General features: G+C 33.7%; 1 protein-coding gene across 2 annotated transcripts; it reads right to left on the reverse strand.

Annotated features, from left to right (window-relative positions):
* TECRL (trans-2,3-enoyl-CoA reductase like) lies at window positions 62995-166627 on the reverse strand. 2 transcript variants are annotated; one of them, XM_021101380.1, is made up of 12 exons: window positions 166305-166626; window positions 137130-137181; window positions 108805-108849; window positions 103592-103695; window positions 91585-91700; window positions 86826-86931; window positions 85448-85520; window positions 79422-79465; window positions 75840-75897; window positions 65296-65381; window positions 64712-64757; window positions 62995-63856 (listed from the first exon to the last, which is right to left on the reverse strand). In XM_021101380.1, the coding sequence occupies exons 1-12, from the start codon at window positions 166536-166538 to the stop codon at window positions 63729-63731; spliced, it is 1092 nt and encodes a 363-aa protein (XP_020957039.1). In that variant the 5' UTR covers window positions 166539-166626; the 3' UTR covers window positions 62995-63728. The 2 variants fall into 2 exon arrangements, with proteins under 2 accessions (XP_020957039.1, XP_020957040.1); XM_021101381.1 differs by lacking the exon at window positions 108805-108849 and having other exon boundaries at window positions 166305-166627.

Below are 288358 nucleotides of genomic sequence, written 5' to 3' on the forward strand. Positions count from 1 at the left end.
GCCTACACCACAGCCATAGCAACTCGGGATCCAAGCCATGTCTGTGACCTACACCATAGCTCTCAGCAACCCCGGGTCCTTAACCCACTGAGAGAGGCCAAGGATCAAACCCACCTCCTCATGGATCCTAGTCAGGTGCGTTAACCACTGAGCCAGGAAGGGAACTCCTAATTGAATATTTTACATGTCTATTTTCTCCCCTCCTCTAGGAAATTGCTTTAAATTTTTTTTACTTTTTTGTGATTGTGCTAGTGTTTGTAATATACATTTACAACTATCCGTGTCCACTTTCAAATAACACGATATGACTTTGCAAGTAGTGTGAGTACCTTATAAAAGCCAAATAATCCTATTCCTCCCCTCCATTCCTTATATCATAATTGTCAGTTATTTCACTTATATACAAGCATAAATGAGTATATATAAATATATATATTATATATACATAATCAGATATATTTTGGTATTATTATTTTGAAAAATATGTTAGATCAATTAAGAATACAAAAAAAAATCAGTTTCTATCTTACCTCGACATTTTCCATTTTTGATACTTTTCTTTATGTAAACCTGAATTTTTGACCATATTGTTTCTCTTTTCTTTAAATAATTTATTTTAACATTTCTTCCAAAGCAGGTCTATGAATTTTCTCAATTTGTATTTCTTTTGAAAGAGTTTTTATTTCTCTTCCACTTTTGAAGGATAATTTTGCTGGGTACAGAATTCTAGTTTGCTGTTTTTTTCCCATCAGCATTTTCAATATTTTATTTCCTTCTCTTCTCAATTGCATGGGTTTCTAAGGAGAGGTTGGGTATAATTTATATCATTGTTCCTCTATAGGTAAGGCATTTTCTTGTCCCCACCCCTTCTCCCCCACTGGCTTCTTTCAAAATTGTTCTTTATCTTTGATTTTCTATACTTTGGAACTGCTTGGCATTCTATAATTTTCCCATATTTGTGGTTTGGTGTCTTATGTTAATTTGGAGAAATTCTCAGTCATTGTTTCAAATATTTCTTCTCTGATTTTCTATCTTTCTGATATTCACATTACATGTATAACTTTTATAGTTTTCCATAGTCCTTGAATATCCTATTCTGACTTGTTTTTTAATTCTTTGTTCTCTTTGTTTTTCATTTTTAGAGGATCCTGTTGATATATCTTCTAGCACAGATTCTTTTCTCAGCTGTGTCCAATTTACTAATAAACCCAGTAACAGCATTCTTTGATTTTGTGATGGAAATTTTCTTCTTTTCTATCTTTGGCATTTCTTTTTTTCTTCCTGAGGATTTTAATTTCTTAACTTATATTGCTCATCTCTACTTGCATACTCTACTTTATCCATTAGTTCCTCATCATAATAATCACAGTTTTTTTTTTAAATTTCTGGTTTGTTGATTCCAATATCCCTACCATTTCTGGTTCTGTTGCATGATCTGTCTCTTCAAAAGGTGAGTTTTTTTGTTTTGTTTTGTTTTTGACCTTTTATTATGCCTTATAATTTTTTCTTGATTTCAACATGATATATTTGGTGAAAACAAAAACAAAACCTCTCATCAAAACAATAGCAACAACCAAATTGCTGTGAATAGGCAGTTCCTAATGTAGTGGTGTGTGGGGGAATGTTCTGTAAGCCTGTGATTAGCTCCCAGTCTTTTAATAGTTTCTGCCTCTGGACTGTGCACTTCACTGGTGTTTTTCATTTGTAATAAGGATGGCTAGAGCCAGCTTGAGTTTCTTGTTTCCCTTTCAGGTCAGTTCGGCTCTGATAATACCACTCAGGTTAGGCTCAGGTTAACTGGTTTCCCCTGAGTACAGGCCTTGTTAAGAAGAACGAAGTGCTCTGACGTGTTTCAAAATGGTTTCTTTTCCCTTCCCTTTGCAGGAAGCTGGAGAACTTCTAAAAGATATTTACTGTGGGACATTTGTCTAGCTCCTGGAGATAAAGTTCGCACTATTGTGGAGGCACCCCTTTGACTGTGTCTCCCTGGAGTCTTTAACTCTCAGTGTTGTCTTCACTGAGCCTCCAGCAATTCATCAACAACATACAATTCAAGTTTTCCTATCCCAGCACTGGTTCCTGTGGCATTTTCTGCTTTTGAGTCTCTGCTCAGGTAAGCCAAGACTCTGTATTCGTCTGTCTGGTCTTGGGAGGTAGCAATGTACCCTGTGTCCTCTCCTTTCTTGTGGATTTAAGAAGAGTTATTGATTTTTCAGTTGGTTTAGATTTTTATTTGTTATAAAGGAAAGGTGGTTTCCAAACCTCTTACATGGGGAACCAGAAATTCTTTATAGTTTGAGTTTACTCTTTATGAGTTCTTCTCAATTGAATCTTCCAACCCTTTTGTTATTTTAAAAATTCTCTTATTGTATTTTAGATCCTTGTGGTATATTTTTGAAAGTGCTCTGTTTTTTCATTTTTGTTCTGGTATTATTTCATGAATATAAAATTTTCTGTGGTCTTTTTGTGTATGAATAATATATTATTGAAATTTGACTATTTTAATTTCTCTGAATTGTTTATAACTTCAAATTTTTTTTTAGTTTTTAATCAAATGCATTCTTCAAATATGTGGTTATCTTTGTCTGAGGTCTTGATTTATTTGAATTAAATGAATCAGAATGTAATGGTAAACTTTATGTGCATAGAATATGGTTGCCACAGTGTAGGCATCACAATAATGATGTGGATTGCCAATTATCAGAATCTGAGTATCTCTTTCTCTTGTGCTTGTTACTTCTTCTGAGAGCAGAAGAGGGATCTTTCAAATGTCTTTTTGAATGATTAAAGCATGGCTACTACTTTCTCCAAAGACCCTAGAGGAGAAATGTTTGGTATATAGTTCTCAATCTCTCTTAAAGTACCATCTCATGTGCAGCTTGCCTGGAATCCAGAGACCCTCTGACTGAATAATTCCAGAAAGTTCTGATAGAGTGATGTATAGTCAAGCTGTGTAAATTTGGGGAGATGACTTGGAGAACCTCTGGGCAAATTTGCAGAGGGGAAGGATGTGGGGCAAACAAATGCTTTGTGAGATTTTTATGTCAGTTCTCCTGTTTTGTCCGCCCAACTAAGAAAATTGCCTGAGAGAAGCCCAGTGCTTCAAATTCTGGAGCTTTTGGAGGCTCTGCAGGGAGAATTTGCCGGCTTCATTTAACTCTCTGTAGATTATGTTTCAATTTTCTGTCATATGCTATTAGGTGATATCCTTTTCAGATTCCAAAACTTGGCTGTTTTATATATATTCATAATCTTTGGCCTTTAGGATATAGGCTTTTTAATACTTTTTATTTTGAATGGGATTCAAATAGGAAGAATTGGTAAGTACATGTGTTTAATATGTTGAATTAAAGAGAAGTCCCATTAATTCTTTTTAAAATAAAAATTGCTTTCTTAAACCAAAAGACTATCTTCAGTACATTTGCTATCATTTCTCTGATGGTCACTCTTTTCTTTTGATAATTTATATCCTCTCCATTTATTACTAGTTTTATCTTGTTACCGACTTTGCTTCTGCCCTTTAAAAGTCCTCTGAAAGTGAAATAAATGTATGTAACACAGTGTAAAGAACAATAAAATGCCATCTCAATTGATTATGGGCATGGCCTTGCTGTTAACAACCATAGGCTTTAGAGACACAAGGCTTGAATTCATGCCTGAAAACTTACCTATCCACAGTGTAACTGTACACACTGAGAATTTTTTTTCTTTTAATGTAAGGAAAATATTTGCTTACATTACAGTGACAAAGTATGGGAAAGTTATTTAGTTATTTATTTTGTAATACACATTCTGATAACTTCCAAGCCATTACCCAACCCCCCTTGCACTCCCCATACACTGCCCCTTTCTTCTGGAATCCAGTAAGCTAGCAAAGCCAATGAGCTCTCTTCTTTGGCACTGGTAAATTCAGAACTCACAAACACTCAGCCTGTGCACAGCAACTTTTCCCTTGTTCCACTCTGTAGCTACCCTCTGTCCCCCTCAAATCATTTCAACCTATTCTCCTCAGAAAGCTTTATTATGTGAATAATAAGTCCATTTGTAGCCTCTTGGTGAATTTGGCATCATCAGTCTGGACATCCAATCCATTGTCTAGCTGATGTTTATTGACCCCCTAGTTTCAATGTGTGACAGGTGATACTGTAACACACAATATTATAATCCCTAGCCCACTGGAGCTTAGGGTGGTGAAGTAACTACTTCAAAATATTGTTGTGATGTTTATATGAGATTTAAGATATTCAGCAAATTGCCAGAAATACTTGATTGAATATTGTAACATTTTTATGATTTATACCATGGAAGGAGCTCTAATTACCTCTTTAAACCCCTTTTGGAATAAATGATTGTCTCATTGTTAACACACTTAAACTATTTTTTATGTAATTCTCAGTAGAAAAGACAACCATTAAACACAGAGTTGGGCAAATCTCCATGATTTAAACTAATCATAAATGCTACCTAAAAGGAATATAATGTTCTGTGATGTACAACTAAATAAGTCAGCATAGCAGCAAAAATATGATTATTTTGAGCAGAAGATTAACATAAGTATATGTTTAGTTTAAATAAATTTCTTTGGTTGCTATGAGGACTAATTAGATTGAGACAGGGTGAAAACAATGAGACCAATTAGAAGGTATATCTTATTTTCTTCTTTTTTGGTAGTTATTTACAGAATAAAATTTGATCTTTAAAACAAACTTTTAGGAGAGAGAGAGTGAGCTGAGGGACAAATATTAAAGAATAAGCACTTTATAATAGGTGAGAGAGACAAAAGCAGTTAAGGATAGTAAATGGAAGCAAACAGAAGCCACCACTGTTGATAAGAGTAGAGGAGTGGCTAACAATACAGAGACATCCAGGAAAGAAAGACAGAATCCATTCATTTGTAAAATAAATAAGTGATTGTATTATATTCAAGTAGGTGCTAAATCTGTTGATTTGCTAATTTGTGTAAGGAGTGAGACAGGGAAGTGCTTTCTTTTGGGTTTCCCACATAATTGATCATTAAGACAATGGCTTTGTTCTGTGTTTTTTTGTTGTTGTTTGTTTGTTTGTTTGTTTTTTTTTTTTTTTTTTTTTTTTTTTTGGAAAGCAATTCCAGAAAGCCAGTTGAGAGACGGTAGATAGTTAGGAAGGAAAAGCTAATATAAGGCTCCATTTTCAAGGTGATTGTGGTCCATGTGAGTTTGATACCATCAGGACTTCATCAGAGGCTTGCAGAATCATTCCTCAAGTTGTCTGCTTAAGGAACTGGAGACTGGTATAGCAGAACAGAATAAAGCACAGGGCACCAGCAGCATCTGCTCAGTTACAGTATATGAGTAAACTTGGAAAAAACAACCAGATATAATTACTAAACTTGAAAATTTGATGAGACAGAATAAAGTTCATATTTAAACATGTTCTATGTGTTTTATCAGGTTGTCATTTCAAAATGCAGAAATGGGTGTATTTGTCAAGAAATAATCACCTCATATTTTATCCTAGGAGTTATTAAAGTTATCCAAAAATTTAATTTCCTAGCATGAAGACTGTATGAGTTACCCGCGTTGAATGCTGCCCACTGCTCAGCTTATTACGAAGATTTACCTATATACTGTTCTGTCTTAAAAAGTAAAAATAAAATGGTTTATATTTTAAATATTTCTAATATGAATTTCTTTTTTCTATTTCTTTAAAATCATTTTTACCTGTCAGGAGTTTATAAAAATGAGTAAGATAAATAAATACTAAATTTTTATGGATGTAAAAAACTAGGTGTTCAGTGACAGAAAAGTATTTTGTAGTTTATTTTATGCTATGAACTTGTGGCAGTCTTAAAATTTAAATATTTATACTTTAAGTTTTTATGTCTGTAAAGCCAAGAAAAAGTTGAGGATAGAGTAAAATATTTACTCACCAAGTCCACAAATAATAGCAACAGTAATAAATAATTAATGTTGTAAACTGACTTTGAAAACTAACCAAATACGTAAAACAATGGGTTAAGCATCCCTGTGTGACTTGCTATGGTTTAGAAGCTAATTTAATTTAGGATGCCATTTTTCATTTACCCTACTAGAATCCAAACTTTTACAGTTTCAGATAAGAAATATTGAATGCTATGTTATGCTCTAATTTAAAAACAATTCCTCTACTCAGCTATAAAATCAAATTATCTAAATTCACAATTAGGTACTTTATGCATATATTTCCAAATTCTGTAATATTTTTATTAAATAAAGAGATAAAATAGGAAGTATTTTAGAATTACCTAATCCATACTCTACACTTTGGATGATCTGAGGCATAGAATATGAACAATGGGAAAATATTATAGTAACTCCAGATTTCTCTAGCTCCTTTTGATAACTTAATGTATTTTTGAAGTTCCATAAAATAACATTTGTGAAAAGGTATATTCAAATGTGTACTTTGTGTTCATAGCTATGGGTTTGTCCCATTCATTTTTAAAATAATTTATGTATCCTCTATGTCTAAATAAGTATGTAATAAAAATCAATTTAGAATAATAGTTGCAGATCCCTAAATTCTGTAGCAATTTCCTATTGGTAAAGAGAGAAACCCTTGGGTAGGATTTTTGCTTTAAACACGTAAAAAGTAGTTGTGTATGCTTCCTTAGCTACATTTTTACACATTGTTTTCCCTGATGAAATGTTACAAATCTGTTAATTAGTTGACCTTTTGTCACTTACATCACATTTTCTCTCCGTTTAATATTTATATAATTATAAATTTAGTCACTGTATATCAGATTGTATTCCTTCTTGGCACCTACAGTTTGCTAACTTCATTTTTTAGGTCAGGGGTTTTTTTGTGTTTTTTTTTGTTTGTTTGTTTGTTCTTTTCAAGAGGTGAGCAAGAGCACTTTCTTCCAACCCCACCAAAAAAAAAAAAAAAAGAAAAAGTAGAAGTCTAAACTCTATCAAATATCATTTCATCTTTTCACTAGAAGAATCTCAGTATATATTTTGCATGTTTTCCCTAATCCAAGTGTAACAAATTCTTCCAAAAGTGAGTTTTAAAAATAACAATAATAGAGAATCCCTGTCATGGCTCAGTGGAAACAAATCTGACTAGTATCCGTGAGGACACAGGTTCAATCCCTGGCCTTGCTCAGTGGGTTAAAGATCCAGCATTGCTGTGACTGTGGTATAGGCCAGTAGCTTCACCACCTATTGGACCCCTAGCCTGGGAACCTCCATATGCCACAGGGGCCGCCCTAGAAGACAAAATAAATAAATAAATAATAATAATAATAATGTGAGAAGTTGATAGCAATTGCATGTTTATCACTATGGCCTGAGGTCAGTTTATGATAGTGTGTGCTGTATTTTGTGACTGCTGTATGTTATTTAGCTAATACTTTCCTTGGTTTTCATTACATTGAGTGGGGAAGAAATGGCAATATCATTTCCTTCCCAATGTTATGCTGTCATCTATTGGCAAGATTAGAACAAAACTTAAATAAATTATAACAATAAAGGCAGTAACATCAGGCTCTTCACTGCTGCATCCATTAGGTGCAGACATCCATTTGTTTAACACATTGAATTTTTTTTTTCCATAACATTTGTTTAAGAAGAATCCTGATTACTATAATACACAAAAATTTCTCAGGCAAGTAGCTAATAATTCAGGACAGTGGCAAATAGGCTCTTGCATTCCATCTTTATTTATTTATAAGGAAAAGACGTGATTTATGTTGTGCCACATTAATGACATGAGAATTATTTCAAAATATAACAAATCTGAGGAAAAGGTTGTTTGATGGAATGAATGAATGAATACATTTCAGAACGTATATATTTAATGTGCAAAATAGAAAGAAATATTATAGATGCATATGTTTGTAATATTGAAAATGCTAATAGCCATTGTAGTCAATGAAGAAACAAATTACCATACATACATTAGTTTTATTTAGTATTATATAGGCCACAGTAATATCATTCATGTATTCACGCAGTAATTGATACATCTTCAAACATTATTTTTAAAACAAGCACCATGGGGAATACAAACTTCTGTAACTCCATTAAACATAATGGAAATCATGAACAATAAACTTCACTTCTGCTCATTCTTTGAACTAAAAGGAGACTCCTAAGATCACATATTTAGGAACCTTCGAATGTAGATTATTGAGATGGGTAAAGAGAGGTTTCAAAAAATTTCCTCATCACAAGAATCATTACTGCTTATTTTTGAAAACTTTAAAAAAAAATTTCAGTTTTATCCAGCTTTACTTAACACTGTGTTTTTAGTTCTTCACAATTTTTTTCACATGTGCAGTTTCATGTATCCACCATCACAAACAAGATACAGTGTCATCTGCACAAGGGTCCCACCAATTGCTCTATTATAATCATATCCACCTCCCCTCCCCTGGTACTTCCCTAACCCCTGACCACTCTAATATATTCTCCTCTTCAAATATGTAATATTTTAAAAATATTATATAAATAAAATAATATATAATATTTTGGGACAGGCTTTTTAAAAACTGAATTAAATCCCTATAAATTCAAATTATACTGATAGTTTGTTGTAATTCCTGGGAAATAGTCCATGGTATATAATTATACTACATTTTCTTTAATTATTTACCCATTGAAGAGCATGTGTGTTGGTTCCAAGTTTTGGGTTATGAACATTTTTATGCAAGTTTTCATGTGAACATAAGTTTCCATTCTGTGGGATAATGTAGAATGAAGTTTCTGGGTCTTATGGTGGTTTCTTGTTTATTTTTATTTATTTTTTATTACTCAAATGAATTTATCACATCTGTAGTTGTATAATGATCATAACAATCTGATTTCACAGGATTTCCATCCCATAACCCAAGCAGATCCCTCCACCCCCGAAACTGTCTCCTCCAGAGACCATAAGTTTTTCAATGTCTGTGAGTCCACATCTGTTCTGCAAAGATAAGTTCAGTTGTCCTTTTTTCAGATTCCACATGTCAGTGAAAGCATTTGATGTTGGTGTCTCATTGTATGGCTGACTTAGCATGACAGTTTCTAGGTCCATCCATGTTGCTAAAAGTCCTGGTATTTTGTTCTTTTTAATAGCTGGGTAATATTCCATTGTGTATATGTACCACCTTTTCTGGATCCACTCCTCTGTCGATGGACATTTAGGCTGTTTCCATGTCTTGGCTGTCGCAAATAGTGCTGCAATGAACATCGGAGTACATGTGTCTTTGTGAGTCATGGTTTTCTCTGGATGGATGCCCAGGAGTGGGATTGCTGGATCAAAAATGGGCAGAAGATCTAGACAGACAGTTCTCCAAAGAAGACATACAGATAGCCAAAAAGTACATGAAAAGATGTTCAACATCACTCATTATTAGAGAAATGCAAATCAAAACCACTATGAGGTACCACCTTATAACAGCCAGAATGGCCATCATCCAAAAGTCTACAAACAATAAGTGCTGGAGAGGGCGTGGAGGAAAAGGAACCCTATTACACTGTTGGTGGGATTGTAAATTGCTGCAACCACTGTGGAAAACAGTATGGAGTTTCGTCAGAAAACTACCATTTGGTTTCATATTTAGATTAAAAAAAAAAAGTGCCAATATTCCATACTGGTAGTACTATTTGATATTCCCATTAGCAATGCTTGAATGATCTAATCTCAAGATTCTGTAGTGTCATTATTCTTTATTTTATCTAATAGAAGTGTGGTGGTATATTATTGGGGTTTTAATTTGTATTTCCATAATGGTGAATGACTTCATAAATATTTTATGTCATGATTTGCAAACTGTGTATCCTCAGGGTAATATACTTGTATCTTCCCCAGTTTTAAATTGGAGTGATTGTTTTTACTATTGAGTCCTTTATATATTCTAGATATTACAGTTTGTCAGATGGGGTTGGCAAATATTTTCTCCTAGCCTGTATTTATCTTTTCATTTTTTTCAAGGCTCTTTTGCAGAGCAAAGCTTTCCAGGTTTGGTCACATCAATATATCAATCTTTTATAAAGGATTGTGCTTTTGATGCCACATTGATGAACTCCTTCCCTTTCTTTAAAACACAAAGATTATCCCCTGAATTCTAAAGTTTTACTATTTTGCATTGATATATATATTAAATTAATTTTTGTATAAGGGATGAGTTTAGCTGATGTTTATTTTCTACCCTATAGTTGCTAAATGCTACAGAATCATTTGTTGAAATAGTTACTCTTCCACCATTAAACTCTTTTGCACCTGGGTCAAATTTCAGATGGGCATATATGTGTGAATCTATTTGGAGATTGTTTTCATACTGTCAATAATATGTGTCTATCCCTATATCAACAACATAATCTGGATTATTGATTCTTTTCCCACCTCAGTCTTTTTTTCAAAATTGTTTTAGGTATTCTAATACCTTTATATTTTCATATAAATTTTAGAATAATCTTATATGTATAAAATTTGATCTAGGAACTGAGCTATATGTTTACCTGTATACTTGGAAAAAAATAAATGTTTATAATGTTAAGTATCCAAATCCATGAGCACAAAAAGTCTCTATTTCATTAGATATTCTTTATTTAATTAGTATTTTGTAGTTGTACTATGCAAGTCACATGCACATTGAATTTACACCTAAGATTTTATTTATTTGAGTGGTAATGCATTTTAAATTTCAATGTCCATATATTTTCTTTGTAGTATCTAAATATAGTATTGATTTTTATATTTTCTATATCTTGTATCCTACAATATTTTTGAACTCACTTGTTATTCCTAAAAACTTTTGTGTAAATACATTGGGTTTTGTCAATGTAGACAATCACATCATTTTATTTAGAGATAATATTATTTATTTAATTGTTAAATAAAATCTTATTTTAGATAAACACATATATAACAGATATATTCTACCTACATATTATGCTATGTATTAGACATATATACAGCATAATATATAACATAATTGTAAACTTTTTAAATATACTTAAAATATTTATTAACTTCTATTTTTTTGACTTTTTTTCTTGTATTATTGCACTGGCTAGAACTTTTAGTGCTATGTTGAAGTGGTGACAGCAGAGATTTTGTCACATTCTTAAGTAGATAGCACTTAGTTTTTCATGATTCAGTATGATATTAGCTGTTATGGGGTTTATAGAAGTTCTTTACAAATTTAGGATGTTTACCTCTATCTCTAATTTTCCAAACATTTTTATCTAAAGAATTGCCAAATTTTGTCAGTTTTTCTGCATCAGTTGAATATGTTCACATGATTTTTCTCCTTTACCTTACTGATATGAGGTATTGCATAAGTACATTTCCAAATGTCGAACTATCCTTCCATACTTGGAATAAATTCTACTTTATGATGCTGTATTAATTTAATATGTTTCTGTGTTCAATGTGCTAATAATTTCTTGAGGATATTTGAGTTTAACTTCATGGAATATTAATTTTTAGTTTCTTTATTAAAAAAAAAAACTAGTTTTAGCATCAGGGTAGCATTGACTTCAGGTAAGTTGGAAAGTATTCCTCTCTTTCATATTTTCTGAAAATAAAGTCCAAAATATGTGTTTGAATGTTTGAATAATCCAGTGCTTTGAGGTTTTAAATTATCACAGTCATTTAATGGTAATAGGATCTGAGATGATCAGTTTTACCTTGGTTGTGTTTTGTTTAATATAACATTTGAGGAATTGGTTTGTATCTTTTAAGTTATTGAATTTGATTGCAAAGTCTTTTATGATGTTATATTATTCTTTAATGGCTGTAGCATCTTTAGGTAAATACTCATTTCTGATATTGCTGATTTGTTTCTTCTTCCTTTCTATTTTTGACTCTTGCTATAATTTATTTATCAATTTTAATAGATTGTTTTTTGAAGAATTAGCCTTTTGTTTCATTATTCCTTATTTTTTTTTACATACTAATAAGTGCCAGGTTTTGGGGTTTTTTTTAGGCTTTATTGAAATATAGTTGTTTTACAATGTTATGATAATTTCTTCTGCATAGCAAAGTGATTCAGTTATACATATACAGTCATCCATTCTTTTACAGATTCTTTTCCTATGTAGATAATCACAGAATACTGGGTAGAGTCCCATGTTATACAGCATTTCCCCTTTGGCTAATCATTCCATAAACCTAAACCCCTAGTCCATCCCTCCAACCCCACCCCCACCCTCAGTCCGTTTTTGTGACTATAAGAATTATTTAACTATTTTTGGAGTTCCTGTCATGGCACAGTGGAAACGAATCCAACCAGGAACCATGAGGTTGCAGGTTCGATCCCTGGCCTTGCTCAGTGGGTTAAGGATCCATCTTGTCTGTGAGCTGTGGTGTAGGTCACAGATGCGGCTTGGATCTGGCACTGCTGTGGCTCTGGTGTAGGCTGGCAGCTGTAGCTGTGACTAGACCCCTACCCTGGGAACCTCCATATGCTGTGGGTGGCCCTAAAAAGACAAAAGACAAAAAAAAAAAAAAAAGAATTGAAAGAATTATTCAACTATTTTCAATTTCATTAAATTTTGTTCTTATCCCCTTCCTTCTTTTGTTACAGCAGGCAGATAGTTAGACAGGAGCAGAGAATGGGTGTCTGGGACCAAATGGTGGGAAACCACATATCATGCAAACAGCAGGATCCATGGGTGGATAAAGAAAAGCTAGAACCTCCAGGCTGATAAGAAACCACACCTTTTGGGGGGATAAGTGCCCTGGGGGCAGACAAAGGAGAGTGGGAAAGAGCAGGAATCTCTAATGTCCAGATGTAACCTGTTGCTCACTGTGCCCTCATTATAATAAAATTATATTAAAATTAGCTGTGTCAATAAGAAGTATCCATCATACACTGACACCATGACACTTCTGCTAAAACTATTTTTAGGACAAAAATCCCGCCTCCCTTTGGGAAGGTGAAGCTGGGATGTAAATTAAGGAAAAGGACCCACAAACCCCACCTTCCCAGTGAATATCCTGTCCATACAATTAGCTGCCCCATGTAACTGATGTGCCAAAAAACGCAGGGCAGCTACTCGCCTCTCTGCCCTCCTCCCTTAAGAGGTGTGTCTGTCACTTATCTTAAATCCTCAATTTTTTTTTCTCAATTTTCTGTCTTGTTTCTGTATCCTTTCCTAACATCCGGGAACACTTTGATGCTTTCGGTTTGCTTTGCTTTTGCTTTTCTCATTTATTGAGGTAGAAAGTTTGATTATTTTTATGAAAACATTCCTCTTTCCTCATTAAAGTATTCTGTGGTATAAATTTCCTTTCAGTATTACATCAGAATCATCCTATATTTAAGATACTATATTTGTGTTCCCTTTAAGTTCTATATTCTCTTTCTTTGAAACTCTGTTTTACCTATATGTTGTTTAGAACCAAGTGTATTAAGATTTTCCTTTTTTTTTTTACTATTTATTTTTTTATTAAACCACTTGAGAATAAGTTGCAGACATCATGACCTTTCACTTACAAATACCTGATCATATCTTCTAAATATGATCATTTTCTTACATAACTACAATTCACTAATCAAATTCAGGAAATTTAACAGAGAGATACTACTATTTTCTAATACAGAGCCCATGTTCTAATTTCACCAATTAGCCCAACAATTAAATGTCCTCTATGACATTTATTTATTGGCTCTGGGAGGCAATCCAGGACCATGCATCTTACTTGGCTGTCATGTCTCTTGTCTCCTTTACTTGAGAACACTTCTCAGCCTCTCTGTGCCTTTCATGAATTCACATTCTTGAGCACAGGCAAGTTGTTTGTGGAATGTCCCGCAGTTGTGTTTCTCGCATTATTTTCCCAGGTTACTTTTCAGGGTTTCCCAGGGCACTGCCTCATGTGTGATCTGGAGCCGATCCTTCTGGTTCTTCTGTCCAGCAGGTTGACTTCATTGCCCTTTAAGATTTTCCTTTTATCTTCCTTATATTTCATGTTTGATTCTCTTTTGGTCAGAACATACTGTATGTCAATTCCATTATTTAAATATGTCAATGTTTATTTTATGGCTATAATTTCCACCCTGTTGTTTGGTTGGACTCAGATCTCCTATATCTTTGCTGATTCTTTTCTGTCTGATAATTTTATCACTTACTAAAAGGAGGATGATGAAGTCTTCAACACTAATTGTGATTTTTTTTTCCTTTCAATTCTATAAGTTTTGCTTCCTGACTTTTGAGATCATTTTTTGCGACTCTGTTGTATGTGTGTATGTTCCGTGGCATATACACATTTAGGATCATTATATTTTTCTGATGAAATGACCTTTTTATTACTATTAAATATCCCTCTAGTCAGATTATTTCTTTTTAACTCTGTAGTCTAATTTGTGGGGTTATGTTAATGTCAGATAAAGTGATATTTTCAGGGTAAATTACATTTTTACTTTGAACTTATGTTATTGAATTTAAGGTAAGCTTCTCATAAACAGCTATGAAATGACATGGATAAAGCCTACATGCATAGGAATAGGTGAAGTCTGAAAAGGTTATGTGCTATGCAATCTCAATTATATGACATTCTGGAAAAGGCAAAACCAAACCATGGAAACCGTAAAAAGATCAGTAATTGCCAGGATTTGCTGAGAAGGGGAGATGAATATACAATGACATAGGATTTTTAGGTCAGTGAAGCTCTTCTGTATGATACTATAATGATAGATATATGCCCTTATGCATTTGTCAAACACACAGAATATATAAGAACCCTTATGTAAACTATGACTTTAAATATATAGTGACACATGAATGTAGTTTCATTCATTGAAAGAAATGTATGATCCTGGTGCTGAATGTTGACAGTGAGGATGGATGTGTGTGTGAGGGCAAGGAGTATGTGAGAACTGTGTAATTTTCCACAATTTTTCCAGAACCTAAATCTAATCTATCTTTTTTAAAAAAAAATCATTAAGAGGTTTGGGAAATGCACATGGGAGTCAGCATGCATCAAAAAATAAATAAATAATTGTATTGAGAATATGTAAAACAGCCTCCCAGAAGGGGATAGAGAATGGTACTACTTTGGAAAGAAGTGGAGACTGAAAGAGTAAATGCAGAAGGCACTGCACAGGAGCATTGTGCTATTGTTAATAAGCTTTTTGTCCCATAAGTACAGCTTAACAATTCTGCTGCCGCTATATAGACATACTACAATTACACAAGTTAAAAAAAAAGGCAGATGGCAGAAGCCAAATTTCTCACTCCTGGAGTGGGAGTTTATAAACAAGCAAGGAAAAAAGGCTAGAATTATCCATGTAAGAATGGATTAGAGTTGGAAAATTCAGTATGAACTCATATTTAGCTTAATACAGATACGAATGGCTGCATATAGAAATATGTATAGATATATAGATATACACTAGTTGGTAACAGACGCATTTCCTTCCTCTCTCAGCTTAGAGGGCCTAAAAGCACTGACACCCAGGAGCAAGGAGCACACTTATCATCAGATCTTGTTCTCTAATACATTTTCACCAAAAGGAGCCAGTTGATAGTATGCACCCTTGATATATAATAGTGAAAATAGCACTTTATCTGTCTGGTCTTAAAAAAACACACACATCTGATCTAATAGTTAGAAAAACTAGCAGAAATTGGCACAGTATTGTAAAATCAACTATAATAATAATAAAAATCTTTAGCAAACCCCAATTGAGAGATTTTCTGCAGAATAGCTCTAATACTCCTCGAAACTATCAAGACCATCAAAAACAAGGAAATTTCAAAAAAATTATCACAACCACAAGTTGCCTAAGGAGACATGCTAATTAAATATACTTGGTATTCTTGGTAGGATACTGGAACAGGAGAAGGACAAGAAGCACCAAATAAAGATACTGGAATAAATTAGACCTTAGTTAAGAATGGGTAAATAAGGGTTAATGAATTGTATAATAGTGTAGGATGTTCACGCTCGAGCAAACTGGGTTAAGGCTATATGAGAACTCAGTATGGTCTTTGAAATTTTTCTATATATAAATTTTGTTCAGAAAAATCTTATAAGAACTTGTTTTAATTATGTGGAGAATGAATTAGAGCACAGATGGGAAGGAAACAAAAGTTAAGAGGCTTCTCTAATAATGCATGTATAGGATACAGTGTCAAGAAGTCAAGGACTGCCTGAAGATTTTGGTGACTGAGTAAATAGTAGTAGCATTCATATTTTTGTGGGGTTTTATGAATCTTTTTTTTTTTTTTTTTGTCTTTTTGCCTTTTCTAGGGCCACTCCTGCAGCATATGGAGGTTCCAAGGATAGGGGTCTAATCGGAGCTGTAGCCACCGGCCTACGCCAGAGCCACAGCAATGCAGGATCCGAGCCGTGTCTGCAACCTACACCACAGCCAACGGCAATGCCGGATCGTTAACCCACTGAGCAAGGGCAGGGATCGAACCCCAACCTCATGGTTCCTAGTCGGATTCGTTAACCAGTGAGCCATGAGATTCGTTAACCACTGAGGCATGACGGGAACTCCTGTGGGGTTTTGTGAATCTTGATCAATGATTTAAAATGAAATGAATTCAAACAGCAGATGATTGTCCAAGGTCTTTGGTTTTGTGGTGGATTTACACTAGATTAACACATTCTCAAATGATATTTTTTCAAAACTACTTTCCCTCGTTGAGATAGTTAACATATTTTTCAATTGTTTTCCTATTTAAATGTTTATACATGGTTTCACTGTTTATACCTTTTTGATTAAAAAAGAAAAAATTCGACTGAAATACAAATTTTTAAAAATGAGTCCTGGAGACTCTTGAGTATTAGTTCTGAACTTTATATGAAATGATATAAGTGATTAAAATATTAAGTGCATGCTACTTTTCCTCAAATGTAATATATATATATATATATATATATATATATTTTTTTTTTTTTTTTTTGTCATATCTGCAGCATGTGGAAGTTCCTGGGCCAGGGACCAAATCCACACCATAGCAGTGCCCAAGCCACATCAGTGACAATGACAGATCCTTAACCCACTAGACCATCAGAAAACTCCTCAAGTGTAAGTTTATCTCCACTTTATAAGGGCACTTGCCCCTTGCTACAGATTTGATACATTAAGTGAATGCTTTTTTAAAAAAATTTTCTATATACAATGTATTTTAAGAGCAAAATATCTTGAATATTTTCCTATTTCATAGACATAAGGTACATTATCTGACCCCAACAAAAATATCCAAACCAAATAGAAAATGATTTTATTGTAAGATAAATAACTCAGTTAATCATTTGAATCTCAACTAATTCCTCCAAATTACCTTTTCTTCATTAGACTCTCTGGCACAGAACTAGTGAAAATATAGTCATGTTATGATGGGCAAAGTAAAACACCCCTTCAATTAAAAAAAAAAAGCTATAAAGCTGATAATATCATTATTATCATTAAAGGCATGGCTCTCATTCCCTGAGTTTTAAACTATTATGTCAACATTTTTAATGAAATAGATACATCAACATACCACATAGATAATTTATATATTACAATTCTTTGACAATAGCTGGACTTGCAGATGTGATTCTTGATAATACTACATTTTTTGCTTTAGGGAGTGATAAGTTCTCAGTTGTAAAGCTGATGTCAGCAAACTCTACTACTCTGATGTTCATAAAGTTATGCCTTGAAAATTAATGGGACAGCTACATATGAAATCAAATCAATTTACTATTTTTTTACAGTGGGGCAAGAATGAATTATCTAGTATAAAGTGCAGAATGCTATAAAGGCTGCAATCTCATCTCACAGCTCTTATGTTTTTTTAATAAACTGTTCATGCTTTTTTTCCTACAGTTTATGACATCAAAAGGACTCTTCAGTAAAATTACAGCAATAAATTTCTCCTTATGCTGGACAAATTTTACTTATTTTTCTCTCTATCTGTTATCCTGTTTTGCAAATAATCAAGACAAGACAAAATTGATTAAAGATTTATCTTGCCTTCATGAAATACAATAAGTGCCTTACTTAGTTAAAAAATGGCAATGTAAAAACAGAGCTAAGTTTAGGTGAAGTTTCTACTATTTATCAGCACTCAGAGATAAGTGATATTAAGGTATACTAAAATAGTTGCTTTTATTATCACTGAATATTTAATTCCTTGTAGTCCAAGGTGAAGTAGATTTCTTTATTACTTCTGGCATTTGGCAAAAGTTGTTAATCAGTTATAAAAAAAAATGCATTGTTTACTACCATCTGCTGTCACATCTGTTTTACAAATTCATGGCTCCAAAGAGAATATATATAGTTTGAATATAGAACAGGTACTTTTTGATGTATTTTTAAATGCTAAGGAAAGATTTTTTTCAAAATATCTAACACCTGAGTTTTCAGGATTTTTGTTAGCAGACTAAAAATTATCATTTTTTTTACAAATTGTTTTACCCATTTCCTTCAAGAACATTAATATCTAATGATTTTTTATGACTATCTAATTAAGTTTTTTTTTTCAAAAAAAATAACTCCTTATAGAAATTAGAGTTTGCTGCAAAGCGCATTGCTTATAGTTCTGGATTTTCCCATCTTATTCATTCTGAAATGATTTCCATATGTGTATTCTTACATTTGATTATTTCTATAACTTTTTGCACCTAATTTTCCCTTAATATTCTTCTTAATATTCCCTGTCAAATTCTCACATCTCCAGAACAAGCATATGAATATGAACATTATCTTACCTCTAGGAAAAGCTTTCATGTGTGTGCTACTATTTTTTTTTTTTTTTTTTTTTATAATTCATTGAATAGTTCTTTGTACTCAGACCAAAATAGCCTCATTTATTCCCCATAACTATTTGGTCACTAAATGGTATTACTAAACGTGCTCATTAATACTAGTTAAATCTCATCCTCTGTCAGAAAATAACTTCTTATTTTCAATGGTACTGCTCCCATTCTTTTGGAGTTTTACTTGCCTCCTACTCAGTTCTGTGTTTCCTATGTTTTTTTTCAATTCTATATTTCAGTAAATACCACAATCATGCTGATCTATATACTAATAGTTTTATTATCTTACTCTTCTGCTTCAAAACCTCCAATAAAAACCTCAACCTTCTTATGCTATTTAAAGCTCTTCATACTATGACTCTACTATCTCTTTCCTTCTGATTTCTCACTCTTTTAACTTTAATGACAAAAAGATATAAACTCTCTATACATGTAGTTTCAATTTTTCTTTACATCTTCCTATAACAATATTTAACTCTGGAACCTGCAAGCATTCTATTCTTGTCCTAATTGTTTACCACAGAGACATTGCCTACTTCTTTTCTTCTTCACTCAGCAATATATTATACCTGTTATGTTCACTCTCTTGAAAATTCGTACCTTGTTTTATATATTACAAAATTCACCAAGAAAGGGAGATTTAGTAGATATCCACACTCATCCATCACCTAGCATAACTTACAAAACTTGCAATATAAACCAGCTCAAAAAAAAAAAAAAACAAACTTTACTACTTTACCTGATATTACTTTTAACCACCCCTCTATATATCATATGCTGAGCCTAAGAATGGTAGTCCTCTACAATTTATTCTGCCATAAAAAAGCAGGATATTGAAGCCCATGAAATAATGTATATACTCGCAAGACAAGAGCTTACTATCTTTTAAACATTCATTAAGGAGACCTGCTTCAAAAAGAAACATTGTGTTTATACGTGGGATAATTTTCCCTAGGATTTAAGAGAGAGCCCCCCAGTTCTGAGACCTCTAGATAATAGTACCAACATCTCCCACGTGACACTTTCCATAGGTAATCTATAATGTTGGCCTACAAAATTGGGGATTATAAAGCTCCCAAATTTCTTCCACTGTGTCCTCACCCAACCCCCTCTCTCAAAAATTTCTGACCCATCCATGTGCCTGCTAAGCACAACTACATTGTCATTCAGATTGATCTAAGCATTCCCTCAGAGCCTAAATCTCTTTCCTACCTCTTCCCTTTACCTATTTTGCCTTCTGTCTCTCCTGTGAAGACACTGTTTCCCCTTTGGCATTACCCACTGTTGCCCATTTTCCCCTGACTCAGTACCTACCATATGTTCAGTAGGTTGAGTATGGGCCTTTGTTACTCTTCATTGCTCCTTGCACAACACTTATTAGAGGTAAAAAGATAAGAATTATGGTTACAGTAGTCTAAATTTAGAATGTTAACATAATGTAGAAATTAATACTCGTGTCTCTGTTAATTAATATTATACAAAACTCAGTGATGGAATAGTTCAAACATTGTCAAATGCTAATTTGTCCTTAACGAGAAGTCTTAAACATAAAAACAGAGCTTTAAAAGACTGTCTATGAAAATTCTTTGCAGTGCCTAAGCCTGCTGAATGAGAAATGTCTATGCACTATATTTGGATCCATTGACACCATCAAGAGTTGTTACTGAAATTAATCATTATATAGTAAAGTTTTTTCCATCCATAATTAAAATGTTTGAGGGACTCTGATACTTCAACAGAAATGTCATGGAATTTAAACCATCTTTTTGTAATCCAAATAGAACTCTCAAATTAAAAACTAATTTAAAATCTGTAGGTCTCTTGGACAGTTCAGTAGCAGGTAAGTGTGATAGAATGGGGAATGTGAGTTGAAAAAGCAGATAGGATTTATGTGTCAGTAAAGTTCATTATAGAAATAGACTCAGTGTTCCATTAAGAAACAACACCTGCTTTTGTTTAAGCTCTGGTTTGCAAGAGAGTAAATTTAATCTATTGAGCAGCTAATCCAGTAACATGCATTTGTATGAAACATAATACATAAAAACCAATTATGAAAAATGTTGACTTTGAAATATGCAAGTCTCTGTAAAGCTTTGTTTTTCATTTTGAAACAAATGTCTTCTTGGTACAATGCTGTTTCATGATTTTATTTAAAATAACTTTACAGATGTTATTTATTCTCATTTTAATTTTATTCTCATTTTCTGTTTTAAAATAAAGTGGTGACTTTCCAAAGAATATTGACATAATTATGTACCGCTTTAAAAATAAAGGGGAATTTTAAAAAAATCCACCTGAACAACTTGCATTTCTAGGTAGATCCTTAATAATCATAAGCACTTATATCCCAATTAAAAAAAAATAGGCAGGTCTAATGGCTTTTAAACATAGTCCTACTCTGTACAGTAATCTGAGTCTTTGGAAAATACAAAGACATGTCAGGATTAAATGAGACATCTTCTTTGTGTGGCTTGGAGCATATTTAGTTGTTAAATATCTTAGACTCCGTATTTACTCTCCAGGCCCTCTTGGGCTGTGGTTTTGCCTGTGGAACTCTGTTAGGTGAGAATCCTGATCCTAGGACTCCACAGGGCAGGAATGGCTTTAGGCAGAGATCATCTGGCCTCGGAAAAATAAACAATGGCTCCCCCTTTTGAAGCAAAGGAAGCAGTCCTGATGATCTTTGTCTTGCCTTTAGGGTTGTTTTCCCCTTGTCAAGAAGAATGATCTTTATATCTAAGCCAAGTAGCCCTATGTTCCTGTCTGGTAAAAGCCAAAATATCTTGACCATCTCTCTTCATTATGTCTAATCACCTTTCCATTCAATTCAGACCGACAGGTTTTCTGCTGGGATGCTGATTAAGTTCCTTGTTCATACTCCTACTGATTTCTTTATCAGATGGTTGCACGGCCATATTCCTAATGTTCTCTTCTGAACATGCTTTCTCATTTTCTGCAATATGGGTCAGCTGAGAATTTCTGAATTTGGGTTCTAGTACCTTTTTGTTGAGCAATTCTGTCTTCAGCTTACCTCTCTCTTCTCACATAGTATCGTAAACAGAAGGGAAGAACCACGCCACTTCTCCACCACTTTGCTTAGAAATCTCTTCAACTAAATATCTAATTTCATTCCTCACAGGTTCTACCTTCCACAGAACACAAGAACAGGGACACAATTCAGCAAAGTTTTCTTTCTTTTTTTTTTTTTAATTTTTGCCACTTTGTAATAAGCATTGGCTTTCCTACAGTTTTGATAACATAATCCTCATTTCCATTTGAGACCTCAGCAGAATATCCCTTAATATTCATATTTACCACCCTTCTGGGCATGATTATTTATTTTCTAAGAAGATGGAAGCGTTCTCTAGAGCCCTCTTCTATTCGTTGAGTCCTATCCAGAATTGCATTTCACATTCCTTTCAGGGCAGTATCATTTTTTTCTCTCATACACCTCAATGTTATTCCAGCTTCTTCTACCCCTTCACCCAGTTCCAAAGCTGTTTCCAGATTTTGGAGTATTTGTTATAGAGGCACCCTACTTCTTGGTAGTAAGTTTTGTCTTAGTTCAGGCTGCTGAATTATTACCAGAGTCTAGCTTAAACAAAAAAGCATTTATTTCTCACAGTTCTGGAGGCTGGGAGGTCCAAGATCATGGTACGGTACCAACGGACCTAGTGTTTGATGAGAGCCCACTTCTTGCTTCCAGACTTCTCCATATCCTCAGAGAGAAGAGCTCTCTGGCCTCTTCTTATATGGACACTAATTCACTCATGAGAGCTGTGTACTCTAATGACCTAATTATAACCCAAATGCCCCTCTTCATATACCGTCACATTGGGGATTAGATTTTAACACATGGATTTGGGGTGGGGGTGGATGCAATTAGTTTTACAATCCCCAAATCTCATTTACATGTCAATATATGTTGGCTATGTTTCACATGTTATTTATAATGGCACCACATTAAGGGAATAAAATTTCTATCTGGTTTGTGAAGCAGAAAAAAAAGTGCATGGTAAAACCAAAAGAAAGCTCTTAAATTTTCTGATGCAAGATAGCTCAAGATAGCTCAGTTTTTTAAAACATTTTTCCACTAAAGCAAGAAATGGCTATGCCTACCTTACTAGGAGGTGCGAGTTTGTTCCTCCCTTGGTGAACCTTGCAAGTCACATGGCAGTGGGTGAAATGTGGTAATATTTTTCCTAGAGAAAAGAGAAAATAATAATGTAAAAGTATATACATTGATTTGGGGTAGACTTGACATATTTTTCTGAAAATTGTCTTCTATCATCTAGTACTTTAAAAAAATTTTGTTTTTTTTATCATTTATTTATATATATTTTTTCTACTGTACAGAATGGTGACCCAGTTACACATACATACATGTACACATTCTATTTTCTCATACTATCATGCTCCATCGTAAGTGACTAGACATAGGTCCCAGTGCTACACAGCAGGATCCCATTGCTAACCCACTCCAAAGGAAATAATTTGTATCTATTAACCCCAAGCTTCCAATCCATCCCACTCCCTCCCCCTCCCCCTTGGCAACCACAAGTCTATTCTCCAAGTCCATGATTTTCTTTTCTGTGGGAAGGTTCATTTGTTCCCTATATTAGATTCCAGATATAAGTCATATCATATGGTATTTGTCTTTCTCTTTCTGGCATTTCACTCAGGATGAGCGTCTCTAGTTCCATCCATGTTGCTGCAAATGGCATTATGTTATTCCTTTTGATGGCTGAGCAGTATTCCATTGTGTATATATACCACATATTCCTGATCCAATCATCTCTCAATGGACATTTGGGTTGTTTCCATGTCTTGGCTATCGTGAATAGTGCTGCGATGAACATGCGGGTGCATGTGTCTTTTTTGAGGAAAGTTTTGTCTGGATATATGCCCAATAGTGGGATTGCTGGGTCGTATGGTAGTTCTATGTATAGATTTCTAAGGTACCTCCATACTGTTCTCCATAGTGGTTGCACCAGCTTACATTCCCACCAACAGTGCACAAGGATTCCCTTTTCTCTACACCCCCCTCCAGCATTTGTTATTTGTGGACGTATTAATGATGGCCATTCTGACTGGTGTGAGGTGGTACCTCGTGGTAGTTTTGATTTGCATTTCTCTAATAATCAGAGATGTTGAACATTTTTTCATGTGCTTGTTGGCCATCTGTACATCGTCCTTGGAAAAATGTTTATTCAGGTCTTTTTTTATTTTAAGAAATCTATTTTTCTTATTTACTCATTAATGAACAATTTTTTTAAAAGGCTTCAGTTGGGGAGGCAATATAAAATTTGAAAAATAAGAAAGTGTCCCTGCTCTTAAACAGTTTGTAATAATATAAGAGATAAAACATATTTGGGTAATGGCATTTCTAATGAAATTTAACCTAGTAGGTGATAGATATATAACATTGTTTGACTTTGAATGTGATTAATTTAGACTTCTATTGCTTCATTGAACAATTAATTTAATTGAGCTGAGTAAGTTTAAACCATGTGGCTCCTTTTAATTCTCTGAATCTCTCTTCTGAACCAGAAAATCTCATTTAATAATATGAACATGGTTTTGAATGAAAAAAATTTCTCTGTCTGGTGATATGTTACTTAATATTGTTTTTCAAAATAAGTATGATTGGTATAGACAAAATATTGCAAAACAGATGAAAAAGTGGTTCATTCTGATTGGCATAGACACTGATGTTCAAAGCAAAATATTTTATTTTCAATTTTCTGAGGATTAGCTAAGATTTCAGTTGTGTTAAATAATGAATGAACTAAAGCACTAATGCTTGAGATCTCCAAATGTGACACATGATTTAATTTTTCGTTTGAATAGGTGCTTGAACAAAATGGTTATTATTTAAAATTTAGATATATGTGTTGATTTAAAATAATAGAAGCCCTTAGAACTTGATTTTAGTTTACTGTTTAAGAGCCAAAGAAGCTGCAGTCCTTTAGACACCAATAATACTACTAAGTGAGTTAGTTATTAGTCACATATTTTATTAAATATTTTACATGGATCATCTTGTTTAATATTTAATATATTCCTATGAAACAGGGGTAACTTGTTTATGTTGCAGATTAGAAATCTTAGGTTTAGAGAGTTTATATAATTGACCCAGAGTAAAGGCTAGAAGCCAGCGCTCAAACTCTGGTCTGCTTTACCTAAGTAGAACACTAAATATTTCACCATGGTTTTTATTAGAAATGTGTTGAATTTTGTCAAAAGCTTTTTCTGCATCTATTGAGATGGTTTTTAATCTTCAGTTTGTTAATGCAGTGTACCACACTGATTGATTTGCAGATAATGCAATAATCCTTGCATTCCTGGCATAAATTCCACTTAATCATGGTGTATGATCCTTTTAAGATATAGTTGAATTCAGTTTGTTAATATTTTTGCATCTGTGTTCATCAGTGATATTGACCTGTAATTTTCTCTTTTTTGTGGTATCTTTATCTGGTTTTGTATCAGGATGATAGTGGCTTCATAAAATGAGCATGGGAGTGTTCCTCTGCAATTTTTTGGAAGAGCTTTGGAAGAATACGTGTTAACTCTTCTTTGAATGTTTAATAGAATTCACCTGTGTAACTATCAAGTCCTAGACTTCTGTTTGTTGGAAATTTCTTTTTTTTTTTTTTTATTTTTATTTTCCCACTGTACAGCAAGGGGGTCAGGTTATCCTTACATGTATACATTGCAATTACAGTTTTTCCCCCACTCTTTCTTCTGTTGCAACATGAGTATCTAGACATAGTTCTCAATGCTATTCAGCAGGATCTCCTTGTAAATTTATTCTAGGTTGTGTCTGATAAGCCCAAGCTCCCGATCCCTCCCACTCCCTCCCCCTCCCATCAGGCAACCACAAGTCTCTTCTCCAAGTCCATGATTTTCTTTTCTGAGGAGATGTTCATTTGTGCTGGATATTAGATTCCAGTTATAAGTGATAAGTGAACTTAAATCAGTTTCAATTTCAGTAGTTGTGATTGGCCTATTCACATATCCTGTTTCTTCCAAGTTCAGTCTTGGAAGGTTGTACATTTGTAAGGATCTGTCCGTTTCTTCTAGGTTGTCCATTTTATTGGCATAAAATTTACTTATAGTGGTCTCTCGCGATCCTATATATTTCTGTGGTCTCAGTTGTAATTTCTCCTTTTTCATTTCTAATTTTATTAATTTGAGCCCTCCTTTTTAAGTCTGGTTCAAGGTTTACCAATTTGGATGATCTTTTTAAATAACCAAAACTTGGTTTCATTCATCTTCTCTATTGTTGTCTTTGTCTCTGTTTACTTTTTTTCTGCTCTGATCTTTATGCTGTCTTTTCTTCTACTAATTTTGCGTTTTGTCTGTTCTTTCTTCTCCAGTTGCTTCAGGTGTAAGGTTAGGTTGTTTATTTAAGATATTTCCTGTTTCCTGAGATAAGAGTGAATTGCTATAAACTTCTCTCGCAGAACTGCTTTTGCTGTGTTTTTGGGTTATTGTATGTTCATTGTCATCTGTCTCTGTAAGTATCTTTTCCTTTTTGATTTCTTCAGTTATCCATTTGTTGTTTAGTATCATTGTTTAGCTTCTAGAAGTTTGTGTTTTTTGCTGTTTTTTTTTTTTTTTTTTTTTTTTGTAGTTGATTTCTTGTCTGAGAGCATTGTGGTTGGAGAAAATATTTAATATAATTTCAATTTTTAAAAAATTTACCAAGGCTTGATTTCTGGCCCAAGATGTTATCTATCCTGGAGAATGTTCCATGTGCGTTTGAGAAAAATGTATATTCTGCTGCTTTGGGATGGAATGTTCTATAAATATCAGTTAAGTCTATCTGGTCTAGAGGGTCATTTATGGCCTTTGCTTGTTTATTTTCTGTCTAGATGATATGTCCATTGTTGTAAGTGGGATGCTAAAGAATCCCACTATTAACATGATTTCATAAGTTTTCAAGTGACCTTAATTATTGGCATTCACATGATGAACTTAAGGTTATAAATCCTAGGAAAAATATATATTAGCATTTTTATTTTTGGTAAATACTAATAAATGAAGCTTTTTATATAGAGTTGATAGGCTTATCAAAAAAACACTTATTTTCAATTGTGGCTTTCTCATTTTAATTTAAAACATTTGTAATATGTTTCAGACTTTACTAGGTTCCTAACTGCAAAATGTGAATAAATTCTCATCCTATATTTTAATAAAAATAAGCAGATTGTTAAAGTCCATTGTATAATTTATAATTTGGTCTTTGAAATAATGTCAAGAAGATTTTGAATAAAAAGATACTATTGAATGAAATACTTTTTTGTTTTTTAACCAGTAGTTAAAAGATATTACTCAAGAAACACAAAAATGTTAAAATTGTGTAAAATCCTATACATAAGATATGGATTAGCATATTAAAATATGATTATTTAAATATTTAAAGTTATTAAATAATATATAATAGAGCTAATGTTATCACCTAATGGACAACATTAAAATAAAGAGTAGTAGGAATTAAGGAAAAAATTGATGGCCTTATTAGGCACATATTTGTTTTTTTATTACTACAATTTTTTCAACCAATTTTAGTTTCTTCCATTTCATTCAGCTATAATTTCAATCAACATATTTTTATTGACATTTTTTTCAGACACTATTCTAGAAATAGGTACTGAGGATATAATAATTAACAAAATAGAAATGTGATTTATGGCCACAGGACTCTCCATTCTAATACTGTCATTGTGACTCTCACACATTTATTTATATTACATAAATAAAATTTTATCATAATCTTTATAAAAAACAAAGTTTCTCCATTCATTGTACTTTAGTTTGTTAATAATTATTTGTATTTAATGGGAAATAACTGAAAAAAGGATTCTGTCTGTGCTCAAAAAACCATCCTCTGAACACCAAGGTAGACTCTTGATAGCATCAAATGTAATGGGGCATCTATGTTAAGTTAGGTGATGTCTACTTCCTTTATCCAACTACAGAAAGAACCAGTAAGACACAGCCTCTAATAGCTGCATGAGAACAAAGAAAGGTTAGCAGTAGTGTCAGCCTCCAGTGCCTCCTCACTATCAAGGCACTGATACAAATCACTGCCATAATCTTTGCAATCATCTTCAAAAAAATTATGCATAAAATTATATATAATATAGAATGGATGTCTTCCCTTAAAACAATACTTAGCTGTGCCAGACTTCCTTCTTTTGAATACTTCTTTTATTACTTAGTGATGTTAAGATTTAGTCACAAAACATTAGAGAAAGCACATTTTGCAGCATAGTAACCCCACCCTTGACTGAGGTTCTGCTTTTCCTGTTCTTCAGGGGGAAATAACCCTTTTGAACATGAGTTTTCTTCAAAGGCTTTGGGCTAAAGCTGTTACAATTAAAAGAATAATTTATCTCTCATGTGCTTTTTACCTTCCTAAGACTCAGAGGAAAATAGGAAAACATTTATTATCTTGGTGTTACTTGGAAGAAAATGTAGTGACAATAAATATTAAATATTTCCTTACCAGATCCTGATGAGCAGTTAACATTACCTTATCATGCATTTTCAATAAAATGTTTTTAATATGTGCAAAAATAAATATCACAACAGTATTCAGTAATGGGATTTGTGTTCAGATCTTTCTCCTATCTTTCAAAATGAAAAACATCTTTACATTCTCCTATCTTTCAAAATTAAAAACATCTTTACATTTCTCCTATCTTTCAAAATTAATAACAGAAAATATAAGAATTCCCCTCTAAAACTGCTTACTTAGGTTTTAAGTTTACAAAATCTGATTTAACAATAGGACAAAACTTTTTAACCTATGCTATAGAGAAAGAGGTATTTCATAATTTGATATAAATCAATGGGAACTTTATACATTGACTTTACAAAGTGATGATTTTACCATAAGCTGGAATATATTGGATTCATATGTTCTCCCATGACATGGTTTTAAATTGCGTCTAATTTTGGCTAGTTTTGCCATTAAGGCTTTGCAATAATATGTACTTATATTTGCTTTAAAAACTCACTGAAAGAGTAAGTTTTGTGCCATTCTATTGCCTTAAAACCTAACATTAAAATTTATTACTGAAAAAAAGAGTATAATAAGGATACCTTTATAATTTATATTAATGTTTTATTCAGAATGATTCAGGCATGAAGAATACTAGCTGATAAGAAAAAGCTGTAAGGATGTATCCCTGAAAAAGAAAGAACAATAAAAAACACCCCTTATCTATACATAAATAACGGCCAAGCTGTTGTATCCTACAGTTCCTGATAAAAGGAGAGGTCATTTTTGTACAGGCTTTCTGACAGAATGAGGACATTCATGTTATCCCTGATTAGTTGAATAATGTCCCATGGCATTTTCTCCATTGATGCAACTTAGCAATGACAGCCTCATTTGCCATTCATTCTGACCTTCCTCCACCCCCACCCCACCCCCGCTTCCTACACCCCTCTCCTCTAACAGACTTAAAGAGATCAGTATGTTCCAAACTCTAAAAATAAAATGCAAATTTTTTCTGGCTTATAATACAATGAGGAGATCATTTTCATTAACATTCCCACCTACATTTTGCTTTTTAAAAGTGTACTTTTCTTTTAAAAAGCCATTAATTCTTATAAAAGTTAATTACCCACTAGGTACTACTTTGGTTTGGATAAAATTTATTTGAACTTTAAATATATTTTAACTTCACTATATTTTTATATATACACAGTGGTCTATGTCCATTGATTTTATGTTTTAAATATAATTGCTCAGTTTAATAAATAGCAAATATGGCTTTGAAGTATATTTTAAGAGGAAAATATATGAAATTCATATTCACTTATTAATAAGTTCAATAACCTATCTACTACATATCTTTTAATTTTCTATTAACATCATCTAAAGTAACTATCGGGGGAAAGAGGGCAACTTTGAGAATCTTCATTTAAATAGTAAAGGTAAATACATTGTTTTTACCATACTAAAAAATATTAGTATCTTGAGTGAGATGAAAAACAGTCTTCTTCCAAATGACATTGTGTCTACTTAGAACAAGGGGTCTTTTGATATAGTCTGAACAATTGCAAGAAATAGACGATATGATCACATTAACAAGAGGAAGATAACCTCGTACCTTCCCTGAAATATGTCTCATGGTTCATTAGTTGTATTGAATGTTTTATGTATGACATCACATTGTTTTTGTTTCTAGGTAAATTTAGAAAGTATTGTATGAAACAAATTCATTTATTTCTGCTTGATTCAGCAACAGTATTTAATGTGCACTGTGAATCTCTCATATTTCTAAAATGTAATGAACATAAAAACATTTTTCCCCAGATAATCCCATGGACTAAACTTGTAACCACATATTTTGTCTGCGTGGGGGATAATAATTTAGTGTATCTTAGGATGATTTAAAATGATAAAGAATGCCCAAACTTGAATGGCAACACAAGAAAATGGTTACAATATAACTCAAGGAATTAATTTCTATGATCGAAATTGTATATTCTTATTTAAAATATTTGAAAACAGTTCAAATTTATAAATAAGAAAATAAAAATTTAAAAATTGGACATTAATTTATAACTACCTGCTGGCTGTTGCAACTCTCCTTTGTACCTATGCAGCTAGTGACTAAAGAGAAAGGCAAACAAATGGCAAGCAAGATTAATAATATAGACATATCCTTGACATAACCTAGTAAGAAAAAAAAACATTGGCTATAAATATGTGATAGTATAAATTTTATCATTCAATAGGAGAAAAAGATTTATTAGTATATGATGCTAAGAATAAGGAGGAAATGCAAAGAAATAAATCCACTAAATCCTTTCAGAATACCACATACTGAAGTGAAATGCATATATATTAATGAGAGAATAGGGCCTAAATTTGAAAATCAGGAAAAGAAAATGTAGAAGGATATTCTGTGACATAGATGTACAAAAGGGCTTCATAAATAACTCTTTATAATTGTCACAGCAAAAGTTTAGTTACAATGAACAATTTCCTTTTACTGAAGGACACAATGAATGTGGCTGATAAACATATGGCAACCTGGGAAGATAACTGTATTGTTTGAAAATAAGGGAGGAATATTAAAAATTTATGAAAAGTCAAGTGACACAGAGATGACAGAAAGGAGTCAAATACAAAAAGGACTTCTACAATGAAAGAAAACAAGCTAAAATTCATGTGAAACCATATTGATTTGAAACCATGCTTTAATGAGTAATCAGAAAAAAGTGAAAATGAGATATCACTTATCATGTTGGAAAAAAATTGAAAGAAGAGTAAATGCCAGCTGAGAGCAAACAGCACAGATAGACATTTCCTGAAGCAGCTTTTAAGGATGCATTTCAGAGTGAAGCAACATAATCATTGAAAGATAATTTAAAATACAAGAAGGAATGAGGAGTGAAATAGCATGCATCTGTATTTATTTAAATGACTCACTGTGTAAGAGATAATTTGTTTATATAATCTGGAAGATTTATATTTGTTTAAAATTCTTGGCAAAATTTCAAAGTTAAACCTCACAAAGAAAAGTAAAAATGACCATACTACCCAAAGCAATCTACAGATTCAATGCAATCCCAATCAAATTACCCAGGACATTTTTCACAGAACTAGAACAAACAATCCAAACATTTATATGGAACCACAAAAAAATCCAGAATTGCCAAAGCAATCCTGAGAAACAAAACCAAGCAGGAGGCATAACTCTCCCAGACTTCAGGCAATATTACAAAGCCACAGTCATCAAGACAATGTGGTATTGGTATCAAAACAGACATATAGACCAATGGAACAGAACAGAGAACCCAGAAATAAACCCAGACACCTATGATCAATTAATCTTTGACAAAGGAGGCAAGAACTTAAAATGGGAAAAAGAAATTCTATTCAGCAAGTATTGCTGGGAAACCTGGACAGCTGCATGCAAAGCAATGAAATTAGAACACATCCTCACACCATGCACCAAAACAAACTCAAAATGGCTTAAAAGACTTAAATATAAGACAGACACCATCAAACTCCTGGAAGAGAACATAGGCAAAACATTCTCTGACATCAACCTTACAAATATTTTCTCAGGGCAGTCACCCAAAGCAATAGAAATAGGAGCAAAAGTAAACCAAAGGGACCTAATCAAACTGACAAGCTTTTCACAGCAAAGGAAACCAAAAAGAAAACAAAAAGACAACCTACAGAATGGGAGAAAATAGTTTCAATTGATGCAACTGACAAGGGCTTAATCTCTAGACTATACAAGCTACTTATACAACTCAACAGCAAAAAAGCCAACAACCCAAGACTGAAAAATGGGCAAAAGACCTGAACAGACATTTTTCCAAGGACGATGTACAGATGGCCAACAAGCACATGAAAAAATGTTCAACATCTCTGATTATTAGAGAAATGCAAATCAAAACTACCACGAGGTACCACCTCACACCAGTCAGAATGGCCATCATTAATACGTCCACAAATAACAAATGCTGGAGGGGGGTGTAGAGAAAAGGGAATCCTTGTGCACTGTTGGTGGGAATGTAAGCTGGTGCAACCACTATGGAGAACAGTATGGAGGTACCTTAGAAATCTATACATAGAACTACCATACGACCCAGCAATCCCACTATTGGGCATATATCCAGACAAAACTTTCCTCAAAAAAGACACATGCACCCGCATGTTCATGCAGCACTATTCACGATAGCCAAGACATGGAAACAACCCAAATGTCCATTGAGAGATGATTGGATCAGGAATATGTGGTATATATACACAATGGAATACTGCTCAGCCATCAAAAGGAATGACATAATGCCATTTGCAGCAACATGGATGGAACTAGAGACGCTCATCCTGAGTGAAATGCCAGAAAGAGAAAGACAAATACCATATGATATCACTTATATCTGAAATCTAATATAGGGAACAAATGAACCTTCCCACAGAAAAGAAAATCATGGACTTGGAGAATAGACTTGTGGTTGCCAAGGGGGAGGGGGAGGGAGTGGGATGGATTGGAAGCTTGGGGTTAATAGATACAAATTATTTCCTTTGGAGTGGGTTAGCAATGGGATCCTGCTGTGTAGCACTGGGACCTATGTCTAGTCACTTACGATGGAGCATGATAGTATGAGAAAATAGAATGTGTGCATGTATGTATGTGTAACTGGGTCACCATTCTGTACAGTAGAAAAAAAATTGTATTGGGGAAATAAATATTAAAAAAATAATAATAACAAGAAAGAAGAATGTGGTTTAAATTTCAAATGAGGAGTATAAATTTCCAAGAAAAATAAAAATTTGAATAAAAACAAATTAAACCCCCAAATTCAAAATATAATTCATTTTTTTTTTTGTCTTTTGTTGTTGTTGTTGTTGCTATTTCTTGGGAATTCATTATAAAATAAGGAATTAGACAAATAGAAGTTGCACAAAATCAAAAATATTAAGGTGATGGAAACAACCCCAAGTATGCTAATAAGCACTACAACTGCAAATGGACTAAGCAGGATCTAGAAAAATAAAAATTATTTTATGGAAAATAAAATCAAGCTGTTTTGGCTATAACATGTACACACACCTAAAGATAAGAATCCTTAAAGGTTGGAAATGTAAACATTTAATTGGATATTCTAGGCAGATATAAACACAAGTAAGGCTTCAATGTCTATATTAATGTAACTTTGCTTCTATACACCAAATGTTATTAATATTGGGTGAAGCCACAAGGTAAGCAAAAAGTAACTCAACAGAAAGAAAGAACAGTATAAACTTTTATGTTTTCTACATGATTGCTTTAAATATTTACAAAACAAAAATTGACATAGAGCACACTTCAACTGCTGATATTGGTTAATAAATGCCTAACTGTTTGGCATTCCCTTATAGAGTAACTCAAAATCTAGATTAAATACGCTTAGAACAACTTTAAGATTTTTGGAGAGTGGACTGAAACTGCCAATTTCTGGAAGGCTGTCAAAATTTCAAAGAAAGGTGGATGAAGAATGAGTATTAATAAGTACAGGTTTTCTTTTTGTAGTGAAAATATTCTGAATTTTGATGGTGATGATTGCACAACTCTCAGTACGCTGGAAGCCACTGATTTAGGTACGTTAAAAGGGTGAACACCATGGATAATGAATTACACTGTATCTTAATAAAGCTCTTATATAAAGAAATATTGGAACACAGGATTGACATAGGTTGGATTTCTGTTTTCCATTGATTTCTAGCCTGAGGTTAGTCCTCAGCTATAGCACCGTATGGAACAGATAAAACCCTGATATTTCACAGCCTTCTGGTCTAACAGAAGACAGAGCTAAGGTAAAGACACTCCATCAAAAGTGAGTGGGTAGATATTGACAAGGAAAGTCATAGATGTTGAGCACACAGTCTGCTTATAATTTCTGCTCAAGTTTTTGATTGATTCCAACAAGATACGAGCATGAAACCCACAACAATGAGCCTAATGAAGGGGGAAAAAAGATAAAGAACTAAGGTTGGAGCCAAATATCAACCAAAAATTAAGGGAAAAGACATTTTCTGGTTAGAAAGAAATCAAAGAAAATCCATCACCAGCAGATGTGCATTTTAATGAATGCTGAAGACATTCTTCAGATAAAGGGAAATTATACCTGAGGAAAAATCCAGTTTTCTGTAATGAACAAAGAGCATCAGAAAGAGTAATTGTGGTAAATAGAAAATATTTGTTTTTTTTTTCTCTTAGTTCCAATAAAATTCATATATTTTTCAAAGCAAATGTAATAGCATAATATACATACGGGTGTGATACATGTAAGTGGCATAAAGGGCAGTAAGATTGGAAAATGGGCCTGTAGAGTGCCAGAGCACATATAGTTCACATAAAGCAGAGAAATTTTCCTATAGATATATTATGAAAAGCTAAGGATGCCCATTATAATTTCTAGGGCAACAAGGCAGGAGAGGAAGGAGAGAAAGAACCAGGAAAAGGGGGAAGGGAGAAGGAAAAGGAAGAAGCAGTAAATAGGTGTAGCTAAAAAACAAACTGAGGGAGTTCCCGTCGTGGTGCAGCAGAAACGAATCTGACTAGGAACCATGAGGTTGCAGGTTTGATCCCTGGCCTCGCTCAGTGGGCTAAGGATCTGGAGTTGCCATGAGCTGTGCTGTAGGTCATAGATGCGGCTCAGCTACAGCTCCGGTTAGACCTCTAGCCTGGGAACCTCCATATGCCGCAGGTGCGACCCTAAAAAGGACAAAAAGACAAAAAAAAAAGAAAAAAAACTTAGAAGAAACTTCAAAACATATTGGTAATAATCACAAAAGAGACAGAAACGGAGCAGAAACAAACAAACCAAAAAAATAGAGGGCAGAAGAAAGGAAATTTTAAAATGGTAGTATAAGTACAACCATATCAATAATTGCATTTAATGTTAACAAAATTGTCAAAATGGACATAAAAGAAAGTTCAAAGTATAGGCTGTGTGTGATAAATGCCTTTTAAATATAAAGAATAGATGTTTCAAAAATAAAAAGAAAGAAAATGATATACGAACCAAAAGAACAAAAATGATAGCTATATTATTAGCAGATACATTTTAATTCCAAAAAGAGTAGTTCCTGAGATAAAGAGGAACATTGCAGTAGGAATAGTACTAAGACAAACTTAGAAGACTTATGCTGACTTCAGGTCCTGTTATAAAACTATATTAGGAGTTCCTGCTATGGCACAGTGGATTAAGAACCTGACTGCAGCAACTTGGGTCACAGCTGAGGTGCAGGCTCAATTCCTGGTGCAGTGGGTTAAAGGATCAGGTGTTACTGCAGCTGCTGCATAGGTTGCAGCTGTAGCTCTGATTCACTCCCTAGCTGGGGAACTTCCATATGCCATTGGTGTGGCCACAAAATGAGAATAAATAAATAAAACTGTATTAATAAAGACAGAGTGGTATTAGCATCAAGACTGATAAATATATTAGTAGGCCAGAGAACCAAATGTAGATCCTTACTTTAATAACCAGCTGATTTTTAGGAAGGGCACATAATGAATCCTATGGGGATAGAAATCCTTTTCAACAATTGTGCTGGCATAATTGGAAGCCCACAAAGATGAAAACAAAGCAAATTCTATATACAAAAATTATTTGAGGTTAATTTAACTATAAAATAACCATGAGGACTGCAACATTTGAACAATTTTAAACACAAGCCATTACTGGAATAAAATTATTTCTAGAGAATATATTTGTTAAAGATTTAGCATAGATAGTTATACTGATTTTTAGCATATGCTTGGAATACTTTAAAGTCAATAATATCAAAAATAATGCAGTTAAATAATAAGCAGCATTTTAACAGATATATCATCAAAAATACAATTGGCCAATAAGCACATACAAAATTACTCAACATGATTAGACATCAGGCAACATAAATTAAGAGCATGATTAACCACAAGTCTATTCTGCAAGTCCATGATTTTCTTTTCTGTGGAAAGGTTCCTTTGTGCTGTATATCAGATTCCAGATATAAGTGACATCATATGGTATTTGTCTTTCTCTTTCTACTTACTTCACTCAGGATGAGAGTCTCTAGTTCCATCCATGTGCTGCAAATGGCATTATTTCATTCTTTTGTATGGATGAGTAGTATTCCATTGTGTATATATACACAACATCTTTCTAATCCAATTGTCTAGTCACTTATGATGGAACATGATAATGTGCAAAAATAGATTGTGTACATGTATGTGTAACTGGGTCACTCTCTGTACAGTAGAAAAAATTGTATGGGGAAACTATTAAAAAAATAATAATAAAACACATATATAAACAACAACAAAAAAGAGCATGATCAAATACTACCTTACACTCAACAAAACTGCAAAAGTGATAAAGATGTGAAGCAACTGGAAATTGTATAGCTTGTTTGTGTGTATGTGTGTAAAAATTACTGCATCTTTAGGAAACATTTTAACCATTTATTACCCTATGATCCAGCAGTTCTACTTTCAGGACGTTACCCAAAACAATGCAAAACCTATTTCAGAGTAGATTCATGCAAGAGTGTTTCAAAGAAGCTTTATTTTAATGGCCCCAAACTGAAAACTACTTTATCACCCAGCTGTATGGTCTTTCAATGAGGCCAACCTTAACCAGGTTATATAGTAAAGGTTAGGTGGTACTAATGATACCCATTACCTATTGTTCCTTCATGCAATTTATCATCTCTAATTTACATTTAGTTATTGAGTTTGTTGATTATTCGTTACATTTCTTTATAGAATTTAACTCACTGAGAGCTGAGAGCTTTGTCTGTTTTCTTCATTCACATTTCCCAAGCATAAAGACCAAGGCTCATGAGATAGATAGTACCAATAAATATTTCTTTAGTGACTGAGTTTAAGCAGCATAATTAATCTAACATGTTTATATATTTACAAATGAACAACTGAATAATTTTTAGCATACAAAAGATATTTATATAATTGGAAAGCAGTCTGGTTCACTTAAGAAAGTTTGTAAGTTTAAATAATTGATATAATTAAATAACATACCTTGATCATAACAAAATTCAGGTAGGCACTGATAATGAAGAAAGATAAATTTAAAACATAATAATGCATTTGGACCCTTATAAACACCATCGTAAATAATGCATGAGTTAAAGTATAGCAATCAAATTGTAAAATACAGTTAGGCTATGATGTAAAGAAATGTACAGTTCTGAATACTTATATTTGTAAATACCTCATGATTCAAATATTTGTAAATATGTTGTGAGTCAAAGAAGAAACAATAACCATATTTTAAAATAATTTGACCTCTCCTATGGGAAAAAAATATTTTTTAGTGTTAGTATCAAAAATTTAGAAACACTAAAAATGTATTTTTAAATGTACTTGTAGGAAGTTATAAAAAGAATGACAAAATTTAAACATGTAGCAGATTTTATTCTCTAAAGCTGGTTGAAGAAATATGTATTCCTTCAATAATTCCACTGACTTTCCTCCCAGTAAAAGTATGGTCTTGATTTCCTTCCCTTGAATCTCAAAAGAAACTCTTCATTTAAGTAGGGGATATGGGAATGATGCTAAGTCAAATCTGAGGTTTGACTTAGCACATGACTTTTCACTCTCTAGTGGTAAGTGTCGTGGGAGACCTGAGTGGACATGTAAGAAAGACCAAATACTTTCTATGCTAACAAGACTGCATTCAGACACCACATAAAATAAATGTGCCCAAGGAACTTCAACTCTACTGGCCCTTAGCCCTTTGAGCACCAAAGAGAAGACTTTTAAATGAATGTATTTTGAGATGATTCCATCTCTTGGCTTTCAGACTGCAATAGAAGATGCCAAGTGAACAGAGACAAGTTTCCCCTGCTGTATCCTGTCCAAATTTCTGGGTCACGGAAACTGTGAGCATAATAAATAGCCAATTTAGCTAAACTGGAAACTGTAGTTTCCACATCCCTCTTTGATATCTAAGTTAGAATTGACAAAGATAGGAAAGTGCACAAGAATTGAAAGCTGGAAGTAAAGAAGGCATTACTTTTCTAAAGGAATCAAGAACAGGTCAGAGATAGTCATAGTTGTGTCCAGAGGATTCTGAAGTCTAGGTGGTCTTTTTAGATTACTGACCCCAGCAGCCATCAGTGGACTCAAGTCATCTAGCTGCTAAACCATTCACTGAAATTGCTTCAAAAATGGCAAATTCCGTAGATCTCTCCACCAGACTTCTCTTTGTGGTTTCACTTTGACATTTAGACATGTACGAATTCTAGGATTTCCCTTAAAGCTCAGATCTGCCTAACTGCTTCAGTGATTCAGCCTCTTATTGATATTGGTTTTACTTTATCTTCCAATTCTCATCTTTTTTATTTCATTTAGCCAATTCCATTCACATTTGTGTAAATCCTAATTTATATAGTAAACTATTTAGCCTTTAATGTTTTTAATAGTTCCGTCCTAGGTAAACACTAATAAAATGATGAATTTATTACCTATTAGATAAAAATGTCTATGGCTGGAATTCCCACTGTGGCTCTGGGAAACGAACCTGACTAGCGTTCATGAGGATGTGGGTTCGATCCCTGGCCCTGCTCAGTAGGCTAAGGACCCAACATTGCTGTGAGCTGTGGTGTAGGTCACAGTTGTGGCTCAGATCCTGCAATGCTGTGTCTGTGGTGTAAGCTGGAAGCTGTAGCTCCAATTAGATGCCTATCCTGGAAACTTCCATATCCACAGGTGTGTACCAACCCTCCCCCCAAAAAAATCAAAAACCCACAAATAATGTATATTACAAACATAAACCTATTTTAACTCTCTAACTTACATTAGAGGTTAATCACTGGATGAGAGATCTTGAGCATAAGCATCTGCAAAGCAAACAAAATATATTTAACCTTCAAGGATTTTCATATATCTTGGGGTGGGGTGTGGCAAATTTTTCTTGCAAAGGGTCAGATAACGAACATTTTAAGTTTGTATGCCTTATAGTCTCTGTTGCAACTACTCAACTCTGAAAGTACAATGCTAAATCAGCCATAGACAATATATAAATAAATGATTGTTGCTGTGTTTTGATAAAATAAAACCTGTTAATAGGCCAGAATTGGTCCACAGACCATAGTTTGCTGAACATGGCCTATGAAATCACATTGAAACAAATAAAAAGAAAAGAATCTGAGAAATTGATTCTACCTTGGATTCTACTTAATTGCAACTTACAAAACTTCTATGTGAAAAAACATATTATATTACATGTTCCTGCTTTAACCATTCATGACTTCCTAATCCATCACATATGCATTTTTTATTCTGATATTAAATATCTTAGATCCTACCCTTGGCTTTGGAAACACTCAGCCCATTTCCAATTAAAGTCTAATTCCACATATCAGTTGACAAATTACATGGACTTAAATTCTCACAATCTCTTGTGTCCCAGCTCATTTATGCTCCAAATATGCTCCCATATTTGTTGTGGAAACCTTGTAACTGTATGGGATCCTCTGTCAAGGGAAATATTGGTACATGAAATTCAAATTGATTGAGCCTTACAATACTGAACTTTAGCTTGTCAAGCAAATGTGAGGATTTATTCCCTTTGCTTCGTGCTAATAATATAGCCTTAAAGAGTGAAAAATAGAAAGAATAAATGAAACATTCAGAGAGCCTGAAGAATTTGTTAACATTCACATCTTGTGGACTTTACCTCTTTTAGGCAATGAAATCTCAGATTTATTTGGTTACCCCTAGAAGAAAACAAATTACTGTGACATTCCTGAAACGTTTGTAATTCTATCCACAGGCAGCTTTAGAGCCTCTCCTTCATTAAGACTCAACATTCAGTAGCTGCTGTTGTCTGGTAGAGTCACAATAAACACTGCTGACAGCCAGCTGCTCCTTTCTTATACCATAACTGAACTGCTTAAAGTAAATCATTAGTTGGCTTAAATCCACACACATTATTTTTGCCACTCAAAGAATAAAAATATTCATCTGCAAATGTTACTAATGTGAATTTTGAGTAATATGACATGCTTCTCTGAAAGAAGAATTACATTTCAAGTTACAATATCTATTCTTAATTGTACACAAAAGATCAAATACTACTGAATATTTATGTCCCTGTGTTTTGACTTTGAATAGCGACTGGTTAAAAGGATTTGTTTTTTTCCTCTGTGTGACATGGCATTGTTAGAAATGTTAAAGCATGTCAGTCAGCTACAGATAGTGATTGATCAGTTTACAATGAGCTTAAATTTTAGGCATTTAAAGTGAATGTCATCCTTTTTCTTAAGTAAATGATGATATTTTCATCTTTGAATTTAATTAAGGGAAGTATTTTAAATGAGATACATGTATATATTTTGGTGTCCTTAAATCCCCTGAATGTATGCATGCTTGTGCATGTGATTTTTTTTTCTGGCAAAAGGTCTATAGATATTAGTAAATTAAAAATGGAACCATGGGACAAAATGATCATTAATAGGAAAAGGATTGTTTTCTTTGTGTAAAAATAAAACAGCATTTTAACTATATTGTGGAAACTTAGACTAAAATTAATTCTGTTTCTTGATTTAAAGCCTGTAATACTTAAAAGACGATTTTCATATAATGCGCAAAAAGGTTTAAAATATAAAATTTGAAATATTTAAATTTAGGAGTTCCTATTGTGGTTCAGCGGATTAAAAACCCAACTAGTATCCATGAGGATGCGGGTTTGATCCTTGGCCTTGGTCAGTGGGTTAAGGACCAAGTGTTGCTTTGAGCTGCGATGTAGGTTGCACATGTAGCTGTGCCTATCACGTAGGCTGGGCAGCTGTAGCTCCTATTCAGCCCCTAGGCTGAGGACTTCCACATGCGGCATGTGCGGCCCTAAAAAAGCAAAAAGAAAAAAATAAAAGATTTAAATTTAAAAGATTTAAAAGAAACGACAGCAGAATTAATGCCTTTGCTGAAATCTATCAATAACTAACAACAGTATGTGACAAGTAAATAATTTATAAACCAGAATTTTTCATTGTGCTTCTAATAATGATATGTGGCCTTACTATTAAGGACAGTTATAAGAACTCCTTTTCAGAGTTGTAATATAATCAAGCTTGTGTCTGCACCAGGGTACCAACTGTTTTCTACTATATGCCATTTATAACATCCCAAACAAGTTTTTGTTGGCTGCTTGATGGATTTTGTTGTTTAGATGGCTTTCTTCTTTAGTGTATTTTTAAACCACAAAATCAAGCCTTTGGAACATGTTCATCTAGCATATAGATCTTGGATGGGCTAGAAAAGAGCTAGAAATAAGGCATATTTCTAATTGTCATTACATAACATTCAAGTTAAAATAGAAACCAGTTTCCAAGAATGAATTAAAAACACTTAACCTTCCTGTTTCTTTAGTTTTATCATTTGAAAAATCTCTTTTAGCTTGAAACTGCTGTGATTTCGGTTTCAAGAAAGATCTAGTAAATGAACCATGAAAACAATACTGAATTGATCAGGATAATGGATTGGAAAGGATGTAATGAGTATCAGTGATTTCCTTTGAGAGGAATCAAGCTATTAAACACCTAAGGTCAATTGCAGCCGGCAGCTACTCAGATATTTTCACTTCAGCTACCAGGTAGATTTAATTGAGCAGAATCTTGGCCTGTGTACTTGACTCAATAAGGTTGTGCAATGAACACACCAAGGTACAGTGTCTGATGCTAATGAGGCAGGCAACCCATATTTTCTCCAGGCTTATTGGATTGACCTAAGAACAATACTTATTGAATATTATAATTGATGGAATGATCCCCTCTTCATTGCCATTGAGCAAGGGGAAAAACAGACTCCAGTAGAGATTTACCAGAGACGTGAATCTTCTGAATCCAAAGAAATATATGAATGCTTCTAAATTAAGACAGTCTGCTGAAAAAGAACACAACTTCACTTATTTTTTAACTATATTAAAGCACTTGACTATGTATCCAGTATAGAAATATGTAGGAGGTCCCATTATGGCTTAGCAGTTTTGGAGTGTCTAACAAAGTGTGAGGATGCGGGTTTGGTCCCTGGCATCACTCAGTGGGTTAAGGATAGATCTGGCACTTCCACATGCTGTGGCCTAGGTCCCAGGCATGGCTCAGATCCCATGTAACTGTGTCTATAGGTCAGCAGCTGCAGGGTCCAATTCCACCCCTACCGGGAACTTCCATATGCCACAGTGTGGCTGTAAAAAGAAAAGAAAAGAAAGAAGAAAGAAAAAAGAAAAGAAAAGGGAAAGAAAAGAAGAAGGTAGACATTTTAGTTCTATGAGGTTTTTTGTTTTTTTTTGCTTGTATGACTTAGAACTGACCCTTCCTATTTCAGTGAAATGGTACAAATAATTGCTCATATTTAGAAACAACTCATATTCAGCTACAACTGTCAATATTTTAAAAGTAAATTCAAGGATGCTGAGAAAGTTGCCTCTTTCATGTCATTTAAAAATAAACATGAGCAGTTAAGATAAGGAATACAAATATAATACAAAGCACACAGAGAAAAATTATGAATATAAAGCAGATATATATCTATATCTATCTATATTTCACTTTACAATCATTTATGATCAGTTAGAATATATTTTTAGATCACCTTTACTGGAAAAACCATAAGTTTTTTTGTCTTAATATTTTTAGGAACTTTGAGAATAATGGTTTAATCTTGCAAAGTAGAGGTATACACATTAATCATATAAATAAATGTATAAATTGAATATTGAAACATATTTACATTTAAAAATCATGTTTGTTTATTGAAGAAAAATGGTAGATCTAGAATATGAGAAATAGAGAAGATTAAATTGATATTTTTGCGAGAGGAGCTGCTTTGAAAAAATAAAAAATAAGTGAGCTGGATATTTAGGTGCTTTTGCTTTCTATTATAAGAAGCAATTCTATACTTTGTGCCTTTTCAGGAAACCCAGACAATATGTTAATTTACAATTATTAGAGATATGGTTTAAAAGTTTTTAAGTAGAAAACCTAGAAAATTCTCTATGATTACATAATTTTGTTCAGATTACCAACAGTAGCATAAGCTTTTGTTTGGAAAACAAGCAATTTTTAAAATAACTGATTTAGTTCAAGAGTCTCACTTTATGAGAAAACAGAGATGTAGTAATTGTCTTATTGAAGGACAGTATTACTTAACTGAAATCAAAATTCTGCCTTCCATTTCAGTGATTTTTCTCTAGTTTCAGGGTTACCTGTGATGGAGACTCTGATGATTAGCTAGGAAGAAGGAAGTGTTAAAATCTAAACCACAACAGCTTTCAAATCTGGAGTAAATTTATTTGATTCTTTTCATTTAAGGTAGATCCAGCTTGAAATACAAATACTGTGGACATAAACAATATGAATTTTGAAGGCTTTCCTATATAGATAATAATTCATTTTTCATTTAACCAGAAGGACTTGTGTGGCTTACTAGATTCTCTTGGCAGAGGAGTGGAAGATCATAGAAATTGAAGTTTTGAGCTACAGAGATATTTATTATGTGCTGCATTATAGTGTAGATTCCAGACACTCCATCTGGTTAACTTAGTATATTATGTCTTCGGACATGTGAAATGAAGATCCTAAGCACTATGAGTTCAATAGGTACTTTCCATAACACAAAGTGGTCTGCCCATTCAGGCAGGACTTAAAGACCTAAATAAAATGAATATAAATTGTGAATAAAGATGATGTTTATTATATGACTTAGAAACACTGTAGACATTAAGGGAAGAGATTGAAACTCACTGGGCTAAGGCTCTGGAAATTTATCAATTGTCAGAGTTAAGTGGGGGTGAATGGAAAGTAACTAGTATTTCTGAGTGCCTATTACATGGCAGATGCTTTATGCATATAGTGTTTCACTTAATCTAGGAACTTTATCATAAATTTGGTATTTTAATTCCATTTTTATAAATAGGAAATTAAAAAGAAGTAGAATTTTAAAGTTTCCATGTGCTGATAAGGATAAGGACACTTAAAATTCAATTTGGAGTCAATCTAGAAGTTGTAAATTAAAGTTCTGCAACTGCGCATGTTTGAGGAAGACAAAAATGATTGCTAAATTCCAATTTAAGAAGAGTTTTAAATGAATTTTCTTTAAATTCTCAAATACTTTTCTTTTTGGTAGGCTCACCCATTCTTCTTCAAATAAAAATCCAATCTGGGAGTTCCTGTCATGGCTCAGTGGTTGACGAATCCAACTAGGAACCAAGAGGTGGCAGGTTCAATCCCTGGCCTTGCTCAGTGGGTTAAGGATCCAGCATTGCTGTGAGCTGTGGTGTAGGTTGCAGACACAGCTCAGATCCTGCGTTGCTGTGTCTCTGGCGTAGGCCAGTGGCTACAGCTCCGATTTGACCCCTAGCCTGGGACCTCCATATGCCGCAGGAGCAGCCCAAGAAATGGGAAAAAGACAAAAAAAAAAAAAAAAAAAAAAAAAAATCTGAAGCACAAAAATATGTATAAATTAAAAATTCAGTTTACATGCAATGTTGTAAAAACTTGAAAATCTAGTATGTTATCTTTAGGATTTTAGATGTTTACCCAAAAACTGGAAATATTCTCATAAAATTATCTCAAAATTAATGGGACTAGAAACTACTCATAAATGTAACATACAGAATCTCACTTTCAAAGATATGTGTGTATGAAATTATTAATTAAGAAAGCATAGATTTAATGTGTTTACTTTTCCATGTAGCTCTATTTAGAAGACTGATGGGGCCCAACTTTTATACAGTGGACCTCTGTATCTGCAGATGCAGAGCTCATGGACATGGAAGGCCAACTATAAGGGACGTGAGCATCAGCAGATTTTGGTATCATAGGGATCTTGGATAAATTAGCAAAACTGATGAGTGGCAAAATAAAATATAGATATTACAGTGACTTTTTTATTATAACTTAAAAGGACTTTGGATGTGATAGTAGTAAAATGTTTATAGCCTTTAAATGATAAAAAAAGATGTTAAAGTTTCAGCAGAGACATAGAAACTATAAAAATAACTAAATGGAGTTTTTTTTTTTAATAATTTTTTTTATTTTCCCACTGTACAGCAAGGGGGTCAGGTTATCCTTACATGTATGTATACATTACAATTACATTTTTTCCCCCACCCTTTCTTCTGTTGCAACATGAGTATCTAGACAAAGTTCTCAATGCTATTCAGCAGGATCTCCTTGTAAATCTATTCTAAGTTGTGTCTGATAAGCCCAAGCTCCCGATCCCTCCCACTCCCTCCCCTCCCATCAGGCAGCCACAAGTCTCTTCTCCAAGTCCATGATTTTCTTTTCTGAGGAGGAACATCGCCTCAGAGTTTTAAGATTTTAAAAACAGATACTTCAAATTTAACAAATAATTTACAGATAGGAAAAATGGAGGAGTGATGAAAGGGTAATGAGAAAGATCAATGAGCATTGTTCAATCTGGAGAAAGTAGAATAAATATATTTTAAAAATTAACCAAGGCTCAAGGATCTATGAGACAGTATCAAACAACCTAACATTCATGTCACTGTAGTCTTCAGAAGAGAATTTCCAGAGAAAAAAGACATATGACATCAACTAGTTCTCAAATTTGTAAAAGGCAAATATACAGATTCAATATCTCAATAAACAACAAATGAACAAATAATTGTAAAAGACATAAATGACCTGCTGAAACTTAAAAAAAGTCCTGACATCAGAGAAAAATAAAATATTACATGATAGACAACAATATGAATGCCTATAGATTTATAATGAGATATGAAAGGCAGGAAAAAAAAAAAAGAGAACTTAAAAATGAGATTATCAGAGGTCCCATTGTGGCTCAGTTGTTAATGAATCCGACTGGGAACCATGAGGTTGCGGGTTCGATCCCTGGCCTTGCTCAGTGGGTTAAGGATCCAGTGTTGCCATGAGCTCTGATGAAGGTCGTAGATGTGGCTCTGATCCTGAGTTGCTGTGGCTGTGGCTGGCAGCTGCAGCTCTGATTAGACCCCTAGCCTGGGAACCTCCATATGCCACTGGAGCGGCCCTAGAAAAAGGCAAAAAGACAAAAAAAAAAAAAAAAAAGAGATTATTTCCACAAATTATATGACATTCTACACCCCTAAATGAGAAGAAAGCAAAGGAAATCGTGACTATCTGGGTATGTATAAAGGATGTATCTTCTTTCGGACAATTTAAAATATATGTTACTATTTAATTCAAAAATAGAACATTTTTGCTGGCGTTTTCAGTTATGTAGATGCAGCATATATATGACACCAGTGACAATGAGGGGAGAAAAGGGATTTATGTGACTTCTGAAGATTATATTTTATATGAAATAATAAAACAACTCTAAATAGATTGTAAGGTTTAGTTGTACATATTGTATTACCTGCTGTATATGTAAAACAAACATGAAAAAAATGCAGAGAAACAGAAAAACCTGCCACATGTAGAACTTACCCTATAGGAAAGCTGAGCGCTCGTTTGCTGCTTTTGGCCACAGACTCTTCTGCCTTCTTAGGGGGAACGTTTCCTCCCATTCTGGGTACATAGTGAACTTCTCTATATTGTTTAAAAGTACACATTTTTTGGTGTTTGCTCAGTCCCAGCACTATATCTGCTCCCTTCAGGAAGGGGACAGAATATTCACCTGAATCACAGGAAGGGTACATGCTGTCCACCACCTTTAGTCAGCTCTGGGGAGAGGTCTGCTGGCCATGGGAGACCTGCGTAGGTTACAGACACTGATATAGTTGTATCTCTATTCCTTTTTGTAAGTAACGCATTTGTTCCACCAGTGACTTGTGAATTGTCTTCCTTGGAGGCTCCACATTTATAGAATATGCAGTGGACCTATGTCTGTGAACGGCTCCTTCTGGTGTTGGGATTATGACTTTTGCCATCTTCCAAACCATGGGCTTCCTCATTTGGGATTGGTAGTTTTGATCTTCTTGCCCAACAAATCAGAATATCCTGTATCTGTCTGTTAAATCTTATTGGTTATATTGTTCTAGTCCTCTATTTGCTTACTTTTTGTCTGGCTGCTGTGTTACGGCAGATACCCAGCAGCCCTGCGCTGCAGCGTATCAGCTCTGGCGACAGCCCCGTGGCTGTAGTGTACCAGCTGCAGCAGCTCTGTGGCCATAGTGGATCAGCTCTTTTACCCGGCGAGAAACCAAGCGAGCCCTCGGAGAGTTGGAGAACTCAGGTTTATTACGCAGACGGGCTCAGAGGAGATCAATCTCCAGAGTCTGAGCCCGGAAGAAGGGTTTCACAGGGCTTTTATGGGCTACGTCTTCCGGGTCCAAGCTTGGCTAGTTGGACCGGAGTGACATCAGGCAAGGTAGTAGATGCGGGAACAAATTTACAGAAGCAGATGTGTGGGGGAGGGGCGGCTGGGGCAGTTGGCTAGACTCTGCTTAGTCATCATTGCTGGGGTCCCTCTTTCCACATTTTTATTGGGACATTTTCTCCTACAGCTGTACTCATTATTCAAAATGTGATATTGAAGTCTTTATTATTGTTAAAATGTCTCTATAGCCCTTCAATTCAGTAATTATTTGTTTCATATAATTTGATGATTTGTTATTAGAACTACCGAGACCAGCTCAGCAGGTTGGGGCTGAAGAACAGGTGCTGTGAAACTTAAGGGAAAAAGTTAACATAAAAAAAACACAGAGACATTTATCTTAAGTAAAGGTGGGAACCAGGGGACTCTAGGTCTCATGGACCAAGAGTGCTGCCTTAAGAAACCACACTGCTTTTATTTTGCTCTTGAGGAGGGGGTTGTAGGTGCAGGATATAGGTTTTTTTTTTTTTTTTTATTTTGTAAGTTCTTTTATTATTTTAAAAGTCACATAGCTGGTTGCAGATCAAGCTTCTATTCTGACCTTTAGGCATTTAGCAATCATTAGCATTTGAGGAAGCTTGGTGTCAGCTGTCTATGCATAGCATCTAGAGAATAACCATTGTGCTCTGTAGACTGCATGCCTATCTGCAGTAACCAGGCATGCCTAGGTTTGCACCTTGGTTCTCCTTGGTAATGCATATCCTGCTAATGACTTCTCATAAACCCCTTGGGACCATGAGGCTCCTCTTTCTTTTATTCTTAAGAGGATGTATCATGTTGTGCAAATGGCGTGCCAATCTGCACAGGTCCAGCGTGCCTACACCAACACATTAGGTCCTCATTCAGCTGACCCTGTGAATTTATGCCTTTAGGTCTTTGTGCTTAAGCTTGTCATTCACCAGCACTGCGACTGTTTTTCAAGCAGGAATATGGGGTAAAGTAAAGTAGGACAAGATGGAGCTTTTAGCAAAGAGGCTAAGAAAATATTGCAGAAACATGTCTCGCGACAAGGAACATGTGTTCATAATTGCTTTGTCTTCTTGATATATTGTAATTTTATTAACATATGATGTCTTTTTGTCACTTGTAAATTTTTTTGATTTAAAGTATATTTTGTCCTGTATCCATATAGCTCACCTGCATGGAATATCTTTTTTCCAAACTTTTCCCTTTCTACCTATTTATGTGTTTGGATCTAAAGTGAGTTTTTTGTAGATAGTATATATTGACTCATGTAATTTTTTAAAATTCTTCTTGTCAATCTCTTTCTTTTGATTGGAAAGTTTAATCCATGTATATTTAAATTACTTGCTAATACAGAGGAACTTAATTTTATCACTTTGCTACCTTCTACATGCCTAACAGTTTTTGTCCTTCATTTCCTAAACTACTTACAAACCAAAGTTACAATAATACTCACTTTTAGACTAATACATTTTGTTGTAGTCATGTAGAAAACAAACAAAAAAAATGAAGTCATATTATTGCTAGCTTTTATAATTGCCCATGTATTTACCTTTAGAGAAATTTTCATTTCTTCTTATAACTTTCTGGTTATGGTCTTGTATCCTCTTATTACAATGTGAAGAAATCCCTTTAGAAATCCTTCAGAACAACCTTATTTTTAATGACTGCCTGGCTTATGTTTATTTGGGAATGTCTTAATTTCTCCCTCATTTATTGAAGGACATTTTTTTTTTTTTTTACCAGATATGAGATTCTTGCTTGGAAATTCTTTTCTTATAGCATTTTAAATATATCAACCACTGTCTTCTGGCTTTCAAAGTTTCTGGTAAGAAAACTACTGATAATATAATTGAGGATCCATTATATGCGATGAGTCATTCTCTCTTTCTCCTTTCAAGATTCTCTCTTCCTCTTTGTCCTTGCACAATTTGATTACAATATGTCTTGGTATGAGATTCTTTGAAAACATCCTATATGGAGTTCATTGAACTTTTGGGATGTTCATATTCAGGTTTTCATCATATTTTTGAATTAAATTTATATGAAATGGTACTGTCTTTTCAAATGTATTTCTTTGATAATGCGTAAGACTAAAGACAGTTCCATTTATCTCTTATAAATGTTTTCTTGATTTTTAAAATAGTCTTTTCCGTACTTCAGAGAAACCATGTTAATCAGTGGACTAAAGGGAGAACTAATCCATCTGCCTGTATAGTATCTAGTACACATAATTTGCCAATAAAGACATTCTACCTTTACATTTCCACCATCATCCTTTGGGACAAAGAAAGATCAAATAATACTTCCATGAAATTGAAGACTCATAAAGACTCAGAGTAATACACAATCCCAATAAAGCTCCAAAAATGAAATATGTTATTTTAATTTCTGTAAAACTGGAAACATCCACCCATATATTCACTTAATCTTTCCATTCCATATCACTGTTTTCTGAAGGTAAATGTTTAATTGGCAACCATATTGAAGTTTAATTTTTATTTAATGCTGCCTAGACTTTTCATTCAATACCACAAACATTTATTAGTATTTTGGCAAATTTTTGCAGTCTGTCTAATGTATCCCAAGCCCATTAGTTCATTTAATCCATCAATGACTGTTCTCCTTTATCTACTTTTCTTTCTTTTGATGCTGTAACATTTTTCCTGTGTGATCATTTATAGATTATATCAACAGGACATTTGAATTCTCTGAGAAATAAAATTATATTTACATTTTCAAAGTATTACTGAAAAGTAACATTCTCAGTGATTCTGAGGGGCAAATGTCTTGTCATCATGTTTTATAATTCATTATTCACAAATAATAGTGTAAAGCAATGAAATCATCCATTACACTCACTCTTGCAGTGTCAAAATTTAAAAATTTTTGCCTTACATGCTATATAATTTTATAATGCTTTAAACTGTTTGTTTGCTTTGCATTTCCCAGTATCTTGTTGCACGTGTCCAGATGTAATTGTTCTTACATGAGTTGACTTCAAATAGACAAAAGTGACTATTTTCTCTAAATACTTACTGAATGACAGTCCAGTTGTTGGTCTTTTAAAACTAGACTTTTCCCCATGTAGCAGTTTCCAGAAAAAATAAGTCATCTGAATTATACTATTGTAGAACAAAAAATTATTTCACATTAACAACTCTAGATTCAAAATTTCCAACTGAAGAAAAAGGGAAAGAAGATCCCTAAAATTGAGCTCTTATAGGTTGTCATCTCTATAGTAGTGTTCTTGAAACATTACTCATCACTGCAGATACAAAGACTATTAAAACTTGATTCTTGCTGTCAATAAGTGCAGAGTATAACACATTCATATAGGAAGAAAAGAAATACATATAATATGATATATGATAGATAATCTGCTATAATAGAGTATATTTGAGTATATTGAGTATATTTGAGTATATCAGAGTAAGCATATTTGGGAGCCCAGAAGAAATACCAGAACATGCTAGATAGAAGAAGAAAAGGTCAGATTATGGGAAATTTTATAAAATTGTTAATTTCATTAATCTTTAAAGATTATTTCACACCTTTATGGTTTTGTCCCTTTCAGGATAAACCAACATGTGTCTGCACATGTCTCTCTCTCTCTCTCTCTCTCACACACACACACACACACACACACACACACACACACACCAGTTAATTGCAATTCCTATGAAGGCTAACTAAAGTTAGATTAGACAAACACCTTCAAGCAACATTTTGAATATTAAAATTTGGCCCTATATTTTTCTGTTCAGTTGGCTCAGAAGCTGGCACTACCAAAAGGCAGAGCATTATTTTTACTTACGTTTAAATTAAAGTTAAATCCACATGTTACTTATTCCATAAGTGCTTAATAAATAGTGACAAGTAATTATAATCAGTGCCTTAACATTTAAAAGCATATATGGACCTATTCGCCTCTAGTTAATCACAGGTGTGGAGAATCAGTTGGCAGGAAGAAACAGCTATTTAAAACAAAATATATTAAATAGTAAAATAGCTAAAAGAATAATTTGCTTTCATTTTCTCTTCTCTTGATTAAAGTTTCTTGACTAGTAATGAGGTTACTTTATTTAGGGAGATTATATGTATTCAAATACTGAAGGCCCACAGATGAATCAATAGAAAGATTATCTGGACCAACAGAGGATCACTGTTGAAAAATGTAGAAATGTTCCAGCTGATACAAGGGCTCAGAGAAATGAGATAGTAGATTGTAATCAAGATCTGCTGATGTTGTGGGATGACTTCAGGTACTGAGTACTTAGTCTCCAGCACAGAAAGAAAAAACAGTTTAACAGGATAATCTATACAAGTGCGGAAAGTACTCTGAGAATAACATAGTTTATGGGTATGTGAGATAGCTTTTCACATACAAAGTGAAAAGCCCAAGTGAAGTTGCACAAGGTGCCGGCATGGAAAGTCACTGAATACACATGGTATACTTATTGATGTTGCTTATAAATTATACAGTTTGGGGAGTTTTTCCAATTGAAAAGTCGGGGGACACTGATGTCTTTTTCTCCCTTGAATCTTAATCACAATGTGACATTGTTTTCCATGATTATTAAATAGTGAAAAAAGAATGTTTTAAAATCTATAATGATTAAATTCTTTCTTTTCCTCATATACCCTGTAATTCATCCCAGGATAGTTGGAACCAGTTTACTAATTTATAATTTCCAAATTCTTCTTCTTCTAGTATTTAGAGTCTAACTTTAGTAAATGCTAACTATAGTTTAGTATTTAGAACTAATTTAAACACTAGTGCAGTGTGTATTTGATTTAGTATTTATATTAAAATTTCCAAATAACAATTCCTATAGTATACAATAATTTACAGTAACTTTATATCAAAACCCTTCCCTTATGAGGTCTACAAGATAGTTATAAAATAAATTTATTGGAGTAAATTAGCATATCCATACCTCGCTGAAAAAGAAACTAAGTTATGCAGAGGCTGATTAACCTACAGATACTAAGTGAGGGAAAATAAACTATTATTTTGATTCCAGAAAATTGTTTATATCACTGACTTATTTCTCTACTTATTCCTTGTTTGGTCTATATTTAAAATGTTAATATAGTCTGCCAAAATTATTTAGTTTGTTATTTGTTCTCATTTTACTGAGACTTAAAAATCCCAGTCTTATCAAATATCATATATTTAATATTTATAAGGACATGATTTGAAGCCTTGTCTGCCTAAATTTGGTTCCATAACTTTAAAACAAAGCAAATAAATAGATACACACATGATATTAGGGGAAGAGAGGAAGAAAAGAAGAAAAGATGAAACTTACTGGAGGAGAAAATATGTGGAAAAGAATTTCTGGAGACTGTAAACCTTGAGCTCAGTCTTGGATATTAGAAAATTTGGGATGAAATCAAGTGTAGTGTAAACACAGATAATGCATGAACGAAAGCAGACATAATAGAATGGGTATTATCATTGAGGAAATAGGAATGATGGTTCTGGCTGAGTAGGAATTGAGATAGTTACAACCCAGTTATGAAAAGACCTGTGTACCAGTGTAACTGGCTGCTTATATATACTTGAAAATTTCTAAGGAAGTAGATCTTAACTGTCCTCACCCCCCTACCCTACCCTCACAAAACTAACACAAACCAAAAAAAGATTAAGTGAGGCCATGGATGTATTAACTAACCTTTATGTGGTAATCATTTTGCAATATATGTTTGTGTATCCAACCACCACGTTGTGCATTTTAACTTTACACAGTGTTACATGGTAGTTATTGCTCTATAAAACTGGGAAACAAAAACAAAATCAAAGAAAGAAACAAAACCCAACAAAACAACTAGTCTAATTCTATTGTTAATGGAGACCCATTTAATGGGACTAGAGGAGAGATGATGTCCAGATTACCATTTGATGTATGTTACCCTATCCATTTTGCTGCAAAAGTATGTATATCGACTAGGAGTAGTTTTAGTAATGCCACAGAATGTGGAAGAATATAAAGAGAAGAACAGGTTATGACATACTTTTAAGAAATAACTTTTGAGATATATTTTGAACTAATACACTGTCTATGAAGAAGCTGATTTGGGCTATGCTAATTACTGACAATGTGATTGTGGACAAGTTATCTAGCCTATATAGCTGAGGTTCTCTATGTCAGCACTACTACCATTTTTAACTGGGTAATATTTTCTTGTATGTATGTGAGGGTTGTTGCAGGAAGTGTATCATGTGTATTGTTAAGATGCTTAGTAGCACCTCTGGCTTCTACTCTGTATATGCCAGTAGTAACCTCCCAGTCACAACAATCAAAAATGTCCCAAATATTGTAAAATATTTCTGGGGGATGAAAGCACCGCTGGTGGTAAGTCACTGTTCTGTACCCTCTCAAAATTTAGTGTCTTCGGCAAGCTATGAGGATTTGAGGCATATTAAATGAAAATATGTAGTGCCTGATTGTCAATAAATATTAACTATTTATATATTTTGATTTTTTATAATATAGGTTAATATATAGACATAGTTTTGTCCTTTGAGAACTGTGTGAAAATGTAGCTGTAATGACCATCATATATGTGCTACTGGCCTGGAGATCACAGAGTACCTGAGTTTGCTGGAGCTCAAAATTATATCAAAAAGCTAAAACTTAATTTTGAGTTGCAAATATGTTGTAGAATTTATCACTGTTTGTGACTTATGTCCTAGACTCATTGGTATAAAGGAACAGCACAAACTAATTTTTATGAATATAATACTCTGAATTTTGATAAGTTCTTACATATGAAATAATCAAATAAGTTTATGCTCATTCAGAGTTCTGGGCTGGCAATCTGCAACTTGAGAGATGGATTAGGATTTTTAATCTTATATCTAAAAACTGCAAATTTATCACTTCTTCAATTAAAAGTAAAATATAAAGATCAAGCACTTTATATATTTAAATTACAAACTCAAAATAGATGCTCTGTTGTCAAGAGACAAGCAAGCTCATTGGTTTTATGTGGTTAAATTTTATCTCTTGAGTTTTGTTAATTTTATTCTGTTCCTTGAAGTTCATATTGCTGTTCAGGGAAAGTATTTCTATTCTACCAGGATATCATTTTGAATAGCCAATACAGATCTTTGATAAATTTTCCTGTCTAAAATATTTTTCATTCTATATGTACTTTGAAAATTTCTCTACTAAATATTTTGTGAGAGAGCAGAGGCAGAGAGAAGACCTATAAAACAGGAGACTCACAATTTGATATAGAAAGATTTCCTACATATCAGTGGTAAAGACAACCTTATTATTGCTTATAGCTTTCTGCGTAAGAGACAAACAGCAATTCACAATAGAGGATACCCACATGACTATTAACCATATGAAAAATACAAATTAGATGCCAAATGATATATCACTACATATCCAGTCAAATACACAGTGAAAACTACCACGTTGGGATTGTTTCCTTAATTTCTCTTTCTGACTTTGCATTGTTAGAGTATAGAAATGCAGCAGATTTCTATGTATTAATTGTGTATCCTGCAACTTTACTGAATTCATTGATGAGTTCTAGTAGTTTTCTGGTAGCATCTTCGGGATTTTCTCTGGATAGCATCATGTCATCTGAAAATAGTGACAGGACAGTTTTATTTCTTCTTTTCCCATTTGGATTCCATTTATTTCTTTTTCTTCGCTGATTACTATGGATAGGACTTTCAAATTATGTTGAATAAAAATGACGAGAGTGGACATTCCTCGTTTTGTTCTCCTGATGTTAATGGAAATGCTTTCAGCTTTTTCAATTTCGGCTTATTTCACTGTTGAATATGATGTTAGTTGTGGGTTTGTCCTATAAGCCCTTTATTATGTAGATGTTTCTTCCCTCTGTCCCTACTTTCTGGAGAGACTTTATCATCAATGGATGTTGAATTTTATCAAGAGCTTTTTCTGCATCTATTGAGATGATCATATGGTTTTTATTCTTCAGTTTGTTAATGTGGTGAATCACAGTGATTGATTTGTAAATATTGAAAAATTGTTACGTTCCTGGAATAAATCCCACCTGACTATGGTATATGATCCTTTTAATATATTGCTGGATTTGGTTTGCTTGTATTTTGTTGAGGATTTTTGTATTTATGGTCATCAGTGATATTGGCCTGTAAATTTCCTTTTTTTGTGATATCTTTGTCTGGTTTCAGTATCAGGGTGTTGTGGCCTCATAGAATGAGTTTGGAAATACTCCTTCCTCTGCAGTTTTTTTGGAAGGGTTTCAGAAGGATAGGTATTAACTCTTCTCTAAATATTTTGAAGTTCCCCAGTGGCCTAGCATGCTTTGAGTAAAAAGAAAAAAGAAGGACTCACAGAAATTGTAAAATTAATCTATATTATGAGAAGTCACACTAGCTTTACTTTTGGGAGGTTAGTATCTACAAGGTAGCATGAGATAGATGGCAAGGACAGGCCCTCTGGGATATTAGAATATTCTGTTTTGTAAAATAATCTGAGTATATGCAGTTTGAAACATTTATACTTAGAATACTGTATACTTTTGCACAATTTTTTATACAGAGGTGAATTTTAATATAAAGTAAAATAAAAAAGAACATCTTTAAGGGAGTCGATATTGTAAAATGAAGAATAATTGCATTGTAACATACAGAAACTTAGCCACATAAAATTATGTGAAAAATTCAATACATGTTAAGTTGATCAGTTGTTATTTGAACATAGGGGGTATGAGAAAAATATGTTTGGATATTACACTAAGGAAAACATTTAGGAACCAGTCCAAAAATAATCTGGTGTGTTTAATAAAGTTTAAAATTCATGGTAGATTATACTTGTTTATGGAAAACAATCTGGAAAGCATGAAACAAAAGTATTTTTAATCCTCCTAGCTTAAAATCATTGTCAATAATTTTATATCTTTTGTGGTTGTCTTGCTTTTATATTGTGTAAATGAATTTGCTTTTGTCTTCTTAGGTTTATTTCTTTATTACTTTAGTATCATAAAGTACCTATAGGATAAGTGTTTATCAATTTTTACATTCTATTTAACATCTCATATGGTTTAGTTATGCCAATACAGATCTTCAGAATATATATTGTAAAGACTACATATAACTCTATTATTTAACTAGAACATAAATTGATTTTTTAGATTCATTATCCATTTAACCCACACTTAATGTCTGCCTATTATTATCATGAATATACATATGTATTATTATGCCTATGTCTCAATTCTTTCTGGGTAAATTCTTGATATTGAAATAGTGTTTGATGCACAGCACTAACTTTGAATATATAGATGACCCTAAACAACATGGGTTTAAACTTCAGGGATCCATTTGTACGCAGATATTTTTCAGCAGTAAATACTACCGTACTACACAGTCTTCATGTAGTTGGTTGAATCCAGAGATGTGTAAGATCTGCAAGGATGGAGGGCTGACTCTAAGTTGTATGCAGGTTAACCCCCACCTTTTTCAAGGGTCAACTGTGTATCACAATTTTAGCATGTAATAAGTCTGATTGATGTTGATGGGAAAATCACTGGAGATTTCTTTGGATCTAAAATCAGAAATTAAAGTTCAATGAAGGCTGATGAACTCATTTATTCCACCTCTGAACCTGCTATGGCAATTTGTGCATTCAGTGTGTTCAGCTTTTTGTGCTGCAGTCTCATACAGCGAATAAGATCAGAACAGTTTGTCTTATTGGTTGCACCATTCAGACTGATCAGTACCTATTAAATTGTTTGTATGTGGGACTCATCAAAATTTTCTGTAGTAGTACCTTCCTCGAGTCTAGTTCATGTATCTGGAAAAATCAGGGTTTGGGTCTTTTTTTTTTTTTTTTTTTTTTTTTTTGTCTTTTGTCTTTTTTGTTGTTGTTGTTGCTATTTCTTGGGCCGCTCCCGCGGCATATGGAGGTTCCCAAGCTAGGGGTTGAATCGGAGCTGTAGCCACCTGCCCACGCCAGAGCCACAGCAACGCGGGATCCGAGCCGCGTCTGCAACCTACACCACAGCTCACGGCAACGCCGGATCATTAACCCACTGAGCAAGGGCAAGGACCGAACCCGCAACCTCATGGTTCCTAGTCGGATTCGTTAACCACTGCGCCACGACGGGAACTCCATGGTTCGGGTCTTTTCAGTCTTTTTGGAAAGATGCATTTGTGTAAAAATGCATCTTTGATAAAATCCTACATATTCTAACCCAGAAATGTTGTTTTGGGGCATTTTTGGTAAATCCAGATGTGAATGGGCATGGGAAGCTCTTATTAACTCCTAAAGGAGATTATACTTATTGACACTGAAATGATTTTTGGTCTGTTTACTCAGGGCAATAAAAGGGATCTTTAAATAAGACTCTAAATCTAGCCCTAGCCCCATCTTGCCCTCACTCCAGTCCTTCCCTGGAACCTAGAATGTCCCATAGGTGGTGGTAGGGATCCTATAAAATTTCTTCTAATAGTAATAAAAGCAAAACCCAGAGGATCCATAATAGTTAAGCATTCCTCCTCTTGGATATTACTGGATTCTTCTAAATGTTCTTCTGTGCCATAATTTGTCCAGATAATAGACAGAATAATATATTTTAAAAAGCATATCAGATTGCATTATAATGTTTATTGCCCTTCATAAAATTTTCCTTTCAATTAGAGTAAAATATAAAGTCTTTACTATCCTTTTGGAAATTATCATGATTCTGTTTTATGTGTCTTCTCCAACTCCTCTTCATCCTGTATTCTATGACAGAAATGAATATTCTTAAATTATATATCAAAGCAACATTAGATGTAGACTGGCCTAAGATCTGTGCATGACGTGTCCTCTTGTTATCTTTCGAAAGCCAGCGCAAATGACTCTCTTACTCAGGATGTTCTAACTACACTGGGTGACTTGCTGGTCTCAAGTATACTGAGGTTTTCCTGTCTCAGTGCCTTTTATAAATGCATAATATTTGTCTAAAATATTCCTCCAGCATTCCTTCACCTGACTAAATATTCTACAAGTGCCAGCTGAAAGGTCACCCAATTAGAGAGGAAATTCACAATCTCACCATCTACCTCATCCTGCCCTTCATGTTACTCTTTACTCTGTCACAGCACACAGTTCATTTCCATATAAAATGAACACAGACTAAAATTACTTTGCCACCCATTTATTTAATCGTTATATTCTCATTTTCTGTCTCAGAGGGGGCTCAAAGAAAGAAGAAGGCCTGTTTATTCAGGAGTCCTCAGATCTGTCACTTATTCATTCATTTGTATATTTGTTTACTTGTTATGGCTGCACCTGTGGCATATAGAAGTTCCTGGGCTAGGGAATTGGACCCAAGACCCCACAACTTCCCAAGCTGCTGAAGCCAGATTCTTAACCCACTGCTATGCAGCAGGAACTCCTAGATTTGTTTTTTAGATACCAAATACCAATAAATATTCTTCAGAATTTCCTAGAAATTATGTTATATAAAAAATAAACATTTGTAATATAATTTAAACACAGGTGTTATATAATATAGAAGCAGTGGGATTGACTGTTATTTGAATCTAAAACCATTTCCTGAAAGAATTTATAGGGAAAGGATATTATAGGTTGCTTAGTTCAAAAATCCAATTTTATTATTTATTTATTTATTTATTTATTTATTTATTGCCTGTTAGGGGTACACTTGCAGCATATGGAAGTTCCTAGGCTGGGGGTTAAATAAGAGCTGCAACTGCTGGCCTGTGCCACAGCCACAGCAGTGCCAGATCCAAGCTTCACCTGTGACCTACAATTCAGGTCAAGGCAACGCCAGATCCTTAACCTAATAAGCGAGGCCAGGGATCGAATCTGCATCCTCATGGGTACTAGTCGGGTTCCTTACCATTGAGCCACAAGGAGAACTTCCCCAAATTCTAATTTTATAGATAAGAAAACACATATCTAAACAGGTTAAAAACACTTAGCTAATGTCTGATATTTTACAATAATAAGTCCTAAATTTAGACTTTTTATTTCTAGAAATTCTTCTTAGTGTAACAGTACTTAGATTTAAAAAAAAAAAAAATCCTTACTGGGATTATATATCCTATTGTATTTTCTGTTGAATTAAACAATAGATAATTAAAGTGTAGCCATTCCCTCTACTTGTAGATTCTACTAGGAAGTAGAAGAGAGCTTTTGAAAAATAAGCTATTTGGTGAATGGACAGCCAGTAGGAGGTCATTAATAGTGGAGGAATGAATTGTATGAATTTATCATAGAAACAACATTGATTTCCAGGTCAGTAGATGAAGTGATACTCAGACAATTGTGCTTTGTGATTGTTGTGAACATTTCTTATATTCGATGTAAAAAATAAAAATTTTAGGTACCAGTCAGTTCTCAGAGTTGAATAATATGAAAATATATCTTCTGTATTCTCAAGAAAATAGATGTTATGACTATACTTCTATTTTTTAAATATTTCTGAGCAATTTTTTCTTATGTGTTTTAAGCACCATTATCACACTACAGTTAAGAACCAAAATTTCATTTTAGCAGGGAACATCTACCTCCAAAAATGCTTTTGTACATTTCCATGATCAAACCTCCTCTGAAAGAAGGCTAATTATAGGCTTCAATATGCACCTGGGTGAAAATTAACTTTTAAGCAGCCTTTAAAATAAATGGTTTTTAATTATTATCATTATGCAGAAGCTACATAAATGTCTTTAATTGTACTTATAAAGTAACATTTGCTATAATCACCTCTAATATCCAGGAGCAACCACAAGGGTTTTCTTTTTTTTTGTTAAAATAAAAAAAGGAGCTCTCATTATTGATTCACAGGTCATTTTATTTTATGAGTACAAATGTTATAATTGAAACATATCAACTGCTAAAATTTAATATATATTGAGCGCAGTTACTTAAAATTGAACTTAAAACATCTTGAAAATGTTTAATTACTGGAAGAAGATTAAAGGTCAATATATAACATATTCAACTATAATGTTGAAATTTATGATTTGATTACCCTTCAATATTAGGCATAACATTTTTTATAGAGAAGTAAGATTGAACATGCACATTTTGAAAATTAGTATATTGTAGGCATTTCAAAAACTTGATGCTCCTGTATTTTTACTTTCTCTTTTAAGAAATGATAATTGCTTAAAATCATTGTGTTTGTCTGCATAACAGTTAGAAAATAATGTTTGTTTCCACAAAACTTTTGCTAAAAATACAAAATGCCCTAAGGGTTTTAAGGGTCTATTTTTATCCAAACTTAGCCAGAAGTTTATGAAAAAACATGCAAACAAACCCAAAACACCTTTAAAGTAGCAGCTTGAGGTGAAAGATGAAGGAGGGGGAGAGAAGCAAGGGGCTGTGATAATGTGGGGTGGTGTAGCAGCTGATTCAGTTTTTGTTGTTTAGCTTTTGTTTTGATTTCTTTCCCTCCCCAGCTACATTTTAATAAGAAATATGCATAAATTAATATGTGGTATTTTAAAGACATTGTTTACAATTTTTTTTTTTTGGATAGAAAAAGTGTTATTCCAAACAATTATTTAAAGAGTATCTACCAACGATTAGATTAATTTAACTGTGATGTTTCTTTTTAATATTATACATAATCACAAATCTATATCTGTCATAAAATTCTAATGTTAATTTATTAAATCTTGAATGCCTAATTATGTTCATAAACTTTAAACACATTCTTGGCTACCATTCTTATACTCCAAATGGCAGCGGTGAGACTGTAGCTTGTCGAGATCATAGTTGGTAAATCAAGTGATTTGGAAAAGAAGCTAAGATCTGTGATCTGGATCATATTTTTCCTTTCCTGCTTAAGATTGTTTACATCCTGTGTTTGGAATGGGGCCTTTATTGGTAGAGATATAGTTATTTCTGCTTTGATGAGTGGCAGATTTATGTGAAAAAATCATTCCTTACCTGGTCTAGTCTTCTTTGAGTAGTTTCCTTCTCTTGATGACCTTGTAAACTGGTTCATGTATAGACATGTAGAAAAGACTTATGAAACAACAAGTAAAACCAGTGGATGGTTCAATCTATGTAGATATCATCGAGCATTACTTCACAAATCGATGCATTTCTCAGAAGAAATATTTATGGTATATTTTTATATACCAACCAGTAATGATATATTTCAGTTTTTAAACTTTTGGGTGTTTTTTGTTTGTTTTTCCTGCAAAAGTGATAGAAACAGAGAGCAAAAGCATTCTAAGATATTATAATGGAGAAATGGTCTGAGATGAGACCAGTCATGTGAACCAAGATATTTAATACAACCAGGGCATATAATTTTCAACAGGCATGTACCTGTTGAGGTGCTGTCCATGATTTATTCCCATGTAGCTGAGGGATAAAATAACAGGTACATAGATAACATCTAATATTGTTTTCATACACATTTTTAATTAATTTCAATTAATTCTACCAATGATTTGTTTTCTATTTATGAATTATATTGTCTCTAAATAAGCAAACTGTCTAAATCAGGGGCCACTTTATTCCCTTTTCTCCTCTCATCTCCTGTGTGCCTACAGCTATTTAATTCCTTTAATAAATCCACCAATATATGGAGTAGTAAAACTTGGATGATAAGTGATGGTATCTTAGGACTGTTTCCCAGTTGATGTGGATGATTATAGCATTTAAATAGTTCCTTTTTCAAACTACAAAACTTCTTGATCAATCCTATAATATTTTTATGATATCATGTGTATATATACCTCATTTAAATTAGAAAGGCCAATTTGTCTTCATTAAAAGCATGGGATTTATGAGTTGCTAATAATCATCATAGTTTTTACATTGATATGAAAATCACAGTTGTTGAAAATACACACACAAGAATTTTTGAACTTGAGAATGTAAGAATGTAAGGGCATCTTATTATAAAGTGAGAATATGGACTCTTTGGGAGATATACTAAAATGAAGCATATTTGGGATAGGATATTACATCAACAGATAATTATTATTCTATTCCATTTTGCCAAATGAGTATTAGTGAGTTAAATTTTGTTGTTGCCATCTCATGAGATATTTTAATACTATGCATTTGGGAATGATAATAAAGCTTTTAAAGGTATGCTTTTGTTATTACTTGAATAGTTGTTCATATATACTAACAATAAACATCCACAGAATGCATATAGACACTACATTTATTAAGGATATTTTGTCATATATGTGTATATCTAAGGGCCTTAATGAGGATATTTTGATATATGTACATGTGTCTATCTGAGAGATATATTTAGATCTGAAAATTAGAAAGTCTCTAGAAATTAACAAATATGAAGTATTGTAATTTAAATATGAAGAAACTAAGATTTCTTATAAATATTTATCTAATATATATTTAACTTATGTAAAATCTTTCATGTTATTGTCAAAATATATATGCTGTTCACATGCATATTCATACACATGCATACACACACAGGCTTTGAGAAAACACAAGAATTTAAAAATGTTTCCTTTTATTATAGGTAGAATTTTCACAAGGAATTGAACTACTAGCATAAAACATTTGAAATTCAGGAGTTCACATCATGACTCAATGGTTAACGAATTGACTAGGAACCATGAGGTTGTGGGTTCGATCCCTGGCCTTGCTCAGTGAGTTAAGGATCCAGCATTGCCTTGAGCTGTGGTGTAGGTCACAGACGTGGCTCAGATCTGTCATTGCTGTGGCTCTGGTGTAGGCTGGTAGCTACAGCTCCGATTAGACCCCTAGCCTGGGAGCCTCCATATGCCGTGGATGCGGCCCCAGAAGAGACAAAAAAAAAAAAAAATTTGAAATTCTCATGACATATTAAACAATAAAGAAATAATTACTATCAAATAATATGTAAAATTCAAGTGATTTAAATGTTACAACTTAAAATATTTACTTTAGAATTCAGATTTTTGAACTGTCTCAAGTAAATAGTATTATTAAATATTTAATAAAGAAAATCTCAAAGAATAAATCCTTTGCAAACATTGGGTGCCATTTTTCATTTGTCATATCTATAATTTCTACTTTTCATTTGTCTCAAGTATATTCTCTAAATTCAGCTAGATTCTTCCATTTTATATTTATACAAAGCAAAAATACTGTTGTGTGTGAATTTCTGGAACATAGTAGACATACATCCTTGATCAAGTTTGATTTAATGAGTTTATACTTCTTTTTTTAATATGACATTTTTTTCTCACAGTATAAATGGAATCATTGCTGATTTCTTATGTATATAAGAGTTGAATTTCTTTAGATAATTCTTGTGTTTCTTTTGTGCCCACAAAGACATCTGGATACTGATCAGAAGCGTAAAAATCCCAACTAGAAGAAAAAGGAAATAATTAATCTAATTATTACATTAGGAAAAAAAAACATATATAGCTCTTAAAATATTTCTCAAATGTTGCATAGTTCTCTTTACTCATACTTATTGACTAGCGTGATATGAATTCAATCAATATTTATTGCATGGTTGAATACACATAAAAACTACATAGAGAACAAAATAAATCTATATTTTTATATCCCACTGCCAAAAAATATTCTCCAATAGGAATTTTTAAAAATATCTGAATTTTTTGATGATGGTTTTCTATATACATATAAAATACTTTTATAAACATATACACACATATATATACATGTGTGTGACAAACTATATTAATTTTAATCCACACTTTTGTACAGTGAAATAAAGAAAGGGTGAAATGGATATAACATATATACCTTCTAATACATGCAGTTCATTGCAGTTTAACTTCCTTGTGTGTTAAAATGACCAGCATTCAAGATTATACACTCATGATCCTAGCCTTCCCTTTGCAGACATGTATGAATACTTGAAGATACAGTACATACAAGACTGTGCACATGCACAAGAGAGTTTCAAGGGAGGTGTGCTATTGTTATTGCTTTTTATAACAAAATCTTGTTGCTTAATAAATATATTTGGACTGCTTTTTTCTAGCCTGGATTAAACCACAATTATATAGAGATGCATAGTAAATAATGTTCCAATAAATTTTAATACTGCTAAAAAAATCCAAAATAAAAATAAAAGCATCGAATCCCTGTACAAACATGACTAATTTTAGTACTATAGCAATTTGTTCTCAGAAACCACTTCTTCTAAAGGTGAATTTACTTCAATTAATTATCAGTAAACCTAGGTCTTACCTGGCAATGTTTGTGTCATGACTGTGAAACTAATCCATGATCCAATCTATTAGATTAAAACATAAATTAACAAATGTCTATGGTTAATCTAGTAACTTGTTTACTTCTGGAATTAATTAGGTAATTTAAAAACTTCAAACACTTATTTTTATAAATAAAAATAAATTCCCCAAATATAATAATTTCATTGTTAAATATGATAAAGTCATTAAACAACCCCGTAAAAGAGAATAATATTCATGAACAAATGAGAGACATTGTTCCAAAAATTTTGGTTATGATAAAATCCTGAAACTTCTCAAGATATTTATATGATGATTGTAAAAGTTTGTTTTAATATAAATAAGTGTATATACAAATATACTTTATTCTGCAGAGAAAATTGTGGTTGAATATTCTATTTTCCTTTGCCTATAACTTACACTGAAATCCATATTATCTATATCTCTATCTATGCCTATATTTACAGACAAAACAAATATATTTTATCATATATAAATCTATAAGACATGTAAATACATAAACATATGCATTTAGTATATTATCAAATAAAGTTCAGTTATTTGCATACATAAATAACATACCTCATAGGTGTAGTTAGGACATGAAACCAGGAAAAACATCCATGTAAAGGGGTTATAATTTGGACTTGGAAAACAGGCATTACTTCCTTTTTGAAAGTAGAGTAAAATATCAGTGATGTCACATATTGCAAATTTGATCACATACTTATTATATAGTTCTAAATTCCTTAGAATAATATAGTTCTAAATTCCCTAGAATAACTATTTTCCACATGAAATGTCATCATATATTTGAAGAAACCTTGTTTCACAAATTACTCAGAAGAGACCCAGTTTCAAATGTTATGATCTTTTGACTCGAACAGAATCCCTATCATTTTCTGACCATGTCCACATCTATGTTTCTGTACAATTACAGAATACACCCCAATAATCAATTCTTTAAGTTTTTAAATGAAACAATATATAAACATTACTTTGTGTATTATAATAGTCACAGCAGTATTGGATACTGAGATTCATAAATGCGTTTTAACATTTGCATGCCTCTTCCTATTCTCCTCTAGTGTCAAATAATATATTTTTTGTTCAGATTATTAAATACCTCAAATCTCTCTTTCTATTAAGTGGACATCCAAAGGGAATTTTAAAAGGATGTCATTTATATCAGAAAAGTGTGAAAATCTCTCATAAGAGGATTACAGTCAATATCAGTATAGTTAATATTCAGAAATAAACATAAATTATTTCTGCTCAGTAATCAGGATTGTTATTTACAACTCTCATTATACTTAGCACATTGTCATTTGATTTTTGTTAGTTACTTTTCATCTTTTAAATTTTTTTTTAAGAAACATTTCGGATAACAAATCTATAATGATTTCTAGTTGAACTTTGAGCTGTGACATTTGTAAAAGTAAATATGAGTTATAAAATTACTGTTTATTCTCCATAGCAAAATTTAATCAGATAAGACATCAACTAATCTCTTTTAGTTATAATTCTAAAGTCATAATGAAATGTCAGTATGTTGTTTTCAAAATTGTAACTGTTGTTGAACTATCAAAGGAAAAATGTATTAGGCACTGTCCAGATTTCATGCACTGCTCCTTTCAAGATAAGGATACATATGTATGTCATTTAATAGTACGGATTCTTTTGGTGACATTTATGTAAACATCTTTGTGTAACATCCATGTATATTCATCAAAAGAAAGATAATTAAGGAATTTACCCATGTTATAGTAACTGAATTTCAGAGGCAGAAGATATTCACAAGATAATCTCGGTTAAAGCCAATTTATGACTGTTCAGTTTCTTCAGGAGGTGGAATGATTAGCATCCACAAATACACATTTCTTCTAGATGTAATTTGTAGATTAAATAACCAATGTGCCTTGTGACATAGATAGATAGATAGATAGATGCTTTCTCAAGTGTAAATAGTGGCTATTTATTGTAATTATATGTAAGTTTAGATGTTATTAATACGATACATTCACATCATATGTTGTCTCAACCTATAGTTACTATTTATAATAGAGCTTCTATTAAACAAAATCCTGAAGATTCTTTACATTGCAATTTTGTACCACCAAGGTTATTCTTCAGGCATAACGGATTTATTGCACAGCTTCAGGGATTACTGCTGGCAGAAAACTTTCAACTCTCAGCACCTGCCATGAAGAATGTGGCTCAAAGGAGCAATCTCTTCCCAGGTCTACCCCTAATCCAGTACTGGGTCAATGTGGCAAATTGATGATTCAACTCAGAACAGCACTGATTGTTCATCCCAGCTTTAGAATGCCCCCTGGTCTCATCTGAGACTCTCAGTGAAACTGTATTACTCTCAGTTTCCTACCCAAACATTTCTTTCTTTCCATCCATTAAAAAAAAAAAGAAAAGAAAGAAAAGAAAAAAATCACCCTAACCAACCTCCTGGAATGCAGATCATCTCAGTGTCTGCATCCCAGAAAACTGAACCTACAATAGTTGTCATCAGGAATGACCCCCAAGCAGATACTAAAATAGTATTTAAGAGTTGAATGACCTTCTGAAGAGCAGGCAAAGAGATTCCCATCACTGATGGCCCATGCAGAACAGAGAGATACTGATACAAGGTAGTTGTGCACGTGTAAAACTTTTCACAAGTGGTGTACTGGTATTTTATACTGGTGGAAAGAAATGCTTTATTTGGTTCAAAGGAATTAAGTGGTGATTAATATCATTGTTCTTGACAAAGTAGTTAAAACTGAAACTGACAATTGGTGGTTAAAAACCAACTGTGAAAGTGGAGGACCCCTTTGTAACATATGAAGAGGCCCTAAGCTGCAATGAGAGAAGGAGTAAACTGAAGACCAGGCTCAGGACTTAACTGCAAGAGCAGTCAAGTTCCAAAGAAAATACAACTCTAATCCAATCTAAGTCTGCTAAGAAATGTCATTGTCCGCAGACTATCTAGATATACAGATTTTCAAGAACTCCCTGGGCCTGTAGAAGTAGACTGCTCTTCCCTGATAAAAATCAGCACACCTCCATCCTTAAATGTAACACAGGAGTTACTAAGTTGCAATAAAACCCCCTCTATAATCTTCTCAGGTCCTCTCTTATCCTCTGTGTGATAGCTACAGTACAATATAACCCACCTGAGGTTATTCTGGGCTTGTTAAGGGAAAAAAAATTGTTCCCCAGCGGAGCTACAGAACCCAGCCAGCAGGAACTAGAAAATTATGGGATAACACAGTTGTGACTAGATTCTGAAGGTGACTGATAAGAAAGACAAAATTTAAAATTGGATAAGAGCTGGTTTCTGTTGTCAGATCCCCCTTCTAAATTAGAGGATATAATATCTCACTAAGATGAAACAAATACAGTAAAATGCCCCTGAAAGAAAGAACAAAGCAATATCCTTCAGTAAGTGAGGCAAAAATATTATAATTCCATTGGCAAGCAGGGAAAGAAGGTGTTAAATGGTTTAGAAAAATGGAGATCTTGGAGTTCCCGTCATGGCTCAGCAGTTAACGAACCCAACTAGTATTTATGATGATGCGGGTTCGATCCTTGGCCTTGCTGAGTGGGTTAAGATCTGGCGTTGCCATGAGCTGTGGTGTAGGTCGAAGATGTGGCTTGGATCCTTCATTGCTATGGCTGTGGTGTAGGCCAGTGGCTACAGCTCTGATTGGACACCTAGCCTGGGAACCTCCATATGCTACAGGTGCAGCCCTAAAAATACAAAAAGACCAAAAAAAGAAAAAGAAAAATGGAGATCGTTGAGTAAACAGTCTATGTAAGGCCAAAAAGGAAGGTCCCTTTCCATGGGAGAAAAAGGTTCCCCCCATATTTCATATTCCCATCTTCTTTCCCATGTTCTATGCCTTCTTTCAAAAGCTATAAGGAATGTGTTATTGACAAAGGGCACACTATCATTAAGAGCAGTATTAGCTCTCTGCAGTTCCAGGTTCAATGTAAGTGATGGCATCTTAGCACTGGGACAACTAGAAGCAATTTGGATAAAAAAGATTCTTTCCCTTTCCCAAATCAAGGCCATTTCTAGTTGCAGCACTTGTCATAAGCCAAAGTGAGTGGTAAGTTTAGAAGAAGATTCATCCACAGAAAGCTAGGGCTGGTTAAGAGCACAGTGTTCCTAGAGGCTAGAACTGATGGATACCTCAAAATTCTATTTCCAAATTTAGATTAAAAAAAAATGAGAGATTATTAGTCCAGAGACATGGGACAGCTGGTTTAATATAAAATTCCCTATTTCTTTCCCAGTTTTTTGACTTGAACCAGTTGCAAGGCATGAAACTCATTGAGAGAACAGTCAGGGACCCTAGGGAGAAAGACTCTGCAGCATGGAAATAACTGTACATGTATAAGGAGGCCCACAATTACTCATTTAAAGAACTTCACTAAATGATCTATGGTCATCTGTTCAGGGAACTGTATACTAATGAGAATAGACTATGCCTACATTTTAAGCACTCACTATAGCATAGTGAGTCCATTACTCCATATGCGTAATTTCCTCAGACAGCAAGTAACTGGAATATAGATACTCTGTGGTTTGCCAACCTCCTCCATTTATTTACTGGCCTTTGGTGCAAGATCTGTCGCCATAGGGAAAATGAAGTAGAAGCCTCTGAAAGTATACCCATTCTTCTGTACATATAAAACAATCTGCATCCCAAGAGTGAGATTAGTGCTGTATTTCAGATCTAAAGTATGCTTCTATGATATTTTCTATTGTAGTGGCATCTAATTCACTTTTCTAGGAGGGTGACAGTGGAGTACTGCAAACTTGATCAAATTTTGTCCATCATTGCAACTGATTACCAGATATGATATCTTTGCTAAAGCAGATTCATCCAGCCTGGGGTCTATGGATATAGCCACTGATTGACAAGTGTATTTTTTCATTTCTATTGGAAAGGTGGATCAGAATAGTTTGCTTTTCTTTAAAACGGGCAATAAGGAGTTCCCATCGTGCCTCAGTGGTTATCGAGGAACCATGAGGTTTCGGGTTCGATCCCTGGCCTTGCTCAGTGGGTTAAAGATACAGCATTGCAATGAGCTGTGGTGTAGGTCATAGATGTGGCTCAGATCCCGCGTTGCTGTGGCTCTGGCATAGGCCGGCGGCTACAGCTCTGATTAGACCCCTAGCCTGGGAACCTCCACATGCTGTGGGAGCGGCCCAAGAAATGGCAAAAAGACATAAATAAATAAAATAAAATGGGCAATAACATAGTTTCAATTTTTTTCTATTACTATTTTAATACTCCTACTCTTTTCCATAAAATAGTTGAAGAAAACCCAGACTGGTTAGACATCTCACTGAAAAATTTCTGTATCAATAGCATTATGCTATTCATATCGAATGAGTAAGAAATGACCAGTGTTTCTTGGCAGATCCTGTGAAGATCCCTATGGTCCACAGCAGAGGGAGTTGCTAATCAATTCAAAGATTTAGAGTCCAAATGATTGTGGGACATCCTCTCCAAAACAGAGAAAATGTATTGAAATTTGTAACTCCCATCATTAAGAAGGAAGCAGAATACCTTGTAGGCATATTCCAGTTTGGGAGGCACCATATTACACACCAGGAAAGTCTCTCCCTTATTTTATTTTATTTTATTTTATTTTTTTTTTGGTCACACCCATGGCATATGGAGGTTCCCAGGCTAGGGGTCAAATGGGAGCTGCTGCAGCTGCTGGCCTACACCACAATCACAGCAACTCAGGGTATGAGCTGAGTCTATGACCTATACCAAAACTCACAGCAACACCAGATCCTTAACCCACTAAGCAATGCCAGGGATGGAACCTGCATCCTCATAGATCCTAGTCAGGTTCGTTAACCACTGAGCCATGAAGAGAACTCCCGGAATCTCCTTTGAACTGTACACTATGCACACAAAAAACTATAAAAGTATAGTAGGGCTCAAGGCAGAAAATTGCAGCAGGTTCAAATTTTAGTGAAGGACTCCTTTTGATCAGAGAGTCTCTACATGTTAAATTTATGAATGATGAGAAGAGTCAATGTGTGGAGATTATGGCTAACCCCAGTGGAATAATTACAATTCTGAACCTAGGCAATCTAGAGAAGGCCATGACTTTGTAGTGAAGACTTATATCTCTTTGACAAAATAGTTCTGGAATGCCACTGAGTCCTGGTGAAGATGAAGACTCTACTCTAGGGTCATCAAGTGACCATGTTGTCCTGAGCATTGAAATCTGAGTTCTGTTAGAGTTACCACATCATAACTTTGGGTGAGACTAATAAATCTCCATTGTAAGATGAAAGCGGTATATTCAGAGTGATACAAAAATAGGCGGAAAGATAAGCATTGCCAGGTATTCCAGACAACCGTTTCATCCACCACTTTTGAACCAATGTATCTCCTTTAACTTACATGCATGGCAACTTTAGGTATCACTTTGGGCCTCCTGAAAAAGGAGGGAGATTTTGAGCTTAGTTCATGGATGAGTTGGCTGTTATGTGGGACTAGGCCAAAAATGCAGAGCAGCTACAGAATAGTCACATTTAAGGGTCACCCTAAAAGGCAGTAGTAAGGGGTAAATCCTCCCAATGGGCAGAGTGTCTGGAGTTGGACAAGATGCATCCAAGCTACAATATGCATAGACTAACAGGCAGGGTCAAATAGACAAACAAGTTAGGATTGGAAGTATGTCCATGAATATGAGTGGGTAAGAAGGATGAAGATCTTTGTATCACATGTGAATACCTAAAATGGAGCTTATACGATGGAAAAGACAATTTAAAACAGGTGGAAAAGTTGGTGTAGCAAGTCAGTGTTGGCTAGATTCTGTAATGGACTACTACTCATTGCTAACATGGGTGCATGAGCGGAGTATGGCGGCAGGGATGAAAGCTATCCTTGAGCTCAGTAGCATGGGCTCCCACTTACCAGGGCAGTTATAACTACTGCTACTGCCAAGTGTCCAGACTTCTACCAATAAAGAACAACAGTGAGACCATAGTATGGCACCACTCCTCATAGAGACTAACTAGTAACCTGATGGCAAGGTGATTTACAGAGCCCCTACTGTTTTGAACGATACAGCAATTCATATTTGCAGGAAATGACATATACTCTGTGAATGGTTTTTCCTTTCCTTTCTATAGGTCCTGAGTCAATCCTATTATCTAAGGATTTATACAAAATTTGATCAATTAACACATATCCTCCACGATATACTGTTATTTTAAGGAATCCATTTTTCAAAAAGGAGGTACAGAAATGGGTCCATAACCAAAGGAAAAATCTTAAATATAGCATCATCAATAAGTTGCCAACCTTGGAGTTCCCGTCGTGGCTCAGTGGTTAACAAATCCAACTAGGAACCATGAAGTTGCGGGTTCGATCCTTGGCCTTGCTCAGAGGGTTAAGGACCTGGCGTTGCTGTGGCTCTGGAGTAGGCTGGTGGCTACAGCTTCAGTTGGACCCCTAGCCTGGGAATGGCCCTAGAGAAGGCAAAAAAAAAAAAAAAAAAAAAAGTGCCAACCAGATGGATTGAGGAAAGGTCTGTTGAAGGCACAGTTGAAGTGCTGACATAGAGGCAAAGTACACCTTTAAATCAACTAAAACCCTCAGTTTACAGTCAAACAAGAATCAATCTGCTGTGTCCAGTGACAGAAAATCCACCATTTGGAAACAAGGATCTTAAAGCCTGAAGACCCCAGTGTCATGGGGACTGAATCACTACTCTTGGTGGGGTGATTGAGTCTAATGATGAAAAGGAGGTATACCTGCTGTTATACAGTGGAGTAAGGACAGTATGATTTGCCTCGAGTACTTAGACATCTCTGATACTCTGTCAATCCATGGACAAGGACCACATGGAGACAGAATCCTAGACCCTCAAGATGAGGGTCCATATCATGCTTCAGATAATCTCTGAGATGTTAAATGTGCCAGGTGAAGATGAAGGACCTAGAAGTTTGTGGAAAGGAAGATGGTGCAAATCAGTTGTTAGACCAAGACCCTGTGCAGAACTGAAGTCTGTTTAATTTCCCACTACTGTCTCTTTTAAACTTGCTGGTAGCAGAAAACTGTCAACGATAATTCCCCTTGAAAAAACAGTCTTGACAAAAGAGAGTTGCCTTATCCTAGAGCGTTTCCCCATTTGCAGGGAGCCACAAATCCCTCTACCTTTCCTTTTTAGTCATTCCAATTTAGGTCAACTCAGAAAGGTTATCCAAGCTTCAGATAACCCTGTGGAAGAGACTGAGGCCACCCTTGAGACAGCATCACAGCTCAGTTTCCTACTTGGCACAATTCTTCCTTTTTCCCCAATCCTTTGTAAAATGCTTTTAAAATACTTGTTCTACATCACATTGTATTTCCTGAGGAACATTTTCATGACAGCTTGCTCACACAATCAATATTAAATGGTCCCCCATCTGTAATTCATGCCTAAAGCATATCTAAGATATGGATATTACTACAAACTACAATTAATATGTAAGTGAGGAAATAAAACTCCAAGAGCAACAGAAACTCCTTTAGACTTGACTCAGGAATTGATCATTAATAAGGATTTTACGTAGGGAAAAAAGAATGCAGTATGTATAGATATCCACAATTCATACAGAGAAGTGAAATGAAATTATTTGAAAGTAGTGAGTCTGGAAGTTTTTATCTTAGAAGGGACTGCTTCCACAAGAGGAGACAATGCTTAGAGGATTCAAAGGGAAGGTAAAGAAGGAAATCTTTCTGGGAATTAAGGGCTTTAGAAAACAAAAGAGTATATAGAGAATTAAAAGACACAATGCAACACCCCGGGCCTTCTAGAGCACACTTATTCTTTAGAGACTTGACTTCGTCACCCCATCTGTAAAAATATTTGTTATTTCTCTTCAAGGACAGGCCACACACTTAAAATGAATATAAAGTGATTGACATCCACATAGAGCTTCTATGTGAATAAAATAGAAAACCAGTGTTTTTTTCCAAACGATAAGATAACCCCCCAAAAAGAAAACAGAGAAAAATTTTAATGAACAAACAGAGGGAAGCATTTGCAGATAACAAAGATTATAGCCATTAATAAATCTCAGAACTCAAAATAGGTATGGAAAAAAACAGGAAGAAAATTTTTAAAAAGAGTAGATTGTTCTCAAGAATTAAATTATAGAAAAAGAAAAAATCATCTTAATATTATGGGACATATTTCAGTTTGCCTAGGGGTGGACGTTCAGTAGAATGGGGGTATTTAGTACATGAACAAAAGCATTCAACAAAAAAAGCTAAAAATGGAAAGTAATAGGTATATAAGATGAAGGCATATATAACATGCATGTAATATAACCGCACTATCTCTTCAGAGTCCACAGTGTAACAAACTGAATTTTAGATTATAATGCAGGAAAACATTCTAGAACTAAAAAAAAGACATGAGTAAACCTACTAGAAGATTACATCATATTTCTGGGAAATTGATCTGGAATTATCAACTCTAAAACACATCCTATAAAATTCCCTTCAAAATGAATAGACTATAGTGATAAAGAAGTCTTCTAAGCCTAGATGCAAAAGACCACACCAATTAGCTAAGGAGAGAAGCTAAGATTGGCTTCTGACTTGACAAAACTAGGTAAAGCATGGACTAAACACACACACACACACACACACAGAGTCTTTCTCACATAACATTTGCAAAGTTTGACTTTGAAAACATGGAGATTTAAAATTTTCATTTTCAGATAATGACAGCATATTCCAGATAGATGAAGAAACCTGAGCAAAATCCCATTGTTAGAGAGTCAGAGTTAAGACTAAATTTGTGATATTCATAACTTTGGCAATGTTAGTATTTTTGTAAGATTGTTTTGTATCCTGCTTCTATGCTTGAAAAAGATCAAGACTATCAGGAGTTTTTATTTGAACTTCATATAGTCCCAAAGAGAATTCAGTAGATCTATAAATTTGGATCATATAAAAATGAATGGCATTCAACTTCTTAATAAAATATAGGGTTTACTTCAATACAAATGCAAACAACAAATCACAGCAGTGTTTGTATTATTTGTTAATTTTTTAGCAAGATAAAGTACAGATATTTTTAAATGATATTATAGATGTTTTAGATATCCATATGTATAATTTATGGCCATCAACTCAAAAAGTTAAGTAGTTATCAGCATGTTATGTAGTATAATAAAAAATACTATGTATCATTATTATATTTCAGTTCACAAATATTCTAATATAATAAATTTCCTTTTAATTTTAGTTATTTTATTATATGAAAAATATTCTGTAAAGTATTTCATGTGTTTCCCCAGCATGCTAGAAATATGTGAGAAAAGAAAATGTTAAGAAATTTGAACGGATATTAAAAAAAAAAACTTGAAGAGACAAAAACACTTTTATATTTACAACTATATTCATAAAGCATGAAGTCCAAAGTTGACCATTGCTATTTGAAATTACAGTTAAATTATATACAGTATACAATGAGCCATTCTGAATCCATACCTATTATTGACCCCGAATGAGAGCACTGATTTTCCAAAAATATCTTTAATTATATAGACACTAACATTTTCAACTTCTTTTTGCTAACTACTAAATTCAAAATATTATCTCAGGCATTGCTACTGTCACACCATTGAATTTATCAAAGAAAATTCACTTTTATTAGAAAAAATTTAAGTAGTCATTTGAAATATTTTGGGATTGTAACAGTTATTGTGCAAAAGTTATTGGGTCACTTTGCTGTAAAACAGAAATTGAAGAAACGTTGCAAATCAACTATACCCTAATAAAAGTAGAAAGTTAAGCTAGAAAGTAGAGATGAGAAATTTGGATATTCAACAATGAATTTCATATTTCTTTACTTACTAATAATCTGTTTTTTCATATATTTATGAAAGAGGGAGAGAGAGGGCTTCTCTATGAATGCTCACTTCATTTTAGAGAAGCCGTTATTAGGAAATATAATTTAGCTCAAATATTTTGAAAACTGAGACACAAAAAGGCAAGAATTGGGGAATAATAATCTTAAATTTTTCCAACCATTGGTTTAAAAAATAATAATTAACATAATTCATTCTAGAGAAGATAAAAGATAAAGTTACTGACCTGTGTGATTGGGATGAGCCAACATTACATTGATGAAATGATTTCCAGCTTCACAAATCTGCAAAATAGTTCAAACCTCTTAGCGTGATATTCTTGGACTTCCTTAAAAAGTATATATATATATACATATACACACACACACGTATACATATACATATATACATGTACAGATATCCATGTAATATATTAATTCTAAAGATCTAAAAATATGTTTCTCTAATTGTAAGAAGAAATTCTGTATTATAACAGTGACAGAAGCTTTTATGGACATATATATAGAATCATAGGAATGAGTCACATTGAGATAGAGGTTTTGAAGATATCATTGACCCCTTTTGACAACTATGTTCAAACTGCCTTGTTAATCATGTCTTGTTGATTATCTGCTTTGTATTGATGTAATAAGTAAAATTTCACAGCATGAAGAAACATGACTGAAGATAGATTTGGCATAGATTTAAATATCCAAGTTTACTAACACAGTAGTGACCCTTCTACTGCAGGGATAGTAGTGTGGTTCCCAGCTGGCTTCAGTCAATTTAGAAAACCTATTTTAGTAGCACTGCCCCATAAAGTCACTTGTTGCTTGTTGGACACCTCACCCCTTGATCATGTATATTCCACTAGATGTTCCTGTTTAGAAGATTTATAGATCAATAAATGAAGAATAAAAAATTTTGCAAGCATAACATTCTATTAGCAAAAAATTGCTGGATGCACCAGTTTACATTCCCATCAAGAGAGCAGTAGTATTCCCTTTGCGCCACACTGTCTCCAGCATTTGTTATTTGTAGGTTTGTTAATGATGGCCATTCTGACTGGTGTGAGGTGGTACCTCATTGCAGTTTTTTTTTTTTTTTTAATAATGATTTTTATTTTTTTCCATTACAGCTGATTTACAGTGTTCTCAATTTTCTACTGTACAGCAAGGTGACCCAGTCACACATACATGTATATATTCTTTTTTCTCACATTATTATGTTCCATCATAAGTGATTAGATACAGTTCCCAGTGCTATACAGCAGGTTCTCATTGCTTGTCTATTCCAAAGGCAATAGTTTGCATCTATAAACCCCAAATTCTAGTTTTGATTTGCATTTCTCTAATAAATAGTGAAGTTGAACATCTCTTCATGTGCTCATTGGGCGTCCATGTGTCTTTTTTTCTAGAAATGTCTATTCAAGTCTTCTGTCCATTTTTAGTTGAGTTGATTTTGTTTGTTTTGTTTTTATTGATCTGCATGAACTGTTTGTATATTTTGGAAATTAAGCCCTTGTCAGTAACATCATCTGCAAAGATTTTCTCTCATTCGGTGGGTTTTTTTTTTTTTTTCATTTTTTATGGTTTCTTTGGCTGTGCAGAAGCTTATGAATTTGATTAGCTCCCATTTGTTTATTTTTGCTTATGTTTCTCTTGCCTTTAGAGACTAACCTAAGGAAACATTGCTGTGATTTATGTCAGAGAATATTTTCCCTATGTTCTCTTCTAGGAGTTTCATGAATTCATGTTTTATAGTTAAATCTTGAAGCCATTTGAGTTTGTTTTTGTGTATGGTCTGAGGGGGTGTTTTAACTTCATTTACACACAGCTCTCTGGCTCTCCTAATACTACTTGCTGAAAAGACTGTCTTTTCTCCATTGTATATTCTTGCCTCCTTTGTCAAAGATTAATTGACTGTAGTTGTTTGGGTTTATTTCTGGGCTCTCTATTCTGTTCCATGGATCTATATGTCTATTTTTGTGCCAGCCCCACACTGTTTTGATTACTCAGTCTCATTTACAGTCTGGGAGAATTATATTAGCAAGCCCTTTTAGTTTGTCATCACAATTTACAATTTTAACAGGGTCACAGTGGAACTTCTATATCTTGAAATGTGGAATTAAGGTTACTACATTTACCTACTATGTCTGTACAGGATATAAAATCTATGCTACTATTAATTAGTATTCGTGTAATTTGACATCTTGGCCCCTACAAGCCAGCAACCGTGATAAAAATTTTTATTTGCCTATTTCTTATTATTATTTGATAAATGTTCTCCAATAGGTAGTGTGTAAAATAGCATTGACTAATAAAGACTTGTATGAGGAGTAGGCACTAGTAGCTTAATAAAAAGGACAGAGTTACTATACAGAGAACATCAGACTTGGTATAACACAGGTGTGCAATAAATATATCAAAATAAATAAATTACAGGATTGCTGCCTATAAAAAATATCCACACATGGAAATTTGATATATTTACAACATGTTAGCTTAAAAATTCTAAATAAACTGATTTGTGTCATTCATTCATTCAAGCAAATGGTGAGGTCCTACTACGTACAACACTAGGTGCTAGAAGATAAAAGCGTAAACTTCTCCTCTCACTGCCAACACAGTAGTGGCTATTATTAGGTTAATATATATGTATGCATATATGTATTCATTAGTTATATATGTAATATCTGTATATATATGAATATGCGTGTGTGCATACTCACACACACACAGATTCATATGAGATCTTTTTACAAAGTGTGGTGTATAGATTGGCCTTGAATGAAATGGCAGGATATAATTGTTCAAATTTCACAAAAAATTAGTATCTGTACATGAACCGTGGGACTTTATCAACATATCAAGGACAGGAATTGTGGGAGTTAATATATCAAGGGTAGGAATGAAGGAAAACATGAATAACAATGAAAGCATGTAGGGAGTTCATATTGTGGCTCAGCAGGTTAGGAACATAACTAGTATCCATGAGAACGCAAGTTTGATCCCTCGCCTTGCTCATTGGGTTAAACATCCAGAGTTGCCATGTGTTGTGGTGTAGGCTGCAGACTTGGCTTGAATCCAGCCTTACTGTGGCTGTGGCATATGGCTGCCAGGTACAGCTCTGATTCAACTTGTAGTCTGGAAACTTCCATATGCTGCAGGTGTGGCCATAAAAAAACAAAAACAAAACAAAAAACAAAACAAACAAACAAAACAAACAAACAAAAAAACATGGAATTCTATGTGTATAGAGGTAAATATATATATAATAACATAATTAATCTATTTTAGAAGTAATAAAGAATTTGTTATTACTCATGTTTGTATCAGATTCAGACAATGCTTGTATGTAATTAAATAGAATGGTATAAAGAACTGGACTGAGAACAATTAACAGAGAGCCCTGTTTCATTCACAAAAGTAGACTTTTTTTTTCATCCAGAATTACTGAATAATTACGCCAAAGTGTTTGTTGAATGACCATTATGTAGACTTGTAAAACTTTTAGTTCTTAGATGTTCATAATTTGGTAAATGTTCAGATAATAGGAAAAATTACTGACTTTTTAATTTTCTTCAAAAGTTACTTTATTTTAAATAATTAAAATCATCTTTTATAGATGAGAAGAACATTTTGATTAAAAGATTTAGAGAGCTAATGATGTGATTATGGGAAGTCATTTGATTTATTTCATTTAATATCATTTTATATATATGATGTAAAAATAGGTCATATTTTCTACATGACAAATCCTCAAATACAATCTGCTTGAATTCTTAATAATGCCACAACTAGAGCATGAATAGCAATATTATACATACCAGAAAATTGATAGCAGATACCGTAATTTGCTTGTTTCCAAATGCTAGAAAGCAGAAAAAGATGTTATGTGAACACTCATTTTTTGAAATGGCATAATATAGACATAATTCATGCAAGGGTTATTGAATACCACAACACTCTAATCAGACATACTATGTGGATATATGATTGACTTTTTGGCATGATACTTTTGTAATCTAAAAAGATGACGAGTCCCTTCCACGTGTACTTTTCTTCCAGTATTCTAATAATATTTAGACTACAAATGAATCTCTTTTTAATTTGTATTATTAAACTTTTTGTAAGCAGACTTTATCTTTTTGTCGCCTTAAAAGCAGGTTCATCTGACCTAGTATGTAATATGCTCAAAAATATCTCTTCTTTTTGAATGTTCAACAATAAAAAGAAAAATGCCAAAAATAGTAATTTTTAATTTTTGCATCAGGTTTTGCAACAGGCAATAGTTTTATCTTTTTGCATCATAGAAACTAATATATGGAGCAAGTATTGTTGTTCTCACCTTATAGTAAAGAGATAAAACTTGCCAAATCATATAATGAGTAATGGACAAAATCAAGTTTGAAACAGGGGTGTAAATTCACCTTGTTTATGTTGGAAGTTGGAATAAACAAAAATAATGAAAAAATAATTATCTTATAAGCTCGTTATCTTATTCACAGTTGCATTTCTTCTAGTTTTATGTATGTGTACATGCAAATTGTATTTATTTATTTATAAAAGCACACCTACAAATAAAAATTAATTTAATACTGCATTTTGAATATTGTAGTGGACTATTACTCAGACATAAAAAGAATCAAATCCCAATTGCACCAGCATGGATGGACCTAGAGATTGTCATATTAAGTGAGGTTAGATAGTGAAAGACAAACATCCTATGACATCACTTATATGTGTAATCTAAAAAAAAAGGATGCAAATGAACTTATTTGCAGAATAGAAACAGACTTACAAACTTTAACACATGAAAAAAAATTAGACTTTTAAAAATGAATATTGGAATTTTTACATAAGAATATATTTAAAGTCTTTTCCAATATTATTAAACATTCTTGCCAAAGCTCTGATAGAAACTGCATCATAGTATACAATGTGGCTAGCTCTTAAAACATTAAATATTATCCATTTGCTACATGTTTAAGGTCACCTTGATTTTATGTATAATAGAAAACAGTGCTTCAAACATCTTTCTGTATTAATGTTCCACTGAAGTTCTGTTTTCATGGGCGAGAAACTTAAAAGTATTATTTAGTTAAAAGTTATAAATATTTATGTATGAATATATGTATAAATTACATACATAAGGCATATACATGTATTAGAAGTTTTGTTTTTATAAAGTGCATATCCATAATTATAAAATAAAATATATTGATGGAGAAATTTGGCAAAGAGATAAGAGTGTTAAAGGAAATAAAATGCATTTAAAGTCCCATCATCCATGGAAAATCAGTTAATATTCAGATTTTTCCCTTTGAAAACATACATATATGTTAGGAAATTTTTAAATAATATTTGATAGAATAATTTTGTGATCATGTATTCCCTTATACACATTTTGCCATGTATTGAAAGATTCTTCTCTAGCTAAATCATAGTATTTAGGTGATATTCATCCCTATATACAATAATTTTTTGAATTTGTACCTACTACTAGACTAAACTTTACTAAGTCAACACTGGTTTTTAGAAATTTATAAGGCAGACTATGTGTTTGTGAAATTAATTATAAACAAAGCCAAATGCAACCCTATGTTAATAGAAATTAGTTTCTGACAAGGAAACAAATATTCATCACATGCTAACCAATGGAAGTTTGCAACTTTAATAACTGTTACTAGGAAGGCTCTATGACATATTTAATATAAGAGCTCAAAAGAAGGATTTATTGTGATCAGGGAGGACTTTGAGTATATAACTGCACTTTTATCTAAAGAGATGAATAGAAAATAATACAGAGAAAAAAGGAGTTCAGAACATTTTGTGTATCAGGGCTGTGAAGAGATGACTTGTTTTCATTTTTAGTTAATGTGATAAAAATATAGTGGGTCATGATTATAATTTTAAATGTTTTTATATTTATTTCAAAAAACCAAAGTTATAAATAATATACAATATTTCTAGAAGAAATAGCAACTGTTAAAACTTTTTATAGTATTTTGGTAATTTGGGTATTTCACATTTAAACAGACAAAAAAGTAGCTCATTTTTCCTTGACTGTTTTTGATACTGAAACATTTATGTATTAAGTTTTCTGAACATATGCATTCTGGTTTGCGGTTAATGAAATATTCCTGCCATTGGGCAGTTCAATTATGATAATATATTTTTCTTATTTATTTTAAATATTGCTCAAGAAGTATGAAAAATGACTTCCCTAGTAGTATGTGTGTTGGAAATACATATCAATAACTTGTTTTTCATTTAAGTTAGTTTATGTGTTTAAAGTGCAGATGCTATTTACTTTATGCAGCAAAGTCTGTTGAGAATAGAGCTATAAAAACTGTGAAACTTAGTACTAAGAATACAGAAACAGGCAGAAAAAAATCAGTTGACATAAAGGGCAAAGAACAGTGGTGTAAGTTATGACAGCATAAAAAGAACACAAAATTAATAACCATGTATAATTAAAAATATCCTGAACTAAAGTTTTAAGCATGTAAATTGAAGAGTATATACCAAGTGATAGCACAGAGAAATACGAAAGGAATTAGACACATAAAATGTAACCACTGTTCTTTTTTCTTATTCTAATTCTGAGGGTAAGATAAAGGAAGATTGTATCCTAAGCATTCAGGTTTTAAAGAATATTTCAAGGGGAACAAGGTAAAAACTGGCTCAATTATTCTATAACTCCAAGAACCTGAATTTAGTACAGCACACAATTTGAGTACAATGTTTTAATATAAGGGAATTTCTAACGTTTAATTAGTATGTTTGTTTCACTCCCCTTAAATAAGATTACCCAATAAGATTATAACTACTTTGCCAAAAAAGTTTTAATATGTGCCATTTTCCTTTTTTGTCATTTTGTCATAGTCTTTTCTGTAATGTTAATATTTTCACTTATAGATTCAATAGTTATTTAGGAGTAGGTTTTTAAGCATTTAGTTTTAAAAATTTTGTTTAAAAATTTTTTACTTATCTGTTTTCAGGTTTATTTCATCTCATCTAAAGATAGTGTATTTTGTACTATTTCTACTTTGGATGGACATCATTGAATTTTTATGATCCAATATATAATCCATAAAATGTTTAGTCTATAGGTTATGATCAATAAATTATAAAAGGAGAGAAATCAACCTTTAAAAATCCTAGGCAAAGATAATGAATGCAAGGAAAGACCTTTGCATTGCATCACTGTGGAAAAGAAAAGTGAAAATCTAAGGAAAAAATTAAATCTAATAAATGTTGTAATCATATGACAAATTAGATCTATTGATCCCATTTATTTTTGCCTCAAGTGTGGGCTAATAATCCTAGGCCCCTACCATTATTGCTATAAATGGATTGGTGCCCCCTAACATTTAGTTGTTGAAGCCATCACCTTCAATATTGTAGTATTTTGAGATGGAGCTTTGGGTGTAATTAAGTTTAGATGAGGTCATGAGGATAGGGTCCTTGGGATGGGATTTAGTGTCCTTGTGAAAAGAGATCCCAGAGAGCTTGTTCCCCACTCTCTCCACCATGTGGGTACACAGTGAAGTGGGAGCTACCAGCAAGTCAGGAAGAGAGTCTGCACCGGGAGACTCAATCTGGCAGAAACTTGATGGTGGACTTACCAGCCTCCACAACTGTGAGAGAGAAATTACTCTTTTTTTTTCTCTCTCTCTCTCTTTTTTTTTTTTCTTCTCTCTCTTTTTTTTTTTTTTTTTGCTTTTTCTAGGGCTGCTCCTGTGGCACATGGAGGTTCCCAGGCTAGGAGTCTAATTGGATTATAGCCACCAGCCTATGCCACAGACACAGCAATGCCAGATCTGAGCTACGTCTGCAACCTACACCATAGCTCATGGCAACACCAGATCCTTAACCCACTGAGCAAGGCCAGAGATTGAACCTGCAACCTCATTGTTCCTAGTCAGATTCGTTAACCAGTGCACCACGATGGGAACTCTGAGAAATTACTCTTGTTTAAGCCATTCAGTCTGTGGTATTTTGTTATACCAGCCAAGGCTGACCAAAACCATTAGCAATTTAAGAAACAGAAGCTTCTCCTGCCTAGACCATAAGTCAAAGTCAAGTTGATGTCACTTTTCCTTTTTCTCCATAAAGATGTCTATCTAGAATATATCTGTCTGGCTGACTGGGGGTTGGCTAGGCTTTTGCTCAGATTACAGATTTCTGTGTCTAAACTACAGGGTCTGTTCCAGTTATTTGTTGGTTGTGAGGGAACTGAATAACAGATGTGCAGTTACTAATGGTCGTCAAATGTCACTGACTATGATGTGCATCTGTTATTTACAGAGTGATATGTGGACTGAAAAGCTACCTGCAAAGTTTATACTTTATGAAACTACAATTAGCATATGGTAACAGAAATTTGATGTATGGTGCTGAGGGCTGGTATTATTTAGCTAAACCATAAAAACTGAAATCCATGCATATCAGAGTAATGCAAAACATGGAATTTCTATGCATGATATTCACTTAAGTTGGAATTGGTATTTTACTCTTCTACACATTTTCATGGAATTTGATTCCTGCTTATATCATATGCATTTAAGAGTCTTGAACACAGTCAAATTAATATTTGAGGCCTTTATTTTCTTAACATATATTGGGGAATATTAACTCTTACACAATTATATTGTTTCTAATTACAAAAGAACTAGCTTTTTTATAGTTCTTGACAAATAATGTATGTTATAAATATTTTTTGCATATTAACACAGTCAACTTATATTATTTTGTATCAGATATATGAATGCGGCATTTTTCAGAGGTTCCTCTTCTTAAACATGTCATGGATCTAAAATATCTATTAAATATTTTTTCTGTTAATATTCTAAAGTTAGCAAGTACATCTTATGATAAAATACTTTGAAAAATGAGTTTTGTGAGATCAAGGAATTTTCTCCTTCAATATTCATAGTTAATTTGTTAGTATTTAGAAGAGTTAAAATTCTGAACATTGCAATCATATACTGTGATTGCTGAACTAGATTTGCTTATCTTGGTTATGACCTTGAATAATGTAATTCTCTATGTCTGTACTTCAAGCAAATAGATTACTAATATCTTTAAAGTTTACATTATTTTATAAAATTTAAAATAAAACTTGAATATGTCACAGCCATTTATTTCAAACTTACAAACTAGAAATAGACCACAAAAAATAGCTGTCAATTATATATAAAACCTAAACACATAACATTAGGGCTCTGCTGTGTGTACCTTGAGGCTTCAGTAAAAGCTGAAGAGAGAAAACTCCACAGAAGTTAAAAGAAATGGAATTCTCTGATTGGGGCCAGTACTTACCCCCCAAGATTAGGAACTGAAGATTTAGTATTGGTATAGTGTGCATTTCCCTGAATTGCTTCATCTGAGTCAAGGGCCAACATATTTAATAAACTTGTAACTAGGAAATAATAGGTCCCATGAAAAAAATGCCTTTCTTCCTTCTTTTTGAGTTACATTTAAAAGAGTAATTCTTTATTAAAAAATCCTGATAGTTGATTTCACATGATTATGTGAGGATATAAACTGTTTATATTTCATCTTTACTCTTTCATTTTTTTATCGTTTATTTGGGGGTTTATATTCAACACGTTTTAAGCTAGAATTTCTCTGGAGAGAAAATAAATCAAAATACATTAGTAAACTTTGGTCTTTTAGGCCTACATAAAAATGTAATGTACATGAAAGCAATTTACAATTGACACATTTTCATTAGTTGCTAATTCCTTTATGTGTACCATATGTTCCTCATTTCTATATAGTTTAGAACAGAGTTTTGAAGTTGACAGTTTTAGTATGGGGTTAGTTAAGAAGAAATTCTACATACATGGTGGTGTATACCGTGGGTGATTAATGTAGTAGGCAATCCAAGAAGTGAATCCCCAATAAAAGGCACAACTCTACAAATAAAACAAGATCAAAGTTAGAGAATATATATATGTGTATATATGTGTGTGTGTGTATACATATATATATATATATCACCACACATCATTTGAAGCCAAACTATAATGTACATGCCATACTGCAGCATTTTTATAAAAGAAAAAATTTATAAATTTTCTAAGATAAAAAAATGGAGTACTTCTTCACCCAGTAAAATAGTACTTTAAAAGCACCTACTTGATATCATTGAGAAAAACACATTTTTTGCTCAACCCTTATTAATATAAATGAGGATATGAGTATTTAGGATATAGAGAAATGTAACAATGTGTTTAAGAAGATTTTTCAAGAACAGTTTTTGTCTATCAAGTAATAAACATAAGTGAAATAATAAAAATAATAATCTATTACATAAGATTTACCAATAGCCATTATCCAACAGTAAATGAATAAAAGAATGAATTATCTAATCATTAGTAATAATGTTTCTTGACTGATTACAAAGGGAAATGGACTGTTTTTAGATGTGCTTGGCTATATTGCTGATATTGTACTAACATGATAAATTTTAAAATTATTTAGCAAGTCTAAATAATTTTTTAACATTTCTAAGAGTTCTTGAGTTTACTCTGTCAGTACAATGATAGCAATAGAATATCTGCCTCATTGAGACTTTTAGAAAACAGATATTTGCCCAAAACCCAGGATGATTTTAGTTAGGATATAATTCTTTTGGAAACTAAATTTTAAATTGGAAAATAAAATAAATTTTAACTTGAATTATACCATATTATCTAATGTATATTTCCATTTCGATGTTCCAGAAAATTTCCCATTTTCTTCAGAGTTGTTTATCAAGATAAATAATGTTTGATGCTTAGTAACACTTGTATTGATCATTTTTTGGAAGAGCAAAAGACAGTCATTACACTGATGACAGTCATAAATATAGGGTGTAACATTATCACTTTAATCACACAAATGTATAATTATGAGAGGGTTTATTTATGAGGTCTTCCTCTTCAAGTGGCACTTACTCTGAATTCAGTGCTAAAAGTATTTCCAAGATTAAAGGCAACTAAAAGTACGCAGTTTGAAACATAAGGTCATGGCATATCTTGCATGTAATGTTACTGGTTAAAGTCAGCTCGAATGACCTAGATCACTCAAGAAATGATATTTCAAGAGCAGAATGTTTAAGATATGCTGATAAAACCAAGTAGACAAATCTATACTTGAGACATATTAAATGATTTTACAGATGATCTAATACATAAAACTTCCCTATAATAAAAATTATAAAACATATCAGCTCCCACCTTTATCAAATTTTTCAAGGGTGTATGACCTGCAGAAACCTTGTGAACAAATAATGTTTCCAAAAGATATCGGAGATAATGTATACAATGGCAGAAGCAGGCCAAGCTAGAAAGAAAATAAGATATAAACATTAAATTTCTTTCCAGAAATCTGACTTACGCTATGCATAAGATGTTTCACTTTTTAAATTTTTGTATTGTTTTCATTTACTACAGCATTGTATGTATCAGGAAATATTGTTGAAACAAAATATTTCAATATCTTTATTCTAGAAATGTTCTAAATTTATTTAATAATAAAAGGACTGTTACAACATTTTCTATACATTTGCTTCTGATGAAACACAAGTTATTTTATAATACCATAGACTGTATGTTCACATCTGTGCAAGAAATATATATAAATAATTGTAAATGTGCTCATATCAAAATGCCTCAGTATCGAAGCAGAAAATTTACAACTTTTTAAAGTATCCAAAACCTACTTACAATGCATTTGACATTTAATAATATGCAAAATAACTTTGTCATTGTCTGGTTGCCCTTTAACAAGTACCATAGATTGGAAAGTTTCATTTCCTATGGAGTCAATGTAGCTTTTGTTTTGTTTAGTTTGTTTGATGTTGGTTTTCCTAACATATTGCAATGCATTGTATGTCTCTTTTTGTGCTTGTTTTTGTTGCTGTTATTCTAACTTATCACCTCTTCTTGTTATTTATATATGTTTAATTTTAAAAGTAAATGTCAAATGTGGTTTACAGTAGTATATCTTCTTATTTATACTTAAAATACATTTCCATTAAAATATGCACTTATTTTATTATAAATTAGGCTGTAAGATTTCAAAAGCTATCATTACTAATCAAGAAAATCAATATGAATCAAAGATTGCATACTCAAACTAAAAAAGGTTGAGCATAAAAATCAACATGCCATTTGCAGTACATAAAAAGAAACATTGAGTCTACACTGAGTTTATATTAACCACAAAGAATTAATGATTTCTGGCATTAATAATAGTGAGTTTAGGGAAAACAAACAAAACAAACCAACCTGGCTAAACATCAGGGAATTTATTATTAATCTATAAAAATATAATCATATACCTATTATAGGAGAGACAGGTCCTATGTGTGAATGTGTATATCTATGAACAGTAAGCAAATTCTTAGAGAGAGAACAAAGTGTAGATATTTGGTGACAGAGCTTTTTAGATGGTAAGACAAGCAGAAGCAAAGGTCCTAAAATAGGAGGTTGCCTTATGGGTTCAAATGATTGATAAGGGAATTGATATCTCTCCTCACTTGTTTCTTCTTTTGTAGAAGTATTTATATAAGCACCAGAGTAATAATGTTTCCCATTTTGTAAGAAGCTAGAAAAATTACCTTATGCCCAGAAATGTAGCAGAACGTTGAATGGGAAATTTTAGTTTAAGCTGTGATTGAAGTAGTTTACTTATTTAATTTTATTATACCATGAGCTCATAGAGATCAGAATAACAGCTACCTGTGTCTTAATATTTGGATGTATACCACTTTGCACATTATTGGTAACTCATTATCAAGTTTGTTTTTATTACAAAATATTTTTTCTGTTTAATTATGGTTGGCTTCAAACATTAACTCGTTTTCTTTTCAGTGCTAAATTAATTGGGCATTCACAAATAGGTTTGCATCTGTTTCTTTTTTTCCAATTGTAATATTTGAAAATATGTTTCATTAAGTTTCAAGTAATGAGGACTGTGAAAGGAGATACTTTATAGCGCTGCAAGGGAGGCAGAGTGTCAGGTTTCTATTGAGGAAGAATATGAAGGTCATGTTCAGATAGAAGGTTGAAGATGCAAGAGATTTTGCTAATAGTGGACTTTGGATTGCAGGGGCACAGTGGAAGGATTTTAGGAATTGAGGAGGGCTCAGGAAAGGCAACCAACAGAAGATTGTAGAGTTTATTTAGATGGAGTGTGAGATATGAGGGATGACACAAAAAGTATGAAGTAATGAGGTCAGTGACCTAAACAGGGATCAAGTATCCAAATACCTAAAGTTTTTGTTTGTTTGTTTTACATTTAAGGGAGATAGTCAAACTAAATGCTGAACACAGGAAAGTTTACTCTGGGTACTCTTCCATTCACGATGATGGAGTTAGAGGTCTTAGGGAGGTATGGCCTTTGCCACAGTTCATCTAATTCATTAGATCTCTCAAGTGGGAGGGACTATGACACTTTTGAGTATGTACTCCCTAGATCAAATACCATTTATTGAATACATCTACCTTACATCAAGCTCTGGACCACCGTTGCATTACTTGATGGGGATAGAAATCCTGCAGGAGATTTGGCCTTAGTCCTAGTGTACAGAGGTTTCTAAGAGATCCAAAGAATTTTGGGGCAGTTGAGTCACATATAGATCTGAACTAGCAGAAAAATGCCTTTGACTCTATGATGTGATTCCAAACAACTTGGGAAGATTAACAATGATGGACTGTGTGGCAAATGGACATAATATTTGAAATTTATCTTTTTAACCTTGATAAATCATCTATCCTGAAATTTCCTTAGGAATCTTGTAATTATTTTATAGACTTCTACTAGACACTTAAATTTCAAAAGTAGTTTGTGGGAAGTTCTAGTCATGCCTCAGCAGTAATGAATCCAACTAGTATCCATGAGGACGTGGGTTCAATCCCTGGCCTTGCTCAGTGGGTTAAGGATCCAGCATTGCCGTGAGCTGTGGGGTAGGTCTCTGACACAGCTCTGATATGGCTGGTTGCTGTGGCTGTGCTTTAGGCTGTGGTTAGGAATCACACCTCTGATAAGACCCCTAACCTGGGAACTTACATATGCCACAGGTGCAGCCATTAAAAAAAAAAAAAAAAAAAAAAAAAAAAAAAAAGTTGTTTATGTGTATCTGCTGGGAAGGACTTCATGTAAACTTAACATATTTGCTCTTTTGTAACAATGTGGCACAGATACATTTATTCCTGAGATGTTATAAAACATGTATTTCTGTTTACGATTAGTAACCAACCATTAGTCAATTCCTTTAAGAATGCCACTCTGATAAATTTGTTCTTTTCTTCATGCTGTGGTATGTATCTGTTATACATTATATGTTTGGTCTAAAAAATAAGGGCAATTACATTCTCCTATGAACTCTCTGCACCAGACTCTTTCAAAATGAATTGCCTCTTTTGTTCACTTAAGAAAAAGAAAAATAAGAGTTCTGTTGTGGGTTAAGGACCCCATGTTTTCTCTATGAGGATCTGAGTTCAATCCCTGGCCTCGCTCTGTGGGTTAAGGACCCAGTGTTGCCACAAGCTACTACCGAGGTCAGAGATGTGTCTGTGGCCGGCAGCTACAGCTCCAACTCAACCACTAGCCTGGGAACTTCTAAATGCTGCAGGTGCAGCTGCGTAAAAAAGAAAGAAAAAGAAAGCTACACTTCAATGTCCCAAAAGGTTCTAAACAACTTGCCCACTACTAACCTGACCATCATCCCTGAGATCATTCATCTCTTGCCTCTCTGTGCCCCTGCAACACTAGCTTTCTCTCTGCTCCTATCAAGCACCAAATTGCTTTGTACCACAAATAATCTTCATTCGGAGATTCCTGAAAATTACTATTTAAAATCTGACACATACCTTCAAAAACAATGTTTTTATTAAGCATTTTTTTTTTTTTTTTTTGTAAATCAGGTAATGTGTAAAGGAGCAAAGATTGAGTGAACATCAAAATACATTCATTAAGGAACTTAAACTCTATAGAGGGAAAGACAGAAATGGCTACATATATAATTTTAAAGTAATAATTTGTATAAAGGAAAACATTTTAGTAGTATATTCCTCATGGAAGGAAAAGGAATGGCTAATAAGAAATATTGAGCTGTATTTGAAGTCTGAATAAGAGATAAGAGGGAGACAATGGAGGGAGGATGGAGGAGGGATGGCAGGTGTAAATGCCCTGTGTGAAAGGTAGGTTCAGGACAAGAAGGGTAGTCATTGTAGCTTCGGAACGGAATTGAGAATAAAGAAAAGATCAATTTGAGATGAGCAATCCAGGAGTCAAATTATTCTCTATCTCCTAGTGTCCCATGACCTAAGTTTTGCTTCTTAATTCACTTGAGGTTTAATCATTTGCTCAGGTTCATTGTTCTTAAACAAATTTCTAACCCTGCATGCTTCCTGAATGATTTTCCTTTCTCTATATTTGATATGAGGGTGGGGGGAGAAAGACATAGAGATTATTTCCACAGTATGCTAAGAAGTGTAGTTATATATTCTGCTTTGATAACAACCCCCTCCTTTTTTAATGCAAAGTAATTTTTTTGTCTTTTGATTTACTAACAGTAAGTTTAAAAAAGAACTGTTTTCCTCCAGTTTATTAGTTCAGTCATTATATTTTTCATATGAATGTTGCCCATGTCCTTAGAGAAGTATTTATAGTTTGAGCTCTATGTATGGCCTCTCAACTTTCTAATTTTAAGCTTATTTTTCTTTTGCTGATTGTGATCCTAATTAACTGAAATTATCCCTACTTTAAGGTATACTTGAAGTAAAATACTTGAAGTATTAAACATATTAAGTAATAGCTCCTTGTTTATAAATGTACAGGTTGGTGTGTATATATTATTTCTGGAGAAATAAATTTCCCAATGTTAAATCCACTTTAGTTGGTTTTAAAAGCAATCTTTATTGACATAATATCTGTGTACTAGTTTGTCTATTCCTTAATTTCTATGTACCTTGTGTATGTATTACTTACTGCACCACTGGGTGGCGTAATCTTCTAGAGCTCTCTTTGATGTCGTATATGTATGGGATCCTCAAATAAAAGAGGAGATATATTAGCAGAGGTCCTGTGTATTCAGCCAAAAATACCTGAAAATAAGAAGGTGATTTAGATTAAACAATGCATTTTACATGTTTTACTTAGAACCATAATAAGCATGTGCACAGGCTTCTCTTGCTACATGAACTGCTGAAATGGACAGGTGAGCATCTAGTCTTTGAAAAGAACTAGACTAGGTACTAATGTAAATAGTGAGAGATCTTTCTTGGAAGAATTAGCCAAGAGTTAAGAAAAATAATAACTATAAAATAAAAATAAACATTAATCATAATATAATGATTACTTAATAAATAGTACACAGAATATTTATTTAGCCAGACTATTATAAATGCATTTCTCATATCTCTCCAGCCCCATACACACTTCGTTTTCTATGTTGACTGTCCCTGCTACTGAATGGAATGGGCTGTAGTTCCTGGCTTTTTTTAAAAAAATATTTTTATGGCCAATGTCGTCTTGAACTCAATCAATTTGACCCTTATTCAAATTGAATAATTTATTTCTGTCATTTAGAAATTTTAGAATAATGAGTTCTGAGTGAGTAGTTTAAAGGGTTGCTTTTTGAATTCTGGAACTGAGGGGCAATAATGTATGTGGAGAGAGATATACAATCTATAGAGAGACAACCCTAAGATGTGGAAAGATAATTGGAAATGAGATTGTGTGATTGCAGAAAAATTAATTGACTGATTAGTTTTCTGATAGTCTTCTGAATCTGCTGAATATCCATTATTTGGTTTTGTTTTGATGCTAAAACCATATTAAAGTCATACTCTGAAATTTTCAGACAGAGAAGGGAAAATAATTTCCTTACAGGTGTTAGAAGAGAAAGAATACAAACATGGCAATGATAAATTCCACTGCCATTACTACTTGGCTTTGCCTTTGCCAATTTTCATCATTTCCAAAAGAAGATAACTTGAAGCTTACATGTTTTACTCAAAAATGCATGTGTGCACCTTGATCATTATGCTCTTACCTCTGGTGAGAATTTTATGTAGCTACATGGTTAAAATATATGATACATATGCACATACATATATAATTACATATATATGTATATATACACACATATATAAATAGCTATTTATATATACTTGTTTCTTCAGTTATACATTTTTTAACAATATTCATTATGAGCCAAGAAAGTCTTTTATGTGAAGGTAAAAACCATGCAACATCTGATGAATTCAGTATTAAAGCAACCTTTTCACTGAGAAGAGTTAATATTAATTTATGGCATACAACATGCCTGATTATTCAGGTATATAAAAAAGATTTTACTACTTTTGAATGTCTGATAATAGAATCTAGCTAGTACTCTAGAATAATTTTTAAAAATGATGGTTTTATTACAACAAAAAGTTTAAAATCTATTTCAATGCCTCTGATCTTAGTCAAGTCAGTTTTGAGCAAATTCTTTAGTAATATGTCAGAAATGAAAAATGCTGTAAATAATAGTTAACCTGGGCCAAGATCACTCTTTATTAAGTTAATAAAAATTCTATCAGAAATATGAAGCTTTTTTGGATCAGAGGAAATTAAACTGCAATCTTATCTCCATCATTGCCTAAAAAAATCAGGATAGCCTGCTACCTTATAGTAATATCTTCTTGGAGACCCAATACTTTATCACAGGTATTGTTCATGCTGAAACATGGGGGTTAAAAGAGTGTCAAAGTATGAAGGACATATCCTGACATGAAAGCACTGGAGAATAATAAGGAATAACTTTTGGACAATGCATCTTTCAGGCAAAATGTCTATTTGGGTGCAAATAGAAGGAACAGAGATGTTTGATTAAACTTAGAAAGTAATCAGAAAATAGTTTTAGAAACAAGGGCCAGGTAGACAAATATTAATAAAATAGACTTCTGAAAGAGGAATTGCTCTTCTTCTACTAAAAAAGAGAGTGAAAACAAAACTAAAGCCAAAATAAACATATAAACATATACTTACAGGTACACAGCCTAAACAAAGCAGATGTATTTACGAAGACTAGGAGCTCCATTATAATCCTAAAGTTTAGTGGATAGTCTAAATTCAAAACCAGCATATATACTTTATTTTCACTTTGATGATATATACTACATTTAAATTCCAGTCAATTTCTAACATCAAATTATTTCCATGCTTCCCCTTTTGTGGAAATTCTCAGTTTTAAACTAATGAGTTGCTTTAAATGTAAAAGTCAGTTTTTACTGGGGAAGCTCTGTAATTAGGATTTTTTGAAACTTCTGTAGCATCTTCAACTTGCTGTATGTCTATAAGAAAAGGAATAAGGCAATAGGCTCTTTTAGAAAACAGAAATTCAAATGTGCAGCTGCAAATAGTTGTTAAGTGATTAGGACCTTATGCTTAAACTGCACTTAATGCATTTCATCCTTCCTTAATTTTTTTTTTTTTAGTCCTATAATTATTAGGGTGGTGTTGGCTTTACTTGTCTTCTAAAATTGCAACTAGCAGTTAAAAAAATGAATCGCACATTTCATAGCTGTTGAAAATTTTACTGACGAAAATTAAGTAGTGCCAAACTTAACTTTCTAAAGATAGGAGAGCTACTAAGAAAAATTATGGGAACATTTCCTAATAGTAATATCACTGTGTACTCAGTGAGTACTCCTGAAGCTAATATAATACTAGAGAGGTTTTAAAAAATCAACTGTTATATGAATAACATATAATGGAGAATTCTATCCCCATGTAATTCAAACAAACCATCCTAATGAGATAAGGAAGAAAAATCAATTGAAATGTTTTTCAGGTTCCAAAAGGCTACTGAGTCACTGTAGGTCAGGGTGTTTTAAATTGGGCTCCAAAGTAGTGATTATTCTGGGATATGGAGCCTTGTAGGAGTCTGCTTAAAAGATGAAATCTCTTAAGAATGTCTGAGAAGTGAAGTAAAAAAAATTATTGCTTTGTATCTTTCAATGATAGATACAAAGGTCACCTTATAAAATAGATACAAAGAGGTCACTTTATAAAACCTCTAGGATTTGGGTTAGGACCTAGCAGAGCTATATATTAGAAGTGAAGATGAGGCAGAAATAATCTGTCTTCATAAGTATTGAATTCAGCCTGAAATCATTTCAGCCGTGGATTGGATTAAATGACCTATACTCAATAGTATCATTAATCCATCTGTAGAATGATAAACTATCTTTTCTTTTTTGAAAGATGATGACATCATCATAGGCCTCAAGTTATCTTTAAATTTTTTACGTAAATTTTCCTGCACTAAGTAAGAAATATGAAGGTATATAAGGAGGGAAGATATGGTGACCATAAACATAAAACCAACAGCAAACATTGAAAACAAGTGAACTAAAGTTTCAAATACAGAATTATCAACTATATACTTTTAGAAAACAATCTTTTAATGTTCAAAGAAAAGAAAATACTAAAAATTAAGCATATATTTGAAACTCTAAAAATAAAACATGAAAACATAATTTGAATCCAGATGGAGTATACAAAAGAATAATGGAGACTCAAAAGATGAAGATATTATACTAATATTTCAAATTAAATACATCATCAAACTGTAGACTCAGATAACACTAAAAGCCCAAAGCAGGGTAAATGAAACTACATTCGTAACTATGCATATTATAATCACTCTGCTATAGTCAAACAAATATTAAATTTTAAATAAGCCAGAGAAAAGCAAATTTAGTTTAAGGAGTATAGCAGACTTTTCAGCAAAGGCTATGGGAGTCAAAAATCAAAATAATGTCATTTTTTTTCAGGGAAATACTACACCTATTCTAAAGGATATACTGAAAGGTCTCCTCTAAGAATGAAGTAAGATGATATAGGAAAGAGGAAATCACAACTGGAAAGTAGTCACTTAAATAAGCCATTATACAGATCTAAAAGGAGAAAAAAACCACAGCTATTGTAAAAGTGACAATAAACACAAGGAACTGCAAAAGTATACATGTGAAGATGTAAAAAGGGACATCAAAATCATAAATATGAGGATGGAAAATAAGAAAATCTAGATTCTTTTTTTTTTTTTAATGTGTATGAACCTATATGAGTATTAGGCTAAAACAAGCAGATATAGGAAAGGGTTAACATACTTGAAAAACAAGGCAACCATAAATCAAAGCCAAAAAATAAATTCACAAGAACTAAAAAGAAGAGGACACAAGCATAAAGTAAAAGGAAATCATCCAACAAAAGAATTAAAGGAACAAAGGAGAAACATAGAATCAACTGGAAAACAAAGTTTAAAATGGCAATAAACACATATTTATCAACAATTTCCTTAAATGTAAATGGTCTGATTTCTCCAATTAAAAGACATAGAGCAGCAAACTGGATAAAAAAAAAAAATAAGAGCCTACAATATGCTGCCTACAAGAGACTCACCTTAGGGCAAAGAACACATATACCTTGAAAGTGAAGGAATGGAAAAAGATATTTCATGTGAATGGAAATGACAGGAAAGTAGGAGTTGCAATACTTATATCAGACAAAATAGACCTTAAAACAAAGGCCACAAAGAAAGACACTATTTAATGATAAAATGATCCATTCAAGAAGAGGATATTACACTTTTCACTATATATGCCCCTAATACAGGAGCACCCAAATAAGTACAACAAATACTAACATTCATAAAAGGAGAAATTGATGGGACTACAATAATAGTAGGAGATTTTAACACCATACATCAATGGACAGATCCTCTAAACAGAAAATCAATAAGGCAACAGAAATCCTAAATGACACAATAGAACAGTTAGACTTAGTTGATATATTCAGGACATTACTTTACAAAAAAAATCAGAATATGCATTCTTTTCAAGTCCATATGGAATAACTCAAAGATTGACCACATACTAGGTCACAGAACTAACTTCAACAAGTTTAAGAGTATGGGAATTATTTCAAGCATCTTCTCTGACCACAATGGCATGAAACTATAACTCAACCACAGGAAAAGAAATGAGAAAAAAACTAATTGCATGGAAACTAAAAAGCATGCAACTAAAAAACCAATGGCTCAATGATGAAATCAAAAGTGAAATTAAAAAAAAATACCTTGAGACAAAGGACAATGAAATTGCAATCATTCAAAATCTATGGGAGTCTGCAAATGTAGTTTTTAGAGGGAAGTTCATAGTGATACAGGCCTTCTTCAAAAAAGGTGAAAAATCTTGAATCAAAAACTTAACCTACCATCTAAAGGAATGGAAAAAAGAAAAATAAAACCTAAATTCAGTAGAAGGAAGGAAATCATAAAGATCAGAGAAGAAATCAAGAAAATAGAGATTTAAAAAACAATAGAAAAAAATCAATAAAACCAAGAGCTGGTTCTTTGAAAGGATAAACGAAATTGACAAACCTCTGGTCATACTCACCAAGAAGAGAGAGAGAATCAAAATAAAATAAGAAATGAAAAAGGAGAATCCAGAGTTCCTGTTGTGGCACAGTGGTTAATGAATCCAACTAGGAACCGTGAGGTTGTGGGTCCAATCCCCGGCCTTGCTCAGTGGGTTAAGGATCTGGCGTTGCCCTGAGCTGTGGTGTGGGTCACAGACGTGGCTCGGATCCTGCATTGCTGTGGCTCTGGCGTAGTCTGGCAGCTCCAGCTCCAATTTGACCCCTAGCCTTGTAACCTCCATATGCCATGGGAGCAGCTTAAGAAAAGGCAAAAAGACCAAAAAAAAAAAAAAAAAAAAAAAAAAGAAAAAAAGAAAAAGGAGAATCCTCAAAGGATACTGCAGAGATACAAAAATCATAAAAGAATACTATGAACAATTATATGCCAACAAATTTGACAACCCAGAAGAAATGAACAATTTCCTATAGACATACATCCCACCAAAACTGAATCAAGAAGAAAAAGATCTTTTAAACAGATGCCTCACGAGATATGAAAAAACATAGCTAGTTTTTTTCTAATAAAAACACTCCCTACAAACAAAAGTCCAGGACCAAATGGCTTTTCAGGTGAATTCTACCAAAATACAAAGGACTTATACTCATCCTCCTTAAACTTTTCCAAAAGATTGAAGAAGAAGGAATACTCTGAAAGACTTTCTATGAAGCTATCACTATCCTAATACCAAAACCAGAAAAAGATGCTACCAAAAAAGAAAATTATAGGCTGATATCTTTGATGAATATAGACAAATATTCTCAACAAAAATTTAGCCAACTGAATCCAACACATAAAGAAGACCATACATCATGACCAAATGGGTTTCATCCAAAGTTCCCAAGAATAGTTCAGCATGCACAAATCAATGTCATCCACCACATCAGCAAAAGAATAGTCAAAAACAACATGATCATTTCAATAGATGCAGAAAAGACATTTGACAAAATTGAACATCAATTTATGATAAAATCTCTTACCAAAGTGGATACAGAGGGAACATATCATACCATAATGAAATCCATTTATGACAAAACCACAACCAATGTTATACTCAATGGAGAAAAGCTAAAAGCCTTCCCACTAAAATCTGGAAAAAGACAAGGATTTCCACTCTCACCACCTTTATTCAACATAATATTGGAAATCCTAACCACAGCAATCAGACAAACAAAAGAATAAAAGATATCTAAGTTGGAAAAGCGGTAAAATTGCCATTCTACGTACATGACATGACAGTATAAATAGAAAACCCTAAGGACTCCACACAGAAACTACTCAAACCTCAAACTAATCAATGAATTCAGCCAAGTAGCAGGATACAAGATTAATGTTCATAGATTGGTTGCCTTTCTGTATACTAACAATGAAATATTAGAAAATTGATACAAAAAGCAATGTCTTTTAAAATCATACCCCCCCAAAATTAAATACTAGGAATAAACCAGACCAAGGAAGTGAAAGTCTTATATACTGAGAACTATAAAACATTAATTAAGGAAATTTAAAATGATTCAAAGAAATGGAAGATATCCCATGGTTCTGGATTGGAAGGATTAATATCATTAAAATGGGAATATAACACAAAGCAACTACATATTTAATGTGATATCCATCAAATTACCCATGGCATTTTTTCACAGAACTAGAAAAAACAATCCAAAAATTTATATGGAACCAAGAAGAACCAGAATTTCCAAAGCAATCCTGAGGGGAAAAACAACAACAACAACAAAAAAAACAGAAGGCATAATTCTCCCACACTTCATACAATACTTCAAAGCTACAGTAATCAAGAGAGTGTGATACTGGTGCAAAAACAGACATACAGATCAATGGAACAGAATACAAAGCCCAGAAATCAACCCAGACACTTAACGGTCAATTAATCTTTGACAAAGGAACCAAGAATATAAAATGGGAAAAAGACAGTCTCTTCAGCAATTGGTGCTGGGAAAACTGGATGGCTGCATATAAATCAATGACACTAGAACACATTCTCACACCATGCACAAAAATAAGCTCAAAATGGCTTCAAGACTTAAACATAAGACAAGACAGCATAAAACTCCTAGAAGAGAATAAAAGCAAAACATTCTCTGACATCAACCATACCAGTTTTTCTTAGGCCATTCTCCCAAGGCAATAGAAATAAAAACAAAAATAAACCAGTGGAGCCTAATCAAACTTAGAAGATTCTGCAAAGCAAAGGAAACAAAAAAACAGAAAAATATGAAAAGACAACCTGTGGAATGGGAGAAAATAGTTGCAAAGGATGCAACCAACAAGGGCTTAATCTTCAAAATATACAACCAACTCATACAACTCAACAGCAAAAAAAAAAAAAAAAAAAAAATTAAAAATTGGGCAAAAGCCCTGAATAGACACTTCTCCAAAGAAGATAGACACATGGCTAACAAGCACATGAAAAATGCTCAGCATCACTAATTATTAGAGAAATGCAAATCAAAACTCTAATGAGGTATTACCTCACACCTGTCCAAATGGCTATCATTAATAAGACTATCAATAACAAGTGCCGGAGAGGGCTTGGAGAAAAGGGAACCCTCCTGCACTGTTGGTGGGAATGTAAATTGGAACAACCACCATGGAAAGCAGTGTGGAGGTTCCTCAGAAAACTAAATATAAAACTACCATACGATCCAGCAATCCCACTCCTGGTGTATATCCAGATAAAACTCTCATTGTAAAAGATAAATGCACCCCTATGTTCATTGCAGCACTGTTCACAACAGCCAAGACATGGAAACAACCTAAATGCCCATCGACAGATGAACGGATTAAGAAGATGTGGTATATATACACAATGGAATACTACCCAGCCATAAAAAAAGAACAAAATAATGCCATTTGCAGCAACATGGATGCAAGTAGAGACTCTCATGTTAAGCGAAGTAAGCCAGAAAGAGAAAGACAAATACTATATGATATCACTTAAATGCGGAATCTAAGATATGGTGAAGATGAACATATCTACACAACAGAAACAAACTCATGGACATGGACAGCAGACTTGTGTTTGCCAAGAGGGAGGGGGAGGGGGTGGGATGGACTGGGAGTTTGGGGTTAATAGATGCAAACAGTTAAATTTAGAATGGATGGACAGTGAGGTCCTGCTGTATAGCACAGGGAAATATGTCCAATCACTTGTGATGGGACATGATGAAAGATAATATGAGAAAGTGTGTATAGATGTATGTATGACAGGGTCACTTTGCTGTACAGTAGGAATTAACAGAACAATGTAATTCAAGTATAATTAATTTTTTTAAAAAAATGAAAAGTTAAGTAAGATACATTTACAATGAACAAGAATGAAAACTCATTGAGTTAGAATCAGAGTAAAGTGCTAAAGGTATTTTCAGGAAGAAAGATCATAATATCAAATGTCAGTTCAGTTTTAAAGGGAAAAATTAAATTCCAGTAAAAAAGTTAAATCTAAATAAATATTGACCATATGAATTTATAGTAGTGGATTTTGGCTTTAAAATCTATAGAAAATTAAAATATACCACAACAATAGAAAGTTAGGAGGAGTCCAAATATCTTAAAAGTATTCAGCTGTCCTTTCAGTATCTTCACATTCATAAACTTAAACATTTTTATTAGTGTTTAATATTTTAAAAATGCATATTGTAATCTCTTAGGTAATCTCTAGAGTTAGTGAAAAGGAAGATATAACTACCAAAATAAGAGAGGCTAAGAGAAAAGAAAACATGACAGTCCAAATGGGATAAGAAAAAAACAACAACAAAAAGCAGAAAATGGATTATAGGATGCATGAGGCAAACGAAAAGAAAGTATTAAGCTTGAATGATTAAAAAAAAATCTAAAAAGTGTAAAATATAGAACTATTAAACTGTTAGAAGAATCATAGAAGAAAATCTCCCAGGCTAGGGCTAGGCAAAGGATTCTTACATTTGATAGTAAGGGCGAGATCTTTAAAAGAAGGTATTAATGAATTAGGCTGCATTAAAATTGAAAACTTTTTGCATAAAAATCCTGTTAAGAGGATTAAAAGACAAGTTAAAACTGAGAGAAAATGTTTGCAAACCACATATCAGACAAAGAACTCGTATGTAAAACTCAACAGTGTTACCAGAAAAATAAAAACCTATTCACACAAATACCTTTACAGATACAGGAGGTAGCTTTATTTGTAACAACGAAATACTGAAAACCACTCAAATGTCTGTCAGTAGGTGAATAATTAAACAAACTCTCAGGTACATACATACAGCGGAGTATCATTCACCAATAAAAAGAAGCTGAATATTGATATTGATGCAACGATTAGGATAAATACCAAGGCACTATGCTTAGAAAAAAAGAAATATCGATCTCACAAAAAAATTTGATTCTGTTTACATAGCACACATGACAAAAATAAAGAGATGAAAAGAAGATTGGTAGTTACCCCAGGATAGGAAAATGCATGTGAATAATAATGAATAGAGGAAAAACATGGGGAATTCTTTTCTGGGAATGAGCAGTTCTGTATCTATTTTGGTGATAGATACATGAATCTATACAAGAGATAAGTTGCTTAGGACTATACACACATGAATGAATGTAAATGGTGAAAATAGAATTAGATCTTTTTTTAATAGGATTTTTATGATAGGGATTACACTATTATATATTAAGCCTTTCTCCTTAATCTTCCAGTAAGTTCCACGAGGCAAGAATTTTCTCAGTACTCTGTAACAATACACTCTTACTTCATGAAAAATATTATTAAAGTCTTAATTTTGACCTTGTTAAATTAAAAGAGACTATTTCTTACAAAAGGGAAAACTTATGATAATGCTTTTATTAAAGACACTTTAATGTTTTATAAATGTGCAAGTATGGTATGTGAGGTAAAATGTTGCTTTTATTGTATAATTTAGTTGATATAAAGTGCTATGATTGCAATATAATGTGTATATTTTTAGCATTTAATAGGACTGACTCATTTGAAGAAAAATGTGTGAACCATAGGGTTGATTTTAAAATATCCAGCCTATTTTCAGAGTTCTCTTTGTCACCTAAATGACTTTCCTCTCAAATAAGCTATAATTTTCTAGTACAATTCTCATAGAATTCCACCTTAGCACTTTTTCTGCTCAGTGCTTATCCAAATGATGCAGCTGGAATTTCTAATGAACTCACAGTTATTGCTTCTCACTCTGACACAACTTCGGTAGACAGAATTCCCTTTCAATCATAAACGTGAACAAAGACCCTGAATATTTTCAACCTTTGAAGATCAAAATCTGCTAGTCTAAAATCTCTAAAAGCAATGGTCTGTAGATAGCACGTTTAAACATTAAACCCTTTGCTTACATGATATATGCATTAGTAGGTTGTTTTGTAAATATTATAACATTACTTCACAAGGATTCAGAATACTCCAAACTTAGTTTTTAGTGCAAAAATTAGTCCTCGAAAGCTCAACAAATCTTGGAAATGAAAGCAACCATTTAACCAAACATACTAAAAGTAATTATCTAAATATAGGAATAATGCACGTTAAAGGAAAGATTGCCAGGAAAGCAAAGCATATGACAACAATTTTGATTAGTAAATGAGAACTTGAATTTATCTTTTTGAGAATATTATAAATTATCCTGTGTCTGGAATAATTTTAAAAATTGATTACTTATAAAAGGAAAATTTAAAGCATATGCTGGCAAAAAGAAAGCCATTTGAATAGAAAATATTAAAAGTATAATCACATCACAATACAAAATAGAATATAATCAGGAGCAACTTTAATAGTCTGAATAATATGAGGAAAATAGGCTTAATTTAATTGAAAAATAGAATGATTACACTATTTTTTGTATATCAGTGTCAAAATTATTTATCACATTAACTCCTTCACTGCCTGTCACAAAATACCACACTATATTTCCTCTTGCTACTGAAGCTATTACATCTATTCCATTTCTCATGAATAGCTCAGTACTTGTGGAGTAGTGTCAAGTATTTTCTGTTTCTTAGCCCCCCCTTGTTTTTTTCAATGTAGTGTTCATTCTTCTAGTGTTATTGGATTCAGTTGCCATCACTTCTAAAATTCCTCCTTTAAGAGAGCCAAAAGTATACCCCACTCCCTGCAACACAAAGAAGTCTTCTGCCTTCACTCTTAGTTTTCAAAATGCCCTCCACATTGCCTTGGAACATTTTTACTGAATATTCTATCTCCCCTCTTTCCAATGACAAATGGGTTCCATTATGCTGAGGCTCATAGAAGGAAAAGTTGAAGAAATGAGCTGTCATAAGACAGATTGACATTTAAAAAGGAATTTACCTTCCTTCTTTCAACCATGTATTTCTATTTTTCCAACACTTGAGTGGAATTTTGGCCCCTGATCATAATAGCAAGAATGGAAAATTTAAAATATTATTAGTGAGGTATTTTGTTTCACTATGAATTAATTTGATGGGGAATGTCTTCTCTGTCAACAAAAAAATCACATCAAAATGTAGGGCATGTATGTTACATTTCAAATTGATACTTACTGTGGTCCAACTGACTTGTTGACCTAGGTCTGTAAAATAGAGTGTGATAATGGAGGAAACTGCAATACTTTGAATGGTTCTGTAGTCCTTCAAAAAGGGCCCACCTTAAACGAAAAGGAAATATCATTTTAATACAATTTCAAGGCATAATTATAAATGATTTTTAATATTAACCTGGTAAGAACTAAGGGTGAGTTTTACTTATTAATTGCAATGCATAATCTTTAAAGTAAAATAAAATGTGAATAAACCCATTTTATAAAGTATATCTGGCAAATTTTCAAGTACACAGTGGTTTCCCATTGCTATCTAAACACAGGACGGACTACTATTAGCTATTATTGTACTGTGTTCTGAGAAATGTAATCTAAAATGATATCATAATCAAATGATATAAGGTATTTTAAAGTATGATTTTGCATGTCAGTAGATATACATATCAACTGTTCTATAAATTATTTTACAATGGGATACATCATTTGGAGTACAGTGATGTCAAAAGCCACTCTACTGGGGATGGGCATGATTCAACTTTTTAAAGGATCATGATGGATGCTGTGTGGTAACTGTGAAGGAAGGAAGCAAGATCCCTTAGGGGGAAGTAAAAATTCATCAACTAGCAGATAAAGTTTGTTTGGATTAAGATGGCACTGTTGGAAATGTTAAAAATTCATCAGTTCCAGACATACTTTGAACAGCAAGCAAGTTCAACTTGAGAGGATTCAGTGAGATATAGACAGTGCTTATAGATTTTTGACCTGAGTACTTAAGTATGTTGTAATCTCATTAACAATCATGAAGAAGATTGAGGAAGATACAGGATTTGGGGGAGAAATAAAGGTTTTTAGCTAGGATGTGGGTGATGTGTGATATCTATTAGAATTTCAAGTGGGAGCTCTCAATTTGGCAGTTGGATAGTCATTAACATTTAAAACCTTGGGCAGGACAAGAATATTTGTACATTTAGTTTGAAAATAAGGGAATGGAAACAGACTAAGCTTTCTAGCACTCCAGGCATTCGAAGTAAGAAAACATACAACAAAGATTATGGAGAATGGGTTTCTTATGAAATAAGATGAAAATAAACAAAGCTTATATCAGAAGAGATGCAAAAGAAATGTTGCATTCTTAACAGTAAACGTTAGGTACATCTGGAATGTGTGTACTAAAAGATATGTACAAAGATGTTCTTTTTAGCATTATTCATGATAGCAAAAACACTGTAACATCTTGTGTTCATAAATGAGACACAAATAACTATATTTAGTTTTATTCAAACAAAATTATACTGCACATATAGAAAAATGAGTAGCTTAGAGGTCTATGTACCAGCATGGATATAGCTCACAAGTATAATGCTATTAGTGTTGTTTTCATTGTTGTTTTTGTTGTTATTTATAAAATACTTTATGCTAATATATTTTTGATTTATATTATCTCCAATCATGAACAGATGTTCTTACATTTTCTATTATTGAAAGAGTAAAATGTTAATAATGATGATAATTAGATGATTTTCAAAATCCAAGACATAGATTTACAGTTATAGTTACAGATATTTAAAAGAGAAAATATATGATTTTTTATATTAATGATGATAAATCCAACATGCATACAACAGCCATCACTTCCTTGATTAGGTTATGATATATGGCTCCAAAAGTGATTATACAGGAGTTCCCACTGTGGTTCAGCAGTAACAAACCCAACTGATATCCCACTCGGTGGGTTAAAGACCTGTTGTTGCTGTGAGCTGTGGTGTAGGTTGCAGACACAGTTCAGATCCCATATTGCTATGTTTGTGGTGTAGGCCAGCAGCTACAGCTCTGATTCAACCCCTAGCCTGGGAACTTCCATATGCTCTAGGTGTGTTCCTAAAAAAAAAAGGAAAATAAAAAGAAATTATTCAAATGGCCCTGCTAATAACAAATTCTTTAAATTGGCATGAAGGAGTTAGGAAGAGGAACATTGTGATTCGATATACTAGGAAGAATCATGGTACCATTGCTGGTTTAAAAATAGAGAAGACCACATGACCAATAATTCAGGTGGCCTCTAGGAACTGACAGCCAGTAAGAAAATAAAGATCTTTGTACCACAATAAAAAAAGATGGCTTCTGCTAACAAGATTGAAGATGAAAGTAGGATTTTTCTCAAACGTCTTTCAGTGAGAATTCAACTCAGCTGATGCCTTGATTCTGGATTTGTGATACTCTGAGTAGAGAATTCAGCCATACTACATCTTCATGTTAATAAATGAGTGTTGTTTTAAATTGCTAAGTTTGTGGCAATTTATTACACAACATTAGAAAGCTGATGCAACATGGTTCAAGGTAAAGACTTTGACATCCAGATGGTCAGTAATGTCATTGTGGCAATCACATATAACAAGAAATGTTAAGGACAAAAATTTATGATGACTTTGTACCACTTAAAAATGTACCAAAAACATCTTTCCAAAATGCACATATTGACATCTTTGGGGAGGGAATAGTTTCCACTGCTTTATCACCCCTATTGACTTAAAGGATATTAGTATTATATTTTTTTAATGTGGATCCATCATTACAATATTTGGAAAAAACAACCTGACAGAATGTAGACATATAGTTAATCACACTACTCTTAGATACGGTACTCAGGGACCTCTTTCTTTGGCATTCCATATTCATGTCCTTTCCCAGTGGGAGTGAAATATGTGGGGGTCAAAGAATTGAATGCCTAATGGGAGCTCATGCCATCTTTCTATGTTATACTTCATTTAAGGCCCCTGAATTTTCTGCCTAAATTAATTCAAGTAATACATCTTGGGGCAGGAGGCATCTTCTCCCGAGAATGGACCAGACACTAAAGTACACATTCTAGTCCTAGGGATTTGATAAAGCTGTTTATAAAGGGTATAGATGGTTGGAGTAAGGGATGGAAAGAAAAGGATCAACTCTACTCATGCTGCAACTTTCTCTTATACAAATTTAATGATTCTAAGAATTAGAAATTCGACCCTGCACTTCTAGGACATTATGAAGTATATTAATCATAGTAAAATAAAGACATTTTAGTTACCAGTTTGTATGCCAGATTTATTGCAGTTATTTGCTGCAGTTTTTCACTGTTACTATATAAACACCATTTATAATATGACTTTTAAGAGTTCTATTAAGAGTTGGTGTCTGTTTCCTCACTCCTTGAGCCTAGTGTCTTGTTTTGACCAATAGAATGTGGGACAAGGGATCATATGACAGTTCTAAGCCTGGAGCTCATGAATTCTTGAGTGCTTGTGCTCATTTATGTGTACCACTAATTCCACCAGATAACAAGCCCAGAATATTCTGATTAAGCATGAGACCAATAGAGGGGTGACTGTAGTCATGGCCACCCTAGACCAGTCAGTCCTCTCCAATCTATTAGCTGACTGCCACTGTTTAAGTGAGATCAGCCAAGTAAGGCCAGGTTCAGTTCAGCTAAGCAGAATCACCAAGCTAAATAAATGTTTGCTCTTTTCCCCATAAAAATCAATTGCTTGCTCTTTTATTTGTGTTTTAGCAGTCTTTTGTGTGAGGAAACTGTAAAAGACTCTAAATTTATATGGTGTCACTACTCCTAGCACAGTCATTCTGGCAGATATATCCTAGCAGCAAATATATGTACATATTCATGCCTTGTGCTGTTTGGGTGTCAAGTCTTTTTCTTAATATTAATAGTTACATCTATGTTTAATGAAGGATCCACCATGTACAAATCATTGTAGTGCTTTATAAACATAATCACACTTAATACTTACAACCTTCTCCCCTACAAAAAACAAACAAAAACATGTGTTAGCTTCTTAATTAGCTCTACTTTACAAAAGAAGACTTTAAAAAAAAGTAAGTAGGAGAGTCAAGTTTAAAATTCTGAGTTACTCTGAATAACTTTCTTTGTAACGTATCCTTCTTACATTATGAAATTAATTGATTCTTTTTTTTTTTTCAAATATGTCATCACGTTCCCATCCAGGGACACTTAAAGGATTATACTTTATTCAGAACACTCCTTGGTAAACTCAACCAAGTATATGAGTAAAGGGAAAGCAAAAAGTCACATTCACCAGAAAGGTTGAACTAACAAATTCCCTAGTCCTTTATAGTGTCCTTCAAAGTGAAATTACAGTTGACATTGATGCCTATGGCATTTCTATTTTCTTTATATTAGAGTCAAGTTCAGAAAACAATACCACGATTTCATTTAATTTTATTTCAGCATCCATGTGTTGAAAGGCATTTATGTACTGGACACATACTATGCCCTGCAGAAGCAAAAATAAACAAGACAATGATCCTTCTCTTCTAAACTTGTTTTGAACGTTTGAGTTTGGAAAAATTTGAGACCATTAAATGCAACTTAAAAAAAATGTCATGGACTCCTATGTTTTCAACGTGGAGTCTCAGAGAAAGATGGAATATTTAAGATAGCAGTGAAAACCAACATAACATCCTAAAGAAATCCAAGGAATTCATCACTTGTCCTTGGATAAGAAATGGTAGCCTGAATGTTAACAAAAGCACCAGAAAAATAAAATTCAGAACATGATTGAATGGAAATACTTAGAGACTGAAATTCCTTAATAGATGCCTCTTGTAGATTTACTATCATGGACCTGAGCTGAATATCCTCCAAAATTTACATTCTACCTGCAGCTTTTAGTTAACAAGTCCAAATTTGAGGTCAAGTTGATGCAATGTCAATAACAATGAGTTTTATCAGGACTCATTTTTTGTCTATTTATTTAAAATGTTTCTGAATGGAGAATAGGGTTTGAAATTTTGAAATACTTGAGGCTTATTAATGGATATAATACACCTCCCTATAATTCATTCATTTTGTTCCTCTTACCTCCCTTATTCTACTTTGAACAGGAAAAAAACTGGAAAAGAGTTATCTGTATTTTTTAGAATATAGTAGGAGACAATAGAATAAGGAAACAACAGTAAAAGTTTTGATACAGAAATATCCTGCCTCCAATATACAGACAGTGAATATGAGAAACTTATATTTTTGAGACTAAAATTCCCATAAAAGTGGACCACTAGCTTGTTGGGAGGATCAAATGAGATAATATGTCTAAAAATTTATTATAATACTAGCCACTGAGTAAGTGATAAATACATATTAGCTGTTGATGACAGAAAAGGGATTCTAAATTAAATAAGTAGATCAGCGATATTGACTCTTACCACGTTCTAGCTGCAGGCCTACTCGAGATGGATACCACTTTGGACCTAGTCAATGAAAAAATGACATTTAATTGTCAGCACAGACGTAAACACATTTTAAAAGCGCAGTTTTTTTTTTTTGGTCTTTTGAGGGCCACATCCATGGCATATGGAAGTTCCCAGGCTAGGAGTCTAATCTGAGCTACAGCTGCTGGCCTACACCAGAGCCAGAGCAATGCCAAATCCAAGCCGTGTCTGCAACCTGCACCACAGCTCATGGCAACACTGGATCCTTAATTCACTGAGCAAGGCAGGGAATCGAACCCAAGACCTCATGGTTCCTAGTCGCATTTGTTTCCACTATGCCATGACAGGAACTCCTAAAAGCACAGATTTAAACACATTTTAAAAGCAGTAGTTTTCATTGGAAGACAGATTAGATCTTGGCAAGTGAATAAAATGATTATGCAGAGTCAGAATTGGAGAGAGTGATTACCCTTTGCAGAAGGCTGACAAGCACTGTGGAAATTCTGGAAGAAAGCATGATAAGAGCTTGAGGGATGGTGATTTTCTGCCTTTTTGATCTGTGGACTGGTTGTATAGATGCATTCAATTTGTGGACACATACTGAGATAAGTGACTTGACATGTATTTTTTTGAAAATAATTCTTTAAAAAAGCATAAATATCTTCATTTAAAACTAGAGAATTTTAACTTCCCTTAGAATTTATTTAATGTTAGCATGTGAAAAAGGGTTATTTTCTTAGGAGTAAAGCACTCCATCAGAATAATGCAAACTGTCGACTTTTAATATTATGTGCATATTAATTATAGTAGAAACATCACTTTAGTATCTCCTACCTATACTACTATCAGGAGTAAACAGATTACTAAAAATTCTATTTGAAGAGGAAAATCAAAATATTACATACTGCCATATAAAAGTTGATTCACAGTTATCACAATATAATGATATTCTCTTAAACTGAATTTTGTTATTATTTTAAACTCCATATTGAATATTTAATTTTATTGAATATTTAATTTTAAATTTTGAGGTACAGTTTTATGCAAATTTACTTGATAACTAATAAATTAAAAGAGGAGTATTGTCAAAGGAATATTCCACAATTGTTATTTCATTTTCAAAACATTACTTTTTAAACTGTCAGTAAGAGTAATGTGACGTAACTGGATGATTGCAATCAATTCTTCCTAAATTTACTGCAAAAAGACGTCTTATACATGCAAATTCTCAAGGACAAAATACTCATAACTCAAAACTTGTAATCACAACTTAAAAGCTGTTTAGAATTATATCTAAACAAAATGCAGTAATAGCATGGCAAATGAGAAAGGCACATTTAACACTTAATACTTTTTTATAATTAGAAAATATGAAAGTAAAGAGTATTTTTGTTTTGTTTTGTATTTACTAATAATTGCTATTTATGTTCCAGATGCATGCTGAATTATTCATTGAAAGTATTTAAAAATGCTACCTTTATTATTCATACCGAAAATCTGCTGCCAAAGAAAATATCATGGAAATGAATGCAAAATAGAGGTCTACAGTTTTTAATTGAATTTCTAACTATGCATATTGGAGAAAATACAAAACTTATGAGAATCCATTTATGTTTGACAAATAGTCATTGAACACCTATGATGAGTGTGCATAAGCTGTCAAGTTCTGTCCATTTTAATAATATTCATGTAAGACATCATTTTCAATAGCACTTTATGATGCCTTTAATGTTGGAAATGCCAGTGCAAAACTAACCCTATCATTCTAAGCAAATAGATCTGTCTATGAACTAGATGAGTCAATACTGGCCGAATTCACAATGGTCCGAGAAGTTAGAAGCTCTAAACACCTTCAGGGAAAGCCCTGTCCTTCCAACTTTCTCAACAAGGATGCACTATAAATCTACTTAGGAAATAAGCCTGGTATTTAAAGTCGTGATCTTTGAACACTGTGTCCTAGTGAAAAGAGTTATTATCTACCTTTGTAAGCCTTTAGATTAGTTTCCATCATCTTTTCAAAAAGCAAAACATACATTTTCTGAAATGTTCTTTGCTTGTTGGGGTGAGATGAAATAGGATCAAAGAACAGCAGAGAAAAAAAAGTTTATAAAGGATAAAGGACATATGTTTCATAAGGATTTTTAGCATGCATAAATAGTATAGAAGATTATTTAAAATGCTGAGTACACTGAACTTGGACAACTGGCTCACAGCTGAATTATAACCATGTAGTAGACCTAATGCATCTGCCAGTATCTTAAATTACTTAAAATGTTGGACTTGTGTAACACTTATCATATTCTAGTCATGACCTGCAGTTATAGCCTTGATGATTGGAAATGTTAATATCACTATGTAATACATCCTAAATAAGTAATGTCTTCATGTAATTAAAATATATTTATTTTAATAAGATAGGGTTTTCTAAACTGCTGGTTGTGACCCATTAGTAAGTTGAAAAATAGAATTAGGATTATTCTCAGCATTATGTAAAGAAATAGAATAGATTAGAAATGAATTATATTAGAATAGAATTCTGGATAAACAGGTTAACTATTGTTTTTTGAACTTTCATTTCAATAGCTTAAATTATATAGATACATCTGTGTCTTTAGAAGACTAATATGCATTCCTTATTATAAAGCATAAACAAAAAAGCTTGAAATCCATGGATTTTATATATATAAATAATATTTTTCATTTTAAGGTTTTAAAAAAAGTGAAAAATAGAAAAAAGTTATATGGATTTATAAATAACCAGACATTACTTCAAAAGAAATGTTTATGCTTAGAATTGTATCTGGAATAATCTGGAATAATAAAGTCTGGCATAATGTGAATGTGCACAAAAAATAATATGAAGTAGAAATTCTTATTGACATTTCCTGTATAAAAATGAATATAAAGGAAGTTTATCACCAATAGTTGATAAAGAGGTTTGGATAGTAAATTGTTGAGCATAGGACACTGCATTTTACCTTCAGTGGATTTTTTTTCTTACCAAAGAAACTGACACTAATAATTTTTAATGCTAAAATAAACATAGTTAGAAGGCCATTAAAATTCTATAGGAAAGAAACACTTAAAATAATCTCTTAAACTCATGAAATGAAGTTGATTTAGTCTAAAATTACTTCCTTAAATGAACCAAAATAACTGCAAATGTAATTGAAAAACAATTGTGAGACTAATAGTTGCTAGGTGCATTTCAAATATCCCATTTCAGGATAATCATCTAAAACAAGCAAATAAAGCAAGAGTGTAATGTGAATAAATTAAAGGAACTATAAGCACATGGTTAAAATAAAGAAATTAATTTTCCAGAAAAGAGGTGATAGAAGTCTCTTGTGCTATGAAACCAGATCTGAGTTTTGAACATCATCTAGACTCAACACTGAAAAAAGCTAATAGGCAAGAGGCTATTAATAGCCTCTTGAAATGTTGATGATTGGTCTTGAAATGTTGCTTTTCATGAGATGATTCTGAAACATTGTATGTATTTTATCTAAAGAAAAAGAGATTTAGGGGAAAATGAAAGTGATTTTCAAAATTGAAATATTGTTAAGTAGAATAAAGAGAAGAGCTATTAAAATAGCTTTTGAGCTAATTAGAAGACAGAGTATTTGTCCAAGATAAGAATTTCATTGAAAGTAGTTAACCATTGCTTTCTTCTCATAGATATTTGCCATGTGAGTATTTAAAAGATAATGTAACATAAATTCCTGTATATGGTGGGAAGGAGGCTGAAAAATTTTGATACATATCACTTCTCAAACAAGCATTTAATTCCATATTATTTACAGAATGAATACTTGAAATTTTGCATCGGGGTTTGTCAGTCGTCTTAATAATATATATTTTTAATCCTTGTTTAAGGTAAATTAAATTAAGAAAAATGATTTGTAAAATAATCATGGACTACCACATGTAATATGCATAATGCTTATTATGCATAATAAGCAGACCCTTTTTCATCATAGAATATTAATACTGTAAAAATCTTTGAGGAGTTCCCATTGTGGTACAGCAGTAACAAATCCGACTAGGAACCATGAGATTGCGGGTTCCATCCCTGGCCTCACTCAGTGGGTTAGGGATCCGCCATTGCCGTGAGCTGTGGTGTAGGTTGCAGATGTAGCTCGGATATGGTATTGCTGTGACTGTGGCGTAGGCCGGCAGCTACAGCTCCTATTAGACCCCTAGCCTAGGAACCTCCATATACTGTGGGTGCGGTCCTAAAAAATGACAAAAGACAAAAAAAAAAATCTGTGAAACATATCTACTATTAATTTATACTTGAACTATGAAAAAGGTAACACCGAAAATGATTAAATCACTTGCCTACGTTAAATCAATGATTTGGTGGCTAAGCCTGGTAAATCTCAGGCAAAGAGGAGTAAAAGAAAGATTACAGGAGTTCCCTTCGTGGCGCAGTGGTTAATGAATCCGACTAAGAACCATGAGGTTGCGGGTTCGATCCCTGGCCTTGCTCAGTAGGTTAAGGATCCAGCATTGCCGTGAGGTGTGGTGTAGGTCGCAGACGCGTCTCAGATCCCACGTTGCTGTGGCTCTGGTGTAGGCTGGTGGCTACAGCTCCGATTAGACCTCTAGCCTGGGAACCTCCATATACCTCGTGAGCGGCCCAAGAAATGGCAAAAAGACAAAAAAAAAAAAAAAAGAAAGAAAGATTATAAGTGAAGAAAAGGAAAATGAATACACATAGCCCCTCTTACTCCCTAATTCCTTGATTATTCTAAGATTTAACCATGATATTTATAATATCATAAGATTTACAGATGTACAATATAGTGAGTCACAATTTTTAAAGTTTTTACTCCTTTATAATTATAAAATATTGACTGTATTCCCTATGTTGTACAATATTTCCTTGTAACTTATTTTATCTGTAACAGTTTGTACCTCTTACTCCCCTGCCATTATATTGTCCCTCCCTGCTACCTTCTCCCTACTGATAAAACTAGTTTGTTCTCTATATGATAGTAATAAGAAATATTGGCCAAATAACTCCTAAATATAGTGTATTTTAAAGAAAATATAAAATAAAATTATTTATTAGAGTGATAAGTCTAACACTCAATAGACCCTTCCTGTCTTTTAGTAGATGAACCTCTGAAGAATTAACTGTGAGAAAGAGAAATGACTCCAGGACTGAGATGAGATAAATTAAACAATATTGAGCAAAGAAACTAGCACATTTGTAAATATTATATATAACATAGCAGAATATATAATTTGAGTATATAATATAATGATTAAAAATAATATATATTCATATACAAAACCAAAACACTGGACAACAGTAATGTACAAAGTGGAAAGTATTCTATGGATTTAAAACATTCTGAATGCCTCATAAAATTTAGGAAGAATGTAAAAATAGTAATGATTAATATCAGATTTTGATAAAAGTATTTTTAAATTTTTTTATGTTTTATTAGTATAATTTTATACATCTATGAAGCAAAACTTTTTCTTAATATTGGACACCTATTTTCCTTGTTCTAGCATCCAAAGTTGTATCAACTTTCTCCCTTCCTATCTGGCAAATGCCCTGTTCCAATGGGAAGTTTTCATGTGTACAGAACAAAATTAAGGGACAGGAAGTATTGACCAGGCCATGGAATGCTCAGTAGGAGAACTGATGGCACAAAAGGTCCTCTGTACATTGCATTTTAAATTTAGTTATATTGCCTTATTAATTAGTGCTGCTATTCTCTTTCCAAACAGTAAAAGCCTCAAAGTATGAACAAAAAGGAAGGCATGTGAATTATGTTTCTTTTTTCATGAGAAATAAACATGAAGTATCATACACAGCTCTTCCTTGATCTACTAAAATACTTTCTGGTGATTTAATATTGTTGAATCAGTTGTTTTATTTGTGAAAAAATGATTCATTTAGTACAGTATTTCACTAGAACTAAATGAACCATTTTATTCCCTGTAGAGCATTTCTTTGCAGTCTTATAAATGACACCTCAATAATTAAGTGATAAAGCTAAAATGGAACCAAGGAAACCAGTAAAAATATGTGATGGTGTTTGAAAAATAACAGAACCATTTCCTATCTAACACTCAAGAACAACAACAAAAATTTTAACACTCAAACTAGCATCCACCAATGCGTATAAATTTGCTGACCTTGAAAAGAAAATGCATCTGCTAGAGTCTGATATTACAAAGTTCTCAAACAAGAAAAACAAAGTGCAATAACACTGTATAATCAGCAACCACAAAGCAAGCCTTCTATAGAACACAGGCATGATTCTAAAAATGGAATATTTAAAACCTGACCTGTATAAACAAATATTTAGGATTATAAAATAAAGACTATGAAAGCAAGAGACATAAAGTAACAAGCCAATCTCACAGTAAAACACAAGGCACAGAGCAAGAAAATGTGAGATAGGAAGAGGAGTATACCGAATACAGCAGAGCTATTTCTTTGTCTTCCCTGGTTTAAGTTTGTAACCAGCTTGTTCACCTGATTACTTGCCATACATATAAAGCCATCAGGATTGATCGTCAGACTTACTTTCCTATTTACTTTAGATACCATTAACTGTTCACGTGTTCTACAGAATCCATCATGACATAATATTTCTACCATTTTAGCTTTGCACAGCGGCTCATCAGACCTGACTGTCCGCCTCTCCATGCCTCTTCAGACTCCTTCCGTGTATTGTAGGGCATTTATAGTCTGTCATTAACAACAACTTTTAAATTAAGAACTTTCACTCAAAATCCCTTCCTCTTTGTACTTTCATATCAAACTTTTCTGCATCTTCTTCAACTGGAGTTTACTCTTTATGCCAAACCCACCCAATTGTGGGCCTAAAAATACATTAAAAATCCTCCGTACTATTAAATCCAAAACATCTGTTCTTCATTCTCCTAAGAGAATGCCTGTCATTAGACTTCACTAAATAGTATGATTTCTTCTTGTTGCCATTTTTGATGGTCTGGTATTTCCATCTAAATCACTGAAGAGATAACTCTGCACATTCTCTCCACTTCTGCTCATTTATCATTTTAGGTGATTTTTTTTATTTTTATTTTTATTTTTTGCTTTTTAGGGCTGCACTTGTGGCATATGGAGTTTCCCAGGCTAGGGGTCAAATTAAAGCGTCAGCGGCTAGCCTATACCACAGCCATGGCAACACCAGATCTGAGCCATATCTGTGAACTACACCACAGCTCATGGCAACACCAGATCCTTGACCCACTGAGCAAGGCCAGGGATCAAACTTGCATCCTCATGGATCCTAGTCTTGTTCATTAACTGCTGAGCCATGAAGGGAACTCCCATTGTAGGTGATTTTAATATCACTTTAATTCCCTGCCATTTAGTACCTTGATCTATTCATCCAAATGTTCTCTGTTTACTCTCTCACTTTTCCCCAGAGTTTCTTGCTCACCAATAGATGCATCACCTCCCCAAAACATATTTCAAACCTTTTACTTTCTCATTGTCACTACCATTCCTTCCTAGTTACTTTAGTATTTCTAGCTTAGGTATCTTTTTTGTTAATGATTTTTATTTTTTTCCATTATAGCTGGTTGATGGTGTTCTGTCAATTTTCTACTGTACAGCATGTTGACCGAGTTACACATACATGTATACATTTTTTTTTCTCATATTATGAGGCTCCATCATAAGTGACTAGACATAGTTTTCAGTGCTACACAGCAGGATCTTATTGCTAATCCATTCCAAAGGCAGTAATCTGCATCTGTTAACCCAAATTCCCAATCCATCCCACTCCTTTCCCCTCCCCCTCGGCAACCACAAGTCTCTTCTCCAAGTCCATGATTTTCTTTTATGTGGAAAGGTTCATTTGTGCGTATATTAGATTCCAGATATAAGTGATATCATATGGTGTTTGTCTTTCTCCTTTTGTGTACTTCACTCAGTATGAGAGTCTCTACTTCTATCGATGTTGCTGCAAATAGATATCTTTTGATTCTCCAAGAGTTTCCCAACAATTATCTATGTTAGCCATTTTCACTATGGTAAGTTTCTTATTATTCCTACTTTTTTATTTGTCTCTATACTTAATTCAAGTATCCATAACTCTAATCACACCTAATCAATGATCTTAACTACTTTGCCCAACTTTCTGTCTCATTACTTGGAAAGCACTAAACCTTGTTATATTCAACTATTTCATCCACTGCCTTTCCTTATACCATTAGAATGAGGATATCCCAGTACTAATTCCCAGTTACTTTCCCTGTTACCCTGTTTATCTTTCTATATGAAATTACTTTGTCTACCTGCTAAGATATTTAGTGTGTATTTCTCCATACTGTTGAGTAACATTCATGAGAACAGGTAGCTATAATCATTTTTAAGACCACTATATAAGCAATGATTAGAAGACTGCCTAGCACAGAGGAATGTTTGATTTTATAGGATTTGAATAAATGTATGTCCTCTTATTGAAGAAGGATAAGAATTGGCAGAAGCTATGTATGCACCATAGTTTTAATCAAGTGAAATATTAGTTATTTATGATAAATCCATTCTCCCTGTAATGAGTCAATGCCTTGTCGCTAATTAATTGCAAAGTCTGTGGACTAGGTTTAAATTCTGAGATGATAATCTATTCGTTGTCTTGTTTGTCATGGGCAAGTTATATTGTTGAATCTTAATGTTTTCATCTCTTAAGAAAAAAAATATTTTTAAAGAGTAGAGGTAACAAAGTTATCTAATTTGGGGATGTTTTGAGAGCTTCTATGGGCATCTAGATTAAAAATTACAAAGACTTGAACTGTGGCTATGAAAATTACGGTGATTTGCAGATTTCAGATATACCAATGTCATAGAATTGGTAATTTTAAAGTAGTAGTCATTTATTTAATAGTCAGAGGTCCCTTTCACAAAAATTCCATTGCAGCACCAATCTAAGAATTGTAATAGATATAATATAACTGTATATATACATACCTACACATCCATACCTACATACATACATACACAAATAGTTGCTCTTATAAGTGGGATATTTCACTTGTTTGAGGATTGGAAAAGTTTACATTAATTAGTTTATTCAAATATAAACAAAATACCTAGGATTGATATGGATTCTCATTATCAAACTACTACAAATACTGAGAGATCCAAAAACAGAATGTTACCAGATTAAATCCATTCCCCCAGCTTTGTATGTCAAAATTCTAATGAATCACTCTGAGGTGGTAATTTATACAAGATATTGAAATGCCACATTGGCTGTTTAATATACAGTTGAAAGTTCTGAGGAAACAGTTTTGACTTCATTCATTAGTAATATTTTCCTTTTTTTTTCTTTTTTTTTTTGTCTTTTTGCCTTCTCTAGGGCCACTCCTGTGGCATATGGAGGTTCCCAGGCTGGGGGTCTAATCAGAGCTGTAGCCGCCGGTGTATGCCAGAGCCACAGCAACAAGGGATCCGAGCTGCATCTGCAACCTACACCACAGCTGATGACAATGCCGGATTCTTAACCCACTGAGCAAGGCCAGGGATCAAACCCGCAACCTCATGGTTCCTAGTCGGTTTCATTAACCACTGCTCCACGACGGGAACTCCATTAGTGATATTTTCTAAACCATGGGAATTCTTGAGAGGACAAAATAAGAAAGAAATGTACAATTAAAAAGGAAAAGTGTTGACAATAGAACCTGAGAAGTAATAATATTTGAGGCCAAAGAATGATCGCAGTCCTCAAAGGAGTCTGAGAATGAGATGTCAGAGAAGACAAAAAGTGAGGGTAATATCGTAGAATCAAGGAGGGAGAGAGTTAAAATCAAACCAACAAACAGAAGACAAAGAAAAGAGTGGTATACCATATCAAATGCAATTGAAGCCTCAAGTGACATATGACCAAAAATAATCCACTGCTTTAGCAAAAAAGAAACTACCTGTGACCTTAGATAGGTCTTTGAACTGCTGACAAAGGAAACTATTTTGAAGTGAGTGCTAAGAGATGGAGAGAGGATGGAGTGATGGTATTGCTAAAAATGGTCTCTAAATCAAGATAGTCTTGATAAAAGCATAAAGAGGAAGAATTTGAAGACATAGGAAAAAGTGAGTGAATATTTTGTCAGAGGATATGAGGATAAGATTGCACAGTGGAGCCAAAAGTTTGATATGGATCAACCTGTAGGAGATAACAAAATAAATTGTTAAGCCAGATGGTAAATCAGAAGACAGGTGATATTGTAGAGACTGTGCATCTTTGTGAGTTCCAGAAACTTAAAGTCCTAAAGCAAAAGAGTGATATATTTACAGTGGTAAATGGTCAAGAAATTTGTTCAGAGTTTCTAATATTAAATTAAATTCTGGGATTCCCGTCATAGCTCAGTGGAAAGGAATCTGACTAGTATCCATGAGGACACAGGTTTTTGATCCCTGGCCTTGCTCAGTGGGTTAAGCATCCAGCATTGCCATGAGCTGTGGTGTATAGGTCACAGATGTGGCTCAGACCTGGCCTTGCTGTGGCTGTGGTGTAGGCCAGCTCTAGCTCCAATTCATCCCCTAGCCTGGGAACCTCCATATTCGTGGGTGCTGCCCTAAAAAGACAAAAAGTTAAAAAAAATTTAAAAATTAAATTCTATCCAGTGGCATATATGATGTTGTGGATAAGGTGGTAAATAGCTAAGGCAGAGTGGAAGTGAAAATTCCAGACAGTAAAGTAGTTTTAAGTTGGGCATACTAGGTGTTTATTATTTTAGAGGTAATTTTCAAAATAATGTCAGGACTTTGAATGAAGGTAAAATCTTTGAGCTAGATCCTAAAGGTTAGGTATGTAAGCACAAAATGAAGATGAATGAAAGGTAGTAAACTAGAATAACTGAGTCAGAGAAGAAATTTTATGTGAAAGGAAACTTAATAAATTTTAAAAGTTTACTAGACAAATGAAGTAATGTGGATTATGACAAAATATATGGATTTTACTTGATAAACATTCAAGCTCAACATTTTACTATAGATATGTCTATCTGTAATATTCTTTCTAGCTGAAATCATTTTAATTTTTACTTCCCTACATTATTTAGGTACATAGGCTTTTAGACTCAAATTATTCTGTAAAAGGGAATTGAGATATTCTCTTGTCAAGGACATAGTTATAACAAGTTGTAATGTGTTACTCATATAATATTTGTATTATATACATTGTTTGGAGTTTCTGAAAATATTTTGTCTACACTGTAAAAAGTTAGCCAGGAAACATTGCTTAATTCATCTCCATGCATTTAATAATTTTCTGAAAAGACTTTAGAGCACCTCTTTACTCTCCCAGCTTTATATTGGAAAAGGTCAATATTTCAGTGTGTTCATTTTATATACACCCTGCCCTACCACATAATCCCACAAATACACATATATGTCTAAGTACTATATATTAAAATGCACAGAATACTTACATAATACCACATAATAATACCCTTTAATTATTTAGGTAATACTGTGAATAAAAGCCATTTCAGTGTGGCTTTATTCTATAAATATTTTGCTCCAGTTCATTTCAGGAGATAACTAGTACTCGCTAAAATCAGTGGTGGAAAGATAAAAGTGCTATTCTGTGTCATATTTGTTAACTACTGAGAAATTAAATATAACTGCATTATAAAATTTGTAACACATGCCCCCAAAAATGTTTAAAATTCATAGAACCCTAGAAAAAAATGAAAGGGATATCAAAAAGTTATCTGATTAGAATTATGAGTGAAAGAACAGAGAAATTGTGACTCAAAATAAAGTACTATGGAAACATTTTAAAAGAAGAACTGATTCTCTAAGATACATATCTATACATATGAGAGAAAACAGCTATATAAATTTATTATTAAATATGCATAGGATTTATAATTATAAAAAATGAAAAAGACAATTGAAATGGTGAGAATCCTGTATCCCATTTTTTCATACCAGGATATATTCTAAATATCCAAAAAACTTTATGTAAAAAATAAAACCATAACTTACAAATGTGAAAAAAAAATCAATAACATTTTTAAAAATTAGAAGAAGAAAAAACATTTCTAAATAGGCCACGCAAAACAGAAAATATAAAATGAGTAATTGGCAAACTTAGATTTATAAGATTTGCTTTTATCCAGAAGATAATTTTTAAAAAGATCTATTGACTGTACACTGATTCATAAAGACCTTCTATATTAGCAAAGCAATAAAAACATCCAAATAAAAACGTGGGTAAACACCATGAGCAGGCAATATCCAGAAAAAACTAATTTACGAATAAGAGTACGAAAAACTTCACTTGTGATCCAGTATGTGGAATCTAACGCTAAATGAAATATTTTTTCCCCACTCCTCAATTATTAAAAATTAATGTCTGCTGAATGTCCAGTGTAACTGAGAAAAGAGAAAAAATATATCTGAAGTACTGATTTGAGTCTGTAAATTAGGAGGGAAAATCTTGCAACACAAAATTAGGATTTAAAATGAGCTTATTCTTTACAATAGCTTCTTTTTTTGTGATATTTTTCTTGCAAGTATGACCAAAGTTCACAAACATGAATTATCATAGTGAATACCTCAGTGCATGATACATAGTAAACACTCAGTAAGTATTTTTCAAAATTCAACAAATATTGCTCAATAAATATAATATTGCTTTTTAATGGAAATGGTTAATTTATATCCAAATAATATGTATTGCTCATCCAAGCAAAGTATAGTGTATCTCCAATAGCATTGACCATGTAGATCATAAATTATTTACACAAAAATTTATCTATAAAATATACTGACAGAAAAAACCTATTAGAGAACAATGTGTAAAATATGGGAAATTATGTATGTAGACATAGAGAAGTATCTGCATCATATTAGTGAAAATGTTAATGAAAGGTAGATAATGCTTTATTTTTTTAAGTTTTTGTGTTTTTGGAAGTTCATCTTATATATTCATAATTTTACTATAGTAAAAGGTAAAGATATTATTATCTTGCAAAAATCTTATTTATTGAATCTCTTATTTTTACAACAAAGTATATTCAAAACAAACAACAAATCATACATGAAATTGAGACATTGGCACACTAATATCTATGAGATTATAAAGGGTATTGTGCTATAGTATTTAGCATACCTGAATGTAACAATTAGATTAAATTTTCAAGAGATTTATAACAGAATCTGAGTATCTGCATATGACCTGGTATAGGTTAAAACAGGAATATATTTTAACCAACCAGATAGATGAGAAAATGTTTAAGAAAAAAATAACCAACTTCATGACATTTTCTTGCAATAAGAAAACATCATTAATAAAACATTTTAAAAGCTCTTGTGGTTTTAGATTGTTTACATAGAATTTCACAGTGACTCAATTCCCAATCTTTTGGAACATTTCCTTTAGGAAGAAAATACCAGGAGAGAGAGAAGAGTAATGCTCTTCTGAGCTATGACTTAATAAGTCCCCTGCTTTATTATATTACTTATCGTACATTGTTTCCATAATCCTGCTTTTTTATATTACTTATCTATAGTATTTCCATAATCCTGCTAATGAATACATTTTAGTCAGAAATGCTGCTGAAAACAAAACAAAGTTTTAAAAAATGAACAAAAAAAGGAAAAAGTGGAAAATTGCATGTTCATTAAAGTTTGAGAGATGATCTTTGACTTTGTATCAGTGGTATTAGTTCTTTGCATGCTTTCTGGATTTGTATTATAGAAAGCATTCCTACTTTGCATATGGTAACCAATCTTGTCACTGTTCAGATATGATTCTCCTTTTGAAATTCAAATATCCTCACATAGTCAAATATTCAAATATAAATTAGAAATCAATAATTTGCTATAGATAGACTATTTCTTCTAATAGTTGGTATGTCTATAATGTAGGTACTTGCTGAAGATCAAATATGGCTAACTCAACCATTTCAGTACTTGGGGATTATAAAAGAAAATATTTCATAATATCAGGCTCAGGAGGCACCAGCATGTCATGAAAGATGAATTAAAATGACTCTGACATTGCATAGCTATATATAGTTTTAAATGTTGCATCATAATGAGAGACAAAACAATTTACACAGGGTCACACTTCTGCATTTTTTGAATTACTGTTAGTTATGATAGTTTAATTACAAGAACCTTGACTGACAAAATAGCTATCCTTTCCTAACTGTTTGATATAAGATTCCACAAAAAATTATATCATATGCATATATAGACTCCTCAACACTTCTGTGAGTATCTAATGACATTAACTGTAGAGCAGCGTAAATTTGACCAGTACTTTAAAGTAGCCATAATGAGAAGAGGTCCATTTTCAATACCTGGGATATTAATATGTGCCAGTGGTTTATACTGTGTTTTAGATTGAAACCACAAAGAAATCACTGGATTTTAAGAGATGAACTTATGGCAAAGTCCTTTTAGTCAGTCAAGAAGACTTGAAGACAACAAAATTATTATTACTATTTTTTAACAGCTGTACTTGCAGCATATGGAAATTCTCTGGCCAGGGATTGAATCTGAGCTGCAGCTGCAACCTATGCTATAGCTATGGCAGCACCAGATCCTTTAACTCATTGCACCAAGCTGAGGTTGAACCCAGACCTCAGCATTGAGCAGAGCCACTGCAGTCGGATTCTTAACCCACTGCACCACAGTTGGAAGTCCCTGTACTGCTCTTTGTCCCTGTACCCTCATTAGAAAACATTAATGAGGCATTGTAAAGAAACATGTTTTGAACAATATGTTATTACACATTGTAATAACAATTTGTGACTTACAGAATGTGTATTACATAGCACAATAGGATATATCTGAAATGTAGTTTCTTCTCAAGATATTTAAGTATGTTTGCAGTTTTTAGCATGTTGTCAAACTAGACATTATTTAGCTTTTTTTTAATCTCAAAATGCCAATCTTAAGAGCAAACAAATCATAATTTCCCTGCAATTTCAAGATTAGGAAAGCCATTTTCATAGAGCATCACTTTTTTTTTGTCTCTTTAGAGCCATACCCACAGCATATGGAGTCAAATCCCCAGGCTAGGGGTCAAATCGGACCCGTAGTTGCTGGCCTACACCACAGCCACAGCAATATCAGATCTGAGCTGCATCTGCGACCTACCTGACAGCCCATGGCAAGCCAGATCCTTAACTCACTTAGCAAGGCCAAGTATCGATCCTGTGTCCTCATGGATGCTAGTCCATGCTTAGATTCCGCTAAGCCATGACAAGTACTCTGAGCATCACTTTTTAAAAAAGATTGAGCATTTCTCTTTATTAACGTATACACTTTTTTTTTTTTTTTTGTCTTTTTGCCATTTCTAGGGCTGTTCCCGTGGCATATGGAGGTTCCCAGGCTAGGGGTCTAATTGGAGCTGTAGCCACTGGCCTACACCAGAGCCACAGCAACTTGAGATCCAAGCCATGTCTGTGACCTACACCACAGCTCATGGCAATGCTGGATCCTTAACCCACTGATCAAGGCCAGGGATTGAACCCGCAACCTCATGGTTCCCAGTCGGATTCGTTAACCACTGAGCCACGACAGGAACTCCCCAACATGTACACATTATTGAACTGTACTGAAATTTGCTTAAGAAAGCCAGAAAAATCCTGTCAACTGCTTTTGAGGATCAAGAGAGGATCTGTGGCCAAAGAATAAATTTGATTTACATTAATGTAAAGTAAAACTTCCATAATGCATTCAATATTAGTAAATTCAAGACAGTCATTCAATTTATGTGTGTTTGTGTTCATGTGGGTAAGCAGATGCTTGCTTTGCCTACCGTGGCTAGACTATGCATACTCATCTTTTTATTAGTTTAGCATAGTTTATGATTATTTAACTTGATAATGAGTATTTGTTTAATTAAATTCAATTAAATCAGTATTTTTTGCTGCTTGAGTAGTTTTTTAAATGATAAAATTGAAATTATAAACAATTTAAACTATCATGTTGTGAGATAATCATATAGAAACATAAAACATCTGTGAAAAAGAATTTGTAAATTACTAATGCTATTGGCTTTAAAATAATGATCCTTTCTCTAAAACCAAAGAAAAAGTAACAAGTTAAACGTGGCTTAAAATTGTAAAAGATACATACAGTATGATAAATGAAGAAGAGGTATTTTTAAAATTCTGTTAAATTTTAAGTGGGCGAGGAGTTCCCGTTGTGGCGCAGTGGTTAACGAATCAGACTAGGAACCATGAGGTTGCGGGTTGGGTCCCTGGCTTTGATCAGTGGGTTAAGGATCCGGCGTTGCTGTGAGCTGTGGTGTGGGTCACAGATGTGGCTCGGATCCCAGGTTGCTGTGTCTATGTTGAAGGCCCCAGCTGTATCTCTGAATCAACCCCTAGCCTGGGAACCTACATATGCTGTAGGAGAAGCCCTAGAAAAGGCAAAAAGGCAAAAAAAAAAAAAAAAAAAAAAAAAAAGAAAGAAAGAAAAAAGAAAAAAAATTTAAGTGGGTGAAATATAAATCACGAAATTTTACTCTTTACTGAAATATTTTTCTGAAGGTTATCAAGAATGCTGCTGACAGATCTCCTTTGAATTTAGGGGGGCCCGTATAGTCCATTTTCTCTTTGTCCAGTGGCACATTTGTTAGAATATCTTCAAAAAAAGAATATCTTCAGAGAACAAAACATCAACACTGACAGGTTTTATCAACATATATTGGTCTTGAAATCTACATGTAATATGAAAAAATTGGTGGTATTGTTGCCTACTTTTAATAGGATTCTACAGAACCTTAGTGATTAAATTTCTAGAAGGTGAATAGCCACTTAATTCCCATAGCTTTCACAAAATGTAACCTTGACTGTTACCAAAGAATAAATAACCTGCCAAATTATTCCATTTCTCCATCTAAATTATTGACAGGGCTCATAATTCCTTTTGCCAAGGAGACTATTAGAGAATGTTAGCTGCTTCTTGAGTCAGCAGTAGAGGGATTTTTTAAGAAAAGCATTCTGGACAAAGTCATTTTGCTTTTTCTTTCAGAAACTAATTTTGTGACATAGAGTCAGTGCCAGTCAGCTGATTGGCATTCATTGTTTTACCTTAGTTCATATGCTACTAATTCTTAGTCTCACAGTAGAAAATTCTATTAGTAATTTCAAAGCATATTTGTATCCTTTCCTTTTATTCATGTTAGGGATCAAACTTGCATCCTTATGGATACTAGTCAGTCTCGTTACCACTGAGCCACGATGGGAACTCCATATTACCTAATATCTAAAACTAACTTTATGGTGGTTCTCTACTTGCAAATGGCGACTGGCAATAGCCTTCCCCTTGTAAAATAAGTATTATTTGTATTTCTCCCTGAAAAAATTAACAAAAATTATGACTCAGTAAAATAGAGGCAGTGGAAGTTCCTGGATAGAGTACAGGGTATCTAGTCATATTCCTTGAGTTTAATTTACAGATCAGCCACTTAATAACTCTGTGACCTTGGGTGAGCCATCCAATCTTTTTTTAAAAGACTTTCATTTGAAAAATGAAAACTGTAATACTACTAGATCATCACAGATTTGCTATGATTATTTTTAAAATTTTGCTTAATGGAAATATCTTAGGACACATATGACAAGAAGCAGATGATAAAAGCTAACCATATTTATTTTTATTATTATAAATGTTAATGCAAGGTAGCTAGAATTTGACATATGAATATATTATAAGGCACAGTATTTCCTAGCAAATGTTCAAATTTGATGTTGGCTCTAATAGTAAACCATAAGACAAGTGTCACAAGGCAAAAATATTACTTTTCCTTCTTCTTAATGGTTTCTTCCAATTTTCTTTTTTGTTTGTTTTTTTAAAATTTCTTTATATATATTTTTTTCTACTTTACAGCATGGTGACCCAGTAATACATACACGTATACATTCTTTTTCCGCACATTATGTGTTCCATCATAATTGACTAGACAGAGTTCCCAGTGCTACACAGCAGGATCCCATTGATAATGCATCCCAAAGGCAAAATACTGCATCTACTTACCCCAGGTTTATACACAAATGTTCATCAATTTTGATAAATATGTTGCTAGTCCACATAAACTCTGTGAATAGAAAAATGCCATAGATTTTTCTTCTAATTTCATGGTGGTATTATTTCTGGTTTTCTTTATTTAATTTTTAAGTATATATTTTTTATTTAATTTATTTATTTTTCTGCTGTACAGCATGGGGGCCAAGATACACTTACATGTATACATTTTTTTTTCCACCCTTTCTTCTGTTGCAATATAAGTATCTAGACATAGTTCTCAATGCTACTCAGCAGGATCTCCTTGTAAATCCATTCCAAGTTGTACTTGATAACCCCAAGCTCCTGATCCATCCCACTCCCTCCCTGTCCCCCTGGGCAGCCACAAGTCTGTTCTCCAAGTCCATGATTTTCTTTTCTGTGGAAAGGTTCATTTGTGCTGGATATTAGATTCCAGTTATAAGTGATATCATATGGTATTTGTCTTTCTCTTTCTGACTTATTTCACTCAGAATGAGAGTCTCTAGTTACATCCATGTTGCTATAAATGGTACTATGTCGTTATTTTTTTATGGCTGAGTAGTATTCCATTGTGTGTATATACCACATCTTCCGAATCCAATCATCTGTCGATGGACATTTGGGTTGTTTCCATGTCCTGGCTATTGTGAATAGTGCTGCAATGAATATGCGGGTGCATGTGTCTCTTTTAAGCAGAGTTTTGTCTGGATATATGCCCAAGAGTGGGATTGCTGGGTCATATGGAAGTTCTATGTATAGATTTCTAAGGTATCTCCAAACTGTTCTCCATAGTGGCTGTGCCAGCTTACATTCCCACCAACAGTGCAGGAGGGTTGCCTTTTCTCCACACCCCCTCCAGCACTTGTTATTTGTGGACTTATTAATCATGTCCATTCTGACTGGTGTGAGATGGTATCTCATGGTAATTTTGATTTGCATTTTTTCTAATAATCAGTGATGTTGAGCATTTTTTCATGTGTTTATTGGTCATTTCTATATCTTCCTTGGAGAACAGTCTATTCAGGTCTTTTGCCCATTTTTCCATTGGATGATTGGCTTTTTTGCTGTTGAGTTGTATAAGTTGCTTGTATATTCCAGAGATTAAGCCCTTGTCAGTTGCATCATTTGAAACTATTTTCTCCCATTCTGTAAGTTGTCTTTTTGGTTTCTTTTTGGCTTCCTTTGCTGTGCAAAAGCTTTTCAGTTTGATTAGGTCCCATTGGTTTATTTTTGCTCTTATTTCTGTTGATTCAGTAGACTGACCTGAGAAAATATTCATGATGTTGATGTCAGAGAGTGTTTTGCGTATGTTCTCTTCTAGGAGTTTGATGGTGTCCTGTCGTATATTTAAGTCTTTCAGCCATTTTGAGTTTATTTTGGTGCATGGTGTGAGTGTGTGTTCTAATTTCATTGCTTTGCATGTAGCTGTCCAGGTTTCCCAGCAATGCTTACTGAATAGACTTTCTTTTTCCTATGTTATGTTCTTGCCTCCCTTGTCAAAGATTAATTGACCATTGGTGTCAGGGTTTAATCCTGGGTTCTCTATTCTGTTCCATTGGTCTGTCTGTCTGTTTTGATACCAGTACCACACTGTTCTGATGACTGTGGCTTTATGATATTGCTTGAAGTCTGGGAGAGTTATGCCTCCTGCTTGGTTTTTGTTTCTCAGGATTGCTCTGGCAATTCTGGGTCTTTTGTTGTTCCATATAAGTTTTTGGATTGTTTGTTCTAGTTCTGTGATAATGTCATGGGTAATTTGATAGGGATTGCATTGAATCTGTAGATTGCTTTGGGTAGTATGGCCATTTTTACAATATTGATTTTTCCAATCCAGGAACATGGAATATATTTCCATTTATTTACATCTTCTTTATTTTCTTTGATTAAAGTTTTATAGTTCTCGGCATATAGGTCCTTTACCTCCTTGGTCAGGTGTATTCCCAGGCATTTTATTTTTTGAGGTGCAATTTTAAAAGGTATTGTATTTTTATATTCCTTTTCTAATATTTCATTGTTGGTATATAGAAATGCGACCAATTTCTGAATGTTAATCTTATATCCTGCTACTTTGCTGAATTTATTAATCAGTTCAAGTAGTTGTTGGGTTGAGTCCTTAGGGTTTTCTATGTACAGTATCATGTTGATTGCATACAGATACAGTTTTACCTCTTCTCTTCCTATTTGTATGCCTTTTATTTCTTTTGTTCATCTAATTGCTGTGGCTAGGACTTCCAAAACTATGTTGAATAGCAGTGGTTAGAGTGGGCATCCTTGTCTTATTCCAGATTTGAGTGAGAAGGCTTTCAGTTTTTCTCCATTGAGTATTATATTTGCTGTGGGTTTGTCATAAATTGCTTGATTATGTTCAGGAATGTTCCCTCTATACCCACTTTGGCGAGGGTCTTGATCCTTGGCCTTCATCAAATACTTTTTATGCATCTATTGAGATGATCATATGGTTTTTGACTTTTCGTTTGTTAATGTGGTGTATGACGTTGATTGATTTGCCTATGTTGAACCATCTTTGTGAACCTGGGAAGAACCCTGCCTGGTCATGGTGTCTGATCTTTTTGATATGTTGTTGGATTCGGTTGGCTAAAATTTTTTTGAGAATTTTTGCATCTATATTCGTCAAAGATATTGGCAGATAATTTTCTTTTTTGGTGGTATCTTCATCTGGTTTTGGAATTAGGGTGATGGTGGCATCATAGAATGTCTTTGGGAGTGTTCCTTCTTCTTCAACCTTTTGAAAAAGTTTAAGGAGAATGGGCACCAGATCCTCTTTGTATGTTTGGTAGAATTCACCTGTGAAGCTATCTGGTCCTGGACTTTTATTTGTAGGGAGTGTTTTTATGACCTCTTCAATTTCATTTCTAGTGATCAGTCTGTTCAGTTGGTCTGTTTCTTCATGATTCAGTTTTGGCAGGCTGCAAGATTCTAGAAAATTGTCCATTTCTTCCAGATGGTCAAATTTGTTGGCATATAGTTTTTCATAGTATTCTCTTATGGTATTTTGTATTTCTGCAGTATCCGTTGTGATTTCTCCTTTTTCATTTCTAATTTTGTTTATTTGTGTTCTTTCTCTCCTCTTCTTAGTGAGTCTAGCCAGGGGTTTGTCAATTTTGTTTACCTTTTCAAAGAACCAGCTCTTGGTTTTATTAATTTTCTCTGTTGTTTTTTGAATCTCTATTTTATTGATTTCCTCTTTGATCTTTATAATTTCCTTCCTTCTGCTGACATTAGGTCTTTTTTGTTCTTCTTTTTCTAATTTGTTTAGGTGGTGGGTTAAGTTGTCAATTTGAGATCGTTCTTCTTTTTTGAGAAAGGCCTGTATCACTACGAATTTCTCTCTGAGCACTGCTTTTGCAGCATCCCATAGATTTTGAGAGGTTGTGCCTTCGTTATCATTTGTCTTGAGGTATTTTTTAATTTCCTTCTTGATTTCCTCATTGACCCATTGGTTTTTTAGTAGCATGCTGTTTAGTCTCCATGTAGTAGGTTTTTTCACATTTCTTGTCCTGTGGTTGATTTCTAGTTTCACACCATTGTGGTCAGAGAAGATACCTGAAATAGTTTCTGTGCTTCTAAATTTGTTGAGGTTAGCTTTGTGTCCCAATATGTGGTTGATTCTTGAGAATGTTCCATGTGCATTTGAAGAGAATGTGTATTCTGATTTTTTTGGATGTAGTGTCCTGAAGATGTAAATTAAGTCTAACACTTCTATTGTTTCCTTTAGGATCTCTGTTGGTTTATTGGTTTTCTGTCTAGAGGATCTGTCCATTGATGTGAGTGGGGTATTAAAGTCTCTTACCATGATTGTATTCCCATCAATTTCTCCCTTTATGCCTGTTAATATTTGTTGTATGTATCTGGGTGCTCTTATATTTGGGGCATATATGTTGACAATTGTAATATCCTCTTCTTGGATGGATCCCTTAATCATTAAATAGTGTCCTTCTTTGTCTTTCTTTATGTCTTTTGTTTTAAAGTCAATTTTGTCTGATATGAGTATTGAAACTCCTGCTTTCCTGTCTTGTCCATTGGCATGAAATATTTTTTCCCACCCCTTCACTTTCAATCTATATGTGTCCTTTGTCCTAAGGTGGGTTTCTTGTAGGCAGCAGATTGAAGGTTTTTGCTTTTTTATCCACTCAGCCACTCTGTGTCTTTTGATTGGAGCATTCAGTCCATTGGCATTTAAGGTGGTAATTGATATATAATTATTTATTGCCATTTTAAACCTTGTGTTCCACTTGATTCTATGATTCTCCATTCTTCCTTTCTTTGTTTGGTTGGATGGTCTCCGATTATTTTCTGCTTGAGTACTTTTTTTTTTCATTTTTTACAAATGCAATGTTTTGTTTTGATTTGTGGTTGCCCTGTTTTTTAAGTATGCTAGCCCCTTCCTATAATTATGTGTCTTAGCCTGATGGTCCTGTAGGTTCTAACGCTTCATTACTATACTAAAATTAAAAAGAGAAACAGACAAAAAAAAAGGAAAAAAAAAAACTAAAAAAAGAGTCTATTTATTTCCTCGCATCCCTTGCCCACATTTTATGATTTTGATGACTCTTTTTTCTTTTTTAATTTTATTTTGTTTTAAACATGTTCATGATTAAATCTGTATGCTGGCTTATCTGAGTGACTGCTCCCTGATTGTGGCTTCCTCAATCCTTTCTTTTTGGTTTAGAGAAGCCCTTTCAATATTTCTTTTAGCCTGGGTTTTGTATTGCTGTATTCTTTTAGCTTTTTTTTGTTGGAAAAAATTTTTATTTCCCCTTCTATTTTAAATGATATTCTTGCTGGATAGAGTATTCTAGGTTGCATATTTTTTCCTTTTTAGCACTTTAAATATCTCTTGCCATTGCCTCCTGGCCTGTAGAGTTCGCTGATAAACTTATGGGGGTTCCCTTATAGGTAACATTCTGCTTTTCTCTTGCTGCCTTTAGGATCCTCTCTTTATCATTAACTTTTGCCGTTTTTATTATTATGTGTCTTGGTGTGGGTCTATTTGGGTTCAACTTGTTTGGGGCCCTCTGTGATTCCTGTATCTTGAAATCAGTATCCTTTAGATTTGGGAAGTTTCCAGCGATAATTTCTTCAAATATATTTTCCATCCCCTTATCTTTTTCTACTCCTTCTGGAATTCCTATTATGCGAAGATTGGCCCACTTTATATTATCCCATAGGTCTCTCATATTGCTTTCATGTTTTTTTCATTTGGTTTTCTGTCTGTTGTCCTGTTTGGGTGATTTCCATTATTCTGACTTCCATATCACTAATTCTTTCTTCTGCATTATTCATTCTGGTTTTTACTGCCCTTAGCTCAGTTTGTATCTCTGCAAATGAATTTTCTAGGTTTTTTTGGCTCCTCCTTATATTTTCTATCTCCTTTCTGAGGGCATCTGCATTACTGTTCATATCCTCTCTTAATTCCTTCAGTATTTTCACTATTTCCCTTTTGAACTCCAAGTCTGTCAGACTGCAGAGGTCTGTTTCATTGTTGACTGCTTTAGGTGAGATCTCCTGTTGGTTTAACTGGGGGTGGTTTCTCAGTTAAGCATCTCTTTTGACATTACCCAATTCCAACAAGTGTGTGATAGGAGAGAATTTCCCCCCACACCAAGAAGCAATGCTCAGAACACCCCATGGTGGACTACAATATAACTCGATTCTGACACAATCTACCCAGAGATAGCATGAGATTCCACAGGTTAAATGTTCAGTTCTACAAAACTGCCCCCCACCATTCAGATGCCAGTTGCAAGTCCAGATTCTCACCTATACTTATGACCAAGTAACTTTAGAGGTCCCCATGACCCCCTCCTTGGGTTCAATTAATTTGCTAGTGCAAGTCACAGAACTCAAATATTTTACTTAATATATCATGGGTTTCTTATAAAAGAATGGAACATCCAGATGGAAGAGATGCAAAGGACGAAGTATAGGGAAAATTAGTGGAGTTTCATCAATGTTTCCTCTCCTAATCTCCACTTGTTTACTGACTTCTCTGAACCTCATCCTTGGGGTTTTTATGGAAGCTTCATTATATGGGCATGATTGAATAAATCACGAGACTTTGGCACTCCATTTCATCTCTAGCCCCTCTGAAAGTTCCAACACTCTAATCCCAGCCTGATAATCAGCCCCCGTTTTTTGCTGTGGTCCAAAATTCACTTCATTAACATGACAAAAGCACCTTTACTGCTGTTATCACTTAGGGAATTTTGAAGGCTTTAGGAGCTCTGTGCCAGAAAAAATGGACAAAGACTAAATATATTTTATTATAAATTGTAATATCACAGTACCCTCATATATTTTGATAATTTAAAAAGAAATACAACCTAAAAACACTAAATAAACATTTACTACTTAAAAATTTCTAAAATAGAGTACTTTTGTCTCAGATAAGGATTCAGAATATTTATGATGTATTCTGGAAGTGTTTGATCCATGTACTCATCAGAATCTCACAGTTAATTCTGTCTAATATGTATAAGCTTTGATATAAACTTTGAAAGCGTAAGGTTATATATAACTTTGAAGATATTTAGTAAATGTTATATGACCTGTTAACCTATTATTATAAAAAGAGTGAACCTCATTAAATATTCTTGAAACATTCATAGGAATTTATATCTTGCCCATCTATAAAACTGAGGTTTTATTTAAAAATATGGTATTTAACTCCATTAAACAATCATAAAGTGGACATTCATAATAACTGGTTGGCGGCTGCTTCCTTTTTAGATATTATGCATGGTATGGGAATGCCTTTCAGGTACCTTCTCTTGTGTTTGCAAACCCAATTTAACTATGACACCTATAGAAATTTTTAAAAATTAGAAAAAGAAATTGAGATGAAATACTGGCTCTATAAAACTTTGTGCAACAATGGTATTTTTCAATTTCTGTTAGAAGTTCCTTAGCTTTCAACAAGTGATGACACAGTCCCGAAAGAGCATATTCACTAGGCCTTTGCTTTGAGAAATGGGCAAAAGTATGTATTTGTGTGTGCACGCATGTGTATAGTTTGTAGTTTTATAGGTATCTCTTTGTCATGAAAACCTTGCTCTTTCCCTTTTGCCTTAGCAGCTAAGGTTGTAGTTGTAGTTTCCCCCCTTTCTGTCTCTTCACCAGTCTGCCTGTTGTGGTGTCACCAGGATAATTTAAAAGATGACTCATAACAAAACAGAACTGAAAAATTATGAACCTTAGAAGAGCATAAGATAGTCATTTTATAGGACAAGAAAAATCACAGTAAATAAAGTTCTCAAATAGAGCTAAGAAAGATGTTAAACTGACACAAGTCAAAAAAATAGGAGGAAGACAAGTAATCATGATCAGTCAGAACACCTGAGAGAACAAAGGCTAGAGATAAAAGACATGTAAGGAGAATTTTCCCCTCAGGAAACTCAATCGTCTGATAAGAGTTTTATATATATATATATATATATATATTTTTTTTTTACAAGAAAAAAATTACTGTGTTAACTCCAGGGCTTAAAAATAAACAGCATCAGAAAATACATAATAAAAAAAAATGATCTTATGTCAGAAAGTAAAGAAGTAACTATAAAAAATTAGTTATGAAACAAATATAGGTATAAGAATATAAACACATATATTACACATATTTTATTGCTTAAAAAATGTATGGATTTGAATAAAGTATTCAATGTTGCCCAAGTTTACAATGTGCTAAAAAGATTAAATTGTTAAGGCAATCATTACCTCTTTTTTAACCATTATATATAATTACATATTGTTAGGTATAATTATATATTTTTAATTTCCTTTCACCATTTGGCAAATATATTAAGCATAATGTCCAATTTAATTGCTTCTAGATACTTCCCTCTAATGCTATACAGCAAAATGTGTTTGTGTTTCTGTACTTTGTAAAACATAAAGACTAATGCAATTTTTGAAATACATTACAATAAATGCAAAACTTTCTGAATATTATTTTGATTTAAGTGATGGGTATACTTTATAAAGGTAATTTTGGAAAAGTGGAAAAAGTTACAATTGACTTAAAGCTGCTAAAGTTTAGAACTGTGCCTAGAAAAGTGAACAAATAATAGGTGTCATGAAACTCCTGTCTTGATATATGTATTAAAAATAACCACTTTATTGTCATATTTTCAACTGTCCAGTTCTGAAAATGGATATTTCTAGTATTTTTCACAAGCTACTTAACTTTACTGTCTTAATTACTAGAAATAGGCTCTGGACCACATAAATGTAGAACTGGATCTAAAATGTTGAGTCACCATATAATTGTTATGTCTATATAGATACAAATGAACATAAAAATCATCATAATATCAGGAGTTCCGTTGTGGTGCAGCGGAAATAAATCCGACTAGGAACCATGAGGTTGCTGGTTTGGTCTCTGGCCTCACTCAGTGGGTTAAGGATCTGGCATTTCTGTGAGCTGTTGTGTAGGTCGCAGATGCGGCTCAGATCCCGCGTTGCTGTGGCTCTGGAGTAGGCTGGCAGCTACAGCTCCAATTGGACCCCTAGCCTGGGAACCTCCATATGCTGCGGTTGCCAACCTAAAAAGACAAAAAAAAAAAAAAAAAAAAATACAAAAGATCATGATAATGTCATACATCAAGTTGACTGCACTCTTTCTAACACATGCATTTGCTTTAGGTTAATTTCCTTGTTTCCAGATAATAATAGAAATCATATATTTTTATACTGTCCTTATTAACTGAAATGAAATCATTTTCTTTCACCTTTCTACTTTATAGTATAAAAGTTTTTCCAAATGTCTTCACACTTATTATTACAGTCTAAACTTTCTGAAAGCACTTTATAAAATTATTGTGTCTTTCCAAGGATGGCATTTGAGTTGCTAGTTTAGCAGAACAAATGCTTTTAGAATATGAATAAACAGGAAATACTTGTGGAAATAACCAGGGTAACCTCTTTCACATCAATTATGTAGTAAGATACAAATCTGGAGCTTTCAATGCTTTAGAAAATATTGACAAAAATATACAGAGAATTTAATTACTATACTAAAAGTTAAAGAAATAATCCATGACAGATCTCTTTGCTTCTCTTATTTTATTCTTCTTTCTCTACTATAATGCATTTCTGGTTCTTATCTGCATATCCAAATCCTAAATGTCTTTAGGGTAAAATATCAGAATATACCATCCTCAAGAATCTTAACCTGGCTTAGCATATTTCAAATAATTCTTTTTCATCCTGCATATGCCTTATGTTCCTATTAAAAACTCAATAGATTTTCCCAAACATATTTATAAATTTAATATACATTGAATATTTCCCTATAAATAATAACAGATCACTTAATGAGGTAAATTTAACTATTAGAAAATTAAATAACATAATTTAGGTGCACTGTATGAAGAATTCCTGTGTGGAAGATATTTGACAAGTATAAGCACATGAAGTAAAAATTTTGCTCTATATTTGCTTTTTTGTGTGTGTGTCTTTTTGCCTTTTCTAGGGCCACTCCTGCGGCATATGGAGGTTCCCAGGTTAGGGATCTAATCGGAGCTGTAGCCACCGGCCTACGCCAGAGCCACAGCAACACGGGATCCGAGCCGCATCTGCGACCTATACCACAGCTCACGGCAACGCCGGATCCTTAACCCACTGAGCAAGGCCAGGGATCGAACCCGCAACCTCATGGTTCCTAGTCAGATTCGCTAACCACTGCGCCACAATGGGAACTCCTCTATATTTGCTTAAATAAAAATAACTACCTTTGTATTGGTTAATGCCTTTCATATATAAGAAGTTTCTTGTTAGAATGAAACATGTTCAAATAAACTAAAAGGGTATTGAAGTTCCCGCTGTGACACGGTGGGTTAGGAATCCAACTGCAGCAGCTCGGGTTGCTGCAGAGACACAGGTTCCATCCCCAGCCCCATGCAGTGAGTTAAAGGATCTGCATTGTCTAGGTTGCAGCCGTGGCTCAGATTCACTCCCTGGTCTAGGAACTTCCATATGCTGTGGGTGTGACCATAAAATAAAATAGAAAGAAAGAAAGAAAAAGGAAGGGAGGGAGGGAGGAAGGAAGGAAGGAAGGAAGGAAGAAAAAGGAGGACAGAAGGAAAGAAACTGAAAGAAGTTAAAGCATGGATTAGTTAGATATGAAAAGGTTATGATGAAGAGATATTTAGCATATTACTTCTGAGTTCCACATAAAGATATGGTTTCCAGGTACCCTTTCCATCATAATTTTTAACTTTTTCTCACAGATAAAATATGAACCAATTTGAAAAAAAGAGTATAGGTTGAAAATGTATATAAAACTTACATGCTTTGTGAAATTTTTGTTTAACATCCTGAATAGTAGACTTTTGTGTCACCTGAAAAAAAAAAAAAGAAGATAGAATTATAAGGAGAAAGTGTTCATTTGTTTGCTATATATTTGTTTAAAAACATAATTTGTTTAAAGTGTAAAATAAGTATAAAATAGCCAGTTTGTTTTGTTTAGCTCTTTAATCACTACTGCTTTGACAGCCTTGAAACATTGTCTCAACATAGAGTTTTCCAGTTTTATATTTATATGTGATAATACTACTGTAATTCTGTGAGTTTATCCAAATTTTTATCTCCAAAATAATGAGGCCATCAATGAAAAGGGTGAGTAAATACACAAGAGAGACAAAAAGTAAAAATTTATCAGAGGAGCCCAGGGATAGAAAATTGATTTAATGAACAAAAGAGAGAAATGTTTACTTCAGAATAGTATGAGAAAAAAAAATCCAATCTATGTACCCTAGTCAGTTATGTTTTTAAAACTTCCATTCAAAAATACCATAGGTCGATCCAAAATATGTTAGATATGCTTTGATTCTTTAAGTATATTATTATTATTTGAGCCTAATCTACTAAAATTAAATATTTTTGTTATTTTTATTTTTTTGCTTTTTATGGCCGCACCTGCGGCATATGGAGGTTCCCAGGTTTAGGGGTCCAATCGGAGCTACAGCTGCCAGCCTATATACCAGAGCCACATCAACACAGGATCAGAGCCGCATCTGCAGCCTACACCACAGCTCACGGCAATGCCAGATCCATAACCCACTGAGCAAGGCCAGGAATCGAACACACAACCTCATGGTTCCTAGTCATATTTGTTTCTGCTCCACCACGACAGGAACTCTAAATTAACTCTGTCTAACGTTAGAAAAGTGAATAAAAGAACTGTTTCTTCATCTAAATAAGAAAATTCATGAGCATAAGGATTCTATCCAAATGCCTCAAGCCACACAGCAATTTTTGACTTTCTGACTTTGTTCAGATCGAACTTGCAAACTGGAATTCCCCCTCCACCTCTGATTCCTTCCACTGGCTTATGAAAAACCCAACAGTCCTCCACATCGAAGACACTTTTATGATCATGCAAGTAAAATTTATTTCCTTTCTCTAAACCTATATAAAATATTTTATGCATGATTTATTTTATATTTTTGCAATGTTAAAATGGCTAAAATGAAAAAAGTGCATAAAAGGATTATATGTGGCACTTTCCCAGGCAATTATTATTAACATTATTATGTTACATTTAATATTGTATTATATACCACAAGTATAACAATAAACACACTTATTTTACTATATTCCCCTCCCTCCTGTAACCAAGTGTGTGCTGTAACATTCAGAAAAAATAGTTTTTATTTTTCTATGTGTATAGTTCGCAACCAAGAAAGTTCTAAGATTCAAGCACTGAGGAGTGATATTAAGTTCCATTTGTGTTATGCTGTAAATAACAAAAGGATCTTAAATGATTCTCTCAGTATAACATTTTAAATGCTTCATAGCATTGTTTTTCTCTGGAAGATGTTAGGAAATACTTGAAAAAGTTTTTAGAGAGTGTATTTATATGCATATATATATATATATATTTGTATTCTTGAACATAGAATCCTTCATTTTAATTTTGCTCATTGAACTTTGATATTTGATTTATAGTTTTAAAATGTGATGCTTTCCTTTAAAAATGTTCATTGCTTTATCTCACTGTTATTTTATCACAAAATACTATTATAAGTTGCATCTTCTGACAGCGATGTCTAAAATCCACATGCTATTCTCTAGAGTAACAAATACTGCCCATCAGTCTTTTCAAGGGCCACCTAATTTTAAAAAAATGATAATAATTTTCATGACTAACAACTCCCCAGTTAGACTTTCCTATACTCACAGCTTCAGTTTTATGAGAGCACATGATCTTGTGTTTATGTGCTGGTGGTCCCAGCGGTCTGTGAGGTCCTTGAAGACCATGACCTTGTGTATTGTAATTTGCATTTCAACATCTAATACACCATATAACATATAATAAGTATTAAATCACTTTTGTTAAAGTTAAAAATAAAGGTGTGAGTGAAAAGTCCCATTAAAACAGATAGAAGCATCTTGATCTGTTATGAAGATCTGTTCAGAAGTAGACAAAGACTTCATATGGTCAAGTCTTTTGCTTCTTTCCAAACTAGAATATATTAAATGACAAATTTCTAAGATGACATATGCATATTTTTCTGAATTTGCAAACTTTCAAAACCAAGACTATGCTATCCTGAAAGAAACCTACATGTGGGAAGTGGGTTATTGCAAGTTTTTCACAAAGTTTTTAATTTATATTTTATTTCCTAAAATTACATTTGACTTTCACATGTTAAAAAAAAGTGCTGATTTTGAGTAAATCCTTGAGAATTGCCCTTTCTGGAGCAATTTTAGTCAAATACAGCAGAAAAAAATGTAATTAACCATTAAATGTTTCAGACAGTGTTGCTCAATTAGCCACCAGACTGTGCTTGATCTGCTCTTTAGTACTTTATGTACACTCAGAGCACAAAGAGAGGAAAAGATGATAACTAACCTAAAGTCTCAGAGCACATGAGACTTTCTGATTGCTAAATTGATGTCTCTGTAGCTTCATCAAGAAGTTTATTATTCATAATAACTTCTACATTTTAGCTGGTTTTACAACCACTTTAAAAGGATAGGCTACCATTATAATAATTTATTCACTTTTATAAACCACAATTAATTGTGGCAGATGGGAGAAATAAGTATTCCAATATCAGAAATACTGACATTCTCTTCTTTAATGTTTCTTTCCTATCTAAGGAAATTAATCTTAAAATGTTAAGTAGACAAGGTAAATAATGTTTGTTAGTTGAACCAACATTTTACTTCTAAATTTCAACTAATCATAGTTCAATTTTGGGTCATTGTTACTTTATTCAACACTTAAATTGATGCAATTACAAAAGGCTTTTTACTTTAAATAAAATTTTGGGTTTGCTTAAGTTTGCCACATGTGAATATACTGCAATATTTCACAAAAATTACACTGTTACTATGTTTTAAATGTCTAAGCCATTTTATCAGTAACTCTTTGAAATGAACAGATATATCAAGAATACTCTTTATCCTGCTTAGCAGAATAAAAATTAAATGGTAATGAAAAACAACTTGAATTTTTTTGACAGAGTAATTTCCATTTGCAAATCAAAAATTGTTAGTAAAAAAAAAAAAAAAAAAAAAATTGGAGTTCCCGTCGTGGCTCAATGGTTAATGAATCCAACTAGGAACCATGAGGTTGCAGGTTCAGTCCCTGGCCTTGCTCAGTGGCTTAAGGATCCGGTGTTGCTGTGAGCTGTGGTGTAGGTCGCAGATGTGGCTAGCATCCTGCGTTGCCGTGGCTGTGGTGTAGGCCGGCGGCTACAGCTCCAATTAGACCCCTAGCCTGGGAACCTCCATATGCCAGGGGTGCGGCCCTAGAAAAGACAAAAAAAAGAAAAAAAATTGTTAGTAAACTTTGTAAAGAAATGTGTCTACTGAAGACACAGAGAGAATGTGCAGTATATATAAAACAAAGATACATAGAATATATAGTTGCATATACATTACTTAAAATGGACAGGCAGGGAGGTTTCTGAGTAAACAAATATTATTTTATTAGTACATACTCTTCAGATTGTGGGAGTTCCCATTGTGGATCAGGCAAAACAAACCTCACTAGATCCATGAGGATGTGGGTTAGACTCCTGGCCTCAGTCAGTGGGTTAAGGAGTCCGTGTTGCCATGAGCTGTGGTATATGTCACGGACACGGCTCGGATCTGGCATTGCTGTGGTTGTGGTATAGGTTGGCAGCTACAGCTCTGATTTGAACCCTAACCTGGGAATATCCATCTGCCAGGGGTATGGCTTTAAAAGGACAAAAACAAAAACAAAACAAAACAAAACTTTCCTTAAAAAAGACACATGCACCCACATGTTCATTACAGCTCTGTTTACAATAGCCAAGACATGGAAACAACCCAAATGTCCATTAACAGACAGTTGGATTAAGAAGATATGGTATATATACACAATGGAATAATACTCAGCCATAAAAAAGAACGAAATGCCGTTTGAGCAACATGGATGGAACTAGAGACTCTCATCCTGTGTGAAATAAGTCAGAGAAAGACAAATACCATATGATATCACTCATATCCAGTACCTAATATACAGCACAAATGAACCTTTCCATAGAAAAGAAAATCATGGACTTGGAGAATAGACTTGTGGTTGCTCTGGGGAGGGGGAGGGAGTGGGAGGGATTGGGAGCTTGAGGTTAATGGATGCAAACTATTGCCTTTGGAATGGATTAACAATGAGATCCTGCTGGGTAGCACTGAGCACTATGTCTAGATACTTACAAAACAGCAAGACAATGGGAGAAAAAGTTATGTATGCGTGTATGTGTAACTGGGTCCCCATGCTGTACAGTCGGAAAAAAAACTGTTGGGGAAAATAACAATAAAAAATAAATTAAAAACAAAACAAAACCTTCAGATTGTAACTAAAATACAAATAAGCAATCTATTTTGTTAACACTTTAACGAATTTAGAACGTTTGGTGATTTTGTAGAATATCGAGGACTTTCTTTATGGATAAAAAAATGACACAACAGTATACATATATAGAAATATCAGTTTTAATAAGGTTTAAATGTTTTATTTTTATTATTAAAATTTTAAAACGTATTTTTATTTATTTTATTAAATTTTATTTTATATTGGAGTATAATTGATTTACAATGTATTAATTTCAGGAGTACAGCATAGTGATTCAGATATACATATGTGTGAGTGTGTGTGTGCCCATTCTTTTTCAGATTCTTTTCCCATATGGGTTATTACAGAATAATGAGTAGAATTCCCTGTGCTATACAGTAGGTCCTGATTGATTATCTTGTTTATATATAGTAGTGTGCATATGTTAATCCCAAACTCCTTATTTATCCCCCCCCAAACGTTTCCCCTTTGGTAACCATATGATCATTTTTGACATCTGTGAGTCTGTTTTGTTTTGTGAATAGATTTGTTTTTATCATTTTTTTTGGTTCCACATATCCATGATAGCATATGATTTTTGTCTTTGTCTTACTTCACTCAGTTTGGTAATCTCTAGGTTCATCCATGTTGCTGCAAATGGTATTATTTCATTCTTTTTATGGCTGAATAATATTCCACTGTATATATGTAGCACATCTTTGTTATTCATTCCGCTGTCAGTGGACATTTAGGTTGCTTCCATGTCTTGGCTATAGTAAATAGCACTGACATGAACATTGGGGTGCATGTAACTTTTCACATTATGGTTTTCTCCAGTTATCTGTCCAGGAGTGGTTTTGCTGGGTCATATGGTAGCTCTGTTTTTAAAGGAACCTCCATACTGTTCTCCACAGTGATTGCACAAATTTTTATTCTCACCAAGAGTGAAGGATGGTTCCCTTTTCTCCACACCCTCTCCAGCATTTATTGTTTCTAGACTTTTTGGTGATGGCCATTCTGACTGGAATGAGGTGATGCCTCACTGTAGTTTTGATTTGCTTTACTAATAATCGGTGATGTTGAGCATATTTGCACATGCATTTTGGCTATCTGTCTTCTTTGGAGAAATGACTATTTAAATCTTCTGACTTTTTTGTTTGTGTTGTTTGTTTTTGATAAAGAGCTGCATGAACTGTTTCTATATCTTGGAGATTAAGACCTTGTCAATTTCTTCATTTGCAAAGATTTTCTCCCATTCTGTGGGTTGTCTTTTCATTTTGTTTGTTTCCTTTGCTGTGCAAAAGGTTTTAAGTTTAATTAGTTCCCATTTGTTTATTTTTGTTTTTATGAATGTTTTAAATCTAACAATTTCATTTAGTATTTAAGAAATTAGAATTTTTTTGTATTCATCAATTTTATATCTTTATATACTACAACAAATTATCTTAAATGAGTTTTTGTTATGTCAAAATAATATCCATAATATATATATACATATATTTCACATTTTAGTATCATAACAAATGGTTATTTATGTGTTGTAATAACACATGTAGGCAATTCCATTTTAATTCAAAAATAAAAAACATTAATACATAAATTATTTAAAATTTTCACCATAGAAATATATTCATCTGGATAATAAGCTTTTTAATAAATAATTTACTTTCCAGTAAATTATGTGCAAATATAAATTTTATTTAGATACAGCTTAAATATTATTTTCTGACTACATGTTCATATAGATCATATAATATTATAAATATCAGAGTTGAGGGAAATATGATTAAAATATTACTTTGAATAGCTAATATTACCAAATATAATTTTATAGTTATTATATTATTATAATATGATGTATATAAATAAATATGATTTCAATAACCACTCTAAGACTAATACCTAACTTTTGTAATCTTTCAATAAACTTTAATGTGCTTTAGTGACTAGAATATTTATTTGTGATACCTATCACCAAGCCATTTCAATTTAATATGAAAATTGTAGTCTTTATATATTATTTATTGAATAAATGGCTTTTTCTATATACTTGATTTCAGTTTTGTAACTTGAAATTTTCACATATTGAAAATATGAAAAAAGTTTTAAATTGAAATTGTTTTGGTATTCTAACAAAATAAATAAAAATGTTTTATAAATTAGAAAATAACTCTGATTTTAACACAAAAATTTCCATGGTGAATAGGCTTTCTGGAATGTTTTTAGAATCTATATATATACCTAGGTTATACCTAGGTAAGAATATTTTAGGACTGTAGAGGCTCATGAAAACCACAGAATTGAAAACATGCTTTTAAGAATAAAAGCAAGCCTGTTGAAATTAATTTTTATGATTACCTCTGTGGTGACTTTGATTATCATTCCTATTGTAAGTTTGTGAATTCAAGAAAATAATCCTTGCACTCAGGAAAGTTTACATTTAACCTGATACTACTGAAATGAAGTCCAAATCATGAAGTGGCTTCTATGAACTACTTAAAACAGTATTATCTATGAGAAAACTAATAGGTTATCATTAAGAAAAAAAATCTGTTATAAACAGTAGTGATCGAATGACAATTACTTTCTTTTCCAAATAGTCAGTTGTATTATTGCATGAAACCAAATGCTATGTAAATAAAATAGTTAACCAATGAATGATAGTCTATTACCTATTGGTTTATCATTCAGCTTCATAATCATAGGTTAAAGACTATGTATGCTTAATCTGAATTAACTTATATTCACTTATTTGAAAAAGGTTATTTTTCCATAAATACAAAAATTCTATATCAATAACACAGTTCATCAAAATTTAAATGCAAATAAAATTAAATGGGGAATAAAAAGTCACTGATATATTTTAAATTCAGTTTGAATGTTCTTAAATATAATTGATAAAATATTTCAAGTGATAAACAGAATACAAAAGCTTTCTTGGGAGAAGTAAGAATTTATAATCTTGAGTGATAAACAGAATACAAAAGCTTTCTTGGGAGAAGTAAGAATTTATAATCTATTGAAAAATTATTGATTAAAACATAATTGCTTTTCAATTACTGATTTGCAGTGACAGTGAATTAGGATACTTACCAAAGTTGTTTTGTCTTCAGTTGTAAAACGGAAAGGTGACGTTTATGTATACTTCAATTACTATTGCCATAAAATGCATTTTGAATAAAGGCTCAAATATAGTGAAAATATGAAAGTGATAAGTTAGTATCTATCAATCTGTTTTGTGTATATGTATGTATGGATGGATACATATTTTTTATTAGTAATAAGAGTATGTTTTATCCTGTACTAATGTGACAGTTGTAAAAATAGCCACAATATTTTGCAAGTCCCAACAAAAAGATTTTATGTCCACAGATTTTAAGTTTAAGCTAGCTTTGTGATTCGCTTTAACCCAAAGCATGACTTGAAAGTGAGTCTGTGCATGTTGTAAATCTAAGACTCAAGACATCATGTTTTTCTATTCTTTCTGTTAATACCCTTGATCAGGTAAAGAAGCCTGAGTTAGCTTCCCAAGCAATGACAGACATATGGCTCTGTTGCACCCTTTCCTAGAACTCTCCCGGATCAGTCACTCAGCTACCTGGCAATGGGCTGCAAGTCCTGGAGAGCCCAGCAGACATCAACAGGTCTACTGAGAAGCTGTAAGCTAAATCACCCATAATAGAATAGTGAGATAAAAAAATGGCCTTTGTTTTAATTGCTGAGTTTTTGATTATTTGCTCTCAAGTGGTAAAGAACTATTAAAGACATTAATCTTGAGAAAGGACAAGGAAAAGAAATACAAAGCTCAATCATTTAATTGTAAGGATTATAAACGAATTCAGAAGAGTGGTGTTTAATGTTTAAAAATTTACGTCAGGTTTGTAAATCACCTGAGATGTTAACTGTGTTGTGTCATTGATTTTTTACACTTTTTCTACTGATGATATTAAAGACATATTGATTCATTTAAATAATACACTCAAATTTCAAATTCTACGTGCAAAAATGAAACTAACATGGTTCCACTATGAATTATGTCCTATATTTAACTTCAAAATAAAATTTAAGCTATTTGTAACTCACATAAATATTTAACCTTAATATTCAAGATACTCAGCATTTGCTTTTGAAAGGTATATACTGCAGTTAAACTGAATTTCAGCCAAAAAAAGGTAACAAGAAACAAAACCAAAATTTATAATGCATAAGATCTTAAAATGTTAGGTTTATTCCCCTAGTGATTCAAGGAAATCCCTATTTTAAGATTTGCAATATCTCCTGGGAAATGAGTTATTATGCCTAGCCAGTTTTCTAAAAATGTAGGATTTTTACCTACATCTTTAGGCATCACATATTTAAATCCATCTAATTTGAATATTTTTCTTCCTTGAATATATCGTATTGATTGTCCCACCAAGAGAAGGATAATTTAAATAGTTCTTGGGAACTGAAGATCTGTGGCAAATTTTAGTAAATATCTGTTCTGTTCATCATCTCTTCTCTCACTGCTGCTGGCCTTGGCTCTCTGGCTTACTTTGGTGAATGGAATGTGGACAGAAGAGGCAATGTCCATTTCAAGACTTAGATCTTAAGAGGCATTATGAGCTTTCCCATAACCATCTGGGAGCTACTGATTTCCACCATGATGAGTATATGTTCTGGAAGCTGGCTGTCATTTCTTGGACTTGTCCCTGCATGTGCTTGCCAAAGATGACACGTGTCTTTCTTGCTTAGAACGCTGGCAGCCACGATTTTTTCAACTAAGCAAATCAGTTAAGAGTATTTGAGAAATTAGGGTTCCATATATGATTAAAGTGAATGAACTTTGGGACATAAATTTTGGAGTTAATAACTTCATTGCAAAGAGTCTATGCCTACTCTGGTGGATTTATAATTGTTCAAAATATTTGTTGTCTTTCGTTGGTCAGGCCTCCTAGAGGGAATAATTGGTATCTCTACCTTGTTAAACTCAGGCCTGACACAGGCTAACCAGTGAAATGTATTTATCGTCCAAGCAGAAGTTTTAAGAGCCAGAGTATTGCTCACTTACTGTTATGGACTGAATGGTTGTGTGTTGCGAATTTCATGTGTTGAAATCCTAATCCACAATACGATGTTATTGGGAGCTAGGGGTCTTTGGGAGGTAACTAATTCATGAAGGTGGAGTTTTCATGATGGAATAGGTGTCCTTATAGAAGAAACGCTGCAGAGCCCTTAGTTCTCTAGATACACTGAAAAAGTAGCAGCCTGCAACCCTAAAGGGAGTCCCGACCAGAATCTGACCATGCTGGCACCCTGAACTTGGACTTTCAGCCTCCATAACTGTGAGAAGTAAATTTCTGTTGTTTAAAAGGCACCCCATATATGTCACTTTTTATAGCAGCCTAAACTGACTATAATACCCCTTCCCTGATCACTCTATGTGGAAACTGACATGACAATGACAAGAGCTGTTTCATCAGCCTGGTTGCAGGACTGGGAGCTCAGAGCACAGGCACAGCTCATCCACATTGGCATGCCATGAGTGAGAATTAAAATTTGTTTAAAGTTGTCCACCATTGATTATTTGGAGTCATTGCTTAATCTAGACTCAAAGTTACTCTTATTTGTTATATGTTGGTAGAACTTTTTTTTTTTAGATAACTAGATTAAACCTATTGATGTGAAAGGACCTCATACCTTATAACCTTGATAGATAGATTTAAAATGACTTCCAAAACATCAGGGATTACTTCAAATTTTTAAGTGATGGTCATACATTTCTTTTTATCTACTTCAAGAGTTACGCTACAGCTTTTAAAATATGGAAAATGTGAAATCAGCTTTAAGCAAAAGTAATTAGAGAAAAACCAACTTTAGAAAGTTTGTACTATTAATTATTTGACATCAAACCACAGAGATAGATGCTACAATTATTTATGCTTCACTGGCTCACTGCCCTCATAAATGCTACTATATAGTGCCAGCTACTGAGAGTGATTGCATTATTTTTCAAATTTCACTGTGTGTATGGCATGTTCACGGACGAATACATCCCCAACAATTAAACAAATTCTCAGTATTTTTCATCTTAGAACAATGAAAAATTTATTACTTAATGTGCCTGAAAATCTGAAAAATGTTGGTGGTTAAATGAGCCATGAAGCTTCAACACCTTCATTGCACCACTTTACATCCTGGATAAAAATAAGTCATTCTTTACCTGGAAAGCTAATCTAATGTATTCCCATGACTTTGCCATATATTTTCATGCCCTCAAGTTTATATCTCATACATTTTTCATAGCTGCAAACTTATATATACAACTGGATATTTAACATATCTACATGGATGTCTCATAGCAGTCACAAATTTAAATATCCAGAACTGAATGGTATATGAGTTAAGCCAAGAACTACTTCTACTATGTTAAGGACACCAATATTCAAACAGTTTTTTAAACCAGAGTCTTTATAGAAAATATGAATTTCAACCTCATTATCTGAGAAATCTCAGATTTCTATTAATTCAACATCTTATATTTAGAATCATCTCCCTTCTGCTGCCTATTTTATTCAATACCAATAACTAGAAATATATTAGATATTCATTAAATATATGGATATTCATTATCCATTGGAAATTAATATCCAATGGATAGATGGAGTAACAAAATCAATTTATTGAATCATATGCATAATAAAATATTTTATAAACCTGTCTTACAGTTTTTTTACATATGTTTATTAGATTATTTTATTTAATTTTTCAGGTTTATTGAGGTATAATTAACAATTTCAATGGTAAGATATTTGAAATGTACAGTATAATGATATGATATACATATATATTATTAAAGGATGTCCCCACTGAGCTAATTAACAAATCCATCATCTTACATATTTACCTTTTTTGGTTTTGATGAGAACACTTCTACTTTCTTGGCACATTTCAATTTACAATATAATGGTCTCAGCTATAGTCATCATGTTATACAGTAGACCCTCTGGCCTTATTCACCTTATAACTTAAAGTTGGTACCCTTTTACCAACCTCTTTTTATTTCCACCAACCTTCATCCACCACAATCACTTTTCTATTCTCTAATTTTCCAACTTAAAAAAATATTTTACATGTAAGTGAGACCATGTAGTATTTTTCTTGGACTTATTTCTCATAGTATAATGCTCTTCAGTTTCATCCATGCTGTTGCAATTGATAGAATTTCCTTCTTTTTAAAGGTTGAATACTATTTCATTGACTATATATGCAATGCATGTGTTATGTAATATATAGATTTTTTTCACACACATTTACATTATCCATTCATCTACAGACAGACACCCACGTTGTTTCCATACTTAGGCTGTTGTAAACAATGCTGCTATAAAAGTAGGAATACATATTTCTCTGAGATAATGTTCACTTCATTTGGGTGTATAACCAAAAGGTGGATTATTGGATTATATGGTAGTTCCATTCTCAATTTCTTGAGGAACCTCCTTACTGTTTTCCATAGTGACTGTGCCAATTTACATCCACACTAACTAGTCCACAGGGTTCCCTTTTTGTACATCCTGGTCAACACATGTTATCTCTTGTCTTTTTGACGATAGCCATTCTAACAAGAGTGAGATGATATCTCATTATGGTTTTGATTTGCATTTCCCTGACAATAATTTCAAGTACCTTTTCATTTACCTGCTGGCCATCTGAATGTCTTTGGGAAAAAAAAGTCCATTTAGTCCTTTGTCTATTTTAAAGTTGGGTTATTTATTTTTTTGCTATTGAGTTGTATGAGCTTCTTCTGTATTTTGGATATTAACGCTTTCTCAGATAGGTGGATTGCAAATTTTTATCCCATTTCATAGGTTGTTTTTTCATGTTATTTATTATTTACTTTACCATGCAGAAGCTTTTTAGTTTGATGTAACCCTGCCTTATAGAGGAAAAATTACATTTATGTATATACACCCATACATATATATACAAACATATATATGTGTCTTCCCCTTTTTCTCTTTGTCCCTTTGTTATGTTTTTCTAATGATGAAAGTATCTCTAATACTGAAGTGACAAAATCATAAATCTCATCTTTAATTCAAGTTTCATTGAATGCACCTGTTAGAACAGTCTAGGTCATGTTGCAAAACACACTGATTTGAAACAGCATATGTATGTTTTCACACACACTACATGTATATCACAGGTTGACTGGTGGAACTACTGTGCCTTTTCCTTTGTCTATGATCTATACTGACATAGTGGACATCATTTGGAACATTGCTTGTTTCCAAGGCAGATGCTAGGAGAAATGGTGGTGAAATTAGATTAGGTTCTTAAAGCTTCCATCAGGAAATAAGTACATGCCTTTCACTCTCATTTCCAAGCACAAAACAAGTTACTTCAAAGAGTTAGGCAGGTTTAATTCTACTATATTCCTGTATGAGAACCAGAAAAAAATCTTATTAAACAACACCAGAGGCTACCCTTCTGAGCAAATATTTGATCCACTATTCTCTACCCATGATTGTGTGTTTTCAGTGTACAATACATGTCATGCAAGCAGTGAAAAAATTCCTTTCAATTATGGTGTCAGTCTCAAAGTCCAAAGTGTCTGAAATATTTGAAATACTATATGAGACCTATGAACACAAAAACAAGATATCTCCTCTCCAAGAGCCCACTTCCTGCTCATGGATGTTGAAGAACCAAAAATAATTTTAGTGTTTCTAAAGTCAGATTCTCAAGAATGATTAAAATTTTTTTTAGAATATCACTATTCCTATCATTTATATCTTTTAAGTAAGTGCCATACACAATGCATGCCATTTTACTCTCATGATATATAGATATAAATAAAGAGAGGCTGGAAAATTTAGATTTTTTTCAGTTGGGGAGATAGGATATTAAACATATTTCATTTTCTCTCTTTTAAGTAAGACATCTGCTTTCCATACCTGAACAATAAAGACATGTTTCATGGGCACGGGAGAGAGATAAAATGGTCAGCACATCTGCTGTTAAATAAATAGAAGATCAACTGTTTTGCTACCTCAATTACGAAGTTGCTCCCATTACCAGTTTGGCTTTATGATTGCAAATAATCAATAAACCCTCCCCCACTGCATATGTCAGGCAGCTTAGTCCAGAAGTGGCAGCTATTAAGCGTGATAACAACATCATTCTCCTCAATGCTGAGCAGCTAGCATTTTTGAGAAACTTTTGTCAGTCATTTTTGAAAGTAGAAAAATTAGTCTTCAGTAGCTGTGCATAGCTTAAGCTTCTGGAGTGTACTCATCTCACAAGCTTAAATGTAGAAAAGGCAACCAAAGAATTCAAGGTCCTCTTTAAGACAATTTTAAAAGTAAAGTGTTGTTATTAAATACACTATGATACAAGAAGTATGACATAGGTGACCCAGGTGAGAAATTCTACCTCTGGATTTCTGGTTTCTATAAATTGAACAGACAGACTCTAGGTGACAAAGCAATAATGCAATTAACAAAACTATTTCTCCTGTAATAACAAATTCCAAATTCTATCCTTTTTTTTTTTTTTAAGGGCTGCACCCATGGCATATGGAAGTTCCCAGGATAGAGGTCAAATTGGAGCTGTCGCTGCCAGCCTACACCACAACCACAGCAATGCCAGATGTGAGCTGTGTCTGTGACCTACACCACAGCTCATGGCAACGCTGGATACTTAACCCACTGATCAAGGCCAGGGATCAAACCCATGGATCCTAGTTGGGTTGTTACCATTGAGCCACATTGGGAACTCCACAAATTCCAAATTCTATTTCACCTGGTGATATTGCAGAAACGATATGGGCTGTAACTACCTTTAATAGAAACTAGAGTATAATTAAAAGTATTTATATATTTACTCTATTTCACTACATACACTGTGGGTGTTTAGTGAAGACCCATGTAGAGTGCAGATCAGCCCATATGTTAGAGGTGATGCTAATTTAAACTAGGGTGGTAACAGTTCAGTGAGAAGACAAATTGTATACAGAATGAAATGAATTATTGATTGATTGGATGTAGTATAAAGAGGGAGAGATTCTAGAGATTCAGCAGCTTGATAAACTGTCTAAGCTGAGACTTTATTCATTAAACAGTTATCTTCATAGGTGAAATCTCTGTTGATGGGGACACTTTGATCACGTTGCAGTCAATTGTGGAGTGTTGGCCTCTTCAGCCTCCCAAATGAGTAACTTTGAGCCCACAACATGAGTGGATATGAAAAAAAATGGCACATTTCATTATATACACACTATGTGTTACAGAATCGCAGACATCAGATTCTCTTTTTAGGACTGATGTGGTGGTGAGTGGTGTATGTAATTAGAGGAAACACAATCAGGCACAGGGGAAATGGGTGTTTCTCTGTACAAAAGCAAAGCTAAACATCAAGTCCAGATCTTTTTCTGTTATAGTACAGTATAGCTTCAACATCAGTTAACTAGAAAAAAATTAGGTATTTTAGCCAAATTGTACTTACATAGTTAAACTGTGACACATATGGACCATTAATTTAAGTTATTAGATTCTATTATCAACAAAGGCTTAGGAAGATATTGTGTCTATGCAATGCCAGAAATGCTGATTGAAAAATAAAAGCAAATGAGTAAATTTATGTACCAAATAAGTAATTATAAATTAAGTAAATTTATATAATAAAATATATATATTACTTTTAAAAACTATTTGATTTTTTCTTCTCCCTTTGAAATAAATCAGTTTTTATTTTATCAATCAACACCTCAATGTTTGTCACTATTCTTGCTCTTTATTTTCTTCTGTCAAGAGTCAAAAGAATTCTATGTAAAATAGCTCTTTATATAAGAGTAGTTTCTCAGGAATTTTAGAGTGAGAGCTTTTTGAAATTTCTGTATCTATAAAAAAAGGAGTAGCATAAATCTGAATGATTGCCTGAGGATTCTATGGTAAAGTCTTGATTAAATTAACTCCAAGCTATATCAGAATTTTATTAAATGAACTTTAGGAGATGTAGGTAATAAATATATATTCAATGGCACACAGACCAGTATTGACAAATAAAAGGCTCAATTAGACAGGCAGTAATTCATCAAATATTTCATGAAAAGAAATTACTAACTACATTACATTTTGACTTTTAAAAAGCCAAATAACCGATAATTACAAAATCAGAAATACCCAAACATGAAATAATATTGCATGTTTATTTGGGAGGCAGTAAAAATGTGTAATGAGAACACTAAAACTGCAATAAGTAAGAACAGACAGCTAATAATTCACTGTTTTGACAAAATAATGTTAGAATGATGAGTTTATAAGAAGGCAGAGGTACAACATTCCTTGATTAAAGAGTAAGATCAGTTCTCAAATAAAATATGTGTTATCTAGATGCAGTAAGCAGTTCAAAATAAGTCTGTCTAAAAGAGAACTAACTTCTCATAGGAAAATAAATATGTGTGACATTCATAGGCTTTATGTGGTGACAGACTGACTGGCTCAAGTTACTTAGCTGAATCCCAGTAGATCAGTAGGGATTGAAAATTATTTGATGACTGTCAGTTTGAAAATTTACTAATAAAATACAATATAATCATGGTCTGGAGTCTGAAAAGTGTGCACATTTGAGACTCTTAAGTAGGTAGAGAATTCATCTTTGCCTGCCTTCCTAAATTCTCCAGAGGTGTCTTTATAGCAATATGCCTTCAGTTAAACCCTGAAAAGCCAAGGATGTAAGGCGTTTGCAGGAGATAATTTCTGCTCTAAGAAATTGCCATTTACTGGTAGAAATAGCCCCAGGATGATCTTTCAGTTTTCTGGGACTGTTTGTAACTGGAAGAAATTGTTAGAGCTGCTTTGTACAGTAGGAAAAAAAAAAAAAAAATCTGGAGTTCCTGTCATGGCACAGAAGAAGCGAATCCAACTAGGATCCTTAAAGTTGCAGTTTGATCTCTGGCTTTGCTCCGTGGGTTAAGGATCTGGTGTTGCTGTGAGCTGTGGTATAGGTTACAGATGTGGCTTGGATCCCACATTGCTGTGGTGTAGGCTGGCAGCTGCAGCTCTGATTCGACTCCTAGCCTGGCAACCCCCCATATGCCGCAGGAGCGGCCCTAAAAAGCAGAAGAAAAAAAAGAAAAGAAAAGAAAAGAAAAACAAAATCCATATGGGTTTAGCACCTTGTCCTTGCGTGTATTTTAGCTGATGTGATCTTGTGTTGGACTATTTACATGCGATTATCCATTACAATATGGGAAACATCTGAAGAGGAGGGAACAGATTAGGTGTGGTATGGTGTTTATGCTGCCTAGTGTGTATTACAAGGCCTACCAACTGAAGATCATATTTTTCAATGCATATGAAGAAAAATAAACAGGGAAAAAGGAGGGTAGGAAGAAGGAGAGAAGTGGAAGGTAGGCAGTGTTTCAAGATCAGGCCCCTGGAAGATATTCCTGTGGCTACTTGGTAAGAATCAGTTTAATGAGTTCCCACTGTGGAGCCATGGGTTAATGGTCTGGCTTGTCTCTGGCACTGCTGATTCATTCTCAGCCTGGAATAGTGGGTTAAGGCTCCAGGGTTGCTGCAGCTGGGCGTAGCTCGCAGATGTGGCTAGGGTTTGATCCCTGGCTCAGAAACTTCCATATGCTGCAAAAAAATAAAATAAAATAATAATAATCAATTGAAAGCATTTTAACAATGCTTCAAACAATGATTGCCTTCAGTCCTTTGAGCTTTTATTATGTAGTCATACAAATAGCATAGTTTTTACAGCAGACAGTAAGATGCAATATCAATATACATAAATCTAAGATCACCTACATTTATGTATAATTTAGGACTATGTGGTGCCTAGATACTGCCATTACACATATTCTAGCAAAAAATATATATATAAATCTCATCACTCCTATGTTTCTAACAATGCAAACTGAAGACTTCAGGAGCACAAACATGTGGCTAAAAACATGCATTGTGAGGATATTAAACGTCTTAATGTGATATAAATATCAGTTTCCACTGGCTGCAGCATTGTGCCTTCAGTCCTCTATCCCTTAAATAATGTAAAATATATCTAAAATATAGAATGTTTATTTCTTAACATTGCCTGACATTACCACTCATTTGTTAAATACTTACATTATGAGGGATAGTTACAGAAAAGTTGTATTAGATAACTTGGAACACTGAGGTCAGTACAAGGAACAATAAAAAAAAAAAGTATGTTAGATTTAAGTAACTTTGAGATCACAGCAACAAGTTAGATAATGATTTTGAGAATTCTTTGTCAGGCTACCAGAAAGAACAGTAAAATGCTCATCCAGACAAGGTACAGTCTTAACATACAATTTCCTTTAATTTCTCAAAAAAAAAAAAAAAATCACAAGCATAAAAAGGTCACACCAAAAATACTTCACAAAATCACATTATGTAAGCACAGTCTTTCTCTTTTTTTTTTTTGTTTTAACTGTTAGATTATGAAAGAACTAAGAATTCCTTCATTGTGAACTTTCTAATAGTACAGCATGCATATCTTCAGGTTTTGTGGAGTTTAGCTAAGCCATCCACGTGTGGTATCACTGCCTGACTTCCCTATTGATTGACCAAGCAGCCTGCAGTGACCTTAAACTGACTTGCCCCCCAGGCAAGCTGATGCCTGGGCAGTAGCCCTGAGCCACAAGTAAATGTAAGCTTCTGAAATGATTCCCCAGCAGCTCTTATGATCACAGTTGCCTCTGCCTGCCAAGGCCTCCTCCTTATGTACTCCTGGACTCAGGGTTTACCACAATCTTGTTCTTGTGGTTTGAATGGATCCATCTGGCCTTAGCCCAGAAACCTGAAAGCACTCCATTTATGGACCCTAATGAAGGCATGTTCTCCAGATCCTGTCTCTCTCTGTCTGTACCCTGAAGGCCTTCCAGATACTTCCTCCAGGACCTGTAATAAACTCTATTTCAGTATCTCTCCTGGTCTGTGGTTGAATCTCGGCTTACCATCTGGCACCCTGTGCTCCACTTAGCAAGTGTTAATTTGACAAATTCATAGCAGGTTTATATCTAGAGAGATTGCCCTAATTCATTACAAATCTGAACAGCAAAGTCCCAGTGAAATGAAATTAAATGGTAATGGGTTATTCTTTTCACATGTAATACCACATTCTATTTTAAGAACCTGGATACATTTATTGGTCTGATCTATGTGGGCTGTAAATACACTTATTAGAAACTACTATTTATTAAATAATTATTCTGTTTCATTATATACATGGTATACAGTATAGATTAGAAAATACATTAGAAAAATATATACATATATTTACTTAAGAGTTCAAGTGTGTCCTAAAGATGTGCCTAATGATCTGTATTTAATTTGAATTGTTTTATACTTATTCCTCAAACATGGACTATATACACATACATTCAGGAAAAAATAATTTAATTTCAGTATGTTTAGTGCAATGTAAATAGTTTGTTAAACTTCATTCGTTTTAGAGTTCTTTAATGTATTTAATGATTTGAGACTTAGAGTATTATTAAATTTTCAAGGTTTGTAGCTGTTTCCTGCTTTACTCAAGGCTCCAGACCATAGCATTTCCTTGTGGAAATTCCTCATGGAAGGTGGCCTCCAATGAGACAACTCGTATCAAAGAAAAGAAAAGAAGGCCATTGCCCAATGTTACAAGCTGGTTAAGTGTGAGAGGTGGCTGAGTGTCCTCAAAGCCTCAGCAGACCCCACGACATCATGATGCTTCCCAAAGTGTTGGTCTTGAACAGACACACAACAGATTTGCTGCTGATTTTCTGAACTTTCAGTCTTCAGGCTTTCTACTTTTCACACATCATGGCTTTGCAAGATTTATTTTCCCAAATGGCAGATCTTCAAACACTACCCTTCTAGTTTGAAAGAGAAGAAAAATTCCAGACGCCTTTGCAAGGCATATAAACCCCTACACCATTCCCACTCACACCATCTATTCTGAGTTGACTCCATTCTGCATTATCACATCCTGGACTTAATTACATCAGGCCTGGAAACCTTGCTTCTTACTTTTCTTCCTCTTTGCCTTTGATAGGCTAATCCTCCTTCCAGGGGTGCTCTTGTACCCTGCCCACACTAATGTATTATATTACATAAGTTTAAAGATCCTGTTGAACCCCTCCTTCTACCAAATTCTGCTTTGTTTCTTATCCCCCTGCCTAAGCCTCTATTAAAAAAAGTATTTTTCCTAGTCTTTTTCATATAGTTTGTGTTAAACTCTCCGATGCTCTTTGACATATTATAATTTGTTATAAAATATGTAATTGTTCTTTCTGATTTGATTCATGCATACCAGATTAAGATGTGTTTAGGTTTCAAACCCATGTAACCTATAGTAGCCACTCATAAAGTAACTATTTGTCTAATTTGAATAATAAAATACACATAACCCTCTCAACTTTCCATGTCTCTCTGACATTTGGTCACCTCTTCACAGCTAGCTACATTCTTTACACAGAACATTTTTGAATAAATCTTTTATATTTTTAAACATGTGATTCAAACTATTAACTTTCTCCATTTAGTCTTGACTTAATTGGAAGTAGGCTCTTTTTAATTGAACAATATAACCCTCTTGATTTTCTTCCCTTAAGGGTTAGCGTTTCTTTTTTCTCCTTATCTTTCAATTTCCAAGGAAAACATGATTTATCCTCTTTGATTTGTCTGAAGATGTGTCAATATTTACAACACAACCTTTGAGAGTTATTATTTTACATTGCCTTTCAAGAAAATGTAATCTTTAGAATGAAATCCAAGAGAAGCCTGGATATGGCATGTTCTGATTTTGTATCCAACATATATTTATTTGATCTGTTTGAATCGTGGCAATGCTGAAAAGATCATTTTCATGTCATCTAGTTTAGTGCTTCCCAGACTGTGTTATGATAGGTTACAAACACTCATTCCTGACTACTACATTATATAAAGTATCATTTTTGAAAAATTTTCACCTGTTTGTGGACTAATGCATTTGTCAACTACAATGAAAATAAATTTTTAGAACAAAATGAAATACTGCTATACCAAATATAATCCTCATTTTTAAAAAGGTGATTGGATTGAATGAGCATAAATTTACCCTTTTGCATTTTTATGATAGGTGACAAATATTCATTCCTGATTACTAGATTATATAATGTACATATATATAATGGAGATTTCAACCAACTGTTACTGGTACAAAGAACATATCTGCTTAGAGGAGGTCTTAGTGGCACATGAAGTGGTTACCATCTCAACTAGACTATGAAGAATGACCCCACAGTCATAAGATTAGATATAAGATTGTGACAGAACTCTCTGGGCAGAGGAATCATATTTGAACAAAACTCAAAGCTTGGAAATTATAAGATTCTTTTGGGACAAGTAAGTTTTTCAAGGCTCTAGCTACCTACAAAAGGAGGGTCTTCCAGGAAACTCAAATTTCTTATTCCCTGTGGCTTGTTATCCCCCATTGCATACTGGATTTTCCCTAGAATCAGTGTACCTATAATGATATAATTAAATTCAATGATAAACATCTCAAAATTTAATACAAAGGGATACTTAAGAGTCTTTCTCTATATTTCTTGGCCATATTTGATTCTATTGGCCCCTCACCTCTAACTCAAATATTCTTTCTTAGGCTTCTGTGATGCAATGTTTGCTATATTTCTTCTGTCTCTCTGGATCTTTCTAGTGATTTTTCTTTTTCATCTCACTTATATTTAAAACCTTTGCATGTTGGAATTCCTCAGGCTTCTGCAGTTGGTTCTTTTCTCATCTACCACACTGTTCTTTCTGAATTTTATTGTCTTTGCTCTACTGGCTGCAAGGACTACCTTTATATTTCTAAATTCCAACTCAGCATATTTCATCATGACCACCGTTCTGAATCCCAGATCTTTACACCCACATGCCTACTGGATATCTCATAAAGATCTCCAACTTAAAATTAGCAAAACTGAGTATTTGCTTCTTCCCTGCCTTACTACTTGTCTGCAACAAAAATAAGGGAGCAAACAAATAACAAATAAACATAAAAATCCACAAAACATTTCAGTAAATTGTACCATTCTCAGGATCTACAGCTGTTAAAATAGCAATTTAACATCTTAGTTGCATTCTTCCTGTCTTTCAATCTTTACAACCAACCAAAAGGTCCTGTTGTTTCTACCTCCTAAATTTCTGATAAAAATCCTCCTACTTTTCTTTTTTTTCATTTTTTAAAGTTTTATTGATATATAGTTGATTTACAATGTTGTAATAATTTCTGCTGTACCACAAAGTGATTGAGTTATACACATATGCATCCCTTCTTTTTTCAGATTTAACCATATAATTTAAAGACTATTGGGTAGAGTTCCCTGTGCTATACAGCAGATCCCTGTTGGCCAGTCATTCCATATACCACAGTGTGCACAGGCAATCCCAAACCCTCAATCCACCCTCCCCATCTTTGCACCTAAAATTACTTCTACAGTGCTTGTCTTCCATAGAAGAGAATAAAATCTATGAAAATTATAAAAACTGTACCTATGTTAATACATGATCTCAAACATATAATAGACTATTGGATAAATATCTCAACAAATACCTTTTGAATGAATAATCGTGACACTATAGGATGTCAAAATAGAGAGTTGGAGAACCAATGAATCTAGTAAATTTCAACTCTTTTCTATCTAGAGGCTTCCTCTAAAAGTTATTCATCCATGTTGACCTCTTAAATGAGGATCATTGCATCTTATATATTAGTAGGTGGAAATGACATCTTCTTAGCTTAACTATAAAAAAGACAGTTTTGTTTGTTTGTTTGTTTGTTTGTTTTGTCTTTTCTAGGGCTGCACTCTTGGCATATGGAGGTTCCCAGGCTAGAGGTCTAATTGGAGCTGCAGCTGCTGGCCTACGTCAGAGCCACAGCAACGCCAGATCCGAGCTGCGTCTGCAACCTACACCACAGCTCACGGCAATGCCAGATCATTAACCCACTGAGCAAGGCCAGGGATCGAACCCACAACCTCATGGTTCCTAGTCAGATTCATTAACCACTGAGCCGACAGGAACTCCATGGTGATACAATTGGAATATGGAAAAAAATGTAGAAATAACTTTGTTGGTTATATGTAATAGTATATATTTGTTTTGTAAATGTTATTCACTAAAAATTTTCTAGAGTACATTCACTTTTCTTTACTATTAAATCGGCATTCAGCTTCTCTAGGAACTGGCATCTTTAATAGTATAACATGGCATAAATCACCAATGCATATTACTTGGTGTATGAGAGTTGGGTATGGAATTCTAGAAACTGATGCTCCAAAGATGGTCCCTGTGACAATGCTTTCTAATTAGAATGCTTCCTAATCATTTCTCAAAAGAATAATAATATAATTTAAAAATACCTGATTTTTTACAATCTTAATAGAAAAGTATCAATTCAGTTATATTCCCACTTCAGTGGAGTAATTATATTTAAAATGTATCTCCACCCTCTAAAATGCAGTGTTCATTTACAGAAAAATAACTATGTGGTGGACCTGGTGCTACATTTTGCATATAAAGATAAATTACTTAGTTACTCCTGGAAGATAGTTATTTACCCTACTTTGATTTGATATTTACCCTACTTGGAAAACCAAAAATCAGAGTAGTTAAATATCAAGTTAAGGTAATAAAATATTAATGATTTTCAAAGCTCAAATGCAGACACAAATATCAGAGCACCATGTTGTCTCTCAGAATTTCATTATATATTTGGACTATTATCATGAGCAAAAATATGCAATAGATGTACCTTTTCTGAAGAGAAATCTAAGTCAGGGCAGATAAACACTGATCCTTTTAAACTTACAATTACATGCTGTATTATGGAATTCTCAAGAATATAAAAAAGTGGGGTGTGCATTGGGGATCATCTGGGTACAAAGAAAAAGATTATGTTAATTACCTCTTTATGGAGGAAACATTCATTTCAATTTTTAAATTTTTAATGATGTAAACATTCTTGAGCACATCTCCTCTTTAATTTATTAAAGAGACTTTAAAATATTTTAATTTTTTGGTTTGAATATTAACTAATGCTATTTTGAGTCTACAATGTGTATAAAAGACAATGCTTAAAGCTTTCCTTTTTGTCTTAAGTCAAAGGGCAAGTTGACATCCTTCTAAAATAGGATCTCTTCCATGAAATGCATTGTATTGGGAGTTGTATGCCACAGTCATGAAATTAAATAGAACATGAGAATTTTGGCTAATGAAAGTCATTCATCTTTCACATTATAGTGTATAATATTTAAGAGCAAGGCACAGAATGTGTATTGGCCAGGCTCAAAGCTTGGTTCTAACACACACTAAATTTTCCTTTTTTCTGTGCCACCTTTCTTCCTCTATACAGGGGAGGAATAATGATATCTAAATCCTTTTAGAGAAAAGGATAATAAGGGGAAGAGATATTGGATCATGTCCAAGGAAAAAGAGAAAGTAGACCAGATTTATATTAAAATTCTGGTATGTGTGAATTCAAAGGTTATAAACTTTCAATTATATTGTGCTACATTATAAGAAATAGGAGTAAAGGGCTGGAGGAGGAGACAGGAAAAAGGTGCAGAAATGGGAAGAAGAGAGTTAAAAAATAGAGGAAGAAGAGAAGAAGAAAAACAGAAGAGAGGGAGAAAGAAGAGGAAAAACCAGGAGAAAGAAGATACTGTCACTTGCATGTATGTGAAATTCTGAAAACTTCCACTAGGGCATTTTAAGGCAGGTGCCATTCTCACTTTACAGATGAGCAAGGTAAGACATAAATATGCTAACTTGCATACCCAAGGTAAATATCAAAATTGGAAAACTTACATATTAAGGATTCTCAAGTTTTCTAACTGAAGTGTTAAAAGTACAATTTTTATGAAATCTTACTACCCTATAATTGTCTCTCCTGTTTTCTGGTAAATACCGGTATTTTTACCATTAGAAGGATCAGAGAATGATTGACTACTTTATTTGTAAGAGGTCTGTAAAAAGATTTTGAGAATTTTGACATAGAGCATATAAAACAATAGAAGAAAGAGGGCTCTTGAGGTCAAGTTCCTCGGAGAAAGATTAAAGTAAAAAGAATGTGATATTGGAAATGTTTATCAACCCTAGCTTTTTATAGTTCTTTCCTTGCTCTTGCATCATCCACTTGTCACTAGATAAGTTTCTGACATTTTAAAATATAGAAGCAAGACAGGAATAGTTAGCAACTGGAAATTACTCATTGTTAATTTTTTAAAATGTATTTTTCATGTATTTTTTAATGTTCCAAAAATAATTAAGATGATATCTAACAATATTTGAATAATCTACCTTTCATTTTATCATCTTTAATAGTCATACTATTTTTAATTATTCATGGGAAATAAATAAATCAGTTAAACATCCCCATCTGCATTGCCTTCTTTATGAAAAGTTTTTTTCTAATCAGAATATGACTATTTGTTAGTAAATTATACACTAATACAAAGTTAAATTCTGTACATCTTTATTGGTAGCAAGCCAGAAGGAATTTGGACTTTCCGTGGAATGATTTAATTAATTGTCTCTTCCTGTGAATATATTTAAATTTATTTAATAGATACTTAGATTTAGAAAATAGTAAATTGTATTTTCAAATATTATTCTTCTCCATCTCAAACTATCAGTGCTAAACATGGGCAATATATCAAACCCACATATCCCTTGAACAGACATTAATTTATTCAACAAATATTGGTTGAACACTTTCTTTGGGCGAAGCACTGTTTTAAATGTTGGTGATAGACAAGAGAAAAAACTCAAGCCCCTGATTTTTGTAAAGCTAGCATAATAGGCCAAATATTAAACCAATTGAAAAAAAGGAAAATAAACAGGATGTTAGGTGACCATAAGTACTAGCAAAGGAGAACAGGGAAAAGTCATAGAGAATATTGGCAGATTTTGCAGTTTTAAATAGGTGGTCAAGAAATGCCCTGAGGAAAAAGTTTAAAGTAAGTAAAGACATAAAGGAAGACATTGACTGGTTTTGAGTAGGGAATAATATTATCTGACATGATTGAACAGGCTAGTTCTGGTTGCTATATAGAGAATATACTGACCGTGCTAAGGACAGAGCAGAGGAAGGATTTATGAGTGCTGAGTAGTAGAGGTGGTGAAAATTTGTCAATCTGGATGTATTTGGAAGTATCACCCTGAAGACGGATTGCATATGGGCCGTGAGAATAAGAGATGAGTCATGATCCCTCTAGTGTTTGACTTGAGCTATTTGAAGATTGACTTGGAAAACTCTGTGGAAAAATTTGAGGGGAAGTCCAAGTGCTTTAGATATACTAAGTTTGAGATGCCTAGCAAACATCCAAATAGATGGGTAGATGGATGGATGTATAGATACGTGGATAAATGCACAGATACACACGTAGATACATAGATCAATGGATTTGCCTTTCATGGGAAAAGGATAAGCTGTAATTACACGTTTATGAGTCATCAATAGGCAGATGATATTTTAAGCTACAGGACTCCATAAGGTAAATGACTAAACATGGGAAAAAAATTCTGATGACTGAGTTGGTGACAGTCCACACCTAGTAAGTCAGATAATAAAGAAGCAGCAGGAGAAAAGGGAGAAGCCAATGAAATGGGTGTAAAATAATGCATGTATTACCCTGATGCTCAAATAGCGAAAGGGTTTTTCAGGAGGAAGATGTGCTTAATAGTGGCAAATGTTGCTGATATACCTAGTAAAGCATGAAGATTGACCTTTGGATTTAGCGAAGTATTTATCTCTGCCTCACTGGTGACCTCAGCAAGTTCATATTCTGAGAAGTGGTAGGCAACTGCCTGAATGCAGTGAGTTTGGAATAGAATAAGAGGAAAATGTGGGCAGACAACATGAACAGGATGAAAACAACAAGGAATGAGATAGAAGCTGAAGATAATGAAGGCAATAGAAGGATTTTTGTTTCTTTGGGTGTCTGTGTGTTCACACGTGAGTGCAAGAGAGAGAGAGAGAGAGAGAGGAAACATAATGTAATATATTTTCTTTAATACAAGGAATTCTTTTGATATTTTTGCCTTATGAATCTCCTAAGAAAATATTTGTCCATTCTGAAGGTAAACATAATATCAATATGCAAACAAAGTTTACACTAGGGATCAGCATATATTACTAAGATACATACATCCTACTCAAAATATTTGAAATTAATATCTAACTTAAGCATTATGACAAATCATATCAATGGGTAACTAAGAGTCAAATTTACAGACTGCCAGTATCACAAGGTTCATCACTTATTTTTTTATTGGATTCTGTGCACATTAAATTTTACTATCCAAATGATTATTAAACTAAAAAAATACATTTTCCTATCATGTTCAAGACAGTATGCTAAGTGTGTTACATATCTTAATCTTGACTCTTCACTATAGGCTTACAAAATAGATATTATTAACCTATGTTCTAAATAAGAATCCCAAAGTATATGACCTTTAACTTTTACTACTTTATAGCACTATGCTTACTGAGGGACGAAGTTATAAGCAGTACTACTTTTGTATATTGAGTAGAGCAATTAATGATAAGCAATTAACATAACCTTACTGTTAATATAGCTGCTAACTTGTCTAAGAATAAAACAATATACTGAACAACAAACAAAATAACAATTTTTCCTCATGTTTACAAGTTTAAACTGTTAAAAATAGCGAAAAAAAAGTAAACTAATCCAGATTTTTTTCTTTTAAATTCTTACCATCATTACAAGATAATTTACCAAATTACAAAACTAAAACAAGACAAAACAAAATCCAGTCCTACTGACAAGTCAGAGATTTGGAAGCAGTAAGCTGCACATCAGATGGTGTTGATTGTGCAATAAAGAGTGTGAGGAATCCAAAATTAATCCTCTATCTCGCCTACTGAGTTCCCCTAAAGGTTTGACACTGAAGATACAATTACCAGGACACTTGCAGTTCAAATGTGACATTCTGAAACCAAATCCTTATCTCTAAAGAATGCTGGCTTTCTGCATGCTTAAATTTTGTGTAGTTTTCATTAACACTGAAAAATGTAAAGTTCCGTGTCTTAGCTTCAAAAAAAAAACAACCTCAATAACAAAAAACTAAATGTACTAGGAAAATGATTAGGACCCCAACATCTCATATACTTTAAGGTGGATTTCAGGACACATATCAGAAAGACCTAATGACCAGTCTCATTTTAGTATATTGGTCTTAGGACATCCATGTCCAATTTTATATCCATTTTATTTATTGTTTTATTCCCCTTGATTTCATTGTATTTTCTTTGTAAATTTTAAATTTTCAGTTGAGATATACTTCAAACATCAACAACTTCTGGATGATAATTTTATTTTTTAGACTTATTTTATTCCTGTATGATATAAAACCATTCAAAGAAATTTACTAAGATGCTTAAATTGTAAGACGCATGACAATTTTAAGTTAAAGTTCTATTGTATATAATACATATTTGTCACTTATATATGGTCCCAGTGGTACTACAGAAAAGTAATGATTTAGAGTTGCAAAGAAATGATTTTAAATTTCATAATTCCACTTATGACTTTCATGAACTTATTAAATTTCTCTAACTTTCATTTCCATCTGCTAATAAAAAGTAATATTACTCAACTAATAGTATTATAATTACTGATCACGGTGTTATAATTACTAATTAAAGAAGCATATATTATCTCTGACAATTAAAAGCAAGTAAACAATTTCTTCTGTTTCCCTCTTATCTAGAGACACAACTAGAGCATAGGTAAATGTGATTGGTGACTGAATTTTATTTTTAGAACACAGCAAAAACTTATTCTACATGTCTGTAAAGCAAAATAATGTTTTTATTAAAAATGTCCATCTTTTCATCTCATAATAAATTGAACTACTGGTGTTTTTCAAACTTTATAAAAGCTGAAAATGATTGTAATTTTGTACATATACATGTTTATCTGCAATGTACACATGTATTTGTGTGTTTACTTTCTATCTAGGAAGTACATACCTCATCTCTCCTTAGTGAAGCATTGGGGATATGCCTATAGAGGGATAGCATATTAAGCAAGATATTCTCTTTAGGAACTTCTTGCACTGTAGTTTTAAAATAAGTACACTTTTCATAAAAATTGACAAGTTCATATTTCAAGACAATTAAATCCTTATAAATAATTTTAAATAATTAGATTTCAGCATATATACTAAACATTTAATTTTAAATAACCTGGGTGCCTTTTGCTTGCTTTTTTCTATAAACACTAGTAAAACTGTATAAAAATTTGAATATGTAAGGAAGTACATGAAGAGGAAAAGCTAGACATTTTGTGGTATAGGCTGAGAAGGTGAGCACTGAAATCTTAACTCCTAACAATGGCCAATGTTAAGAGGAAACCTAGAACCTAATAATTATTAGTTATTATTTAAACTGAGTATGAAAGATGCAGTGAATATTTTCTACTGAAACAAACTCCATAAAGTATACTATAGAGAGTCCTTTCTACTCATCATAAAATTAACATTCAAATCCAGGAAAATATTTTGGTATAGTCTTATCAGCATTAATAAAGTATTCAATAATTTGGGGACAAAACAGAGAAGTTTAAATTAAAAAGTAAATAAAACTCACCTTATCCACAATACATATCTGCTTTCTGGTTTGAGCATCAAGTATTTCAATTTCAAAGTGAATAGTTTTTGCATGTTTAACTGCTGGAATTGATTTTAGAGGGCCTGCTGAGAGTATAAATTGCGACAAAGAATGAAAATTTCTCATGTCATTCTTCAGCATGGACCGTGTAGCTCCTGGGGAAATTAATTCTCTCTTGCGTTCTGAAGCAAGGGACCTGTGCCTTTTGAACATTGTGTGAACTCCCAGGAGAATCTGTCATGTCAACAGGAGACACAAGTGTGTTGCCTTCGAACCAGTTAAATACTGCTGGTGAAGGCTGGGAAGGTCAAGTGGCATGCCATTCCAAGAGTTCAGTTTTATTTAGCAGGGCTGAAAACAATGACTGATCTATTTCTATATATAACACACTATTGTGAATCGCTGCAATGTAGATTACTTTACCAGCATTCCAATTATTTCTTGTTTTCTCCTTTTATCTCTGCTTCTTAATATGGCCACTAGTATCTGAAATTCCAAAGCAAGAAAAGAATAGACTAGAGTTTTTTATTATCTCTGAATTCTGTGTGCCCTAATCTTCAAACACATATATTATTACCACACATTCACATGCAGATGTATTTAAAATTAGCACAGTGCTATCTTACAGTTAAATTTAACAATACTTAGTACATTATTACATAACAACTTTTTTTTTGTAAATACTTCCTAGGATAAATATTTATGCAATGTTTTTAAAAACATACATATACATCGGAGAGAAAAAATGGATAAATTCTTCATTCCATATAGGGAGTAGAGACATGGCAAATCACCTATGAGATTGGAATATGTAGAGAGGAATTTTATAGCTTAAGGAAAAGGAAGTAAACTTTAACATTTATACACACACATTATATCATTAAGAAATCATTAAATTTATATACAAAGTTAGTATTATGAGACTAAATTATTGCAAATTCAGATAATCTGACTGAACAATGAAAAAATGATGAACAACCTAGAAAGAGGGGCTTGTGAAAAAGTCTCCAAGTACCCTCAGACCCTATAAATCTGGTGAAGAAATAACTGAAAAAAAAATCTAAAGTATATTGTAACTGATTCAAAGAAATTTATTATAGGAAAATATTCTTGGATGTTAATGAAAACATGGAAAGGAAAATGGCTAAAATTATAGAAGGGGAAATCTATATTTCTATATGAGGCTAATCTTTTCTGATTAAAAACAAATGCAATATTTATTTTTAATTTGGATTTAGCATTATGCACTGGAGATTCACTTACAAATGTTTAATTACTATTTTCATGCTCTAGACCATCATTACACCCAATAGTTAATAGAGAAAAACTAAAATATAGGTATTATGTGTGTATTTATGTGTTCATGTGCATGCACACACACACGTGGTATCAGCTTTATCGCTCCAGTGGTTTGGGACTCCATACTTGGGATTATACTTAACATCTCCCATTCTCCCACATCTTAGACCTGATCCATCAGAAAACCGAAACATAACTGGATCACCATCCCTGTAGCTACCCTTCAAAGCACTGCTCTCATGGTATTGCTTTTCCAAACTAGTTTTCCTGTGTCAACAGTGGTCAAACTCTAGTCTCTTTTTAACACAGAAGCTAAAGTAATCAGTCTTTATATTAAAACAGGTAGTGCAATGGTCTGCTCAACACACTGCTTGGGGAGTCCTATTATATATAATGAAAAAGCCAAAGTTCTCCAAAAAGGTTCACAAGGCTCTGCACCATCAGCACTTTGTTTTATATTGATCTCACCCCTTGATATATCCACAGTGTTCTGTCACAGAGTAGGTGTCCAATACACATGCATTAAATAAATAATAAACTAATAGATAATCAATAAATGTAACTTGAAGGTATAGGCAGGATGATGTCTGTTGCTTGCATGCTGAGTTAAATTAATATTGCATTATATTAAAATAACCAACGGTGCAACCCATACATCTTCAGAGATGGTTTCTATAAAAAAATAGAATAGTCAAATGACACAGGTGCCAAACTGAAAGAGTTCCCATTGCCAACATTAGAAAGTAAGAAATTAAATACTGATGATAAAGGATTCTAAATCAAAGAACAACATAAATAGTCATGAGTCCATAATGTTATCAATAAATGATTGAATAAATAATAAATAGGGACAAGGGTGGAAATTTTCATACATAAGAATTCCAAACTGTGTGTATAGATGGTCTCCCCTTGAGTGTGGGTTTCAGTTAAGTGACACACTTACAAAAAGCAGTAAATGGAAAGGGAAAATAGCATTTTATAGTGGAGAAAACTGACAGGGCAGACAGCATTTTAACTAGAGGCCAAGTCTAATACCATCATGAGGTGTCATGCTGATATCATGTACCCTCTGATATCATGAGGTGAGGACACTTCACCTCTGTGGTATTCTTCCAAAAGTGAACTACCTCAGTCTACCCATGAGAAAACATCAGACACAAACTGAGGGACATTCTACAAAAATGTCTAGTACTCTACCAAACTCTCAAGAATATGAAAAATGAGGAAAAATTGAGGCAATGTGACAGATTAAAAGAGACTATATAAATACATTAGTAGAAAATGCAAGGTGGTATCCTGCTTGTTTTCTGAAAGAGAAAATAAATTTATAAATTAATTTATAGAAAAACTGTTTATGCAAGATGTTAGAACTAGGGGAAACTGGGTGAAAAATACACAAAAAACCCTCTGTACTTGCTTTTCAATATTTTTATAAATTTATTCCAAAATAAAACGTGTGATGTAAATACATACCAACACAAAAGGAGTGGAGAAAGAAAAAATGGCTGTAAATTGCATTATTTGAAAGGAGAAAATTACAGATTTTCATCTGTGCTTGTCACTAAGTTAAAAATTTTGGAAGATAATAAAAATCATTTCCGATATTGTGCTATTTGTTATTTCATTTTGTATTTTGAAGTAGTTTTAAAAATGAAATGTTTCGTATCTGCTAAGGTGGACCTATAAGGTTATTGCTAAATAGATTTTAATGAAAATAACACCTTGAATTACTATTTAACACTAGACCTACGATAGTACTTTAAACCAGATTGAAATTTAAAATACATTTAGAATAGAAAATTATTATAAAACAACACAGTGTAAAACAGGAATCTTTATTCCAATTGCAATTACTTATAGTAAAATGTGAAGTGGTGCTTAGGATATCATCTTTCCTACCCTCACATTTTTTCATTTCTTTTTGACAGAGCATATCAATTCATATTTTATCTTTTTTCTTTCTTTTTTTTTTTTTTTTTTTTTTGCTTTTTAGGGCTGCAACTCTGGCACATGGAAGTTCTCAGAGCTACAGCCTACGTCACAGCCACAGCAATGCAGGATCCGAGCCGCATCTGTAACCTACACCACAGCTCACAGTGATGCTGGATCTTTAACCCACTGAGTGAGGACAGGGATTGAACATGCATCCTCACGGATACTAGTCAGATGCATTACCACTGAGCCACAATAGGAACTACTCATTTCAATTTATTTTGTTTGAAATGCTGCTTCTTATGAAATAATTTTAAATAATTAATAGGCTTAAAAAAGTTTTAGTTTACATAAAAATTGAGTAATTAAAAGTACAGAATTCCCATATATGTATTTCTTCCCTCCCAATACACTATATATCTCCTATTACTATCTTGTATTAGTGTGAACTATTTGTTACAATTGATAAACGTTGATACATGTTTATGAATTAAGGTCCATACTTTATCTTAGGGTTTAGTCTTTATGTTATAGTTCTATGAGTTTTCACAAATGGATAAATTTGTGTGTCCTTCATGATAACATACAAAATATTCTCTGGCCTGAGAATGTCCTACACTCTACCTATTCATCCTTCTCTTCACTCTTTCTGAATTCCTCGTAACCACTGACATTTTTACTGCCTTCATATGTTTGCCTTTTCCAGAATATTATTAGTTGAAATTATACAGTATGTGGTGTTTTCAGACTGGCTTTTTTCATTTAACAACATGCATTTAAAGATCCTCAATACTTTTCCATAGCTTGAGAGCTTTTGTTTTGTTTTTGTTTTTAATCATCACTGAACACTACCCCACTATATGGATGCAACACAGTTTACTTATTCATTTATCTGTTGAAGGACATCTAGGTTGTTGCCATAAACATGTGTGTTCAAGTTGGAGTGGATACAATTTTCAGTTTATTTGGGTAAAGAACTAACAAAATTATCGGAGTTCCCGTCGTGGCGCAGTGGTTAACGAATCCGACTAGGAACCATGAGGTTGCGGGTTCGGTCCCTGCCCTTGCTCAGTGGGTTAACGATTCGGCGTTGCTGTGAGCTGTGGTGTAGGTTGCAGACGCGGCTCGGATCCCGCGTTGCTGTGGCTCTGGCGTAGGCCAGCAGCTGCAGCTCCGATTGGACCCCTAGCCTGGGAACCTCCATATGCCGCGGGAGCGGCCCAAGAAATAGCAACAACAACAACCAAAAGACAAAAAAAAAAAAAAAAGAACTAACAAAATTATGATTGCTAGATTGAATAGTAGGCCTCTGGTTAGCCTTGTAAGAAACTGTTAGGCTGCTTTCCAAAGAGGTTTTACCATTTTGCATTCCCAGCAGCAATGCATGAGGGTTCCTGTTGCTCATCCTCAACAGGATTAGACAGCATTCGATATTACCCAGTGTTCTGGAACTTGGACATTCTAATAGGCATGATGTGGTATTTCATTGTTTATTTATTTTTTTATTTTTTTGTCTTTTTGTCTTTTCTGAGGCCACACCCATGGCATACAGAAGTTCCAGGCTACAGGTCTAATCGGAGCTGTAGCCGCTGGCCTTCGCCAGAGCCACAGCAATGAGGGATCTAGGCTGCATCTGTGACCTACCCCACAGCTCACAGCAACACCAAATCCTTAACCCACTGAGTGAGGCCAGGGAATGAACCCTCAACCTCATGGTTCCTAGTCGGATTTGTTAACCACTGAGCCATGACGGGAACTTCGTATTTCATTGTTTAAATATGCAATTCTCTAATTACAAACTATGTAGAATACCTTTTATGTTTATTTACCATTTGTACATCTTTGGTGTTTGTTCAGATTTCTTGTTCATTTTATAATTGCTTTCCTCCCCCCCCCCCCACTGTTGGGTTATGAGTTCTTTTTATATTTTGGATATAACCCCTTTGTCAGATATGTGTTTTCCAAATAACTTTTTCCTGTCTGGCTTGTCTTCTGATTCTCTTAAGAGTATCTTTTGCAGAGCAAAAGTTTTAAAATTTAATGAAGTCCAATGCATAATTTTTTTCATTCATGAACTGTGCTTTTGCTGTCTTATTTTCTACAAACAGTATGTTTTTATTTTACATTTAGTACAGTGATCCACTTTGAGTTAATTTATGTGAAATATAAAAGGTCTGTGAATATACTCACTTTCTTTTTTGCATGTGAGTATCTAGCTGCTCCAGTACCATTTGTTGAAAAAAGTATCTTTTCTCCATTGGCCTGCCTATAATTGCTAGCTTACACTTGTGTGGGTCTATTTCTAGGCTGTCTATTCTGTTCCATTGATACATCTCTCTATTCCTTTGCCAGCATCAGATTGTCCTTATTATGGCTGCTTCATAATAAGCCTTGATGTCTGATAATGTTGGCCATCTGACTCTGTCCTTCTTCAGTATTTCAGGGATTAATCATGGTCTTCTACTCCTTACTTCAATTTTTATGATAGATACTCCTTGTGTTTCCAAAATTGCATTATGGATTTTTGAAATCATAGTCTCTCACATTTGAACATCTGAATGTTAACAATGAATATTCTCATAGATTATAATATTTGGAATCTCCAGAATTGATATGCGTTTGCTCTGAATTGATGGAAAATACAAAAAGAAAGGACATTATGCCCATCATTACATGAATTGTTCTTGGACATTTTTCTAGAGGTAGTTCATATACTTGAACTACTCTCATAACATTGTCTCTATATTTACATTGTTTGTCACTACTTTAGGCACGTAATGGAAATTGTAATCATCCATACATGTTTGTGATGTTTAACTAGACCACATTTGTGGGGCAAAGGTTGGATCTAATTTTGTCCATCACACTGCCTTCAAGGCATAGCATAACTCTTGGCATATAGTAAGTACTCAACATAGTTTTTGGATGAATAAATCATCATATGAATAAATTTTCCTCTTGAAGTTAAGATACTAATCAGTGATCTCACAATAAGGCATCCTCTGGACTACCATTGATAATAGAAAGAACCTCATGATAAGAACCATGTTTTTAATCTGTTCCAAATTATATCCTTGAAGACAGTAAACAGAGTTAGGTGGGTGAAAGAGAAAGTAATAGTAAGCCAAAAACCAAACACTTGTTATGGCTATTTTTTGATCAGTTTTCATCAGAAAGTCTTAAATATTAGGTACAAAAATTTTGAGTTTTGGAAATTAAGGTTGGAGGAGAATAGGAAAATAAATATCAAAGTATACTCTTCTTGGACCTAGACAAATATATAAACAAATAATATGTGTCTAGGAGATAATATTGTTTAGTGGAAACAATGTGGGTTGAAGAAGTTCCTTGTCATAATTAAATAGTTATGTACTATCAAACTTTCCATTATCTATCATATTTTGGTAACATGAATTTCAAAAGACTTTTAAGAAACATAATAAAACAATATCTACTAAGTAAATAGAGAGTTTCTGAAAAATGGAGGGCATTCATATATGTATATAATGTATTTTTTAAATGCTGTTCTGCAAAATCAGATTTATGCCTCCCAAAATCAGTTCTATGCTTTTCATTACCCCATCCACCTGACTCAAGTATTCAGATCAGTCCTCTTCTCTATTTTTCCAAATATAAATGGTTATAGCACTGCTTCACTAGAAAATCAAATTTACTCATAATAACCACACCGATGGGCAGAGTTCTATCCTAGTTTAACTGTCTACCTAAAATATCTGCAAGTATATTTATTATCCTCTTCCCCTTGAAAGTTTATGTGGTCTTATTTTTCTCCAGTTTTCTCAATTTTAGTGATACCAATGAGCTATGAAATGGGCTCTGAATCAACAGGCTAAAGGCAGATAGAAAACACCTTAGTAATGTGAAAATAAATTATTTGCTGAATCTCCAAAGGATATGAGTTTTCCCAAAAGAATATTTTATATACTGAGTTGTTACCTAAGCTTCTTAAAGTCCTGAAACTACTGAGTGGCTGAAACCACTGATTTTAACATTTCAACTAATACATAATAATTGAAAACTTGTATACAATAATTGAATATTTATTTTGGTTACATGAAATAAATTACTTGTAATCGAGGAAAGGATTAGGAGAGAAAAACAGGTGTTCTTACAATGAAAAAGTTTTGGTTTTACATATTTCACCAACAGATTAGGATAGTTGATCTAAAACAACCACCGAACATGATGAATAAATCATTCCATATTATAGATAAATAATAGTTGCTCTATTGAAAAGAAACGTAGCTGAAATTTAACGGAAAGAACTCTGGAATTAAATTCAGAGATGTAGATTATTGGTCCAACTCTGCAGTGTATGCTGTGCTATACTAAATAAACTGAGTAACCTCTCTTAATACTAGTTGTATCATTCATGAAATAAGCAGATTCTCAACGTGCTATGTAATGATCCTTCTAACTATAATTTCCAAGCAATATGTAAAAGTTTGTTTGCTGTTTAATATCAGCCATAATAAAAAAAAAAAAACGAGAAATAGAAATAAGACCTGCATTATAGTCTCTTCCTCACATTATTGTACTGTTAATGTTCATGAAAATGATTTGTGAAATCCTATGATACTATTATTAATTAATAAATTAGACCAGATTGCAATTCTCTTTATCTCAGTAACAGTATGGTAAAATTGAATGGTTTCCTGAAAACCAAATCAGTTGAACTGATATTGAATCTTTTTCTTTAATTAAAGAAAGCATAGTCTCATCTTGTATGTAAAACATTCAAATTTCTTGTAAACTTAAAATAACCATTGAGGAGTTCCTGTTGTGGCTTAGCAGGTTAGAATCTGACTAGTATCCATGAAGATGCGAGTTGGATCCCTGGCCTCTCTCAGAGGGTTAAGGATCTGGCATTGCTGCAAGTTGAGGCGTAGGTCACAGATGTGGCTTGGATCTGGATCTGGCTTTGCTGTGGCTGTGGTGTAGGCTGACAGCTGCAGCTCTGATTCAGCACCTAGCCTGGGAACTTCCATGTGCTGTAGGTGCAGTCCTAAAAAGAATAAAAAATAACCACAGAAGAAGAAAAGTAAAAAGGAGGTGACAGAACTTACTTCCTATTCAGTTTTAAACAGACTACCCATTTCTGTCCTTTATTGTTTTTTAATTTTGAGTTGAATATTTAACAAAATGTCTTCTTTGAGCCATTTATGTCAATTACAAACTCACCACAAACCATTCAATCTTAGCCTTTAACTTCGCTCTGCCTGCCTCATTTTTCCTTGATTACACACCGAGTTTTCCTAGTGTGCTGCACTGTGTTCTCTGAATCGTCCCTGGAGGGCTTCCAGACTTTCCAGCCTGCCCTTCCCAGAGTCTGCCAGGCCTTTGCAGTTGTTCTCTGATGTGTGCTGGCAAATGCTGCCCTTTATTTTGGGAGCCTAGGCCATGCCTGTTTCTCCTCCTTTCAGCATTTTATCTCCATGAATGCTGTGGACCACAGAGTTTCTTTCTCAATGTTGAAAGAACAAAATCCCAATACTCGGGATCTATATATTTAGAAACAAGTGCACACACTTCCTATGCAGTATTAGCTCTCCTTTGCTAAGGTATGAAGAAATCATGGTCAAACAAAAAGTTAAGGTTCTATTTGGAAAAAAAAAAAGCCTCAGTTTATTCATTTTTTATTATATACAGATTCTTTTTCCATTGGAGTCGGGATTTGAGGCCAGTACATTTCTTTGGCTTCATAGATTTTCAAGAAAACTTAAAAACATCAGAGAGAAAACAAAGAGAAAGTAAAAACAGAATAAGGGTTGTAACTCTTTACCCGCATAATTTAAAGTTTAGTAATGTTATGTTTATTTAGGTTTTTAATGCACATTTCAAATAATTTGTTTGAAATACATTTTCACCTGGAAGCAGAGAAATCGACCATCAGTATTTGAAACTTTATTTAGTCTTATGATTCTCTGGGATTGTCATGTCATTTTCATTTTCATACCTTTTTTCATTTTTTTATAGTTTTACTGAAGTATAGTTCATTTGCAATGCTATGATAATTTCATTTTTATACGCCTTATGCCACAAGAGATTTGAAGTTTAATCTACTTGGAAAACAATAAAATGATGCCCATAGTGAAGTATTTGGCATTCATAGAATAGCAGAAAATGACCATGTGAAGCTTATTGTGGTTCAGACAATGTGCTCAGTGCATATCCATGTAGCAGCTATTTAAGATGGTTTTTATTGTAGATGTAGAAACTGAGGTACAAAAGGTTTAAGTAACTTGACCAAAGTGATGTAGTCGAACAGTGACATAACTAGTCACAAACAGTCTCAGGTCTCAATCACTGTCCAGCATCACTTTTCAGGATGCACATACTGAGCTAAGTGTATATGTAGGGGTCTGTTATTTATCATTACATAGTTAAAATCATTCAACACACACACATACACACATATACAATCACACATAATTGTGACTGAAAAATGATAGACACATTTTTCAATGGCAAACACAATGTCATGTAGGTGCTCGTATATTTATGCTTACAAATATGTGTGTGTGTGTGTGTCTGTGAGATGTCTTAGTACCTTAACAGATACATAGGCTATGCTTCTCTGACTTTCATTCACTCTAAATTTGCACCCTTAGTCAATTTTTTTGCCATTCCTACATCCTAGCCATTCTGGAATTTACTTGGGCCATCGTGATACCTAGAATTACATAATGTCCTTAAGGACTGAAATAGGTCACCACAGGATCAGTTTGTTTACCATATAAGGAAATGAAACTGCACATACTGAAAGTCATATTATTTTTTCTTCTGATTTGATATGTGACACAGTTTTATAAAGGAATTATATTTTATTCAAACCTTAGGATTTATCTTAATCTGTTTTTGAAAGAATACAGCACACTACCTAGTGTGTAGTGTGTAGGTGCTCAATGCGATTTAATGAATGAACAAAAATATGGCAATATAAAAATTATGTTTAAGACAGTATAAAAACAATGGGAAAATATAGTTTTATATTACTAAATACAGTGAATATCAGCATTGGGTAAGAATGTAGGTGGAACCAGAATATTCCTTTGATTACATTAGCAAAGAAAGATTCAGTCAGGAATAGTCATACTGAAACTCTGCCATATCTGTCTCTTGATAGAAGATACTGGCAATAGATGAATTAAGAAATATATTGGAAAGATATGAAATTCAGAAATTTTTGTATTACCTCTGTTATGGTCTATGCAATCACATAAATAGCAAAGAGTGGTCAATTCTTTACAGTAGAGCATGAACTAATAAGGAATAACAGAACCAAAAAATACCATTTTGCTAACATCATGTTAATTTTTTTTTCTGGCAAGAACACCATGAGTGAGCTACATTAACATCAACAAAATATGATAAATTAATATATTGTAACTCTTGATATCATATAATGAGAATGATATATTCTGTAGTATTCCTTCTAAAACTAATTGTTTACTTTAATCATAAGAAAATATAAAAATAAGCAAAAAAAACTGAACTACGTTCTGCAAAATTCTAAATAACTGAATTACTAAATAACTGTTCCAGATGAAGAAAGACTAAAGAAATATGAATAAGAATTTATATTTACTTCCCAATTGAATGCAGGGTCAGGTAGAAATTTGTGTAATGCTATAAAGGATGAATTTGAGATAATTTAAGACACATTGAACTGTGTATTACATAATATCTTTGTATAAATATTTAAAGTGCCAACTTGGATAATTTTTAGTGTAGTTATGAAAGAAAGTGTACTTGGGAAATAAGTGCGGAATTATTTAGGGAGAAAGAGCCTTCATGTCTGAAACTAACTTTATGATAGTTTTAAGAAAATATGATATATTCATACAATTTAAAAAAATGGTAAATCTGGGTGAAGGATGTTCATTATGTTATTATTATTAATCTTCAACCTTGTAAGTACATAAATAATATTTTTGTTATAAATGAAAAATCTCAAACTATATGACTCAAAAGAAATGAAGGAAAATATATAAGGAGACAAGCTTTTAATTTAAAGTATATTTCTTATTTGCAATGATATTAAATGAACAAAATAAAGAGATTTCCTCCAGGGCCCTATGGTATCCTGCAACTCTTAACCTCCTGATACATGTATTAGTAGCTTTGTTTCCTGGCTCGTCTTCAGAGAAATGAGTTTCACTGTTCTGACATTACATCATTTATATTTTAGTGCAGTCTACACATAGAGGACACTGAATAAGTTTTAGAAATAAATAATTATATGAAAGTACTATAAATTTTGTGTTGCACCAGTACCTTATACCAGGAACTATGAAAAAGATACTGTAAAAATAATCACCGTTTTCCTCTTAATTTTAGAATTATTTCTCTTGATTCTCTTCTTTTGTTTATAAATTTTAGTAAATCTGTAGGATGATTTTATAAAGACCCTAAGATTTGGTACTAAATATCACATAGATTATCTGCTAAATGATGAATATTAATGTGCTTATTATTTAATTCTTGATTGATATAACATAATTTAAAATCTTTCTATAAACAAGTATGTTTCTCTTAACATTATTTTAAATTATTCAAGTTTATATATCAAACAGGTATTATATTTATTATTTTTAAATGATTTTTATTTTTCCATTATAGTTGTTTTACAGCGTACTGTCAATATTCTACTGTACAGTAAAGTGATCCAGTCATACATACATCTATACATTTTTTTCTCACATTATCCTGCATCATGCTCCATCACAAGTGACTAGATATAGTACCCAGTGCTATACAGCAGGATCTCATTGCTTTTCCATTCCAAAGGCAATAGTTTGCATCTATTAACCCCAGATTCCCAGTCCACCCCACTCTTTCCCCTCCCCCTTGGCAACCCACAAGTCTGTTCTATAAGTCCATGAGTTTCTTTTCTATGAAAAGGTTTACTTATGTCATATATTAGAGTCCAGATATAAGTGAAAATCATATGGTATTTGTCTTTCTGTTTCTGACTTATTTTACTTAGTATGAGAGTCTCTAGTTCCATCCATGTTGACTCATGTTGGGCATACATCCAGACAAAACTTTCCTTGAAAAAGATACATGTACCCCTATGTTCATTGTAGCACTATTCACAAGAGCAAGACATGGAAACAACCTCAAAGTCCATCAACAGATGAATGGATTAAGAAGATGTGATATATATACACAATGTAATGCTACTCATCCATAAAAAGAACAAAATAATGCCATTTACAGCAACATGGATGGAACTAGAGACTCTCATATTTATTAACTTGTTAACAAATCTTACTTTTACGCCCATTGACCTTAAAAGCAGTTAAAATGAAAAGTCACTGAAAAGTAAGCCAAAATTTTTGAAAGTTAAATGCTAATGAAAAACTGCACATATGTATATATGCAAATGTGAAAATATTCATATATATTGAACTATAGATAAAAATCATTTCTTAGGGGAAATTCCTGTTGTGTGGCACAGCAGAAACAAATCTGACTAGTATCTATGAGGATGCGGGTTTGATCCTTGACCTCATTCAGTGGGTCAGGGTCTGGCATTGCCATGAGTGTGCTGTAGTTTGCAGACGCAGCTCAGGTCTAGTGCTACTGTGGCTGTGGTGTAGGCCAGCAGCTGTGGCTCTGATTCAACCCCTAGCCTGGGAATTTCCATATACTGAAAGTGTGGCCCTAAAAAGCAAATAGGGAGTTCCCTGGTGGCCTAGTGATTAAAATTTGGTGTTTTCTCTGCTGCAGCCTGGGTTTAATATCTGCTCTGGGAATTGAGATCCACATCAAGTCAAGCTGCTGCACACTGCGGCCAAAAAAAAAAAAAAAAAAAAGTAAAAAAGTTTTCTTAATAATAAAAGCTAACAAAAATTATTATGTTATAAAATCACCTATTTTCTCCTTAACTGAATGAAAGACTGGAAAGGGCTAATAGACACGCCACCTACTCCCTACACATCTGTATTTACCTGACATGTCTGAGTGTCTGAAACTTCCTCTTTTTAATTCTTCTAACACTTTTACCTCACTCCTCTCTCTCTCAGCTGTTGAATTTTCTTCACATATCAATAAGAAATATAAGTAGTGGTAAAAGAAGTTTCACATCTGCCAATAAACCTGCCTTTGTACCATTGATTCCTACTGCCTTGCACTCATATTGCAAAACTGACCTTGCACCTAAGGTCAGAGGCTCCAATTGTTCTTGAACCCCTATTTCCTTTTGCTAATGAAGAACATTGTTCCAGCAATTACTCCTTTGTTTTCTGTATCATCATTTTAATATTTTTGTAATATGCTTAATATCAGTCTATAAATGTCATAATACCCCTTATATTAAAAAATAAGCAACATCTTTTTACCCCTTATCGTCTTCTAACTACCCCTTATTTCTATGTTCCTCTCTGTATAGAAACTCTTACAAATTTTATCTGAAATCCTTATCCCACTCCCTGCTTCTTATAAATGAAATTTTCCATTCTCAGTCTTTAGAAAGTCTGCAAGTTTTTTCAAACAAGTCTGCAGTGTTTAAGAGACTAACTCATAATCTCTAAAGCATTTTCAAATTTGGCCTCTGATACTTCATCTCCCTTTGTTCTTTTATCACTTGCATGGTGTCCCAAGGATTTCTTTCTAGAATTCTTCCTGAACCCCTAAATGCCGCTACTCTTCCCTTGTGTTAGTCCAAAAACTCTCGTTTTCTCCATGCACACTTTCTAAATAACATTATTCTGTTTTATGGCTTTTCCTTTATGCAACAAATATTTATTTAGCACCTGCTCTTTGCCAGGCACTATGCTGAGTGTTGCCTCAAAAACTTCTGGGATCTTTCTGTATATTACCTGAAACCAGCTCCACTATGCAGAGAATAGAAAAAAAACTAAGAAAAAGGTAGGCCACTCCAGATTGGTAGGTGGCACTTTTAAAAAGTAAGGGAATTTACTTAGACGCATTTTTTTGGTGGACACACAGATAAGTGTATTTCCTCACCTGCCCACTAGGACCTCAAAGTTTATATAGAGTCATATATATATATGGCGGAGTACTTTGCTGTACAGTGGAAATTGGTACAATATTTTAAGTCAACTCTAATTAAAAAAAGAGGCGTCCCCGTCGTGGCGCAGAGGAGCCAAATCCGACTAGGAACCATGAGGTTGCGTGTTTGATCCCTGGCCTCTCTCAGTGAGTTAAGGATCTGGTGTTGCTGTGAGTTGTAGTGTAGGTCACAGATGTGGCTCGGATCCCGTGTTGCTGTGGCTGTGGTGTAGCTCGTGGCTACAGCTCTGTTTGGACCCCTAGCCTGGGAACCTCCATATCCCGTAGGTGTGGCCCTAAATAAACAAATGACAAAAAAAATGTATTTGTTTTGTAGCTAGCTATCAATATCTAAGTGGACATGAGGCACAATGATATATGCATATGTAAACATACATATATTTACCTCTACATTAGGAAAACTTTTAGACCAGAAGCTCTTCTTCAATGTTTCTAGGATATTTTTTTGTTTGTTTCTGCAGGTTGGATATATTATGCAAGAGGATGATATAGAATAACTAATATTTCTTGGTTGTCAATCTAAATAGTTATCTTGAATTTTCCAAAGAAAAGTAAGTGGGAAAAAGCATACATGCAGACGATCCCAGTCTTGAGAACAAACACTGACTAGCTAATGCATTCAGCAACAGTTCAAATAATAAAAATGAGTATGTATATATGTCACAATTCTTGAAAAAATTTTTTTAGTAATCAGGAGACTATTCTTTCAACTAAATTATGCATATTTTGTTTAATGCAAAGTCTCACAGGCTCTCATTTTCCCCTAATCATGTCATAACCATATAATAGTACTTCTGTCAAATTTATAAATACTCATCTTTATAATAAAAATCAACCTATGCCATTCTTCAGGATTTCATATTCTCCACATTGATGCTTTCTGGATTTGCAAAACTCAATGATCTATTAATCCAGTTACTCTGATAAAGAGTAGTATTGAATAGAATATTGACATGAATATTTATAATCAATATAGAATGGAAAATAAATGTACTACCTGACATAATAAGGAACACATGGGGGAATAAAACTTTTTCTAAGCACTATAGAGACTCTTTACCTTTTGCAAAGTGACAATATACTTTTAGCATAAAAACTAGTATACTGATGCTGCTTTAGTAAACTGAATTTGGTGTTTTCTCTTAAAATGTGCTTCCGTTATGTGCTCAGCCTAGAAGCGTTTTTGGTCTCTCTTGGCATTATGTGACATAAAGTGTTAAAGTTTTACATCAGTAAAATAACATATTCATTGTACATTCATGCTGCCCAGACTCACGTATTTATTCTATGGTACTTTTCATGTCAACTTTGGAGAGCCTGGCTAATTTTTAAGATATGCTTTTTAGATTACTATCAGTTGATGTCAATTTATACTGTATTTTATAAATTAATCAATTCTGTATATGAAGAGATATCAGGAAGACATTTCAGAGTCATAGGATCTTGCACTCCTGGTTTGAATTTGACTAAGAAATAACTAAGCTCATTTTAAAATATTGTGTAATCATCATACTTGGTTGTATATTTACTTCATTGATATATATTTTTGAAAACTGAAATATAATTTTGATTCATTTTCTATTTAGTAATTACATACTTTAATTAAAGATCCAATGATGGCATGAAACACTTAATTTGATATTTCTAGTATATTCTCTGGCACTGTCATTAATCATAATCTTAAATTGTCTGTGGCAGGTCATGTTGGATAGGAGAGCTACATTATGTGGAAAAGCTCCTAGCACATTGTGTTATTTTGACTGTGTCATCATTAGTTTAGCAAATGACTAAGTCATATGCTATGAGATAATGCTTGTTTTTATTATAGAGGGACAGAGAATAACCACGCTCTTGCTTCAAATTACATTAATACAATTTCAGGATTTACTTCAGAAAAGCATATAGGTCATATTGCTGGGTGTTATTTTGGAAAACAAACAGCAAATAAAGTAGCACATTTAAAATTTTTTCAATTTTTTTGGCTTTTGTCACTCTTTAGAGCCGCACTCATAGCATATGGAGGTTCCCAGGCTGGGGGTCTAATCGGAGCTATAGCCACTGGCCTACACCACAGCCACAGCAAAGTGTGATCCAAGCCACATCTGCTACCTACACCACAGCTCACAGCAATGCGGGATCCTTAAGCCAATGAGCAAGGCCAGGGATCGAACCTGCATCCTCATGGATGCTAGTCGTGTAGTCGGGTTCATTCACCACTGAAACATGACAGGAACTCTTTTTTTTTTTTTGGCTTTTTTAGGACCACACCAGCAGCATATGGAAATTCGCAGGCTAGAGGTCCCAGGCAACAGCAACGTGGGATTGGAACTGCATCTGCGATCTATACCACAGCTCACAGCACCATCAGATCACAGACCAACTGACCCCCTAGGCCAGGGATCTAACACTCATCCTCATGCAGTCGGACTCATTTCTGCTATGCCACTGCAGGAACTCCAGCACATTTTTTTCTAATGCATTTCATACACTTTCCAATAACCTTAGTTACTCCTCAAAACAATCAGGTATGATAGGTTTTAATCTTCATTAAACAGAACTGGATAGGATGGTTAAACAATTTGAAAAAGTTATAAAGAGGGCACAACCGGCCTTGATCCCAAGCCTTCTGAAGTAAATGTAATCACTCTTTGATAGAAAGTATTTCAACCTACAATTTTATTCATAGAAAACAATAAGAGAAGTGGAAATTTTCACAAGCAGTATAGAGATTTTGTTGTATAACAGGAGAGGTATATTAGAGATTTAATCCTAACAGGCTTCAAACTTTGTGTTTGTGCATATTTATATGGTGGCTACTGCATCTATATAAAAAGAAATATACATACTTAAACATGATTGTATATTGTGCTTTTATCATTTTATTTTTAAAATGTACTATGAATACAAAATGATCCATATAACATATCTTTAATGTTTAAAGTCCACTAATAAAACAAAACTCAAGTATCTGACATAGCATTAAAAATAATATTTAAAGTACTCTTTGTGCCCTTCCATAAAAGCATCTTACTTCCTCCTTAACCATTTCCCATAGTTTTGGATTATTAATTCCTAAACAATGTAGTATTGTGTGGGGTTTGGAGAGACATTTTTTGATATTTATTTAAGCAGTGCTCATTCTTCTGTGATTTGCATTTTCTCCCATTCTTTTTCTGAGATTTTGATATATTCATGCATGCAGTGAAAGTATATTCCAATAGAAGAAAATGGTCACCAATTATTAGATATGACGTCGTCAAACCTTATCATTCCATTTGTTTTGGCATATATTAAAATTTATTTAATTTTGATTGGACACAATATTTTTCCACTTTTTTTCTTACTTCAGCCAGAGTTAAATTCTGTGACTTGGAAGCAAGAACCCTGACTGGTACTGACCACAGTACCCCGCTAGACTGAAAATGATTCTTGCATATTGTAGTTGTTTGGTACTTTAGTGTGGCAAGGATATTTTTATTATTAGAATTCTTCTTGATGAAAGCATTGCATGTACTGTGAAGAAATACTTCTGTTAAGCCACATGGAACAAAGACTAAGATCCTCACTAAATGATCAATCATAAGACAAAATGAAAATTTGGTTACTTTTAGAGTCTCCTTTGTAGTGCAGCAGAAACAAATCTGACTAGTTTCTATAAGGATGCGGATTTGATCCCTGGCTTCACTCAGTGGGTTAACAATCTGGCCTTGTGGTGAGCTGTGGTGTAGGTCACAGATGCAGCTTGGATTCCACGTTGCTGTGGGTGTGGGCTGACAGCTACAGCTCTAATTCAACCCCTAGCCTGGGAACTTCCATATGCACAGGTACAGCCCTAAAAAGCAACAAATAAAAGTAAAAAATAAAATGTGGTTACTTTTGAGAAAGAAAATGTGAGACAGAGAGAAGATTGCAGCCAATGATATGGCATATGACTGTGGGGTTGGACAATTTGATTTTTTTTTTCTTGTTAAAAAGAAAAGAAAAAAAATTAAATACTAATATTACTGTCAAAACTCGAAATACCAGGAAAGTAGGAGTTGATACTAACATAGCAATGTGGTCGACAAACAGGCTGTCTTTCCAGGAAATTCACACCATAAGTCATCTGGATACTTTCTCATAAAAATACAGGCTATGAGGGCAAACAACTACATTTTGTTTTAAGAGATCATGTTCATAATACATTTTATTAGTGATTTTCTTCAACTGAGAATTTTTTTCCATTAAAATATCAGCAAAGAAATAAGAAAATAAGTTTCAGGGAATGTAGGCACCAAAAGTCCCTGGTTAAAAAATCCTTTCAAAAATTTGTATGAAAATTTCTGAAAAAAAAAAAACATATTCTTAACACTCAAAAAGAAATGTTCATTTTAGAATCCAACAAAGATTCATTCTGAATTTCTTAGTTAATGAATACAAATCTTTGTTCATGTAAACTTCTTCACATTTATTATCTTATTTGAGGGGCCAGGAAGTCACTCATTTGGGTTCATCCAAACTTCAGTTCATCAGCATAAACCATTAGGATCCTTACACAATTGTTAAACTATGTAAGTTAATTCATTATGTATTTATGTACTTTTCTTTCAACTGCTTGATGGAGTTGCATAATTAAATCATAAAGGAATAAAGGAGATTAATTCTATACCCAAAATGAGCAAACCTAAAGTGGGAAATCAAGAGTTCCCATTGTGGTGCAGCAGAAACAAATCCAACTAGTATCCATAAGGATGCAGGTTCAATCCTTGGCCTTACTCAGTAGACTGAGGATCCTACATTGCTATGAGCTATGGGGTAGGTCACAGACTTGGCTTGGATCCTGCATTGCTGTGGCTATGGTGTAGGCCCACAGCTATGGCTCTGATTCAACCTGAAGTGTTGGAACTCCATATGCCACAGGTGCAGCCCTATAAAGCAAAAAAAGAAAAAGGAAATCTGCACCAAAAAAATCTCCTCAACAGCAATACTTTATAATTAGTATTCTTATTTGGAATAGAAAAGATTATATAAATATTTATGTTTAGAATTATGTATTATATCATTAGAATTAGAATTTATAACAGAGATATGCAGAGGAAAACAGAAAATATCAAAAGAAAACATTTAGTTTCACTTAGTTTAAACAATTATATTTCATAGCCCTAATGGCTCATTCAGATTATGGATATAAAATTATTTAAATTTAAGTCTCAAGAATTTGGAATTTTAGAATTTTTTGGTAAATATTACAACTGTATGATATACTCTCTTGTCTCACAATAGATAAAGGGAGATAATTATTTTCTCTGTCATGTCAAGTTTAGACAAGGGGCTTTATGAAAGACCAAGCAGGACTCCCATCAAGGCGCAGTGGAAACAAATCCAACTAGGAACCATGAGGTTGCGGGTTCAATCTCTGGCCTCTCTCAGTGGGTTAAGGTTCTGGCATTAAGGATCTGTGGTATAGCTCGCAGACTTGGCTCGGATCTGGCATTGCTATGGCTGTGGCGTAGGCTGGCAGATACAGCTCAGATTGGACCCCTAGCCTGGGAACCTCCATATACTGTGAGTGCAGCCCTAAATAGATAAAAGACAAAAAAAAAAAAAAAAAGGAAAAAAGACCAAGCAGATTTTGATATTTTGATATAAACATACATGTAGTCAGGCATAAAAATAATTACTTCTAGTCAGAAAACAGATATCTCAGGTTAATCATTTTAGTGCTTTTTATGTACATGCAGACACAAGAATCCGGGATTACTGAAATTCTTCCTTGGATATGCATCTTAATTATCTAGAGACTCATATATCCAAAGCACAGAATGCTTCATTCTGAATTCCTATAGGTCAGTGATTGTAATGGCTAATGACTTCACTGCAGGGAACATTCTTTGTTTCACAAGACCTAATCACAAATGAAGTGTAGTCTTCTCTACTCAAAATTTACTGGTTTAAATGTTAATCTTATATTTAAAAAATGCCTTTACAGAAAAATCTAGGATAGTATTTGACCAAATATCTGTCCATCATGGCCAAGTTGACACATAAAATTAATCATTTCATATAGGCAGATATTCTAGCCCTACATGCAAAGTCTGCTGAGGGAAATTATTATTTGCTTCAATCGACCTTAAGATAATCCAAATTTAGGGAAACAGAAATTCTATCTTCAGAAAAAATCAGTAAGTTGAAATGGGCATCTTATTCATAATAACCTCCTTTCCACCATACTTGGTTTATGTAAATGAGGTAACTTTTGGAAAACACCAAAAGAACCAATCATATGATTAGAGAACTTCAATCTCACCCCCTCCCCCAAGGAAGTTCCCCTGGAAGGGAAGACAGGTTGGAAGTCAAACCCCTTGTCAATGACCAGTCATTTGGTAAAACTTGCCTGTGTAGTGAATCCCTATAAGAACCCAGAAAGACTGGGTTTGGTGAAAATATGGAGATTTAGGGAGAATGATGCTTTCAGAGAGGACACGAAAACTCCACACCATTTCCCCATGCCTTGCCTTACGCATCTTTTCCATCTGACCGTTCTTGAATTATATCCTTTTATAGTAAGCCAATGATCTAGTAAGTAAGATGTTTCTCTGGGTTCTGTGATCTTCCCCAGCTAATTAATTGAACCCAAGGATGACTGTTGGAATCCCCTATCTATAGCAGGTAGTCCAGAAATCCAGGTGATACCCTGGACTTGTGACCAGCTTCTGAAGTGTGAGTGTTGGGGGACAGTGTTGTAGGACTAAGTCCTCACCCTGTAGAATCTCAGGGTATCTCTGGATAGAGAGTGTCAGAATTGAGTTAAATTGTAGGACACCAGGTGGTATGGGTGAATTTCTTGGCAGTGTGGGGGAAAACCCCTCAGACATGGTAGTTAGTAATCAGAATTTTAGGTGTATATGTTTTAAAAACTCATAAAGCTTAATTATTGTACTCACTTTAAATTCAGGACCACTGATGTCTATTAAGTTCTAAGCGTTTTCCAACTTGGCAGCTACATTTTCTTACTCCACTTTCACTTTCCTAGATGCCTTTTTCCACTTTCTTCATCTATTCAAGACTCTTGAAGTTCTTCTTCCAACTCCAAGTTATCAATAGATGAAAATGCTGCCATTTCTCGGTGAAAACAGAAGCAATCAAAAGAAATATATTTCTTCTACTCATAGGTAAAAACATTTGCTTCCAGTAAAGTGCTTTAACTGCTGTTCTGTTAGATGAGTAAACTCCTATAGTCCTTTACAAGGCCAACCTTCTTCTTGCATAGCAAAGATATTTCTCCAGGTAGGATAGCCTTTCTCATCCACCATTTTGTTTCTCTAGTGTATCATTCTGGTAGAACAAACTAATACTATAGACATAACAGCAAAAGATACTATAACATTTTTATTTACCAAAAAATAACTTCTTGATCTCATATTCCCCTTTAGTAACTATCTCATTTTTCCTTCTCCTTTGAAACTAAAATTCCTAGATAAACACTGTCACACTCACTGACTCCATTTCTTCAACTACAATTATTTCCTGAATTCACTCATCAGACTTTCATGTTACAAGTTCAAAGAAAGCTTCTGTCACGATCACAAGTGGCTTCTATATTGCCAAGTCTGATGCAAAACTTTTAGTGTTCGTCTCACTTAAACTATAAGAAGCATTTGATGGAGTTCATCACTCCCTCCTTCTTGATTTTTTTTTTTCATGTGATTTCTGGAATACTAGTCTCTTTTGGTTCTCTTTCTGTCTCATGAGTAACTTCTACTCAGTGTTGACTGAAAAAAAAAAAAAAAAAAAAAAAAAAGCACAACATGGAAGCAGTGAATTGAGTTTATTCAGTGTCATACTGAGGACCATAGCCTGGTAGGCAGTCTATCAGATAGCACTGAGAAACTCTGAAGAGATAGGTGGAGAGGTTAGTATTTGTGTGATTTTGATGAAGAGGTGTGTGAAACCAAGGACACATCTTGGTAGGAAGCTGCTAGTAGTCACAAAAAAAAGACATCTTAGTTAATGGTTTTAGTGCTTTTGAAATATAGGAAACGCAAGAATTCATGTTCATAAAAAATTTCTCCTAAAAATATCTACCTATCTGAAGGCTTGGTCTGCCAGTTTCCCCAGAGCACTAAGGGCCTCATTCCTGGTCCCTACCCTAAATATTTTTCAGGGTGTATTGAAAGCAGTGACTGTGGTAGCTAAAGATCGAATTCTTGCAGAAACACATGACGAGTGGCATTCTTTAGTTGGCATCATTTTCCAACTTTGAGGATTCAGGCTTCTAAATATTAGTGATGTCTAAGGCTAGGAAAGAGGTGCTTCTCTTATTTTACTTATTTTATTTTGTAATGATTTTTATTTTTTTCCGCTATAGCTGGTATACAGTGTTCTGTCAATTTTCTACTGTACAGCAAAGTGACCCAGTCTCACATACATGTATATATTCTTTTTTCTCACATTATCATGCTCTATCCTAAGTGACTAGATATAGTTCGCAGTGCTATACAGCAGGATCTCATTGCTTATCCATTCCAAAGGCAATAGTTTGCATTTATTAACCCCAGATTCCCTATCCATCCAACTCCCTCCCCCTCCTCCTCCCCTTGGCAACCACAAGTCTGTTCTCCAAGTCCGTGAGTTTCTTTATCTGTGGAAAGGTTAGCATTATTTACACTCGACACAAAAAGTTTTACGCTCATGGTTTTAAATACCATGAACATGATGAGTATTTCAAACTTATATCTTTAACCTAGACTTTCCCTTTAAACCCAGGCTTCTATGTCAAACTGCAAATATAATATTTCCATTTAGAACTTATCTCAGACTTAATAAATCCAAAACAAAAGATACATTTTTCTATTAAACTATTCTCTTACCACTTCAGTTGATAAAAACTGCATTAACTAGTTTCTGCGGCACATGTTACAAACACAAACAAATTGCATCTATCTCTCACTTCTCTCTTTTTTATTCACTCTGTATCCATATATTTCACTCCATGTTAATATCTAGTAAATTTTTCCTTTAAAATTTACAACACACAAACATACACACACACACACACACACACACACAATCAAATCATGCCCACTACTCTGGTAAATCTAAAAATAACATGTCACCTGGATTATTTCAATATTCTCTTACCTTTTCTCCCTGATTCCAGCATGAAGTCTCCACAAAGGAACGTGATGAAATCCTATCAACAGACTTTCTGAAGCATTGTGATGTCTTCCTATCTTATTCAGAGTACAAGTCAAAGTCTTTACAGTGTGTGCAAAGCTACAGGTGATCTCCCCCAACCACATATATGGTGTTCTGACTTCATTTTCAACCTCTCCCTCTGTGATTAATTCTCTTACAGTAAGATTGACTTCCCTTATGGGCATTGAACACGCCAAGCAAATTCCGATATCATGTCCTCTGTACTTGATCTTTCCTCTTCCTGAAATCATGTGGGAGATGTCCACCCCCACACTCCTCTCCATTATCTGCTCTAGTGAATTTTCCATAAAGACTTTTCCTGGTTACTCTCTGTTAAATAGTCAGACTTACCCAAGATTCCCCGTCCCTGTTACCAGGCATCATATGACTACACAATACACTTGATTTATTTGTTTCTTAACTCCTGGGAATGGGAGATCGGTGGTGGCTCTGGCTTTATCTGTTTTGTTTAATGATGCATTCCCTGTACCAGGGACACTACTTAACACTCAGCAGATGTTCAATAAAAATGTTAAAATAATAGATAGATAGATGGATGAATGGACAGATGAGAGTTATATTGTAGTATCAGAGTTAGAAACCTTTATACTACTCCACAGACCAAACATCAAGGAGTAAGTAAAACTTGTAGAAGCTCTTGTGAAATTTGAAACAGAGGATATTATTCCAATTACAGGAATGAAAGCTCTGAGGATAAAGTGAGATTTCAGATAAAAGTTGGCTTATTATGCATTTATGAAGACAGATCTTAGCCTCACAGGCTTACCAATCCTCAGCTAGAAGAATTGTTTTAAGCTTAAAAAGTAGCATAGAAATAACAAAGAGAGTTGAAGTAGGCAGAGGGGGTGCAATAAAGGGAATCCCATTGAGATCTTTTTGGATTGATGGTGGAGATGAAGGAGTTAGGCGCGAGGCAATGGATTTCTCAGAAAACCTCTTCAGGTGTTATTATTAGTATTAAGTAGAGCTGGATACATTTCGTCCAGTTTTGGCTTAATAAAATTTTCCATGATATAGGATGAAATGACTGGGGAATGATTTTGCAATTGTTTTCCTCCTTATTGCTGTTAAATTTCAAAACTCCTTCAGAGTTCAGATGTCTGGTTTGTGGAAATGTTCCTAATGGGTTTAATGTAAACCTCAAAAATCTATTTTTAGATATAGGGTTAATATGTTTTTATGAAATTATAAAGATAGAAATTTAATACTACTATTCAAATTTTATTTCATGACAACTAATATTTATCCATTATCCTCTCAACTTGATTTTTGATACAGTTTGCTTAAGTTAATAATATTACTTTTAATGCAGTGGAAAAATTTGGTATTTTCTTGTTTGTCCCCTTTCTCAATCCAGTGATTTTTGTAATACACTTAAAATGAATCATAAGTATGTAGTTTAATTATTTTTATAGAATATTAAAATAATAATTTCAATCAGGCATAGTATCCTCTACGGATTTGAATAAGAGACATTTGATCGGATAATCCCAAAACTCAAGAAAAAAATATGCAGGAGTCTAGAAGACAATCAACCTAAAATAAGTATGTTCTTACAAATATTATATTTTCCCACAAAAATAAAACTAATACATAGGGTTTTTTTTTTTTTTAGCTAAACAGTTAGCTATTCTACTCTCTCACTCAAAGTTTATTGACTAGGAAATATTACTCTAATTTTCACCAGATATTTTTCAATATGATTAAATATGTAAAGTAATATGGCTCCCTCAGCTTTCTAAATAGTATTTTCTCAATTACATTAAAAACAAGGGAGTTATAAACATATCACAGCATTCTAGACATTCTTTGGGAATAGCAAACCTGTCATCTTGAAAACTAAACTAGATTTTCTATAGAATAGTTTTGATTTCATAATGGCAGAGGCGAATGGAACAATTTGATGAATGAAATCTGTCTAAATAAATGAGCTTATTCATCTGCAAATCTATACAAAAATTCTAGCCCATATCAGACAAAAATTAAAGTTGTGTGTAAGGGACAGGGGAGCTTATGATTCATTCTATTTTCATTGATTAATAGATTTCTCATTTTTGCCAGGAGATAGCTGCAAAATTGCAATCTATGTGAGTAATTAATTGGATAGTCTTGTTATTTTTCTATCTAACTGGAATGAGCAAGTGACACCTAAGTTTGGGTGGGATAAATAGGCTTCTTTTTATCATCTTGCTAACATTTTCCCACTATTTTCAATTAATATGTAAATGAAAGTAGCTCCCTGGTGCTACAAAACAGATTTTTTAATAGAAGAGAAAGGGATTTACCACATAGCCAGTGTGCATTAGAAACACTGTAATTTTTACAACTTAAAGAAAATAAAGGTGATATTTTATATTCCCCAGTTTAATTCTAAGACCTAAAAGCAGATCAATAAAATTAACCTATGTTAGATTCATTTAGAAATGTTATAATGCAGATATATCATATTATCTTTCACTTAACAGAATGATATAGAGCATTTTAATCTATTTTTTTGGGGGGCCGAACCTGCAGCATATGGAAGTTCCCAGGCCAGGGATTGAACTGGCAGTACAGCCGCTGGCCTACACCCCAGCCACAGCAACGTGGGATCCAAGCCACATCTGCGACCCACACCACTGCTCAAAGCAATGCTGGATCCTTAAACCACTGAGTGAAGCCAAGGATAGATCCCGCATCCTCATGGATACTAGTCAGATTCGTTTCCGCTGTGCCACAATGGGAACGCCCTAAATTTTTTTCTTGAAAACTTTATTGATGGGAGTTCCCGTCGTGGCACAGTGGTTAACGAATCCTACTAGGAACCGTGAGGTTGCGGGTTCAGTCCCTGGCCTTGCTCAGTGGGTTAAAAATACGGCGTTGCCGTGAGCTGTGGTGTAGGTTGCAGACGCAGCTCGGAACCCGTGTTGCTGTGGCTCTGGCGTAGGCCGGTGGCTACAGCTCCGATTAGACCCCTAGCCTGGGAACCTCCATATGCCGCAAGAGCGGCCCAATAAATGGCAAAAAGACAAAAAAACAAACAAACAAAAACCTTTATTGATGAAGCATTGATATAAAATTGCTATTTCAAAAAAAAAAAATAAAATTGCTATTTTAGACATATATGTATAACTGATTCACTTTTCTGTACACCTGAAACTAACACAACCTTGCAAGTCAATTATACTCCAATTAATTATTTTTTTAATTGCTGTTACAATATATAAGTATTTTCAGATTTAATTTATAGAGTATGCTTTGTAAAAATACTTATAGAGGAGACCCCATAGAAAATCAATTAGCTAATATTTAATCATTTCTTATATTTAATCCTTTTACATTAAATATTTGGATATATATAGAGAGAGACAGTTGGCTTGTGGTATTTTATTAAAAACACCTTTGTCAGTTTCTCATCTTAAATATACATACAAGACATAACATAGTATTCTAGGTCAATCATACCTTAAAGACAAACAAATGAACAAACAAACAAAAATTCATGGAAAAAGAGATCAGGTTTGTGGTTACCGGAGGCAGGGTGTGGGCCTGGGTTGGGGAGAAGAATTGGATGAAGGTGGTCAAAATGTTCTAAGATAACCTCATATAACCTTCCACTTATAAGACAAATACATACTAGGAATGTAATGTACAACATGATAAATATGACTACTGTATTGTTATACATGTAAATTGTTTAGAGAGTAAATCCTAAGAGTTCTTATTACAAGGAAAAATTTTTTTTTCCTTTTTCTTTCATTTTGTGATGGTGGATGTTCACTAAAATTATGGTGGTAATCATTTAATGAGGTATGTAAATCAAATCACTATGCTGTACACCTTAAACTTATGCAGAGCTAGATATAGATTCCATCTCAATAAAACTGAAAGAAAAATATGTATACACATGCTGTATATATAGTATACATAATCTATGTTGTCATTTTCAGTACTCTTGGGTTATTTGGTTGAAAATTATCTGTCAAGATTAAAGTGAATCTCTAAATGGAAACAAAAATGTTCTCTTTTTGAAATATTACAAGTAAGATGTATTCATAATAAATATTTCTATTAATTAAATGTACCCATCAAACAAAACCAAAATCTGATGGTGCTTGATGGTCTTGAGAATGAATCAAACATACATTTTTTAAAATTTTAATATTTTCCAGGTTGCATGCTCTTAATGCACTGATATATAGAAACTGTAAAACAACTCTGGGTTGTGTTCAGAGGGATGAAGATGCCAAAGGATGGACATTTATTTGTAACAGAAATAAATCACAAGAGAACCTTTGGCCAAAAGATTAAAACCAATTATGACTACAAATAGAGGAATAGATATTCTGCTATTAAAGATCTAGATTAAAAATTGTAACACTGGGGCTCTGGATTTCCCTAACTCCTGATCCACATCACTAAAGACCCTAAATAAATTTCAAAAGCAGACATAAGTGAATGGATGAAAGCTTGCAGATTTATTCTCTCATCTTTTAATGTAAAATAAAATTACAAAATCATCATATTTTATACTTGCTATTTTTTTTCTGTTAATAAATGTGATATCAAATAAAACATGTATAGGCTGCATTTGTAAATGTTAAAAAACAGATTTTATCCATAAACTGTTTCTGTTATTTGTTAAAAAACAAAACAAAAAAACCTTAAGTTACTATGTTGCAGTTTTTATGTGCAACACATTTACTGTAAGAATTGTATAGTATTGCAGGTAGGCTATGTAAAAACATAAAAAGAAACGATAAGAAAATTTTATGTCACACATTGGAAAGTCACTGAGGGAACATTAGGGCTCTGGATAGGGGCCATGGAATTAATATTCTCAAACATAAAAGATACAAAAAAGAGGTGTAACCAGTCCTTGACTAAAAACATTTCTGGGACTCCTCATTTAGACATGAAAAGAGGAAAAATTAGGAATAGAAAGAATTGAGATTATAGGAACTAAACCAACTCTTGGGCTGGACTTTAAGTTGTATAAATCTTACTTCCACTTTGTCACCTCTTGATTTGGTACTTTTGGTTGACTTTTTTTGCTTGATTTATATCCAGTAGGCTTAATAAGTAGAGGTTAGTGGAAATTATGGTCAGCAGACAATACTAAAGTAAGATGGGTGGCAGTACAATTCATTGTGGTGATCAAAAACATAACCGGGATAAGGCTCCAACTTAAAATTAAACTAGGCTGAGACTATGGGGAATGGGGAAAAAGGGAGAGCCAAGCAGGCTTCCAGGATCAATAAAGAAGGTCGGGCTTCAGGGCAAGGCTATTATCAAGGAAAAAGTAAACCATAAATCAGAAAAGCATGAAAAAGGAGTTCTTGTCATAGCTCAGCAGGTTAAGAACCTGACATAGTGTCCCTGAGGATTCAGGTTCAATCCCTAGCCTTGCTCAGTGGATTAAGGAATCTGATGCTGCTGCACAGATTGCAGATTTGGCTTGGATCTCACGTTGCTGTGGCTGGGGTGTAGGGTCTAGCTGCAGCTCTGATTGGTTCCAGAGCCTGGGGACTTCCATATGCTGCAGATATGGCCCTAAAAAGAAAAAAGAAAAAGAAAGAAAGAAAAGAAAAGTAAGACAATCTGCAGTATTTTGTAAAAATTAAATGCAAAATGAAGACCAGGCCTGAAAATTCTCTGAGTAGACAAAACCATTTAAGCCACATAAGCAAAACTAAATTTAGCTTATTTCGTGAACATAAATGAAATTCAAGTTATTTCTTCTAAAGATCTCTGAAAATAATGAAATAAAATTAAGCTTTTCCTACTTTATTGCTACAACCAATCTTTGGAAAGAATTGGCCGATTTGCAATTTCACTGTATAAACCTCACTATATCAGTGTACCTCTCAGCCTCATTCCTCTGTTGGTTTGAGAACTTCCAATTCACAAAACATTCATATGTGCACAACAAACTCTCACTGAACACTATTTTGTTGATCTGCTTTTTCGAATTTTTCTATTTGTGGAGTTTTGACATAATGATGGGACCATAATAGCATAACATCCTTGCTATGGTCAAAGCACACCGAATACCAGATCCACTACAGAGAGGCTAAAGCCACATAAAAATCAAATCGCGTAACAAAACCAAAAAGACAGAGTTCCAACACACACCTTGCCTGATCACAATTGTTTAAGGAACTTGGAATGTTTAAACTGAGTAGAAATTTCCTGTTTTCCATAAATCAAACTGATATTCCATAAGAGACTTGGTTTATTCGGCTTGAAGGAGATCAGCACTGGGAGTTCCTAGCTAGTCTCTAATCTATAATAGTCTGAAGTTTAGTTAAATTCTCTCTCTTCAGTCATTTAGAAACATCTCGTAGTAATTTTGGCATAGGTGTTTGAATTTGTGATTAATAAAGAATGGACCAACACCACCTAGATCATTAATGCTATTGCCAATAGCAGCATAAGCACTGGTCAAGTGATAACCCACTCTAAATGAGTAACTGTCCATCAAAAGAAGAAACCTATCTTAGGGTTTCTCTCAATCACCATATAATTGCACATTATTTATGTTTTATTTTATCATGACTGCTTCTAAACTTATAGGAACAAAAGAAGAAATGTTTCAAGAATCTTACTTTACACAACTTACTCAGCAAGAAATGTAAACCTGTTTTCACGGGGACCGTATCGCTTTTTCTTTCCATTGCCTAGTGACATAATGGAGAGGAGTGAGTGCATTTTTGCATTAATCTCTGGGTGATAGCACTGAGAGAAGAATACTGACACTAGGACACAAAATAGAAACACACACTTGCCATAGTATTCTCAAACAAGACCCGGACAAGACCAATATGTAAGTAGACACTGCCAAAAGGAAGCCCTTGACACTCACCATTCTGGAATAGAAGCATGTCAGTCAGTACCCCTGTCTTGAGATTATAAATACGAGGTGGTCTCATTAGTTATTAGATCAATTTCATTCAGTTGTGAGGTAAACAACAGCAAACCTTAACTCCATGCTAGAAAATGAAGAAAAAAGTTGGCTATATTTATTTCTTTTTCTTGTTGAAAAAAACTGGTCAAGATGGCATTATGAACACATGTGTATATTCTGCCCCAAAATTTCTGCAGAGAAAATACTCAAGAGATATTTTAAAATACTCTGATTAAAAATTTCAGAATATACAGAATTGAGAAGATTGTGTCCTTTTGAGATAAAGTGAGAAAATAAATGTAAAAGATTTTTAATGTCTAATTTATATTGTTAAAAGGATTCAAAGCAACTATAAGCAAAAAGAATCCACTGCTGTCTGTGTGTGGATGCCTGCACACACACACACACACACACACACACACACACACACGCACGCACACATACAAACACACATATCTAGATTCTATTCATAGTAGCAATGATAGTATAAATGCAGAGGAAAATGTAAACACTATGTAGAAGATAGAAGATAGGATCAAAATTGTAAAGCTTTCCAGAAATTAAGAAAGAAATTACTCATTTTATTTTACTTAAAGCACTTTTTTTGTGAGAGGCACCATTATTCTATATACTACTAATATCATAGAACCCAAAACCTAATAAAATGGTAATGGCTTTCATTTTAAATTCATCCTTGTATAGGGATATTATTTAAAAAACTATCTTAGAATCAGTTTAACCAAGTAAATAAGGACATATATCAGTTTCTAAAATGGAATCAAGTCATTATAATTAGATCAAATGCTTTCACACTTAATATATAGGAATGTATTTGTTGACATGTAAGTCAAATGAAAACCCCAGGCACTTTTTTGACCTGAGAGAAATTCTTCAGAAAGGATAAATCATTTAATAAAAATGAGTTCTTATACCTAAGAGCAACTGAAACAGATTTGTCCTACTCGATGTTAAAATACATATAAAACGTACAAGAATTATAATAAGACACTACTGGAATAAGGGTAGCCAGTTAGAGGTAAAATACAATCAAGTCAATGGTTATGAAATAAAAACCAGTAGGTATAAGAAATAGATACACAAGGAACATACCATCTCATCGATGAGAAGAGGATGAATAATTTTTAAAAATATGTCAAAAAGGACTTCATCCAGAGTTTTAAAAGTCTAACAGCCAGTTTAGGATGGGAGTCAAAGCTGCTTTTCTGAGTATTTCTTCTCAGTTTATTTTCCAGGATTAGCTACAGTTAACAGACATCATTCATTCCGTAATTCATTACTCATACAGCAAGGACATTATGAGATAATTTGTACTTATCTTAATATTTCCCTTTATACCTTCCTCCATATTAGTATTTTCAAACTTTCTACCGTGACTTCCTCTATGGTGTCTCTATGTCACCTCTGAGAGTAAGGCCAGAGTCAACCGAGCAGAACTCTAGGCAGCCAGCCATCTGCTTTAGCCGGAACTGCTCTGCATTTATCTGCTTAATGACCTTCCTTAAGTAGAGAAATTCACCTGCCCGTGAAGATTTAAGTATTACTCTTTAACAAGGCAGGATATCTGAATTCAGAGTACATTTGGTGATATTAATTGACAGTAGTCTTTTTTTAACATAACAGTAGTTAGAAATTTTGCAAGACTGTTAGAATTTTCATACAGAATCAGGAAAAGAATCTTGTTCAATGAATGCATTTAATGGTATAGGAAAAGAAGAAAATAATGTCTTAAATTACAGGCAATAATTTGTATGTACAAATTATATGCAGTTGTCTATTTAATATGCAGTTATAGGACATTAGATAGTTTTCATACTTAAAAACACTTTCTAAAATTAGTGGCAAAATTCCTCAAAAGCCTAAAAAACTTTAGTCTGTTTCTTGCTTTCTCAGTAGCTTGACCTTGTGTTGTACTGCCCTTGATATCTATGTAATAGCCACTCTGTCTTCTTTGCTTTTTCTAAGATACCAACTTCAAAATGTGGCTTCAGAAGTCACCCTGGTGACAATGTATTGTTCTTTAGACCTTTAGATATGTGATCCTATCTGACACTTCCACTTTAGCAATTTATCTTAGAAGATTCAGCAAAAGCGACACATCCACACATCATTCTCCTTTTATAGGCTTTCATGCTACTCTAGACATATTATTTAATATATACTTTAATTGTGAAATTCGCTGGCAAGTTTCTCTGAAAGAAATATTACAGTATGAATTTTGTAATTTTATTTTATTCAACCAAACCTAGGAACAGATTGAAAGCATGAAAACCCAGTGTTGTGGGTCTTTTAAATATAAGAGATTTGGAATCATGTTAAATGTATATAAGATTACATTACTCCTACAGGTAGAGATTTCTTTTAGTTTTCTCAACCATTTGATGTTAATTTTTAATCTATAATATATGACGTTCTGTATACAGCATTAACATCATCATCAATCAAACCACATCTTTTACCATTTTCATGACATTTAAAAATTCCTGCTTTGATTTGAACTATTAAACCTATGATTAAAATATGGCTTCTGGTAGTTGCTGTTGTGGCTCAGTGGGTTAAGGACCTGACATTGCCTCTGTGAGGACAGGGGTTTAACTTCTGGCCTTGATCAGTAGGTTAAGGATACAGCATTACCTAAACTGGAGCATAGCTCACAGATGCAACTCAAATCCTGCGTTGCTGTAGCTGTGGTGTAGGCTGGCAGATGTAGCTCCAATTCAGCCCTAGCCCAGGAATACACTATGGGTGCAGCCATTAAAAGAATAAATTATGTCGCCTATTACTGGATCATTATAGATATGTTGGCAATAAGAGAATAAAAGTGTGTATATAGGCAATTTTATGTAATTTTATGTAATATTAAATTAATAAATGATGATTATTGTAAGGGGAGGCCATCAATAAGGAATTATTTAGTGAGGTTCATGCTAGCCTTTAATTTTTTCCTCAAAATATTGTTACAAAAGTAAATGGACAAATGTCTATGAATAAGAAAACTGTGATACCCAGACTTACTGAATTCAATATTCCTTTATACAATACCAGTTGAAAATGGAAGTTACCTATTTATTTTTTCTCAAATAAGTACTAAGAACATATATTACACATATGTTATCTTTAAAATGGTAATATAAATCAGAATCTATTCCTTATACAGTTACTTCTAATTAACTCCCTATGCCAGGAAATTATAAAATATGACTGATGGAATTTTAGAGGGCAATTAAGAACATTAAGTAATCACAATGGCCAAACGTATACATGTAACATCTTCATTACTTAAGGTAATGCTACTGACTATAACACCGCAGAATAACATCTCAGTAGAAGAAAAACAGTTTCTTTCTAATGGAAGAGCCTCCAAACTTGACCATCCTGATTTCTACCAATTAACAGCAAATAAACATGAGCTCAAGTCTTTGGTTTAAAAAAGAAAAGGCATGGGTTAGTAAATACCCTGAATAAGAGTCAGTAGAAATAGCAAAGATCAGCAATAGATGACAGGAGATGTAGACATTCAGTTACCAGAGTCAAATGCTACAATTAACACATAGAGTAAGTTGAAAAGAGATAAATGTAAAAACAGGTAAGAGATTATCTTAAAATATGAGAAACGAAACAAGAAACCTTAAAAATTAATAAATTATAAAGTACAAAGTAGAATTTCAAGGTATTATACTTACATATTTCACAATTAGTAATGGCCAAAAGCTTACTTTTTTATTTTTATTGTTTGTCTTTTTAGAAGCCTTAAAAATTAATAAATTATAAAGTACAAAGTTGAATTTCAAGGTATTATACTTATGTATTTCACAATTAGTAATGGCTAAAAGCTTACTTTTTTATTTTTATTGTTTGTCTTTTTAGACCTGTACCCATAGTATATGGAAGTTCCCAGGCTAGGGGTAGAATTAGAACTGTGGCTGCCAAGCCTACACCACAGCCACAGCAGCACCAGACCTGAGCAGCATCTGTGACCTACATCATTGCTCATGGCAATGCTGAATCTTAACCCACAGAGCGAGGCCAGGGATCAAACCTGCATCCTCATGAATACTAGTTGGGTTCATTACTGCTGATCTACATTGGGAACTCCTAAAAGTTTACTTTTTTAAAATCTACTTTAACTCATGAAAAAAATTACTGAAGGATGATGACTGGTATTCAAGAAAACAGTAATGAGCAGCTAAAACATATTAATGAATAGGAACATTTCATGCAATAAATATGCAGATTTTTCCAAAATCCATCTGTAAAAACCACGCAACTCCAATTAAAAAATCTCAATAGAAACTTTATATGTAAGCTGAAAAGGTGATTTTACAATTTATATAGAAAAGAAAAATTCTAGGAGTTCCTGTCATGGCTCAGTGGTTAATGAACCCGACTAGGATCCCTGAGGATGCGGGTTCAATCCCTGGCCTTGCTCAGTAGGTCAGGGGTCCGGTGTTGCTGTGAGCTGTGGTGTAGGTTGCATATGCAGCTCTGATCCCAGGTTGCTCTGGCTCTGGTGCAGGCCGGCACCTGTAGCTCCGATTTGACCTCTAGTCTGGGAACTTTCATATACCACGGTTGTGGCCCTAAAAAAGAAAGCAGAAAAGTAAAGGTCTAAGTATAGTGAAGAATCTCCTGATAAGCAGGAGATAAACAAAAAGGGGGAAATTTCCCTACCATATACTACAGTATATTAAGTTAGTAGTAATTAACTCTATGCCATTAGCAAAAGCTTATATGGAATCGAGAAGCAGACCCACACATGGTAGTAATATAAGATGCAAAGTCACTGCAGAACAGTGAGCAAAGTATAGCTCCGTAATACATGGTGCTAAGATAATTGGTTACTCTCTGAGGGAAAATGATGACAGCTACTGAACAACATCCACAAAAATTTTTTCATATTGCTTAGAAACCTAGATGTGAAAAGCATTCCTACTGAAGCTTATAGATTATATGAAAAACTATATTGTTTCAGATAGAAAAAAATTAAAAATAACAATTGTAACATACAGTACATGTGTGTTATGAAAAAAATTAATATGTATTTATAGTCCATGACAAGGAGACAAAAAATCATAGAACATAAATATAAGATGGGTATATCACTTAAAACTATCGAATACAACACAAAATGTGAAAAAAAAACGTAGCAGGATATTTGCTACTCATATGTAAGAAAAACTACATGAAAGCAATACAAAATAATGAAATAAAGAAGAAAGGAAATTCAAAGAGGAAGTATGTATGATCTACACATATATGAAAAGATGTTCAATATCACTACTTATCAACTATATACAAATTATGGACATAGTTATATACCATTTAATACAAAGATTGCCAAAAATTAATATTTGTAATCTTAAGTGCTGGTAGGAATATTGAGAAGTAGGAAGTAAAATATAGATTTTTAAGAATGTAAATTTTTGTTACATAATTGATATCTAATTTGAAATCATCCAACAGGGTAGAAGATACCCCAAAATTATGCCCTAGCTCCACTTTTAGGTCTATGCCCTAAATAAGCTCTCACAGATTAATATGAGTGATAGACACAGTTATTCAGAACTTTCTGATATGTTATGGTAACCTGTGTTTCTCAATAAGCAAAAGTTAAATAAATTATGGTTAATTAATGGGATGCTATTGAACCATGAAAATGAATGGAGTCATACAAAATGGACAAAACAATGAATGTCACAATTATATTAAACCAAACAACAATAAAAACAAGTAGCAAAAGAAAAAATAGAATACATAGTTTAATACCATTTTTATGAAGTTAGTTGTTTTGATACCCAATTTAAAACTGTATAGATTTCTTAGGGGCACACATGTATGCAGTAAAACTATAAAGAAATACCAGTGAATTATATGCCATTATTTTTTTTCTCAAATGATTTTTATTTTTTCCATTATAACTGGTTTACAGTGTTCTGTCAATTTTCTACTATACAGCAAGGTGACCCAGTCACACATACATATATACATTGTTTTTCTCACATGATCCTTCATCATACTCCATCATAAGTGACTAGATATAGTTCCCAGTGCTAGACAGCAGGACCTCCATAAGTCATTATTGCTGTCAGGGGGAAAGGATGATGCAATGGGTGCTTCACAAAGTAGGTTTTATTTTTAGTACAAGGATTTAGTTCCTAAGCCTACTGATAAGTATATGCATGTTCATTATTCAATTATATCTACTTTTTTATGCCTAAAGTAGTTTATAAAGCTTAAAAGTCATGCAATATTGCAGAATTATAGAGAATTAAGCATTTGATAAAGTATAAAGACTACAAACTTGGACTTTGGAAGCAAATAGCTTGCTGTGGTAAATGTCTGACCTGGTGGAGTTAGCTTCTCCAATTCTGTTTCTTAATCTGTATGGTGGATATAATAATGAGATCTACTACATAAATGTGTGAGGATTAAATTGCAAATATATGTAAACTGCTGAGCATGGTGCCTAGACCAGAGCATTTTCTTGATACATATTAACTAGCATTATCAATATTATTATCAATATGAACTGCAAATATAATTATAAATCTTGGTCTTTTGTAATAAGAATTCAAGCTGAACAAATAATGAAAAATAAGAATAAAAATGCTGTTTGGAAGAATTTAATATAAATAGAAAAAGCTAAAACATGGAGAAGAGATAGGATATTCCTCCCACATTTTATAAATTACCCTTTAAAATTAAAAGTTGGGGATGTTCCTTGCCAATCAATTCCCAACAATGTTTATGTTTGTGAACTTAATTGTTCATACTTTTACTTTAATCTAAGTATTTCAATCTAGTGTAAAAAGCTCTTGAACACAAGAAAAGATTAAAGTGAGGTATACCCAGTAGACTTGAAATAACATGGGATGATAGTAAATACGTGGTTATTTATACTTCCCGAGATTTTCTTTGAAACATATGTTACTCTAGGCTGTGTCTGTGTATAAAGCTTCACAACTCACTAATTCCACAGCATATTTTTTGTCATAGTTTATCATTAACTGCTGTAGTTCCAGAAAGCAATTTGGGTATATATCCCACTTGTAACAAGTGAAGGCCTTAGAAATTTAGTAATGCATTACGACTGAAATCTAAAAATAATTTCCAAGTCAAAAGTTAGAACTCTTTCAATAGTGCCTAGAGAGTATCTTATCCATATTACATTTCATAAACAGCACCTTTTAGAAGCTTTTTTTTTTTTACTCGAATTCATTTAAAAGGATTGGTTGTCCACATAGAAGTGAAAAGTAAGTATCTTTGGAACTCAGCTGGGAATAACTGTCAAAATGACAAAAGTAATTATAATATTTATAATTAGTATGTCGTTGTGAGCTTTTTTATTTTTTTTGCTAAATAAGCAAAGATATATTGGAAGTATATTTCCTTTCAAGGAACCAAATAATTTGGTAAATATTTTTGTATTTTCAAAATATAACTAGGTTGGGAGTTTCTGCTATAGTGCAATGGGTTAAGTAAGGATAAACGTTGCTGCAGCTGTGGCATAGGTCTTTTATCAAGTCAAATAGGCCGGATTTGATCCCTGGCCTAGGAACCTCCATGTGCCAAGGATGCAGGCCAAAAAAATAATAATAATAAAAATAATAGCGATGTAGGTAAGACTAAATATTTATAGATTCCAAAATAGCTGTTTAATATAGTTATATGTTTTTAGCAAGTTGAGCATGCTTGGAGAGAAAGTATATCATGGCTTACAGAAATTAATAAAAATAAAAAGTTACCAAGTTATGAAAAATGTATTTATGTCTATGTTCTCCAATTTTGAAAAATTCTAAAAAGATTAGCATCTCTAAAGTACCCAGATTAGATACTAATGTATATAATTTAACAATAGTAAATGTGTTCCTTCCAGGGGAAAACCTTTTATGTTTATCCACCTGTGTAAGACCTTGCTCTAGAAAGATCATATTAAAAGACCTGGCATGGAGCTTAGCACAACAAACTTGGAAATAGAGTATTTGCAGCAGCATGAAGTGTCTCCTTAATAGTCAATAAAACCGGCAAGAGTCATTGCTTACTACCTGATAGCTAGTAGGTTTTCAAATTATAGAATTCATTTGTCATGCTCCACTTAGCATATCTGTAACTTCCCAACAAGAAATGCCATCTTCAAGTGATTATTTTAATGAGTGAAGGATTAAATGGTAAAATAAGAGGTGATATAAGGGAAACATGAAAGGCAATTATAACCTGTCTCAAGACAAAAATGGGGATAACCTATAGGTTTATATCTGTTTTTTCAAAGAGTTTATTTAGGAAGACAAATGAAATCATTGAAAAGTAAATAGCACTGTGCTAAATGCAGACATGGTAAATGCATGGTGAATGAGATCTTTGTAGAAGTAGTGAGTATTTATTACAATTAATCTTAAACAGCATACAAGCACAGAAGACGTGATTGTTCCCATCCACTGAAGCAAATCTATGTCTCCTTGGAAATAGAACTCTTGCTACTACATGTACATGCTAAAATAAGTCTGCCAAGACTCTTGTGTCACATTAAATCCTGATTTTTCATTTTTATTTAATAATATTTAAATGAATGCTTTAATAATTCTTGATATTAGGTACATTTGCTCAAAGCATTTTTGTCACTCACTGAGTATAGGGTAGGATAGAAATAAATTATAGTTCAGAGCCCAACAAAGTTGAGAAAATAATAAAAACTGTTATGCATTAATAGGACACTTTGTTCTAAGTGCCAGGAGGAAAATTTCTGAGTTGCTCTACTGTGACAAAGTTGTCATTGAGTGATGGAAATAATATAAAGAGGAACAATTTGATGCTAGAGTAGGCATTGGCAGTGTGTTAGGACTTATTATTTTTAGGCAATGAAAATTGCCCCAAACTAAAGATAGACAAGTTACTTTATATCAGTTGTTTCTATGTGATACTGAAACATTTAGTAGGCTCTTCTCATTGCTTATTGCAGTTTAAAAAAAAGCATATTTAAGCTTATGTTTTGTGTCAAAATATTATCTTTACAATAATCATATTCCTTTCTATATCTTTTTATTTATTTTTCAAAGCTATTCTGCATGTATGCATTCTTTCCATCAAATTCCAGTCTGCACTGATGACTTTGTGATTAGAGTTCCTTTATGTACAAGGACTTCAGAGGCTATAAGCGGGATACCTATAGTGTCTGAAAAGCCTTTGACAAGATGGAAAGTCTTTAATTCACAGGAAATTATATAAGGACAAAAGTTTGTAACAAAAGCATTATTAGTACTATGTGTTTTTGAGAACTTTGATCTTTAATTCATCACAGAAACTTTCTCACTGTTACTCAGTGCTAGCAAGAGAAAGGAGAGTTGAAATAATTAATGAATGAAAGTAACTATTAAGAATATTCTTTGTATTTTTTTCATAAGTGATGACTATTATAACGAGTTGTCTGAGGGCCAGGGAAATGGGTAGAATGCAAATCTGACTACGTTGAAGGAAAACTGGAGCTGGATCTGCCCATTCATACCAGAGAGACATTTGGAAAATAGACACTGTTTATACTGATATTGCTGAAATTAGTCCCAATTTCTCTTTTGATTATTTAGTACAATTAAATTGGTACTCATGCTTCTAATACAAATGATTCTAATACAAATTCAGGACACGAAAAAATTATTTTTTTTCTTCTTTCAGAAATTACTGTCAAGACCGAGCAGGAACATTTTTCTCCCACGTTTTCTAATTATCATTTAAAATCTGAAGATTTCAAAAAGAATAGAAGGATAAATGATTAATTTTAGCTCAAGAAAGTTGTTCCTATAATGATTTTGTTTTCTAAAATTTCCCTACTAGATTACTTGGTTTTCAAATCCACGCATGTAACTCCACCTACTGATTATAATCTATATTCTTTAAAAGAGATATGATTCCCTTCAGGTTTATCACGTATATCTTTGAAAACAGCTTAAAATTTCTATAAATTTAATATTTTATGGAAAATCAAGATAAAATGTGATCATAGTCATTTTGTGAGTCACTGTACATGTTGGCCTAATTTATCTGATATCCTTTAAAACAAAGCTATGTCATTTCTGTACTTTGGCTTCATCCACTAATTTCATACTCAAGGATCTCAAAAAAGAAAATGTACCTGCAATTCAAATAAGTTTAAGGACATTTATAATAAAAAAAATAATTCTAGAGATTATCTTCATATAACACAAAGAAAATTACACATCTAATATTGAAATTGGATTCTTAGATAAATATATTAGGAATAGACCTGGAATCAAGGTAACCTAAAGGAAAACTTATTTCCATTCAGGTTTTACATGTGACACCTCACTTATAGTGGCTTTACCTTTCATTCATATATGCATTCTAATACATGTCAAGTAACTAGAGTCCAATATATTTAATTGAAACTATATTATTTCAAATAATTTATTTTTAAATTATTCAAAGACAATAAATGTTTTATTAAACATATTTTCCATATTTAAAGTATGTAAACATTCTGGGGTCTTATTTAAGAACTGGTGTATACAGTTTCAATCAGAGGAGCTAAATCACTAGGACAAGTTGTCATAGAGGTTTGACCTTAACAATTGTAGGAGCCGCTCAGGCATTCTTGGTTAGGTTGATGTGCTCATATTTGATGGTTGAGCCTGTACTCTACAGGGCAGGTAGTGAGAATAAGTCCATGAGGATGCACTAAAGTGTACATCAGCTTTTACTGCTGCTTTTTTTTTTTAATTATTTTTTTATTTTTTCCATTGTAACTGGTTTACAGTGTTCTGTCAATTTTCTACTATATGGAAAAGTGACCCAGTCATACATACATATATACACTCTTTTTCTCACATTATCTTGCATCATGCTCCATCATAAATGACTAGATATAGTTCCCAGTGTTATACAGCAGGATCTCATTGCTTATCCATTCCAAATGCAATAGTTTGCAGCTATTAACCCTAGATTCCCAGATCATCCCACTCCCTCCCCTCCCCTCTTGGCTGTGGAGTAGGCCAGCAGCTGAAGCTCTGATTTGACCACTAGCCTTGGAATTTCCATATGCCGTGGGTATGGCCCTAAAAAGCAAAAAGCAAAAAGCAAAAAGCAAAAAAAAAAAAAAAAAAAGTGAAAGAACAGCTTTTCTTTCATAACAGTGGTTCTGTTATTAACTGAGTACTTCTATGTAAAATCATTTCATCAAGGTTGACATTTAGAAATTTTCTATACTGGGAGAAAATTCTTTTAATTCTTATGTATTAGGCAACCAGATAAGAATCATACTTAATTAAACATATCAATATTGAAAATACCCAAAGTCCTCATCAGCGTGTGGATAAAAATAAGATCAAATGACATTTGAGCTCACTAATAACCCCCACTGAGAATTCTCTAATACATAACTGAGAAACCTTAAAGAGAGTCTAATATGACCTGAGCAATCTTGGCTTCTGGCTGGGTAATTACTGGCCTCATTTGCCTCTATTTTTTGCATTTCACCTCTTCCTAGCTCTGCCATCCCAAGATTTCCTGTCAACACTCACCCTCAACTCACTTCTGATCTCTAGCTCCATCAAGGTAAAGATGCTCCTGCTGACCTCAACCAGAAACAAACACAAACTGTTGTTTCTAATCTTTGTGAAACCTAAGAGCCAGATAACATCCTATCAAGAGTCGTAATCAGTTACAGAAACTCTCATGAAGTATTTCATAGAACTTATTAATGTATACAGGTAAATTATCTAGCAAATACTTGAAAAGTAACAGATTTTTTTAAAACATAATTTTTATTATTTAAAGGAAACTGTTAATCAGCAATCAACCATATTAGAAATTCCATAATTCCAATTTAATTATTCCACTTAGCAGAAATTAACACATGAAATGTGTAATTTTATGTTCAACAGATTTTAAATTTGATAAAATTCAAATTATATTTCTATGAAATAGCATTTATATTTTGGTGAAATTTACTTAATGAGTTATAGAGTCTAATTGAATGAGCACATATTTCTCACAGAAGTGTAATTGATTATTACTATGAATATTGATTATGTATAAGAACAGTTTGGTATTTTTATAGTAAATATTATGAGTTGGTGACATATATTTTGTTATTGATATATGTGTTTTCTGAAATAAAAACTAGCCCTCAGTTTACTAAATTGAATGGAATAGATTCTAATGCAGCCAAATAATAATAAACAATGATAATAATAATATAAGAATTAATATTTATATGGTAAATTCGATAAGCTAGGGACTGTTTAATAAAAAGGGCACAAATTCTAATTTATAAAAGGTATAATTGGAGTTCCCCTTGTGGCTCAGTAGTAGCAGACCCGACTAGTATCCGTCATGACATGGGTTCAATCCCTGGCCTCTCTCAGTGGGTTAAGGATCCAGCGTTCCTGTGAGCTGTGGTGTAGGCTCAGGTCCCACATTGCTGTGGCTGTGGTATAGGCTGGCAGCTGCTGCTCGGATTCCACCCCTAGCTTGGGAACCATACTCCAGGGGTGCAGCCCTAAAAAAAATAAAAATAAAAATAAAATAAAAGCTATAATGAATAGACATGAAACAAGCGGGGACACCAGAGCACAGTATGTAACCAAGCTGGGCTGTGCTGATTAATGGAGTCTTCAGTTGGAAACAGCGTCCTGTCATTTCTGTCTCCACTTTTTTCCATCAATTCCTGTTTTCTTTAAAATCCAGCTATAGAAAGCAATGTGGTCTATTTGATGAAATGACTTTTTCGCCTCACCCACTAACAATCCAGTCTCCAATGTCCTCCTCTGTGCCCTGGGCTACTGACTCCATAGGACATACAGGGACGTTCTTCTTTCCCAGATGGCTTCTGTTAGGGTGTGGCAACAGAGTATGACACTAGAAGACTGGAGAGCAGAATGGAAGAAGGCTGCATTCCCTATTAGGGGAACATGACCTGGCCTCGGTTCTTCCCACCTGGACTGCAGCTCCTGGGCACTGATAACAGTTATTCTTCCCATTGCCCTCTAAGGTTTGAAAGTGGTGGGCTTTCTCTGGGTGCTCAGTATCACTTAGTTTGTTACCATAATCCAACATCAGCACTATTAGCCTTTGTGCCAGATGAGTTTTTTGGAGGCGGAGATGGGAGGGCTGTTCTGCGCATTGAAGATGTGTAGGTAGTCACACCCCTGGCCTCTCGCTAGATGTCAGTAGCACCTCTGTACCCTGTACATGACAGCTAAAAATGTATTCAGTATTTGACAGATGTCCCCTGGGAAGAAAAATCACATACCTTATCAAAGATATTAAACTTTCAAAAGCCATCTGAATTGGATTCTGGTTTTGCTGGGAGTCTGGCCAATGCAGCATACTAATTTCTTCCACATTTCATACGCTTGGATAAAATTCTTGACTCTTAAAAATTATCCATTCTTGACTTCCCCCCAGTTACATTTTACCATTCTCCGGTCTTGATAATTGTCTAGAGGTTGTACTCCTTAGTGTCTTTTCATTTTCCATGATTTAGACAGTAAGTATGAAAAAAAATAAACATTCTTGGGTTCCTGTTTATTATCAGTAAGGTATTACCATATGATGTGTACTAGTGACTATCTAATTTGGTGAATACCTTTCACTGAGTTGGATTTTAAGACTTTCCTAATTATGAATTTCAGTTGAATAACAATATTGAACCCAGTAAGAAGGTGAGAATCTGCAAGTGGTTTCCTTTGGTTTAGTTTTAATTTTAAGTGTTGTATGAAATTATATTTTTAAACCATCTAGTGTCTTGGTTTTTACAGCATGATAACCATAGTTATTTTTTTCTTGTGAATCTTCACCAAGTAGTAATGTTATAAAAATTTCTGAATGATGAACAAGTAATAAATCGCTCTACTTCCTCCTTTCAACTGAAAGCCAATATTACAGTTTATCTAGATTTGAACATATAAAGCAGATTAGAGCTCTTTAAGAAAAACTATAGGGATTACAATCACTAGCCAACTCTATTCCTATGCAGAAAATTAAAACTACTGTGACTCAAGACTTTTCAGGCAAGTAAAAGAACACTTTGAAATAAATTCTGTCGTGTTTTGGCTTTTGAATTGGTGGCATATTTGGCTATTACTTTTTAACATACATTTGTTAATGTATAAAGATTTTTTTTAGCTTAGGTGAAGCTTAAAAAATAGTTTTCTTTAAAACAAGCATTAGTTTAAGAGGATGAAAAAACATAGACATGTAACAAGAACTAAACACCCATAATTTTCAATATAAAAATATATTATACTAAAATGTAACATGAGAAAGTATACCTGTTAATATAGAGTTATTTAGTTTCATGTATAAGTATCATTGTAGGTTTATAGGATGGAAAAAAAAATGTCTAATTACCATACATGAAAGTGCTGACATTAAAACCATCAAAAGTCAACAAATGTTCATCCATATAAAAAATGATGATATATTATTGTTCCGAGTCACAGGATAAACCAGAATTCTCTTCAAATTATTTGAACAAAAGGATTCTAATACAGGCATCCCTTTCACAGGCATAGGCAGACTCGGGAAATAAGCAAGGAATTGTGAGACAATGAAAAATTAGCAATAGCCAAACCGCAAAACTATCCCAGGGCTAAATGGACACAGGGAAGAAATAGGATTATGTGCAGGAAGAGCTGCAGTCTGGGAAGGAAGCAGCAATTGCTTGAGATGCTGGGTGGAAATAGGAAGGGAGCAAAAACAAACCAAACAAAAGCCCACAAACAAACAAACACAAGTAAAGCAAAACAAAATAAAAACCTCTCTCTCTTTGCATCTCTCTAACCTACGGGTAATTCCCACTGCCTGAACTTCCAGAAAGCCAGATGATCATGTAATCTTGTCATGTTATCCTTGGGTTGTAGTGTCTTAGGTACAGAGTAAGACAGAGAATGGGAAGATGAGACAAATGGAGAATAGCACTTGCTAGTTTCTGGTGCATCCATAGACTTCTACCCCATATTTTGTATTTTGATTTATTCACCTTGATAGTTATGTAGAAGGGACAGTAATAACAATATCTTTTTAAAATATGTACTGAAACACAGTTATATTGTATTAGTTTCAGTTGTACAGCAAAGTGATTCAGTCATACATGTATGTGTGTGTGTATGAATATATATACACATATATACATATATATTTTTAATTCACTTCCATTATAGGTTAGAAAAAGATATTGAATATAGATACCTGAGCAATATAGTAAGTCCTTGTTGGTTATCTATTTTTTTGTTCAGTAGTGTGTCTATTTTAATCTCAAACTCCAAAGTTAAAAATACATTTTTTAAATTGAACTGTAGTTGGTTTTCAGTGTTGTGTTAGTTTAAGGTCTGTAGTAAAATGTTTCAGTTTACATAATTACATGTAATATGACTATATATATATATATATATATATTATATATATATATTTTTTTTTTTTGCCTTTTCTAGGGCTGCACCCTCAGCATGTGGAGGTTCCCAGGCCAGGGGTCTAATCAGAGCTGTAGCCGCCGGCCTATACCAGAGCCACAGCAACGCGGGATCCGAGCCGCATCTGCAACCTACACCACAGCTTATGGCAACACCAGATCCTTAACCCACTGAGCAAGGCCAGTGATTGAACCTGCAACCTCATGGCTCCTAGTCAGATTTGTTAACCACTGTGCCACGATGGGAACTCCTATAATTATATATATTCTTATATATACATATATATATCCCCATGTATTACTTTCCAGATTTTTTCCATTATATTTTACTATAAGATATTGCATTAATGTTCCTGTGCTGTATAATAGGTCCTTGCTGATTATCTGTTTTATATATAGTGATGTGTTAATAAGTAGTATATATGTTAATCCCAAACTCCTAATTTATCCCACTCCCCTTTTCCACTTGTCTGGCTTATTTGGTATGCTATTATCTAGGTCCATACATGTTGCTATAAATGGCATAAATTCATTTTTTCATGGCTGAGTAATATTCCATTCATCTGTTATCCATTCATGTGTTGATGGACACCTAGGTTTGGTTTCATGTTTTTGGCTATTGTAAATAGTACTGCTATGAACATTGGGGTGTGGGTGTATTTTTGAATTTGAGTTTTCATCTTTTCCAAGTATATATCCAGGTGTGGAATTACTATATCATATGGTAACTCTAGTTTTAGCTTTTAAAGGAGACTCCATATTGTTTTCTATAGTGGCTGCACACATTTACATTCCCACCAATAGTGTATGAACATTACCTTTTCTCCGTATTCTCTCCTTAATTTATTATTTGTAGACTTTTTTTTTTTTTTTTTTTTTTTTGTCTTTTTGCTATTTCTTGGGCTGCTCCCTTGGCATATGGAGGTTCCCAGGCTAGGGGTCTAATTAGAGCTGTAGCCACTGGCCTACACCAGAGCCACAGCAACGCAGGATCTGAGCCGCGTCGGCAACCTACACCACAGCTCACGTCAACGCCAGATCCTTAACCCACTGAGCAAGGGCAGGGACCGAACCCACAACCTCATGGTTCCTAGTCGGATTCGTTAACCACTGCGCCACCACAGGAACTCCTATTTGTAGACTTTTTAATGATGGCCATTCTGACTTGTATGAGGGGATGTCTCATTGTAGTTTTGATTTACATTTCTCTAATAATTAGGGAAGTTGAGCATCTTTTTTTTTTTTTTTTTTTTTTTTTGCCATTTCTTGGGCCGCTCCTGCTGCATGTAGAGGTTCCCAGGCTAGGGGTCGAACCAGAGCTGTAGCTGCCAGCCTACGCCAGAGCCACAGCAACGTGGGATCCGAGCCACGTCTGCAACCTACACCACAGCTCACAGCAACGCCAGATCATTAACCCACTGAGCAAGGCCAGGGATCGAACCCACAACCTCATGGTTCCTATTTGGATTCATTAACCACTGGGCCACGATGGGAACTCCGGTAGTTGAGCGTCTTTGCCTGTGCATGTTGGCCATCTGCTTGCCTGCCTTCTTTGGAGAAATGTCTGTTTAGGTCTTATTATGCCCATTTTTTGGATTGGGTTATTTGTTTTCCTAGTGATGAGTTGTATGAGATATTTTTATATTTTGGAAATTAGGCTCTTGTTGGTTGCATCATTTGCAAATATTTTATACCAGTGCATAGGTTGTCTTTTTGTTTTATTTCTTCCTTTGCTGTGCCAAAGCTTATAAGTTCAATTAGGTCTCATTTGTTTAGTTTTGCTTTTAACACATAGTATCTTAAGTCAGTTTGTAGAATGAAATGAATTCCCTGCCCCACCAACACACATATTTTTAGTAATGGGAAAAAAATGACCTTTTCATAACTCCTTAAACTCTTTTGAATGGAAGATTTATTGGTGTCCTTTTTTTCTTTTTCTCTTTCTTTGGCAAGAGGTAACATTACTTTCTAATAACTGATCACCATATTTTTCATGCGTCATGAACCCTACATTTTTTAAGCATGTGAATTTAATGTTTAACAAAAGTGTAGCTAATATGCATGGAGGACTTATTGTGAGCCATATATCGTATAAAAGTTTATATGCATTATTAAATTTACTCAAATAAATGTTATTTTTATTTCTTCTTATTCCCATTTTATGGAAGAGGAAACTGAGGTTAACAAATTGGCCAATAGCCCATTATCATCAATGGGAAAAACTATTTTTAAACAAAATCAGAGTAACACAAAAGATTATTTTCTTAAGAGTTATACACATTTTTCTCTCTTAAAGTGCCCATTTATCTAATTTGTATACAGTTTTACTTAATTCTCTAATCCTAACCAAAATTTTCTACGATGACTTTTATTAATTTAAACATGAAATAACTATAGTTGCAGACAGATGACAGGACATGCTAATAAATGATTTACAATGTTGTGCCAGTTTCTGCTGTACAGCAAAGTGACCCAGTCATACATGTATATATGCATTCCTTTTCTTACATCATCTTTCATCATGGTCTATCCCAAGAGATTGGCTATAATTCCCTGTGACCAGTGGAATATATTATTCCTTAAAGGGAAATATGGGTTATGTCTCTCTATATCCATCACAAATACGTTTCTCTTCTGAAATATGCAAATGAACATTGGCAATAATGAAGATTTCTTTCTCTTAAACTTGAGTAGATTTCATGTTAAAACTACCAGTTCAGATAATGTGTCTACACATTTGTATGTGTCCATTCAACCTGTCTCCTTTCCAAATTTTACCTAATTTTCCTCCTTTCTAAAATTTACCTACATATATATATATATATATATACATATATATATATATATATATATATATATATATGTAATTGGGTCAGGACAGTTCAAATCAGGTTTTGAATACTAAATTACCCAAACATACCAATTGCAAATTTCCAAAACTCCTATTTGCGTCCTGCTTTCATAAACACCAATACAACTTCCAAATATATTCCTAGCCTTTTTCCAAATGCATGTTGGGTTTGTGCTTTACAGACAAAGCTTTACTTACTGACTACAGCAGTTAAGAATGCAGCAGAAGGCTGTTTTGATCACCGGACCCTGAAAATCCTGTGCACCACCATTAAAACAACATGGTTTCTCTGCAGAAAAAGCCTTCCCTTCCTCTCTCTAGCCAGCTAAAACAGAATGTAATTAGAAAAGAGAAAAGAAATCTGAAGCTTAAACAAGAGCTGTATTGTTTTGAAGTTTAAAGGTGAGTTTGTACAAATATCAAAAACTAATTAAGCGGAACAGGTGATATTTAACTACTTTGAAACTTTGAAAAAGGAAAATTGATTTTTATCTCATTGGATTAAATTAAATTTTCATATTGATTGACACAAAGTGCTTCTGTTACTTCTCTTCCAGACAAGGCAAATATCGTAGCTGCTATTTATTCATGAAACTCTGTCTCTCAAAATTTCAGAGAATGTTATTCTAGCATTTTATTATTGAACAAATATTTTGACAGGTGATGATATTCTAGAAGATAAATAGAAATATACATCCAACTCTTCCACTCTGTAATTTAGACCTAGAAAATAAGGTGTAGAAGTGATGGCATGTACTCACAGGTCAGTTTTACCTGTGTCTGAAGTAGATTAAGATCAATGGAATCAATAAAGCTTAATTAAAACTTGGACCATGTAATATTTTTATCAGTCACAAAACCGAAGTGCTACAGTTCAGTAATCATTTCAATTCATTTCATCTTACTGCCCCAACGTTATTAAAAGACTAAAGATAAAGACACATAAGACCCCTGGAAACAGTAAACTATCAGAAAATTAGGAAAAGTTTCCTAAGAATATGCGGCAGAGAGAAGCATAGAGATATTGTAAGAAAATTATATTTTGAACAACAGCCTCCCCCATAGAAAAACACCAGTTTTAACTGATTTGTTTTCGTTTTGTATTTTGCTTTTGGAAAGTAAATAATGTGATAAAATGCTTAGAAAGAGGGAAGAGTTTCAATGAAACAGCCAAAAATTAATCTGGAAGAATAAAATAATTTTTATGACCATAATTTTAGGCTTTTATTGTGCTGGTGGAAATGAACTAAAATAGCATGTAATTGGGGCAGGGGTGTTGAAAGAAATTTGTAGCGCTTCTGTGGAGTAAGATCCAAAGGAGAAAGGGAGCACATTGAAAATAAAAAAAATAAATCATGTAATAGCATTGCTATTTTATAGGGAATTTTATTATTGTTATAATTTTCGTCTTTACTCCATCAAATTAAAAGTTCAAATGACTTTCCCTCTTAAAATTAATACTCAATTAATTCAAGGTACTTAATATGCCCTAAAAGTTAATAAATAATTTTACCCAGACTTCATTTCTGATCTCATTTTTTACCATTCTCCACAAGAGCTTATTCTGCTTTAACCACACCATAGTCACTAAAATTTTGTAAATATTCCAAGTACACTCACAACTCAAGCCCAGTGTAGTATCTGTATCCTACATCCCACAACTGTCACTAACTTCATCTCTCTGCTCAGTTTTCAAGCTGGACTTCCTTGACATCCTATATCAAATCATGCCACTCGCTGTGACCTTTCTCATTTTGCTTAATTTTTTCACAGGCATTATCATTATTGTGATATAATATTGATATAATTTTGATTGATTGATTGATTGTCTATCTTCTCTGATAAAAATGTTTTCTCCATGAAAGCTCATGGCCTTTTCTGTTCACTTTTCTATCCCAGCACATGAAGGAGATTTATTAAATATTTGCTGAATGAGTGAATGTTTCTCCTTACCGACCTACAGATTTTTTAGTGTAAAATAAACCTTCCCTTTTTGATATGAAATTGAATGTCCCTTGGGAGAGTGAATGGAGCATTAGTAAAGCCCTGAGATAAATGCAGGGTAGCATCCGCTCATAGATACTACCATGGTAATCATTGAAGCAGTCAGTTACCCTGGGAGAGCAGAAAAGTACTCATAGGGTTATTCATGTCTTTGTGCTAGTGATGTACAGAAAAAAGAAACTGAGGGATTTTGTGTACTTTTTACTCATAAAAATAGTAGCTATATACGATAAAGGAGTTTGGATAAGTCCTATACCTTGAAATTACATAATATAGTTCAGAAAATATAGCTTGATGTTGATTCAATAGAAAGAAACTAAGAGAACTAGATGTCCTAATCCAGAAAAACTGTTTATCAAAGGTATTCTTATTCCCTGGTGAATGTTTATTGCAATTGAAAAAAAAATGATTTGAGGCGGAAAATAATAGAGAATGTGGAACTTCCTCTACAGGTATTCAAAGAGCAATCCTATCTGGCTCATACCAGTCTGCTCTAAAAAAAATATACGGAGTAACCAATACAAATATTTATTTCCAGTTTCCCTTTTCTACTTTTCTTTAAGACTCTTAAAAAGTGTTATTTTTTTCCAGAATAGCAATAACAAACTAGTCTTAATATTCTCCCATCTGTAAAAGGATAAATTTGCTGCTAGTGACACAGAAGACTCTTCAGAGTTAGATTTCTCCTTCAGGCCACTAATGTGTCATTCAACGAAAATAAAATGAGAAACTAAAAGGAGAAGAGACACTTTGTTCCAGGCCACACCACTAAATCATTAGTTCGTATATCAGAGTGAAAAACTATTTAATTGTCCAGGACCATTAGATTTTAACCGGTAATGTATTTTAGGACAAATCTGAGAAAGGGCTTTAATATACCTCTGAATCTGAAGCTTAAAACAAACTAATCACTGATATGTGAAATTCTCTGTTTACTATTTTTAAACTCAATGAATTTTATTACATTCATAGTTGTGCAATAATCATCACAACCCAATTTTATAGCATTTCCATCTGAAACCCCCAGCTCATCCCTTCCCCTACAATCTGTCTCCTTTGGTAACCATGTTTTTCAAAGTATGTGAGTCAGTTTCTGTTGTGCAAAGTTCATTGTATATATTTTTTTAGGTTCCACATATAAATGATAGTATGTGATGTTGGTATCTCACTGTCTGACTAACTTCACTTAGCCTGATAAATTCTAGGTCCATCCATGTTGCTGCAAATATCTTAATATTACTCCTTTTCATGGTTGAGTAATACTCCATTGTGTGTATGTACCACATCTTCTTTATCCATTCCTCTGTTGATGGACATTTAGGTTGCTTCCATGTCTTGGCTATTGTATATAGTGCTGCAGTGAACATTGGGGTACATTTATCTTTTCAAGTGGGATTGCTGGATCAAATTGTAATTCTATTTTTAGTTTTTTGAGTCATCTCCCTACCGTTTTCCATAGCAGTTGCACCAATTTATGTTTGCACCAACAGTATAAGAGGATTCCATTTTCTTCAAACCCTCTCTGGCATTTATTGTTTGTAGACATTTTGATGATGGCCATTCTGGCTAGTATAAGGTGATACCTCGTAGTAGTTTTGATTTGCATTTCTCTAATTTTTAGTGAATTTGAACATCTTTTCATGTATGTATTCTTTGGAGAATTGTCTGTTTAGATCTTCTGCCCATTTTTTTGATGGGGTTGTTTGGTATTTTTTTGGTATTGAATCACAGGAGGTGTTTATATATTTTGGAGATAATCCTTTGACAGTCTCTTCATTTGCAAATACTTTCTCCCATTCTGTGGATTGTCTTTTTGTTTTGTTTAGGGTTTCCTTTGCTGTGCAAAAACATTTAAGTTTCTCTTTACTGTTCTTTCCACATAGATTATATCAGGGTTTATCATACAGTTAGTGCTTTAAAAAGCATATGGAATGATTGAGTGAAGTCGATATATAAATTAATGAGTATGCTTACTGGGAAAGGAATGTATTTTTAACTTCTGTTCTCGATGGACAAGAACTTTGAAAAGTTGAGATGCCTTTTTATTTTTTTATTTTTTATTTTTTTATTTTTACTTTTTTTGTTTTTTTGCCTCTTCTAGGGCTGCTTCCTACGGCAAATGGAGGTTCCCAGGCTAGGGGTCTAATCAGAACTGTAGCTGCCCGCCTATGCCAGAGCCACAGCAACATTAGATCCAAGCCACATCTGCGACTGACACCACAGCTCACAGCAACACCAGATCCTTAACCCACTGAGCAAGGCCAGGGATCGAACCCGTGACCTCATGGTTACTAGTCAGATTCGTTAACCACTGTGCCATGATGGGAACTCCGGCAGATGCCTTTTTAGATACAGCAATGAAGACACAATCCATGAAAGAATAATTTATAATCTGGACATTATTAAAATTAAAAACTTCTACTTTGAGAAAATAAATGTCAAGAGAATGAGAAGATAAGCAACTAATTGGACATTAAGCATATGAAAAGATGTCCCATGTCATATGTCATGGGGAAAATGCAAATAAAAACAGTGAGATACCACTTGACATACATTAGAATGATCAAAATCCAGATCAGTGACAATATTAAATGTTGACCAGTATATAGAGAAACAGGAACTCATTCATTTCTGGGAGAAATGCAAAATTATAATACAATGCCACAGTCTGGCAGTGTCTTACAAAACTAAATATACTTTTACTATATGACCCAGAATTCACGATTGGTAGTTACTTTCAAGATTTGAAAAGTTATGTCCACATCAAACTATGCACGTGGCTATTTATAACAGTTTTATTGATAACTGCCAAAACTTGGAAGCAACCAAGATGTCCTTCAGTACATACATGGATAAATATACGGTGGTACATCTAGACAATAGAATATTATTCAGCACTGATAAGAAATGAGCTATCAAGCTATGAAAAGACCTGAAGAAATCTTAAATTCATATTACTGAGTGAAAGAAGCCAATCTGAAAAGGCTACGTATTGTATGATTCCAACATTATGACATTCGGGAAAAGGGAAAATTATAGAGATAATAAAAAAGGTTAGTATTTTCCAGTGGTGGAGTAGGGATAGAGATAAATATGAACAGCAGAGAGGACTTTTAGGGAATGAAATACTTTGTACATTAGAATGATAGATATATGTCATTATACTTTTGTTCAAACCCATAGAATATACAACAGAGGAGGTACACTATGGGTTTGGGGTGGTTGTGATGCATCAATATAGATTCATCCTTGGTGAAAATTTTGCCATTCTGGTGAGTAATGTTAATAGTGGGAGAAGCCATGCATGTGTTGGCCAGGTAGTTTAATGATAAATCTCTGTTCCTCTCTCTCAATTTTTTAACAAATCTAAAATTTATCTGAAAATAAAATATGGTCTTAAAAAAGTAAAGAACATTTTATTTCATGCAAAAAACTAAAACAGAACTGAATATCTTGAATACATTTCATGAATTAAATGAGTAAAGAGATCTGTCCTGATATTTCAAGTGAGATTTCTCTAACATGTTTATGGCAAAACCAATTAAGAGAAGTGGCTATTAAATTTCAAGTTATCAGGTTTCCTCTGTGATCATATATCATAGTGGAAAAAATTTTAAAGTTGCAAAGAGGTCGTCTAAACTTGTAATATTTCTTAAAATGTGATCCATAAATTACATATATAACATGTAACTGGGGAGACTTTTTAAAAATGCTGACTTTTAGTCATGTTTGACTTCTAGTCTGCTCTTAGGAGAAACAAATTATTGTTTTAAAACATAATGCCCAAATCACAGTTGCTAAAAAAAGGTCATTCTACTCATCTAACATGTTTAATACGGTCATTGTAGGAAGGGAGGCCTCTTCCCCAGCTTAATGTTAGGGGAGGAAAAAAATCACTTTCAATTAAATTGCTCAGTCCTGAGTGCCACAGCTATCACATCTGGTTCTTTAGAACCAGTCATCATATCACATAACTTTAAGGGAGTAAAAGGTATAAATCTCCATGTCTCTGGAATAGAGAAAAGAGAAACTGGTGAAACCACACCTGCAGAATCCAAATCTTTGGGTAAGAGAGCCAAAAAAATACTTCTTTTACGCTTTTTAACAAGTGCCATAAGCACAAGGAAATTTGATAACTGCTGATCTGAATCGGCTTCTATTGTAAAGCTGTTAGAGAAATTTGAATTGGATCCCTTTACTCATATTTCAATAATTTAGTTCTAAATACTCAGTTGCATTTCACTTTGTCACATGAATGCAATGGTCTCCTAACTTTAAATGTCCCTATCGATATAGAAGTTAAATTATACTCCTCCTATTCATAACATTAGCATGTAACAGCAGAAAAATATAGCACTCATTCATTTTTCATTCTGCTGAAGAACTGCCTAAAAGATTGTAGTAAAAAAGTTAAGTGGCAGAAGAAACGCATTTTTGTTTATGAAGTTGCTGAAATAAGTAAGTTATTGACACAACGGAGCATCTATGGCTTGGTCAGCTTAGCTACCCCCGTAAATTGAGGATCTCATTCCCCTAGTTTTGAGATTTCATATTTATCTTCACAGTTGGCTCGGGAGTTGAAATTAACAAGAAACCAAAGTGTTTTGTTTTGTTTTGCCTGTCTCTTAGACCTGAATACTAAAACTGAATAGACCAACCAAACAATTTAGTCTTAATGATAAGCAAGACCCTTTGATAAATTAGTGCCATCTGTAAAACAATATAATGAATCTGCTGATAAACATGTAAAGAAAATTGTGAAAAGTGTCTAATGACTATCAAAATGAGCCTTATATAAATCTGCCATTAGCTAAGTTGAATTAGAGAAGAAGGAAATATAATATGAAAAAGCTTTGTGTGAACCACCAGAGGGGATTAAAAAAAAATTGTTACTTGAGGCATTTCTCTCTATAAAGGGAACAACATATCATCCTGATTTTTGATTGAGCCATTTGACAAGCTAGATGGCAGGTCACAGCTGAAAAGACAGCTGGTGTTAGGCATTAGCCATCACTCATATGACAAAAAGTATTGTGAGCTTAACTTTGCAAGGCTCAAGCACATGCTGATCAGGTTCTGTATCTAACATTGTATCAGAAAATAGGACAAGGTGTTTCTGTGGAGAGAAATTGAGTATGTCCACATCACATAGGGGATATTTTGCGTTAGATTGTCAGAATCAAGTTTTTCTCAATGATTTGACTAATGCTGACAATCAATTGAATAATCCAAATACTATTTAATGTGAATGAGGAGAGAATATTGAGGTATCCAATTTAATTGACTTAGTTAGCACGATGATTGTCAGTTTTCCACCTCAGTTTTATTACCTTATGTGGGCTATTATAGTCTAGTCAACACAAATTTCTGAAACATTTAGATGAAACACATGTATTAAAAGAGATTGCCATGTAGTAGCTTTTTTTACTAAAATTACCATTTTTATCCTTTACATTTTTCTTGAAAATTTTAGTGTATCGTATTCATTGATTAAGTTATTTTTTACTTATTTTTGTTTTTTTAGACATGGGCCACAATGTAAAGAATATTTTAGGTAAAAAATATTTTAAGGGCTGTGTGATACTTTTACCTAGAATAGAATAAAACCATCATCTATATAAAATATACAAATATTGTTTGTAAAGCATATTTGAAACAATATACATGATTTATTAAGTTATTTTCTTCTTTAGGTTATCCGTTTAATAATTTTCAAGAATAAACAAAGAAACAATGGATTTTTTTTGTAATTTGAGTTTTCAAATGAATATATAGTTAAGTAAGCATATATTTTGTTATAGGTTGTCAAAATTTAGAACTAAAATCTATTTCATGACAGATATGGAGATATAATTTTAATTGCATATGGAAAAAACTGATATATAACACTTCAGTGAAGGAGATTCATTTTGTGGCTGATTTTATTCATATTTTAATCAATATTTAGTGCAATTACTTGATATTAATTATATATCTTATTCATCATATAGAAGCAATTGCAGTCAACACATCTATATTTTACTTAGTATATAAATACTACTGTTTGCTAGTATGAAGAGAGTATCCACTTACATGTGTTGATTAGATGATTAATTAAAAATATATGTAACTATGATAGAAAAATTAATGTTGTAATTAGAATATAACATTAATTTCCAATTCCTAGCAATTACTAGTGTACCTTAAAATCATGAGTAATATTGTTTTATAGTTACTTTGAGACTCTATTAAATAAATTAATCAAATCTATATTTACACTGCCAATCTAGAATAATTTGAAACAATGTTGGAAATGTTTATTCAGTTGGAAGTGTCTATTTTTTTCCTACAATCTCAAGATTTGCAATTAGCTTGTCTCATTTTCATGTACATGAAGACAGCTCCGCTCTGATGATAGTGCCAGAGAATCATTTTTGGAGTATGTGCATGATATGCTAAAGTTAGCTTGGGCTGAAATGTGCACAGCTCTCATTAATGACATTCTACCAAAATTTAGTGTGATGTGATTTCCTCTAGTCAATTTATACATTGAAAAGGAATTTTGGAAATCCTAAGAGTTATCTTTCTGTCTCACTGAGTTACACTCCTGTTGCTGCACAGCATATTATTATTATTATTAAGTTAGTTTTTAACTAACTTAAAGGGTCTTTATGCGCATCAAAAAAAAGCATTTAAGGAGTTCCCGTCATGGCGCAGTGGTTAACGAATCCGACTAGGAACCATGAGGTTGCGGGTTCAATCCCTGGCCTTGCTCAATGGGTTAAGGATCTGGCGTTGCCGTGAGCTGTGGTGTAGGTTGCAGACGTGGCTCGGATCCCGCGCTGCTGTGGCTTTGGCATAGGCTGGTGGCTACGGCTCCGATTAGACTCCTAGCCTGGGAATCTCCATATGCCGCGGAAGTGGCCCTAGAAAAGGCAAAAAGACAAAAAAAAGCATTTAAGTAATGAAAGTGACCAGATAGCCAAGACAATTTATCTTGAATTATACTACCAATTTTTTACTTAAGTGTTATTCCTCTTTGTAGTTGTTGATGCTTTTGTTGTAGTTTTGATTTTATAAATTCCTTGCTTTTCTTTGGTCATCCTTAAAGTGAGTCTCAAAGGATAATACCTTAAAAATAAAGATAGATAATTAAAGTTTTTAAAATTTAATAAATTTTTGAAGCAAGTTTAAACTTAAAGAAAAGTTGTAGGCAAGTACAAAGAACTAATGCTCTTCGTTGATATTTACCTATTCTAATACTTGGTTGCATGTGTTATTCTCAGTTTTTTGTTCTCATGAGTGCATATATACATACATATATGAACATAGATACCCATATATGTGTATTCTTACCGTTATTCTCAGAAACACTTTAGAATTACTTGCAAATATCAATCCACCTTTCTCCTAAATATCTCAATATGTATTTGATATTAAAACATTATTTATATCATTATAAAAAACCTATCAAAATAAGGTAATCATATTTTGCCAATTTTGCCCCAGATTTCCCTCTTAGAATATTTCCTGTCACACATTGAATTTATTTTTCCTGTCACACATTGAATTTATTTTTCATGTTTCTTTTGTCTGCTTTAATTTTCAGGATATGTATTTTGGACAGTAATACTCTAGAAGCGCTTCTTCTTAGTGCCACACATCAAGAGGTACATGATATCAGTTTGTCCCTTATTAGTGATGTACATTTTGATCAATAGCATACTCCAGACTTCTCTCTCTACAGTAACTGCTTAGTTATGGAATTGCTAAGAAATGGGGTTATAATTTGAGACAATATAAATACCCTGTACACTACCAAAATTTCATTCATTATTTTTAAGATCCTTTATCCCATAATCTGTAACTATGGTTGTTGCAAAATGATGATTTAGTCATTTTGCTCTTATTAGTTGGTATTCTACTATAAGGGAGATAATTCCTTCTCTCCTATTTAAAAAAAAATTATATGGGAGACTCAAATAACATTATTTGATCAAAATCCATTACTGTAACTATTTATTTCATTCCCAAATTATCCCATTTTAGTCAATGTAAGCCCATTCCCTCTAACTTCTTCAAATTTTGATACATCTCCATCATTTTTTGAGTATTATTTGAGTATCATTTTTGAGTATTATTTACTTATTTAGGTTTTTTTATATTCAAACTCAAGTTCACATTACTAGCTTAGTACCTGAAATATTATATATAATATATATATATTCATTATTATTTAATGAAGAAAAGGAGGAAAAATAAGAAAGGTAGGAAAGAGTAGAATGAAAGACAAGAATGAAGGAAAACGATTAAAAATTGGCCAATGTTCAATTCCTGTTAGGAAGATTTCCATTTTTGCTTTGGAGAGGCTACAGCAACCAATTTGGATTAGATGCTTAGTCACAAAGAGCTGATTATTCTGGTATGTAATCCTCAAGGAGAAAAATCACTTTACAAAAAAGATATGAAGTGTCTAATTCTTGGTCAGGAGGAAAACTTGGGCACAATGGAAAATAAGAAGTATATGACCCCTGCATGTAGTGCTTGATAACCAAAAAGAATAAAATGCATTACACATGACTGACACTTAAATTTGTTTCTGGAGGATGACTCAAATTTTATCTGGTTCAAGATAAAAGATAAAATAGGTTTTACAGTAAAAAAAAAAAAAAAGAAATACATGACGGCATGAAATCATTAGCTAGATATTAGAAGAGCAAGTATTTCTCTGTGTCTGTAGTTTTGGGTGATAGGGTACACTGAAAAGCCAAACTGAGTGCAAACCTGACTCCAAATTACTTATTCAACTGCTAACTTTTACTGAATCTTTGTTACTGAAAAGCTCTCTTCAATTCTATTTCCCACTATACAAAAGAGGAAGTTTTCTAGTCTTGCAAAGTATTAAACTTCTGTACTTCTTCTATCCAGTCAATGCATTCCTGAGCCTGTCATTAGCAACATCTTACCAAAATAGCCATTAGTAGCCAGCACATACTACTTAAAATTTCTAACTCTTATAGCTGTCAGGCAAGCAAGCACATTTTTCTGCCTCTAAAATTGTAGATGACAGTTTGAACAAATGTTTTGCCATTGTATAACATGGATCACAAAGTTTGCAGCCCCTTGTGTTCATTTCCTAGGCACCCACTGCTAAATGCTCTGCTGATGCTAAGTATTTTAGTTTTTGGTCAAAATAGCACCCTTATTCTAATACCATTTTCTGTCAGGATATTCTAAACTATGTTGTCATAACAGGTCAACCCACAGTTCTCAACATTTTAACACAATACTGATTATTGCTCATTCATGGCACTGTCTAAATGAGGGTCAGATTTCTTCACCCCATGCAGATATCCTTCTGAAATTGATGATACATGGATCTGGGTACCAATATGATATCTCTAAAACCTTGCATTTTTCCAGTACTATGAATAAGATAAAGACAGAAGAAGTAGAAGATTGTGTGTGACCTTTTAGAGTCTAGGTCAAAGATTGGAGTATATATATCATGTCCTTTCACATCCCATGAGCAGAACCACTCACATAGAGCCAGTTATGCAGAAAGGGTGAGGGGAATTATAGTATTTAGCTATACTCAACATGAAAGCAACAATGGGAGAATTGTAGAGGAGGGATTTAAGACAGGAGAGAATGGATATGAAGGAATTTGTCTGTGTCATTGTACCTATCTAAACAAAAGAGAAATAAAGTTGAAACTAATGAAGTAATAGTGGTCATTGAGATTGCAGAGGTATTTCTGAAGGAACTCTATTGTCTTAAAAGATTGGATGGAAAATGATGGAGTCAGAGATACATTTTCAGTTTTCATTTAGACGAGGTAAGTATTTTGCCATGGCAATGTATAAAATATACCCTATTTTTAAAATAGGTAAACTTGGATTTGGACATGCTGAATTTGAATTTGTCACAAATTGTATTTATAGTGAACTGATAGTGGGATATAATTTTAAAATTATGGTGACGAACACAAAGATAAAAATTAAATGTGTAAGAAATAGATATAAATATCAAAGGTTGATAAATGGATAAAATATACTTATTCTTTTTTATTTTTTCACCAAGTATATACTTAGCATGGTGTTCCAGATATATATATTTTTAATAGAGGAGATCAAAAGGTGCAAGAAAAGGAACCCCAACAAGGAGAATCACACTTCTATTGTTACAATAAAAATTGTCTAAAAATTAGAATACAGTAGGATAAATACAACATTAAAAACATTATTATTATATAAGCATTCAAAGATTATAAACCAGAATATTATTTACAATGGGTCTCACTTAGGGATAGAATTATAGATGTGTTTGATTTTTTTATTTCTTTAGTTTTCAGTGTGTGCCTTCTAAGTGAACAATAGTGACACGTATAACAAAATATAGCTATCCAATAGAGCCCTCTTGGAGTTATCTGATTATTTATTGAATGTTTTGGGACAGTACTTTATTATTTGCTGTTTTTGCCTTTTTTCCTATTTCATTCAATAAGAAATATAAGTAAAGAGATTTTTTCCAAAAGTTTGAAAGAATAAAGCATTAAGGGTTCTGAAGCAAGAATCTGGGAAACTTTTAGGATTTATGAGTAGGCAAAAAACGTAAAGAAGGTGGAATCTGCAAAAATGGCCAACAGTTAGTCATTGACTGATTTGAAAAAGCTTCACTATGGTGCAACTTGAACTAATAAAATAGGTTCAGGATTAAACTGAAAATGAGAAATCTGCATGTGGTACATGTAGATTACCTAATTTGTCAATAGTGAGAAGGTAAGCAAAAGAAACCAACAGCTGAAGGAAGTGTATGATGAATAAATTAAGTGTAATTATTTTTTGTCAAAGGAATATTTGAAACAGGTGATGTGATAGGTAATGCATTGTCTACGTATAACTTTGGTGCTATAATATTCTGTTATTAAAATTATATAACCATGTAGAACCATATTTTTGTGAAACAGTGTTAGTCATTGTGCAACAGTTAATGTTTTCATTAAGATATTCCTGAATTCTTGTGGTTGTAGATTTTGCTGTTAATTTCTCTGGTTATAAAATTAAATATACACATCTCTTTGTTAGTTGTACTTTGGCTTCTTCAAAATGAAAGCATTCATTGCAGACCTTCCTGTTGGAGAGTTGTAGAGAATGTTAGGAGCTTGTTCAGAGGGGATCCAAACTAATTGAATACATTTGGTCAAATAAAATTAGTGATTAGGAAATCTATGCACCTGTTTGAGTGACAATTTTATTGGGCTTCTTTAATACCTTATTAATTTCATTAATAGAGACTTTTAAAATTTTTAGGCTATAAAAATTTATATATTTTTAAAATTTATATGTTTATATATTTTATATATTATAAGGAAAAATTATATATTTTTAAATATGTATATATTTATATATATTCAAGCATTTTCAATAGTACGTGGACTAAATCTAAATTTCTACTCTGTAGCCTTTCTTTCTTTTGGTCCCTCTAATGGAAAACTATGATGTGTGTCACTAGCACTCTGAAACTTATCAGAGTAAAAAGGGCAAGACACCTTCCCTATCAAATTATGGTGTGCATCACACTGACATTGAGACAAGGTGTCTCTCAACAGATTCCTTATGTGTTCTCTACCCAGCTGGGAGGTGATTTAACAGATAGGAACCTGTCACCAAGTGCTGGTAAAGAACAATACACAAGAAACTCTAAAGACGGAAAAGTGCTCTTGGATCAATGTGTTAGTGTTCAATAAAAATTTTTTCCTTTTATTGAGAAGTTATGAAATGCTTGAAAATAGACATTTTCTATGAGTTAAGAAGATAATAGGAAAGTGAAATACAGTGAGTTTGTATTTGTCTATGATAAAAAAAGACAATAAATGATTTTTTAAAATGATTTAGGAGTTCCCACCATGGAAAGTGGGTTAAAGATCAGGCATTGCCATAGCTGTGGCATAGGTCACAGCTGCAGCTCAGATTCAGTCCATGGCCCAGGGAACTTCCCTATGCCGTGGTTGTGGCCAAAAGTAATATGATTTAACATACCAAATAGAATTCCATTAAATGTTGCCATATCTCTAAATTCTATCAACTAATTTTTACTTTTAATTCTGGCTCCTATTGTAAACCATCCTAAATTGTAATTATCTTTCAGGCAAACTTAAAATGAGAAATTCACAGTGAGGTCTAATTTACTGTTTCAAAGGATAAGGTTAAACTTTTTTCTATTCCAATCTATGAAAAAACAAATTTAATTTTATGTAAATTATAATCGATTTAAAATTTTAACCATAAAAATCAAATATCTCAGGCTTGAGATACTCACTTTTGAAAAAACAATGCTAGCTTTGTTTGTATTCTGTACATTTATAGGTAAATCTTACATACATGTTACCAATTTCCTAGAAATTTTTCTTCTCATCACAGTAAACTTTAACCCATTTTAATTTTATCATGTCATAAATTTAGTGCTTTACCTGATCTATGAGAGACTGTAGATTTTATGTGATTTAATATGATAAATACAACTTGTTATGAAACACTCCAAAGTAGTTTATTATAAATTAAATGTGTACTTTAGGTTATCAAATTATATTCACACTATGATCTCCAAGTTCTTTCCCAATTCCAGAGTATGATTTATAGGTTAGTTCACACCCATTCTTACTTGAAGTCTTTGATCTATTCTAAGAAAGAGACCAACACTTAATCCTGTGATCTCTACAAGGACTGTTGTATTCCCCACATCACATTTTATAAACTGGATTACTTATATGTGTTATTTACTTTTTAAATATTTTTAACTGGAAAAGTTCATTTTTCTACAAGGACAAAAGAAATGTCTTTTTACCCTGGGTGCCATAAAGGGAAGTCTGTCAGAATGGAGACAGTACATTTATCAGAGTCAGTAAAACAATAATACTTTAAAGAAATGGGGTCCAGGTAAGTGTCCTTTAAGAAATGGAATCTGGAAAACATTGAAAAAATTTCAGTCAAACACAAGTAATCCATTTTTCCTGAATTGTAAACACTTCCTCAAGTGTATGTAAAGGATACACCCAGGTATTTTAGTTTATTGCCAACATGATTTATACTAGTTATAATATAGAGAAGGTATATAGAAGATATAACATATAGAGTTATACAAAGGACTGTACCTAGGAAAACACATTTGTCCTTTTCTTTAAACATGAACTACTCCATGTCCTTTTATATTCATGCTGCATTAATTTTTGCTACCTGTAACAAGAGTCTAGATGATTCTATATAATAACTGACAAAAAATCAGTTTTATAATGTCTCCAAAGCTAATGCCTGATTTTAGCTTCTCATGTTTTAGACATTGGAGTTAGTAAAGAAAAAGACACATTTTGGCCAACAAAAGTCAAGCATTAAAAACTAGGGGGTAAAATGAAGACCATATCCTAAGTTAATCAATGTGTATCTGTGTGTAATTCTCATTGAATGGATGTTATATTTATCATAAATAAGTATTAGTTATGTGCACATGGGAATTATAACAGCATAATGCTATGAATTAGATGCTGGGGGTTCAATCCCTTGTTCTGTCATTTATTCATTGTGCAGCCTTGGGTAATGGTTTTTATTCTTGGTGCTTCCTACTAAATTTTTTTCAACAGAAATTATAATAGAGCCCAACTCATGGAGTTCTTTTGAAGTTTAAGAGAGAAAATGTAAGACTGTTTAGAATATTCCAAAACTTCAAATAAGCATGCAGCAAATACTAATATATAATTTTTAATTGCTTATCATTATAGTTGCAAAGGCTATGGCTTTAGTTGTGAGGTCTTCATTTGCTGGCATTACTACTCTTTTATAAATCACAAAAATTGCCTTGCCTTAGTTGTCCCAGACAGGAAAGAGCAATTTGTAGGAGGAGTCTTGGTAGAAGGAGAATTGATTTTTTATTTATTTTTGTTTTGTTTTGTTTTTGACTGACCTAGAAGGGCCAGTATGTCAAGATGTTAAGTGTTCCTGAAGGGTGAGAAAAAGTTCACCTGGATCCAATAAACCGAGGAATCCGAATGGAGTGGCAGGCTTGTGGAGTTGCCATATCATTGGTTGATTATGAGATAATAAAGGGAATAGCATAGACACCTTGGAATCTGGTTAGACAGGATAGTACTGAAATCTTTTATAAATGGAATGTTTGCAGTTTTTAAATTTCTTTTTGAATCTTTTGCTCACTATATAGTTTAGTAAGGATCTTAGCCTATTTTTTCTATTGGTTTAATTGGAATTGTCAGATTGCTTTAGTTATGCTGAAAATAAAAAGTGTACCTTATGTCTTTCAATTTTTTATATTTAAAAATTATTACTTATCATTGATATGTAATTGACATACTATAAAAATCATCCTTTTAAAGAGCAATTCATTTGTTTTTTTAGTATATTCACAGTTATACAAACATCATTTTTATCTAATGTTATATTTTTTTTAACACCACGAAAGGAAATTTCATACCCATTAGCAGTCATGCCTATTTCCCCTTCTCCCCTGATCATGGAAACCATCAATGTATTTTTTTGATATTTGTTTTTTCTCCATATTTAAAATCAGTAGAGTCATGCAATAAGTGGTCTTTTGTGACTGGTTTCTTTCATTAGATAATGGTATCAAATGCCGTGTCTATTATAGGATCAGTACCTCATTCCTTTGTATTGCTAAATAATATTTTGTTATACATATATGTCATTTTTGTTTACCCATTTGTCTTTTCATGTTTTGTCTCCAGTTTTTGGCTATTATGAATAATGATGTTTTGAATAATCATATAAAAGATTTTGTGTAGAAGTATGTTTTCATTTCTTTTTAGTGTACGCCTAAGAGTAGAATTGCTGAGTCATGTGGTAACTCTCTTTAATATTGGGAGGAAAACTTGTTTTTCATTGTTGCTATAGCATTTTACTTTACCAATACCAATTTATGGGTATTCCAATTTCTCAACATCCTTGCCGACATTTGTTATTATATATCTTTTTGATTATAGCCATCCTAATGTTTGTGAAATGGTATCTCACTGTGGTTTTGATTTGCCTTCCTCTAATGAGTAATGATATGGAATATCTTTTTATGTGCTTATTGATCATTGTACCTCTTCTTTGGAGAGAATTTCTATTTAACAACTTCCTCATTTTTCAATTGTTGTCTTTTTTAAATGATCAGCTTTTAGAATCCTTTGAAATCACAATTTTAATTGGTATTGGAAGGGACAAGTTGGTAGTAAAAATAGAAGCTGAAATAAATCACATATAAGCAAAAATATATACATTTTGGAAATTAAGTGTGGATATTAATTTGTTCAACGAATATTTACAGGAGTATCTTCTACTTCCAAGACATTGATATAGGCACTGAGCTGACAGTGGCAGTTTGCCTTATCGGCCTTACATTGTAGACAAGTAAGGAAATAGTCAACAAGATGACACAGACCTGAAACCTTAAGGTATCAGCCTTTTATAGAGACAGTGGAGACAATATTATGGAGTGGAAACAGCAAATTTAAAAAAAAAAAAAGAAAGAAAGAAAAAGAAAAAAAGCACCATGGCAACAAAATGATTGGTGAGTTTAGGAAGAAAAATAAGAAGGCTGCTGTGTCTGGAGCTTAGTGGAGACAGTAGAGAAAATAAAATAAGCAGCAGAGGATCACATAGCACCTGTGTGCTCTAGTTAGGAGTTTAGATTTTCTTATAAATGGCATGAGAAACTATTAAGAGATTATAAACAGGGACATGCAAGATCTAATTGGCCTTATGGAAAGCTCACCTATTTGTAAATGGTTAGGAAAAGACAAAAGTATGTGCATAGAGGTCACATTAAAGGTTATACAATAGTCAAAGCAAAAAATGTTGCCTTGAATTCTGTGGTTATGGTAGTGATATAACAGTGTGGATATATTTGGAATCTATTTTTGAAATAGAGCTAATGAAGTTGCTGGCTAATGAAGGGATGTATAAGTGGGTAAAGAAAATGGAAGAATTCTAGTTAATCCCAATTTATATGACATAAATTATTTTACTTTTTAAAATAATACCTTATGTCTTACCTTAGTGAATGACTACTGATGCCATTTACTTAATCAGAAAAATAAGATAATTAATATTGATAACCAGTAAGGAAGGTGATTTTCTTCTATAAAACAATCTTTGCATCAAAAGTCCAATTTGAATCCCAAATAGAAGCCTATGCATATCTGGCCTAGGCAAAAATATTCTAGGCTAGAATCCTCCTCCACAAAATTTGATTTTGTAGTTCTTTTTTGCTTCCAATTAACCATAAGTCACCCAAGAAAGTAAAGATGATTTTATCTTCAAGCATGTGATATTTAGTGAGACCTGTGTAAATGTTTACAAAAACAGCACTTAAGTTAGGCAGCAGCCAGGTTGATATGTAGACACTATTTTTGTAATTACTTAATGTAAATACATCTTGATCTGGTTTTCTATCCAAAGTGCTACTGGAGAAATAGCATGGTGAAAGATTAAGGGCAAGTATGTATTGATTTCCTAACTTTTAATTTCTTTGGTAGACTTAAGTCCTTGTCTTAAATGCCCACCCATGACACCAGCTAATGTAATAACTCTTAGTCACAAAGTTCAGATTTTCCCAGAGGTCAGAGTGGAGCTAACAGTAGGAATAGCTATATTTATTTTTATCTCTGTCTTTACTTGCTAATGACGATAGAAGAAATTTTATCACACCAAAAAAGTGTCAGAAATTTTCAACAATGATTGTTGCCATTATCAGAACAGGAGCTCTGGAATCTTGGTTACTTCATCATCACACCAACCACTGAATTCTTTTTTCTTGGATACATTCCTGGTGACAAATGCTTAGGACATCATTTAGTGACAGAAAGTTGATTATGCAACATTTGTACTGAGAATCTACTAAAGCTTCCATAAACTGGAGTGTGCATTTGCTGATGTGTAGAAAGGTGCTCATTTAAAAAAAAAAAGTACCATTTTATTAAAATTAGTCTTCTCAAGATTGTTAAATTTCTTTTCTACCATATCCATGAGACATAGAACAAACTCACTCACATAGTCTAAAAGGGAGAAAGTTGATCAAATATGAGATTCATGTATAATCCTGTAGTAGGGGATTTATTAACAGGTTACAGAGTATTTAAAATAAAAGGGAAGAAAAGTGTATGAAACCTAGTTCAAGGTATTCTGTCATGAGTTCTAATCCTATCTTTGGTTGTGGATTGATTAAATGACTGGATTTACCTAAATTGCCAGTCTACAACTTGTCTGATGTTTCCATGGTGTTTCCTTATCCTTCCTCAGAAACTTTGCCCATTATGAATACTATGGAAATTCCAGGCCTTATTTCTGGCTTGACCTGAGTTGAATTTAGTAGACATTAGACCATATGTTCAGACGAGATGTTCAAGTAATAAATTTAGAAAAATGGGAAAATAGAAAGGATAGTTGGCCTTTCTGTCATAAATATCTTTATGCTCATTCTATTTTATGAATTTGTTGCTCAGAAGCATAGTGTATTTTTAACCACTGTACTTTTTTATTGTAAGCCACAGAAACCCTGTATGGGCATATATACATATATACCAGTCTGTGTGTTGGGTCTCACTAACAGAAAACTAAGCTGCAGGAAAGGCAATGGTGCCTAGATACAGAGATTTGAATACTATCAGGATTCTAACCTTAAATCTTGTTTCTTTCTATATATTGGCTCTATTTGCTTCTGTTATGGTTTTATCTATATTGATATGGAAATGTGCAATGAAGATGTAGTGGTGGTGAGAGGAAACACATGGCTAGTAGAAACTGAACAATTCCAAACCTACTATTTAACTATTAAAACTGAAATAGTAAGGGTTGGAAAGTGAGCAAATTGGGTGAAAGGAGTCTAAATGTATAAACTTCCCATCATAAAATGAATATCATCGGGATATAATGTACAGCATGGTGACTATAGCCAATAAGAATGTATTGCATAGTTAAAAGTTTCTCAGAGAATATAATTTAAAAGCTCTCACCACAAGGAAAAAAATCTGTAACTATGTGTGGTAGTGATGTTAACTAGACTTATTTTGGTGATAATTTCATAAGGTATTCAAATATTGAATCTTTATTTTGAATACCCCCAATTAACATAATGTTATACATAAATTATATCTCAGTAAAATGTAAAATTAGAAAAAAAATGAAATGGTTATTTTGAAAAGCTCCATTTAATAATAGTCCTGGGGTAGGATTTTAACTCAGTTCACTTATTTGCAGCCCTTGGAATTCTGGTGGTAAAAATGAATGAAATATCAAGACTAGCTTTGTTTGACTCGGGTTCCTATAAACCACAGTCAAACCATCACAAAATGAAGAGGAAAGGAAGTCATGTAGGAAAATATCAGCTTTTCTCTATCAAACATGATGAAAGAATGGGGCAAGATAGTTTCTCCAAAGAAGAGAAATTGGAGTTTCTGGAATGTGGTTGATCGTTACCAGAACTGTTATGCTAGGAGCACAAATAGCTGGGAAATTAGAATAATAAATGTCCAGCACACAAATAATGGCCTGCAAGTGAAGAAAATATATTGATGAATTCATAACAGTCAAACATTTTAGGAACATATAGGGCAAACCATGAAAGATGGAAAAAGATAGATGGATGGAAGGAAGCAAGAAAGCTGAAGGGTGAAAAAAAAAAAAAAATGGCCTAAACTGGAACTCTTTCTCAAAAGCATTAGTCATTTGTTACTAAGTAGTAAATAATACTAGCATTTCTTGTACTTCTTAAAATAAGACACAATTTAATTTGCTTAGGAAAAAGCTTTTGTTGTGTTTGAGTTAACTAAAGAAATTATGTGAAAGCCAAAATATTTCTTCATACCAACATTTATTGAAGTTTCTAAATCTGTTTTAATATACTAATTAATTACACTCTCCACAGCTTTTTTGGAAAGTGGAAGATAACAGTATTTCTCTTTTACAGATGGATGACCCAGAAGCAGAGAGTAACTTTGTAAAAAAAAAAAAAAAAAAATGCAAAATCATTCATGTGTAGAGGCAAGCATTGCCAGTGAGGATGGACACTCACTTGTTTCTTTAACCATCCAGCTAACTGACACTCCTTAAGTAGAAAAGCTAGTGATCCATGCCCTCTATTTCTTGCCATTTAATTACCTGGAATCAGATTGGACTCTGAGACCAACTTCCTTCTGAATTTATTTTTAAAAGCCTATATTTGAGATTTTCACAAAAATCTGAATCAAGTATTAGAAAGCTCTGTATTGTACGTGGAATAAATCTATGTCATTAAAAGAACTAAAGTTCAAGTAATAAATGAAAGAAAATCTTCACTTAGAAATGTATAAATTGATTTCACCTATGAAGTAAAACCTCTTTCTTATAAATAAATTAATTAATAAAAAATAATCCTCCCTGGAAGGAAAAATGTTAGGCACATAAAAACTACACTAAAGCTATTTACACAAAAGTAAACTTTAAATGAACTCTCTGTAAAAACAACTACAAGAGCAGACTTTAAATCAGATCAGCATTGAACAAGTGCGACAAATGCATGTGTCAATACAGCAGTGGTTGGACTGAGTTTACAGCTCTACCGTGAAACTATAGGCTACAGCAAAGCGGTAGCCACAGGAACAGGAAACTCTAGAGAAAATAGTTATAGTTTCATTGGAAATGTAAATAAGATTTTCCAGTCATTGATTGGGATTGATTCTTAACTCCAAAATTTTAAATAAACTTTTTATTTAAAAAGAAAGAAGTTCAATGTACACTCCATTATTATTTCCTGCTTCCTGATTATTTCAACTAAGATGTTACCAATAATCTATAAAATTTATGTTTGTGAAAATACCCATAAACATACGCTAGTTATAAATCCTAAACACGACATTTTAGCAACTTCAGCTATATATTCAATGGTAGCGATTATACATGAAAGCATATAAAATATAATTTGATTTTGATTTAACATAAGCACTATTTCTATGTCACTGAGTTGCAAAAAGTATTGATTTTGGAATTTAAACAAAAATATCTGTGTTCAAATTTACCATCTGCCAATTGCTAGTGAAGCCGTCTTGAGCAGGTTAGTGAACATCTCTAATCCAAAGTTTTCTTATAAGTAATATGATAAAATATATCATGCCTAGACCAGGTCAGCAGGATGGGGCTGAAGAATGGGTGCTGTGAAACTTAAGGAAAAAAGTTAACATAAAACAAGACACAGAGACATTTATCTTAAGTAAAGGTGGGAACCGGGGGACTCAAGGTCTCAGGGACCAAGAACACCACCTTAAGAAACCACATTGCTTTTATTGTGTTTTTTTTTAGGATTATGTCAAGTGAGAAGGGGGTTGTAGGTGCAGGATATGGGGGGTTTTTTAAGTTATTTTAGAAGTCACATAGCCAGTTGCTGATGAAGCTTTTACTCTGACCTTTAGGCATTTAACAATCATTAGCATTTGAGGAAGCTTGGCATCATCTATCTATGCATAGCGTCTAGAAAATCACCATTGTGCTTCTGCAGACTGCATGCCTATCTGCAGCTACCCAGCCTGCCTAGGTTTGCACCTCGGTTCTCCTTGCTAATGCATTTCCTGCTAACGACCCCTCATAAAACCTTGGGGCGATGAGGCTCCTCTTTTATTCTTAAGAGGATGTATCATGCTGTGCAAATGGCGTGCCAATCTGCACAGGTCTGGTGTGCCTAGACCAACGCATTAAGTCCTCATTCAGCTGACCCTATGAATAACTCATGCCTTGAGGTCTTTGTTCTTAAGCTTCAGTCATTTACCAGCACTGTCACTGTTTTCCAAGCAGGAAGTTGGGGTAAAGTAAAGCAGGACAAGATGGAGTTTTCAGCAAAGAGGCTAAGAAAATATTGTAGAAACATGTCTCGCAACAATATCATTTTTATGAAAATTAAGTAAGAAAATACATATATAACTCCTATCATGCATTAACATAGAGTAAGCGTTCATCACTCCTAATTTTAGTCCTCACAACTACTTTTAACTGGATTTGCTCATATCTGGAAAAATATACAGTACCACCTCAATAAATGTCCTAAAATATAACAAGATAGTCTGTTATAATATAGACTTTGAGTGATATCCAACATCCCTTTTTAATAAAAACATAGATTCATAAGCATCTTTTTTTCTTATCTCAATCTCAAAGTAGACAAATGGACTCCAGATTTTTTTATTAGAAGAAGTTCTAAGCCAGAATTGTTTTGGTTTGGACTTTGATACCATGAATTTGAATTCTGTAATCATTTCCTCCCTGACAAAACTGCTTCCATTTGATGTTTTTCAATTTATGCATATTATCTTTATAATGAGAAAAATAAGAGTGTCCAAGAAAGAGATGACAACAGTTTCTGGCACATGAAAATTTCCTTAAAAAGTTTAGGTATATGTACAAAATAGGGTAGTATTACTAATAATATTCTAGAAGTCTTGTTACAATGTCACAGCTGTTATTTTCTTAAATGCTTAACTTTCAACAGTAAATCTTAGAATGGTATATCGTGGTAAAGAGCGTAAGTTTGGAGACTGGAGTGTTCTGCGTTTAGGTCTCAGCTTGTTGCTTACCAGCTATAGTTTATTATTTTAAAATACTTAGGTGGCCATTGGTTTATTTTTGCTTTTGTTTCTGTTGCGTTGAGAGTCTGACCTAAGAAAACATTTCTATGGTTAATGTCAGAGAATGTTTTGCCTATGTTCTCTTCTAGCAGTTTGATGGTGTCTGGTCTTATGTTTAAGTCTTTAAGCCATTTTGAGTTTATTTTCATGAATGGTGTGAGGGTGTGTTCCAGGTTCATTGATTTACATCCAGCTGTCCAGTTTTCCCAGCACCACTTACTAAAAAGACTGTCTTTTTCCCATTTTATAGTCTTGCTTCCTTTGTCAAAGATTAATTGACTGTAGGTGTCTGGGTTAATTTCTGGGTTCTCTATTCTGTTCCATTGGTCTGTAGATCTGTTTTGGTACCAGTACCTCACTATCTTGATGATTGTGGCTTTGTAGTATTGCCTGAAGTCTGAGAGAGTTATGCCTCCTGCTTGTTTTTATTCCTCAGGATTGTTTTAAACCAACTATAATGGAAAAAATAAAAATCATTTAAAAATAAGTAAATAAATAAAATAAAATATTTAAAATATTTGACCTATAGCTCTCATTTCCAGAGGGATGATGGTATCAATTATACCTAGCTTATACACATATTGCATGGATTAAGTGAAATAATAAGCAGAATTATTATAATATTTAATTATAATATCTAATCCATAATGAAAAATTCAATGAACTGCTATTACTTTCTAGTTAACTAAGTAAAAAAATCATAGTCCATATAGTAACTTAAAAAGCACTCTGGCTTCCTATCGTTTCCTAAATCAAATTTAAGCATTGGTCCTTGAATTTAAAGGTTCTCCATAGGCTGCCTTCAATATAGCCTTTCATACTTATAGCTCTTCTGAGTCTTCTCTTCTGTATATTAATGTCCACTACAAGTGGAGATCTTATCATCTCCCCATCAGTTAACTATAACCCTACTGCTAACCCTACTATAACCCTAGTTCTAACTCCATCATATACATACATGGCCAGCTTTACATTCTATTGCATTAGCAAAGTTGGTTGAAAACATATGATCCTTCAGATGATTTCTTCATCTATTTCTATTCTAATCAGATATTTTACATATTTGCTGTCTTTTTAAGCAAGCTTTCATCAATAAATCATTCAAAAGGATATCTTATGAAATGATAATTAATGTTTTGTCAAATTTTTATGAGTGTAACACTCCTGTAGAGATTTTAAGCCTTGGAGGATGGAGACACAGATTTTTAATCATGGTTCATCTTGCATAATTATGGACGGAGCTAGTTGCAGACTGATTGTATTAGTGAGACTATGGTGAGTTACACCACAATTTGAATATCTCACCCAGAGATTTCCTCAGAGATAGTCTGATAGTCTATTTCCATTAAAAAAAAAAAATACATAGAAATCCAGAGTTCCTGCTCTGGCCCACTAGATTAAGCATCTGACTACAGTGGCTCAGGTAGCTGTTGAGGTGTGGGTACCTGGCCCTGAGCAGTGGGTTAAAGGATCCGGCATTGCTGCAGCTGCTGTGTACGTTACAACAGCCTCTTGGATTCAATCGCTGGCCTGGGAACTGCCATATGCCACAGGTGTAGCCATAAAAAATATGTATTTATAGAAATGTAACACTCTACCAGATAGTTAGAGAATTTTATTTGTAAGAATCATAGAGGACTTTTATCGTAAAAAGATGTTGAGTTTTGGCAAATGCTTTTTCTATTATGAGATGATCATAGGAATTTTATCCTTTGTTAAAGTGGTAAATCACATTTATTAATTTAGTATGTTGAAACATCTTTGCATCCCAAGGATAACTCTTACTTGATCATGGCATATGATTCTTTTAATACATTGCTAAATTCAGTTTGCTAGTATGTTGACAATTTTTGCATATATATTCATCAGTAATATTGGCCTGTAGTTTTCTTTTCCCTAGTATCCTTCTCTGCCTTTGGCGTGAGGGTGATTTTGGTCGTGTAGAATGAGTTTGGAAGTATTCCTTTCTCCTAAAATTTTTGGAAAACTATTTTTTTCCCAGTCACTTCTAATATCTGAGAATGAGGCTTACTTTCAAGTTTTTCCTGGAAATGCTATAATCATTGTACAATTATATATATAATAAAATGATCATTGTACAATTATATATATAATAAAATTTATTGAGTACTTGAATGAATAAATAAATAAATAACCAAAAAGAAAATTTTCCCTAGACAGAGGCAAAAGTTTGAGAAACAAACATTGTACAATTATATATATAATAAAATTTATTGAGTACTTGAATGAATAAATAAATAAATACCAAAAAGAAGATTTTCCCTAGACAGAGGCAAAAGTTTGAGAAACATTCTCCAGGTGAGTGCTTATCTTTTTAAAGCCCCTTTATCACCTCTCTTTTCATCTCCTCTTATGCTTAAATAATTGGTACATTTCTTGACTCTTTTCTGTGGTATGGAAGAAATCATTAGCAAATGATATATAATAAAGTGTCCTAACCAATTTTATTAGTATTTCAGGAGCTTTTGTGTTTAAAGGAAAATATAATAGGAGAAGGAAAATTATTAAAGATCTGATTTAATGGAGTTAGAGAATTTAAAAAATGAGAGTTTACGCCACAATTGATATTTCTCTGTACAGGTCACATTTGCCCATGTGTGAAGCTATTTTGTGTCTATATGGGAATTTTATCCTTGAGATGTTTCCAAATCAGTACAATTAGATAGGACAATGTTTTCTAATAAACTTTACAAAAGTAAAGCTTTTAATATTTTTTCAAATATATAAATGTTTAATATGATTATATTATCTAATTCTGCTCAAATTTGGTTATGAGAGGGATCTGAAATAGAATTATTTTGATCTCCGGTTGAATGCCAAAAACAGCGATGGCATTTTCTCTCTGTCCAATTAAATAGATGAAACAATTTGCTAGATTTAATTTAATTCTTTATTTTTCCTCAAGAATTGTACTATGAAATGATAAGAAAGGTCACAATCCATATGTGGTTAATATGTCCTTTTCATTAATGTTGAAAGAAATGCAGGAAATATTATTTGTTTTCAAAAAGAGGTTATTTAGGAAGAAAAATAGTAAATGACAAAGAAGAATATTTATAAAGTCCTGGAAGGAGCTGAAAATAATCTACAGTGCAACACGTTTTTAACCTACTTAGATAAATGCCAATTTGGATAAAGTTACTAAATTATGAGTGAAATTTGTCAATAGATCAGTAGTGTAATATTTTATTTATACTAATTCCATCATCACATTCTACACTTTTCAGAGCATTTTCCACTTACTTGTACAGGTATCTTTGTTTAGAAATAATAGTTTCTACAAACTCTTAAGAAATTTATCCAACTAGTTTTACAAAATAGCTCTATCTTTAATAAAACAGAAAATTAAAGAGAATGAGTGTTTTAAATTATTCCTTCAACTAATAAAACATCAAGATTGAGAGATACTCATAAGAGCTATAAGAAGCTGGCTTCAAAGTAAAATTTAATATGTAAAACTGTATGATTAATATAATATTTAGAATACATTTTGTTTCACTTTTATGCTCTTTTTGATTAAAAGTTATGTTTTTGTTTGGAAATTCTAGATAAAGACTGGTATGACATAGCCATACCTATACTGAATAGGGATGGAGATATTTTAAAATACATGGTAGTTGGAGTTCCCGTTGTGGCACAGTGGTTAACGAATCCAACTAGGAACCATGAGGTTGCGGGTTCGATCCCTGCCCTTGCTCAGTGGGTTAACGATCCGGTGTTGCCGTGAGCTGTGGTGTAGGTTGCAGACGCGGCTCGGATCCTGCGTTGCTGTGGCTCTGGCATAGGCCGGTGGCTGCAGCTCCAATTCAACCCCTAGCCTGGGAACCTCCATATGCCGGGGGAGCAGCCCAAGAAATAGCAAAAAGACAAAAAATAAATAAAATAAAATAAAATAAAATAAAATAAAATAAAATAAAATACATGGTAGTCTTTTAAGAAGTAAAACTATAACTTCTGAGACAAATATATATAGCATTACTTAATTCACTCATGTATCTATTAGGCATTATCACTTTGCCATTATGTCCTCTGAAAGTAGATAAATTAGATAAATGAAGAAACGTATGGCAGAATTTTATTTGTTCATTTATTCACTTCTTTCTTTATTTATTAAAAATAAATGTGTTTGTTGGAGTTCCTGTCATGGCGCAGTGGAGACAAATCCGACTAGGAATCATGAGGTTGCAGGTTCGATCCCTGGCCTCTCTCAGTGGGTTAATGATCTGGCATTGCTGTGAGCTGGGGTGTAGTTTGCAGACACAGCTCGGATCTGGCATTTCTGTGGCTCTGGCGTAGGCCAGCAGCTACAGCTCTGATTAGACTCCTAGCCTGGGAACCTCCATATGCCTCTGGTGCAGCCCTGAAAAGACAAAAGACAAAAAAAATAAAAATAAATAAATAAATGTGTGACTATTACCGTCAGATAATATTCTAGGCCCAGGGTATATGAACAAAATTTTTTCAATCATAGGACTTACATTCTAGAGGTAGGAGTGAAGACAGACAACAAACACAATAAGTAAAATATGTTTTTGATGGTAATTTTCACAAAGATAAATAGACAAAGGAAAAGAGAAACGGGACAAAGACACTTATCAAAGTATAAATAAGTGGCAATGGAAGGCCTTGCTGAGAAGTGGACCTTTAATAAAGCTGAAGGTGAGCAAGCAAGTCATGCATCATAGTTTTGTAGAAATCAGAGAAAGTGCAAACATCCCAAGGAATGGAACAGCTCTGTGTTCAGAGGAGAGCAGGTTAGTGAGGCTTGTGCAGAGAGAGCAGAGAGACCCAGGAGGAGTGATGTAATGGAAGATGTCAGGATTTAAATGGGTACCGAAACACCTGCTGGTCTCTGCTTTTATCCCAAGGGAGGTGCACCACTTTTGGAGAGTTCAGGGCAGAGAAGTGACATGACTTGATTTTCTATTTAACAAGATTATTAGACTTCTATCTCTTGAATATATTGGAGAAATTGTTAGTGGGCTATGGGGTTATTGTAAATAATTTAAGCTACAAAAAGTTGTGGCTTGGACCAGCATGATAGCTGTTTAGGAAATGAAAACTAGCTGTATATAGAAAGAACATTCAATGTAGAACTGCCAAGATTTGGTAATAATTAGTTGTGAAATATCAAAGAGGAGTGAAGGACAGATTTAGGGCCAAGGAACTAAAAGGTCAGAGCTGGCATAATTGAGATGAATATTATTGGATGAGCAGGTTAGAGGTTGGGGGCTGGGGTGGGGAGAGATCCAGATTCAATTTTGGACAGGTTCAGCTTGAGATATCTATTAGATATTCAAAATAGATGTTATGGGAGTTCCCTTTGTGGCTCACCAATAAAGAACCTGGCTGCATCCATGAGGACATGGGTTTGATCCCTGGCCTCACTTAGAGCATTAAGGATCCAATGTTACCTTGATCTGTGGTGTAGGTTCCAGACGTGGCTCAGATCCAGAGTTTCTCTGGCTGTGACATAGGCTGGCAGCTATAGCTCTGATTCAAATCCTAGCCTGGGAATTTCCATAAGCCATGTGTGTGGCCCTAAAAAGCCAAATAAAAGATAGATGTTGTGGTGGCAGTTTGAAATAACAATCTTTGTTCAGGCGTGAGGTCCAGAGTTATACATTTGGAAATCACCATCATTTAGTCTACTTAAAATCATGGAACTTCATGAGATCACACAAGGAAGGATCCATTAAATTAAATAAAAGAGTCTAAGTAGTAAGAACTGTGTTACTCCAACCTAAAAAAAGTCTTGTTTATGAAGTAGGACCTGCAGAGGAAACTCAAAAAATAAGTGACCAGTGGGAGTTCCCACTGTGGTGCAGCAGAAACGAATCCGACAAATATCCATGAGGATGAGGGTTTGATCCGTGGCCTTGATCAGCATGTCGGGGGTCTGACATTTCCATGAGCTATGGTGTAGGTCACAGACATGGCTCAAAACTGCTGTTGATGATACTGTGGCTGTGGCCACAACTGTAGCTCTGATTCAACCCCTAGCCTGGTAACTTCCATATGCCAAAAGTGTGGCCCTAAAAAGCAAAAAAAAAAAAAAAAAAAAAAAAAAGGTGGCCAGCGAGATAGAAGGAAAACAGGAGAGTATGACCTTGAAAATGAGGATAGTGTTTCCACGATATGAAGTGAAGTGTGATAAATGCTTTCTTATGAAAGAAGACTCAGCATTAATTATCAGAATTAGAAAATGCAAGTTATCAGTGATTATAAGCTACTTTGTAGAGAAGTACGGACAAAACCTACTGAAAAATGTTCACAAATTTAAGATAAAAAGTAATTAAAAGAGGGAACACCAACAAACATTCAAAGAATTTTATTCTAAAGCAAGAGTTCTTAACCTTTAAATAGTAAGATATAAAAAAAGTCTAATATCTTAATTCCAAAATGATGGTGAATTGAAAGATATTTTGTCGTATTATAGTATTAGAACATGATTAAACCTGTTCAGTGAGAGCTAATGTTGTTTGTGGTGGATTCTCAAGATGTATAATTCAAGGACATTATGCTTCAGTCACTTAAAATAAAGATGAAGGTTTTGTTTTTTGGGTTTTGTGGGGGTTTTTTTGTGTTTTTTTTTTTTTTAAATCCTTGGAGATTGACCTCCTGAATTCCACGCATACTCCTGAATGAATGCTGTATTGAGAACCCTGCTCTACAGGGAAATTGAGTGATATCTGGAGGATGAATCCTCCAAGCAAGGTTTTTTTCTCTTTCTTCCAAAGAGAATATTAGCAGCGTGGATGAGAAAGATCAAATTTAGATAAAGATTGAATTCAGAAAAAATCCCTCTGATTTGGAAGGAGATGGGAACTGTTGGAACTGCATCCCTGAATAGAAAAGAGGATTTGGAAAAAAGTGGTCAAGTAGAGGAGTTGACTTCGTGGGGGCATGAACAATTTTGAAGGAAAAATAGCAGAGGGAGTGGCAAAAATTTCAAGCTAAAGAGAGTCTGTAGAAATTCTCTTCTGATTTAATCAGATTTCTTTGTGAAATGGAAGCAAGATGAATAGTGGACAGTGGAAACTGAAGAGGCATTGTTGGAGATTTGAGGAGAAAGGACAATAAAAACAATTTCTGGAACAGAGGAGGGGAAGGGCAAAAGGAATGCAGTGAATCAGTATTCATGAATTTAAGATGAGAAAAATCCCTAGGTTCCTGTTTTTCTTCAGCTAACTTAGGCTCCACGGAAGTCTTCGTGGAGAATTGGATTAGATCAGAATTGTCTATTTGCAACCATCATGCACTAATTCATTCAAGAAGTACACATTGAATATCCAGCATATACTCACAATTCTCCTAAATACAGGGCTTACTGTTGTAAATGACATTAAAGGTTGTGCTCTTGCCTGGCTTGTAAACAGTGGGTGAGAAAAATAACCAAGGAACAACTTCAAGTATGATGCTTAGGAACATTATAGCAGAAAGTACTTTAGGAAGGTAGATCTCACCTACCAAGTAAGAATGTAAAGCTCATGGAGAGGTTATGGAAGACAGCCCTGAAGAAATTATGCCCTTTCTAAGACCAAGAGATTACATAATCATGTTCAGAAAAAGAGACAGTGTCATTAAAAAGGAAGAGGAAAAATATGTTTTGTTTTAAATTTTCTCCTGTGAGTTACCATACCAAACTTTTAATTTAGCCAAACCTTTAATTCTATTATTTGAAAATTTGTATAGAAATATAATGTCTTCTATTTAATATTTATTTTCATGCAGTAACTCACATCTACAACCATTTGTACCTCCTCTTCAACTGTCTCTTTGGCTTTGTATACACTCACCTCCTTCCAAAAATGAAACCTCTCAGATAGACTCTGAGGATGAGCAGGGCAAAATTTCTACTTATGTAGGGGTTTACAAGTATAATAAAATCACTCATGACTTATTTCATAAAGAAAATTGATCAAAGTTTCTATCTTATTTGATGTTTTCCAGGCTTACTAATTTATTAACCTACGTAGTTTCTGTTTCCTCTCACTAAAGTGCAAAAAACAAGGGCATTGTACTAAGTGAAATGTCAGACAGAGAAATAAAAATAAATTGATATCACTTAGATGTTGAATCTAAAAAAATCCAACAAAAATATAACAAAAAAGAAGCAGATTCACAAATATAGAGAATAAACTAGTTGTTACCAGTAGGGAGAAGGGAGGGGAGGCACAACATAGGGGCAGGAGATTAAGAGGTACAAACTGTTAAATAGAAAATGAGCTACAAAGATATAGAGTACAGCATGGGAATATGGCCAATATTTTATAATAACTATAAATGGAATATAACCTTTAAAAATTGTGAGCCTGTAACTTACATAATAAAAAAAAAATTGCTTAATGCAGAGAATAAGAACCAGGTCTCTGTTTCAGTGTCTGAAACTCTTCATGAGTCCTTAATATATATGGAATAAATAGGTAAATACATGAATGAATATCATTCAAATCTGATGTTTGTGAAGACAGAAGCAGCTATTGGTAACTGTTCATTTCCCAATCAGGATGAAGAATTTGTTTTATAGTAGACGAAAAACTAAGTCCATTAAGAGGGATGAAGTCAAGATTACACTCCATGTCTGCTGGAGTGTGTGTTTAGGCTGTAGAGTTGCTGTAGAAGAGGGGACTTTTGGTTAGATGGAGAAGTGTGTGAATTTGTGAATAGGTGAGTTTCAGCACCTACTACTTGTTTATAGCACGTAAATAGCACTTTCTTCAAGGTCCACATATTTACTCATTCTGTGATGGCATTACTGATGATCTATCTTTCATACAAGTATTAAGTAGAGCTTCACAGGATCAGGAACTTTAACTTTCTCATAGCATGCTAACCTATGATATTACTAATATTAGTGATGCTACTAATATTCGTGATGTTACTAACGTTATCTTGTTTCTGCAACTATACTTGATATTGGTCTTTCTAATTTTGTTAGTGTTTTTCTTCTGGATTTCTTCTCTGCATATGTCTTTTTCTTTAAAATGATGCACCTATATTCCAACCAGTAATATTCATACCCCTGTGTGTTTTCCTGGAACTCTAAGGTAAGATGTTGTTGCTGTTGTTGTTGAAGTTTATTATGTGCTGTCATTGTCCTGTGATTACTTCATTCTGCCTCCTTTTATTGCTCTCAAATCCATACCAAGAATTTTTAACTTGTGTATCTCTATGCCCAGAGAGAGAAAGCAATAGATCAGATATCAAGGTGAATTAGTAATGCAGTGTATTATTCCTCATCATTCTGCCTGGTTAGGAGTGCTTCACAACACACGCTATTTAAGCTACTTAAATAAACATTACATATGACATCTGTAACAGGTCCAAATCTATAGGGAAATTTGGACACCTCAGAAATCCCCAAGCCTAGAGAAATGAAATGCCCTTTCAGTAACCCATTAAGAACTTCAGTAAAATTATATGAAACCAATGGATTACAAACAATTGACACCTAAAGGAAATAAAATATAGCACTTAACTGTTACAGAATATGTCACTATCCATGCTCATAATAATAATATGATAAAGAAATTAAGATGAATCTCTTTGTATATCCTGAGCTTTGTGGCATTTCAATCTGTATTGTAAAACATGAATTTAGATTTTGCATCATTATATAAATATCTCTGCTTCAGGAATCCTGAGCAAGCAGAAAATAATAAAATAATAACATCATAAGAGAAATGTAGGTATTGCTAGATAAGAATTGTTTATTTTGTCAGTAGAATATTTTAATAACTTGTACTTGAAGCCAAATGTAAGTTTCATATATAGCAATGGTAGTTTTGAACTGAATCACTGCTTAGAACACTGCATTTGACTGAATAGGCTTAAAGGTGTTGTAACTTTCCAAAGGGATGGCTTTTTCTCAGAAAGCCGTTTATTCACACACACACACACACACACACCACACACACACACACAAATAAATGAGCTCATGAATGCTCAAACTTCAATCTAATACACATACGTATGTTGTTTCTTTCTCAAATGGTTCATTTTAAAACTGAAAATTATCAACATAAAAATGACAAAATTTAGTAATGTGTTTATCTAAATAAATTAGAGGAAATCAATTTCTCAGGTATGGAAAAACAAAAAAGTTAAAAAAAAAAGCGGGGTTAGAGAAGAAAAGAGGCAAAAACTAAAAAGAAGGGGAAAGAAAGGCAAGTTATGAAAAGAGTAAAATTGATCAAGATAGAAATGAAGGAAACAAGAAAAGGCAATATATAAATGATGATCTTTTAAGTATTTTTAGTATTGTTAAAGAAATGCTCTTTACTCTTTAATGGTTTTGACCCTTTAGCTATACAAGTTTTTTCACATCTATTACGCTTGAACCAAATTACTTCAGAATCAGGGAAAACCTAAGTGGAAAAATTACTCTTAAGGCTAAAGTTGATCTAAATAAAGCCCATTCCACATCCTTGTCATACGACAGGCTCTACTGCTCCCACCTTTGTCTCTTCCTTTTAAACCCTTGGGCAGCATTTCCTTTTCAATTGCAAAACAACCCTGAAGATCTTGCAGGGTTTCCTGGAACACTTCAGACTTCTCTTCCGGGCACCCATCATGCTCTCTAACCTGGTGAAAAAATCGTCAATTTTGAAACGTCACTTCAGACGTGTCAGTCCTTTCACAAAGTCAGAAAATAATTAAAGCCAAATGGTAAATACAGCCTTGAAGCTTCCAAGCTTTGTGATCTATTTCCACAGCTTCCAATTGTTTGTCTGAGAGACCTTATAACCATTCTGAATACTTTCAAATCAATAACTGGCAGGGCTGCAATGGGAGTAATATCTGTGGTGGCGCTACTTAACTCTCCTTACTATTTTGGTGACCGTGAAAATGGAGAACCTACTTGTTCTATCACCTCACGGAGTTTCCTTGTGATCAAACCGATGATATTTTTCAAGCCTTGGTTCACCAAATGCAGAAAATATGTGAAATTCTATACGATGCATTAACTGTAATAGAAAAGACTGAATGTTTGAATATTGCTTGGAGACACTGCCTGTGGAAATCAATTTTCAGTCTTCATTTTGAATACCCTGCTGCACTCCAGTTTATGGTTTTTCTATTGTCATTAGAGAACCATACCTTTTTATTATTATTATTATCAATTAACCAGGTAAATTTCTATTGGAAAACACATTAAGTAGAACAGATGTGGATGGCGGTTTGCTTTGAGGCTAATATCCTAGTTACTAGTGTAAGGCTGACACCTAGTGGACGAACGGCAACATTGGTGAAATAAAAGATCATCTGGTTAAAGGTAACAGCTGCACAATTGTTTTCACAGGTCCTCACCTGCTATAATCTATGAAAAAATAATTATAATGATAACTAAAAAGTATTATCACTGTTGTACCCTGACATATTATGTAACCTGTCTTCTTTGAGATGTGTTTATATGTATTTGTGAGCAAAACAAGTTGGGAATGTGAAAATTAAGATTATTCATTGAACCACAGAGATTCAAATTAATTTGTCAGGAAGTAAGAAATTTGTCAAGTAATAAATGTATATTTTTAATATAAACATATTCTTAATATGAACATATAATATACTTAATATAAATATATGAATACAAATATACAATATATTGATGTAAATATATAATAAATACATGTTTATTAGATATACTATTGAGAAAATAATATATTTACTTTTAGTTTTGGTATTTTCTGTCTTTGTGAGGAAGTGAAATCAGTTTAGACCCTCAAAAACCATTACGTTCTTTATAGAAGAGTATTGAAGAACCCGCTCTTCATCTGAGTCATTGAACTGTCTTATCTGCCTCCTAAAGATGATTTTATTAAAGTGTCTTTTCCAGGGTCTGAAAATAAGTATTCATGTATGATGCCAGGTCCTTAGGTGCAAAAACTGATTTATTCATCCGTATTCCCAAAGCATGGGGCTTTGAAGTCAGTGAGGTGTTCGGCAAATTATTGATACACATGTTAATATGTGCATGGTTTGAGATCACTGCTCTAAGAGGCTTTCCAAAATATATGTATTCTGAAATATCACAATACCTATACATAAATTCTGTGAAGTTACCATTATTAGTACAGTACTTATAGAAGGTAAACAAAAGATACTGTATTTTCACTCCACAAATATCAGATCCTGGAAATTTGTCTGATTTAACTGCAAAACTCTCAATGTTATATAATTATGATATGTTACATTGACATGATCAAATATGACAATTCTTGAAGTATATATAATCTTATAGCAGTCTTTGGAATTGTATTTGTTTTGTTCAGAATGATGATAATTAAAAAAACTGAATCACCACACCCTAAGAAACTTTCAAGGTAGGCTGCTTGAAGATTTCCGTAATTTGGTAGCAACAAATAATGATGAACTTTTGACTCTTCTAATCCATCTCTTTCATTATAGAATACAGTTCTTTTAATTAAATGGTTAACTAAAAGAAATGTACGTCATTCCATCTCCATGCTACCTCCATGTTCAATCTTCCTGAAACCCTGGCTTCAACAGTTCCATTTCCCATCTAAGAGTCTTCCATGGCCCCTTCTTTTTGTGTAGGATTAAGGCCAAAATCTTAGACAAACCAACTAGGGCTTTCATCACTTAGCTTCCACACAACCCCCAACTTAGACCCCTACCAGGTCCAACCATGCACATACAAAAATTCAGCTCACTGAGAACTCTGTTCCTCAGTCAAATGCTGTTCCACTCCTGCATTTGTCTGTCCAGTTGCTCTCACTGCTTGATCTGGTTCTCTCCTCTGTTTGCTTGGGTTTGTGTGGTAGAAAGGAAAGGGATACTTGTATCAACTCAAAAAGAAAGTGGGTTGAACTTCTTAAGACTGCATGGCTTTAGTACCATGTTATCACTGTGTCTCAGTTTCCTGCTAATTTTTAGGTTGTTGAACCAGAAATAGTATATGTAAATAACTTGGTAGAAAATAAATGCTTAATAGATATCACATATTGTTGTTTCTTGAAAATCTTATTTTCAAAGTAAATTTCACTGTAAAATCATCTCTGTATGGGCCAGACTCTTGATAATACAGCAACACATCTATCAACACAAAAATCACATTATACCGTGAACTGTGATTCTCAAATTTATTTCCAGTCTAGACCTGAGCACTAGTTTCATTTCTCCAACTACCTGCTCAACATTTCTGTGATATCTCATAGATATATCAAGCTTCAGTATCCAGAGCACAGTAATTCATATCCCCCCTCTAAATGTGCTCATCTCAAATGTTATCTATCTAATAAAAGTTTCATCATTCATTCTGTTTCTTAGGCTTCACAACCAGGCCATCACCAAATCCTTTCTCTTGTATCATCTCTACCTCCAAGCTCATCTTTAAGCTTAGTCATCATTCACTCTTGACCAGAGTCCTGAACCAACCTCCTAACTCTTCCTCATGTACATGTTTCCTACCTCTAGTCCAAACAACTCATCCAGTCCTCAAAATATGCTAATTTATGAATGACGAATCTCATATCAATATTGGCTATTTACTAGGTAACATCCAAATTTCTTATCCAGGCAGGCGAGATCAGTATGACCTGTCCTGCTTCCCTTTCTAAACCTGTGTCTGGCCAGACTCTCCCTCATTTACCGCAGGCTGTCCCAAGCAGTCTCCTTAATGTCATTTGGGTATGTGTTGAGTTCTGATTGCTGTAACAGAATACCATAGACCTAGCGACTTAAACAGCAGGCATTTATTTCTCTCTGTTCTGGGGGCTGGTAAATCCAAGATGAATGTACAGGCAGATTCTGTCTCTGGGGAGAGCCCACTCCTTGCTGTATCCTCACAGGGCGGAGAGGGCGTCGGAGCTCTGGGATCTCTTTCATGAGGTTCCACCCTTGTGACTTAATCACCCTGACAGGCTCCCACCTTCCAATATCATCACATTGGGGTTCAGGATTTAACATATGAAATTTGATGGGATACAACATTCAGTCCATGGGGGTCTGTCAGTCTCAGTCCCAGCCTGGCCTTTGAATATTTTACTCCTTCTGAAGGAAACATTTTTCCACAAATATTCACAAAGCTTTTCCCCACATATTCTCCTTTTAAGCAGAAGTTAGAAATCAATCTTGTCTGTGTATTATCTTATCAATACCTGACTATATTTCATTTTTATTCATACTAAAATATCTTTGTATCCCTACCCTCAAAATATAACCTCCTTAGGGGAATGGTCTTAAAAGTTCAATTCACTGCCACAATCCCAGAGCTTTGTACAGATCAGTGCTTAAAAAAGAGTAACTATCTCTCCTCTACTCCTTCACAGACATGTGCCTCCATATAGTAAAAAGTACTTAGAAACACACTTTGGTAGGATTAAAATTGGTACTGAATTGTACTTGTGAGAAACAAATTGTAACAATAATAGAAGAAAATGTTAATAGTGAATTACAATCATAAAAGGACTATAGGCTTTCCTTTCCCTCTCACAAATCTTAAAATAGGTAAAGCACAAAAATTAGTCTACTTGAATTTTGAAACCAGTCCAATACACTCATACGGCTCAGAGCTTCCAATTCTTAATGTTGAATAACAAACAGCCTCTTATTTATACAGAGCAATCATATCAGACTATAATCACTCGTTTTCCTATTGTTTCTGTTTTAATTCAGTCACCTTTCACTTTCCAGTCTTGGACTAGTATTTCTTTTTTATGACTCTGTTCCTATAACATTCATCAGTTATTTATCCATAGCTGCTTTCTGCCTCCTGTCATTTAACTCCCTGTTGAGAACTCTGGATTATATGTTTACCAGACTAGTTTTTCTCATTTCAATACACGTTTAGTGTACTTGCCCCTTTTGAGGGAACATCTTCATCCTGATCCACACTCATGTGCTCTCTGCTGCAGCTCTGGGCATCTCAGGGACTGGGATGAAAAACAATAGACTCAAATATTGTTTTTCCTAGTATCTCTCAAGTTTAATGAAGACTCTTACAAGGAGGAAAAGCACATCATTGTGTTAAGAGCTTCAGGCACAAAACTGAACTTCAGGCATAAAACACAACTGCATTTAAATTTGAAATGGTGTTACTTACTAGCTTTGGGCAAATTACTTAACTTCTCTGGGCCTCAGTTCCCTCCCTGGTAAAATGTACTAACAGTCTGTGTATTGCTATGGGTTAAGTGAAATGGGTTCTGGGTTAAGTGAAAACAAATCCACATTGTTGATGTTATAGCATCAACATTGTACCTTGAGGTTGCAGATTAAATGAGAAAATATACATATAAGGTGTATAATACAATGTCTGGAATGTAATGTATACAACTAAAGTTGATAGAGCTACTGGTTAAATTTCTCTGAGAGTGACCTTAACTTTTGTATTATAAATTATGTTAAAATATATTTTTAAAAATTATCATTGGCGATCATTTCCATTATTTTACTTCTTCAGTATTAGAGAAGACAGTAGAATGTCAAACTTGTTAACTGATTCCATGATTATTTTATTACTCTATCTACCAACTCATGAGATAAGCAGGATACATATCAATATGCTTTAAAAAAAATCAATGAGAAAAGAGAGGTTTAAAAACTTGCATATCTCATATACAGGCATAGGTCAAGAGTAGGACCTAAACTATCTATATTCTAATAACCCAAGTAATGATGTTTTTACAGTAAATTTTAATTTTTTTAGATGTGTGACTTTTTGATAAATAACATTTATTAAACACTTATTCTTTTAGGCACTGCTATGTAAACTTTCAATATATTAACTCATTTGTTCTCACAAAATCTAACTTACAAAGTGACTAGTTTTATTCTCCCCACTTTATGAATTGAGATTCTATAAAGGCAAAGTGGTTTGCCTCAGGTCATAAAGCCAATATGAAAAAAAATATGAGATTTGAGCCAAATAGTTCAACTGTGGAACTCTGACTTTCAAGTATTTTGCTCTCCGACTTATCACAAAACCATGGAAATTTTATTTTATGTGAGCATTATTTGAAAGTAGAAATTAAATAATAGTACTAAAACCAAAACATTGACTCATTTGGCAGTCTATAATTAAAACAAAGCAGTGATCATTAAAAATACGTTCTCTTAAATTGAATGTGCAAACTATGAGTTTATGATTATGGCCCCTATTTGAGAATTGCCAGTATACAGAGTTGTGATATGCTTAAATACAAGACTGTCTTTAAAAGTAGCTAAGCATTATCAGCATTTACACAGTGGCAATTACTAACTACAATAGCGTGCAGTAATTCAAATGCAGCTGCAGGGTTATCTCATGATAACAAAACCACTAACTCAGGTCTTCCTTTAGACAGTGGATTTGAAAACAAAGAATGGAGTGAGTACTCTGGAGGTGTTTTGCATGTGTTGTTGTCTAGAAAAGAAAAGAGACAAATGCTAATGTATGAACTAAGGCCATTCTATAAATCAAATGATTTGCCATTTTGGGTTTGAATTATGCAATTCACAAAAGTGTTCTCTGAGTACAAACCTGACAGGAATGAAAACATGCTTTATTCTGAGAGTCAGCAGCCCTGGCTTGTATTATCCGTGAGTACTGACAGGAAGCAGACAAAAAGACTGTTACTAAATGTGGAGAAAATATGAATATGAATTATATTAATTTTAAAGTGCCTCATATGCAGAATTTGCTTAATGCTCACAGCTACCCACTGGATTATTATTATCTCTGTTTTATAAAACAAACAAATTCTGAAAAATAAAATTTAACAAACAACAAAACTCAAGTCAAACGCTGCTAAGTAACAAATAGAAGACCCAAATCTCTCTCTGCGCTTGGACGGCCACTTCTTTGTCATGAGCACCAATAAAGACATTCAAAAGGTAATCATATGTGGCTGAAATGGGACAGAAGTGTCAGTGGTCCATCGGCCTTGACAGTCTCTATTTTACTTGAATACACCTTCAGTAAGAGTATGAACTAATTGTTTTTAACTTAATTGTTGGCTATTTTGCATTCCTGAATATTTATGGTGTTTTATACAGCTAACTAATGAGAACATCCTAAGGCCAAAGTACATAATAATCAGAACTCCCAGGGTAAAAAATTGGGAACAAACATTATTTTTCATGGGAATATACATATTATATATTATACATATGGCATATAATATATAATAAATCATATATATGACAGAAAGAAAACTATGTATATGTAGTTCTAGTTTGAACATTTCTCTTAAAAAAATAAAAGACTTCAAAGTTATTTAAAAATACAATTTTGTGGGCAGAAGACCTAAATAAACATTTCTCCAAAGAAGACATGCAGATGGCCACTAGACACATGACAAGATGCTCAACATTACTAATTATTAGAGAACAACCTAAATGTCCATCAACAGATGAATGGATAAAGAAAGGTGTGATACATAAATACAATGGAATACTACTCAGCCATTAAAAAGAATGAAATAATGCCATTCACAGCAGCATGGATAGACCTAGCAGTTCTCTTCTAAGTGAAGTTAGAAAGAGAAAGGCAAATACCATATGATATCATTTATATGTGAAATCTAAAATATGGCACAAATGAACCTATCTACAAACCAGAAACAGACTCACAGACATAGAGAACAGACCCGTGGTTGCCAAGAGGAGAGGGGAAGGAGTGGAATGGATTGAGAGTTTGGGGTTAGTAAATGCAAACTATTACATTTAGAATGGATGGGCAATGGGGTCTTACTGTATAGCACAGGGAACTAAATCCAATCTCCTGAGATAGACTATGATGGAAAATAATATTAAAAAGAATATATGACTACACTGAGTAGTCACTTTGACTACTCACTGAGTCACTTTGCTGAAAAGCAGAAATTGGCACCACTCTGTGAATCAACTATGCTTTAATTTAAAAAATTATAAAGAAAAACAAAAAAATACATTTTTGAATAACATTGTTTTCTAGATGTCTAATACCTAATAGTGTGTCCAGGAAAGCCATGGTACGATCCATATAAACCTATGAGCATTCACCTGGGCTTTTAAGTGTGGAAGGAAAAGGAAAGGACATATTCCATATACAGATGAAGATCATGCGTTTTGTAGTAGCACCTATCTGCATGAGATGTGAGATTCTGGTCTCATGTCAGAGGGGAGGGATGCTTCTATCAAAGAAGGCAAAAAATCCTGTCTTTATACAGGCGAATATTTAGAGGAGTTCAAGAAAAGCATGATATCGAATTTTCAAGCACAAGAAATTGCTACTAAAGATATAAAGAAAAACTTTCACTATTTTTGTGCATTCTATAAATTGTACGATATGGATGAAAGAAAAAAGCTTTGTAAACTAACATAATTCAAATATGGGTTGTGTAACAAATAGGTTTTATGATAATAAGAAAATAATTTAAACTCCTTGAGCCTTAGTGTTTTCATCCATAAAATGGAGATGATATTAACTTCCACAGAGTGTTGTTATACGGATGAAATAAAAACAAAAGTTACAACATGTTATAAAAAGTGCCTATAAAAAAAAAAAACAACAACAGTATTTTTTTTCCCTGTATCCTGTCCTAAGAGTTGAGTTGTTTGGTTTATAAAAAGGGTTGTGAAATGCTCCCTAGAAACTGATGAAACTTGGTGTCATTCTTCGTGGTTGAAGCTATATGAAATTTCTAAGTGGACAAAATTAAACACAGTTCCTGAGATCCTTTTGTCCCTGAAAGGAAGATCACCACTTCCCCCCTGCCCCTCCCAAAGACTACATGCACTTATAGCATTTCTCCTGAGATCTGAGTAGATTTACAAGCAGTTATATCTTAATTTAATAACATACTTCGCAGGCACATCTAGGCAACAATTATATTGCTATATACCAGATGCATAAGGCAATTTCTAAAGAAAACGAAATAATAATAATGCTAATAAAACAAACTAATATATTCCTAGTTACTCCATGCCTACCATTTTCCTAGATCATCTCATTTAATTCTCAAACGAACCTCTCAATGTTAGTATGGTTAAATTATAGTATTCAAAATATGACCCTCATATTAATATAAATTTTAGATATGTAACTATTTTAGTCAACTCCTTCATACTAGAATCAATAACATAGTAAGTTTGGTTCAAAATGCACTTGAGGATCTAGGCATCTATAAGCATTTTAACAAAATAATATTATGATAAGATTGATAGGCTAACTGCAAAAGTGATTAGTGTGGTTAATATCCTACAAGATAATAAACCATACACTTTTGGGATATATTTTCCACTGGACAGAAATAATTTATACCTGTACCAGACGAAAGTCTACAAGTAACATGTAAGTTAACTAATTCTGAGACATTGAATAAACAGTAAGCAGGAAATGAACAAATGAACAGTAAGCAGGAAATGGGCCTGTGTTCCTATATAACCACTCACCTTTTAGCTTTATTTTCCCATTTTGGATAGCCTGTCTCAACAGTATTATTACAGACATATTTCAAGTGGGTTAACTGAATTTTAGATAGTTTAGGTCAATTGTTTAAGGTCTCACCCCTTATTAATGTTGAAGTCAAGCTGAAAATCGAGGTTTCCTTGCACCAGAACCTTGATTTTACCTATCATATTATTTAATATGCTAGGTAGAGTTAATCGCCTGTGCATTTTATTTTCCTCTATCCCTTCCACACATCCTTTCCTTTCTGGTCCCTTTGTGGCTATGCTGTTTTATACCTTCAGAAGCAGGTAACTGAGAAAGAAAGTTGCTCTAGTGTTGCCAAGCTGTGCTCAGCAAGATGGAAGAGATAGAAGTTTTGCTGTGACTTCTTAGGTGAAATACCTGGCTTAACCTGAAATCACCTGAGATTAAAATCTGACCTGAGCTGACATAAAGCTATCTATAGATTTTACTTATCTCACTTAGAGTGAAACACCTGATCTGCTCTCACCCATGTTGTTACATAGAGCTAGTTAATTCTGTTTTTATTGCTGAGTAGTATTTTAGTGTTGGTATAGCACAATTTGTATGTTAATTCAGCAATGGATCATATTTTTGTGTGTTTAGTATATCAGTATGGTATATTACATTGATTTACAAATATTAAAGTGGCCTGTCATACCTAAAATACATTCCTCATAGTAATGAGGTATTATTATCCTTTTTAAATGTTGCTGGTTTTATTTTTTCTTTTAAAAATTACTGTATCTGTGTTCACGAGGGATATTAGCCAGAACTTTTCTTTATCTGCAAAGTCTTTGTTTTTGTTTTTTGTGTCAAATAAATTAGTCTTAATTTTTCTTTAAATACCCAGTAAAATTTTCCAGTAAAGCCACCTGGACTTGAAATTGCCTTTGTGGGAATATTTTTAACTACAAACTCATATTTTCAAGAGAAGTAAGGATATATTATCTATTTCCTGTTAAATGGGATTTAGTGGCATGCTTCTTTCCTGGAGTTGTTCTGTTTAATTTGTTGTTGAATTTATTGGCATAAATTTGTTTATAATATTCTCTTACTATAATTTTACTATCTTTTTTGAGCACTTCTGTCTCATTCTCGATTTTGTAATTTGTTTCTTCTCTATTTTTTTCCTGATCAATATGACTAGAGGTTTATCAAGATTATTGAACTTCCTAAAAAAACAGTTTTGGTTTCTATGGTTTTTCAATTATTTTTCTGTTTTCTATCTTGTTGACTTCCATTTGATATTTACTCTTGCCTTTCTCCTGATTACCATGAGTTTCACTTTCTCTTTTTTCTAATTTAATCAGTGGAATCTGAGGTCTTTGATTTGGGACTTTTCGGCTTCTCAAATGGGGATTTAGTGTGATAATTATATCTCTACTTTTCTAACTGCATCTCACTAATATTGATGTCATGATTTAATTTTCTAACTTCTCTTTCAATAATGTTTTTAACTTGGGATATTTTTGTATTGTGTTTTGTAGTTTCTGAATATTTGGAAATTTTCAAAGTATCTTACATTAATTTCTAATTCAATTCAGTTTTGTCAAAGAACAGAAGTTGGCATGATTTGATGACTTTCTTTTAAATATGGTTTCAAAGAGTTCTTTAAAGTAATGTCATTATTCTGTTATTGTGTGCAATGTTCTATAAAAGTTCATTAGGTCAAGCGGATTTTTCAATCTTTTTTTCTGTCTTATTTTGTATAGTTGCTTTTGCTATGTATGTGTTTAAACTCATGAAATCACAGATTTACTAATCTGTTCTTTAGCAATTTCTAAAGATCTGTGAACTCCACCCAGTATATTCTCAGACATTGTAGTTTTCATCTGCAGTAGTTCTATTTGCGTCTTTTTTATTAACTTCCCTGCTTCTGTTCAACATGTACAACTTCTTAAGCATGGAATACAGTCATAATTATTATTTTAATGTCTTTACTATTTCTATAATTCCTATTATCTCTGGATTGGTTTTAATTAGTTGATGGATCAAATTTTCCTAGTTTTTGTGTAACTGGTAATTTTTAAGGGACACCAGATATTTTAAAATTACACCCTAATAGACACTAGACATTTCTGTGGTCCAAAAAATATTCTTAAGCTTTAATTTTGGACCCATTTAAGATCATTTTGGATATTTTCTTTTAAGTGTTTTTTAGTGGAGTATAGAGCAGTGCTTAATCTGGGACTAAAATTCCCTTAATAGAGAGGCAAAATCCTTCTGGGAATTCTACCTAATGTCTCATGAATTATGAATTGTGAGGTTTTTCACTCTAACTGATGGCAAAAAGAACTATTCTTGGCCTGTTGAGCTGTAGATATTGTTCTCTCTACTCCTTTGGAAATGTCAGATATGCTGCTTTAAAAAATGAATGCATATTTATGCTAAATAATCCTTGTGTCATACAGGTTTCAAAGATTTACTTCTGCATGTCACTCTCACCCTTTTCTTAAAATGAAAACAATTCTTGATTTAGGTATAGAAAATTTTTATGTTTAAAGGTTGATGAGAAGAGCAAATAATTGTAATTAATTTCTCATAAAATTATAGTTAAGAAATTCTCTAGTTAGTTAAAATTGACAATAAGAGAAGGAATTTAAAATCTCTAATATATAAGTCTTACATTAATGGGATATTCAAGGTCATGTGTGAATATAATCAGATTTCTTTCACTATTTTGTCTAAAAATTAATTGGTAATGTTTGAATGATATATTTACGTGTTTCTTCTGATGCCGTGAAAAAGAAATTATAACCAAAAAAAAACCTCTAAACCATATAGCACTCTGCTCTGTGTGTGTTCAATACTAAGTCAAATGAAGAGGGAAGGCTCCGAGATGTTCAAAAAGACAAGTAATTAGATCTTGCTTTTCAGAAACTTGAATCTCGAGAGTCAATAGGAAAAAAAAATCCACAAGCTAATTTCCTTGTCTCTTTTGTCTTTGTTTCTATTCAATTTCCCTTTTATACTTGTTCATGTTTACTTTTGTTTCTTTGTTCCTATTCTGTAATTGTACATAGTGTTTTAAATTCGGTCCCTTTTCAAATTATTCCACTTTCTTTCTGCGTCTTTTTCTCAGTTTGCCTTCCTCTTATCCAGTTTTTGCAGATTCCCATCCTATATCTAATTGCAGTGATTTCATCATAAAAAAATCAATGAACTTTTATCAGAAATAATGTACTGCATTAAACATTAGCTCCATAAATTGGGAATCAGATTGAACTATTTTAGCAACAAAAATGAACCAACTACAGGAAGCATATTAAGCTTTATCTCTTCTTGTTTAAGCTAATGAACCCTATGCTGAAGTACAACTTTAATTATTAGCTCTTTCAAGCATTCAAGAAATTATCATTTCCAAATAAAGTAGTGAAAGAACCTTTACTTAAAACAAGCAAGCCAAGGATGGTAGGTCTAATATTTATGCCACAGGGAGTTCAGCTATTTCTTATCTGTCCCATTCCTATAGCAAGATTGTTCTGTCATAATCGGCAAGATCTAGAAAGAAAGATAGAAATGATGGACTTTTATGCAATAGCCACTGGTAAAAATTACTTTAAAATACGTGTGATTTTCCATGTGGACTAAACTCCTTATCTTTTTCTAGAATAATTCATACTAGTTTGGCTCTGTTTAGAAGCATTATTAAACCACATATTCAGATCCTAATAATAATATCTAAAAATTATATCTTCCAAAATGACAAGGGATATATGTATTTTAGTGTGCTAAGGCTGCTATAACAAAAATATCATAGACTGAAGGCTTAACCAACAGACATTTATTTCTCACAGTTCTGGAGCCTGAAGGGGGTGGAGGTCCATGATCAAGATATCAGCACATTTGGTGTCTAATGAGTGCTCCCTTCCTAGTTTGCAGATTGCCTCCTGCTTGCTGTAATTTCAGTTGACCAAAAGGAAGAGATTATCTGTTATATCTTCTAAAGACACTAATCCCATTCATGAAGACTTCAATTTCATGATGTAATTATTTTCCAAAGGCCCTACCTCCAAAACCATCATATTGGGATTAGAGCCTCAATATATGAATTTCAAATGGACACAAACATTCAATCCATAGCAGGATGCAATTTAATAGCAATACTATTTGCTTATAAAATGAATGCATAGTTTGAATAAATGAACAGAGAACCACATAAAGAAACATCAGTCCTTTTTATTGTCTCATTATTTACATGTGCCATCTTAACCTTAGATGAAACAACACCAAAAAAGTCTTAGTGTCTTTGGTATGACTTATTGGTCTATATTTAAGTTATTCTTCTGGTTCTCAAAGCATATTTATTTTGAATATTTCCTCAGGGGCTTAAGTGGAGAAGTGGAATAAATAATTATTGCTCAATGAATGTCAACATTTCAATCAATGCTGAAATCCTCATCTCATTTATACCTGCTAAAAGGCTAGGAAATCATTACTTTCTGGCTCCCAGATTCCTGAGGACATAGCCTATGGGTACTACGTGTCTTACAGCCATATAAAAACAAGGAGACACACTTTATCTCTAGTATCTCACCACAAATTGTACTAGGGCCAACTACTTCAATATGGTAGTGTGTGTGAAACTGGACAATATAAAATCATCTCCAATAACCTTATCTCCAAATGAACCCTGTATTTTAATTTATCATTTGCAGGGATCTTCCAATAAGTTACCACAAAAGCAAATATTTTCCCTAACCACTATAATTTTGAAGAAAGGAAACTCTTGGTACATTACCTAATACCTGCTGGAACAAATAAAAACTTTTAATTTTCTCTCTTTTACCCTGAGAACATATAAATGAAGATAATAAGCACATATTTACCATTTAACCTTGACTCTTTGTTACTATAGGGCCAGGTAGGCATGCTGCATTCATTTCCCAAAATAGAAACCCTAGAATAAAGGGATGTAGGTAAGCAAGATTCAAATATAGAAATCAGGGCAATAGAGAGTTGGGTCAAATAAAAATGACACTTGAGAAAAAAGAGGCCTGGGGTTATGCAGGATTTCTAGACGGCAGGTGATGTTGCATATTGAATGATGGAGGTGGGGTTAGGGCTGTGGCAATGACAATATGGAGGGGGGACTTGGAAGGAAATACTCCTATGTAAGGGTTGCTGCAGAATGTGACTGGATAAGATGGGAGGCCCATGAGTCCAGACTAGGATAAGGGAGGGTATAGCCAGGTTTCCCACATATTTAAAGTGGTTTTGATGCTTCAGACTGAAAATATTTTGGAAATTAAAAAATAATACTAGCAATCTGGAATATTTTGAGTTTTATATGCTGTTTTGATAGTAAAATGGAATGATCCTGAAGGCAGTTGACAACTGGAGTTAAAGTATCCGAGTAGAGATAATAACAGAAGGCTCAGCTCTCCCAGCATTATGTCAAGAAAAAGAAAGAGAATCTAGGAAGAATTAGGTTTAAAATAAGGGTGTTGTATAAGTATAAAATCTATCAAAGGCTGTACTTAGAAGGAAAGCATGATTAACAGTATCAGAAAAGAGAAACAGAGAAATGGTGTGGAATTGCACCACGATATCAAAATTCTGTTGTTTTGTGAAATAAATCCACTTTATTTTGGAAGATATTCCTTAAAGACATATGTAGTTTAAGGGACTAACAAATGTTATCAATATGCTATCTTCTTAAGGAGAGTAGAATTGTATATTTACTAATATAAAGAATAAAAGTAAATTGACACCAAAAAATAGATAATAATGTGTAAACAATTAACTGCTTTCTTGAAACAACATGTTATTATGATAATTTCCAGCCTAGACTTCAGCTTTGAGTCCTAGAAATAATCAGTTCGTCCCCCAATCTTTATAGGATCAGAAAGTTCTTTAGTTCTGAGTGCTACCATATCTAGAAATGTCACCTACAGAACTAAATCATGATCAGAAAAAAAAGGAAAAGAAGGCAGGAGTTAGTAGAGAAAAGAAAAAATACATAGGCTGAGACTATGGTCCAGCATTAGCCACTAGTGGCCTGAGGCAGCAACCCAACCATCTGGCCTTGATCTAGGGGAAAAAAAAAAAATAGTCTACCTTTAACACTGGTTAACAAAAACAAGTCATGGAAATTTGTTTTAGCTTTTAGTATCTCGTACTAATGGGCGTAAGCTATATGAATAATCACCGATATTCTTATCAGCTATAAAAGGAATGATAACTGTCCTACATTATATTATTAAAATTTAGTCAACTATCAAAAAAGTCACTGCAGTTAAAACAGTGGGTCAAGGATGGATAATTCAATCTATGCTATTTCACTGGGCAAATAAACACAAATTTCCAAGATTGTATCACACTGCTTTTTGGGCTTGGTAATTCTAAAAAAAAAAAAGCATTAGCATTACAGCTCATGGGAGTTCATGATTTTCAAAGCAATTTAAGTCAGGAATACCTATTTGATTTCTGCATCAAATGATAGGGATTAACATTAGTCTGGAAATAATTATCCTAAGTCTTCGTTGTTAAAAAGAAGGAACCAATAAAGACTTTCAAATATACTTTTCAAAACAATAGGCTTGGCAAATTTGCTTACTAGAACTATTGAAATGGTTGATTCCCACATCTAATGAAATAAAAAATAAATAGACTTGCTCTGAGGACATTAAAGACAAAAAAGTTCTATCTTTGGCGGACCTTGGCAACTCAAATATCTAATATGAAAAATTAATAAGTTCTCTTATACACCTGTGTCCCGGTTTTTCTCATATACATTCATGCTTGGTTTAAAGGAGAAAAACAAAAAAACAAACAAAAAACAAGCTCCACATTTAATTAAATCAAAGCAGCATTACATCTTCAAATTAAAATAACTTAGAGGTCCTAACTTAATGCTTTATATTTCTTTTATACAGACTCATAAAGTAAGTTTTTATGAATGTTTGCTTAACTTTATTGAATATTCCAAATCATTTTTAAACTTTGAGATAAACATCTTACTCATTCTCTGTCATTTATCAACTACTTCTAGCAGTGTTTATTCATTCTTCACATGTGCATATTAGGTTTAGCTTAACTTAAATGGAATAGGTTAGTGATTCCTCTATAAATAATGCACTTAAAATACTGTCAATTTAAAATTTGCAATTCCCAATTCCCAGTGACTCAATATTTCCTCTTTCTTTTTGCTGGTGATTTACATAATGCTATTTAAATTGCACCTTTAACAACAGAATATCTTTTTAGGTATAGGGATAGTACAAGTGTTATGAAGTTCAATTCAAGACATAATTTCTTGAACCTTAGGAAAGTAGGTTCACCTAATTAACATTAACCGATCCCTTTCAAATATTGACATGCTATCAAATTTTCCAATTAGGTAACACAGAGCTTAGTTTTCAGACATGAATAAAATCACTCTTCTATATGTATTACTACTTAAATGTCCATTTCCCAAGAGCATTTTTTATTGGATATAAATGTATAAGCTTTTTTCTTAAGTCAACAATAAAATGCCAAAATAAATTTTTCAATTTCATAGTCATTTTGTCATCTCATTTTATTTTCCTAAATGTCTATTGGGGATATCTAATTGTAGGCCTTCTAGAAAAGGTAACTTGAAGAGAAAGAAAAATAGTTATCATTAAATAATTGTTTTAAGTTTAGTAAATTTTGTCATAGTATATGATGTATTTGTCAGCAGTGTATTAGTAATAACTTATGAGATAACAATTGAAAAGATCATTAACACGTAAAATGATATAGCCACAATAATTTAAAAAAATAGTTCAAATATTAAAAATTCAACTAAAAATAGTTTCTACATTAGTATTTGGAGAAAATATAATTGATTTTATTAATTCAGGAGACAAGGAAAGACGAAATTTACAACTGTTAGAGAAGGGATTGTTCACACTATTTTTTAAAGCATGGATGATTATGGACTACAATATGGCTTTTAGATTTTACTAACACATTTTAATAATACTGTACAGGATTTTTGTATCAGCATTAACAATAAGTTTGTGATACATTTTTGCAATTGCTTAGACCTAAATAAGTTGGTTGACAGAGTTCTTTGTCATAAAATAGGAGATCAATAAATTTGTGTTGAAAAAAAGGAAATAAAAAAGATAGGGCTAGAAGGGCTCCCCTGAGGCTCTATTCCTCTGTTCCAATTCTAGGGTATGCGAAATTCTGTCTTACTTGGTAGATAAGCTGATGTCCTCGGTTTGTGTTAAATCAGGCAGGTTGCTTAATTCAGACCTGTGAAAAGAATGCTCTTCTTCTGGTACTATAAATAATATGTGTCTTAGTTTACTGGGGAATCTCAATTACTGTCTGTTTAAACTATTCTCAGTCACCCAAAGCAAGCTCCTGTATTCTTTTTGATTCACTTGAACGTTGAACCAATCTCTTCTATAAGAAAACCTAAATTAGGAGTTCCCGTCGTGGCTCAGTGGTTAACGAATCCGACTAGGAACCATGAGGTTGCGGGTTCGGTCCCTGCCCTTGCTCAGTGGGTTAACGATCCGGCGTTGCCGTGAGCTGCCGTGTAGGTTGCAGACGCAGCTCGGATCCCGCATTGCTGTGGCTCTGGCGTAGGCCGGTGGCTACAGCTCCGATTGGACCCCTAGCCTGGGAACCTCCATATGCCGCGGGAGCGGCCCAAGAAATAGCAACAACAGCAACAACAACAACAACAAAAAGACAAAAGACAAAAAAAAAAAAAAAAAAAAAAAAAAAGAAAAAAGAAAACCTAAATTAACACCTGAGCTATGACACTGTTTTAGAAATCTGGTTCCATCCATGTTGCTGCAAATGGCATTATTTCATTCTTTTTGATGTCTGAGTAGTATTCCATCATGTATATATAACACATCTTCCTAATCCAGTCGTCTGTCGATGGACATTTGGGTTGTTTCCATGACTTGGCTATTGTGAATAGAGCTGCAATGAATGTGCGGGTACATGTGTCTTTTTTAAGGAAAGTTTTGTCTGGATATATGCCCAAGAGTGGGATTGCTGGGTCATATGGGAGTTCTATGCATAGATTTCTAAGGTACCTCCATGTTTTCCATAGTGACTATACCAGTGTACATTCCCACCAACAGTGCAGGAGGGTTCCTTTTTCTCCACACCCTCTCCAGCGTTTGTTATTTGTGGACTTATTAATGACGGCCATTCTGACCTGTGTGAGGTGGTATCTCATGGTAGTTTTAATTTACGTTTCTCATACTGACTGAAATAAGTCAGAGAAAGACAAATACCATATGATATCACTCATATCTGGTATCTAATATACAGCACAAATGAATCTTTCTACAGAAAAGAAAATCATGGGCTTGGAAAATAGACTTGTGGTTGCCCAGGGGAAGGGGAAGGGAGTGGGGGGGATTGGGAGCTCGGGGTTAACAGATGCAAACTATTGCTCTTGGAATGGAGTAACAGTGAGAACTGTCTATATACTTACAACGCAGCATGACAATGGGAGAAATATTATGTATGTGTAACTGGGTCCCCGTGCTATACAATGGGAAAAAAAAAGGTGTGTTTTGGGAAATAACAATAAAAAATAAATTTAAAAAAAAGAAAGAAATCTGCCCGAGTTATAAGAGTGCAATTATATGACAATGGAGATACTCTCTTTTACATTATTAGTGATCGAATGTGATAAGTCAGTATCATCAGGAACTTAAAATCAACAAGCTATTAGGAGATAAACAAAAGATAATGAGGCAAAAGCTACATAAGCAAATGGGTTTAAACCAGGATAGAGCTAATGTTTCACCAGGTAGAGGAGAGTGTGTTCTCATTTAACCATATAGCCAACACTCTCATTGTTCTTGTTTATAAATCTCCTCAGAGATGCGAGAACACATTGAAAATAGCCCCAATTAATAAAGAAAACAGTCACTGGGACAGATTTCTAGGGGTCTTTCTAGCTTTAAACTTGAGGAAGAGCTGTGTTAGTGTTTTGGAGGGGTTGGAGTGGAGGACAGAGAATGAGATTACATAATGTCGGATATCACTTTCTACTTCATTCACAAGTCTTTAGCTGTCTAGCCTCTAGCTGTCTAGCCTCCTTGCACCTGTCTCAGAACTCTATACTTTTGGTCTGTTTATCTCCATGTCCTCCCCCCCCCCAAATTTCTATGACTTTCTTTACAGTTGTTCGTTCAAATGTGTGAACCTGCTTTGAAAAGCCGTTCCTGATGACACATCCAAATAAACATACAGTCACTTCCAATCCCTTGTCCTGTTTAAGTTTTCTTTGTAAATCTCATCACCATCTTTATCTATGTATCTAGCTATCTATCTAGTTTATCTATCTATCCACCTGTATCTATCAATCTAGCTCTCTATGCCCTATTATGTAGAGTATATCTCTGTGCTCCGTAAGAACAGAAGTTTTGTCTAGTTTGTTCACTCTTATAAACCCAGTTTCTCGGATGATCCCCGCACATGGGGGTTCTTGCTAATTATTTGGTGAATAAATAATTAGATATGGTAGAAAAAATAAAATTTTAAATGACTGCAAGGTCAGTTCATAGTAGGTGTCTAATAATTATTTATTAAATGGCATGTTAAATAACCTTACAACAATGATCTGATAACCACAATCCCACCTTCAGTTTCCCAATCAGAAAGGAATTTAAGCAGCATCCTGAAAAAGATTTTCTGTTGACTCAAAGTCTCCATCAACGAACAATAAATTATGTATATTATAACTAAGGACAATTTAGATTTAAGTGGATTAGGATAAAACAGGATGTCATAAAGATATCTTCAGATCTTCAGTATTTTAAAAGCAAGATATACTTGTGAACAAAGCATAGAGATTTGAGATAGTGTTTGAGGATAGTGATAAATACTACCAGTATTTATACAAGGAAAGTTAATTATGAATATTGAAATCCAGTGAAAGTTCTAAACTCATTTTTAACAAGTATTTAAAATAAATAACAAGATAGTGCAGATACAAAATAAAAGTTTTGATTTTAAGAATAAAGTACATTGTTTTTCATGACCAATTTGTTATTTATCCTTAATTGGCATACAGACCTATAACAGTTATAGGTATCATCAATCATGTTTTGGAATAGTTGTGTTGAAACTTCACTTCATTACAACCATAAAATCCACATACATATTTAAACAAAAACCGCTTCTACTCTTGGGAAGAAATGTGTTTTCTAAAATTAAGCCTAAATGAAATAGTAGGAGTGATACAAAGTAAAACTTATATTCATTTGTTATTTTCTTTGTGGGTTTGTTTAAAGTAATGTATGAAAACAGTTTAGCATTGTGAATTCAGCATCAAATTACCTGGCATAGTTGACACCAAAACCTTTCACATTTGCTTCTCTAAGACTCATTCTCTGTAAGAAACAATTTCAGTAATTAAATTGAACTCATCAAATTTTCTATTAAGGAAAGAATTTTAAATGTAAAGGCTAAGTCTACTGAAAATGCATGTGTACAAGGTGGAAATACACAAACTAAACTCACCCAAAAAACCTGAATATTGAGTTCTAGTATCTGCCTGTGTTATTTTGTAAGCTAGGGACTTTTTAATCTCTACATGAATCAATCATGCCTCTACCTTCAAGATTATAATTGTTAATTTTCCTTTCCATCAACTAATCCAATAGCACAGAATGTTACTATATCGCCTAATTGTCACTATCACCTTTTTTTACCCTTGAAAAAATAAGCTTCAGTGCATTCTTGATCTTTCCTTTTATTCCATCAATCTCTATACACACACATATTTATTTGCATGGTGATAAAATTATACTGATAATATTTCCTAAGAAATTCCCAGATTGTTCCATTTCTTTTCAGTTTCTATCTTAGCATAAAACTGATAAAATTAAAAGTAACATAAGGGCATTCCCGTCGTGGCTCAGTGGAAATGAATCTGACTAGTATCCATGAGGATGTGGGTTTGATCCCTGGCCTCGCTCAGTGAGTTAAGGATCCGTCACTGCTGTGAGCTGTGGTGTAAGTCACAGATGTGGCTTGGATCCTGTGCTGCTGTGGCTGTGACCTAGGCTGGCAGCTGTAGCTCTGATTCAACCCCTAGCCTGGGAACTTCCACATTCCATGGGTGCAGTCCTAAAAAGCAAAAAAAAGCAAAAAAAAAGAAGCCACAATTGTGTATTGCTTGTTAAAATCACTCTTTAAACATGAAGACACATATACCTTCATTGAAAGCGAAAGGATGAAAAACAAATATACCATGTAGACAATGAACATAGGATAGCTGATGTGGCTTTATTACAATGTACAAAATATATTTCAAGACAGGAGTATTGCCAGAGATAAAGAGGTAGATTTCTTAATTATAAGGGCCAATTCATTTAAAAAAATGGGAGTTCCCTTCGTGGCTGGATTCTTGTCATGGCTTGGGGGAAACAAATCTGACTAGGATCCATGAGGACACAGGTTCAATCCCTGGCCTTGCTCAGCGGGTTAAGAATCTGGCCTTGCTGTGAGCTGTGGTGTAGGCCACAGATGAAACTCAGATCCTGTGTTGCAGTGACTGTGGCATAGGCCAGCAGCTACAACTCCGATTGGAACCCTAGGCTTGGAACCTCCATATGCCATGGGTGTGGCCCTAAAAAGACAAAATAAAATAAAATAAAATAAAATAATAATAAAAATGCATCCAAAATAAATGGAGCAAAATTGATAGAATTAGAGAAACAGACAAACTCAGGATTGTATTGAAAATTTTAATGACTCTCTCCCAGGACTTGATAGAAAAAGTAGAATTAAAAATCTACTTACATGAGTGAGTTCCTGTTGTAGCTCAGTGGTTACAAAGCCAACTAGTATTCATGAGGATTTGGGTTCAATCCCTGGCCTCGCTTGATAGGTAAAGGATCCAGCATTACTGTGAACTGTGGTGTAGGTCTCAGATGTGGCTTGGATCCTGCATCGCTATGGCTGTGGTGTAGGCCACCAGCTGCAGCTCTGATTTGACCTCTAGCCTGGGAACGTCCATATGACACAGGTGGGGACATAAAAAGAAAAAAAAATTACCTCAGTGATATTTATAGAACACTATACCCAATGATGGAAAAATATGCATTATTTACAATCACATAGAATATTTACCAAGATAAATTTCAAAAGATTGTAATCGTATAAGACTACTTTTCTGTAAATTAGTCAAGAAGTCCCAAGAATCAATGCCTACTGCAGCTACCACTCTGACTTGCCCTATCTCCACAAATTTGGTCTGTAAGGAGATGAAGGAAGTATATGCCCCTCAAAGGATCCTCACTGCACCGGAGGCACCATGAGAATGATATTTGCACTTGTGCTTCTTGCCCTCAAATCTTGTGGGGGCAATGCAGAGCATGGCTGGGCATCTTGAGCATACATGTGTCTTAGCTGAGGACCACTGAGCTTAGCTAACTCTCAATCTCACAACAGGACCTTTAGCAAACTTGTACATCCTCCCTCAAGAAAGTGATATTGTCTTTACTATTGTTAGGAAACAAACCTACCCTCTGACTTGGAGAGAGACACTAACTCTAGCTTCCAAGGGCATTTTCTGTGAAAAAATCTTTAGAAAGATAATCAGGAGAAAAGTTGACAGAAGATATGTAGAAATGCCATGAAGATTTGCCTTCCAACAAATATAACTGTATCAAATTGGAGCCCAAAGACATTAAGCTAGCTAGAAAATGCTGAAATATTTCCTTTAAATTTCCATAAGGATTTCCTTAACAGAGTATCCTACATGAGGATTTTTTTTTAAATCAACTATCTAGGACCCATCTGCATGAACACACCATAAGGTCATTAGATTCTGTCCAGTGTTATGTCAGTATCTGAATATGTCCCTTGAGCAGGAGCCTAATTCTTAAGTACACTCACAACTTTTAACTCTGCCCATTGTGTAGATTTACTCTAATTTTTTCCACCTGAGTTTTATCATCTGCTGATTTATTACTGATCACTATTTTCGTTTTAGGAACTACTATCAGTGAACCAAGTATAAAGCTTTAGTTTGACTGGGTTCAGGCTTAGACTTATAGCAAAGGAATTAGTCTGACCATTGTCATGCTCTATGCTTGACCACACAGTGAGGCAACCTGTGCATCTAAGTGATAAACTGCTCCCAGTTTTCCACCTGTCGAATACTCTTGAATATGCCATTTTCAATTTATCAATAAGCTCTACCAAATTAATATGTCTGTACTCAATGTTTTTTGACATGATCTAGAATTATTTTATCCATTTCCTTCAAAGCAGCCTCTTCTCAAACTCATTAACAAACTAGTAATTTCCTTTTAGTAGGCATATATCAAGGAGTTGCATTAGGCAGCTGTGAGTCTAAAATTCTGATGGTCTTCATTACATAAACAGTATTTAATTGCCTTAGACCAAAGGCTTTTGTTCTAGATCCAAACAAAAAAATTATTTAAGCATGGGAGTTCCTGTCATGGCTCAGCAGAAACAAATCTGACTAGTATCCATGAGGATTCAGGCTTGATCCGTGGCTTTGCTCAGTGGGTTAAGGATCTGGTGTTGCTGTGAGCTGTGGTGTAGGTCTCACGCAGATGCACCTCGGACCTGACATTGCTTTGGCTGAGGTGTAGGCCAGAAGCTACAGTTCTGATTCGACCCCTAGCTTGGGAACTTCCATATGCTGCAGGGGTGGCCCTAAAAAGCAAAAAAAAAAAAAAAAAAAAAAAAAAAAAAAAAAAAGGCGAATTTTTAAACCATTTCATACAGGTTGAAAGGTTGAGTGACTATGCGGAAGGCACAATCCTGTGTGAAAATAACTTACAATTTCTTCTTAGGACTCTATAACTTTAGATTTCTTAGGGGGATATTTTTTAATATAACCCAATAGTATTCCTATATGAGAATAGGGTTCACCAAAATTTTTATGATCTCACCAGTCTCTGAGTTTCTCGTTTAGTTGCAGGGTGAGAAAAATAATGTTTTATTCCTCACAGTTTGAGGATAAAATAATCCACTTTATAATTGGAAGGAGGATAATAACTTTAAAAGTTTGAGAAATACTGGGCTATAATTCTCAAAAAATAATTGAAGCATATATATGGGTTTCTTTCTGGCCTCTTTCTCTTCTGTCTCATTGATCTATATTTTTATACTGTGGCAGTCCTAGCCAGCAACTTGAAAGCATGGAGTTTAAGTCTCCCAACTTTATTCTTTCTCAAAATCATTTAGCTCTTCTAGGTCCTTTGAATTTCTACATAGATACTGGAATATGTTTCTCTCTCTCTCTTTTTTTTTTTTTTTTTAAGCTATGGGATGTTGTTTAGAAGGCTCCTTGATCATTGGCACCCAGTGGAATGGTGTTCCTAGTGGTAGGAAAAGAAAAGATAATATTCAGAAGGCAGTGACTGGTCAGCTCACTCTGTTACTATGCTTGAGATTAACTGGGGAGAAATAGATCTGCACAAATCAAAAGAAAGATGGCATTAGGGGAAATGAAAAGGTCTGGTTCTTCTCTTCCCTTTCAGATCTCATTCCCATGAAAAATTAGGGACGAGTCATGCCTACCTTTCCAAATTTGCTAATACATAAACCACTTTCTTCTACAGAAGTTTAAGAATAAAGGAGTAAAGGGAAAAAATAGTAGAAAAATGTGAATTCAGGGAAAAATCTTTCCTTTTGGAAATCAAGAGATAGGAAAGAGCATTTTCTACCAATAATTAAAGAATTGTTGATAATTTTGCCTCATAGCAGTTTTGCTGTTGTTTTTGATAGTTTACTTAGTTTATTTTGATAGTTTATTTTTCCTGTTAACTTAAAAGTTACTCTGCGGTAGTAAACAGTGCAAATGACATGTATGTGGTGGTGTTGAAGTCGAAATGGCCTAGTCTTAAAATAGCAGGGAGATCACTGAACCCAAGTCAGTCTTTTCTTGTGGGCTTAACTGGGGAATTACAAGGTTAAAAGAATTACATATAGGATCTTGTTATTCTAAGAAATTGCCTTAATTATTAGTTAATTATTCAAAGATATAGGGGTCTACACAAGATCTTATATTAGGCAGAAGCTCTGTCCAATAGTGTTTTTGAATTCCTGGAAGTGTTACATAGCCTGTGCTCACCAATATGATAATCACTAGATGTATTAAGCTATTGAACACTTAAAACATAGCTTGTGTGATTGAAAACCAAATTTTATATTTTATTTAACTTCGATTGATTTATGATTAGCTTTAAATAGGCACAGATGTCTTTTGGCTGTTATGTGTGTATTCGTTTTCAGTGATAATATGTAATATATTTTTCTTTGTCCAAGAATGGCCATGACTACAGTTATGTCACGAAAGTGTATTGGCTTTTACATGTTATTTTCAATTTTACTTTGCTTCTTATAGGCATTCCAGAGATGAGTGCTGATCAGAGAGCTTGTCCTTTTATATTAAAATCTACTGAATTGATATATGGAAAATATTTTATGGAACAATCACATAAAAATACAATTCCAAACTCTTTAGTATTGTATTTTATTTTCTTCAAAATAGGTGTAGCTTGATCATTATATAAAATGTAGTTATGGCTATGGAGAAGGAAGAGAAAAGGACAGACTCTAAATTAAAACCATTTTTCTTGTTGGAATGATAAAGGCTATAGCTAGTTTGTCTTGTTTTATAAATTTTTTTTCATATTGCTTCAAGGTTGCTTGTGCAAACATTTTCATAAAAGCAGCTTCTCAAACTTTTAGAATTCATTTAAAATCAAAATGATGAGCAAAACACGGTTTATTATGTATGGGCATAAAAATTATTTCATCATCACTGTGTAGAGAAGGCCATGACTTATGGTTAATAGGATAGAAAATGCACAGAGCAACAGTTAAAACAATCTTATAGGGTAAGCACAAAATACTTTCTGGGAGAATAATGATAAATTTTCAGCACAAGTAAAACTTGCAAAGGTTACAAGATATTTTATATGTCATGAAAGGTAATTTGTAGCATAACAGCCAAACAGGAGAGCAAAGATTGGAGATTTTGCTCTATATATCATATACGGAACAATAAAATGAAATAACAGGGAAACAGATAAATCAGAACGTACAACTTATGCAAGCTTAGGTAAATTTATCAAAAAATATTTAGGGAATAATTATAGATACATGAAATACATTGACTATTATTAGCTAAGTAAATAGTTAAAGATACTTTTAGCTCATTACTAATGCCAGCAAGCCCTGTTATTTAATACGGTGTTAACATCTATACTGTAGTGATAAAATGAGTGCTCAGGAGTTTTCCTAGGTAAATGCTTAAATTTAAATTGAAGAGCAAACTTGTTACTGTTTTTACTTCTACTCTGACGAAAATATACATATTTAGACTCATAAATCGAAGCACCATATTCTCAAGAAATATTAGAGGAGTTGCTAGTGCTTCCATGACCAGTGAAATAAAAGTTATTGAGGAAATAGAATAGTACTAAAATGCTCCAAATAAATTAGGTTTATTAGATTTTATTGAGTTAATGAGTTTTGATGAACTTTTTTTTTTTTTTTTTTTAATTTGGGTTTTGAAGCACTTTATTATCCCCAAGCTGATACAGTGCTTGGAAGTAGAGGCATACTTCTGAGATACTGAATGTTCGATTCCAGACCATCTCAGTAAAGGGAATCTCACAGTAAAGTGAATTATACGAATTTTTTGTTTGTTTGTTTTCCTAGGACATGAAAAGTTATGTTTACACTATACTGCAGTCTGTTAAATGTGCAATATTATGTCTAAAAAAGACAATGTACATACCTTAAATTAAAAAAAAAACCCACTTTGTTGTTACACAAGGCTAGTAGCCATCATCTGAGTCTTCAGCAGTTTGTAGTAGTAACATCAGAGATCACTAATCTCAGATCACCATAACAAGTATGATAACAGTGAAAAAGTTTGAAATATTTTGAAAATTACCAAAATATGATGCAGAGACACAAAGAGAGAAAATGCTCTCAGAAAAAAATGGAACCCTATAGATTTGCAAAATGCAAGGTTGCTACAAACTTTCATTTTGTAATAAATGTAATGTCTGAGAAGCTCAATTAAGCAAAGCACAATAAAACAAGGTTACCTGGAAAAGAAATAGCAGTTTGTGATTTAGAGACCAGATTCTTATTTCTAACATGAATTACTTTTGCTTTGCTGCTAATTATCTTTGTGATCTAAGGCAAATTATTGAACTTCTCTGCATTATGGTTTCCTCATCAATAAAATATGAAAGTTGAAGTAAAATGTTATAAAATAAAGTATATTGGCCTAGAGTGAGAACCAGTTTTTATGCTTTTCAGCTATGTAGTCTTGAGTAAATTATTATTATCTCTGTATGTATGGTTATTTCTTAATTAGAAAGGAATTTGATAAGGACTAAGTCCATTTAGAATCTAAATTCTTAAGACTTTAATATTAGTCAGGAAATGAAGGCATAAAATTGGCCAAGGTCATACAGTAAAGTGGAGGTAAATAAGATAATATGTAAGCAAAACAAGTGAAAATGTTTTTTTTTATTGTAATGTTCAGATATATTAAGATATTCAGCAGTTCCCGTCGTGGCGCAGTGGTTAATGAATCCGACTAGGAACCATGAGGTTGCGGGTTCGGTCCCTGCCCTTGCTCAGTGGGTTAACGATCTGGCGTTGCTGTGAGCTGTGGTGTAGGTTGCAGACGCGGCTCGGATCCCACGTTGCTGTGGCTCTGGCGTAGGCCGGTGGCTACAGCTCCGATTGGACCCCTAGCCTGGGAACCTCCATATGCCGGGGGAGCAGCCCAAGAAATGGCAAAAAGACAAAAAAAAGATATTCAGTCAGACAACTATATATTCATTCACTTTTTTTCTATCATTTATGCTTGCATTAATATAGCCTTAGATTTTTTCATTTCACGTCATTCTTACAAATCCCCATGTGCCAAGCGCTGAGTTATGCATGGAGCAGCAAAATTATTACACAGGTTTTAGAAGACTTGCTAGTATATTGGGAGAGCTAGAGATATAAATGAGCATTAGGACACAGATGTAAAAATAATGTTTTAATACTCAAAGTAGCAATGACTTACTGTAGTCTGGAGGATTTGACAAATATGTTCCCAGAGGAGGAATTTGAGTTGGATATTGAAGGATTATTTCTATACTCTGAATACTTGTGCTCCCTAAATCCATGTGTTAAAAACTGAATGCATGCTGTGATGATATTAGGAGTTGTGGCCTTTGGGATGTGACTGAGTGGTGAGGTCAGAGCTCTCATGAAAAGAGGTCCCTGAGAGATCGCTGGCCTTATTACCCTATGGGGACACAACAAGAAGCCAGCAGTCTGCAATCCAGAAAAGGACCTTCACCAAAACCTAATCATAATGACACTGATCTTGGGTTTCCAACCACCAGAACTGTGAGAAATAAATTTCTATTACTTATAAGTCATCCAGGGTAGTTTTTGTCATAGCAGCTTGAACAGACTAAAACAGTGATGTTCCATGTAATATTGGTCCATGACAAAGCACTTCAAAACTTAGTGCCTTAAAACAACTGCTGAGACCAGGTCAGCAGGATGGGGCTGAAGAATGGGTGCTGTGAAACTTAAGGAAAAAAGTTAACATAAAACAAGACACAGAGACATTTATCTTAAGTAAAGGTGGGAACCAGGGGACTCAAGGTCTCAGGGACCAAGAACACCACCTTAAGAAACCACACTGCTTTTATTGTGTTTTTTAGGATTATGTCAAGTGAGAAGGGGGTTGTAGGTGCAAGATATAGGGGGGGGTTTAAGTTATTTTAGAAGTCACATAGCCAGTTGCTGATGAAGCTTTTACTCTGACCTTTAGGCATTTAACAATCATTAGCATTTGAGGAAGCTTGGCATCATCTATCTATGCATAGCATCTAGAGAATCACCATTGTGCTTCTGCAGACTGCATGCCTGTCTACAGCAACCCAGCCTGCCTAGGTTTGCACCTCGGTTCTCCTTGCTAATGCATTTCCTGCTAACGACCCCTCATAAACCCCTTGGGGCGATGAGGCTCCTCTTTTATTCTTAAGAGGGTGTATCATGCTGTGCAAATGGCGTGCCAATCTGCACAGGTCTGGTGTGCCTAGACCAACGCATTAAGTCCTCATTCAGCTGACCCTATGAATAATTTATGCCTTGAGGTCTTTGTTCTTAAGCTTAAATCATTTACCGGAACTGTGACTGTTTTTCAAGCAGGAAGTTGGGGTAAAGTAAAGCAGGACAAGATAGAGTTTTCAGCTAAGAGGCTAAGAAAATATTGTAGAAACATGTCTCAGGACAAACAACAATTAACAATTAGCAACAATGACAAGAAATAATCAACACCTGAGATCTTTTTATCTTGCAATGTGGGAGGGACTCAGCAGGGAAGGCTCATCTCTGTGCAGGTGACCTGAGTTGGCCTGGCTTGACCTGGAACTGGAAGAGTCACGTTGAAGATGGCTTCCCTGCAAGCTGTTTGCAAGCTGTTCTTCCTATCTGCAGCATGGTGGTGGGGATGCAAGAAGGAGTATCCCAAGACATTTAGGTGGATGGTGTGCCCTTTATGACATGACCTTGGAAATTATACAATATATGTCAGCTGTAAGTGCGGGCCTGCCTTGATGCCAGTGAAACGCAATAAACTCACCTCCCTATAGGAGAAGTGTAACATCTCATTGTTGAGTAGCCTGTGAAATGGAAGAATTAGGTTGTGGTGATCCTGGGAAGTAAGACCTGCCACAGAGGATTAGCTGCTTTTTTCAGGTAGAGAAGATTTATCATAAGAAATTTCCCCAAAAAATAGCTCAGTGTGGACAAAGGCATAGAATAGAGGGGTATTTGGGAAGCTGGATTTATCAACAAATATTTCTGATGCTTTGTATTTCTCTTTGTGAATAATCAGATTATTTTTTCTAATAATGCTTCATATAACAAATGCACGCATAAAGGAAAATGAGTATCACAAAATAAATTTTTATCTTTTGATAACCTCACCTCCTTAAGTAATAAATGTCACTTAATTAAATTTGTTTTGTTTTACAGTGTAATTTTATTAGGGGGAAGTGTCATTTTGATGAACACCTCAAAGGAAAAATTGGATAAAACAACCTGTTTAGTAAAGAACTGTAAGTAATCTGATCGCAGCAGGGATTTACTCTAGAATAGGAGACAATAGGTTAAACAAAGAGGATGATTTCAAAGTTTGTGGAAGTAATTTACCTTAGAAAGGAAGCAGAAGGGATACTGGCCCTCTTAAGTTCATGTGGAAAGGGCAGAGATCTCTAGAATACATGGTATTATTTGTAGCTGCATGCATTACCCAGATAATCAGTGTGTGTAAGAGATATTTTGATCTTATTGTTGATCTTCATTATCCAACTTAAAGTTTTCAAAAGCATGTAGATAACAATGTCAGGAGTCATCCAATTAATTAATGGCAGTTTTATAACAATTTCTTTAGTTATAACACAGGGTAAAATGTCGGAAAGAAAATGCAAAATTGGTGTTTTGGCTTCATTTTCATTTGAAATTTATTTTTATCCTATAAGTTGTTTCCTTTTTTTTTACTTTTAAAAAGATTTGGAATGTTGTAAGTGATTGAAATATATTAGCTTAACTCCATTTTTATTTAACAGCCATTTTCTCTGGCAGTCTTGTCAAAGGAAGAATATTTTTTCACATAAGGTATGAACTTTAATAGCACTATTCCTAACACACACACAAGTAACACACACACACTTTCCTTCAATGGCAGACATCTGGTTTGAGTCCTCTAAGAAACAGATGCCAAGGTGGGATTGGATCAAAAGACATTTTTTTCAGGAAACTCCTATGAAGAATAAAGAGTAGAAAAAAGAAGAGTTCCCCTTGTGGCTCAGTGGTAATGAACATGGCTAGAAACTGTGAGGATGTGAGTTCAATTCCTGGCCTTGCTAAGTGGGTTAAGCATCCGGTATTGCTGTGGGCTGTGGTGTAGGTGGCAATGTGGCTCGGATGTGGTATTGCTATGGCTCTGGTTTAGGCCTGCAGCTGCAGCTCTAATTTGACTTGTAGCCTGGGAACTTCCATGTGCCACTGGAGCTGCTCTAAAAAGCAAAAAAAAAAAAAAAAAAAGAGTAGAGAGAAGAGGTGGGTAGGTATAGGCTTCAGATTCTAATGCACGTCTGATATCCCTAATAGCAGAGGATGAAGGAACAAGAATTGGGTGGAAAGAGTCTCAGACTTCAGCACAAACCTGAAAATTTTAGCTAGGTTAATGCAAAGACCAGAATCAAAATCACCCATTATTTGAGTCTCATAGCCCATCAGAATGAGTTGACAATATTAGGTGGCAGAGCTAAATTGCTTCCTGGGAACATGCAGGGTGAGGGTGAATACCATTGTAGATCCAGAGGGGCCGCACCTTGAGCTGAGAGTCATCAGTGCTCCACAGCAGGCAGTCTGACAGTGCAAGTTCATGGCTGCCACAGGAAGACATAAAAGTAACTAGGCATAACTAGGTAAAAAGTAAAAGTGACGCTAGGAAGGAAGTCTACTCCAAATAACATTATGATTCTGTTAGCTTCACATCTCAAATACAGAATCAGCGGGTTTTTTTGAACCGTGTACCAGCATAGGCAGCAGAATATCTGAAAATAAAGACTCAAATTATGGAAAAGAAAGTAGCAGCAGAATATAATCAAATGTAGTTATTCACAATAATTGAGTTCCAGAAACATTAGAAAACTCCTATCACATTTCTAGCAGCTAATGCATACAAGGGCAGATGGTCAATGTTAGGAGATGGGAGTTTAGTGTCACATATTAGAGTAGAGATGGTTAGAGTTCTCAGGTGTGGTGCTATGTAAATCATTGGGATATCTGTTCCCTGCTAGCCTGGTAGGAAAGTACAGAACTGGGAAAGTCTTAGAAGAACTATGAGCAGAATTTGCTCAGTTGACCTGAAAAAGAAAACAAAAACAAAAGATAAAAAGGATTTTCCTGGGTTTCATGGATTCTACAAGACAGAAGACTTAAATTTCAGAGTGGAAACCACCTTTCCAATGAGAGCTGCCTAGGTAGGCTACCATCTTGATCTAATTGCTAGAACAATGGAGTTCTGCTGCCTCTGAGCCATGGCAGAGCTTAGTTTAGGCCAGTTTTATTGTTTTTCATTTTTTAAATTTTTATTGAAGTATAGTAGTTAATTTACAATGTGTTAATTTCTGCTGTACAACAAAGTGATTCAGATATGCATATACACATATTTATTCTTTTTTCAGATTCTTTTCTGAGAAAGTTATCTTTTATAGGTTATCACAGAATATTGAGTAGAGTTCCCTGTGCTATACTGCAGATTCCCATTAACCATCCATTTGAGGTATAAATGTATATAAATGCCAATTCCAAAATGGGTCTCTTTATACAAAGCATTTTGAACTTTTGCCAAGGTAGTGTGATTCTGCATCCTTAGTTACATACCCTTCTACTTTAATCTTCCTCTTTCAAAGAGTCTGATGATTATACTGAGCCATCAAGATAAAGCAGGATAATCTCACTATCTAATGGTCCTAATTTAATCACACCTTCAGTGTTCCTTCTGCCATTTATATAGGGTAACCTATTCACAGGTTATGGGAATTACGACATGGACATCTGGTGGGAGAGCCATTATTCTCTCTTTACAATATCTAGGTAACTTAAGTGCATACAAGTGCAAAATTCAAGAATATTTATATGAATACAAAAATATTTAGCAATCAACAAAAAAACATCCACAGTGGCTTGCATCTAAGAACAAATTATTAGGCCAAATAAGGCTGGAAAATATGACCAATAATGTGTAGAATAACAAATCACATGAAATGGATCCAGAAAATTCTGGAATGTTACAATTATTAGAAAAGAATTGACTAAAAATGCAAAACAAAGAAAAAAAGACTGAAGAAAAAGTAAAATGATACTGACTCACAGAAACAAGATAAAATCACATTTTTAGTCAAAGAAGAATGATTGGGTGAGGAATGAAGAACTTTTGATAACGGGATAGCTACCAAGTCCTCATTGCCAGGCATGAGACAACAATTGCACTGATTATCAGTTATTGGAGATTAAAGTAACCAGTGGAATTTGGGGATGACACATCAAACATCTGAGGAATTGTCTCGATGGATACAAGATAAAGAAATGTAAAATGATGAGACACAAGCCAATAACAATCACTGGTTATTTTTATCTCTAATTACCTAAACATGAAATAAAGGACAATGTTGGGACATAACTTGGCTCTGTGCTGAGCTCATATCTATTAGCCTCAGGGCTTTGGTGAAAGGAAAAATTAAACTGGAAAAACACATAGTACCCCTATGACCTCTGATCACCAAGACTGTATTCCAGGTTGTGGTGCTAGGAGAAAACAAGAAACACCTAAAAACAGGGGATAAAGTGTAAAGGACTTCTTTTTTTTGTGAAACAATGTTATAAGCTTCCTGAAGAAATTCACTAAAAGGGATTTTAAGAATGATTTAATTAGGAGAAGTCTCCTTGGGTTTCAATCTGCAGAATGCAGGTGCATGTTTGGGTTGATGTAGAACCCACTGATGGCTATTGAACAGTCACCGTGTCTAATACATGATCCAAACATAGGGCTGGTGGTTCCCAGGAAAGAGTAGTCTGGTAAACTAAATAAATGCTTATATTGAGTTTTTTTTTACCATGATAAGGAAATTTTTCTTCTCCCTCCTTTAAGAACCAAGTGGAAATTCCCAGATGAGGTAGCTGCCATGCTGTATATGAAAACCATGCTGGACTGACTTTATGATGATCAGCGTTCACTTACATAGTAAATGTTTTGATTAAGGGGAACTGCTTTGCATGAGCATTAGTTTGCAAGGGATGTCATAACAAAGTGCCACAGACTGCATGGCCTAAACAACAGGATTTCATTATCTCACAGTTCTGGATGCTAGAAATCCAAAATCAAGGTATTGGCAGAATTGGTTCCTTCTGAGAGAACTGAGGAAGGATCTGTTCCAAGCCTCTCTCCTTGGCTCCTAGATGGCCATCCACTTCCTATGATACTTCGCCTTGCATTCCCTTTATCTACCCTCTGAATCCAAATTTTCCATTTGTTTTAGGCTGTCAGCAGTATTACATGAAGACCCACCCTTATCTCCTTATCTTAAATTGATTTTTCTCTTTAAAGACCCTATCTCCAAATGAGATCACATTCTGAGCTTCAAGGTTTAGGACTTAAACATATGTGTGTTGGGGATACACAATTCAACCCATAATGCTGTGTAAACTTACTGCTGCAAAATTAAGGCATGGACTGAGAAGCCATATCAGATTTGCTTCTGCTTCCCCTTTTGATTATTATAGATGGTAGGAAACAAAGAGTGACTCACAAGAATAACCACAGACAAAGTGAATAGTCATGAGTCTTATCTCATCAGGGTGGAAACTATTAAATGGTTGCTAAGAAATGGGATGAATAACATGGACGCGGATGAATTTGAAACAAAGGTCTAGTGTAACACTGTTGAAGGTTTTCTGGATGTACGGGATCCTCTGAAGGTTCCTCAGAAGAAAACTGCCCTAATGTAAGATGCTGTGTTTACATTACATTGGAAGAATTTTAAAAGCTGGAAGGGAAAGAGGACAACAAGAACCTTGATCTCAAATTGCTATGGACAATAGACCAGTAAATTAATCAAGATAAGATTTAAGAAAGGAGATGGGGTTGCTTCATTGGAGCCCAGACCATGTGGACATATAGATAGAAGGGCAAGCGGATAGAGAAGAACTCATCTGGGGGCTCTTTGACATGAGAGCCCGATATACTGTGATTCCCAAACCTGTTGTTGAAGCCCTAACAGGAGTTACAGTTAGAGTGGGAACATTTGGGATATGACAATTGATTGAATTAAGAAAAATATTTGGATGCAAAAAGTTTGAATAGACTTTTATGTGAAGTTGTTGCATCTGCCTTACCTGAATGTAATATTGGGATGGATACTATACCTGACTAGGGAACACAACCCCTAACAACTGTTATCAAACTGAAGGCATGTTAAGTTTACCTTTCCACAAGTATTGTCTTAATTGGGTATGCACAATAGGACCTATAGAAATGCATGAACCCAGACAGGTTGTTAAATTGAAATCGTTAAGAGTATGTGCTATCCAAAAGCAGGACTGCCATTTAATTGACACGTTAGAAGCTGAAGTGACAGTTACCAACAATTTTTTTACAGTAGCCCTGAGTGGCACATGAAAAATGTAGACGGCTCATAGTTACCTAATGGTAGGCAACTGAAATGTGAGTAAAGCAAACTAAAAGAGTCCAGCTCCTGATAAAATACCCATGTGTGATTTTTTTTTTACTCCTAATCATAAGCAATGACAAAGCAGGACTTTACCTGGCAGGACTCATGGGAGAAAACTGCCCTCATCACACCAGACACAGTACAGTGATTTCATTCCTCTTTATCTGAAGTCTTGGGCAGAGGGATTCTTTAGATGCCTCTGCTGAGACCTCATTATGGAGGGACAAGTGGGGAAAACTTGAGGATATTTTTTTCCCATACTGACTCAGGACCTAGTTTGCTTTTCCATTCCTCCCCCTCTCCCGGCCCCACACTCCAGAGTCTATAGAACTCTCAGGTCCTTTATTCAGGGTTCCCTCCACAGTGAGATGAGATCTATATATGTGCTGATCCATCTTATCTTCAAATGGTGTACGGTTCCTCAATAGAAGATGGAAGAGGGGGAATTGGTGCCTTCTTGGGTTGTAGCCTTTCTTGCGCTATAGACTCTTGCTTATACCATCACAATAAATTGTTCGAAGTTTAACTGGTTACTTTGGGCTTGTTACTTTCATTGGCACTGTGAGAGACATCTTAGCTCAACTTTCTCTCCCAGCTCAGCTGAACTCTTGAGCATATATCACCTATGGTACCTACCAGCAGTCCTTGATATTGTTTCAATGATGCAAAAATTACAACAAGCTAAAAAAGACAGGTAATCAAGGATATCGTAATGCCTTTATTTTAAAAACCAGTCTAGGAAAAGAGTCACGTGGTTTTCTTTCACATGGGAAAAATCCAATTCACATTTCCTGTATTGCCAGAGGTTTATTTGATTTCATCATTTTATTGCTACAATTTAGTTAGGGGGGATTTGGGCTTGATCTTGCTTCAAGTCCTGATTGTAATAATGATATACAATGATGGTATCATGATAATATCAGAAACTGAAAGCAAACTAGGACTGACTTAAACACAATGGTGAAATTCTTTAAAATATCCTAGGCAGAAACCAAGCGTAATTTTCACAGGCAACTCAAAGCAAAGGACAACTCCTGGGACTAAGCAAAAATTACAGAGCCTGGTCATGCTGTTTGTATTTTAGAAGATTTTCATTCCACATCTGAGCATACTGCTAGCTCCTATTCATAAGACAATCCCAACCCCCCAAAAGATATATTTGAAAGCAGCTGAACTACAGCAGACTATATTTGAGTTGGAAAGAGCAGTGACTAAATCATTACCTTTCAGTCTCTATGAACCTCACTCAAATATAATTTGGGACTCTATGCAGCCTGCACTTCCGCAGACTGGAACTTAATGACAAAAGCATAATGTGACCTCTATCATATTGGACCAGAAAATTCCACATGTGGCATTATAATACACACAGTTTGAGAAACAATTATCAGGGCTTGCTATTAGGTATTACTTGAAACTTTCATTAAAATGAAGAGCATAATGTTTTCTTGAAACCTGAAATATATGTAACATTATGAGTAATGATGAAGAAACATTCTAATAAGGAAAGCAGTGTCCAGAAGTTTTCCATAATAAAACAGAAATGATTTAGTCCGAAATCTGCTACTAAAAGAACAGGTACTCACACATTCGAGTTCAGGTAACCTATTTTTCTCTAGGATTGACTTTGGAACCACTGAGGAGAACATAGATTTTATTGCCAAGTGGGCAGTACCCTATGAACTTCTCTCTATTGACCAAAAGAATTTTCTTGGCTTACAGATGGAATTTCCAAGGTTGGTGCACAGCATGCTGTTTAGAAGGCCACCACACTATGACTGACTGGTAGAAAAACTCTCATCAAAGAAGGTAAGAAAAATCAGCTCAGTAGACTGACATGCATGTTTTTTTTGTTTGTTTCTGGCATCTTTTACTCCATGTGATAATTTTGGATTAGTCTGTGTTGTTGCATGGACCAACAGTTGTTGTGTTCCTTTGTTCTTATTTTAATTACTAAGAGTATTTCATTATATGGGTATATTACATGTTTTTGATCTTTTTATCATTATTGGATAATTAAATTGTCTTTAGAATTTGCTATCTAAAGAAAGATGCATTCTATATTCATGTTCAAATTAGTTTTTCTCCAGTAAGCATAACACTGTGGCAAGTTTTGGCATGGACTGTGAAAATATAACATATTAGTGGATGAGAAAACAAATATACATGTATGTACCTTATGTATACACATATATGCACATAAGGTACATATACACATAAATGTATACACATATACATTTATTGTAATAAATGAAACATAAATGGGACATTAGAAAAATCAACTCAAATCTTGATTCATTTTCACTTCAATCCACTCTGGGGGCCATTTTTCCCCCTACCACATGGAGGTCCAATAATCTTCTGGCCTCTCAGGTGGTAAAAACCTAGGATCATTTTGATTGCTAAGAACAGACTCATTTCAATAATTAAAATGTTCAGTGCACCCTTTGTAACATAATTCCACAATCTTATCTAGTATATAGCTTTCTTGGTCACCCTGGTGTGGCCAGCTTTAGGCTGGAAAACCAGCAGTGGTAGATGTTGATGTGAACAGCATCTTTATTTTTCTAGTAAGCACATGCTTCTCCTTTACTGGAACATGGGAGTCTGTTTCTGGCTTCTCTGGGGTGTGGAGAAGAGAATGTAAAAGGTAGGGAAGAACTTAATTGCTATGCAGTCTAGCAATTTGTGAGTAGCCCAGCGGTTGCCTGCTGGGTGAGGCAGACTCTCAACACTCATTCATTTCCCTTTAGAATGATTTCATTTGCTTTTCTGAGTGACCCCCTCTGGCTCCTCTAGAGGTAGCTTTTTTGATAGAGGTAATTGCCCTTGAGCTGACTTCTTTAAACATCCCCCTCAGCTTTTACATTGATGGGTGAATTGCCAGCCACCTCCTGATGGGAAGCCCTTCTGGATAGGTTGCTTTTCTAAAAAGAAAATGAGCTTCAGAAAGCTACATCCTCACCCAGTTTTCAGTGGAAATATAGTTCTCTGAGTGTCAGGCTAGACAGCTAAGATGCAGTCTCACTTTTCATCATGTTAGGCCCTTTCTCAATACCAGTCTCTGAGTCTCCTTAAAATTAAAGCTTTTCTTTTTTTAGATTAATATTCTCTCCCTCACTTTGATTTGAAGGAGATATATCCCCATCGTGGAAATGAGAGGTGTTGAGAAAGCCAAAGAATCTTACAAATCATCTCCAAAGAAATCTTTCTTCACCTCTTTAAACTACACGGTTTTCATGCTTAGTGATGAACTTCAGCCACTGTCGACAGGCTCTGTTTAGTGATTCATACATTTTTTGCGTATGTTGGTGGTTCAGTGTATTGTTTCATGGGGTCCATTGTGGAATCAGCTATAATTAATATATAAAGAGTTCAATTCCAATGTTGTGTTATAAAATCATTACCTTGAAGTTGCATGTTTATGGGATATTAGGTTCTTACGTCAGCACAAAAAGTGAAAATTCATTAGGATAAAAATTACTTAGAAAGCCATTATATCATTCGAAAAGTATTTTCCATATCAGTTACCCTAATTTTTCTTTAATCAAAGTTTCTCTATGGACCTCAATTAATTTTTCATTTTTTCCTTTAAGAATGTCAATGAAGCTGTCTTCACTCAGTGATCTTGACTACCTAAGCAAATCTTTTAACTTGTTTTTTCAGTAATTTGCAAACTCTTAAAAGCATTCTTTCCATATATTTTAATCAATAAGCATTGTCAATTTCAAGCTTGATTATATCTAATGAGAGTTTATTTACCCAAGGAGGAGGATAGTCTGCAGAAAATCCAATGCCATGATTTGTTTCTCTCTGGTGAATATGAAAAATATATGCCATATGCACATCAAAGCAATCCCATGATAAATTTGTTTGAATGGTTCTTATTGCCAAAATAAAGTCCAATTTTTTTACTTTGATTATAATGTCTACTTTCAAGTTTAGGTTCTTCACCATCTTGTTAAATAACCATATTTGGAATTCTTTAGTCAATATATGTCTTTCTCTCAAACATGGTATCATAAAGGCTTTG

This window comes from Sus scrofa, chromosome 8, assembly GCF_000003025.6.
Source record: "Sus scrofa isolate TJ Tabasco breed Duroc chromosome 8, Sscrofa11.1, whole genome shotgun sequence".
Taxonomy (NCBI): Eukaryota; Metazoa; Chordata; class Mammalia; order Artiodactyla; family Suidae; genus Sus; species Sus scrofa.

Bases quoted from the DNA above. Each gene is read 5' to 3' on its own strand.
- TECRL (XM_021101380.1), bottom strand. From the start codon at position 166,538: ATGTTCAAAAGGCACAGGTCCCTTGCTTCAGAACGCAAGAGAGAATTA. The intron at 91,701-103,591 runs GTAAGTATCAAT...TCTTATTTTCAG, and splicing joins AACAAGTCAGTTGGACCACA to GTATTTTTGGCTGAATACAC. The intron at 63,857-64,711 runs GTAAGACCTAGG...TTTTTCTTCTAG, and splicing joins CATGACACAAACATTGCCAG to TTGGGATTTTTACGCTTCTG.